The sequence below is a fragment of the Bos grunniens genome, chromosome 11 (assembly GCF_055505025.1).
Source record: "Bos grunniens cultivar Pamir isolate PY7600 chromosome 11, Bosgru_T2T1.0, whole genome shotgun sequence".
NCBI classification, from domain to species: domain Eukaryota; kingdom Metazoa; phylum Chordata; class Mammalia; order Artiodactyla; family Bovidae; genus Bos; species Bos grunniens.
In genome coordinates, this window is record NC_141175.1 from 6,623,377 (window position 1) to 6,910,946 (window position 287,570).

Below are 287,570 nucleotides of genomic sequence, written 5' to 3' on the forward strand. Positions count from 1 at the left end.
AAAGACTTTAGCCCCTTCCTCAGGTCTGGGGGCGGGGAAGGGTCTTCAGGGCCGTCTGTTCCCATATGCGGTGATTCCCACCCGTCCTTAGCACCTCAGTCGCTCAGCGGTAGAGAATCCCCCTGCAATGCAGGAGCCTGAGATTGCAGGTTCGATCCCTGGGTCAGGAAGATTCCCCTGGAGGAGGGCATGGCAATCCACTCCAGTATTCTTGCCTGGAGAATCTCATGGACAGAGGAGCCTGGTGGGTTATCGTCCATGGGGTTGCAAAGAGTCAGACACGACTGAAGCGACTGAACACTCACGCACACCAGCACCTCACAGGCAAAGCCAATACAGGTCAGCAGGGTGAGGGCCCTGGAGCCGGAATCCGCTGGGCTCAGTCCTCAGTCCGGCCTGAACAGCCACCCCTAGACAACTGCCATGCGGCTGAAGCCTCACCAAGCCCCTGCTCACCTCGCTGCCTGGCGCGCTCTGGGAAATCTAGGCTGGGTGAGACACAGAGGCTGGGGCTGTGCTGGGCACCTCCTCCTGGTCTCCCCAGACACTGGTGGTGGACGGGGGAGGGGCGGGGGAGGGAGAGGGACGGGAAGGGATGGGGAGGGATGCTCCTGGGTCTGTGGGCTGCTACGGGCCAGTGGGGGCCCCCAGGAGAGCGATTCCCCATGCTGGGCACCGGCCATACCCCTTTGGCTGGTGCCTTGGGGAACATGCTGCCCAAGGGGCCCCGTGCCCTGGCTTAGCCCGCAGCCCACCCCCTCCCCGCCCCGTACCCAGCAGGCCCCAGGGCCACTCAGCGATCACACACAGGGCAGGCGGAGGGGCGCACCGGACTTTGTGGTGAATAGTCATGGGGTGAGTGCCCTGAGGTGTGAGCAAGATGCCGAGGGACCAGAGTGGATCCCACAGGGACCCGTGCACCCACGGCGCACCCCCTCCAGCCCTGTACCCCGCTGTGGGGAAGTGGTGCAGGTGACCACATGTGCAGGTCCCCACCCGGGCCTCTGAGCTCCCGGGGGAAACTATCAGGGAGTGAGCGGCTGGGGAGGGACGAACGCCGGTGCCCTCCATGACCGTGACCTTCACCCAGGCCTCGACAAGCCCCACACCAGGCTCACAGCCTCGTCTCCATGGCCTGCGGCAGAGAGGCAGACGAGGTTTGAGCACACTCGCGGGTCCGTCCGTCCTTCCCCAAGTGAGGCTGGCTCAGTGGGGCCCACCGAGCCGGGCAGTGGGGCCTGGTGGGACTGAGCCTCCCTGCAAAAAGGCACACTCTCCAGTGTTTTATGGGGTGTGGACTTGAGAGAGGGGCTGGTCTCGCCCCCCTCTACGCTCTCTCCTGCTGCCCAGGTCAGCCTCTTGGCACTGATGCCCCTCGTAAGGCTCCAGAGCAGGTGACCTGTGGCACTGAACACAGCTCCTCACCTCGCCCGTGCAACAGGCCGGGGCGGGCTCCAAGCCGTCTGGCCTCCCGAGTCTCCTCGGGGTGGAGGTGCTGGCCCGGCAAGCAGATCTGACAAAGGCAGGGCCGTTAGGGTTCCTCCGGGCCGGGTGAGACCCCAGGGCCACGCCTGTGACTCACAATGAACGAGGCGCCCTGGCTCCTCCAAGCAAGGCTGCCTTTGCGCAAAAGGCGGCCCTGTCCAGCCTCCTGTCAGACCACATCCTGTTTGTGTTGGGTCTTTTATCAACGTGGTCCGCGCAGTCCCATCCTTCACTACCAGGTCCCCAATGGAATCCCAGGGTCAGGAATGCGCAGCAATCAGGAGTGCCCAGGGCACGGGCCCCCTGGGGGGGTCGCTATATAAAGCAGGGAGCACCCGGGAGCCGCACCTCCTGGACAAGAACCCAGAGCAGCTCTGCCCAGCCTGGCCCAGGTCCAGCCGCCCAGCTGGGAGCAGACCCGCAGCACCGTGAGTATGGCCGCTCCATCCCCGGCAGGAATCGCGCTCAGGCCTCCTGCAGGTTGGGAGCTGGGCACAGGCGGCGGGAATCCTGGGGACCCACAGGGCTGGGAAGGCCCTGAGGGGTGGAGACCCGCACCTCATCTTGCTGCCTAGAGCAGGCAGAGATTGGCCACGGGCGCCCTCCAGGGCTCGGCACTGGGCCTCCTTCTGTCTTCTCCTGCCAAGTCCTGGATGTTGGGGCCTGAACCCCAACTTGTGCTGGGGTCCAGTTTTTGGTGTGGAGTGTTCCAAGCTCCCATTGGATTTCTGAAGGGGTCCACGGGTCCCCCCAAAAGGAAGGAGAGACGGCACCCCACCCCCCCTTTTGAGACCCAGAGGCCATTCCCAGGTAGACTCATCCACCGGCTGGACTCCCACCTGGTCTCAAAGCTGTCTGCCTCGCTTTCTGTGGGGAGGAAAGCCCTTGAGAAAAGCCCCCACCCCACCCAGATGCTGATGGAGAGGCTTCCCTGAGGCAGGTAAGAGGTTGCTCCAGCCTCAGGAGATGAGAGAGGCGTAGGAGGGCTGGATTCAGGAAGAGGAGGGAGGACATGCTCTAAGATTTTTTTTTTTTTTAAGCTTTTTGGGCTGAGTACACTTTGAAATGTCTTCAAGGGAGCCAGTTCTGGAAAGAGCTCTGGGAGGCCTGGGCTGTCTTCTCCAGAACCCGTTCCCTCTATTCCAGCCTCAGCTCTCCTCCTCAGAGGACCAGCCAGCTCCCACCCACCATGGTCGTTACCAAAGAGGCTTCCTTTGCGAGGGAACGAGCAGTTACTGCCAAGGCAGGGGCACTGAGGGGAAGCTCTGTTTCTGTTTCTCATCCCCCACGGACCACCATGCAGGGGGTAGAGGAGCCATTCCCGCGTCCAGCCCAGTTAGACCCGGGCTTGCATCTTAGCTTTGTCACTTACAGAACTGAGATCTTGGGCCCGTCACCCGTTTGCGGATCCTGCCTCCTCTGTAGAAGGGAATAAGGGAGGCCCTCAAGGACAGTATCAGGTGGGGATGGCCCACAGTCCAAGAAGCCCCCTGGCCATTAGAATTGGGAATCCTAGAGCCTCTACTTTCTAGCTGTGGGGCCTGAGCACAGTCTCTTAGCTTTTCTGATGGTTCTCTTGCCTGTAAATAAAAATGTTCGAATAACAGGGCTTCAAGTTAGGTTTACTGTGAAGATAAAGTGCAACCATGCAGGCAAAGGTTTACCTTGCAGCCAGATTACACAGTTGGAGAAGGAAATGGCAACCCACTCCAGTATTCTTGCCTGGAGAAGTCCTCGGACAGAGGAGCCAGGCGGGCTACACAGTCCATGGGGTCACAAAGAGTCGGACACGACTGAGCAACTATCACTGTCACTCAGGTACACAGTTGGTGCTCAGCGGGCACTGGCAAGCGCTCCTCTCTGGGAGGACGTCTGAGTTAGGCCGGGCCGTCAGATCTGGTTCCTGCTTTCGGGAGAGACTGGCTTCCACGTCGCAGAGACATGAGCAGAGCATCCCCGCTAAACAGCTTAACCAGACCCATTTATTATCGAGTTGAAAACGAAGAGGGGTAGCTGCTATTAACTCTACCCTATGGCTCTGAGATGATATGGCCCAGGAGTCAATAATTATAATAAGGGAAGGACGAGCCCAAATTTGCTCAGCTCTCCCGGGGCCGCCTGTAAGCCGTCCCAGTGGCAGTGGTATTAGTGTGCTAAGCTGCCAAAGCCATCAGAAGATTGCAAGAGAGGGAGAATCAGCCTAATTGGTGTGGCTGGCTCCTGAACCTGCTAAGAAAATAAAGGCCTGGTTCCCGCAACGTGGTGACACTTCCTCTCGCTGCTTGCAGGCTGGGCTCAACCGAGCCGCCAGATCACGCCTTTGACGGCGGCCCGGGTTCCCGGGAAGCACGTGCATGGCTGTGCGTGGCCTCAGGGTGCAGCCCGTAACCCCCTCCTCTCTCTCCTCTGGACCAGATGCGGAGCCCTTACTCCCTGCCCTACCTCCTGTTCCTGCCCCTGGGTGCCTGCTTCCCGGTGCTGGACACAGAGGAGCCTGTGGATGCCGTAGGGGGCACCGGACGTGAAATGAGCTGGATGGACCTGGCGGGGGGACGCCCCTTTCCGTGGGGCTCCCCTGGGTGGCCGAGAGCCCCGTACCCACATGCCCTGCTCGTCACGGCCAAGGAGCTGCGGGCGTCAGGCAAGGCGCGTGCTGGCTTCCAGCTGCGTCTCGGGAGGCAGGACGATGGCAGCGAGGCCACTGGCCTCCTGGGGGAGGCCGAGAAGGTGGGGGGCCTGTTGGGAACCCTGGCTGAGGAGCTCAATGGCTACAGCAGGAAGAAAGGGGGCTTCAGCTTCCGTTTTGGCCGGGGGTGAAGGGGCCAGCATCCTGGGAAGGGCCCCTCTCCACCTGACCCCTCTTCTCCTCTGGCCTCAAAAACCAAGATACTGAGAAGGTGTGGGGTGTTCTTATAAAGGACGACAATAGGAATTATAAAAGCAGCAGGATTGGTTAGGTGGGTGCTTACTTTTGATTTCCAACTTTGCTGAAGCAAAAAAACCCTGGATGGTGTCAAAAAGGAGCTCAAAAGACCAGAAAGGCAAGGTAACAAGAGATACCACATCTGGCACAGCCCCCTGGCAGACTGCTGTGTTTCAGCCCCCTCCTCCAGGGCCTGGAGCCAAGGATGCCCTTGGACCACAAATCTGAACAGGCAGAGCTGGTTGTGCTGGCCCTGGCTTAAAGGTAGGTGGCCTGAGTGATTCTGTAGGATAACTGAAGTTTTGACAGTCTCCACCAGGACGTCAGGGGTTGACATCTGAAGTGCAACTGTGAGCGAGCACATTCCACTGGGTACAGACTGTGGTTCTGAAAGTTAACAATGGAAAAAAAAAATCTTGTTCTCCATCCCATTAAGACAACATCCCTCTGGCAAGAAAACCTTGCTGCGGTGTTGCGATGCCACCCGGAACCCACTGCCCAGCCTTTCTGACAACTGTCCTCATCGGTGGTACGTTTGCCAAGCTGAGAAGTCTCATGGGAGGTGAATGAGGAAGGAATACATTTCTTTTTTTGCTGCAGCAAGGTTGAGTGTCCAGTGTTCAGAATGTGAATGTGTTGTTGTCTTTTGAAATAAAAGTTGTAGTGACTGCAAACTGATGGGAAGCCCGCCTAACTCTTGCCTGCAGGTGCTCTGTGCCCTGGGAACTTTGCTTCCTGAATTGTGAGTTGCCTTGACTTTGGGGAGATGGAAATCATGTCTCCTGTACCCCACACCTCTCCCGGCATCCCCTTAATTGGCAGTTGGTGAAATACCTGTGGTCAGAGGTACAGGGAAAGACACACAGGGTGGTGCATTTTTCCTCTTGCGCTAGACAGCTCTTGCCCTGGTTTTCTCCAAGCGAGGAGAATTCTGAAAGCAACTGCTCTGCCCCGAGGGAAGCCCGCGCTGGGCAGCCCTGGGGCGAGGCGGAGCATCTCCTTCAAACGTGGCTTTGGTGGGTCCTGCGTTCCGACCCTAGTCAGCTTCGGCAGTCTGAGGCTCCTCACTCCCCGGCTGGCTTTAACTGCCAGGACCAGAACCTGTATCGATGTTGCCATGGCAACACCTCTCCTCCCTTGGGAGCCACGGCTTGCCCCTGTTCACAATTGAATAATTCTCCATTGAGCTGTCACAATTAATTGGTAGATTCTTATTAGCCTTTTTAGAACCACACTGGGCCTGGGCCCAGCTTGGCACCTCAGAGCATTTCACAGTGTTTTTCCCGTTCTATTAGAGACTTAGGTTCCCCGGTAGCAGTTCTCAATCCTCGACAGCCTGGAAAGTCACTTCATTAAGGGGTGACAGATCTGAGCCATAAAAAGAGGCGGGCTGACTGGGGAGCAGAAATGGGATGGTGGGGTGGGACGGGGATGCAGGAGTCGGAGCTTCGCCTTACGCTGAGGCGAGCTGCTTGGACCATGCGTCCTGGGCTCAGGGCCGCGGTGACGGGGGCCGGCAGTGACGCTGAGTCTGGGAGGCACGGTGTACCCTTTGGCCTCTGCCACTGGCGAGGGAGGGAAGAGCCGGAAGGGCTGCTGCTAATGTGGCAGGCTGATGCGGGGGCGGGGGGGGGGGGCGGTCTTTGTGGGCAAAAGAAGCAAACACTCGGCCCTGAAGCCACAGAGGGAAAGCTCACGAAACCAGTCAAGGACAGCCCCGCTGCGGAGGCCGTACAACACGGGGTGGCCAGAGGAGGCAGGCAGGGTCCTAGCCTGGGCTCTCACCCCGGCACGTGCTCACCTCCATTCTGATACGGGGAGAGGCGAGGCAGCGTCCTGGAGTAAGTACTCCAGCCGTAGCTCACTTACGCACACAGAGAAGCCAGAGAATGTGCTCATGACACATGGGGGAAACAACAGACCAAGGGCAGAGGGACGCCCTGCAGCAAGGTGCCCTGGCCCACACGTGCACGGGCCTTCTACTCTTGGGACTGAAGGACTACCCCTGCAGTCACCAACGGTGAGAACTGAGAGCCTGGAGGTCACCGAGGGGGAAATGCTCCCGCACGTGTTCACGCGCGCTGTGGGTATGCACCGGTGGCTTTTAATTTACTAGGATTAGGTTAACCTCGATGGAGAAATCCGAGATAAAGCGGGGAGGGGGAGAGGGGAGGGCCTTCAAACAGTGGATAACCTGTCATTAGGCTTTCATCATTAAACAGAAATCAACAACAAAGCTGTCCTCTCCAGTTGCTTGTACATTCGAGTTCAATAAACCTGAAAATCAGAACAATCAAACTGCTATGGGCGCTGATCTGTTAAATCCACTCCCACTGCGTTCGGCTAACCTTCCTCTTTAACCTCCCCACACCTCTTGACCCCCCAGCTCTGTAAAGGTTTGGGGGTCTCTCGTGCCATCCCCACACAGCACCCCCCCAATCCTTGATGGAGATTACTCTCCAGATTAGTGAGGATGAGGCTCTTAGGAAAACACCTGCTTTGGAAGCAGGGCGATTGCGCTCCCTGGCGGCCCGGCCGGCTGCACCCGGTGTGGCCATGCTGTGCTCTGGCCCAGGCGCCTGGGAGCTGATGCATTCTCTCATGTTACGCATTCAAGACACACACACAAAACGCTCCATCTTGGTGTGCAGATCTCCAGGTATTTAGCTCTTAAAATGGATGGGGAATATTTGCCGGTATTTTCTTGCATGTTTGAAATATTAATAAAAATGTCCAGGAAAAAAAGAGGTTGGGGGTGGGAGCAATAGCAGACCATCAGGCAGCAGCTGTAGTAAGTGAGGCATCAACTCGTCCAAACAGTGCCCCGGTGCCAAAGATGCTGCAAGACACACGCCAGGGGAGACCCGGACCCAGGCAGGGGGCTTTCACCGTCCAGGCAGGGAGCCGGGGCCCTGGCCCGAGATGGGGGGGCGACCACGGAGGAAGGCTGGCACCAAAGACAGGGGACACCATGGTTGGGCAGTCTTCTCCCACCTAACATCTTCTGTACGAAGACAACACGTCGACATGGGCCCCCCGGAGTGCTCAGCTGAGGAGCGCCGTCTATAAAACACCCCTGATGCCGACAGGGCTGGGCGAGCTGTACCTCTCGCCTCCCCTCTTTCACGATGGAGGAGGGGAGGCGAGCCTGGCCCTGGAGCCCACCTGGAGTGTCGACAGATGAGTCCGGCGCAGTAGGCATTAAGCAGGCATGTGCTGTGTGACCTCGGGATGGCTGCCGCACATGTCGGAACCCGGCTTTCTCACCCATGAAATGAAGATGGTCACAGAACCTCCCTCGTTAATTCTGAAAAAGGTGTGGGGTTTCCCACAGTGGTGCATTCGTAGAGTAGCTAAAAGCAATCCCCTGTGAGCTGTAATTCTAAGATAATCTTCAGTGAAACCTAAAACACATCTGAAATGCGCCCTAATTCCAAGCGTGGTTGGATGAGTTTCCAGCCAGTGACACACCCATTAGCCAGCACCACCCAGGCTACACACCCCACGTTGCCCGCCTTTCTGACCTCTTCCATCAGACCACGTGCCCATTTAAACACCACTGTGCTGGGTCTGGCGGCTACCCGGCACTGTGTACTGTAGAGTGGGGTGAGTCTGTCCCCTCCCACTCCCAGTGCCCCCCAATATTCCATGGCGTGCACACACCACCCCTACCTATTCCGTCCCCCTCTTGATGATTGCTTTCAGTTTGGGAATCTGAAAGGTTTTAAAATTTTTGAGGCTGGAAGCTTATAAATTTTGAGGTAACCATGTCAACAGCAGCTGCCAGCCTTCTGGGGCTTGGCCCTTGGGTGCCCCCTCCTTTGTTCTGGACCTCAAAGGCACGACTCAGACCTTTGGCCACTGTTGTGTGTACACACAGATATGTCTTCCTGGGGCTATATTCGAGTCCTCACTAGGTTCTCAAGGGGTTCTGTGACCAAAGAGGTTCAGGACCACTGACCTAGAACAGTGAGACCCAAGTAAGCTTCTTCAGCTCGCCTGACACTCGTGGAAGACGCTACTTTGGAGAAGAGCCTTCTGAGTCCCCTGCCTCAGGCCGGTATGGCTGCCAGGGTGGCTGGCGCGTACACGAGGCCTCGTCCTGGTCTCACCACGTGGGAGCTGTGACTGGACGAGCTCTCTGCTGGGAGCTGGGAAGACAGGACGGCTCACCCTGTCTGTGAGGCTGAGTTCGGGACCCACGCACGCCTGACCCAGGGGAAGCAGCTGTCAATGGGGACCGTCACTGCAATCCCACATCCTCTTTCAGACTTGAGAGCTGCCACTCAAAGGAAGAGCCTGCTCTCCATGGAAAAGTCCCGACTCAGGAGCTCTGGTGTCCTGTGACAGCTCTGCCACTGACCCACCCTGCGGCCTGGGCCTGTTTCTGCCTCTGTGAGATGGGGAGACCTGTTCCCTGGTGCCGCCTGGGGCCACGCCATTTGAGCACACACCGCGGGTCCTGCCGACCTCTTCCCCGGGCTGGCGTTTCCACTGCCCCTGCTGCGGAGCGGCGCGGCTCGCTGCCCAGGTCTCTGGGAGAGAGGCTCTGCTGGACTGTCTTCACTGGGCTCTGGTGGACAGGATTTGTGTCCTCTGACAGGCCTGCTGGCTTAATAAGTATCATTAGCAAGGGGCAGCTACTCACTTCCCCGACGTCCACTTTCCGAGCCACCAGCTGGCGTCAAATGGAGAACAGATATTGAGGACACGTCAACACCCCTCAGGAGGTCCCCGTGGGAGAAGTCACGCTGTGGCCCTGGCCTGCAGCTCCATCCCCTCGCAGGCCGGCACACCCTGCTCGTCTTCATCCACCGAGAAATAAGACGCCTGGTGTGCTGAACTAAAGTGAGCGGACGGCACTTTGGGGACTGATGACAGTGCCCGAAAGTGAATTCAAATGCAAAGAGGAAAAAAAAAAAAAATCCCGTGGGGAGGGCTGAATGCTGTCAGGCCAGAGAGGCATCCCGGATGTGACCTCCCCCTTCCATTCCAGGGATGGGCGGCACTGCTGACGGTGGTCTTCCTTTTCCATGCCAGATGGCCGTGGCCTGCGTGGGAGCACGGCCCATTCTCAGTGCTGCCGATGAGCCAGGCCGCTGGCGAGCAGGGCTCGAGGCTGCAGAGGGGCCCGACGTGAGGGCTGGCTGGTGACACGGCTGGTGCGGGGTTCTGCCACACTCCTGTTCTCTCCTGTCATTTGAGACCCGACACGGCGTGGCCCCCGGCCACTTCGGGAAAGCCTGGCTCCCTCCCGGCCCACGCGTGCGCCGGGACTCTGAGGATGACAGGGAAGAATTACGGACCACAGCAATTCGCCCAAGGTCTGGTGTTGTAAACATTTATTTAAAAAATACTACGGAGGGGAGACGTGGATTCAAAAAAACACAGAGTCATATACAGAAACAAAATGTACTGGACCAAAAAAAAAAAAAAAAAGACACCATAGGCATTCCAGAAGGGAGGACAGTGGAAAACTATTTACAGGTCATTTATAAAAGGGCGAGTCTATAAAAGAGTGTAATATCAAAGTATAAATGCAAAATATAGTGGCACATCGTGTGAACGGGAAGAGACAAGTACCTCAGAAACGGGCAGTGGAGGGGACCTGGTGGGTTTCGTTCCGCTTCGTCTGCAAGGCCACTGGCGGTGTTGGGGCACCCTCCCCCCTCGGCCTGCACAGCACAGCAGCCCGGGGGGAGCAAAGAGGTGAGGCGCTGTGAAAACAGCATAAAACGACCCAGAGGAAACCATCTCTATCAGAGAAATAAAAGACAAACTCAGGTGATTAGTGTACAAACGGGGCCAGAGTGAGGTCATGGGCACAGGGTGGCCTGGGGAGCGGGTGGGAGGCGGTCTCCTCCTGGTTTCTCCACCGGTTCTCCTGAGCAAGGCCCAGGCAGGTGCCAGCCCACTCTTCAGTAGCTGCTCCAGGTCAAGGGCACACGGGCTCCTACCCCCGAGCCTAGTCCTGGGCAGCCCGAGGAGATGATGCTGAGGACTGCTCTCTCAGACACTTCCTGGGGTTTCCTTTGTCTGATTCTCTTCTTCCCTGATGACTCCCACTGGAACATTAGGTTAAGCGTGCTCATGGTAATTAAATAAGCTATGTGCCCATCGGGGCATGGCCCACGCTGGGCGGGGCTTTGGTGCCCCAGTCCTTTCCCTCCTGCATGCTCGCTGGGCGCCCGATGGCGGGTCCTTCTCTCTGGAGAGGCAGCTGTGCTGAGGGCAGTTTGGAAATGCTTCAAGAACTCTGGAAAGCTGAAGACTGGCTTGTCACCAGGGAAAGAGCTCTGCAAGAATCTACTTTGCCTTAGAGGAGCACAATGGAATGGAAAGAGAGCAAGTGGAAGTAAAGACCAAGCACCTTATCAGGGACCCCGGGAATTCGGAAGGAAGGTAACTGTGCTCACTGCCGACCTGCCAGGCCCTGCTCTGGGCCATCCTGGGCCTGGCTGCGCCCCCAAGCTCACCACCTCCTCCTGCCTCTGGAGCCCCCGTGTGCTCCCCCGTGACCCTGCTACCCTCCAGACTCAAGCTTTCTATCCAGGATTAGCAGTGCACGTCACAGGAGAGCAGGTGACAGGGCCCTGAGGACCTGGAGAGGACGACGAGGAAACTCTCCCCATCGCGGACTCCTTGGCTTCCCCCCCAGACTGGGACCCAGAAGCTGGCTGATGGTGGCGCCCTGGCCTGTCTCAGCCCCTAGTCAAGAGCCGTCCTTCACATGGGGGGATGGTGCAAGGAGGGGGGCGTGGGGTGACCCCCGGGCCCCACTTCCCGGGACGTGGCTCTGGACACAGGTCCTCAGCAGGCGGCCCGAGCGAGGGGAGTGTACACTCGCTGCCTGGGGTGAGTGGAGGTGACAGTCCCCAAGCTCTGCTGACTTTGCTCCCGTTCAGAGTGCTCCTTCCTTGGGACAAAGGGGGCGAAGGCAGAGCCAGTGGAAGTCCTCCAGGGAGGAAGATGGAAAGGAAATGCTCATCGACCTTCCCGCCTGGCCCCGAGGGCTCAGTTTTGAAGCCCCACGTGCACGGAGGAGGCTGGGATGCCCACGGCGGTCCACAGAGCGGGAACTCCACAGACAGAACTTGGATGAGGCTCCGGGGCCAGGCGGAGGGGGGAGGCGAGCGCAGGAGGACGGCGGGTAGGACAAAGTCGTGGTGCTGCATTCCACGGCAGCAGCCGCTCTGCCCGGTGCAGAGCTATAGGCCAAGGTCCCCACGTGCGGGTCCTGCCGGCCGCCTGCCCGCTGCCCCAGGCACACACAGGGAGCCCTCGTGCGCCGCCGGCTCCTGCTACCTCTGCACGATGTCGCTGATCTCCTTCACGGAGCTGAGGAGTTTGCTGAAGTCCTGAGTGGCCGCTGGGCCACCACCTGCTGTTGCTGGGCAGATCTGCAGCTCCCGGAGGTTGTTCTCCAGTTTGTTGATGGCCTCGCGGAAGGCGAATTTGTTCCTCATTTGCTGGATGGAGTCCACGTAGCTCACGCAGAATGTGTAGAGGTTTTTGCCGGCTTCGAGCACGGCGCTGTGGCTGGCCATCTGCTCTGAGTTCTTGGAGATGGCCAGGCACAGGGCCTCCGTGCCATCCAGCACCATGCCCTTGGTGATGGCGCCACTGGCGATCCGTTCAGGAGGCTGCCGGGTTTTCCGAAGAGACACGCGGGTCGATATGAGTGGAATGAAGGCGGTGGAGGACGGCTGGTCCCCTGCCAGGGCAGAGGGTGCTGACGGCAAGGTGGCGGGGGTGGGGGCGGGGCTGGTCGGGGTTCCCGCCGGCTTGGTGGATGCCGGCGGCTTTGGCATGGATGGGAGCACGGGCTTCTTGGCGCCCTCTCCCAGCTGGCCAGACTTGGCGGTGTCGCTGTTTACGGCATCTGCAGCCAGAGCTGCAGGTTTCACCTTTGCCCCGGCGCCTGCCTCCCCGGCCGCTTCCTGGCTCGGGCTCTGCGAGGACTTCCCGGCTTTGCCCGCGGAGGTGGGTGGCGGGGGTGGCGGGGCGGGTTTGAGCTTGGACAGCTTCCCCCTGTCTCTCCCTGGGGACTCAGAGGTGGGCTTGTGCCTCCTCCCCCGGGGCTCCTCTGCAGCAGTGGCGGCAGCCTTGCTGGGCCCTCCAGAGGCTCCTAGCCCGGCCCGGCTGGTGGCGGGTGCCGGCTCAGCGGGCATCCCCGCGGCACTGGGCCTGCCGGCCTCCTCCTTGTGGGGAGGGCTGGAGGGAGGTGCGGCCGCACCCTGCCTCCGAATTGGTTTTGGCGTCAGGCTGGGTGGGCTGGAGCCTGGGCTGGCCTCAGCCGCATCCTTGAAGACCTCGTCGGCGGCCTCCTCGGTTTTCTTCACCAGCCGGGGCGGCGGGGTAACCGTGCCTCTGGTCATCTGGTCAGACCTGTTCTCGCTCGCCCGCTTTCGAGGCAGGGCCGGCTTCTCGCTTTTGTGGCCTCCAAAGGTGGACGAGTCGAACTGCCTGCCGGTGGACTGCAGGTCCCGAGGCAGGGTGACTGACCGCCACTCTGTGTCCTTGGCGCCGTGGGGCACGCAGGAGGCCGAGCAGGACCTCAGGAAGCGCTTGCTGGCGCCGCTGCCGCTCTCCTCTTCATCGGCAGCCAGCCGGCTGCTGGTCAGAGTGCTGGACTTTTTCCACAGGTGGGGCGACCGGAAGCCCGCGCCCCCAGACTCCCGGAAGGCTCCGTTGGGGACCCCAGCCCCGCCGCTGGGCTTTGGGGACTTGGCCGACTCCACTGCATCCGGGGGTGCCGGTGCCAGCGCCCCGTTGCTGATTTCCCGGCCTTCCTCCTCGCTGGCTGCTTTCCGCTCGGGCGGGCCATCCATCTCCCGGAAGGAGCTGCTGCGTTTGGGAGGGGTTGGGGCGGTTTTCTTCTTCTTCTTGATCAAGGCGCTGAACAGGTTGGTCTTCTTGTCTTTGGGAAGCAGGCGCTCATCCTCATTGAGGCTGCCATCCGGAGGACCCCGTTCTTTTCGAGGGAGCAGTGGAGATACAGCGGGTTCGTGGTCCACAGGATCTGAAACACACAGGGAAGAGCTGAACGAGTCCAGGCCAGAAGCAACGAGCCCGGCGTCACCTGGGCCGGCCGGCCTGTGCTCACAGAGCGGCTCTGCATCTGGGCTCTGCCAGGCTTGCGTGTGTGGTTGGGCTGCTCGCCCCTGGCGAGCGACTTCTCTCTGCTCACCCTCAGCTTTCTCATCGATAAAACAGAGCACAACAGAGCTACCCAGAGTGCTGCCGTGAGAATGGAATGGATGTGGGGCATTTATCACAGCTCTTGGCATGAAATCCTCAGTAGCTATTGTCACTGTATGTTGGTGTTGTTATTATTGGGCAGAGCTAAAGTCTCTCTCCTTGAAGACAACAGAAAAGCTGGGGCACCCAAGCCCACCGCCCCACCCCTGTTAAAGCAGCAGAGGCCCCTGCACACCACCATCTGGAGGGTACAAGGCAGACGAGGCCAAGCACAGGGTCAGGAGCTGGGCCTCTCTGACCAGGCGGCTGCTCGCGGCTCCCGCGAGGCCGGGCAGGAGGGAGGGGGGCCGCGTGCCACGGAGTGCAGTGACAACGGGCTATTATGCTCGGGGAACTATAAGGGTGACCTTTTAAAACTTTTAAATGGGCATTCTTTAAATATGAATAACAGTGCCTAAGAAATCTTTCTGGCGTTGCCAAGCTCCCCGCGAGTGAGTGACAGAGCTCTCCCTCCGAGGGCGGCAGCGGCGCGGTGGCTGTCACCACCTGGGACGCTGAGGGACGGGGCATCTGTCAGAACAGCAGGCGGCACACAGGACTCCCGGATCCGGGGAAGTCGAGGCCCTCCACAAACCTCAGCCCCGTCGGACGAAGGTGAAGACAGTGAATTTCTAATGAATTATGCACAGCTCTGTTTCACGGGCTGAACAGCTAATTGACACTCTTGGCGCGCCATGAGATTACATATCAGAATGCCCCTCAGATGAATACTGATGGGGGGTAAATGAACATGATGGCTTATCACTGGCCTTTTAATAAGCCGCAAGTTCTCAGAGTGGCCCCTCTTCCCCACCGCTGTCCCACTTCCTGACGTCGGGACGACTACCAGAAGGATGAGGGGCCAGGTTCTACATAGTCTACATGCTGTCGAAGCAGGGTAAGCACAACGGTCCAGGGAGTGTGCAGAAAGCGCAGCATCATTTATCTCTTACATAAATCTTTTAAGTGTATATTTTTGCTATATTTCATAGTAAATATATTTGTGCAGCAGTACATATACAATACCTATATATAGGAGCTACACATTCAACTTTTAAAATATGGGTACATAATTAAAGAATAGCAAGGACAGATAAGAAATCCGAAAACTTCCAAATGTTCAAGCTGTATTTAGAAAAGGCAGAGGAATCAGAGATCAAATTGCCAACATCTGCTGGATCATAGAAAAAGCAAGAAAATTCCAGAAAAACATCTACTGCTGCTTCATTGACTATGCTAAAGCCTTTGACTGTGTGAATCACAACAAACTGTGGAAAATTCTAAGTGATCAATGTGAAGAAATAGAGGAAAACAATAGAATGGGAAAGACTAGAGATCTCTTCAGGAAAATTAGAGATACCAAGGGAACATTTCATGCAAAGATGGGCTTAATAAAGGACAGAAATAGTATGGACCTAAAAGAAGTAGAAGATATTAAGAAGAGGTGGCAAGAATACACAGAAGAACTGTACAAAAAAGATCTTAACCCAGATGACCATGATGGTGTGATCACTCACCTAGAACCAGACATTCTGGAATGAGAAGTCAAGCCTTAGGAAGCATCTCTACAAACAAAGCTAGTGGAATGATGGAATTTCAGTTGAGCTATTTCAAATCCTGAAAGATGTTGTGTGAAAGTGGTGTACTCAATGTGTCAGCAAATTTGGAAAATTCAGCAGTGGCCACAGGAATGGAAAAGGTCAGTTTTCACTCCAATCCAAAAGAAAGGCAATGTCAAAGAACGTTCAAACTACTGCACAATTGCACTCATCTCACACGCTAGCAAAGTACTGCTCAAAATTCTCCAAGCTAGGCTTCAACAGCACATGAACAGAAAACTTCCAGATGTTCAAGCTGGATTTAGAAAAGGCAGAGGAAACAGAGATCAAATTGCCAACATCTGCTGGATCATAGAAAAAGCAAGAAAATTCCAGAAAAACATCTACTGCTGCTTCATTGACTATGCTAAAGCCTTTGTGTGAATCACAACAAACTATGGAACAGCTGGGATATACCAGACCACCTTACTTGCCTCCTGAGAAACCTGTATGCAGGTCAAGAAGCAACAGTTAGAACCAGACGATGCAACAACAAACTAGGTCCAAATTGGGAAGGGAGTATGTTAAGGCTGTATATTGCCACCCTGCTTATTTAACTTATATGCAGAGTACATCATGCAAAATGCTGGGCTGGATAAAGCACAAGCTGGAATCAAGATTGCCGGGAGAAATATCAGTAACCTCAGATACAGCACCTTTATGGCAGAAAGCGAAGAGGAGCTAAAAAGCCTCTTGATGAAAGTGAAAAAGGAGACTGAAAAAGCTTGCTTAAAACTCAACATCCAAAAAATGAAGATCATGGCATTGGGTCCCATCACTTCATGGCAAATAGATGGGGAAACAATGAGAGACTTTATTTTCTTAGGCTCCAAAATCACTGAAGATGGTGACTGCAGCCATGAAATTAAAAGATGCTTGCTCCTTGGAAGAAAAGCTATGACAAACCTAAACAGTGTATTAAATAGCACAGATATCACTTTGCCAATAAAGGTCCATATAGTCGAAGCTATGGTTTTTCCAGTCATCATATATGGATTTGAGAGTTGGATCATAAAGAAGGCTGAATGTTGAAAAATTGATGCTTCTGAATTGTGGTGTTGGAGAAGACTCTTGAGAGTCCCTTGAATAAGCAAGGAGATCAAACCAGTCCATCCTAAAGGAAATCAAGCCTGAATATTCATTGGAAGGACTGATGCTGAAGCTGAAGCTCCAATACTTTGGCCACCTGATACCAAGAACCGATTCATTAGAAAAGACTCTGATGCTGGGCAAGATTGAAGGCAGGAGGAGAAGGGGACGACAGAGGACGACATGGTTGGATGGCATCACTGATTCAATGGACATGAGTCTGACCAAGTTCTAGGAAATGGTGAAGGACAGGGAAGCCTGGCGTGCTGCAGTCCACAGGGCTGCAAAGAGTCGGACACGACTGAGTCACTGAACAACATGATGAAAAAAATTGGAATCATGGGGTCTTGTAGATTCTGGCTTTGTCCTGTCCCTTCCCATTCACCCAGAGTGTGTGGCCCATCACACCAATCCCCTAGAAGCAGCTAAAAACCCAGACACCTGGCCCACTGCAGACATCTCCACTCAGTTGGTCTGCTCTGGAATCCAGACTTCTGTATTTTTTTTTTTCGGTTGCGGCAACTGCAAAACCAGAGCAGCCTCGCTCAGAGCAGAGCCTGGCACACAGGAAGCATTGGATCCATGTTTGCTCCTGTTAACCCCTCCTGCAGTGCTCCCACCGCCCTCACTCATCAAGGGGACAGCACCAGAGTCTCTTCTCAGGGACCACGAGAGGACCCCAGCTCTGCCACGGGGGTCTCATGGCTCCGTCAGCACCAGTGAGCTTTTCGTATCAGTGCTTTCACAACGAGCTGCTCTTTGTTTGGTTCAGTGTTTATTATTGCTTTATCTGTCCACAATGCAGAACGACCACAAACTGTGAATGATACATGAAATGGTGGGTTTGTTCCTGGTAGGTTTTATGAATGTCTCTGCCTATCTGACTAGACTGACTGCCAAAGCAATGGCTCCTACCTGATGGGGGCAGGGGTGTGGTGGGTAGAGAGTGCAGAGAAAAGGAGAACTTTCCTCTCTTTGCAGCTGGCCCACTCATGAGGGAAGTGCCTGCCTTTCAGTTTAGAGTCGACTCCCTGGAGCCCCCAAGGCGGGTGGGGGGTGGGCACATACCAGTCTCTCCTGGGCCCTTGGAGTGGGGTGTCTCGGGCATGTCGGGGCTGTCTTTGTGCTCAGCAGCTCTCCTGGAGGTTCTCGTCTTGGTGGGCAGTTCTGGGGCCTGCAGCAGGGTACCTGCAACCCCTCGCATGCCTTTCTTCCCCAACTCCTTTTCCACTTCTAAGAAACACCAAAAAAATTAAGAACAAAAGCAGCAGTCATCAGCAGCGGTGTCACTGTGGTATGTTGGCTTTTTCTTTTTAAGGCAACAGTGGAAAACTATATACGGTTACAGAAAAGGGACACACACTCTGAAGAAACACTACTTGAGCGATTTTCAGAACCCTGGCTTCAAGAGACGGAAAGCTACCCTCAGCACCCCTGCTCCGCTTTCTGGTCTCTGGCGAGATGCTGGTCTACGTGCTCTAGCAGGAAGCGGACTGAAGGCCTGGGCTGGGCCCCACACGGCTGTCCCTCCCAGGTCGACCTCGCTCCCCACCACGGGCACCCCAGGACGGGCACTTTACCGTCTGATATGCTGGATTCCTGGAACATCGTTTCAAAGGCTTGGTGGATCTCAGCGAAGGAGGGCCGGTCGGAGGGATTCCACTGCCAACCTGCAGATGAGACCCAAGTCAGACGGCCCACGAGGCCTCGCTAACATGGGGGGATGAGACATTCTCAGTGGAAAGTCTGGAAATTAACATTCCAATCCTGCTTAAGCATCTTTTGCTATGACAAGTTAAAGTGACGAATGTCACTGTGTCCTATTACAGACATTGAGAATTTGAGAAAATTTTACATACTGGCAGGAATATGGAGTCTAAAATCCCAGAGACAGGCTGACAGCAACAACTACATTTACAAATAGGATTTTACCAGCCTGCCTCCAGCAAACGTAGAAAGTTACTAAACCCAGTAGCTCACTTCCTACCTTACCCTTACTTCATGGTTATCAAAGCCCAAATTCCTCATCAGAAAAGACGTACTAATTAAAACAAGGTTAAAATGGGGATTAAGGGATGACTAAATCCTGTTAGTGAAGACACAGAGTCCCTCTCGGAAACTTCTGTTGAGAGTATCAATTCATATAGCCTTTTTGAGAAAAAGATGATAAAACCTATCAAAATTTAAAATGCACTTAGCTCCCTGAACCAACAGTTCAACTTCTAGAAGTACTAGAGTACTTATACATATACATATATATGTACATATACATATATGTATATGTATGAGGGTGCTGGTTCTGCCTTGTTTAAAATGACAAAAAAACCCAAAAAACCAACAACAAATGTGTAAAACAACCAAATGCTCATCAAAAGAGGACTGGATGAATGAATAAATCATGCGATAGATGCCAGAGAGCTACATAAAGATATGAGACAGGAAAGTGGGGGAAAGAGAGTGCACCTGCTCTGAATCACAGACATGGAAAGACAGGCCTGTTCCACTGCTAAGTACAAAAAAAAGGTGAGGTGATAAATTTTTATACATTTTATATATGCACACGTTACATACTTATACACACACAACCTGTAACACACACATAACATACATATACACACGCCTATAACATACATACACCGCACGTATAACACACACACACACATACACACGTGTGTATGTATATGTATGTGTGTACGTAAATTGCTGAATAATATATATGGGCTTCCCTGGTGGCTTAGCAGTAGAGAATCCTCCTGCCCATGTAGGAGATGCAAACTGGATCCCTAGGTTGGAAAGATCCTGGAGAAGGAAGTGGCAACCCACTCCGGTATTCTTTCCCGGGCAATCCCATGGGCAGAGGAGCCTGGCGGACTACAGTTCACAGGGTTGTAAAACTTGGGGTTCTTATTAATAAATGCAAACTTCTTGTATAGTAGGCAAATATTCTGAGTGACTTTTATCCACACAGGTTTGGTAGCCATCAGTCTCATTTTGCATGAAAAACAAACAAAAAACCCTCACATGTAAAATACTATGCATGAATAAAGGCACAGAGAAACATGCGAAAAGTTAAGCAAAAAAAAAAAGCACCAAACTGTACAGTAGTTGCTTCTGAAGAATGGGAAGGAAGAGAGGAAATGGAGCACTTTTAAGCCCTGACTTGACACACACGCCCCGCACCGGGTTGCCTACAGAGCCCATATCGGAACCGGCGGGGAAGGCTCACATGCTCGCATGAGTTCGTAGACCTTCTCTGGGCAGCCTTCCGGGCGCTCCATGCGGTAGTCTTTCTCCAACAGCTCATACACCTGGGACAGGTCAATTCCTGGGTAAGGTGACATGCCATAGGTAGCAATTTCCCAAAGCAACACTCCAAATGCTAAAAGAAAGAAGAAAGATCAAGACTGTTCAAGGTGCGTTTAAGATTTGACTGCACCACATTCAAAACTGGCTAACTGTGCAGCAGACTTCAGAAGTTACGCCCTCAGAAGCAGCCCAGACACTCTGACATTTTATAAGGCTCTTAATTACCAACAACCCTGGACAGAACAGGACAGAATGAGGCTTTCTGGTCACTCAAGCCCACGGACTAGCACATGCTGTAGGAGAGGAGGGGCCTGGGGTGACCAACCCCTCCAGGGTCTTTAAGGGAGCATGGCCATCTTGTTGGGAGATGTGGTGGAAGGTGCCTAGGACTGGAATTGAAGAGGCCATTTTTAGTCGTGGCTCTGTGACCAACTAGCCACGTGCCTCCAACAGGCACCTCTCTCTTCTGGGTACATGAAGTGATCTCTAAGATCCCTTCCAACTCCAAAAATTCCATTAAAATCTAACGAAATCACTGAAATTCCAGGTCCCACTAAGGAACCTAATTCCTTGGAGAAGTGAGTGCTACAAGTCAGGGGCAGAGAATGAACCTGGAGTATTTCACCCATTTTAGATAGCACAGATGCTATAGAAGACTATAGGGTTTTGTCAGAAAGAACCAGGAATAATTTGAAGTCCCCACAGGCCAAAGTTGAGACGATCTGAATATCAATTTTAAAAAACTCCTGCAGTGGATTAATCTATAATATACTCAAATATAATTAAATCCAAGAGCTTGTAATAATACTACAAAAGAAAAACAAAACCTAATTGGTCACCACTGGAGGGTATTAAGAACTCAATCTGTTATCATGGCAACTGGTAAATAATGGCAAGGAAGTTTATATTTATCTTGTCTTTCCTGTATGAACTGTTTACCCTACTGTAATCAGACGATAGGAGAGAGGAAGTTTCTTCTTAGAAGTATGGAGCTCATAAATGAGTAAGGAATAAGAGAACCTGGGAACTGTCACTTGGCAAGCCCCTCATCAATCAGTGGCTCTAGACAGAGAGGGAAAATCAAGAATTACGGGGCTACTGATCAAAGGTACCTTCCTTCCTATGAAGTACTCTTACAAAAACAAAACAAGTCAAACCTGAATGTGATCAAGGTGCCTAGGTCCAACTACCCATTTTCTGGGAATAGTGAAGACTGAGGAACATGAGAAACAGTGAGCAGAATCCAGAATGTGGGAGACTTTAAAGGACAAATGGCAGGATCTCTTCCACAAATAACCAGCGAGACACACAGAGAGATGAGAAAGGAGTTTACAGATGAGAGGAGACCTAAAGGATGTCATCAACTAATTGCACTGGGAAATTTGTATTTTCACCCCAATTCAAACAGATAAAAAAAAAAGGGGGTGACTTTTATGATTAACTGGAAATTTGAACATTGATATTTGCTAATATTTAGAAACCGGTTCTTTGATGGCTCAGCAGGTGAAGAATCTGTAATACAGGAGGCACGGGAGACACGGGTTCGATCCTTGGGTCAGGAAGATCCCCTGGAGAAGGAAATGGCAACCCACTCCAGCATTCTGGCCTGAAACATCCCATGCACAGAGGAACCTGGTGGGCTATAGTCCAAGGGGTCGCAAAGAGTCGGACACAACTGAGCGACTAAGCACGCAAAATCCAGAAACTAAACTCAACTTGCGGTTCTACAAATACAAAAGCCGTCTTTTAAGAGACATATGAAATATTCATGGACAAAACATTATGCTGTCTGGAATCTGCTTTGAAATAACAAGGGTTGGGGCTGGGCGGGGGTATAGGGTGAGAGGGTACCACAAGGTGAAGACAGCAAAGCTGGGGGTGGCAAGTGCCTGGAGTCATCAGGCAACTCTGCCTCCTTGACTGCCTGCTGACAATCTGCATAACAAAAAGTAAAAATAAAATACTGTCACACAAGGCTTCGGAGAGGAACATTCTACTTGAATCTCAAACCAGACTCTGCAGCATTCTCTCCGCAGAGGCAGACCCTGGGTGCCTGCAGGGTGGGCTGGCTGCCCTGCACATCCAGGCAATCTAAGAGTGAAGAAGACATAAAGTTGTTAAGTGGGGGAAAGAGTTCATCTGAATTATTTTTGAAGAGGAAAAAAAACCTCATTTTTACCTTATTTAGGAGAGAAAACAGGGGAGAAGAGATTTTTGAAATTGAAAAAGAAGTAAAAGAAACAAAAAGAGAAGGAAGCAATGAGAAAGAAATGAAAGAGCAAGGGAAAAGGAACTCAAAAGGCAAGGAGAGAAAGCAAAATGGGGACACAGCCCCTCCCCAAGACGAGGGCGAGGACAAAACCAGAGCGGTGGCCCTTACCCCAGATGTCCGACTTGATGGAGAACTTGTTGTAGGCCAGGCTCTCGGGCGCCGTCCACTTGATGGGGAACTTGGCCCCGGCGTGGGCTGTGTAGGTGTCCCCTGTCATCAGCCTGCTCAGGCCAAAATCAGCCACCTTCACCAAGTGGTTTTCCCCTACCAGGCAGTTTCGGGCAGCAAGATCTCTGGGAAAGGAAACAGTTTATCTGTGAGTTCCTGGCTGACTGCCAGCTTTACAAATCTTCCACCACTGCTTACCAAGGGGCAACACCCACAATGGGAAAATGGAGATCCTAAATAAATACATCTGCTTGTAAATAGTAACGACCAAGCTCTACCTGCAGCGGGTGGCGGGGGAACAGGCTCCCTGGCCCCACGACCTGGAGTGAGTGAATCACCCCAGGACTCGGTTCTCTCACCCATAAGATGATGATAACGGTGCTTGCTTCTTAGGGTGGTTGTGAGTGGTAGTGAACTCACAGTAAAGCACCGATGATGCCTGGGGACAGTGTCCTTAAGAGTCTGTTCAGCTACTCCTGCCCTGTGCCAGGCACCGGGAGCGGATATCCAGGCCAGGCCTTGATCTCGAGAAACGTACATCAGCGTGAGTCTCTGCTTGTCCTATTTAGACTCAACAGGATAAAATAGAGCCCATGACATTCTTTATCCAAATTGTATTTCCCACTTTCCTATTTCTTCCTGATGTGTATCCAAATGTATCCTATGGATTCTCTCCTGTATAATCAGCTTCCTTTAGCCTCCTGATTCTCCCACGGATGCAGGAGCCTAATCTCTGGTTCACGGACATTAAGCATGAAATCGCAAGGTAACCTGGAAAGCGGGATGAAGAGAGGCCCCCGCTGAAGGCGATGGCTGGGAGAGATAGCCTGATCACCAGCAATGAGAGGGAAAGGAAATTCAGGAGGGTGGTGCCTAATAGGATTTCGGTAAAGCATTTTAAGTTTGCGTGAATGAAGAGAGAATGAACCGAGCCGTGCAAGGCAAACCAGAAGTCAAGAAATTTCAATTTGCAGCCTCAGAGGGTTCACTTTCCTGAGTGACAGGAGCCTCTGAAGCAGACTCTCATGGACCAGAGAAAAATCTGTTGTACAAGGCACCGCCAGCAGTTCACACACGCTCCTCTTACTTCTCACTATGAAGTTCCGTGTACAGGTTTCATACTTGACTTAATTGGGAAGGAAAGGTCACCACGGTGGCTGGAGAACATCTTGTATAGAAGACTCTGGCAAAGCCCATCAGGCCCTGTCCTGCACAGGCCGTCACTCTGCTAGGAAGCCATTTCCACCAGCAAAGAATGTGGAGACCAAGATAATTGTGGCATGTTTGAAGGTCAGAACACTCCAGGCTTTGAAGCAGCCAAGATGCTTAATTTAGAACTACGCATACACAATCCTGACAATGGTGGAAACATCCCTGAACCAGATGACAGCAAGTTAAGTGGAGAATGAAATGATAATTACCAGAAGGGAGGGGAAAACACATACACACACAACACGGGAACAAAAGCCATGTAGGGCCGTTTCTGAGAGCTTGTGGGGGAGAAACGCCCCAGCGGCTGCTGGCAAGAGGTCACGACACTACTGATGAACCCCAGCCCTGGAGGAGCAACAGGTGCCCTATGTCACAAGGAGCCCTGCCAACGAAAAGAGGTGCCTTCTGACAAACTTCACCCAGTATTCCTCTTAGTCCAAAATGATTCTGCAGTGACATACTTCTCAGCCTGGGGATAACTACTCTGTGGGTCCAAGGGCCAGGCCGGGCTGAGTGCAGTCCTGGACGCACACCCGAAGCTGGCAACGTCAGGAACATGGTGTTCGCCTTTGCTCCAAGGTCCAAGGAGCTGCCGACGCTAAAAAATTCAGAGGCCGAGCCACAAGACCTTGTAGGTTGGGATTTTTTTTTGTAAAAGTATGCCCGGTCCCGTGGTTGCCCCGCGACTCCGCTGGTGCGGGGAGGGCAGCCTCGCGCGGCTCCTACCTGTGGATGAAGTTTTTCTTCTCCAGGTACTCCATGGCGGACGAGATCTGCGTGGCCATGTACAGCAGCACCACGGCGTTCACCTCCTGCCGGTTACAGTCCCTCAGGTAGTCCAGCAGGTTCCCATAGGTCATGAACTCAGTGATTATGTAGAATGGGGGCTCCCGGGTGCAGACCCCTGCCAACGAGACAAGGCTTCAGCGTGCCGCTCCGCTCCCAACGGAGTACACACCAGAAAAGATGAGCCCTGAAGAACGAGGCTTCTGAGACGGATTCTCTCTCTGCCCCTACATCCCGGGCCCACGTCCTGCGATGACTCCATGCACTCGTGGGTTCAGATTATGTTCCCTCGGGAGGGACGTGCCCCACCCCCTCCCTTTTTTCTTCCTCTCAAGCCCATGGGCTTCAAGGAAACAAGCTGCCACTGAGTTCAAGAGCAGAGGCTGAGCCACATCAAACACACTAAGTCATCACCCCAATGGATACATGGATATTTCTATGTACAGAATCGCTTCAGGAAGGAACTTCTGAAATTCTTAGGTTTCAAGATATTGATTTGAGACTTGTGCTTGACCACTTTTGAGTATCAGCTTAAAAGTTGTAACATTCTCTCTCACGCGTGTGGGCACATGGACACACACACACACACACACACACCCCCATTCCACACAGGTCTCTTTGCACCAAGGGCTGATACAGGTGGGGAACAGATGTACAGACCAGAAACCTTAAGGCAGTGAGCCATTCACCTCTGCTTCAACAGCGCCTGTATCGCTCGGAGAGTTTAATTCAGAGCTCAGCGCTCCTCACACTCACCGAGTAACTGTACTAAGTTGGGGTGCTTGATCTCTTTCATTACTGCAGCCTCTTTCAAGAACTCCTCCACCTCCATGGTATCCTCCTGCAGGAAAGAAGGAAGTGATGAAATTATCTCAGCAAGGAAAGTGTTCAAGTGGGGAAGTACGACTTGAACGGTTAACACAAGCTGGAGCTTCGACAGGTAATCATCCTGGTCCACCGGTTTCAACCACGACATCCTTCTTGACAGGTTCCAAGGCACAAAGTTCCAAGGTTCCAAGGCATCAGCCCGATGGCACAAAGAATTTTCTACTATGGCGCAGAGCTTTTGAATTCTCACCCTGAGCACAACAGCGAAGCTGGCTGGGTATGCTGGTGACTTGCTCTGGTGGCTCCATGCACACTACTTGTTTCCATCACCTAGTGAAGTTTACGGGGAGGGAGGGAGATGTGTGAAGGCAACCACCACAATCATGGTACCACTCCCCTAAGGAACGGCTGGTTTCCAAGGACTCCCAAAACGTTTAACATTAAAAAAAAAAAAAAATCACTTGAAGAATCCAAAAGGTACTTGATTCAAGAGAAGAGACCTTGATGACACAAAAAGATGTATAGCACTACCAAAGAACAGGGCCTCAAGATGTGGCAGCAAGAGAGGACGCTGAGTTTCTTAAGAACGTGGTCTTGTGCGGCCCTTAATGAAGCAATCGCCACTACCTGTCAGGTCAATTTACTCAGACCCTAAAACAAGCCTCACTGGCAGCTCCCCTAGCAATGGGTTCATAAATGTGATCACCAGCCCACACCATGTTTCAGCGAGCTCACAGCATTTAAATGCCAAGGGGAGACAAAGATATTAGCACACGCCCAGAGCAAATGTGACAATATTGCTACATTTCCTCACCTATCAGGGCGGAGTGCTGTGGTGCTGGGTCCTGGGGTTGGCCCTGTTATCAAGATCGTGGGGGTGGGCTTATGTCGGGGAGACTTCTTTTCTGACCACCGAAGGAAGAAGCCAGTGGATGAGATGTGACGTAGTCTGTTGCTATAAAGGCCAATGAGGGAAGTGAGACCGTCCCCTCCCAGGTTTCAACATGGAGTCTGAGTCTGTCTGAAGAGCAAGACTGCAGGGGAGACGGGGAGAGCACGTCTTGAAAACTAGATTCCCCAAGAAGAAAGCTTTATCAACTACTGTAAAAGTGGAGCTTTCTTTACACTGTACCTGCGGCCCCTCTGGGAAACAAAGAGCTAAAGTGTCCTCCTCACCGTAGCTGCCGGTTCCCACCCTGGCACCTGGGGATGACCTCCCGAGGACAGGTCACCCTCTACTGGGCGCTGTCCTGCTCTGCTCAACATGTTTACCAGTGAAGCAGGACCAGTGAGGATGTGCGTCAGCCCCTGAATCACTCAGCTCAGGGCCTGGTGGGGCTGAAACGTAGACGCAGTTTACTGCCCTATCGAAATGGTGAGGGCTTCCCTGGTAGCTCAGGGGTAAAGAATCCACCTAGCAGCAGCTCAGCATCAGAAAAACAAACAACCCAATCAAAAAACCGGCAGAAGACCTAAACAAACATTTCTCTAAAGAAGACATACAGATGATTAATAAAACGAAAAGATGCTCAACATCGCTTATTACTGGAGAAATGCAAATCAAAATACAATGTATGAGGTGATGGCCATCATCAAGAAATCTACAGACAAATGCTGGGGAGGGTCTGGGGAAAAGGGAACCTCCTTGCACTGCTGGTGGGAATGTAAATTAATAACAGCCACAATGGAGAACGGTATGGAGATTCCTTAAAAAACTAGCAGCAAAACTACCGTATGACCCAGCAATCCCACTACTGGGCACATACCCTGCGAAAACTATTTTAAAAGACACATGTGCCCCAACGTTCACTGCAGCACTATTTACAACAGCCAGGACCTGGAAGCAACCTAGATGTCCATGACAGATGAACGGACAAAGAAGTTGTGGCGCATACATACAAGGGAGTAATACACACCCATAAAAAGGAACAAATTTGAGTCAGTTCTAGTGAGGTGGATGAAACTAGAGCCTGTTACATAGAGTGAAGTAAATCAGAAATAGAAAAACTAATATCATATATTAAGTCTTACATATGGAATCCAGAAAAATGGTACTGAGGCACCTATTTGTAGGGCAGTGTTAGAGACACGCAGACAACAGACTTGTGGACACAGTGGGCAAGGAGAGGATGGGACAAACCGAGATAGAAGCACACACAGCACCATATGTAAAACGGTCGGTGGGAATTTGCTGTATGAAGCAGGGAGCTCAACTGGTGCTCTGTGATAACCGAGGGGTGGCATGCGGTGGGAGGTGGGAGGCAGGTTCAAAAGCGAGGAAACACATGTATGCTTATGGCAGATTCACGTCGCTGTATGGCAGAAACCAATACAACATTGTAAAGCAATTATCCTCCAATTAAAATTAGATAAATTAAAAAAAAGAAAAGAATCTACCAAACAATGCGAGAGGCCAGAGTTCCGTCCCTGATCTGGGAAGATTCCACATGCCCTGCAGAGCAACTAAGCCCATGAGCCACAACTAATTCCTAGTTTTTAAAGAAATCTCCATACCGTTCTCCATAGTGGCTGTATCAATTTACATTCCTACCAACAGAGCAGGAAGGTTCTCTTTGCTCCACACTCTCTCCAGTGTTTACTGTTTGCAGATTTTTTTAAGCATCTACTGAGCCCACGAGCTGCGACTAATGAATCCTGCGTGCTCTAGAGTCTGTCCTCTGCAAAAAGAGGAGCCACTGCAATGAGAAGCCCATGGACCGAAATTCTAGAGTGGCGGCCCCACTCATCGCAGCTAAGGAAAAGCCATGCAGCAACAAAGACCCAGCGAAGCCAAAAATAAAGAAAGAAAATTGCTTAAAAAAAAAGGTGAGCCATTCTAAGGTCAGTTAAACATCCTGGGTGGACTCTGTGTCAAGCTGCATGGGTGGGAAAAGAATACACCCCTGCTGCCACCTTCCTGGCTGTTTAATTCTTCAAGTCCTCTATGTTCCTGAGCATGCTGAACAGACCACGCTGTCTCTGGTGTGGTGGGTTCTGATCTACCAGGGTGAAAATGAAAGTGGCTCAGTCACATCCCACTCTTTGAGATCCCATGGACTACATGGTCCATGGAATTCTGCAGGTCAGGATACTGGAGTGGGTAGCCTATCCCTTCTCTAGGGGATCTTCCCAACCCAGGGATCAAACCCAGGTCTCCCACACTGCAGGACCACGCTGTCTCTGGGGCGGTGGGCTCTGATCTACCAGGGTGACACACTACTATGGATGGCTGGAGGGCAAGTGCCTGCCGGAACCACAGGTTCAACGCCACTCAAAGGAAGGACCCGGGCCTGTAAGACTCTTGCTCAGCCAACAGTATGTTCAATAAGCAGCCCTCGAATGAAGGCTCATGGGCGTAAAGGCCCCCATAACGAACCACGCAGAGTGAGATCATTTCCGAAGTAACACTGCTCTTGTAGTACTGACTCTTCTACAAGAACCACGTTCCAGGTCTTGAGGGGTGTGGACGTGCAAAGGAACACTGCGGCTTTCAAAGGCATCCTTCTCCTCTCTCTCCGTTCATTCACTCACTCACTCATACACACGCACACACGGCATGTGGACAGTATAAATAACTCCTTGTTTTTTGTCTTTCAGGACAATCTTGTGTGAACTTGTCTCCCCCTGCTGGAAGCAGGCCTGGTTCAATAGCATCCTACACTGGTAGCTGTGTTCAACTGGAAATAGCCCTGATGCTATCCTGCTATAGTCCTTTCATTTTAAAAATCTCCATCACCTTTTTGAAGAGGATTCTTCCATTTACATAGTAAAATAAAAGGAATTCTGAATGATTAGGGCGAAGGCCACACTCTGAGTAAAGGCTGTGAATTTCAGTCCTGTCTGTCAAGGAGGGAGATGGGTCCCCTGGCCTCTCTTCACGAGGCCTGACTGGATGCGGATGAAAGCTGTGGCTGGCCCAGTGGTTAAGAGGATGCTCGTGAGTTATCCCTACCGAGCTCTGCTGCTGCGTCACCACGGTCAGTCACCTACATGACAGGAAACAGTATCGCTGGACTTGCTCTCTCGCCTACCGCATGGAAAGAAGAGCATTACCTGGCTCGTACACAGAGAGCGCCGAGGGCAGCACTCGGAACACGGTCATCACCACTCCGGGGGATTCACTGTCACTATTATTAAGACAGCTGATCTCTATTCCTGAGAAGCAGGCTAAACATATTGCTGTATGGAAGACTTTACTTAACACTGGTTTTGGGGTCTTTTTCACATTCTCTCAGACTCAACATGTCACAGGTAGCTTCATCCTTTTTGCTCACTGGCCTCATCCCCAAGAGCAGGAATTCTATGGCACAGGAGAGTACACCATTTTTAAGTCCAGCCCAGCTCTCAGTCCTCTCCAGACCTCCCTCTTGGCTGAGCTGGGCTCGTGTCTAAGGTAGATCAGCTTCCACATTTCGTGTTTACCCAACGTCAGAGAAGGGCAGTTACAAGCACACTGAAGTGCCATCCCGCACCACTGGCTCAACCAGGATCAACACACGGGAGAGACAGGGGAGGTTCTGAGCTAGAGTGAGGAAGGCAGCTGGTTCACAAATCAGGTGGGGAGCTTAAAGCTCAAGTGAAAAGTCCATAACAGACGATCTCGGAGAGGAACCCCAGACTCTGGTCCCCAGTAGGGTAGCCGTGTTGAGCTCCATGGCCAGAGGGAACCCATGCGACAGGGCAGCAGCCCCTCTCCCCAGCACATGGCTCCTCACGAAGCCAGAGCGACCGTGGAGACTGGACGGGGTTCCTGGTGTCCTGGGGCCTTCCCTTCTCTGCTCGTGATTGGAGCTCTCCAGTAAGACCAGCTTCCTGGGGGTGGGCGGGGCAGTAATGAATGTAAAACCCAAACCGAACACATACTGTGTTGGTGCAGGTGGGGAAAACGGGCACTTCCTCCACACGGGTGCTGGAGTGCACACTGGTACGAGCACTTGGATCCAGCAGTTTCTGCTCTGAGGAACTGACCTACCAGCTCAGTCTCCCACATGTGCAAACACGGAGAGTCCCTGTACTGCGTGTAACAGCAAAGTAGTGGAGAGGAGACACACATCTACGGAAGGCTGGTAAGATACTAAAATACCAACCAAAAACAAGGCCACCTTCCAAGTACTGTCAAGGAGGAACTTCCAAGATACAGTAACAGAAGGTTCAGAGCAGTGTCTATAGCAGGCTACCACGTGGTTAAGAAAGGTAACACAGGTGTGGACTATTTCCGGAAGGACGTTAAACTCAAGGGTGGAGGAAACTATGTATATATATCACCTACTGGAAAAACAGGTCAACAAATGAGTACAGGCTAAGCTTCAACTTTTTTCAACAGTGCGATTTTCTGCTATTTTAACAGTAAATTTGTCAGCTAGCTTATGAGTCAATATTAACACAATTAGATCAATGGCAGACTTTTCCAAATTATATTACTTACACAGCTGTTTTATACAAAGATGACTGATGTACAAACTTTTACTAGACAGCTCAAGACTGAAGACTGTCAAAATTCAAACTAAACGTTCCCCATCAGGAGGCCTTTGCTGTAGTTCCAGTTTCCCACCACAGGGGTCAACCTGCTGCTACTGCTGCTGCTGCCAAGTCAATTCGGTCATGTCCGACTCTGTGTGATCCCATAGACGGCAGCCCATCAGGCCCCACCGTCCCTGGGATTCTCCAGGCAAGAACACTGGAGTGGGTTGCCATTTCCTCCTCCAATGCATGATAGTGAAAGTGAAAGTGAAAGTGAAGTCGCTCAGTCGTGTCTGACTCTTAGCGACCCCATGGACTGCAGCCACCAGGCTCCTCTGTCCATGGGATTTTTCAGGCAAGAGGGGTCAACCTAGGGTCCCCTTTTTCTCTCTTCTGGTCTTCCTTTTGCCCTGAAGCAAAGAGACCAGTGTTGCCTGGAGGAGCAGTACAGAGTGGTGGTTAAGAGCAGGGCCTTGCTCCCCCCGCTGGTTAAGGAGGGTCTGGTTCTGTCTGCAGAGGGCCCCGCGATACCAAACAGGAAGGACAAAGAGGGCCTCAGTGAGAACTGGCTAAATGGACAAAAGCTTGGGCTAGAACATGAGGACTTCCCAAGGCGTCTTCAAGAGAAAGGCAGATCACAGCCTGTGGGGGAAGGGAACGGGGCGGGGGGGACTGGGAAAAGGTGACTTTCAAGGTGCGCAACTGTAGTTTGTGTGTATTCTTCATGGTATACGAGGAATCGGATGCTGTGTAACAATTTTTAGAAAGACTTGGGCTTTGCAGCAGGATGTCTGGGTTCACGCCCTGCCTCCGTCACTGCCAGCCATGCAACTGACGCCAGGCCAGTTAGTGAACCTCCCCCTGCTTCAGGTCTCTCAACTCTGAAACGGAAGGGGTAATCAGCAGCCTTCTCTTCAGGTTGGAAGGATTAAATGAGATGCTCAATGCAGAGCATGAAGCACTCAGACTCTGCCAGGCACGTTGGGAGCATCAGTAAACGACAGCTACCACTGCCACTTAGAGCCCACACAAACTCTCCACGTCTGTAGTGGGGATGAACGCCCCAAATGCTGACAGCAGGCTGATCTGAGAAGCGGGAAACATACTGCGCACACGCTTTCTGAGCAGGGTGTGCTGGAAGGAGGGATCGTTTATTTAGCCATTGCTCAGTACCTTATTACTGGGTTAATCCACCTCTAGAAAATGACACACTCCCCCTTCCCTAATTAGCTGCCACTGGGAATGACTGACTAGTCACAGAAATCTATGCAACTATATTCTGTAATTTCTTTTTCATGAACTATGGGATCATAAGTTAATAAGGCTCTTAGGGAAAATCATTAAAAGTATAAAAAGCTTAATAACACATCATTAGAGAAGTACGTTCTGGAAGGCACCCACTTCCAGTTAATTGTGATATACGGGTAGAATAAAAAACCCCCCGAGCTCCAGGGAGCCTCTCCTCTAGAAGCATCTTCTTCAGTCACTCAGAAAACAACGGCTCGGCACAGCTAGTGGGCTACGGTTTTCCCAAGTGCAACTGCTACCTCCTCAAGTTTTCAAACAGGCCTCTCCCAGACTGCCGTCTATTTGTGCTTTTCCTCTTGTTTGGCTTTGGCAAATCCTGGCAAGCGTGTGGGTAGCGCCTGGGCCTTGACCAGTTCTGCAAGCCAGCCGAGGCCTTGTCTCCCGGGGCCTGGTCTGCAGCTATGGTCACATGGGGACGTGGGAGCACGCGTCTCCCTGCCGTCGCCAGGCCTCCATTGAGCTCATTCGAAGCCTGCTGACAGGGCTGCCCCAGGAGCGGTGAATCCAGTCACCTTCTTCCTGTGCATCAAAACCTTCAGGGTGCCCCACTGCCTCCGGGACAGCACCCCAGCTCCTCAGGCGGGCTTGAGGGCTCTGAGACGTGCTGAGTCTGCTCTGCCCCCTACCTCCCTCTCCCAGCTCCGTCCCTTCGCTCACCCTGTTCCTCCTCTGTGGCTGGCTCGGGGCCCGTCCTGCCCTCTCCCTGGCCAGCAGCGCTCACCCGTCCCTCCTCTTGTCCCCACGTGGCACTACAGCTCTGAGCTCCTGTCGCGATCACAGCCTCCGTCACACGTGGTGCAGTGAGTGGCACACCGACCCATCTCTCCTACTAACTAGACTACCTAAGTAGGGCTTCCCTGGTGGCTCAACAGTAAAGAGTCTGCCTGCAGTGCAGGAGACCCAGGTTCGAGCCCTAGGTCAAGAAGATCCCCTGGAGATGGGAATGGCTGCCCACTCAAGTATTCCTGCCTGGAGAACTCCATGGACAGAGGAGCCTGCTGGGCTACGGTCCATGGGGTCGCAAAGAGTGGACACAACTGAGAGACTGACACCTGCACTTTTCAGACTACCTACTTTCAGCTAGACAGCTCTAACTACCTAGACTTAGCCCAAGGCCAAGGACTCTGTCCGATTCCTTTGTCACAGTCCCAGTGTTAAGCTCAGGGTCTGGCAAATAAGAGGATTTTTAAAATCTGATAGGCATTTACCAAATTCTTCACTATCTGGAAAACATACAGGAGTCCTCAAAACACCCATGCCACCCCCTCACCAAGTGTATCAATCCTGCATCCAAGGACCAAGCTAAGGGGACGCAGTCAGTACGAAGGCCAGGAAGCCACCTTTGGTATCTGGGACTAAAGAATGGGATCTTTTCTCTAAAGTGTCACTTCGTATCAACCAGAAACCACAACTTCTATTTTGTCATGCCTTTGAATGAGGGCATCAGGGAATTAACTGGGTCCCGAAAGGGCAGGCGTTCTGGCCACGTGCACCCGAACGACCTTCGAGAAGAAGCGCATACACACTCGGGTTCGTTTCCCCAGGGGTGGGTGTTTCAGTTCTGCTTCTTTGCCAATAGCTGCAAAACGGGGCTCCCCTCTCTCCCATTCCTGGGCACAGCTCAATGGAATTGGGAGTTTATTTAAAACAAGTGAAAACCACGCAGGTCAACACTAGGGGACACTCTCGCCACAGCTAAAACTGTGGGTCACACTTTTAAGGAGGTGGAGGCCTGGAAATGAAAACTTCTCCCTGGGCGTCCTAAGAGCTGCCTGGACACGAAAAACACTAGGCATCAGCTGAGAGGGAAAGCCACAGTAAGGGCACAGAACAGACGGTATCTGAGTTAGCAAGAAGCCCTCATGTTTTCATAACGCCTCCTGGTGGGGCAGCCCCACACTCGTCTTTTCAGGAGTCTGGACACATAATACAGAGAACTGGAACCTACTAGAAACACCTGGTGCATCTGCTCTCACATCTAAAAAAAAAAATTCACAGATTTGGTTTTGTCTCCTACAAAACTCAAGAGATTCCCTGCCCACCCGCCCCCGCCCTCTTAACTCAATAGGAAGTGATTCAAATGCCACACAAACTGAACGGAAACCCACAGCTTTCAAACACCCTTGCCATAGAATGAAAAAACTCCTTCAAATGACTAATCGTTTTACACCAAAAAAAAAAAACCCACAGCACTTCTCAGCTCTCAGCATATGTGGAAACACGTGGAGAATAGGCGAATGAGTCAACCCGCTCACAGAAACCCAGACGGCGTGTGCCGAGGAGTCGGGCCCGGGGCTGGGCGTGCAGGCAGGCGATGGAGGGCGCGCGGCGGGGCCCCAGGGGATAACAGGCCCCCCGGAACTGAGGCTCCGCGAGCGCCTGGTCTCGCTGGACAGCCCGCCGGGCAGGTCCCGGGCTTACCTTCAGGGTCTTCACGGCCACCGTCAGGCTGTATTTCTTCCACACGCCTTCGTACACCTCCCCGTACTGGCCGCCCCCCAGCTTGTGCTTCATGGTGATGTCCGTGCGCTCCATCTCCCACTTGTCGTAGTTGGGGGACACGCCGTAGACGGTGGGCTTGTTGCGCTTGGGGGCCGGGTAGTGGAGAGTGGTGATGAGCCCGTCGGCCACAGTGGAGTGGTGATGGACCAGCTCGGCCAACGTGTTGAAGCGGCTCTCGGAGGAGACGTAGAGCTGAGGAGACAGGGACAGCCTTCAGCCAGCGAGCAGACAGAGCCCAACGACTCAGGAGGCCGGCTCTGTGTGCTGGGCCTTAACACACAGCAGCCCCTCAGAGCAACCACCCTCCACACAGGACCCCGGGTGGAGAAAATCACTCACGCTGTGTTTCTCTGTGAAATCCTCCACCTGCCTGACTGCCACACGTCTGGTTCTCTGTGACCAGCCTGAGTACACTGGCAGCGTCCGTGAAGTATTCCCTGACTGGCCAACGCAAAGTCACGGCTCAGCATCAGTCTTCTCATCACCTGTCTTACTTCTCTGCACTGTACTCACCTCAGGCTGATGATTCCTGGTCTACCTGCTTGGTTACTGTCTGTCTCCATCTACCAGAATGCCAGTTTCATAAGAATAGAGCCCTTCGGCTATCCGCTTTTATCCTGTGTCCCCAGTGTCCAGAAAAAGATACAAGCACATAACTGATACTCAACAAATGTTGTTGGTTAAATTAGTAAAGATGAGAACTTAGTATTTGCTGATTAGAAAAGAAAATGAATTATAATAATTATGTTTATTACCCTAAACTTATAATGATATAATTGTCTAGAACTAAACTAAACTAATCACTGAACTAAACAGTGATCAGGCTTCCCTGGTGGCTCAGTGGTAAAGAATCCGCCTGCCAATGCAAGAGATGTGGGTTTGACCCCTGGGTTGGGAAGATCCCCTGGAGGAGGAAATGGCAATCCACTCCAGTATTTCTTGCCTGGAGAATCCCATGGACAGAGGAGTCCGGCGGGCTACAGTCCATGGGGCTGCAAAAGAGTTGGACAGGACTTAACAACTGAACAGCAACAACAGTGATTAGAGGTGAAAATCACTAAATAAAACGTAAATCTCCTTCTCATTCCTACTCCCTCGATTTGGGCTGAGCAGGAAGCATCAGAGGCCAAGACTTGCAAATGCCCGTGGCGTGCCCATGTGGGATGTCCTGCCAGCTCTCTCTCAGGACAGATTGGGGGTGTGGAGGGCTACACAGAGTCCACACGGCCCCCTCCAGCACAGGGAAGTAGGAGAAGGGATAGAGACACAAATACACGTCAGTCTGGAATTGAGACTGACGGCCGGTGAGCACCCCCACAGCAAACCCCTCCGTGTGGCGTCCTGGTCTGAACGTGCAGAGGGGAGGAAGGCAGAGGCTGGCAGAGAGCAGCATGAGGACAGGACAGCTCTCTTTCTTCCTTCTTTTTGGTTCAGTGAGGCAGTGAAGGGGTATTTCCTTACCAAAACCAATTCACATTAAAATTCACAGAGAACACTCGGGATCCAGGCATGTAAGTGACTCTGCTGGCTCACTAAGGGCAGCTGACAATCGCTCAAGGTGGAACGGATCTTTAAAATCACAACTAGGTGTTTGTAAGCCTTGGTCAAACTGCAAAGATGTGGGAAGGAGGAATACAGATTTGGGACAGTGGTGATGCCTGAGGCAAGAGGGACAGAAGGAACAGGATCAGTCAGCTACAGCTGTATTAACTCCCTACTTAAGAAAAAAAAAAAAAAAAAAAACAGGAAGAGAAAGCCCAGAACACCTATGACCGGGCCACGGCCTCGGCTGTTGGCAACAGAAGGCTCCGTTACTCTCTGCATGTCTGCAATTGTAGGCAGTAAAAACAGTTTAAAGGAAGGAAATAACAACAAATATAACAAGCTGACCCCAGCTATAGCTCTCAAGAGGTAAACTGGAGTCCTTAATAAGAGATCTTTCTTTGCTTGGGAAGATGACAAATTTTTAAAAATCAGGCAAGCCAGTGGCAAACTGTGGCTTCAGTTCAGTCGCTCAGTCATGTCCGACTCTTTGCAACTCCATGGACTGCAGCATGCCAGGCGTCCCTGTCCATCACCAACTCCTGGAGTTTACTCAAACTCATGTCCATGGAATCAGTGATGCACCCAACCATCTCATCCTCTGTCGTCCCCTTCTCCTCTTGCCCTCAAGCTTTCCCAGCATCAGGGTCTTTTCAAATGAGTCAGTTCTTTGCATCAGGTGGCCAAAGTATTGGAGTTTCAGCTTTAGCATAAGTCCTTCCAATGAATATTCAGGAATGATTCTGGCTTAGAGGTTTATAATCTGTAATCTTTTTGTAGCAATTCTACTAAAATAAAATTCTAACCCCAATAACTGTGCAGAACGATCCTGCAGCCCTGGGGAGCTTGTCCCCCAGGAAGAGGGCGCCTCTGGGTGGGAGGATCAGTCAGGGTGAGGAGGCCCCACCTTCACACCTCAGAGTGCCGAGGACCAAGCCATGAGTGAACCGCTCTCGGGAGAGGCCATGGGCCACCCGCAGGTCCCCTGAACGAGGTGGGGTCGGGGCGGGCAGAGGAGGGCACTGCTGAGCCTGCCCTCAGCTTAATGTCTGCACACTGACGACACGGCACCCCAGTCAGTGTTAAGTCACCAGTGCACCTGCCATTCAAGAAGATGATGGAGTGGGGGATGCGGGGAGAGCTCCTAATCCCTGTCCTTCTCTGGAAAAGTCTGACTGCACTACTACAGGCTGCAGACCACCCCCAGCTCCCCAAGTCCTTTCTCTCCGGCTGCTCAGCTGGTGGGCACTTTTCCTACCAAGGAGTGACGACAGGAGGGAAAAGCCATTCCAAGGAGGCACCCCCCTGGGACCAGAGTGACCCTCCCAGCCTGGAAATCTGTGCATAGCACAGGCAGAAGGAAAGCCTGTTCTGCCTGCTGGGCTCCCAGGGCAGGTCGCCTGGGAGCGAGGCTCATTACCCATTTCTCCCTGTCAGCTTGAAAGCGGTGCTCCCCAACCCGAGGATCAAGTTCACTCAGTTGCACAGAATGCTAATGGCTCCCCTAAGCCCTAGTTTATGCAGAATTTGTTCTTGGTCTCAGCTGATTCCCTCTCAGGCTCCTTTGTTAAAAGATTTCAGAATGATGGGAGGTTTCACTGACTGGGCAAACTTTATCCTTCTCAATAATTAAATTTACAGACCCTGAGACTCAGTTCATCTTTCAACATAAAATTTACATCCTGACATTTATTAAATATTGACACTGCTCTCCCTTCAACGTACGGCACAGCCATCTTCTAAGAGTCAAGTCTGGGGGCCTCCTTCTGATTAGGGCTGGTCTGTGAGCGGCATGTTGCTTAGTGAACTGGGGGAATCTTCATCAGGAATTCATGGCATGTGCACAGGAGAAAGTGAAATGAGCATTATGAATGGCATGTCACCATGCTATGCGCCCAGTTACGTAAACACTCTGGGTGCTCAGCCAGGGCTGCACGTCTTCCTAATCACACGGGGACCCGAGAGATGGGGCCTGTCAGAGACACTCACCAGGAACAGCTCTCCTCCTGACAGCCAGGCTCACGGGCTCATCGGGCTTGAGCAACCTATGGCTGCCTTAGACCTTGGCGTCCCACCTCGGACGTGTTATTTACAGGCTGTGAGGCTAGGAAGTGACACCTGCCCAGCAACTCCCAAGCGCCTCAAACAGCAACAGGAAGGCAGTCCTTACTAATAATTCCCCCTGGTCTCCTGGACTAGGGAAGGTCAGCTTGGTTCAGCAGGCTTCTCACCAGGTGCCTGCACCTGCTGAGCCAGTGTCAGGGCGGGCAGGTCTTAAAGACACAAGAGGGGATACAGCTGGTGCCCCATCATGCCACCTCTGCTAAAGCCCAGATTCTGCTCCTGCCAACTCCGAATCTGTGACTTCAGCAGCCCACAAAAATAAACGCCAACTGGGCGGCTCGTTGAAGAAAAGAAGGAAAGACTCTTACCGAGGGCTGTGAGGAACTGTGGGGCTTGGCAGTGGCGTCCCCCCAAGTAAGAAAGATAGAGACACAAATAACCAAACAACGGGAGAATGACGGAGGTGGGTGGTGGAGGAGGAACAGCGGCCTTTAATTCCGCTTTAATTCTGTTGGCAAAGGGTTCCAGACTTTAAGAAAGCATCAAGAACAAAAACCAAATTCCAGGGTATCTGGAGATTGTTAAGCCTCACAGGACACCCAGGAAATAGCAATGGCTGTTTGGTATGGCCCTTCCAAGAGGCTAGCCTGAAACTCCTGGAGTCCTGGGCTCTGGGCCCCCAGGCTGACTGACCAGCCACAAGGGCTGCTGAAACCAGAGCCAAGAGGGTGGAGGCAGAAAGAAATCCTTTGGGGCCTGAGAGAAGAATCTTCTAAAAATTCAGTTGTTTTCTAAAGATTAGCTAATTTGAAAATAAGAATTAAACTTATTCAACCCTGGCCTATTCTCCCACCAAACTTTAAATTTTCCCCTTCAAAATCCAAAAAGGATTGCATCAAAGCTCTGCTATGCGAGCAGCGTTTTTCAGTGCCGAGCCACGTTGTCCCACGCGCCGCTGTAATACCTCCCCCTCCCTCTGACTCTGAGGCTGTTCCACTCATTCCAGGAATACGACCCCACCCAACGGAGTCCCCTTGAGTGTGACCTGATGACCCCATGGGCTGAGAAGTCTCCAGGTGCTGGGACAGCTGAACGGAGAGTCTTTGCAGAGGAGGGGAGGGGAGTCAAGAAACCTAGGACACGCTCATGAGCTGCCCAGCAGTGGACACTGCCTGGTCAGCTCCCCATGGACTACCTGGAAAAAGGAACCCACCTGGCACACATCAGCTTCCAGACAGGGAGCCGGGCTTCCTCGTTAGATGACTCTCAAATGCTGCAGATTATGTATCCACGCAGGCCTTGCTCTCTCTCCCGCTTTAACAATATTTCAGACCAACCCCCAGCTAATGAGTTGTCAAACTAGATCATGCCTGCCCTGCATCTGTTCCAAGGATGCTGATTAAACAACTCCAGGGAAAAGAAACCATTATCCTGTTCAGTACAGACCTCGCCTGATTACTGCGGTGCAGCATGGCTCGCCCTCGGTAAACAGCACAGATGGGAAGCAAGCTGTCAGCTCCAGGAAATCACCTCCCCGCCATGGGTGGTGCACTCTGTTCTAATTCACTGAAAAGGCTCCCCTGCGGCCTGAAGGCACGGTTGCAAAGGGTCCAGCACCCTGGAATGTACCCGCGGAGTGGAAGGACCTGGCTCCACAGCTGGGCTGAGAACAATGGCCGGCAAAGCATGCTGATGAGGCTGCACCCTGGTCGCCCGCCAACAGCAGACTATGCTGTTTGTCGTACAGACTCCGGTGCTGGTGTAAAGACATGGGCAGTGACGGAAAGGATCAGAAAAACATCAGATGAGAACACTGAAAAAAGACACGTACTGTGCGTCTATACGGTACAAATGAATGTGTGAGAATAGCCGTGAAGATGCTAGCAAGATTAAGAAAAGGGGACTAGGAACTTCCCTGGTTGGTCCAATGGTTAAGACTCTGCCTTCCAATGCAGGGGGCATGGGTTTGATCCCTGGTCAGGGAACTAAGATCCCTGCTTGCTGCCGAGGTTTGGCCAAAAAAAAAAAAGGACTAGCCCCACCAGATATTAAAATATAAAGTCGTACAATTAAAAAGTCTGGTATTGGTATATGTACAGACAGACCAATGAAAGAGAATATACCTAAATACAAATGTAAATTTGGTATACTTCAAATCTATAAGAAAAGATGAATTTAGGAAGCACAGGTATAGTAAATATAATGAGGTATCATCTTTACCAGTCAGTGATAGAGAGGTTTTTGCAAGTCTGAGAACATACTGCTGAGGAGGGGAAAGGGAACACGCTCTCACAACACTGCTGGTGAGAAAATGCATCTGCACAATTCCTAAAGAAAGTAATCTGGCACCATCTATACAAGTTTTAGATACGAATAACCTTCAATCAGTTCTAGTAACTTATCTTGCATAACTTGGACCGTACACAAAGAAGTATGTGCAGTGTAATTTCAAAATGCTGGTCATGACCCACCAGTGGGGTCTACGGAATAAATTTAGTGGATTATGTCCAGAATGTTTTAAAATGGAACAGAACAGAATGGTATACAAAATATCAGAGTGCATTACATACAGTAAGACTAATGAGTAGGGTTTCCTGAACCTTCTGTTACTAGTGTGTATATGGGATGGTGGTGTAAAGCTTTTTTTTTTTTTACAGGGAGCTGAGATTTTTTTTTTTAAAGGCTTGAAATCCACCTCATAACGGCATTATAATAGCAGAAGACTGGAAACGGCCTAAAAATTGGCCAACAGGGAACTGCTTAAAAAAATGACGGTTCGTCCATACTATGTAGTCATTAAGAAGAATGAGGCAGCTCTGAATGTGCTGCTATAAAACAATCTCCAAAATATATTATTAGATTGAGAAAGCAAGATGCGGAACAGTGTATATTATGGATCACTTGTGTTTCTTAAAAAGTATAAACAAGTATACGCATGGGAACTATGGGAGAAACTGGTCACAGTGGTTGCCTCTGGGCAGGGGAACTGAATTAGGGGACAGAATTATGTTTCACGGCAATTGATTTTCTTTTTTTTTTTGTTTTTAAACCATATGCATGCATTACACGTTATTAAAAAATACATACACCATCTGGACCCATGCCAACAATCCACCTATCTACACCCTCAACGACAGCGTGAAGCAGACAGTGGAATCTGAGCCTGGTTTCATCGATGACTCACTATGTGATCTTCAACAAAGAAATTTTATCCCTCTAAACCTTCACTGGGGGTTTCCCTGATAGCTCAGCTGGTAAAGAATCTGCCTGTAATACAGGAGACCCCAGTTCGATTCCTGGGTCAGGAAGATCAGCTAGAGAAGGGATAGGTTACCCACTCCAGTATTCTTGGGCTTCCCTTGTGGCTCAGCTGATAAAGAATCTGCCTGCAATGCGGAAGACCTGCGTTCAATCCCTGGATTGGGAAGCTCCCCTGGAGAAGGGAAAGGCTACCCATGCCAGTATTCTGGCCTGGAGAATTCCAAGGACTGTCTAGTCCCTGGGGTCGCAAAGAGTCAGACACAACTAAGTGACTTTCACTTTCAAACCTTCATTTCCTTAATGCAAAAATGCAGATAAAAGCACTATCTGTCCTGAGGACTAAAGTGAGGTTTAAAAGAATAGTAGGAACTCAGTAAACGTTAATTTCTCCTTTCCCTTCATGGACTCTTAATGACTGTTTATAGGAAGATCAAGAAACCATATATATCAACTCCTTTACAAAACTATAGCTCAGGTTTGGAAATATATAGGTATAATGTGATCCCATGTTTATTTTAAAAGATCTTTTATTTTGTTTATTTTTTGGTACCTAGACAGGGACTTGAACCCTCCCGTGTTTATTTTAAAATATTACACATACATGTGATTTTATCGACAGGAAGAAGGTCACGTACCACACTTGTTTTGGAGAGGTACTATTAAGGTGATCTTTCACTTTAAAAATAATCATCTATTGTGTGAATTCTCACTAAGGATAAATTACTATAACAAGAGATTTTCTAAAAAGGGAGAGTCTTAATGTAAGAAGTATGCCCACAACCCAACAGACAGTCCACCTGTCTTATGAAACTGCTGACCACACCACTCCAGGAGGACAATGAAAGAACATCACGCTGCAGACCTCTAACTGCATACGACTGCTCCTCCACAGAGGGTCTTTGACCAGGTTAGTGGGATGATACCTGCTGTTTCAAACATCTGCTTGCTTTGCTGCAAGAACTTAGCAGCCCAGCGGCAGGTTCTCTGGTCCCCGCCCCGGCCCACTGCTATCCCTGCCTAGGGCCACCTACCTTGCCATCAGAAGCAGTGTTGATGCGGTAGTGGTACACCCTTCCTTCGTATCTCAGTGAGATGGACCTCTGCCCAGGACTACTCTCGCTCTCCCGAACCAAGAAGCTGCCGTTGATCCCGCTGCTCAGAAGGTACTCGGCGGCGTTGCGGGACACAGGCCCGTGGTACCAGGAGTGCTTCTCCAGGCTGTTGACTGGTGTGATGTAGTTGCTTGGGACCCAGCCTTGGCCATTTTTGGTTTGGGCTTCACACCACTCCCCATTGTGATTGTAGCCTAAGACCCGGAGCTTTTCACCTTAGAAGAAAAACACCCGAACTGGACACGTCAGTTTTAAAAGCTAACACGTTCGTTTTCATTCACTCTTCTGTGATTACTAAAAAAAAAAAAATCTCCAAATTCCTAAATATCTACTTCATTTTAACAGGTCCATATAAATATATGCATTTAGAACTGTATGAGTATACAGTTTCCTGTTTACAGTGAATATGTAGATAAATACATAGCTACAGTTTTTATAAATCTATTATTCAAGTGACCTAGTTTCTAACATAAGCAAGCTTTTTGTAGAAAAATACTTTTTCTTTAAAAAAAAAAAAAAAGGGTTTTCAGTGTTTGGTCCAAATGTTTTTTTCAATACAAAATAGAGAAAGCTCTATTTTGCTAAGAACTATACAAGAACTTTTCTCCTGAAGGAAAAGTGACTCTCATAAAGATGCTCTTAGTTTTTCTGGCTCTCTTTGCACTTCAAACAGCTCTTTCAGCAAGCAAAGGTGTGGCCAGTCAAACCACATTTCCCCTGATCTCTGTCTCCTGCAACCACCAGCAGCTGCCCACAGCTCCTTTACCTTTAGTTATGCTTAAAGTGTTATCCCCACTGGCCACAAAGTCATACAGTGCAACAAAAAGGTTGGGGTCATTTTCACTGGGACCAGCAAGAAGGTTTTCCTTAGAGTTCCAACGAGCTGCTTCGCTCAGACCTTGGGGCTCGAAGTCAGATGCTACTGGCCTCTGAAGGGCTTCTGGAAGAGAAAGAGAAGAAACAGGGAAAAAAGTTTCATTATCAGGAGCAAAGTCTGTGTTTCCAACGTAATACATTCCTGGTTTACTTTTACTTCTTAACATCCGTACATACTACTTACTAATAAAAAGGGGGGTTAAAAAATGGGACTCTTCCATTCCCAAATCTTGTGAAAAATCCTAAGCATTTACATTCCTGAGAGGTAACTACTTACTGCTGCCAAACGGTTTAAACGTTAAGTTCTTTAACTCAAAATGAATTATATGAGAAAGAGACGGTCCATCCTCACACCTCTTTGCCATTGCTAATTTATGTTATAATACGGAGCAAAAGCCTCCTGCTTTAAAACGTTTTCAAATGTACGAATGTTAACATACATACATAATTTAAAAATCAAATAGCGTGGAAGGGCTTATAATGAAGGACAAACATTTTCCATCCCACTCTTCCGTTACCCAGAGGTAACAGCTGCCTTATTTTGGTGATCCCCTCCATCTCTCTAAACACAAGCTGTCCTGTCATTACAACTGCCCCTCCCTCTCCCACACCAGGCTCTACTACTTACCTTTCTACTTTCAGTAACAGACTTCCACTTTAATTTCCTGTTCTCCCTGCTAGAGTCGGTCTCTCTCAGTGATTTACCTCACAAGATAAGGATGTTAACACCCTACCCTTCCTTCCACCTACCCCCACTTCCCCACATACACACTCCAGGTAGGCCTTCTTTTCATTTTCTTTTACTTTGTGTAAAAGTTCTGTTCTTCTATTTTGTCAACAGTCTTCCATTTTTCTCTATGCTGCTGCTGAGTCACTTCAGTCGTGACCGACTCTGTGTGACCCCAGAGACGGCAGCCCACCAGGGGTTCTCCAGGCAAGAACACTGGAGTGGGTTGCCATTTCCTTCTCCAATGCATGAAAGTGAACAGTGAAAGGGAAGTCGCTCAGTCGTGTCCAACTCTTAGAGACCCCATGGACTGCAGCCCACCAGGCTCCTCCGTCCATGGGATTTTCCAGGCAAGAGGACTGGAGTGGGGTGCCATCGCCTAGGTATATTCTAAAAGTTGAAAACCAATCAACATCTTTTATGTTAGGAAAGTGTGATTATTACCCAGTAAGGGGTTAAACACAGTATTTTTTCCTGAAGTTTCTTCTATTTTTTTTTTTTTCTCGAACTACATTCAAACTCTCCACAGGTTATTTCAAGGCAGCAAATCTACTCCAAGTAGATCTTTACAGTTGTAGAATATTATGGGGTGAAATCTGATACTCATTTAAGGACACTACAGTAAGAAATCAAACTTTTAAAAAGCAGGAAAGTGGGAAATTCTAACTTTATGCCAAAAGCAAGAAAACAAAATTGTTTCAGTTTTTCCTTTTTATGGATTTGGAGGACCCAAACATGTCTTCTTGGGGAATGACACCCATCTCCAGGGTGGGCATGATTTTCCAGTAGTCACTTCAAAGGACACACTAGAGGCACCTACAGTATCTGAGAAACTAGGCTAACCTTCCACAAACATGACTGGAGAACTTTCAGAAACAAACACTCTTTAAACAATCTCTTTGAAATAAACCAACAGAACATAAATAAGAAGCCCTTTCTATCCTAGTTTTTGTACTACTGACCACAGTGAGTCTTCAGGAATTGTTTTTCTAAAGAGTAAGTCCCAAATTACATCACCACCGCGCTTGGTATTTCATCCTGTGAATCATGAGGGCAAAGAGAATTTCAAGGAAGAGGGTCTTGTGACACTACCATTTCCTAGAATGTGCAAAAGGCTTAGTGAGATGTGTTAGGCTCTGTTCTCTGAGTACTTACAATATAGACAGCTCTAAAAGCATATCTAGTGCCATTGTGATCAGAGGCTGACCAATCAACCAAAAAAGCTGGTTAAAGCAGGGCATTCTTGAAAATTAAAACATGAGATCCCCTAGCCCTGCCTGAATGTACACTGATTTGCTAGTCTTGACAATAGGGCTGAGGACTGTCCTGAGGGTGGGTGTGTGATTAGAGCTGGATGCTGTCTTACCATCCTACCCACGATGCCTCATCTCAGTTCCAGCTCTACATTCCTGCAGGTGGAGGAAGAGGGTGGGCTACTCGCTATAAAATCCCAGTACAATCCCTTCCAACTGTTCACAGTTGTGTCACTCACACCTAGTCCTGAAACAATTTTTTTAAAAGACACCTGCATTTATAGTCTCTCTAAAACACTGACCTAAATTTTCATAGACAAATCTCTTCACATTTGGATTTCACTGGTTTCATATGAACCGAGTAATAAAACAAGTATATCTGAAAAAAAGGGACGTGGGAAGAAATACAAGTGGCTCTGGGTGTGCTTGTGACTCAGGGGGTGGGAGCAGAATGTGACACAGGAGTGGCTGCTTGACTCTGTGGGCACCAGAGAGGCGTGTGTTATGAAGGGAGCCAGGCTGCTCCACGCTGCAGTGAGTCAGTTAAGTGAAAGTAAGTCAAAAGAGCGTCTATGGTCGTTATATTAAGCAGACTTATTAGGCAAAGGATCCTTAACATAAAAGAACTCTTGCAAATCAAAAGGGAAAAGATAAACCCTCCTCCATGGAAAAATGGAGAAGGAAAACGGCAACCCATTCCAGTATTCTTGCCTGGAGAATTCCATGGACAGAGGAGCCTGGTGAGCCGCAGTCCATGGGGTTACAAAGAGTTGGAAATGACTGAGCGACTAACATACACACTCCCACTATGGAAAAACAGACCAAAACTATGAATAAGCAATGCACAGAAAATTTAAATTACTACTAAACAAGAAAAGCATGTTAACCTTTCTTGTAACCAAAGAAAGGCCAATTCTCTGTCATGTTGGGCAGGGACATTTTCTGGATGAAATGGGCCTTCTCATACAATGCTAGTAGGTGATGTAGACACTGCTGGAACATTTTAGGAGAAAAACTGGAAACATGAACTGAACTGAGTCTTTGAAGAATTCCATCACCTTAGATATACCTCGAGGAATTTGTCCCAGGAGACCCAAACAATGATATGGATATGCTCAGTCACTCAGCTGTGTTGACTCTTTGAGACCCCACTGACTGTAGCCCGTAAGGCACCTCTGTCCATGGAATTTTCCAGGCAAAAATACTGGACTGGGTTGCCATTTCCTTCTCCAATGATTTGTATGCACTGATTTTTAAAATAACAGCACCAAAAAGGAAAAGCACAAAATATTTATCCATTCAAGATAGGTTAGTTTGTGGTCCATCCATAAAATAGAATATAGTCATAATGTCATTCAAAATATTTTTGGAAAAACATATCTAATAACTTGGAAACATACTATAACAATCATAATTTTATAAAAATTGAAAAAAGTCCAGAAGGAACTACACCAAAATGTGAACAGTAGTTAATGCATGGTAGTTGTCAACAGTACCATTAACAGTAGTTTAACACAGGGTGGTGGGATTACAAACATTTTAAATTTTCTTTTTTCTTTTCTATATCCTGGCATACTTCTCATCATGAATGCGAATTGTTTCCATAACCAGAGAACAATTACAAGAATAGAAAAATGGTCATAAAGAAGCCCGCTGACGCTTATATAATTGATCATCTAACATGAAACATCTATATATAATCTTATATATATATATAACATCTTATATAATTGATCATCTAACATGAAAAAGTACACAGGAAGAGGATGGACTCTTCTCTCTCTGTCCTGAAAAAGTCCATGTGCGTTTCCCTGCAGGATCCCAACCTCGTGGGCGTGAGCACACGACTCTGGCAGACCAGGGCTACACAGGAAATTAAACCAGAGTCATGAATACAGAAATGCTTTTCTTCTCAAAGACCATCTGACCTCTTCTATCAAACATTCTGCAGCATCTGGATTTGATCAAAGTTACATAATCGGGGGAAGTGGCCTGGAAAACACCTGGAATGGGCAGAACACAGACACCGGCCCGGGGGTGACTATCGATTTAAAGTGTGGATTATTAAAGGGGGACTGTCCCTCACATGGAGACAGATGCTGAGAACTTCATGTGAGGGGATGAGGCCTGTCAGGAAGGAAAGGGCCTCCCACTGCTTTTTGATTCAACAGGACGTCAGGAAATCCAAGGCAGCCTCGCGATTTTCCTCTCCAGTTCTTGCTCCATTCCACAAATTAATGGCCAAAGCCCAAAGGGAAGTATTGCTCATGCATGCCTCTGGATAGAGACGCTGAAGTGCAGCCACAGTCCAACACCAAAACCTTCCAGTCAATTCCCAATCCAGGCTGATGTCAAAATTGACTCACGATGTATAAATGCCAAGTTCCTTGCTTCATTTCATAGTGAACGATGCTCGTCAACCTTAAAAATGATCACAGCTTACAAGGCCCAAGTTGCAGAATGTACTTAAATCTTTCTTGCCTAATACATGAACTTCCTGCCAGTCCCCGGATGGACCCTCAAAGGAGCTCAAAGGACTCATTAAAAAAACGATGACCAAAATAGCTCCTGTCTTCTGTTCTGCCAATGGATAAAGAAATCCTTGCATCTATTCTTCTTAAAAATGTTAGTTTAACATTTTTTGCGGCATTCTGAGTCATAGCTTTAAAATATTTAAGATTTTTATCTTCAAGAACGCCTCTTACCTCATTGGAAATCCTTTTGTTATTACCATATCCTTCATGAAAAGGTTTCCACTCACCCACAAAACTCAGGAAAAGTCATTAATTAGCCAGCTGAATACCAAGAATGGTGCTATCTAAATGTGCTCCAAAGTTACGGCTCCAACTGTGACAACAAACTGAAAAGTCTGTAAGAACGATGCCACAGAGTTCACTGGATCTGTGAGTGATTAACTTATTTGGATGGCGTTCGAAGAAAAGAGCTTGGGTCTTTAAAGTATAATTTAAAGATCATTTTATACAAAAATAATCCTTTCTTAAAAGTTGTGAGTCACTGATCAAAAATGTTTACAAAAGATTCTCCCATATGGCATGTCTGGTCTAGACTCTCAGGGGCTGCTGCTAAAGCTGCCACTGCCAAGGAGGAGGGGAACAGGCTACTTTAGTCCCAAAGCGGGAGGGGATAGGAGCTGGGGGGGGGGGGGAGGGGCAGAGGGGAGGGGATACGAGTGAGGAGGGGGTGAAGGGGAGGGAAAGGGAGGCTTCACCTCCAGGAAAAACATCCCAGGGAAGCTTCCCACCTTCTTCTTGGTGATCGTGCAAGCTCACGGTTCCTGCTAGAGTCAGATAGCCGGGCTATGTGGCAGTCATTTCTGTTCACCTCATGGATGGGGGGGGGGGGCCGGGGGGGACGGGGGAGGGAGGAGGACGGGGCATGTCGCACGTGATAAACACCCCCTTTACTTTTGCTCACATTCCATTATTTAAACCCTGGTCGCTTTAGTCTTATTTCCTTTGTGGGCCCTTCATTATGATCCTCCAGTTCAAGGAATCTCTGTAATTTAAAAATCTATAAAACAGATCCTTCAAAAAAGAGGGACGGCTTCGTGTTTTATTTCACATTCAGTTCCAACCGATGAGATCATGCTCAGACTATTCTCAAGTCAGTTTATAACAGTCTGATACAACTTTTTATAATATGAGCTTAGAGGAAAAGGATGATTTCCCACAATCTGAACTCGATGAAAGTCATTTTATCTACATTCTACATGGTCCTTTATTTTGTAATTTACACCCTCACCCAGAGCAGTTAAACCTAAAAAAACAAGTTAGGCTGAATACAGCCTTGGCATTAACTTCACGCTCTGAACACAATGTTCCCAGCGCCCCCAAAACACTGTGTCAGCTGCTGGGGAGCAAGGGTAGGGCAACGAGGTGAGGATGCAAGGAACACAGCCTCTACTTCTTGAAGGAGAAACACCCATTCAGAAAATGTACACACCCTCAAAGCAAAAAGTCTAACAGAAGACAAGCGCTGTCCTGTGCATTAATTTTTAAGGACACAGACATGGACTCCCAGGAGTTGTGAAGGGGGGAGACAGGGTTAGGAAGAAGTAGACTCTGAACGAGACCGTGCCCAGCAAGAGAAGCCTGATTAACACAGGGACCCAAGGGCAGCCTGACACATCAAGCCTACTCAGGGAGGGGGCTTCATCTCTGCTGTGCTGTGGGCCCTGTGGTGATGCAGACTATTCTGACTTTACTCCTCAGAACAAAGTCTGCAAACACATCAAATACATATGGAGCACCGCAGAGAACAACTGTACTGAAACAGTCCTCAAAGTATCTTTTGAAAGAAATCTGTAATACGGTGTTTCTCTACTATGCATTAAATATACGCTCCTTTATTAACACATTAAATTGCAAGCTCAAGTAGTAGCTGTCATTTCAAAGTAGTGATGAGTTTAGGTAATAATCACAATTGTTATGTAATATGAAAGTATCTGAGTTCTACTGCTGGCAAAGTCACAAGCACTGCTAATATTACTGTGGTTATATACATTTATAAAAAAAAGATAAAATACTAATTTTCAGTTAGCACTTAGTGAAATAAAGTCTTAAATATTTTTCCATCCAAGGACATGGAGCCTCTGAATGTCACCCCAGACCCCAAGGGCCTTGCAGGTCCACGTCTACACCACCGACGTAGCTCAGCAGAACCCCAGCAACCCGACAGACACAGGCCTAGAAAGGGGGCCGCTGTGAGTTCGTGTGAAGTCCAGATTATGCAAGTTTCTTTTGTCTTAAGTAAAAAGAACTAATAATTTTCTTTCCATTACTTCCCATCTAGGGGTGTTATAGGCAATAAATTGGATGGGCTTCCAGAGAAATCCCCTTTAAAAATTAAAAAAAGTTTTTTAACAAGTTATTTAAATTGGCCCAAGGTGTAACTATTGCTGAGAACCTTTTTATATTGTGATACTCCTAGGCAGTCAATTTTAGAAAACAGAATTCTCCATCCTAACCTCTGTCCCGATAGGCAGTTCAGATACTAACTCTTCTGAAGATACAGTCCCCTGTCCCCCTTCGCTCAACCAGAAAGCAAAACCAAAGGAATTTCGTGTCACTTTTTAAGACTCTACTGTCAATGAAGTCTACGACGACTAAAAACGGAGTACAAGGACCGACAAAAGAAGACTACTACCTTCACACCATTCTGAGCCCAACATTCACACCCCTCTCCCTCTCAACCCGGTAAGCGCAAACCCACAGCCTGGCCACTTTTCCTCCCAAATCTCTCAGCAAACCTGTATTTTCCACACCCTAGACTGGTTCCCAACTTTGATCTGACCCCTCGTTCCACCTCCGCACTGCCACCAGAGCGGTCTTCCTGAAAAAATGCAGATCTGACCCAAGTCGCTCTTCTGTTAAAATCCACCAAGATGGCTGCCGGCCGAGAAGCCGAAGAGAAAGCTTGGGAGGCGGCTCTCCCTGTGGGCCTCGGTCACGTTTACTGGCGCGGTCAGCTGAGGCGATGTGAGGAACAGGGCTATCCTGTGCCTCACGGGGAAGCTGGCAGTTGGCTGACAATGTAGGAGACACTGTTCCCCCAGACACCGGCGGGGGCTGTTGCTGCTGCCACTCTGAGGGAGAAGTCTGAGCTCCAGAAGGACCATCTTCCCCCAGGACGCTTGCTCTTTATTCAGCCTCCTCCCATATGCCCCCGTCGGTTCCCCCTTGCTGTCTCAGCGGTGAGCACCTTGGCCAGGGCCAGTCATGCCCCCTGGAATGCCTAGTCCCTTCTCATCCTCCCGGCGGCACCATCTCCAGCAAACCTATGACTGGTCCTTCTGCCTCCCCACCCACCTCTGGTTGATTACTTCCGGTTCGCCTCACACTCGGGAAGGACCTGATGTCCGTTAAGAGCGCCGTGAGGAATCTGCCCCCATGTCCCTCGTGGGACACTAAGCCTGGGCTCCAGGGTGCACACGGCTTGTTCAAATCTCAGCCCACCATGTCTTTAAGATACTAATTTCTGAGCCTCAGTTTCTCAACTGCAATGGCTTCAAAACCGAGTCGGGCCGTCAGGCGGGGTCAACGCATACTTGCGGGTGGAGATGTTCTCCGCACGGATGCGGGCATGGAGCCTGGCACCAGGGCACCGCAACAAAGGGTAATCATCCCTTCTCTTATTATTGTTACCACAATAATGTAAATTCCTCTGGGGCAGAGATGGAGCGTTCTTCTCACAGAGTCTTCAGTCTCACCTGCCTAATATGACTCAGCCCTGCTCAGGGTTTCTTAGAAGGAACTCAGTTGTAAGAACATCCTGCATTTGTTTGTCTTTGGCAGCAAGGTAAAAAAATTAGGTCATGACTGAAGAGTGCACCTTAATGACCTGTCAACCTTAAGTAAGAACAGCAGAAGTGACAGACGGGAAAGATGAGAAGCAAATGCAACCCAACCAGGAAACCTTAGCAAGATTTAGGAAATACAGTAACTTTTTAAATGGAATCTACACCACAGCCAAGAACCTAAAACAAGGTGTAGCATGAAAGTACCTTTCTCTGTGCTTTCAAAAGAAACAGGATTCATTACTGTCTCATAACAGGCCGAGATGCCTCCACAGACTTCTTGTTTGAGAGGGAAGAAAGGTTCCCCGAGTCCCCAGACTGGCCCAGAGTCAAAGTGGCCACAGTGAGCCAACTAACCTTAAAAGCCTTTTTATTCTGTCACAGGCCATTTGCAACAGACTGAAAGCCTCCCCCTCTGCCTGCCAGGCTTGGGAGGGTATGTAAACCCTCATTTCGCATTTCCTGTTTTCTGTTATAGCATCATCAAGGCTCCTGGGTCACTTAGACCCCAGTGACTGAAGTGAAGAGGCTGCCCAATGGAAGGCAATTTCCCTAGAACGTCTCATCGGCCATTACTATTGGAATAACTTTAATTGGAGTCAATCCTAAAGGAAATCAACCGTGAATATTCACTGGAAGGACTGATACTGAAGCTCCAATAGTTTGGCCACCTGATGCAAAGAGCTGACTCAATGGAAAAGACCTGATGCTCAGAAAGATTGAAGGCAAAAGGAGAAGAAGGTGACAGAGGATGAAGTGGCTGGATGGCATCACTGACTCAATGGACAGGAATCTGAGCTAACTCCGGTGAAGTGAAGAACAGGGAAGCCTGGCGTGCTGCAGTCCATGGGGTTGCAGAGTGGGACTCAACTTAGGGATTGAACAGCAAACAACAAAAATTGGAGTAACTGAATGTAACCCCAATAAAGGTATTTTGTCTCCAAAACACAATGGTCAACTCTATTTATTCATGGCCCATCTTTAAGTTAAATTAAGGTATTCAATGTATAGCACTGTTGGCTAAATTTGAGGACTGATAAGACTGATAGGGATTAGGTAGAATTTAAGAGTAATAAGGCTGAAATTTATGCAGCTGAATGTAAGGGAACAACAGCTAGCACTTATTGATCCCTGCTGACTGCCAGCACTGTGTCAAGCACTTTATCTGCATGAAATCCCCACAACCCATTAAGTAGCCTCTATTATGAGGGTACTTGAGAGGGCAGGAAATGGAAGCAGATGTGAAGCGTCTCACATGCTCTCTCTCCAGGAACCCCTCCGTCAGCTCCCTGTCTGACAGTCTCACTCAGTCTCAGCATTGCTCTCTCAAGGTCTGGCTTTCTTTTCCTTCTCCACTCCGGTATCTCTTGTCCCCCTCCCCCCACCCTCCCTCTGCCCGTCCTAGCCCCTAACCCCCTCCTCTCTCATCTTTCTCTACACCTCTCCTGTCTCAACTTGTCTTGTCTTTGTCTCCCAGTCTGTACCTCCTCCTCCTTCTGTCTGTCTGCTCTATCTCCACCACCTAACACCGACAGTATAACAAAGCATCGAAGGTGTGGATTAAGACAGAAGCATTCGAAAGCCAATTTCAGAGAATAACAACTGTCAGTATCTGAGGACAAAGTTAAGTCTCTCAAAAGTCAGCAACTAGCAAGCTATTTTTCCGAACGGCTTTGGAACTTCACTAGGCAAGAAACAAGACTCACCATAGTGCTAACTATTAAAGATGGACAAGGAGTACAAGGGGCTTCACTATGCTGTCTGCTTTTGTTACAGGTTTAAAATTTTTCCACTAAAAAAAAAGTAAAAAACACGAAAATCCCCTGGTGGTCCAGTGGTTAGGATTCTGCACTCTCAATGCCAGATCACCATTACAGAGGAAAAGTTAAATTCTTTCAATGTCTCATCTGATCTTTGGTTCTTGGTTACATATACTTCTGGTTTTATTTTTTCCAGTTTTATTGAGATGGAATTGACATACCTCATTGTCTAAATTTAAGGTGTACAACATACTGAGATGATATATGCACATTTTATGAAACGATTACCACAGGGAGTCTAGTTAACATCCATCACTATACACAGTTACAGATGACTTTGCTTGTGAGGAGAACGTAGATCTACTCTCTAAGTCATTTTCAAATATACAATATAGCATTATTAACTATAGTCACCATGCTGTACAATGTTATGCATTTTTAAAACCTATCCATCAATAATTTTTCATGTTTCTATTTCAGATCAGTGATTACTCTGATAAAATTGCAGCCTGATTTTACAATAAGGTAATAAGTAGTACGAAATTTTAAGTTTTCACATGTTTGGAGCTGTGGAAATGCATCTCTAGAGATGAGAAATAAGATGCCAACTATGGCATCTATTCCTGCCAACAGGATTTTTCTTTCACAATTAAAACATTCACCATGGGAATAAGAAAGGGTCAGAGGAAGAGAAGATACTCTTCCTTAGAACCAAGGACAGGAAGCATTAATTATAGGCATCAAAGCAAACTTGGAAACAAATTGTTTTCTTAACAAGAAAAACTATGAGTGGGTTTAGTTCAAATTCTATCATCACACTTCAGCCATTACAGCAATTGGCAATGCCAACATTTTAGACCGTGAAATATTTAAATTAACAACAGCTAACATTTGCTAACATCTTGCTCCGTGCTAAACAGTTTAAATGAAATGTCTGATGTGAATCTCCCAACTCAAGAAGGCAGGGACTACGATGAGCCTTATTAGAAATGAGAACACCGAGGCTCAGGGAGCAACATGCCAGTCACTTCACTGGCAGGATGGCTGACATCCGGGCCAGGTGGCTGGCTTGGGAGTTGTGTGCTTCCCAGGAGAACAGGACCTCGGCAACATTCTAGCCGTAATACTGCCAGAATTTAAGGACATCCCAAAGGAGCCTCACATCAGTTTAAATACATACACTTAGCACTTCATTGGTCTCGAAGCTTTCCTGTGACTCATCTCCTGGATCCTCAGAAACAATCCTCGAAGGTGGGCTGGCCAGAGAATGTTTGTTCTCTTGGTCTTAAGAGGTAAGAAGGCAGAAAAGTTGAGACATGAAGAAAACTGGGTTCACCTGACTCCAAATTCAAATATTTTTCCTACCCAACTGAACTGGGGCCCTTCTTCTTCCTCCTCTCTAGAAACCTCATAGCATCAGTATGAGAATGAAGTGAGGATGTCTATGAAGTGCTTGGTGCCAAAGAACTGTCACCTCATTGATGCTCGACAATTTCAATGTAACCCTCAAATGAAAAGGACTGGCTTTCTATTTGGTTACAGAAAGAGCTTCAGATTTTTCTTTGTTACTAAACAAGGGAAGTATTTGATGACCTCAGAAGAGAGTATTTAGAAAGAGAGCATGAGCTTCTGTGAGGCAGAAGTTCTAAAAGTGTATCTGTGTGGCTGGCACCACACAAAGCCTCCACCAGAAAGTTAACTGCTGAATAGAAGCGTTTCAAAGTGGGCCCTTAAAATAAATGCGGACAGTTCACAAAGAGTTCACTTCACAGAACTCACGCGTCCGCATGTAAGATTCATGCACAGTGTACGCAAACACAAACACACGAACAAATCAAAGTAAACTGTGGGGGGAAAAAAAAGAATTCAATTGGCGAATGTTCATGTTTTCTTTCACACCTCTAGGAGAGAGAAGAAATTAATCAGAAAATTCAGTGCTTGAAGTAGACCTAAGATCGTAAAGTTCAGTGTGGCCATAAAGGACAGATACACCTATAAACATACATTTTTGCAAAGCTGGAACATGGAAGTTAAATGCTATAAATGCCTATGTGTGCATAAAATGTTTCTAAAAGGATACACAAGAAACTCAAGTGAGGTTTCTGGATGAAGAACAGAATTTCTTCTCACTAACCTTTAAGAATTTTTTAATGATGTACAGCTATTCTAATAAACATTTAAACATTTAAAATTTCACTGCTAAAAGTAGTCATTTTTAATCAGTATTAGAAAGAAAAAAAATCCCTGTTTCAGGCTTTAGAGTGTTTCTGAAGATACTATTTTAATATCCACAGAGAGTTCCAAAGGAGATGAACAGTCATAGCTGGTAAAGCATATAGTGGCTAAAACTGGGCTTTTTGAGGCCAGACAGCAAGGGTTCAAGTCCTAGCACCACCGCTTGCAGGCTCTGTGACCTTGGACGAGTTTTCTAACTTTCAGATGCGTCAAGTTTTCTTCATCTATAAAATGGAAGCAACCAAAGGGCTATCAAGAGAAATAAGCAAATAAAATCATATAGTATGCTCAAACAGTGCTTGGAATACAGTAAACATTTAATAATTGTTGCTTTGGCAGCTAGGCCTAAATAGCAATAGATGCACGATCAAGTTGCATATATGGCTGAACTTACTCTCAATGGAAAACTTGATCATACTCGATTTTCTAGGGCACTTGGGACACCTGGGCCCCCAGTTTGTGTCAATAAACACTGACTGACTGATTTAGGATGTCGGTTAAAAACAAAAAGGCTGGACTACTTATCCAGATGTTAGAAATATTTCTCCCAAGCAGCTAATAGCACATCCAGTCTTTAAGAAACGATCACTTAGGTCTGTTAAATTCCCTCAACTACACAACAATGATTTCATTTACTTTCTCCAATTAAACGTAACAATGAAAGAAGGAAAACTCAGTAACAGAAAAGAATTCCTAGAGTGATACCTTCCTAGATGGAGACTTAATGCCAGGTGGTCTGCTGTAATCAGAATTTTTTTTTTAAACTTGAGAGTCAACATCATTTCAAGACACATTAGATTTTGTAAAACCTCACCTCCAAAAAAAACAAAACCATAATTAAGCCATCCAGGTAAGAACTAAATCTACTGTTTACCCTCAGGGAATACAAAACAATGTCACAACAGTGCTGTGACCTAAACCTTCCTCCATCTCTGCAGCTACAAAAGTCCATTCATCTACCCTGCCTGAAGCATCATCTGCAAAATGGATGGTGATGCCTAACACTAACTCGTTACAGATGTAAATGAGCATGTGCTCAGAACTCTGAGCAACTTGGAAAATAAGCAGCATATTAACTGAAGATGATTTTGGCGGCTCACATGCCAACTTCTAGGGACAAATAAACCATCTTCTCCCTCTAAACGCTAGATCTTGTGAGCCCACTCCATCTGGATGAGCCTTCTCCCAGGCGGCCAATATACACGTCTCATGGCAAGAAGGGCCAGCTGATTTCATCTGTACCACTGGTGTTTATGGTTTGAGCTGCGCACGTGACTTCATGCAGACCCTCAGGTCAAAAAGTTGGAGAGAAAAGAAGAATAGGTGAGACAATGAACAAGGCCTCGTGTTCATTTCTCCTTCATTTTAAAGAGAAAAACGTTACAACTCTGATGGCACTTGTTCTAAAAACAGCTTTACATTTCTACTCCTGTTTTAAGTCCTAAATAAAAAGGACAGACAAATGTAAGCAGATTTACATCCCTAAAGTACAATTAACTTTTCTGCTGAAAGGCAATAGTCTGGGGCCACGAGTCCCCAAGTCAGATAAATTTCCGCTTCATCCTGAAGCTACAAAATGAAGGCCACTCATCATAGTCAATTGGTTTCTTGGGTTTTTTTTTTTTTTTTTCCCAGTTGTCACCTTACTAGGACAGAAAACAAAGACACACAGGAAAGGGGAAAAAAGGGGTGGGGGGCGGATTAGAGAAGAAAAGGGGAGTAGAATGGGAAGAGGGCAAATGTGAACCGCCCGGGCTCTGGGGCTCTGAGGCTTTACGGAAGGAACTTAACACGAGCTGACCCTCCTCCAAGTGCCCTGGACTCATTCAAAATCTTCCTAAAATGCGGTGGAACTTCTCTTTTCTCCCCGCAGAAGTCTTAAGAATTCTTACGACCTCTACGTGGTCCGTAGATAAGATGGAGAGTGTGTGTGTGTGTGTTGGGGGGTGGGGGGGGAATGGTGTAGAAAGATCACTTCAAATTCTGTATCCATAAATGGTAGAGCCGTGCTCCCTTTTGTCCACGAGACTTTAATGAAAATCGTCTGTTTCGCAAACACGCGTCGACCTTTTGGACGCGTAATTCCCAATTAGCGGTGGAAATTCCACGACGTGGGCTCACGAGGCCCTTCGGGCCTGTACGCTTCGCTTTCTCAAACTTTCTCGGGGAGACCCTGGAGGCCTGGGGGCCCCGTGACTTGGCCCTCCCGGTGTGGGCTCCCCCCACACCCCTGGGGTTAGTGCGCGCGGGGGTGGGGTGGGCTGGGGGGGGCCCGACGCCCCGCACCCTCCGGGCTGGCGGCGGCGCCCAGGGGCGGGCGAAGGAAGCGGAGAGCGGGAGAGGGCGAGGGAGGAAGGCAGAGGGGAGAGGGGGAGAGGGCGGGCGCGGAGGGAGCGCGCGCGCGCGGCCGGGCGAGGCCTAGGAAAGCAGGCAGGCCGGCCGGCCAGCCGGGCGGCGGACACGCGGCCGCCCTCGGCCCGCTCCCCCGAGCTCACCTTCTAGGTAGCAGCTGGAGGAGGACGAGAGCCCCTTCTTGGATTTGCAGCCCACCAACTTCAGGCAGATCTCCAACATCTTGGCGCGCCGGAGGCGTCGGGGAGCCCGCGCCCCGGGCTGCCCTCCGCGGCGGGCTCAGGCCCGGCTCGCCCCGCGCGCCGCCCCGGGACCCCGCGGCCCCACCATGCCGCCTGCCCCGCCGCCTGCCCCGCCGTCCCACGCCCGCGGCCTCTCCCGGTCTCGGCTCCGGACGCGCTTGTTAACAAAGGGCCCCCGAGCCCGGCCCCGCGAGGCCCGCCCCCGCCGCCTTAACCCTCTGCGCGCCGCGCCCGCACCCAAGGGCTGCCCCGTGTTCCGACCGGCCCGGGCCGCCGTCCAAAACCGACGCCTCGCGGGTTTCGACGTTAAGCAAAGCGGGGGGATGGAGATTTTAAGCGCGGCATGTCTTGGTTCTCAGAGTTGCGAAGTACTGTCCTGACGCCCCAAGGAAAGACAGCAGCAATTATGGCAGGCAAGTCGGGGGAGGGCGGGCCTGCTCAGCATCACTTTGAGGAACCTCCTGCATCTCTGGGAGGAGATCCCCCCCCACCAACCCCACCCCACCCCCAACTGCACCGCTGCAGGCCAAGCGAGTTGCACCGGGCGCGGTGCCCTGGCCAACCCCGTGTCCCCTGACTGTTGGTGAATAAGGCAGATTCCTCTGCAGTTATCAATACTGGTCTCATTTCTATTCGGTGAGCTTACTGTGATTAAGGCCAACTCAGTGGGTGTCTGAGGAGTGAATAATCAGAGAGCTGCAACCCACAGTACAACTACACAAGTTTGCAACACATTTGTCAAGTCATACATCCAGACTAGGAGACAAAGGAGACGTGTGAGGTCAAACACAATGTCTGATTATTAACAAAGGAGTTTAGTCTCCTCCATGAGAACTCATCAGGGGCATGGCCTACGCCCTTTCTTTAAGAAGCCTCATTTTTCTTTGAGAGAAAACCCTTCTCTTGTTTGGTGTGTGCCACGGGGGGAAGGGGAAACACATTACTTAAAACCCATTTCACCCCTGGAGAAGGGATAAGGCTACCTACTCCAGTATTCTGTCCTGGAGAATCCATGTACAGTCCATGGGTCGCAAAGAGTCAGACATGACTGAGCAACTTTCACTCACTGCTGTGCTTGGCTCCAATAGACAATATCATCACATATAACAACATAAAAAATAACAATAATGTGTGACTTGGCACCAAACTGGAAATCTACATCAGTGGAATACGAATCCAGACATACCAAATAATTTAACAAAATCAGAAACGTTTTAGCAAGTATAGGAAGGAGAAGTTGTTTAAACAGTGTTAGATAACTAAATTGCAATAGGGAGAAAAATCAAGATAGCGTCCAGGAATACTAAGAGCTGAGGGGTACTGAGATTCTACTACGAATCAGACTCCTGTGAGAAACACCCTCCAATCGTTACCTGTGCACAACTATTCTGTACGGAAAACAGAATTATCATCCTGATTCTTCAGGTGAAAATCTGAAATTCAAGAGGAGTCAAGCACCTTGCCCAAAGTCTGAGCTGGACTACCCCGGGGTCTGCCTGGCTCCAAGGATCAGGCTCCTAACCAGTGGATTATGCAGTCCCTTCTCACCAAAAATAAATCCCAAGTAAATTAAAGCTACATATATCTTTATCTTTGGCTAATAACTAAGGTTACCATATGTTTCAGAAGAAACCTTCCGAAACAAGAGACCCTGGCTACAGTCATCAGTTCCACAGGCAAAGCTGGACTCATCTGTGGTCCAGCCTATCCTGTAATGACGAAGCCTCGGTATCTTCACTATACTAGGAGTGGCAAAGTAACAAGACCTTCACTCACACTGCCAAAACCTGACCATTCAAGGCTGGACTAGATACGACTAGTGTGTATCAGTGTTTCTCAGCCTCGGTATCATTCATTTTTCAGAGATGTCCTGTCAAATTCTGATTCACATACAAAATGTGTTTTTACTGCAACCAAGTGACCTGTGGTTTGTGTTGTGGTACCAGGTCAGACCTCATGAGCAGCTAAGAAGACACAGCACTTCCCACTGCCTGGAGACAGGGCTACAGGGCTACGAGGTGACACGTGACTGTGGATGCCATCTATTGATGGATGCTGGGAGACACTATCATTCTGTCAAACAGCCCATGTGTAATGACGGCCAACTGTTCCTTGAACCTTTCAACCTCCAAGTATAATGCCAAAAATAAAATCCCAAAGGGTGCCACCAATACAAATAAGCTGAAAACTACTGTGTTGGTACCTTTTAGAAAGTTCAAGGACTTTGGATCAGACTATAATAAAGTCTGTCATATAGCATTTCAGATGTAATGTGATGGCTATATTCAAATAGGCACCTTAATGACAAGAACAGTGGGCATTTTTGCAATTTTAACCATATCCTTGAATTCTATCAATTAATACAGGCCCAGATATTTGCCTGCATGTGTTAAACTTTATATTAAGACGTAAGTTGATTTTTAAAAGTTAATGACTATTACTAATATTCTGCTCTTGAGTCTAAAATGATCTTATCCCTTTAAAACATCTTAAAATGAGTAATGCTTATAAACTGTGTCCAGATCTTTTAAAATAGTTACAAAACCATACATCATCAGGTCTGGGAAAACACTCTGAATTAGCAGCAATGAACACTGAAAATATCGCAGAGCTCCCCACTACCAAATTAAACTAGGACTATTCTTTCCAGATCTAGCTTTTGATGCCTTTGAAACTCACTCACAAGTACAAAAAACATTCTGCTACAAGCAGATAGGAGAGCTCCAGTCTTCTTACTAGAACAAACAGAAGCCTGAGAAGGATTCCTTCCAAGTAATCTTAAACCTAAAGGCCATTAACTTTTTTTTTTTTTTAAGGAAAACAAATCTAAAAGGTTGTGAAGTAACTTGTTTGCTATGTTGTACTCAGTTTGGGAAAGGAATAACCTTTTAATATGTGCCAGGCGCAAACCTTCCAACAATCCTATGGATTTCCTGTAGTTTAACTCCATTTCACAGGTAAGGAAACTGAGGGGTAAGCAGGTACAGGGATGGGTTAACAGTCTGTCTAGGTTCACATAGCTAGGAAGTAGTAAGGTCTAAAGCCCTTGAACTTTCCAAAATGGACATAATTTGTAATTTAAGTAAAAGGTGGATAATTGTAGCAAAGCCAGAGGATGAAATAAAAATCAGTAACTATTGAAAAATGTCTTGAAACAGCTGATGGAATTAGAACTATTTAAGAATATTTTAAAATATATCAGAATAGTGAGAAAGAATAAAAGTCCTTACTTACATTAAAATATGTTATCTGTGCTGTGTTTCTAAAAGCACGGTCCATGGACAACCTATTTTTAATTGCCTGGGGTGCTTGTTTAAAATGCAGACTCTCTGGAGAAGGAAATGGCAACCCACTCCAGTATTCTTGCCTGGAAAAGTCCATGGACAGAGGAGCCTGGCAGGCTGCAGTCCATGGGGTTACATGACTGAGCATGTGTGCATGAGGGTGGAGGGTCACGGGTTGGTAGCAATAAACTGGTAGAACTAAAAAAATAAAAAATAAAAAAATAAAATGCAGACTCTTGCTCCAGTCTAGACCTACACAATCAGAATATATGGATGGTGGTATCTTAACATGATCTGAAGATGATCTGCATGCATACGTAAGTCTGACAACCATTGTTTTGGAAGAAGAAAGAGTTCCCCCTTGTTTTCCTTGGAAATAGGACAAATAAGGATGGATATTTCTAAAATTTATTCATCTGAAAGCAATTTCTGCATTTAAGAAATTGTATAACTCTAAAACAAGTTACTTTGTCAACAAAGGTCCCTCTAGTCAAGGCTATGGTTTTTCCAGTGGTCATGTATGGATGTGAGAGTTGAACTGTGAAGAAAGCTGAGCGCTGAAGAATTGATGCTTTTGAACTGTGGTGTTGGAGAAGACTCTTGAGAGTCCCTTGGACTGCAAGGAGATCCAACCAGTCCATTCTAAAGGAGATCAGTCCTAGGTGTTCATTGGAAGGACTGACGCTGAAGCTGAAACTCCAATACTTTGGCCACTTCATGCGAAGAGTTGACTCATTGGAAAAGACTCTGATGCTGGGAGGGATTGGGGGCAGGAGGAGAAGGGGACGACAGAGGATGAGATGGCTGGATGGCATCATCGACTCGATGGACATGAGTCTGAGTGAACTCCAGGACTTGGTGATGGACAGGGAAGCCTGGTGTGTTGCAATTCATGGGGTCGAAAAGAGTCGGACACGACTGAGCGACTGAACTGAACTGAAAACAAGTTACCAAAAGAGGACTTTTCTCTGAAAATTTTGGATAAAGAATGAACTTTTTTAAAGTCTGGAGTTCAGTCCTTTTTTTTTTTTTTAAATAGAGTTGCAGGGGGTGGGGCGTGGATAGGCAAGGGCCCACCACAGAAGTTGCTCGAGGGAAGAAAGCAGGATATGGATGCAGGAGGCAGGATGTGGAAGCTCTACCTGGGAGCAGCAGGATGGGGGTGGGGGTTTAAGGGAGACAGATGAAATCTGATATGGTGCCTGGTTTGGGACCCCCAGGACCAAATGATCCCAGATCTGACTGACCCCTTCCCTGTTTCCAGCCCAGTTAATAACTTTAGGAGGAAAGAGCAAAGATCTTGAGGTATGTACGTGCTTACTATTCCACTATTTCACGTGCCAACAGAGACTACATCCTCTGATTTGCAGACACTGTCCAGTGAGAGCCTGCCAGGTTCCCAAGTGATGGGTCCAATCCACAGGAAAATGTGGCTTAGAAGAACATATCAACCATACCTGCTTTTGCCCCGGTAAAGGGCATGCATGCATCTCTTTAAGTATCATAGATTTTCAGTGAGATAACACTGTTTATTGGTCAAGTGTCACAAAGGTCCAGGTACTCTGGTGTGAGACGGGAGGCCGTGCAGTGAGGCTGAAAGAGTTATGACATCACGATCTTATTCTCAGATTTTCCATTCACCGTGGTGGCATAGCCAAGTGACTCAATTTTCTAGTCTGTAAAACTGTGGGGTGGTCTTAAGAGTAGCCATCTCCCTGGGTGATGAAAATTAGAAATAGTGTATGAAAAGTGCCCCACGCAGAGAAGGTGCTCAGTGAACAGTATTTTTATTTCCAAAAGAGGACTCTTACTGTATCAGGTGATGCTCTGTGTTCCTGTCTAAGTCTTACTAGGACCAAGTCAAGAGCTAAAATTAACAAATGTGATCTGTGAAAATGATTCCAGAAAACACAGTCTGAGGGAGTGAAAGCAATCTGGAGGTTTTCCAAGGGACAAGGAAATCAACTTATTTTATTAAGGGAAAGAAACACTAGTTATGGGGTAAGAGGAGCAACCAAGGTTCAAATGTCACAGGGAGTCCTATCTTTAACTTCTAAAGACTAAGTTTTACAACCACAGCTCGGTGGCAAAACACAAACTCCACGCCGCACATCTTTAGTGAAAGCCTATTTCAGGCCCAGAACTCGAGAACTTGATGTGCGGTCTACACATGGGACTGTCTTTCGCAAAACACTGATTGTTTTGTTACTCCCTTTGGTAGTTCCAGACCTGCAATTCTCAACGGGGGTGGGGTGGAGAGGCACATCTGAACTGCTTTAGGGTAATTACATCCACTTTCTAGAAAACCTCATTCGAGAAAGATTTTACTATATTTTTATAATTGACAAGTCAAACATTACTATTAAGTGCTTTTTCTCCCAGAGGAAACTAGTATTACTGTTGGTATGCCCTAAATAGTCTTATTTTTATTTTTAATCAAAGTAATAAAAGTACATGGTTAAAAACAAATAGTACTAAAAGTCATATAATAAAATCAGAAGTCCCCTGACTCCATCCCCTTGTCTGTTTCTCCAAAGGCAGCCTTCTTCAGATTCTGAATATCCTCATATTGTTGTTTCTGGATTCATCAACTTTCCACATGCTATATTAACTGGTTATAGTAGTATCATGCTATCACCATCTCCAATCTCCCATAACAATACAATCACAATTTTTGGTTAAATCAACAACGGTCAGTGTTGATCATTATTACAATGACATAAATATTGTTCATTGCTCCACCAATAATATACTGTGAATGTTTCCTTTATTATATAACTTTGTTTATCCTGGAAATATTATTAGGTTGCAAAACTAATTGCAGTTTTGCACTGTTAACTTTGCCATTTGATATTGGAATACATTCTTAAATGTGGTTATTTTATACATCATTTTAATGTGCACTTCTCACTTTTTTTTTTGCTAATGATTTATTACTTGCTGGGAATTTTATCTTAGACTATGGAAATGATTTAGACAAAAAGCAAATTCGGGTGATTTTTCTTATTTGAGCTCAAAATGGGTCATAAAGCGGGCAGAGACAATTCGCAACATCAACAATGCATTTGGTCCAGGAACTGCTAAAGAACGGATAGGATAGTGCAGTGGTGGTTCAAGAAGTTTTGCAAAAGAGATGAGAGCCTTGAAGATGAAGAGCGTACTGGCCAGCCATCGGAAGTTGAGAACAACCAATTGAGAGCCATCATTAAAGCTGCTCCTCTTACAACTACATGAGAAATTGCTGAAGAACTCAACATTGACCATTCTACCTAAGGTTATTTGGCATTTGAAATAAACTAGAAAGGTGAAAAAGCTTGGTAAGTGGGTATCTCATGAGCTGACTGCAGATCAAAAAAAATCATCGTTTTGAAGTGTTGTCTTCTCTTATTCCACACAACAATGGTGAACCATTTCTTAAACGGATTGTGACGTGCGATGAAAAGTGGATTTTATACGACAACCAGCAATGGCCAGCTCAGTGGCTGGACTGAGAAGCACCAAAGCACTTCCAGAAGCAAACTCACACCTGAAAAAAGGTCATGGTCAGTTTGATGGTCTGCTGCCCGTCTGATCCACTACAGCTTTCTGAATCCCAGCGAAACTATTACATCCTTACATCCAAGAAGCATGCTCAGCAAATCGATGAGATGCACCAAAAACTGCATTGCCTGCAGCTGGCATTGGTCAACGGAGAGAACCCATTTTTTCTCCATGACAATGTCCAACCACACGTGGCACAACCAATGCTTCAAAATTTGAAAGAGTTGGGCTGTGAAGCTTTGCCACGTTCATCTGACCTCTTGCCAATGGATTACCACTTCTTCAAGCATCTTGACAGCTTTTTGCAGGGAAAATGCGGCCACAACCAGCAGGAGGCGGAAAATGCTTTCCAATAGCTCATCAAATGCCGAAGCACAGATTTTTATGCTAAAAGAATAAACAAATTTATTTCCCGTTGGAAAAAATGTGTTGATTGCTACAGTTCCTCCTTTGATTAATAAAGATGTAAATATATAATGATTTAAAATTCACGGTCCAAAACCACAGTTACGTTTGCACCAACCTAATAATGGCCTTGTTTTTTTTTTCATTTGATTAGTCTTCTGTATACCTATTACTGTTTTTTCCCCAAACATTTCAAATATCTGTTAAACAACTAGTAGTATTTTTTCCAAATATTAAAAAACATTTAAAATATCCTCAGTTCTATTTATTGACTCACATCCTCAGGTGGCTGGAATTCACCATCCAGTAGCTTCCTGGGGGTGGGGAGAGGTGCATGTTTGAAAAAAATGCCTTTCCATTCCAGTAAGTTTGGCTGGGTATAGAACTGTAGGTTGAAAATCATTTTCCCTGCTTAATTTTGAAGGTATCTCTCTGCTATCGTCTAGTTCTCAGTTCTGTTGTTTAGAAATATAAATCCACTGTGACTCCTGATCTTTTATATATCACCTGCATTTGTCTTTGGAAGCTTTTAAGATCTTCTAATATTCTCAGTGTCTTGAGATTTTACAATGAGATGGCTTGGAGTGAGTCTTTTTTCATATATTATGCTGTGCACTCAGGGAGCCAATCCAATTCAAAGATTTCAGTCATTGAACTCCAGAAAATACTCACTTCATTAAGTTCTGAAATTTTTCTGATATTTACTGTTTCCTAAATTCTCCTCCACTTGCTCTCAGTTCTCTCTTTCTGGAAGTCCTGCCAGATGGCTACTAAAGCCCTGGGACTGAGCTTCTAACCTTCTTACCTGTCCTGTTTTGTTGTCTGAGTCTTTGCCTTATGTTTTGCTTTCCGAGAGGGACTATTTCCAAGTCTCCTGTACAGTTCTTCTGAACTCTTCCTCTGTTTCCTACATTGTCTTTATTTCCACCACGTTCCCTTTCTCTGTGAATTTCTTTTACCCTTTATCTATCATGCAGAGACTTTTAATTTGGCTGTCCATTCATTATCCATGGGAGAGGAACTAAAAAGTATGCACAGAAAGGGTACAACACGTGGACTTAGATGAAGGGAGGTGGTGAGCTTACTTTTCCATCAAGAGAATGCCCAAGTCAGCTTTTCTCTGAGACCATTCAGTTTTTTGTTGTTTTTTTCTAGAAAAGATTCTTTCCATCTCTTCTCTGTTAGGAAGAGGGCTGGAGAATCTCATTATTCAGTATGCAGGCTCAAAAAAGAATCTGCTCTTGCCCACCCCACTGGTTTCAGCCCAATGGTGTACCCACACCTCTGCTGGGATAATACCCCAGAGTCTGGAGCCTTTATAGGGCAATTTCTCAGTAATACTTCTAGTCTCATGAAAGTGGGAAGGAGAAGTGGTGATCTGGCTGTACAGGGAGGGGGAGGGGGATGAAGAATCTAAAAACTCCTTTACAAGCTTTCAACTGATCCGCTTGATTTCAGTTAAGAGCCTCACCACCCCCTGCTTTTTGTAGTACTAAAGACTCCAATTTCTTATTTTTTTCTTCTCAGATTCTTATAACTGGCTTACTTCTAATCAGTGTCTCTCTCAGAAGAGGTTAGGCTTTAGTTTCTTTGATTCTGCTAGGTCTATTACACATTTAAAAAAATATATATATATGAATTTCTTTAATTGTTTTTTATTAATGAGTTTATTCATTTATTTTTGGCTGTGCCAGGTCTCCATTGTGGTACTTCTCATTGTGGTGACTTCTCTTGTTGTGGAACACGGGCCGTAGGCACGAAAGCTTCAATAGTTGGAGCACGCGGGCTCAGCAGTTGTGGCTTCTGGGCTTAGCTGCTTTGTGGCATGTGGAATCTTCCCCATCCAGGGATTGAACCTGTGTCCCCGGCATTGGCAGGTGACTCTTATCCATCGTACCACCTGCTGCTGCTGCTAAGTCACTTCAGTCATGTCCGACTCTGTGCGACGCCATAGACGGCAGCCCACCAGGCTCCCCTGTCCCTGGTATTCTCCAGGCAAGAACACTGGAGTGGGGTGCCATTGCCTTCTCCGATCGTACCACCAGGGAAGTCCTATTACCATGCTCTTGACTGCCTTCCATTTTCAAAAAACATTTTTGTCTTTCTTATCTGCTTTTCTTATTGGGTTCTTTTTGTCCTTATACATTTTCACTTTAAAAAAAAAAAAAAAAGAATCATCTTACTGCTGTTCCAGTAGGCCTTGGAGGAGGTAGTAGAAATGAAAACAGGTCTGCAAACTTTAATCATTTTAAATCAGAGTCTCATTTGACCATTTTATAGATGAGACTACTGAGGCAGGTTAAGTAACTTGACAAGGTCTCATAGCCAGTTAGTGGCAGAGCCAGGGAAAGAGCCCGGATCTCTGAATTACCTTGCTAGAGTTTTTCCATTATATGACACCCACGAGGCACCCATAATCAAGAGCTGGCAGACTAATTTTAGGATATGAAGCTAAAAAAGTATTTAAAATTTGTTGCGAGCTACAGGTCTCAAATCTTAATATTGCTGGTAGTGAAGAAACAACCAAACCCTGAATTCTTAAATCCAGTCACATAACTTTAAATTATAAACAGATATGTTATTAAACAGAAATAGTTTGGGATATTCTTATTAAACTCTTAAGTGCTTGAATTCAATTTAAAGAGGTTTCGCATGATTTCATAAATTGTCTTTGTCCCTTTCACTTTGGTTAACTTTTAAAATAAATGCCACGGAATTTTATTTTAAATCGTGGAAAGTCTTGTTTGTTTTTAATCAGAATATTGAATAAAAATTGAGAAATCTACAAGACAAATAAAAAAGAGCAATGTTGCCGAAATCTAAAGGATTCAAACTATTTTCTTTATAATAAAGTAAATTTAAGCCCACTTAAGTAGAACTGGTTGAAAAAAGAAAAGCCCAAGCGCCGGTTATTTATAAACAGTACTCCTTTTATTTTCAAACACTAGCACTGCTTTTGGCTTTTATAGTTTTGTTCCGTCTGAACTGGAAAATCAATGGTTAATCTTTTTTCCTCTCTTTCTGTAAGACTAAAAGAATCTGCGAAAGCAGCAGACCAGGCCTGGGGATCACGTTACTTTGGGGGTGGGGGGAAGGAGGCAGCTGGAGGGGAGTGTAGAGAGAAGGGCCAGAAGGGAAAGAAAACAAGTTGTCTGAACCTCCCCACAGTGTAAGACCCAGCAGGGATTAGGAGGTACGTGGAGGAGCCCGTGTTTATCCAAGTTATCTCTGGGGCAGCTGAAACGGGCTGTGAACGTATGGGCTCCCTCGATATTAAAACCTTCTCAGCAGCAGAGCTGCACCCGGGAAAGCGGATTTCTTGGTAATTGTTACCAAGGCCTGAAAACCTAGAAATGAAACGCTCAGGGGGCGTTAATGTTTGTTTCTTCCAACATTCAGTACCAATTTGTTTTGTTGTCAAGGTTTTAAACACACAAAGGACAAACGGATTCAGAAGATTTCTTCCCTACACTTGTTAGAAATTACCGCTGTCCTTAGAGAAGCAATGACATCTCTAAATGAAACACTGCTGCTCTTTTTCCTCCTAAAGAGACAGATCTGGCATATTAATACAGAACTACAGACTCACCAGAGAAGAACAGCCACAGTTAACATTGGAGAAACTGCTCATTAAACGGCACTTCTGGGGGAAAGAGCCACTTGAAAAGCTACAAAACGAAGCTGACCTGGCAGAGGCTGTCCTCTTGTCTGCCACCTCCCTACCACTGGTATATAAAATCTATATTCAGTACAGCAGCTCCAGAACTGTATTTGATCACTAGGGTATTTTCACATTCCCTAAGTAATAATTATTCATATTTAGTATTTATGGCTACTTCACCATTAAGAACAATTCTAAAACAATAGTAAAATGAACTCCTCCAAAAGGTTTAGGCCAATAACAGCATATCAACTAGACTTTCTTTGATGAAAAAGTCATGGGAATCCCACACAGACTAGTTATAGGAACCGCCAAGCCCAACAATGGCCCCTAACATCTGTTCTCCTCTCTCACCCTCAACCTCTTAAGTTTTAGATGGACATATGGCCCCTAGTCCCTCTTGTACCTAGTCATTACCATGTAACTAAGTTTTAGCCGGAATCAAGGTTGCCGGGAGAAACATCAATGACCTCAGATACGCAGATCTGATACGCAGACATCACCCTTATGGCAGAAAGTGAAGAAGAACTAAAGAGCCTCTTGATGAAAGTGAAAGAGGAGAGTGGAAGTTGGCTTAAAACTCAACATTCAGAAAACTAAGATCGTGGCATCCGGTCCCATCACTTTATGGCAAATAGATGGGAAAACCATGGAAACAGTGTCAGACTTTATTTTTTTGGGCTCCAAAATCACTGCAGATGGTGACTGCAGCCATGTAATTAAAAGACACTTGCTCCTTGGAAGAAAAGCTATGACCAACTTAGACAGCATATTAAAAAGCAGAGATATTACTTTGTCAACAAAGGTCCATCTAGTCAAAGCTATGGTTTTTCAAGCAGTCATGTATGGATGTGAGAGCTGGACTTTAAAGAAAGCTGAGTGCCGAAGAATTGATGCTTTTGAACTGTGGTGTTGGAGAAGACTCTTGAGAGTCCTTTGGAATGCAAGGAGATCCAACCAGTCGATTCTAAAGGAAATCAACCCTGAATATTCATTGGAAGGACTGATGCTGAAGCTGAAGCTCCAATATGATGGCCACCTGATGTGAAGAACTGACTCAATGGAAAAGACCCTGATGCTGGGAAAGACTGAAGCCGGGAGAAAGGGATGACAGAGGATGAGATGGTTGGATGGCATCAACGACTCGATGGAGATGAGTTTGAGCAAGCTCTGGGAGTTGGTGATGGACAGGGAGGCCTGGCGTGCTGCAGTCCATGGGGTCGCAAAGAGTCGGACACATGACTGAGAGACAACTGAAGTTTTAACCAATGATAATGGGGAGCAGAGGTGGCGCTCTGCTAGAGCCAGATGGCGCCAGTGGCAAAGAGCCCACCTACCAGTGCAGGAGATGCAAGAGACTGTAGGTTCGAAGATTTCCTGGAGGAGGAAATGGCACTCCACTCTAGTATTCTTGCGAGGAGAATCCCACAGACAGAGGAGCCTGGCAGGCTACAGTTCATGGGGTCACAAAGAGTCGGACACGAATGAGCCTCTGAGCAACATGGCGAGCAGAAATGATGCATGTAACTTCTGGGCCAGGTTCTTAAAAGGAATGAGGACAGCTTCCCTCCCATTTTCTACTTCCCACTGCCTGCAAGGAGACAGGCTAACTGGAGTGGCTGTTTGGATCATGAAGTAACAAGAGAGAAGGTGTCTGAGTCTGTGGAGTCCTCATACACATGCAGGACTGCTAATGCCAGGCTGTTACAGAAGCCAGAAATAAACATGCAGTTGTTTAAACCACAGATATTCTGTGTCTGTACGACAGCCATTTATTCTTTACCATAATACTAAAAGACCAGTTCTAACTCCTATAAATCGAAGAATTTCCCAAATCAACTGTTTCTTTTCTTTATCTAGTAAAAACTGTTAATCAGAGAGCAAGCATTTGAAATTGCCCTATAACCTTTAGAAAATGAGAAAGTGTTTTAAATAATCGCTGTGAAAAACACAGTCCAGTATCCAGCTCATAGCAAAGACTCAAATATTACACATTAACTGTTATTACTAGTATTTAACTGTCCCTTTTACCTTTCCACAGTCTCTGGTACTGGTGTGAGAAAGATTAAAAGATTCTGTGTTCTATGACATATCTGAGAAAGAATTTGTATCCAGAATACAGAGAACTCAACACTCAATAAGACAGTAAGCAAACCAAATAAAAAATGGATATAAGAGTTAAACTGGAGTGTCACCAAAAAGGAAATATGAATGGCTAATAAGCATGTGAAAAGAGGCTCAGCATCATTGGTTGTTCTAGAAAGGGAAACTAAAAACACAATGAGGTACTTCTTCACAGCCACTCAAATAACTGATCAAAAAGACAGACAAAACCAAGTGCTGGTGAGAATGTGGAGAAACTAGGAGCCTGGTGTGCTATAGTCCATGGGGTCGCAAAGAGTCAGACACGACTGAGCGACTGAACAGCTGTTACAACGCTGCTGGTGGGAACATAAAATGGTACGGCCCTACTATAGAAAATACTTCGGCAGTTTCTTAAAAAGTTAAACATAAATTTACTATAAGACCCCAAAATCTCTACTATTAGGAATCTACCCTAGAGGAATGAAACCGTATCCACACATGAATGTCCACAGTAGCATTGTTTGTAATGGTCAAAAACTGGAAACAATCCAAATACCCATCGATGATTGATGAATTAAACAACATGTATATCCAAAGAATGGAGTAATATTCAGTAACAAAAGGGAATGAAGTGCTACAATAGAAATGGCAACCCATTCCAGTATTTTTGCCTGGGAAGTCCCATGGACAGAGGAGCCTGGCAGGCTACAGTCCATGAGGTCACAAAAGAGTCGGACGCTGTGGAGCCACTCAACAACAGCGACAAAGAATAGATGAACCTCAGAAACACACTGTGATGCGAAAGAAGCCAGTCACAAAGGCCGCATAGTGTATGATTCCATGTATATGAATGTGCTGCTGCTGCTGAGTCGCTTCAGTCGTGTCCGACTCCATGCGACCCCATAGACGGCAGCCCACCAGGCTCCCCCATCCCTGGGATTCTCCAGGCAAGAACACTGGAGTGGGTTGCCATTTCCTTCTCCAATGTGTGAAAGTAGAATAAGAGTCAGTTCCTGCTTTAAAGAGATCTGGGTATTTATCTTCACTTCTTGATCCTTGTCTGACTCTTGACTTAGCTCTCATAAAACTCTTATTACTTGTCAATCAAAGATTAGACTTGTCATCAGAGATTTGAGAATGGGCTGCTCATGCAACAAACATTATAGAGCCAGTGGTGATGAAGACGATAAAAAGGAAGAAGACACACTTCCAGCCTTCTCAAGATGCTGGTCTTGAGAGAGACATGGGAAAGAGAGGAGCAGACACTGAAACAAGGAATTAAAAGGTTGTGGTTGGTTTAGTCACCAAGTCGTGTCCAACTCTTGTGACGCCATGAACTGTAGCCCCCCAGGCTCCTCTGTCTGTGGGATTGTCCAGGCAAGAATACAGGAGTGGGTAGGCATTTCCTTCTCCAGGGGCTTTTCCTGACCCAGAGATTGAATGTGGATCTCCTGCATTGCAGGCGGTCTCCTGCACTGCATGTGGATTCTTTACCAACTGAGCTATCTTTCAGTTTAGAAAACTGCAATAATAAGTATTTGCATAATAGCTACAGGAGCCCAGAAGAAGTGGCTAATTCTGTCTAGAAGTGAAGTGAAAGTCGCTTAGTCGTGTCTGACTCTTTGCGATCCCAGGGACTATACAGTCCACAGAATTCTCTAGACCAGAATACTGGAGTGGGAAGCTTTTCCCTTTCCAGGGGGGCTTCCCAATCCAGGGATTGAACCCAGCTTTCCTGCATTGCAGGCAGATTCTTTACCAGCTGAGCCACCAGGGAAGTCCAAGAATACTAGAGTGGGTAGCCTATCCCTTCTCCAGCAGATCTTCCCGACCCAGGAAGATCCTAGACATTCTGCCTAGAGATGTCAGGAAAGGTTTTCCAGTGGAGAAACCAGTAGTACAGTACTATCTCCTTTTAGAATATAGAAATCAACTAAAAGCATACAAGTGGCCCACACATACGTGTTGAGTTGCTTCTCCACAGAGGCAGTACAAAGGCAGTTGAGTGGGGATCAGTTCAGTTCAGTCGCTCAGTCGTGTCCGACTCTTTGCGACCCCATGAATCGCAGCACACCAGGCCTCCCTGTCCATCACCAACTCCCGGAGTTCACCCAGACTCACGTCCATCGAGTCAGTGATGCCATCCAGCCACCTCATCCTCTGTCGTCCCCTTCTCCTCTTGCCCCCAATCCCTCCCAGCATCAGAGTCTTTTCCAATGAGTCAACTCTTCGTATGAGGTGGCCAAAGTACTGGAGTTTCAGCTTTAGCATCATTCCTTCCAAAGAAATCCCAGGGCTGATCTCCTTCAGAATGGACTGGTTGGATCTCCTTGCAGTCCAAGGGACTCTCAAGAGTCTTCTCCAACACCACAGTTCAAAAGCATCAATTCTTCAGCGCTCCGCCTTCTTCACAGTCCAACTCTCACATCCATACATGACCACAGGAAAAACCATAGCCTTGACTAGACGGACCTTTGTTGGCAAAGTAATGTCTCTGCTTTTGAATATGCTATCTAGGTTGGTCATAACTTTCCTTCCAAGGAGTAAGCGTCTTTTGAATAAATGGAGCTGGAACACTGTGCCATCCATACGCAAAATAATGACACTTGGTCAATAAGCACCATATATGCTAAATGAAAACTTACAAAACTTCTAGAAGAGTATCTTTGTGACCTTGGTGTCAGCAAAAAATTTTTAGCTACAATACCAAAAGTATAAACCTTAAGAGAAATAACTGATAAACTGGACTCTATCAAAATTAAAAATTTCTGCTCTTCTAAAGACACTCTAGAGAGAATGAAAAGGACAAGACTGGGAGAAAATGCCAAGCGCTGGTGAAAATGTGGAGCAACTGGTGTGAACTGCTGATGGGGAATGCAAAGTAACACATTCACATCGTAAAACAGTTTGGCAGTTTCTCAAAAGCTAAGCATACCCTTAACATATGGCCTACTGATTCCATTCCTATTTAATCAAGAAAAATGAAAACTAATGTTCACACAAAAACCGGTATGTGAATTTACATGCAGTATAGTGGCTTTATTCATAACCATGAAAAACTGGAAACTCAAATGTCCTTCAACAGCTGAATGGATAAACGCACTGCCACACCATCACACAACAGGACGCTGCTCAGCAATAAAAAGGAATGAACCATATTGACTACATGCAACAGCACAGATGAATCTTAAATGCATTCTGACTCATAATTCTGTTTATGATATCCTATAACAGACAGAATCTTCAGGAAAGAAAACCGAAAAGTACTTGCTGGGGCTGGGAGGATATGTTGACAACCAAAGGAATCAGGGCTGGAGGCATGGGTGATGGGACAGTTCTCGATCTCAAGGGTGGTGGTAGTTTTATGACTGTGTGTGCTGGGCTTAGTCACTTCGGTTGTGTTTGACTCTGTGCAACCCCATGGACTGTAGCCCACCAGGCTCCTCTGTCCATGGGATTCTCCAGGCAAGAATACTGGAGTGGGTTAACATGCCCACTCCAGGGGATCTTCCCAGGGGATCTTCCTGACCTGGGGATCGAACCAGGAACCAGCGTCTTCTGCATCTCCTGCATTGCAGGCGGATTCTTTACTGCTGAGCCACCAGGGAAGCCCCACATGACTATAAGCACTGTCAAAACTCAAAACTCTAAAAGGGGCAAATTTTACTGTAGGTAAATTATGCCTCAATAAAAACATTTCCTTCTTCCTTCAGGGAATCCACTCACTGCCGGAGCCCCAGCTTGGTGCTTGCCTGTGAATAACACCCCTCAGGGGCTGTGAGAGGGCACTGCATTACTGGACTTGATTTGGCTGGTGAGAATTACATTAACGGAACTAAACGAGTGGTCCTAGAGGGGGGAGAACAGTCTATACCATTTGGTTTCTTTGCCTTTGTTCCTTCTACCTACAAGACTCAAAGATGAATATATATCAGAAGTACACACAGCACTGATAAGCAGCTTTATCCACTGTCATTCCAGGCGGCAGAAATCCATGCTAAAGGGTTGTCTTTCTCTAACGCAAACCGCCCTGCACCTGGATGGGAAGGCACTGGTGACCACAGAGGAGAGGTAGCTGTGGCGGATGGAGAGAAGCCCTGCAGGACAGTGGAACCCTGGGTTCCAGAGGCTTCTATAAGGCTCGGGAAGGCACTTCACCAGCTCTGAGCCTCATTCACCTGCAAAATGAAGGCTGTACCATGGCTGTTGTGATACGTCCAGGCTCTCGGTCGATAAGCTGGTTCAAGGTCTAAGGTAAATCTTTCTGCTTCTCCTTGTCAAGGGCTTTTTAAAAATGACCACAGGCATTTTCCTGACCAGGATAAGTTAGGTTTGCTAACTTACAAATGCCAGCACCATACCGAAAGACTGGCTTCCCTTGTCTAGACCATGTCCACAGCCAGTCAATCTTCACAGATGGACTTAAGAGCACTGGGGCCACAGGACAATGAAGGGCAGGTCTCCAGCAAATCACATCAGAAGTGTGGACGGTCAGCCCTGGCTGGCTGCAACTGATTGCTCTCAACATTTCCAGAGCAAGTGAGCCAGAAAGCTTTATGAAAAACAATGTCCAGAGCCCTGGGCACTCAACTTCCTGCTGGTAAGCTGTACAAAGACGAGGATGGGGTGGGGCTGAGCAGGTTTACAATCTCCTAAGGATTGAAAGCACTGTTTAATTAATTCTGCAGCTTTCCACTCTTTAAGGCCATAGAATTGCCTTTAACTTTGTCCCATAGTTGTGGGCTCTTGACTCTGCCTAGGGTTTGCATATCTGATTCCCGAGTCTCAAAAAGCCCCATAAGGGAAATTTGACAATATTCAATATCTATCAAAACTATAAATTTATTTACCCTTTGACCCAGCGATTATATTTTGGGGGGTTTACTCTATATAGCCATCCATACACACACAAGTGGATGCGAATATACACATATTCATTCAAATATACATACATTCATTGTAGATTGTTTAAACAGCAAGTATCCATCTTTAAGTTAAAGAAACTTTGGTCTTAGCCTTCAAAATGGGGTACATTTATGCCTGGATGGGGGTACACATTAGCTTTCCAAGAAATATGCAAGTATTTACTTAAAAAGGAATAAAAAATAAATAAATAAAAGGAATCAACTTTCAGAGCTTCAATTTCACACGTTATCCTTTTTACAACTGATCTGCCTAAGAACGCCTCTGTCAGTTCTCCTTGACTAATGTTGCTCTCATAATGACCCCTCACTTTCGCCACGAAGGAGAGGAATACCCCTCGTAAGTCCATGGGTTTAAAAATTCCTGGTTATAAACCATGGGACAATATGAGAATATATATCTTTAGACAGGAAGTTGGTTTTCTTTAAAAAAAATTTTTTTTTTATTTTGTATTTGAGTATAGTGGATTACAATAAACTGTGGAAAATTCTGAAAGAGATGGGAATACTAGACCACCTGATCTGCCTCTTGAGAAATTTGTATGCAGGTCAGGAAGCAACAGTTAGAACTGGACATGGAACAACAGACTGGTTCCAAATAGGAAAAGGAGTTCGTCAAGGCTGTATATTGTCACCCTGTTTATTTAACTTATATGCAGAGTACATCATGAGAAACGCTGGACTGGAAGAAACACAAGCTGGAATCAAGATTGCCAGGAGAAATATCAATAACCTAAAATATGCAGATGACACCACCCTTATGGCAGAAAGTGAAGAGGAACTAAAAAGCCTCTTGATGAAAGTGAAAGTGGAGAGTGAAAAAGTTGGCTTAAAGCTCAACATTCAGAAAACGAAGATCATGGCATCCGGTCCCATCACTTCATGGGAAATAGATGGGGAAACAGTGGAAACAGTGTCAGACTTTATTTTTCTGGGCTCCAAAATCACTACACATGGTGACTGCAGCCATGAAATTAAAAGACGCTTACTCCTTGGAAGGAAAGTTATGACCAACCTAGATAGCATATTCAACCTAGATAGCATATTCAAAAGCAGAGACATTACTTTGCCAACAAAGGTCCGTCTAGTCAAGGCTATGGTTTTTCCTGTGGTCATGTATGGATGTGAGAGTTGGACTGTGAAGAAGGCGGAGCACTGAAGAATTGATGCTTTTGAACTGTGGTGTTGGAGAAGACTCTTGAGAGTCCCTTGGACTGCAAGGAGATCCAACCAGTCCATTCTGAAGGAGATCAGCCCTGGGATTTCTTTGGAAGGAATGATGCTGAAGCTGAAACTCCAGTACTTTGGCCACCTCATGTGAAGAGTTGACTCATTGGAAAAGACTCTGATGCTGGGAGGGATTGGGGGCAGGAGGAGAAGGGGACGACAGAGGATGAGATGGCTGGATGGCATCACTGACTCGATGGACGTGAGTCTCAGTGAACTCGGGAGTTGGTGATGACAGGGAGGCCTGGCGTGCTGCGATTCATGGGGTCGCAAAGAGTCGGACACGACTAAGTGACTGATCTGATCTGATCTGATAGTGGATTAACAATTCTTTTCTTTCTTTTTTTTTTGTGAGAACAAAACAAAGAGATGCCCATTAAGAGATAAATATTAAATATTCTGCAAATGTTTATGGAGTACCTACTAAGAGCTAGGTACTGTCCTACATGGCAGGGTTACGACAGCTAGAATAGAGGGGGAAAAAAATCCCTGTCCCTTGACAGTTCACACGCCCGGGGTAGGGGTGGGGGTGGGGTGGCGGCAGACAACAAAATAAACTAGTAAATTACAGACTCCATAGAGGGTAGGGACCACTAGAGAGGGCTTCCCCGGTGGTTCAGTGGTGAAGAATCCGCCCGCCAATGCAGAAGACACGGGTTGGATCCCTGGTAAGGGAAGATCCCACCTGCCATGGAGCAACAGAACACAGCTAACTACTGAGCCGGGGCTCTGGAGCCAGGGAGCCGCTGCTCCTGGGCCCACACGCCGCAGCCACTGCAGCCTGCGTGCCCTGGAGCCTGCGCTCTGAAACGAGAAGCCACCGCAACGAGAAGCCCATGCACCTCCGCTGGAGAGTGGTCCTCGAGCCCCACAACTAGAGAAAAAGCCCATGCGGCAACGAAGACCCACACAGCCAAAAAATAAATTAAAAACAAACAAAACAAAACACTAGGGAAATAAAGCACATAATAGGGGTGGGGATGCTGAGGTTGAAGAGTAGGGACTGAGAGCAAAATTTTAAATAAAGTGATTAGGAAAACCATCACTGAAGATGACAACTGAGCAAAGACCCAAAGGAGGCAGCGTCAACTATGGGGAAGCACTTTCCTAGCCCAGGGAACAGAAAGTACAGTTAGTGGGGCAGGGAGGATGACTGCGGAAGGTTCAAGGAAGAGCAAAGATCCCACGAATTTTTCACTGCATTTTCACTTTCATTCAGTTCCAAATACGTAAGAATTTCACTTTTGATTTTTTTTTTCTTTGACTCACGGTTTTACTTAAAATTGTGTTATTTCATTTGCCAACAGGTGAAAGCTCTTCCAGATATCTTCCTGTTATTGATTCCTCATTTAACTCCACTGTGGTCAGAGATCATACTTTCTATGAATCGAATCAACTTACATGTATTGAGACCCTTTAAATGGCCCAGAAAACGACTTGTCTTGGTAACAGTTCCATGTGCACTTGAAAAGAATGTGTATTCTCCTATTTGGAGGCGGGGCCAGAGTGTTCTATAAGCATAAATTAAACCAAGATAGTTGTTTTTATTGTTCAAACCTCCCATATCTTTATTGATTTTCTGTCTATGTGTTCCATCAACTGAGTGGGAAGTATTAAAATCTCCAGATATAATTGTGGATTTCTCCTTGAAGTTCTATCAGTTTTTGAGTCATGTATTTCAAATCTCTAATACATATATGAACACTTAGGATTATAGATTCTTATTAGACTGACCTCTTTATCATTGTGAAATGACTCTCTTTACCCTTGGTAATATGTTTTGCTTTGAAATCTACTTTGTCTGATAGAGCCATTCAAGTTATCTTTGAATTGGTGTTGATATGGTACATTATTCCCTACCCTTTTGATTTTAGTCTATCTGTATCAAAAGAGTTGCACATAACTTTGCGATAAACAACAACACATCTTTATACTAAAAGTAGGTTCACTGTAGGCAGCATATAACTGGGTCTTACTTTTTTACCAAATCTGACAATCTCTGTTTTTTATTGGGACATTTACAACTTTTCTATTTAACATAATATCAATGATAGAGTTTAATCTATCATCTTGCTATTTTATATTTATCCAATCTATTCTTTTTCAAATAGTAAGCTTCAGATGTACTGCTATGGTTAGACAGCATCAACGACTTAATGGACATGAATGTGAGCAAACTCCAGAAGATAGCGGAGGACAGAGGAGCCTGGTGTGCCTCAGTCCATGGGGTTGCGAAGAGTTGGACACGACTTAACAACTGAACAAGACAAGTACTGATGTGTAATTGGCTCTGTGTTCATTTTTCCAAGTTTTTCTGCCTGTCCTTTTTTTGTGGTAAGTAACTTCATGATTACAATTTATCTCTGTTGGCTTATTAGCTGTAACTCTGCTGCTTTAGAGTTTATCATATACATCTTTAACTTATTACAATCTATCTGCAAATGATATATTAACTTCACATATGGTATAAGAATCTTGAGGCTTCCTGGGTGGTCCAGTGGTTAAGAATCTGTCTTGCAGTGCAGGGGACATGGTTTTGATCGCTGGTGGGGGAACTAAGGTCCCACATGCTGCAGAGCAGCTAAGCCCGCGTGCCATCACGGGAGAGTCTGTGCACCAAAATGAAAGGTCCCACATGCCACAATTCAAACCCCACACAGCCAAATAAATAAATAAATATTAGAAAAAGAATCTTACAATACTATGCTTCCATTTCCCCACTCCCATTTGTGCTTTGCTTCTACGTGAGGTATAAATGCCACAGTGTGTTATTTCTGCTTTTGTTTAAAAGACATATCTTTTAAAGAGAGATTTAAATAAAGAGAAGAAATATTACATATTTGTAATAATAGTTGTCCTTTTTCCAGTGTATTACTTTCTTTCTGTTGCTCTGGTTTCCACCAGGTATCAATTTTCTTCTGCTTCAAGAACATTCTTTTAAACATATTTTTAGTGGTAGCCCACCAATAATGAATTCTTTTAGCTTTTAATATGTCTGAAAAAGATTTTATATTGCCTTTGTTTTTGAAAGATATTTTTACCAAGAAAAGAATTCTAGGTTGACAATTTTCTTTTTCTTTCATTACTTTGAAGACGTTCCTCCACGGCTGCCTGGCTTATACTGTTTTCCAAGAGGAATCTGCTGTCATCCTGAGCTTCATTCTCATATACGCAATGTGTCTGTTTCTATGGCTGCTTTTCACATTTTTCTCTATCACTAGTTTTAAATAATTTGAGTATGATGTGCCTTGAAACCATTTTTCTTCATGTTTTTTAATGCTTGGAGTTTCTTGAGATTTTTCAATCTGTGGGTTTATTACCTTCATTACATTTGGAGATTTTTTTTTCCAGTTATTCTTCTCTTGTGTTATTTCTTGTGTCCCTCACACTCCCTTCTTTGTCAGGCATCCCAATTACATACATACTTGGCACAACACTTCAGTGATGCCCTGTTCATTAATTTTTTTCAGATTCTTTGCTTTCTGTGTTTCATTTTGGACAACTTACATTGTCTTCGACTCCCCCAGTGGCTCAGACGGTAAAGTGTCTGCCTACAATGTGTGAGACCTGGGTTTGATCCCTGGGTTGGGAAGATCTCCTGGAGAAGGAAATGGTAACCCACTCCAGTATTCTGGCCTGGGAAATCCCATGGACGGAGGAACCTGGTGGGCTACAGTCCATGGGGTCGCAAAGAGTCCTGCCTTCAAAACCACTAATCTTTACTTCCATGCTGTTTATTCTGACATTAATTTCATTCAGTATATTTTCATCTAGAATCTCTAGAAGTTTATCTTCCATGTCTCTAACACAATCTTTCCTCTAGCTTCTTAAACATATGGAATACAATTATAATACTTATTTTAATGTCCATATTTACTATCTGTACCATCTGTGTCATTTCTGGTCAGTCACTGGTTGTCTTTCTTACTTCCTTACATACCTAGTAACTTTTGATTGGATGCAGACATTGTGAATTTTACCATATTAGGTACTAGGTATTTTTCCATTGCTAAAAGTATTCTTTAGCTCTGTTCTGAGATACAGTTTGGAAACAGTTTGACCCTTTGGGGTTTTGCTCTTAAATGTTGTTAGGCAAGACCAGGGTAGCATTTATTGTACCGTTAACTGGGGCAAGACCCTTGTGATGGTTAATTTTATGTGTCAGCTTAACTGGGTCACAAAGCACCCAGATATTTGGTCAAAATGTTATTCAGGTTCTTTCCATGTGGGTGTTTTTGGATGAGATTGCCCTCCTTAATGTGGGTGGATTTCATCCAATCAGCTGAAGACCTGACTAGAAAAAAAGGGCTGATCCTCTCCCAAGTAAGACAGAATTCCTACTGCCTGACCACCTTTGAACTGGTATTCTAACTTTGTGTAAGAATGGGATTTAAAAGTATATGAATTCATTTTTGCTTATGTTTACACAAAGAAGTGATGGGAAGACATCTAACAAAACTGACTATCGTGTTTATTCACGCAAGAAATGAGAATGGAATAACCAAGCAGTTCCGCACAAGGGTCAGAGGAAGACTTCTCAATCTACTTTTTTTACACATTAATTTTTAAACTAGCAAATTCATTATTTTACTTTTAAAAAGTCATCACAGGAAATAGGGCTGGCCTGGCTTACTAACATATGAACAGGGATCTTAATATTCTGCAGCATGCTGGAGTCCAGTAGGGCGTTCTCTGGAATTTAAGTCTTACTGGAGCAACTATTTCATAGTAATTAAATCACCTTGGATTAATTCCAAGGCAGATTTAGCCTACCATTAAGGCAACAACTTAAGTAATATTTTGCTCAAAAGAAGAGCTATACTGTGAATTCCCCAGGCAGCTAAAACCAAGTCTTATGTCCAATTCACCTTTGTACATACTTAGAGCCAAGTCCTATAGTTATTCATTATTGATTGCTTGGGTTGGTTGAATTAAGAACCTAATTCCACTGTTAAGCAAACAGTGTTAAGGTGAATTTCCATAAGCCCTGTTTTCTAAGGATAGTGATAGATATCTATTGTTGAAGGAAGGGTTCACTGGAATTCCACTTGTTGGTTTCCTGGCTTTTGACCAGATTCTAGAGTTATGAAGTTTACATAAGCACCATTTCTTTTTTTTTTTTTAATTGAGGTATACACCAATAAACTTAAATTCCAAAGAACCCCCTACTGGATTCCAGCATCCTGCAGAATATTAGGATTTCTGTTCTTATGTTAGTAAACCAAGCCAGCCCTATTTTCTGTGATAATGTTTTTGATAAAATAATACATTCACTAGTTTAAAAATTAATATATAAAAAAGATTCTTTCACTAAAATTTTTTTGAAGTAATACAAAGTTATTTTAGAAAAGTCAGAGTAGAGAATACTAGTATCTTATTTTTTATTTCTATTTAGTCTTTTTAAAAATTTATTTTTGGTATTATAGTATCATACCTAAAATAGAAATTTAAACCAACACTTTATTGAAAAGCAATTATCCTCTAATTAAAAATAAATAAATAAAATTTCAAATAATTAGAAATTTACATCCCACTTGAAAATATACTGATTGCTTAATCAGCCCAGCCATGGGTTTTTATTAAGAATTTTTCATATTTATAAAGTGAAAAATACCTATTTTGTAATTTATCTCTTCAGCCAGCTGCAATTTTTAGACATCAGAGTCCCTTACAGAGAAATGTAGCTAAACAAAAAATATCTGGCCAGTTATGCAAAAGTAAGATACCAAATTAAATCTTTAAGCTATGAAGTCAATAATCAACATATCATATGTGGACACAACTGTATTCATAAGTGCAGTAAGTTTAAGCACAATTTTTGAATCTGTCATGCTCATGTACTTATGATATTATTGGGAAAACAATTTTAAAAATAAGAGCAAAGAAACAGCTACAAGGAACAGACTATTCTGAAACCATTTCCAGGAATAGGGTTTGTTTAAACAAAATGTATTAAGTGAAACCAGCTGCATTAAGGGTCAATGCCATCTGAAGTGGAATTCTAAAACCACCCACTTCATAATATCTGGGTAATTATTCCTTCCTGTTGCTATAAAGGAAACACTCAATGGCCAACTTGGTATAAGAAAGCATGGCAAGGAGCAGTGTACCAGTGAACAAAAGGCCCAACTGTAGCACAAGTTGGATGCCCTCAAAAACCTTGCGTCTCACTAGCTAGTTCAAATAGTTTTATGCCTCCATATCACGCATCAACGTGCTGAAGAAATGTGAAGGGAGCCGCTCTTTTGAGGGTACCAGGAGAGAGAGGCCTATAGTCAGGAATAACAACATTCTGCCAGTGGGTCAACTAATGATGCTTTCACACAAACTGGTTAAAAAAAAAAAAACACTCCTTGAATTAAAATATGCTCTAGGGAATTCTAAAAAATGCATACTTATTTTCCAATCTGAAAACTAAAGCAGATCTCAAGAAAAAGGGGAGTCTGAATCATAAACAAGGTTTCATTATTTAAAATCATTTTCCTTAACTTATAACAAAAGCACAAAAAAGAGCTTGCTTCTTTGAAGACTTCCTAGTGGCAGTATATCAGGGGAACCCTTTGTGAAGTCATGTGACCCAGTCAGGACTATCACCCGTTATGAAAGTGTTTCCCAATGTGTCATCAGCAGTGGTGGCAGGACTGTAATCAAAACAACGCAGTTGAGAAATGCAGCCATTAATCATTTTATTTTGGAAACCAATTAGGATGAAGGAAGAAAAAACAGTGATTCATTTGTTTTGATGAAATCTGGCCTTCAAAAGACAGAACAGGCCAGGAGACACACACATTTTTATGGTCTAAGGTATCTTAAACTAGACCTTTAAAAAAGATTCTTCCCAAGCTCACTAAATGAACAAAATAAATCAGTTAGTTTATGAACCTGACTGTGATGTATTCTGCTAAATTTACGGATGTAAGCTTACAGGTAAAAAATAATACATATGACCTAAAGGCAGTCACAAACTTAAACTCAACAAGATAGAGAGGTACCACCATCCAATGTCACCCGCAAGGTAATGGTGGCCCAGGTTTGAAACTGCACTCATTAGCTGGGTTTACCTCACTCTTTAAAAAGCAGGAAAAGCTCAGTATTAAAATCCAAATCAAAATGTACAGTTCGCAACGCAGCTTATATGGACCAGAGCTGTTTATCAGAGGGAATAGTCTGAACTTCTAAACTCCACCCAGAGGATAATATCAACAATGTCCTGAAAGGTTTTAAGAACATTCCAATTACAGGGATTCCTGATTAGTATGGCTGCTGCTGCTGCTGCTGGTGCTGCTAAGTCACTTCAGTCGTGTTCGACTCTGAGGGACCCCATAGACGGCAGCCCACCAGGCTCCCCCGTCCCTGGGATTCTCCAGGCAAGAACACTGGAATGGGTTGCCATTTCCTTCTCTAATGCATGCAAGTGAAAAGAGAAAGCAAAGCCACTCAGTCGTGTCTGACCTGCAGCGACCCCATGGACTTCAGTCTACCAGGCTCCTCTGTCCATGGGATTTTCCAGGCAAGAGTACTAGAGTGGGTTGCCATTGCCTTCTCCGGATTAGTGTGATTACCACCCATTAAAAATTCATGATAACTTGGGCCCAGGTTAGACTTCACAATACTTATTGAGAACAAAGCGGGTAGAGGCTGAGTACTTGGAGGAACTGGGGGAATGCGGAGCAAAGTAAATCTATGGAAGAAACTTTTGAAGAAATTCATCAATAGTGATAGGAATACTAAAAATAAGCAAATTGCATATGGTTCTTGGTGGCTGATTAAAAAGTGGTGTTCCTTAGCAACATCTATGAGCCATTACTATACAGAAGCAAGATGGTATTGGTGGAGAGTATCTGATTAGAAACCAAGAAGACATGAGCTTGAGTCCTGGGACTCTGTCCCTTCATGAACACAGGCAAGTCAATTAACCTCTCTAAGCCCAGCAGCCTTTACCCATACAGCTGAGATAATATCGGCCATCTCATATGACACCAAATGAGATGATGTCACATGACCAGTGTTGCCAGCACAACCATGTAAACAGAAGGTACAGTATTATTTGAAATAGCTCTTAAAAATCTATTTTTCCTAATTTGATTCTAGTTGCTAATTGCTAAGTCGATTCAGTCGTGTCCGACTCTGTATGACCCCATAGACGGCAGCCCACCAGGCTCCCCCATTCCTGGGATTCTCCAGGCAAGAACACTGGAGTGGGTTGCCATTTCCCTCTCCAATGCATGAAAGTGAAAAGTGAAAGGGAAGTCGCTCAGTCGTGTCCGACTCTTAGCGACCCCATGGACTGCAGCCTACCAGGCTCCTCCGTCCATGGGATTTTCCAGGCAAGAGTACTGGAGTGGGGTGCCATTGCCTTCTCCATGATTCTAGTTGATTTTCTCTTAAAATATCCTATTCAACATGTTTCACACATCTTAACCCATCTCATACTCTCCCTATTCGCTATTTCCACTCTTTGTGCTGCCCAGGACCCTACGTCAGAAATCTTACTTGATGCAGCTACTGGTCTATGGAAGGCTGGGAAAAGGATGAAACACTTGAAGGGTGGTCAGTGCAAGAAGAAGCTGATGGAAACTGGAAAGGAAAAAGAAGAAAATCAAGAGCCCAGGAGTGAAATGAAAGTGGTCACGTCCCTGGCAAAACAGAAGAGGCTTTCGGTTACTTGTGGCCTTAGGCTACCATGTGGCCTCTTAAGGGCAGAAAATAAAGATAAGAAAGTTCTGTTTGAGCAACCAGTGTCCAGAGAAAGGGAAAATAACACATGAGCAATGAGAAGTTCAGAGCAAATTCCCAGAGACTGTCTCAACCTAAGTGATGGTGGGTCCTGGCAAACATGCAGGCTTTACTCACAAGTGAACCCCAAGGCGCCCGAGGTCTACTTCCTAGACAGAAATGGTATTCTGTTTTCAACTTCCTTAACTCTCATTCTGTCTGGATGGAAGAAAGATGATTTGGAGGTTTAAGTCCTGGCTAGGCTCTAAACCCGGAGAAGGCAATGGCACCCCATTCCAGTACTCTTGCCTGGAAAATCCCATGGATGGAGGAGTCTGGTGGGCCGCAGTCCATGGGGTCACTAAGAGTCGGACAAGACTCAGCGACTTCGATTTCACTTTTCACTTTCCTGCATTGGAGAAGGCAATGGCAACCCACTAGAGTGTTCTTGCCTGGAGAATCTCAGGGACGGGGGAGCCTCGTGGGCTGCTGTCTATGGGGTCGCACAAAGTCGGACACGACTGAAGCGACTTAGCAGCAGTAGCAGCAGCAGGCTCTAAACCACCTGGGATCTTCAGGCAAGTTAATCCACCTTTCTGGGTCTATTCAGCTTCTTAAATTTTATCTTTTTTTCTTAGAGTCATTTCCCTTTTGAAATATATCCTTGGGGATGTCTTTTAGTGCCGAGTTCTCAGTGGTAAATTCTTTTTATTTACCTGAAAATGTCTTTATTTCATTCTCATTCTTGAAAGACAGTTTCATGGCTATGTAATTCTAGGTTAACAGTTATTTTCTTTGCCTACATTGAAAATACCACTCTACCATTTCAGGGCTTCTCTAGAAAAGCCAGCCATCACTCTAATCTTTTGTAGGTAATCTGTCTTTTCTCTATAGCTATTTTAAGAGTCTTTTCTGTTTTTGATGTTCTGTAGGTTCACTATATATTTAGACATGTGTTTCTTTCCTTCTTTCCCTTTTCTCTTTGACTGCTTTGGACTTTAATAGGCTTCCTGAACCTGAGAATTTTTATCTCTCTACCACCCTTACTTAGAACTTAGGACAAGAGAGGCTCGTCCTCAATTCCACGATTTAAGACTCCAGCTCTCTCCGTAAGGCAAGGGGTCTGAAGGTTCAGGGGATATGTCCACCCAGAGCCTGAGTAGCATATTTCAGGTACCCAGGACCCCGGAATCCCCTGCCTAAACAGCTCCAAGCCCACAGTCAGGCTTTACCTGGATCTCTTCCCCACGTCTACTCTAAAAGTGGAAGGCACCAGCGGTGTGGAAACATGCCAGAGGTGTCCTCAGGTGGCATGTCTGTGAGAAGTGTGACCTGAGATCATACACGTAGGGTGAAACATCCATGCATGTGTGCTCAAGGCCCCTCGGCAGCGCAGAAAGCAGCCAGGGGAAGAAAGAGAAGGGGGTCAGGCCACAGGCCAGGCTTTGGCTCAGTGTGTGCTGCTCCACGCCAGTGCAAAACTCTGTGACGTCTGGACACTCTAAATTCCTAGGGTACTGTGGCATGTATATCCACCGAGAAAGGAATACAGAACATATTTTATTTAATAGTTTGTTACATTTGTAACTTCTAAATATTTAGACATATGGTGTGTATGTTTCCATTTATACTGATGCACTAGCTCTCACAAATGTTAAGGGATGGCCTGATTTCATCAATTATAAAAGTTCTCACCCATTGTCGCTTTCAGTATTTCCTCTAGGCCATTGCCCACAGCATGTTTTTCTTAGAACTCCAATTAAACATAAGCTGGATGCTCTCGCTATGTACTCTCTCTCAACCAATCGCATTGTCTGCCTCTTCATCTCTCCAAACTGCACCCTCTGTTCCGCCTTCAAATTTATCTTCCAGTTCACTAATTCTCTCTTCAGCTAGGTCTGTTTCCATATTCAATCCCTTCTTGAAATTTTTATTTCAAAGATTACACTTTTCACTTCCTGACATTATATTTGGTTTTTAAAATAAATTTGCCTGGTTCTGCTTGATGAGATCTTTTTATTTACTCATACTTTCAACTCCTCCTTTTTGTTTCCAAAAATTACTAAGTGATTTTTTTTTTATTTTCAATATCCGATATTTCAAATATCTGAAATCATTAGATGTCAGAGTTGACTACGATTTCTAGTGACGCTTGCTCATATCTTGTTTCTGTGTGTCTGCCTGTCGGCTTTTTGGTGTGTTCACATTGGCTGGAATGACCCAAAGGAACTCTTTTGAGTCCAGAGAAGACTTCGATTTGCTTCTGTCAAGTGCCCAAGGCCACTGAAAACCTAGGTCCACTTTAAGTCAAGATTTCCAACTTGTAGTTATTGGAGGGGGGTGGGGATCACAGAAATAGTATAAAATCAGTTTCCAAATCCATGTGACAGCAGGTCAGTAGCCACAGTTCTTATGTTACTTTTTTTTTCAACTTTGTCCTCCACCCGAAGCCAAAAGTGAAACAGAAACTTTTCTTGCTGCTTGATATTACATAAAGTCCTTCTCTCCTAGTCCACCTTTCCTCTGCAAGTGTAACCTCTCTCAAGTCTTGGCTTCACAAGAAATGGTCCTGGATCACCAGTGAACTCACTTCTCTATCCTCAGAGAGCCCAAGGCTTGTCACAGGCACACTACCCCCCTACCTCCCCCCACCACAGTTCCAGGTCATCTGAATCTATGTACCAGGGTATCATCGATGGATGCTTATTCTGGGGGTGAAGTTTTGTAATAGCAGATTATTTACATTGTCACAGAAGGTCTTCCCCAGATTGCTTTTTAGTTGCAGGAGCAAAGCCAGCAACTAATTATCCAAACCACGCACTTCACTAGGTAATCAAAATCAATGTCACGAATGACAGGCAGAAGGACACGGTGGGTACCTGGAAGTCACACCATGAGAAAGACATGACTTTACTTTTGTAGTATTCTAACCAGGGGTGCGTAACCAGAATCTAACAGGAAGGAAACAGGCCAGAACTGAAAAACATTCTATAAAATAACTGGCCTATATTCATTAAGAAATATCAGTGCTGTGCAAGATAGAAATACTAAGGAACTGTTTGAGATTACAGGAGATTAAAGAATATGACTGCTTAATGCAATCCATGATCCTGGGCTGGATCCTACACTTGGGGGTGGGGATGGAGAGATGCTCTAAAGGACATTACTGGGACAGCTGAGAAAACTGGAAACACGGATTATAGATTAAACAAAAATAGTTATCAGAGTTAAAAATTTCCTAAAATTGGTAATCAAACTGTAGTTAAATAAGAGAATATCCTTGTTGTAAGGAAATATATTTGAAACATTAAGGGACAAATGTTACAACCTCAACTGACTCAGAAAAATGAATTTTATATCCACATACACATATGGGGGGCGCGAGAAAGAAGGATAAAGAAAATATAAACTGATAAAAATCCTAAAAATCGATGAATCTAAGTAAAGAGCATGTGGGAATCTCTATATACTATCCTAGTAAATATCTTGTAAATTTTGAAATAATTTCAAAATACAAAGTAAAAAAAGTGGGTGATCCAACTCGAGCCAATGGCAGCCGTGGAAAACAGAATAAACAGACATACAGTGCTTGCATTAGCAAACTATACTGATCTGTGAGGAACCTAAAACTCCATTTTACCAAGTATTCCTGCTGAGGAGCAGGTGAAGAAATAATATAGAGCTCTGCTCCTGTTTAAGATACAGAAAGTTGTAAGAGAACATCTCTCTCAACCTAACAAGAAAAAGTTAAGAGTATCTATAAAATCATAACATTTCTTGAGCTAATCAAAGAGAGCTGAGGTCACAAGGTAACCAAGTTAACTGAATTCTAAAGAGTGACAAGTCCCTCCAAGGAGAGACAAGACACACAAACTCTGCGACCTTTCACAGAGCACGAGAGAAAAGGCTGGATGCCATAAAATCAGGTAAAAGGGAAACAGCTTAAATTTTAATAAATTTTTATAAAGCCAGTTGTGGCTTCATATAACAGATCTCTGGGGGTCCAAACATCACTGCTGTCTGAACTGACTTGCGAGCTCCTTCCCATGAGGATTCTACCAGATGCTCATGAGAAAGACTGGGAGCAGAGAGGAAGACTGGAGAGCCCTTCACTCCCCCAGTACTGACTTGGGATAAAGTCGTGCCCACTTCCTGGACCATTCTCTCAAATAGTGCGTTTTAATCCACCAGGGGGAAGGGCAAGAAACCTTCCCTGCACTCCAGGATCCAAGCAAAGATCTACCATTTCTGGGGGTGGAGGAGAAGCAAAGACATTGTTGGCTGACTTGGGCATTGATACAATGTAGAGGTCTGCTATTGCTGGGGAGCAATTATATTCCACTCCTGCCACAGAAGGTAGAATTTGTGTGCCACAGAGGGTGGAAGTGCTGGAATGCTAAGAAAGCCCCACCACAGGACTAAGGGGACCAAGAAATTCCCTGTCCCAAGCAACCACGCGCCTGTCTCCAATTAGAAAATTACAGCAATTTACCACTTGGGTAATAATAAAGGTAGGTTAAAAGTAAAAGAATAGGGGAAAAACTACACAAGCATTATCAAAAGGAAGCTGAAGTGGCTATCAGAACAAAAAGTATTACCAGGGATTAGGAGGGATGATACATAATGATAAAGAGGCCCATTCAAGTCTAAACAGTCCTAACTGTGTCTATACCTAATAACATAGCTTTAAAATATAAAAAGAAATAATCTAAATAAAAATAATTTAGTCTTTCCTTTCATTCCAACTAGTCATTTCTTTGTCCTTCCTCCATCCTTACTAGTCCAACTTTTATCACTCGTTACTATATGGTAGGTAACCAGCTTTGAAAGCTAATGACTAATTTCAACATATGCCCTATTTTCATTGCAGCACTGTTTGTGTTAGCAAAACAACTTAAATGTCCTATGACAAGTTGGCAGAGATGTTTACTGCATTAGGGAAGAGGGAGGAGACGATATCAGAGGAGTTAAGTCCCACCAGAAACAAGTAGAAGGTCTAAACCTCCCATTGTATCGAAGTGTGAAGAGAATAAGAGAGAAAGAAGCAAATAGACAGACGTGTCACCACCTCCCCTTCCTGCAACATTCTGAGGGCAGGGATGACCTATCAGTCAGGGACAGACATATCGGTCGAGACAGAAACCACAACAGTAATTTGTACAGGGCAACTTTAATATAAAGAATTAACTAACAAAAAGTTGTTAACTAGTAAGAGGGCTTTCTAGCTGTGTGTTCTTAGGAGTCTCTACGTGTCTATTTGGCATCCATTAACTACAGGGCCAAAGTACCCAGCCAAGCTGCTTACATCTGCCCCGTGATCCAGAGCCTTCACTCCAAACCACATCCTTATCCAGCTCTCACACACCCAGCTGGTACTTCCCCTGCCCTAAGTCATCCAGGGCCAAGGGAAAGCACACGAGGAAGGAACTGACAGCTCAGAAGAGCCTCCCCGCCACTCCAAAGATGAGGCTCAGACCCTGCACAGACAGGTCCTGCTGCACTGCAGGAACACACAGCCAGCTGTGTGTCCCACACAGGACACCTGCCAGGGGGAGCAAAGCACAGAGGAAGTGGGCCTCCGCGCGGTGGGGAAACCTGTTGGGAGAGTGTGTGAATGGGTTGGAGCCAGTCCACAGTATGGCCTCTTGGGTGGTCTGGGAGGATGCTGAGTGTGTCACTGGGTGTAGTCCACGAAAAGCCACGCCCCACTGAAAATCAGCACACCGGAAATAGGGAAGGAAACCCCTTCTCCCTCCATGGCCTTGCAGGGTCCCTTCAACTCTGTCCCTCTACTGACAAAGCCTAACATGAAGCCAGCTGGCAAAGGAGAAATGCTTACAGAGTCCAGATCCCATCCAGATCCCATGTCACAAAGCAGGGCAAAGAAAAACAGATTTGGAGATGAAAGGCAATAAATGGGGATCTGGCACAGAGAGGGGAGGGGAGGGCAGGCTAGTAGGTGGAGGGGAAATAACATGCTTGTGCCCCACTTGAAACTCGAGAGGGGACCACCTTGCAGGAGGCAACCTCCCATCATACACAGGGATGGCCACAGAATACAAGTGGGGAGTAGCGTGGCAGGATGAGACACAGGGAAAGTCTGAACGAAGCACTCTGAGCCTCCCTTAGTTTCTGTGTGGGAAGAAAGGGACTCGGAAGTTCTTTTCTGCTTCACGGAAAAAAAAAACCAAGTCAAGGGCCATGTCATCTGCCACAGGGTGAATGCACTGAAAAGGCAGAAAAGGCTAGTCAGCCGGACCTGATGGAAACAAAAGCATAAAACAAAAACACAAGGTTACCAAACACACCTCTGGGGACGTCTGCACAAAGGGCCCAGGGACCAGACAGGGCTGGATCAGCGAAGGCGGCGAACAGGGAGCCCGCCCTCATCATAAGACCTTATTATCCTCAAGCCGCTCAGATGTCATTCTCTCCTGGGGAAGGGTGGGGGAGGGGGAGGAGGGAAATGTGGACGCCTCAGAGCTTACCCAGAAGGTAATTTTTAAACTGAAAGGAAATCAGACCTTGTTAACTGGCTAATTAAAACGCTTCTCCCCACTACAAGATGGCAATTTATGAGGAAGACAGATTGGTGATTTAAAGGAAAAAAAGATTCTCATATCTCTGCACAGTAGGTGGTAGTATATAAATCTATGACTCGTCTACATTACTCTATGTCTTTAAAAGAGACGGAGAAACCAAAAGGAACACACTAACTCCTATATGCATACAATATTAAACTTCATCAAGCCTAAGACGCCACTGTGAGATACAGTTTTACTTTCTGTATCATTAAACCATGGCATTCTAATAGAATTCTTATAAGATCCATCCTGATATTAGAGTTTTTCTTCTCAATTTTTAATTTTTTAACCATTTTTTAAAACTGGCATACAGTTGATATATATGTTATAGGTGCACAATATTCACAATATCTAAAGGCTATATTCCATTTATAGTTATTATAAAATATCTGTTATAGAGCTTTTTAAGTGTGAAATAATGGACATTTTCACAAAGTAGCTCTGAAAAAACACAGGAGAAACTAGCAAGGTAGACCTTGCTGCTACTGCTGCTAAGTCGCTTCAGTCGTGTCCGACTCTGTGCGACCCCATAGACTGCAGCCCACCAGGCTCCTCCGTCCATGGGATCTTCCAGGTAAGAGTACTGGAGTGGGTTGCCATTTCCTTCTCCAATGCATGAGTGTGAAAAGTGAAAGTGAAGTTGCTCAGTCGTGTCCGACTCCTAGCGACCCCATGGACTGCAGCCCACCAGGCTCCTCCGTCCGTGGGATCTTCCAGGCAAGAGTACTGGAGTGGGGTGCCACTGCCTTCTCCATGCCTTCCTTTGTTGCTTTCATTTTCTCACTGTATTTAAAAAAACACACATGCACAAACTTCCCTACTATTCATCTTAAATTCTCTCCTTAAAAGACATCCTGGTCACTCTCAATTTGAGGGAAGAACTTAAATTTCTACCCAGACACATTCTAATTCCAACAAAATATGTGCTCCCAATTCACAGCTGTCTAAATTCACATGTAACCTGCTGCTCCACCTCTCTGCATTTTGGCGGGTACCTTTCTGGTGCTTCACTTTATTACCAGAGCACATCTCTGTGAACTGGCTGAGTAAAGGATGCTCTCTATACTGCAGGTGTGATGGCTGTCCCCACACAGAGGAGACAACCCCCAGCTCCATCTCATCTCAGCAGCTCTCTGTGGTTCATATAAAAGGAGGCCAGCAGCTGATTTAACATTCCACATGAGAGTTACACTTTGGGTGTTTATTTTCATCTTCACAGGAGTGAGGACCTTCCTAGGCCATCTGGTTCATCCTTAACTCTTTTGAATGGTTCATCTTTAAAACCTTCCTTTGTCAAAGACAAGGTGTCCATAGGTGCGTGGATTTATCTCTGGGCTTTCTATTTTGTTCCATTGATCAATATTTCTGTCTTTGTGCCAGTACCATCCTGTCTTGATAACTGTGGCTTTGTAATAGAGCCTGAGGTCAGGTAGGTTGATTCCTCCAGTTCCATTCTTCTTTCTCAAGATAGCTTTGGCTATTCGAGGTTTTTTGTATTTCCATACAAATTGTGAAATTATTTGTTCTAGCTCTGTGAAGAATACCGTTGGTAGGGACCTAATTAAACTTAAAAGCTTCTGCACAACAAAGGAAACTATTAGCAAGGTGAAAAGGCAGCCTTCAGAATGGGAGAAAATAATAGCAAATGAAGCAACGGACAAACAACTAATCTCAAAAATATACAAGCAACTCCTACAGCTCAACTCCAGAAAAATAAATGACCCAATCAAAAAATGGGCCAAAGAACTAAATAGACATTTCTCCAAAGAAGACATACAGATGGCTAACAAACACATGAAAAGATGCTCAACATCACTCATTATCAGAGAAATGCAAATCAAAACCACTATGAGGTACCATTTCACGCCAGTCAGAATGGCTGCGATCCAAAAGTCTATAAGCAATAAATGCTGGAGAGGGTGTGGAGAAAAGGGAACTCTCTTACACTTGGTGGGAATGCAAACTAGTACAGCCACTATGGAGAACAATGTGGAGATTCCTTAAAAAACTGGAAATAGAACTGCCTTATGATCCAGCAATCCCACTGCTGGGCTTACACACTGAGGAAACCAGAAGGGAAAGAGACACGTGTACCCCAATGTTCATTGCAGCACTGTTTATAATAGCCAGGACATGGAAACAACCTAGATGCCCATCAGCAGATGAATGGATAAGAAAGCTGTGGTACATATACACAATGGAGTATTACTCAGCCATTAAAAAGAATACATTTGAGTCAGTTCTAATGAGATGGATGAAACTGGAACCTATTACACAGAGTGAAGTAAGCCAGAAAGAAAAACACCAATACAGTATACTAACGCATATATATGGAATTTAGAAAGATGGTAACAATAACCCTGTGTACGAGACTGCAAAAGAGACACCGATGTATAGATCAGTCTTATGGACTCTGTGGGAGAGGGAGAGGGTGGGGAGATTTGGGAGAATAGCATTGAAACATGTATAATATCATGTATGAAACGAGTCGCCAGTCCAGGTTCGATAGACGGTACTGGATGCTTGGGGCTGGTGCACTGGGACGACCCAGAGGGAGGGTGGGGGAGGGAGGGGGGAGGAGGGTTCAGGATGGGGAACGCGGGTATACCTGTGGTGGATTCATTTCGATATTTGGCAAAACTAATACAATATTGTAAAGTTTAAAAATAAAATAAAATTAAAAAAAAAAAAACAACCTTCCTGTGAGTTGGGCAATTTTGCAAATGGACCGCACATTGAACAATGCCACTGGATCCATGCTGATTTTCTTATGCGCGACATTGGTACTGTGTTGGTAGAAGAGAGAGGGTCCTTATTCTTGGCTATCAGGCGTTTACAGCCAATTTCCAGGTGGCTGGGTAAAAAGGAAGTTTTGTATGTAAAGAGAGACAGAGAGGGTGTGGCAGTTGTTAACAGCTGATGAATCAAGGGGAGGGATAGACTGGTTGTTCTCTGCACTTATTATTTCAAGTTTTTACTGGTTTGAAAATTTTCATAATAAAAAATTAAGAAAAGAAAATAAATGTTCTTGATAAGTACAATCTATCCTTAACATCTTCAGGAAAGGAAATTTCCTGACTTCCCTTGTAGCCAATACAGCTGCAGCATCTTAATAAGGGGAATCCTGACCACCACTGAAGCAGCCATTAATACAATTACCGGGGAGGTCTCTGCAGGCACCGTGTTAAGAGGTTTAGCCGTGGCCTCTCCTCATCCTCTCAATAATCCTTTGAGGTGGGAGTGTGTTATCACCATTCCTATCTCAGGGGAGTCAGAGCCAAAGCTTTCAAGGGGTAACGCAGTGACTATGAGATCCCACTCCAGTTACGGTAGAGTCAGGATTTCTGGGCAGAGAAACTCTGGGGCCCCTACTCTTTATACCGTCTCTTCAAACTTGGATCAGGACTCATTCCTGGTCATGAAATCCACTATTAAGTAAGTCATAGCCCAGCATTTTTCAACTATGAAATAAAATAGAGAAATCACTGTGCAGGATAAAGAGTGTGCGTATTAATTCACAGATTTTCTTCATACACACAGAGCGAATCGTACTAGAGTATATGTTCCCCACACAGGTTACAATGTTTGAAAGCCACTGCGTTATTCTATATTGCTGCTGCTTCTTTCATTTCCTGCCCAGAAGCCTGTTTAGGAGACTAGAGAAAAAAAAAGCAATGCAGATTCAGAGAGTTAAGAGGGAAAAGTCCATTGGGAATTCTCTAATCTCAATATAAGCCAAAATAATATACTTGTAGTACACACTAATAGATAACAATGCAGCTGGCAAATTTGCTAATATAAAAGACATTTTCAAGTAGGAATCTGGATAATCCCCTTGATGTTTGTTACAGTAAGATGTTATCTGCCATTCTATTAAAAGATACCAATTTAAAGTTCCGGCTGAAATAGTACATATAAATACAGTCAGTTTTTAAATGAAAATTCTTCTCTGGTGATTCTTCTCCACTGAAAATCCCATTGCATGTCAACAAGACTGAGGTCAAGAATGAAGAGTGAAAACTACACTGAGAAGTCCAAGGTGAGGCGTGTATGGCTATGTGTCTGTGCTGCTGGCAGCGTGGGACTGTGCAAATGAGTGGTAGAGAATTATATCAGTAGCATCTCCCCAAACCAAGTACCCAACCTTTTTTAAAAGGTTAAATGAGAAAAGTGAAGGGGAAAAAAAAAAAATTCCAAATGTGTTGAAGGACTACCATTTAAAGAGGGTTATCTGTGAATTAGTCTTACCAGCACCAAATGAAGTCATAGGAAGAAAGTACTATGTCTTTAAATCCACAGCTATTTTTCATTCCAAGTTTCTGTTTAAGGCCATTACTGCTCCCTTGGGACTGTACTGACTCACTGCATCTTCAGAATGACGCAAGTGAGCTTCTCTGTACAACTTCAAAACAGACTGTGAACATATCCAGGCAAAGGCTGTCTGGGGAGCCAACAGGTCCATCAGGCACCCATTCGCACAACCACTGCTAGGACCGGGCCGGTGACGAGAATGCTCTGCCTCTCATCTTCAATTTAGTCACGGTCTGAAAACTTTCTTCAACTGGTAGAAGACCCTGACCACTTTTTCCACATCTTTTCTTAACTTGCCTATCCTCTTCAGGACCTCAGAGCCACCTTCTCTGCCCATGTGGGGTCCAGTCTACTTTCTTGGACTTACTTGGGTATACAGTAAGAGAAGAATGAAAACAAGAAATCCAGTTCAAATTTCTCCAGTGCTGGGTCTCTTACACATCTCCAGTTCCCTCCTCTAATCTTTTTTTTTGTGTGTGTGGGGGGGAGTGGGAGAGCAACTTCAATTATCCATGCTCTCCTGCCCCATTATTAGAAAAAACTGAGAGCTGGCTATAACTCAATATTTCTTCCAGTGCTAACAGAGACAACACCGAATGGTTCCCCTCAACTCCTGCATCAGTCCCCGTCTGCATCCACCAACCATGGGCAGAGTGGGGAACGGGAAGGACTGGCCGTGGCGGACCTCCATGCAGCCATTCAAAATCCAAGAGCAGCAGCCCATGGCACGCGCCGGGCGCTGTGCAGGCACCAGAGATGGAGCAGGCAGGCCCAGACAGCCATGGGCCTTCCCTGCACAGAGCTGACATTCTAGTGAAGGATGGAGGCTTTAAATGACTGTCACACTAATAGGGTTCATTGTAAGCACGGAGAAGTGCTGACAAGGGCTAACACAGGCGCTAGACAATCTGGCTGAGAGTGCAAAGGCCTCGTTGAAAGCGACAGGTAAGATGAGACCTGGAGGAAGAGGTGATGTTTGCCAAGGAGAGGAGAGGGTGGGATATGAGAAATGCAGGGAACAGATCACCTAGCAATAGCAGGGACAAAGGCCCGAGGCAAGGAAGGACTCGCTACAAGAATCAATATGAGGTGAACAGAATGCAAACCTGAAGCTTCAAGGGGTTTCACCCGGAGTCACATAGACAGTCCCAATCACAGCCAACGTGACAAAGGCAAATAAGGCTACAGCTGCCTGGCCTGAAAACCAGGTAACTTCAGGGTTACCTGGTTCAGCACATTTCCTAAAAGCCCTACTGCTTCCTTCCCAAAACACATGACCAAAAGGCAGAGAGACTGAACCAACATAAAATGTGCGTGCTTTTTAAAAAAAAAAATAGTTTACATTTGGGGCTGATCATTTTCACACAGTGTTCTTTCTGAGAACATTCAAATTATAAAAGGTATCCGTGGTGCCAGAAAGCAGAGTGGGGTCTATTAATACAACAGCTGAGCAGCTGTAAATAATAAAACCTCAAGTAATCAAGCTAAATGTCAGGCTTTGCCTGTAGTATCTCTCAAAATCAAACACAACTTCATCATACTTCTATTTTATCCTTACAACATGGGCGGCGATAGTGGTAAAGAATCCACCTGCCAATGCAGGACACAGAAGAGACAAGGGTTCGATCCCTGGGTCAGGAAGATCCCCTGGAGTAGGAAGTGGCAAGCACGCCAGTATTCTTGCCTGGAAAATTCCATGGACAGAGGAGCCTTGCAGGCACGTTAGCCACCTAAAGTATCAGAAGTATGACAGTGTTTTAAGCCCAGAGAAGCTCCTCACATAACAGATTACTCACATGCTCTATATTGTTGGGAGCTTAGTTGAGGCACCCAACTAAGATAGTTCACTATCAAATGCACCACTTTGAACTCATTTCTCTATATAAATGTTTATGCTCTCCCTCCCCAAGCATAAAGGGATAAACAGTACAAGGCCCTTTCGGGATTTACTGTTGGGGACTAAAGTCTTTAACACATCTCAAGACTTTACAGGACTTTGTATCAGAGGTGAAATTGTACCCCATTAGGCCGTAAGTCAGCAAGCTCTAACATAAAGTAAAAAATGGCGGAGGGCAGCAAAGAGGCAACGGAGGATGGAATGTCTATAGTAAACAGCTTTGCCATTGTGAATAATGACTGTTACTAAAATGTGCGGCTGCTTTTCCAGTATCTCCCTCTTTCTCCCTCTGTTGATCTCCGTTGCCATAACTACCATTTGAATCATCTTAACAACTGCATACACATCTCCAGTGCTGTTACTGCCGCTCTGTCACTCCAGCTCGGCGTTTGTTCACCTGGCAGCTGCTTAGACCAGAGGCTGCTTAGCACATCGCACGAGGGCCCGTTTTGTGGACTAGTAGTTAGGAAAATTCCTAAGTCCTAGTTCTCAATATACGGTAATATTTAAATCTCAATCATAATTTTCAATCAACTAGAAAGTTTTTTCTTCCCTAATGGCCACAACTTTTTAATTTTCAAGGAGAAAATGACAAATTTTCAAAATATAAGAAACTTCTAAAAAATTCTAAGCTCTATATTTGGCTTCACGGCCTATGCTTTCCTCTATCTGCAGTCATCCATCATCATCATAAGGTAAAATAACGACTGGGTTTCTGGGGAAAGATGATGGACTGAGCACACGTGCTCAGCTCCTCTCCTGACGGCAGCCCCTTTAAATTGCAATAAAGGAATTTTAAAGGAAGTCTAAACCCACGGCACGGAGAAGGCAATGGCACCCCACTCCAGTACTCTTGCCTGGAAAATCCCATGGACAGAGGAGCCTGGTAGGCTGCAGTCCACAGGATCGCTAAGAGTCAGACACGACTGAGCGACTTCACTTTCACTTTTCACTTTCACGCAATGGAGAAGGAAATGGCAACCCACTCCAGTGTTCTTGCCTAGAGAATCCCAGGGACAGGGGAGCCTGGTGGGCTGCCGTCTATGGGGTCGCACAGAGTCGGACATGACTGAAGCAACTTAGCAGCAGCAGCAGCAAACCCACAACAAGGAAGAGAAAAGATAGGGGGGTTGTCATCAGACTAGAAGTTCTAACTAAATTTTTTTAGAATCTGAAAGTGGATGGGTACATGTTGCCTGGTGAAGCAGAGCAGAAGAAATCACCGCTGCGCAGAGTCTTGAAAGAGGAGAGTGGTTAAGAGGGAGCCCGTGTGCCGGGAGAACTCTGAGCACCAAGATGGCAAGCAGAACGTAGGGTGGAAGTGAGACAGGGGAGTGAAAACTGAGGGATGCAAGCCTGAGCACAAAACGATCCGCAGCCAAAACCCACACCTGACCCACCTCTGTACCCCCGGACATTCACCCCACCAGCAAGGAGGAGTCTGCTCCAAAGGAGTTAAAGGCAAGTCTGCAGAGCACAGATGCAGCCCACTGATGCCCCGATGTCACATAAGCCACCGGAGAAGGTTTCTTCACTCCCCTACTCACCCACATACACAGAACACACTCAACCTCCCAATTCCCACTTTTCTATGGACAACAAGGATCACCAGACTCTTGAGGAAAGCCTAGAGCATCACAGAAAGAGATCAAGACAAACTGATTAACCCTGAAGGGAACAGATAATTTAGGGGGAAAAAAAAAATTTAAAGCACCAAAACACAAGACCCTCCAACTCCTCTAATTCATACCTTCAGAGTCTCCTAAGGATTACATGTTGAGAAATCAAGAATGTCATGCTAGGGAAAAGATTTAAAAAATTAAAGAAACCCTCTGGTAGTTAAAAACATGACTGCCAATATTAAAAAAAAAAAAATTTAGTTAAAAAAATAAATGAGGCCTTCCCTGGTAGCTTGGTGGTAAAGAAGCTGCCTGCAAAGTGCAGGAGACACATGTTCAATTCCTGATCCGGGAAGACCCCACATGCCGAGGAGGAGAGGTGAAGCCCGTGCTCTGGAGTCTGGGAGCTGCAACCACTGAGCCCTCGAGAAGAGAGCTGCCTGCCCTCGCTCACTACAACTAGAGAAAGCCGGTGCACCAGTGAAGACTCAGCACAGTCAAAAAATAACCAACTACATAAATAAAAATTCTTAAAAAAAAAAAAAGAATGAAAAGTAGGGACTTCCCTGGGGGTCCAGTGGCCACACTCCCAGTGGAGGTCTGATCCCTGGCGGCAGAGCCAGATCCCACATGCCACAACTAAGAGCTGGGGCAGCCTAATTATTATTATTATTATTTTTTTAAAGAGTGAGAGGTAGTCAAGGAAATTTCCCAAAACCCTAGAAAAAAGGCAAAGTCCAGGAGGGCAAATATGAAATTAATACAAAGAGCCCTCGTAGTAAACACAACCCAGATTCACGGCTTCCGTGGTGGTCCGCACTCTCCCTACTCTGCCCAGCCCCTCCGGGGCTTTCTCCTGTGTGACACCATCCTGGCCACCAGGGTGCCTGGAAATGAGCTACCACAACTTGTCACCTGAGGTTCACTTGGAGCTCACCTGATGCAAATTTCACAGAGACCACCTAGAGCAGACTGGCCCTCAGGTTTAACTCCTGTATCTCACGGTGGCTATACCACTCAGGCGCACACAGTCTCTCTTGCATCGCAGACATCTGTTCTACCTTTTGGGGTCCTTTTCCCTTTTTCCTTAAAGTATAAAAGTTTCTTTGCGAGAGTCTGCTGCAGGTCAAAGCTCAGTTTTCATTTATCTGAAAACGTTATTCCCTGATTATTAAAAAATTACATTTTAGCTGAGTTTAAGAGCCTAGGTTTGGCAATCATGTTCTCTCAGCCCTTTTAAAACACTATTCCACTGCCTTCTGGTTTCCATTGCTGCTGCAGAGAAGTCTCCCTGGGAGGCAATCAGTTTTCTTTTTGACTGCTTTAAGATCATCTTTATGCCTTTGGTGGTCTATTACACTAATTTGTCTGGATAATGCTTTTTCTAATTTTAATTCTACTTGGGATTTACTCTGATTCTTAAATCTAAATATTTCTGGGTTTCAGTATTTTTGGAAATTTTTAGCATCATTTTCTCAAATACTGCCTTTTCCTCACTATCTCTTTTATCTTTTTCTGCCTCGCTATTTAAATTATCTCATTCTGTTTCTTTAGATTTAATTTTCACAGTTTTCATCTTTGTCTTTCTATACTGTATTCTATGGAGTTTCTTCAGCTTTATTCCCAGTTTACAAAAACTCTCTTTAGCTCCGTCTAACACATCGTTCGGAGAAGGCAATGGCACCCCACTCCAGTACTCTTGCCTGGAAAATCCCATGGACGGAGGAGCCTGGTAGGCTGCAGTCCATGGGGTCACTGAGGGTCAGACACGACTGAGCGACTTCACTTTCACTTTTCACTTTCATGCATTGGAGAAGGAAATGGCAACCCACTCCAGTGTTCTTGCCTGGAGAATACCAGGGACAGGGGAGCCTGGTGAGCTGCCGTCTATGGGGTCGCAGAGTCAGACATGACTGAATCGACTCAGCAGCAGCAGCAGCAGCAACACATTGTTTGACTCATCCACTAAGGTTTAATTTCACTGATTACATATCTCTGCTTTCAATTCTTCCAGATCTTTCTTCATAGGATTTTAGCTCTTATTTTCTATTTCACGTTACTCATCTAAATGTTTTTAAGCTATAATTTTATATTATAATTCTAATATCTAAAGCTCCACACCAGTTCTGCTTTTTTTCTCTCTCTTGCACTCATAGTTGCTCATTTCCTCATGTTTTTAAATTGAGGATTATGAGCTAATGTTTGGAGAGGCTTTATCTGTGGGAATCCTGGGCTAAGGCTAGAATAAAGGCAGCTATATCCAAACAGGATATATATTGACTACTGCCAGTATCCGGGAACTCTATCAACCCAGGATCTCTTTAAGATAATTTCTCTTTTTGGAATTCTCCAGACTACATAGGTCAGGTAAATTCAAACAAAGTTCATGAGAAAGCAGGCCTAGGGTAAAAACTATCCAAGGAGAATCCCATCACCACCACAAACCTCTGCCCCAGCAATTCAAAGTACAGGCCAAATCAGACAAGTTTAAAAAAAAAAAAAAAAATCTGCCAATGGGCTTACTTTTTCATTCTACCATTTTGCTAGAGATATAGGTAGCACTTCAATAATCCTAACTTTATACAGTAGTCTCAGTTCCACCTGCCTGTTTAACACACGCTCCAGACTTTGTCTCCTATTCCAAAAAGCCTTTAAAACCCAGGTCTCACAGACGCTCACCATATGAGGGAACCACTCCACTTGTAGCTATATACCAAAGGGAAATAAAGCATATGTCCACACAGACTTGTTCACAAATGTTCTGGCAGCTTTATTTGTAACAGCCCCAAAAGGGAGACAGCCTGGACGTCCAATAACAGGTGAGCAGATAAACACAGTACGGCATGTCCAGACAATGAATCGCGTTTAGCAATCGAAAGGGACAGACTTCTGATACACACAACAATACAGGTGAATCTCAAAACAGGTAACAGTATTCAGGATATGACTGCATTGTCTAGAATTTTATACAGATGAAAACTAACACATGGGAATAGAAAACAGGTAAGTGGCCGACAGGGGACAGGGCAGTGTAGACGGGGAAAGGCTGCAGGAGGTCATAAGAAAACCTAATGATTGATATTTTCATTATTTTAATTATGGTGATGATTTCATGGGTGTATACGTATGTCATAATTTATTAGATTGTACACTTTAAATATTTGTAGTTGCAAAGAAATAGAGGAAAACAACAGAATGCGAAAGACTAGAGCTCTCTTCAAGAAAATTAGAGATACCAAGGGAACATTTCATGCAAAGATGGGCTCGAAAAAGGACACAAATGGTATGGACCTAACAGAGCTGAAGATATTAAGAAGAGGTGGCAAGAATACACAGAAGAACTGTACAAAACAGATCTTCACGACCAAGATAATCATGATGGTGTGATCACCTAGAACCAGACATGCTGGAATGTGAAGTCAAGTGGGACTTAGGAAGCATCACTACGAACAAAGCTAGTGGAGGTGATGGAATTCCAGTTGAGCTATTTCAAATCCTGGAAGATGATGCTGTGAAAGTGCTGCACTCAACATGCCAGCAAATTCGTAAAACTCAGCAGTGGCCACAGGACTGGAAAAGGTCAGTTTTCATTCCAATCCCAAAGACAGGCAATGCCAAAGAATGCTCAGACTACCGCACAACTGCACTCATCTCACACGCTAGTAAAGTAATGCTCAAAATTCTCCAAGCCAGGCTTCAGCAATACGTGAACTGTGAACTTCCAGATGTTCAGGCTGGTTTTAGAAAAGGCAGAGGAACAAGAGATCAAATTGCCAACATCCTCTGGATCATCAAAAAAAGCAAGAGAGTTCCAGAAAAACATCTATTTCTGCTTTATTGACTATGCCAAAGCCTTTGACTGTGTGGATCACAATAAACTGTGGAAAATTCTGAAAGAGATGGGAATACCAGACTACCTGATCTGCCTCTTGAGAAATTTGTATGCAGGTCAGGAAGCAACAGTTAGAACTGGACATGGAACTACAGACTGGTTCCAAATAGGAAAAGAAGTACATCAAGGCTGTACATTGTCACCCTGCTTATTTAACTTATATGCAGGGCACATCATGAGAAACGCTGGGCTGGAAGAAGCACAAGCTGGAATCAAGATTGCCGGGAGAAATATTAGTCACCTCAGATACGCAGATGACACCACCCTTATGGCAGAAAGTGAAGAGGAACTCAAAAGCCTCTTGATGAAAGTGAAAGTGGAGAGTGAAAAAATTGGCTTAAAGCTCAACATTCAGAAAACGAAGATCATGGCATCTGGTCCCATCACTTCATGGGAAATAGATGGGGAAACAGTGGAAACAGTGTCAGACTTTATTTTTGGGGGCTCCAAAATCACTGCAGATGGTGACTGCAGCCATGAAATTAAAAGACACTTACTCCTTGGAAGGAAAGTCATGACCAACCTAGATAGCATATTCAAAAGCAGAGACATTACTTTGCCAACAAATGTCCGTCTAGTCAAGGCTATGGTTTTCCAGTGGTCATGTATGGATGTGAAAGTTGGACTGTGAAGAAAGCTGAGTGCCAAAGAATTGATGTTTTTGAACTGTGGTGTTGGAGAAGACTCTTGAGAGTCCCTTGGACTGCCAGGAGATCCAACCAGTCCATTCTAAAGGAGATTAGTCCTGGGTGAACTTTGGAAGGACTGATGCTAAAGCTGAAACTCCAATACTTTGGCCACCTCATGTGAAGAGTTGACTCATTTGGAAAAGACTCTGATGCTGGGAGGGATTGGGGGCAGGAGGAGAAGGGGACGGACGACAGAGGATGAGATGGCTGGATGGCATCACCGACTCGATGGACGTGAGTTTGGGTGAACTCCGGGAGTTGCTGATGGACAGGGAGGCCTGGCGTGCTGCGATTCATGGGGTTGCAGAGAGTCAGACACGGCTGAGCGACTGAACTGAACTGATAGGTCAATTATACCTCAATAAAACTATCTGGGGGGGTGTGAAAAGGCCTCTTGGTTACTGAAAACAGCAAATGACGCCAAGACAGCTGTGGTTTCAGCTTGCGCCTCTAATTTTCAGGTTGTCCATTATTTTTTAGGCCTTGAGGAGTTCCCCCTTTTCTTGCCAGTTACTAAAAGATGTCATCTATTTAAGCATTGTGTCTAAGCATTTTTATCAGGTGGATTTTCAGAACAGTTAACCTGTCACGTCACCAGTGAAAGTCTCCCTTGTATCTGTGCTTGCAGGCGATGCTAAATTTCCCTCCAGTCCTATGACATTATGCCATCCCATCCCAGATCCTTCAACAATAAAACCCGGAGGGCGAGCAGAGTTGGATCACAACCTAATCCTTACGGGCCTTGTATTGTCCTTTCCTCAGGCTCTTGACATGCACTCTGCCCAGAAGCTGTGTCTTCGTCCTGTACCCTTAACTCCTTTCAACAGTCCTACTTGGGCTGTAGTGAAATCCCATCCCTTTACTCCCGGCCTTCGCACATGCCCCAAAGCTCTCTCTCACCTCCCCCCACCAAACAGTACCACTCCCAAATCTCTCCCTGACCTATCACCCTAGTGAGTGGCAGGCTCTCCTTCCTCTCGATCTCTGTAATTCTTCTCACCAACTCTCTTAATGGGAACTAAATCATGCCTAGCATTTGAATTAAATGCTTGGGTGTTTCATCTTCTCAACTTGGTTCCTGAAAATCAGGACCATCTTTGAATCTCCCACAGCTCTAGCACAATGCCTTGTGGTCCTGTAAACAAACAATAAACACCTGGCAAATGAATCACTGAATGTACTCGGGAATGAAAATCCTTAAGGGCAAATTATTAGAATGGGAGAGATCTCCCAAAGGTGCACAAGGGCCAACCGTGGGCCTGTGTCCGACTCTTTGCGACCCCATGGACTATAGCCCGCCAGGCTCCTCTGTCTATGGAATTCTCCAGGCAAGAAATACTGGAGTGGGTTGCCATTTCCTCCTCCAGGAGATCCCCCTGACCCAGGGGTCGAACCTGAGTCTCCTGCATCTTCTGCATTGGCAGGAGGATTCTTTATCACTGTGCCGCCTGGGAAGCCCAACCAGCCTGACATTCTGATACAAATCACTTAAATCCAGACAGTCAGAGCAAGAACTGTTTGGAAGTATCCATTTCAAATCTACAGGGCATGTACAGTTTGCTTCAAGAGAATCACAACTAAAATGTTAAAACTGCCCTCCCTAGAGTAACTATCAGGTAGCATTTTTAATACCAATTTTTGAAGGAGAAATATCGATGATACTTTCTTTACAGATGTATTTTTCCCTCATAAGCACACACGCTTCTGAATGAAGGTATCTGCAGCATTTCAAAAGTCTAGCACCGGTTAATGTACCATGAATATGTCACAGTGCTTAAGAAAGAACAAATGTTCCTATATTCTGACATCTGCATAATTTGTTGAGCCAACAGAATGAAAGGGCTCTAGGCCCCGATTTGTCCCCCCAAGCTCAAAGCACAAATGTATAGAACATAAACTGGCATTCCAGCTGCCCGTACTCATCCACGCCCAAACCTCGAGCTTTTCCTGGTCTCACTTTCTCAGGGAGTGCCACCATGCGGTGACCGACTTTAGCACACTTCTAACAGATGCCACTAAGGTGCGCTGTGTGCTCGAGAACAGGAGGGGAAGGAATAAATTATCCAGGCCGCATTTTATAACAGATCACTTTCACAAATGATCAGACTTTTAAGTCTAATACGATATTCTCTGTTCTTTTCAGGAGGGTTCAGGTTGGGACCCTGATTTCATGTTAGTGAGACCCAGAGTCAATAATCCCCACAGCAACTGGGGCAGGGCTGAGAGGTGGGGCAGGAACGTTGCTAGGCCCTGCAATCCCGGTCTCCTGCCTGGCTGTCCCAACCCCACAGCTCCTCTGTATAAGACGCAGGTTATCTGGCAACTTTCAATTTTATTTATTTAACAAATACGTACATGGCACTTACTATGTGCCTGCGACTGTTGTCAGCACTTTATAAATATTTGTAAAGCAATATTTAGAGCAGTGCCTGGCACACAGTAAACACTACACGTGTCAAATAAACGAAAAATGAACATCTCCAAATAATTTGTATTTAATGCAGCTCTTCTCATCTGAGGAGTCTGAAGCAACAGCCTATATTATAGAATCTCAGCAATCTTCTAGGGTTTTGTTTTTTTTTTAAAGGATGCAAAATTCATAGAAATTAAGCTAAGAGCAAAGGAGAAGGCAATGGCACCCCACTCCAGTACTCTTGCCTGGAGGGTCCCATGGACAGAGGAGCCTGGTGGGCTGCAGTCCATGGGGTCTCTTTTCACTTTCATGCACTGGAGAAGGCAATGGCAACCCACTCCAGTGTTCTTGCCTGGAGAATCCCAGGGACAGGGGAGCCTGGTGGGCTGCAGCCCTTGGGGTCACACAGAGTCGGACACGACTGAAGTGACTTAGCAGTAGCAGCAAGCTAAAAGCAAACGCCAGAAGTCTGTGCTCTAAAAGGCTGGAGCACTGTCCTTCAACTGGTGACTGGAAACACGAGCAGCAACACACCCACACAGAGGGACAGCACTCAGACATAAAGGGAGGGACTCGCATGACACGCAGCACCATGAATGACTCACGATGCTGACGCTAAGGGAAAGAAGCCAGACTCCAAAGGCCATAGGCTATATGCCTCTGCTATAGGATGTCCTGTACATATAAGGACAGAAAACTCGCTGCGGTTGCCAGAGGCTGAGGAGGAAGCGGGGCGGGGATGACTCCAAAGGAGCAGCGCTTGGGGATGTGGGGGATGAGGGCAGGGCTCCGTGTCTTGAATGAGGTGGTAATTTCACAACTGCACGCATGCGTCACAGTCCACAGAACTGTACCCTAATGAGTAAGTTTTATACTATATGGAAATTATACCTCAATAAACCTGACTAGGTCCATAGTTTAGCTTTTCAAATTAAAGACTGGTTATATTTTAAGAAGCTAAAGAAGTTGCGTTTTAGAAAAATGAAACAAAAACTGGCCAGATTGTTTTCTCTGTCACGGACCTCTGTCTTTTATTAACTTTATAACTACCCTTCACGATAGTTATGGTTTGCGGAGCTAACTATGTAACAAGCACTATTCTGTTTCTTCCCCTTTACTGCTTCTTCTTCTATGTCAACTTCAGATACATATGAGATAAGGAGGGGAAAATGCCCCTTCACTTCTCCATAGCATGCTCCCGCACCCATTCCACTCCCAGGACATAACCACCATCAACAGACTTTTTTCTACACATGTTCAGACCCACACTTTTCCCTGTGGTATGAGTGGGATTGTATTCCATCTTACACTTGCTTTTCTACTGAACGCTTTAAACGTCGCTCCGTGTCTGTGTAAAGCTGCCTCAATCTCTTTAACAGCTGCAGGATGTTACACAGAACCATACCATAATTTATTTAGCCATTCCCTAATAACGTGTACCTAACTCCTTCCAAATGCTCTAAGGTAGGTTCCTCGTAGAGAGTTTAATTTTCCCAATGACCCCACAACGAGAGGGCGTATTAAAGATAAGTACCCCAGGGCTTTAGAAAGACGCACTAAGTCCTTCCTTCCACAAATCCTGCTCTGTGCCAGGAACACAGCAGTGCACAGGTCAGACACTCCTGGCCACCACCTAAGTCACTACCTTTCTTCTTCACTGGCTGTAACCAGTAAAAACCCCCTCAGTCCCCCAACTAGTACAAGTCAGGGCTGATGGGAGAGGGGCTCTGGGGGCATGCAGAGGGACTCTCGGCCTGGACTGGGTGCAGAGTGACCGCCGGGGGAGGCCTTCCCGTTCCTGATACTTGTTGCGGCCTTTCCTCCATCCCCATCAGATGGAGGACACACAGGGAGAATCGTCTCGGACTCTATCCCAGAGCGGCTCTGCTCCCAAAATGGAAGTCGTCCACCTGCTGCTGCTACATGCTGGCTCACACCAAGCCTCCCAGGAAGTGGTACATTCGGCAAATCATAAAGTAGCTCACAGGTTCACCAATGAAGCCACCGAGTAAATCTTTCTCTCAACGAGGAAACAGAAAAAGAGGAGGCTGTGGGCTCTGACATGAAGGAAGACATGAACGAAGGGCACAGGGAAAGATCCCCATTTTAAGAGATGCAACTGAAAGAAGCAGTGATTCAGAGCCAGCAGACAACTACAAGTAGAAATGTAGGGTCTGGGGGTAAAATCTCACAGTTTTTTTTTTTTTTAAAGGTACTATGGGAGTTAAAAAAATGTATCTCAAAACAGAAGAGCACTGGAACCTCCAGGCAATCCACATACTCCATGTCCCCACATGCGACTCTTCCTGGCTCCAGCAAGTATTGACGCACAGCTGATCATCTTTCACTTAGACCCTGGCCCACTCCTTTGGCCCAAATAATTTTGAAGCATATATCTGATACTATATAATTTCATTCATTCATAAATATTTTAATACACACTTCTAGAAGATAAAATCTAATTTATAAACATAATGATCCTTTTGGTTATAAGATCTAAAAATTAACAGTAAATCTTAAATATCATGCAATATTCAGTTAAACTTCAAATTTCCCCAATCAGCTCATAAATGCATTTCCACCACTCCAATTTTTATAGTTTGCTTGAGTTCAGATCTTAATAAGCTCCATGTACTGTGGTTACTTCTCCTTTAATCTACAGGTTCCACTTAATCTTTTTCTTCTAATTCACTTTCTAAATAAATCAAGACCTTTGCTCCAGTATTGCCCTCTGTCTTAATTTTGATGACTAAGTTTAACATGTTAGGGGGCTGAATTTTAATTGTTTCTTTTCCTGTGAAAACTTCCTTTGCTCATTTGCGGGTGACGACTCCTGTTTAAAAGAGGTGCTTTTTTCTGCGTATAGAGGGCGGGCGGGGATGGATAAATGTGCACACTTTATTTTGGAGGGCTGTTCTGTGGCTGGTTGGAAGAATCAAATGAGTTTCTCAGACAAACTGCAACTCTTTCACAACTAAAACTTGGTATTCCCTCATGAGGTCAGACTCTCCAGGGCATTCTGAGGCCAAGCAAGCCTCTAGAAGAACAGGACTATGGAGGACTTCCCTGGTTAACACGATGTGCTCCCACTGCAGGGTGCCTGGGTTCAATCCCTGGTTGGGGAACTAAGATCTCACATGCAGTGCAGTGTGGCCAAATACAAACGGTAGGGTTATGAAGGGGTCCTCTGCATTATACGAGTATAGACAGAGGGGAGACCCAGGTGGCGCCAGTGGTAAAGAAGCCGCCTGCCAGTGCAGGAGAAGTAAGAGGCACGGGTTCGATCGCTGGGTCAGGAAGATCCTCTGGCGAAGGCAATGGCACCCCACTCCAGTACTCTTGCCTGGAAGATCCCATGGACAGAGGAGCCTGGTAGGCTGCAGTCCATGGGGTGGCTAAGTGTCGGACACGACTGAGCGACTTCACTTTCACTTTTCACTTTCATGCATGGGAGAAGGAAATGGCAACCCACTCCAGTGTTCTTGCCTGGAGAATCCCAGGGACAGGGGAGCCTGGTGGGCTGCAGCCCTTGGGGTCACACAGAGTCGGACACGACTGAAGTGACTTAGCAGCAGCAGCAGCAGCCAGTGCAGGAGAAGTAAGAGGCATGGGTTCGATCCCTGGGTTGGGAAGATCCTCTGGAGTGGGCATGGAAGATCCACTCCAGTATTCTTGGCTGGAGAATCCCATGGACAGAGGAGCCTGGTGGGTTACAGTCCATGGGGTCTCAAAGAGTCTGACACGACTGAAGCAACTTAGCACACACAACCATTTTCATAAATAAACAAGGTTGAGTTTGGATGGCATGAGTTGGGAAGAAATTAAAGGGGGAGAAAGCGCTGGTGCTAGCATGGGCACTCTGCTGGGATGGGTACTCTGGCTAGGTCGCCGGGGAAGGTCTTTCCTAAAGGTGCCATGTGAGCTGGGCCTGCATGATCTGAAAGGCCAGTAACCAGAGCCAGTGTACTAGTACCCAGCAGAGGGCAGAGCAGGGCTGGGGGGCAGGTACTGACAAGGCAGAGCACCCGAGTGGGCAGAGGGAGGGAAGGGAGCGGGGGTCTGAGCAGGAGACCAGGCCCAGACCACACAGGGCCCACAGGCCGTGGAGGGAGACTGGGGACTCCCTTCTGAGGTGGGCACCCAGCAGAGGACGAAGACTGGGAAGTGAAAAGGTCTGACACGGATGTCTGCAGAAGGGTCTTTCTGACAGCAGGCGAGCAGACACCAAGGGGAAAAAGACCGGGCCGGAAGGCGGAGAGCTTTTCCAAACAGAGGTGGGGGTGAGGGGCCAGGGTGGTGCGTACTTGCTGTTAGCCTTCATTCTAGGATGCTAGGATTCTTCTAAGATTTATTCTGGGAGTTCTTCTTCTTGGAGCTTTTGCTGCCACCTCAGATGCGGGAGTGGGGATGAAGGAGAGGTCCAGGTCGACACCTAAGGGAGAGTGGGCTGGAGACCTGGGGAGACGATGCCATGGTCACAGGCTGTCACCTCTTCCCCAGGCCCGAAGCCATGGAAAAAAAAAAAAAAAGGGACAGGACCACAGTGCGAAGACCAGGTTTGGGAAGAACGGATTAACGCAAAAAAAAAAACACCCAACAACCCTGAAAGCGCCTGCGCGTCTGCCTCTTCACAGTCACAAGGTTCCACTCTCATCCGCGCCCTAACGAGCTGCGTCCGACACAGCCGCCCGGGGGAGCCCACCTATGCGGCCCTCCGGCGTCCCACCAGAAGCCCCCACGGGCTGGGCGGCCGTTCACCACAGGTTTCTCCTTCTTTACTCCAGATCCTTCTCAAGATTCTGTCTGGGGATCACCTTCTCTCCCTGAGCCAATGGTTCCGCCTGGCCAGACCCACCTTCCGCGCTGGCGGTCACGCAGCTTGCGCTGGCTGTTCGGCCTGATGGGGAGCGGGCGGTGGGGGGCGCCGGGGGGAGGACAAGTGTGCTGGGCATGCGTGTGTGCAATACCGCGGCCACGGCCGCATTCCTCGGCGGCGTGCACCAACGCACCGGAAGCCCCTGCTGGGCAGCCGTTTCTTGGCAATCCCGGGAAACTTGTCGTGGGCGATGACCCGCACCCACTTGGTCTCCGTGCTGCCAGATGCGCTCTGATGAATTCGCCCAGTTCTCTGCTTTGGCTTTGCTCTCCTCGGGGAAGCGCTCATCAGGCAACCAGCACCCGGTCCCTGTGACGTCTCCGTCTCCGTACCTAACTCTGCTGATAAGGGTTGTTGTTAGGTTTTTTTTTTTCCACCAAGCGAATGCATACGACTGATTTTTTTGGCCCATGCCAGGATTTGGAAAATGTGCCAAACTATGATGCCCTGCTAGATTTATAACGCTTTCAAAAACCTCAACATTTGTTAAAGCATTAAGCTATGGTATAAAAAAGAAGGAAAAAAAATGCAAAAGGGGCTCTTGGGGGCCTAAGAGGCAGATCAGAAACACAGGGGCCGTCGGGTGGAATTATGGCTCCACACCACAAAGTGATGTGAATTTCCTCCTTCATAAAGAGAAATAAACACTGCTCTGTTATTGTCAGTGCACAGGTAACTGTTGTACTGGACACACCTTCCAGGCGGCACTCCCAAGGACATCTCCAAAGCCTTTAAAAGTACCTATTCTTTTGATGCAGAAATCCCACTTCTAAAAAACTTATCCTGAGGAAATAACAACATACAAAAATGGATTATGAAGACAATCTTGGGGAGAAAAACTGCAAACAGCATTCAGTGCTCGTAAATGGCAATTAGAATAGGCCATGGCGTGGCCACATCTACCAGGCAGATGAGATTTCCATCCTGCCACACGTGCGTGCAGTGCTCCCTCCTCCCCTGAGAGCACTCGGCAGAGAAGCAGGTGAGCAGAACCCAGGTGGCCCGGGCTGCCGGCTGCAGCGCTGTCATGACTGCAGCAAAGCCTCTCCATGCGTCTCTAACAACCGCCCTGAGAAACCAATAAAGGCCTTCTCACACACACACACGCAAAAGCCACGTGAATATACAAATGTCTGCATATAATTTCAAAAAGGCCTACAAAATCCAAAGAGAAGCATATCGTTTATATTTAAGAATAAACAAAGAAAGCATAAACAATCATCTTGGCAAGGTAACAAATTCTGAATATGGGCAACTCTGACCACAAAGAACAGGGGTAGGGGAAATTGAGTCTTTGGAGGCAGGCCCCAAGCACACCAGGAACTCTACCTGGATCTTCTTTTTCAATTATTTATTTTAATTGAAGGCTAATTACTTTACAATATTGTGGTGGTTTTTGCCATACTACCTGTTATCTCCTGAAATGATTAAACCAATCCACACAAGGTGTCGGGAACACAAAACACAAAACACAAAATGCCTGGCCCTACAACACACAAGCACAAGGAATGAGAAATCTGTAGCGATTTCCAAGATTTTTGCATACATTCACTAGAACAGGAGTCTGATCCTGCTAAGTAAACCCAATACATCGTTGAGACAAAAAGCCCAGACCCTCTAATGAGAGAAGGAACCTCTGACACGTAGAAAGGTCAGCGACAGAGTTTAGTCCAAACCAGAATACCCGGACATACATTCCTCCAAGGTTAACGAAAGAAAACAAAGAGCTCTCGGGAGATGCATGGTACACAAATACCTCCATTTGCAGGATAAACACAATCCAGAAAGTTCAGCTCTTACTTTCTCTGCTATCTTCTGGATAAACGCAGCTGTTCTTCTAGAGAAGAAACTCTCCCTAAAGAGCACGGTGATGGCACATCCTGGCCTCTGTAGCTGGGTGTGACCTGCTCTCTGCCCCTTCATGGCCACTCTCCCTTCCCCATTCAGCAGCCTGCCCACTCAGGACCTTCGCATGTGCTGCCCCTTGGCCTGGAAAGTTCTTACTGCTCCGAAGCCTGCCCCTTGGTCCAGTCTCGGCTTAAAGGTCTCCTCTTCCTGCCCTCCCCCCAAACCCATTATGTTAGGATGGTATCTCATGTGGGAGGGCAGAGGAGGTAGTGGTGGTGGTTAATGACAAGACACAGTCACAACTGAGATGCCTGCAGTGCCTGCTGTGTCCTGGGGAGTTTTCCTCATTCACTTTACCCGTATAATCTCGTTTAATCCTCACTATAACCCAAGGATGCGAGTACCATTAGGATGGTCACTGCAGGGCCGGTATAGCAGTCAGCATCCAACATGGTCCCCAGTGATTCCCACTGCACCTTCAGTTCAGTTCAGTCGCTGAGTCATGTCCGACTCTTTGCAACCCCAAGGACTATAGCATGCCAGGCCTCCCTGTCCATCGCTAACTTTCGGAGTTTACTCAAACTCATGTCCATCGAGTCGGTGATGCCATCCAACCATCTCATCCTCTGTCGTCCCCTTCTCCTCCTGCTCTCAATCTTTCCCAGCATCAGGGTCTTTTCAAATGAGTCAGGTCTTCGCGTCAGGTGGCCAGAGTATTGGAGTTTCAGCTTCAGCACCAGTCCTTCCAATGAATATTCAGGACTGATTTCCTTTAGGATGGACTGGTTGGATCTCCTTGCAGTCCAAGGGACTCTCAAGAGTCTTCTCCAACACAGTTCAAAAACATCAATTCTTCGGCCTCAGCTTTCTTTATAGTCCAACTCTCACATCCATACATGACTACTGGAAAAGCCATAGCTTTGACTAGATGGACCTTTGTTGGCAAACTTTAGTCCCCTCTCTTACTGAATAATGCTGGCCAGTATAACCGACAGCATACGGCAGAAACAACAGTGTGACTTCTGCGGCCAGGTCGTAAAAGACACAGTGGTTTTGGCCTTGTGGTCTCTTGGACTGCCTGCTCTGCAGCCACTCAGGTAGCCTGTGGAGAGGGCCATGTGGCGAAAAGCTGAAGCCTCACGCTAACATTCAGCATCACCCTGCCAGCCCTATGAGGGAGCCTCCTTGAAAACGACCCCCCTTTCCCCACCAGCCCCAGTCAAACTGTCAGATGGCTGTAGCCCCAATTGATGTCCAGACTGCAGTCTCACTGAAGATCACAAGCCAGACTCAGCCAGCAAACCCACTTCTAAATTCCTGGCCCACAGACACTGTGACGTGATGCTTGTTGTTTTAAGCCTCTACACTGTGAGGAGATTTGTCATGCAGAAATAGATAATACTGATGGGAAAACTGGGATGCAGAATGAAACACGGTTATACAACTTACAAGTGGTGCGACCAACATTTTTGAATCCCACTAGTCTTCCCTGAAAGATTCAGTTGGTAAAGAAACTGCCTGCAATTCAGGAGACCCCAGTTTGATTCCTGGGTTGGGAAGATCTGCTGGAGAAGGGGTAGACTGCTCACTCCAGCATTCTTGGGCTTCCCTTGTGGCACAGCTGGTAAAGAATCCGCCTGCAATGTGGGAGACCTGAGTTTGATTACTGGGCTGGGAAGATCCCCTGGAGAAGGGAAAGGTTACCCACTCCAGTATTCTGGCCTGGAGAATTCCATGGACTGTATAGTCCCTGGGGTTGCAAAGAGTCAGACATGATTGAACCACTTTCACTTTCAGTCTGACTCCAGAACTTGAGTTCTGAATCATTCCACCTGGCAGCCTTCTCCACAGCAGGATTAATGACCCCAACTGCTAAGTCACTTTAGTCGTGTCCAACTCTGTGTGACCCCATGGACTGCAGCCTACCAGGCTCCACCGTCCCTGGGATTCTCCAGGCAAGAACACTGGAGTGGGTTGCCATTTCCTTCTCCAGTGCATGAAAGTGAAAAGTGAAAGTGAAGTCGCTCAGTCGTGTCCGACTCTTCGCAACCCCATGGACTGCAGCCTACCAGGCTCCTCTGCCCATGGGATTTTCCAGGCAAGAGCACTGGAGTGGGGTGCCACTGCCTTCTCCGTAATGACCCCAAAGGACCCCATAAAAGCAAGAATCATGACTGTCTTTTTTCTTTTTAATGCTATAACCCCACCAAACACCAGTACAACAGAGCTGGCATATAGCAGATATTTTGTCAAAAGAAAAATAAATGAAAAGAATCACCAAAATGTGGAGTCAGTAGTGGAATTTATAAGGTGGCATGCTCTAGCCTACATTTTGCTAGGTTTTTAATTGTATTTATTTGTTGTGTTTATTTCTGGCTGTACTGGCTCTCTGCTGCTGCGCAGGCATCTCACTGTCGTGGCCTCCCTTGCTGGGGAGCGTAAGCTCTAGGGGCAAGGGCTTTAGTCGTTGCAGCTCCCGGGCTCCAGAGCACAGGCTCGACAGTTGTGGCACGCGTGCTCAGGCGCTCTGAGGCATGTGGGATCTTCCCGGATCAGGCATTGAACCTGTGTCTCCTGCACTGGCAGGCGAATTCTTTACCATTGAGTCAGCAGGGAAGCCCCTTGGCTAGGTTTTTTGAAGTGTTCCTACCAAGTACATGTATTCTGGGGTTCACTTCACTTGAATTCAATTTGCACTGGGATCTGAAAGGAAGGAAAGCCCATCACCCAGTGTCCCAGGGCAGAGGAACTAGAAAGCAGGGCAAAGACCCTCTGGTTGAAACAGATCTGTCCTGTTTAATGAATAGCAAGATGGGGCCAACGTGGCTGTGGGGGGAGGCTGGGGACATGGATGGGGCAGATCTTGGTTAGGCGTTTGGCTTTTAGCTGAAGTGAAATGAGAAGCTACTGGAGGGTTTTTAGCAGAGGAGCAATATGATCTCATTTGCATTCCTGAAAGATTATTCAGGCTTCTGTATGAAAAATAAGTTGTATAGCATAAAGTCCAAAAGCAAGAAGAGGCCAGTGCGCATGGCCGGATGAAATGAGGATCTGATGCGGTGATTCCTGTATGAATACGGGGCACACCGCCTGGCAGACTTTATGCACCCAACTGTTCTTTTTTCCTTTGGGAAGGCTCAATTTGAAAATCAGTATAAACATAGGCAATCACTAAAAAGTACACACCCGTGCACCCAACACAAAATAAAAGTTACCATATTCTACATTCAGTGGCATGGAAAAATATTTACAATATATTGTGAAAGGTTTTTTTAAAAGTAAATGAACAGTTTCTATATGTGAGTGGTATGGCTCTGAGCAGAGAAATAAATCTGAAAGGTTTCCACAGAACAAAGACTGGGTTATCTCTAAACAGGATCGGAGAGCTCAGTGAAATTGTGGACGGCTTTTACTTTCTTTGTGATCCCTTTCTATACTTCTGAATTCTCTTTAACAGTATTTATTAAAAATTCGTATATGCACACCCTATGGCTAGCAGTTCAAGAATTCTTACCTGTATTTACCAAAAGACACGTATAAATACACACTATTCATCATAGCCCACAGGGTCGCAAAGAGTCAGACACAACTGAAGTGACTTAACTAACACACACGATAGACCTGATGGAAAAACATGCATTCTCTTTTTTAGTAATGAGCACTCATTTAACGGAGAGAAACAGAAAATTGTTTTCATTGGTAAGGAAATACTTAACTTTTCAAATATTTTTTTTAAACATTTGAAGAAATGGCTGGATAGCCCACTAAATGAAGATTTATATTATTTCAAAGCAGAATAATTGAACTGGGAGAATCTTCTGGCCACATGGTAGCTGCGAGATGCGATGTTCGTGACAGAGCATGGAAGAAATCTGTTAATGTCTAACAATGATTTTTCAAAAAATTAAAGGGGGAGTTGGTTAAAACAGGATATTTCAGCATTTCTTGATTTTTGTCCTCCTGGTCTGAAAATGCTTCCCAAAAAAGACCTTTCCTTCACAGAGGAAAGAGAAAAGGCTGGGAGAAGCTTCAGGGTGGGGAAGGACTGACAGGTTAGAGGTGTGATTTGCTACTCCAAAGTCAATGATCAGATTTCAATGATATGCCAAAGCCCATGAATAGTCATAAAAACGGGGGTGGGGGTGGGGGTGGGGGGCGGGGCAGATACATTTAGCCACCGAGAAAATTTCTTCCTTAAAAAGTAGAGAAGCAGTATGTTAAGGATGTGTTATCCCAATATTTTAGCAGAAAAGCTGTCACCTAATATTTTTGGGTCTTCTTACAAGGATCAATTATGCAGCCACTTGGAAAAGAATGGAGTATTTCCTGCTTTCAAGAACCCCTGACATTTGTAAGAGTGAATGTTAAGAGAACGGAAAGAAATTCAGGAACAACAGGTCTCCTGTTATAGGACAGTGCTGTCTAATACAAACCCAAGAATAACAGGAATCCACTCGATAGCAGCCACTTGGAAGTCGCCACACCAAAGGACTGCCTTTAAGGAGGGGGTAAGAGACCAAACACAGCCACTGCTTCTCCTTGGCACAGCAAAATGACGTCCTGACAGCCCCAGGATCTGCAGGCAAGGCAGTGACAATCCTAAGGAGACCACATTTTAACAAGGCTAAAGTGGGGAAACTAAAGAGCCGCAAGGTGGCCAAGGGTGAGCCTTCCAAGTCTGTGACAGGAGCCTGGGCTCTCGTCCAGGCCCACCACTGAGAAGATGGGAAGCGTGGCTACTTAGTGACACTAGCCCTGCAGTGTGATTGGGAGGATTAAGCCAGAGACTAGGAGAATTCCAGACACGATATGCTCAATAGTTATTATAATAAATGGCAGACATCCTGGGAAACGCTCACCCCTTGCTCTACGTGAGACAGCAAGCTCTGCGGGTGCCCCCAGGCCTCCCCAGCCCTGGAGAACTGCTGTTAGGCACTTACCAGGCCTCCCTCTGCTCTAATGAGTGAGAGAATGCCCTCCCAAACCCAAGGAAACAGGTATGATTTTAGCTGAAACCACCAGCCAGATCTGAAGCTGGTAAAGACAGGGTCAGAACTCCATCCCACGTCTGACTCACTCCTGGGCCCAAACTCTTAGCCACTCTGCAAAGCAAAATGGGCGTGAGACGTTGAGCACCCAGCAGCAGGTCGCCCACTCAGAGTAAGCCCTCAATCTAAGTCAGGGAACCACCGAGGTAATGTCAACAATATCCCTTCAAGGAAGGGAACTGGGGTAATGCTCCTGGGGGAGAAAAGACAGTGCATGGGGGCGTCCTGGAGAGACCATGGCTTCTCAGCTTTCTCAGAATCTTGCCCAAACTCTCCAGTTTCTTGTACGACATTAGATTCTCAACAGGATCTGGCGTTCTCCTCCATGAGGCGAGCAGACTTCCCCAGTGGGCTGAACTCAGAGCCTGTCATAAGCCTGTCATAAGAAAGAATGCTTGAGCCAATCTCAGTTTCTTCCCTTACACGGCAAGTTTTGAGGGCCCCAGACTGCCTTCCCACAAGGTCAGAAGGAAATTCTGAAGAATAAAACGGCCTGAGACCCCCCTTTCCACCCAGCATTCAGGATTCTCCCCCTTTTCCTGAGGTCAACTGTGTAGCGAATCCAGCAGGTAACACCAAGAGAAGCCCTGCTCTGCCCAGGCTGAGGTTCTAGAGGATTCCAAATGCCCTGATCCCACAGCCATGAGCATGGGGCAAGAAAGAGCTTGGTTCCAAATGCCCACATCCCACAGCCATGAGGACGGGGCAAGAAAGAGTTTGGTTTTCATTTCCTTTTAAAATGCCCCAGGCACACACACCTCAAAACCTCCTTATAGTCAAGGTAAAGTGGACACAGATCAGTTATCACATAATAGAATGTAGCCAGCCAACGCTATTCTGCAGAGGCCAGCGGCAAGCTGGCACCATGGGCACAAAAGTTCCCTTAGACATCTGAAGATAAGTTGGCAAACAGCAGCAATAAAACATCTTCCCCTCAACTCCCACAGCCCTAACTATTTCTCTTTTTCGGTGAAACACTATCGGGCGGCCTTAGACACTGCCAAGGTAAGTCTAAAGGTGAAGAGGAAATGTTAAGAGTGAAATGGACTTCAATGGTTTAGAAGAGAAAACGGCCATTTATAGCAGTGCTGAAAAATTGCTGAAAAAGGCACCAATTTTGTTGTGCCTGCATTCGTCAAAATGTTTTAAAAGTCGTAAAGAATTAAGTGACCCACTGAATAAGCTAGCTGGAAATCTAAAGTCTGTTGCAATTTCATACGGAATATCTGAAGTAAACGCCTTTCATTTGACCACATAATTAATTAAACTCCCCACCCAGATGCAGAAAGCCGGAGAAGCAGCTCTCTGCAGGAGGAAACCTGGGGCAGGGGGGCAGGGAGAGGGGGCTCTGTGTGAGCCCGGTGTGACCAAAGTCAAGGAGAAAAGGAAGTGAGAAAACACAAAGCCTCCCAGACTCAGCTGCTTTCCTAAAGCGGTATAAACTTGGAAGCAGGCTACGACAGCAGGGAATCAGCTTCTATTTGTTGATCTTTGCATTTCGAAACCCATTCATCTTCATAAGAAAAGTGGTTGCCTCTTCTCTCACAGAGAAATACTAAATGGCCTACACAGTGAAACAACCACAGTCTGCAGATCACTTTTTAATAAAGGAGAAGTGTGGTCGACACTTGGGTATCCTGACAGAAACTTATCCTGACGCTAAAGGGTGTTCTTCCTGCACAATTAAAGGCGTGAAAGGCACAGGTCCTGGAACGAGGCCCGGCCTCCTTGGTCAGCCGGGGCAGACCTCCGCAGATGGCAGGTCACAGACCCCATCTCTGGAGACCAGGCAGAGCAGCAGCTACGCAGAGGCCCCTGGAGCTGGGTTTGCAGAGACAGCCTTCATTCCACAGCGCCGCATGCCCAGGGAGAGGAGCTCCAGGGTGCCCAAAACACAAGAAAATACAGTTTTGCTTAGCTTTTCCAAAGTAGAAAAAAGGAGAGAATTGCTCAAAACGGTCTCCTAACTTACACACTATTATAGCTAACACATCAAATACACCTTACGAGTGAAGAGGAAAACCACGTGAAGGGGTGTGTCTTACTGAATCTTCAGGAAGTAATCCTACCAGGCACTTATTCTCATCATTACAGTTGATTCTCTCCAGAGACCTAGACTTCCCAAGTCAAGTGAGAACCATGAACACCATGGAAATAAGTGGTGAGCGAGTGAAGCTGTGTACAAAACAGTGAGAAGAGTGGATGCAGACTGTCAACCAACAGCATTACTAAAGCATGCCCAGAACAAGGCTCACCTTCTGCTTACGTGAGAAGTGCAAGGAACTGCCCTATGTCTGTGATTTCACTGCTGTTTCTGGTTACCAGACTGAAGTTCAAGAGAGTCACTTTTCCCTCTTGCCCATCTCTGCCCACTTGACCAACCCAGTCGAGCCCATACCCAAGATGGCTCTTGGCATCACTGCTGTTCATCAGGCCCTCCTTACCTCCTTCTCAAACTACAGACTGATTATGCTAAATCATGGCTCTGATCTTTTGACAAACTCCTTCAACAAACATTTATTAAACATGTACTCTACTGTTCTAAGTACTGGGGATACTCTCATGACGCTAACAGATTAATGGGAATCCTCTGTAACTTTCATTGGCTGCCAAATATCCCCAGAATCTTTGGCTTGGCATTTGAGGTCATCACTGAAGCAAGCCCAACGTGCCTTTCTGCCTTAATCCATGTACCACCCTAAATACTGCAGCCAAGCCATTCCTAACGAATTTTTTCCTTTGCCACCTGAAGACATCTCCTCTCCCTTATTAAAGAATAATCTCCCTGAGACTGTTCCCTAGGGCACTCAATGAAGATACTCAGAGAAGGAAGAGTCCTGAGAGGCCCCACTGAATTCGAATCCCTCTTTATCGTCACATCTTGCCTCCTTCTGAATAACCCCAGTGATAAAATGATCCTGGTTTTCCAAGGCACTCATGCTATTGCTCAACTGCTCTCCTGTCTGAAAACTCTTTCCACACTGAGCCCAAACACATTTTACTTTGTGACTGCCATCAACTTCTCCTAATTCTGCTTTCCAAAGCAGTGTAGGGTGAGACCAGCTTCCTCTCAATAACCATCCTTTAAATATCTTCAGACAGCTAACACACCTTCCCTTGGTCTCTTCTCCAAGCTCAAAACATCACCCAGGTTCAACTATTCCTTACACACTCAGTCACTGAATACTTACTGAATATCCTATGTGACAGGCACTAAACACAATCTCTGCTCTAAAGACATGTAAGAGGAAATGACAGAGAGGCAATTATAAAACAGAGTGATAAATGCCACAGTGATAAGCAAAGAATGCAGCTGGAGCAGGGGAAGTGATACCTCTCTGGAGGGGGTGGATTCTGGCAGGTAGCAAGGAAATGACATGGAATCCCATTTTCTGAGCCATGACCATTTTTAGGTTAAATAATGGGCTCTTCAGTTTTCAGAGATTGAAACTTGCTGCTATTTATTTATATTAAACCCCAAATGTCATATTAAAAGGAACACAATTAGACTAACATAATAATATAAAGATATGTCATTTATTTCGTATCAGTTCATTTATTCTACTCTGCCATGCCTTTCTGAACTGAGGTTTTTTTATTCTCAGATAATGGTTACCAGCATTCATTTAATTGCCCCTCATAATTCAATAAGAACTCGCACATCAGAAGCTCGTGTGTTGGACTTAATCAAGGACCAAAACACAACTTAGCACAATTTATTACGATAAATTACCACTGCTTCAGGAGGAGATAAATGGTTGTACTTCAAATCTAGTCTAAATGATGATTAAATGTCCCTAAAAGTGATCTATAGCAACATTAAACCAGTGTGAACTGCAGCCTGACAGCAGGAAAAAGATACACTCATCATGCTTGGGGTCATGGTGGAGACAGGGTTTGGTAGAGATTCTTCATTTAAAAAGATAATTAGGTAAAGAATCAACATGTTTTAGATTTTTAAAATTATTCATTAGAAAGCTACATAACATTCACCTCTTATAACACAATCAAGAATATCATCGACTCAGATAACATCTTATAAAGAAATCTGAGAGAAGACGCACTAAATGGAATAACAGAGATTCGCAATGTGGTATTGCACTGTTGTTGTTGTTGTTCAGGCACCAAGTCATGTCTGACTCTCTGCGACCCCATGGACTGCAGCACACCAGGCTTCCCTGTCCTTCACAATCCCCGGAGTTTTTTCAAACTCATGTCCATTGAGTAGGTGATGCTATTTAACCATCACGTCCTCTGCCACTCCCTTCTCCTTTTGCCTTCAATCCTTCCCAGCATCAGGGTCTTTTCCAATGAGTTGCCTCCTCCTTGCCATCAGGTGGCCAAAGTATTGGAGCTTCAGCATCAGTCCTTCCAATGAATATTCAGGGTTGAGTTCCTTTAAGATTGACTGGTTTGATCTCCCTGCAGCTCAAGGGACTCCCATTCTCCAGCACAATTCAAAAGCATCAATTCTTTGGTGCTCAGCTTTCTTTATGGTCCAACTCTCACATCAGTACATGAGTACTAGATAAACCATAGCTTTGACTATACAAACCTTTGTCAGCAAAGTGATGTCTCTGCTTTTTAATACACTATCTAGCTTTTATTCCAAGGAGCAAGCATCTTTTAATTTCATGGCTGCAGTCACCATCTTCAGTGATTTTGGAGCTCAAAAAAATAAAGTCTGTCACTGCTTCCACTTTCTCCCTTTCTATTTGCCATGAAATAATGGGAATGGATGTCATGATCTTAGTTTGTTGAATGCTGAGTTTGGAGTCAGCTTTTTCACTCTCCTCTTTCACCTTCATTAAGAGACTCTTTAGTTCCTCTTCGCTTCTGCCATTAGAGGGTATCATCTGTGTATCTGAGGTTGCTGATATTTTTCCCAGCAATCTTGATTCCAGCCTGTGATTCATCCAGCCTGGCATTCTGCATCATATGTTCTGCATATAAGTTAAATAAGCAGGGTGACAATATACAACCTTATCATATTCCTTTCTCAAGTTTGAACCAGTCTGTTGTTCCATGTCTGGTTCTAACTGTTGCTTCTTGACCTGCATACAGGTTTCTTAGGAGACAGGTAAGGTGGTCTGGCATTCCTACCTCTTAAAGAATTTTCCACAGTTTGTTGTGATCCACACAGTGAAAGGCTTTAGTGTAGTTAATGAAGCAGTAGTAGATGTTTTTCTGGAATTCTCTTGCTTTCTCTATGATCCAACAAATGCTGGCTATTTAATCTCTGGTTCCTCTGCCTTTTCTAAATCCAGCTTGTACATCTGGAAGTTCTTGGTTCACGTACTGCTGAAGCCTGGCTTGAAGGACTTTGAGCTTAAACTTCCTAGCATGTGAAACTGTACTGTATGACAATGCTGTTAGGCCAGATTCTGCTCCAAGACGATCATGTTCTTTCTTTAGCTATGATTCAGTTCACCCTTTTCTTCCTCATATTTATAAAGGCAATAAAAAGAGCATAATTAAAATGTATAAAGTTTTCACATGAAAAGATTCTCAACATCATTAGCCAGCAGGGAAATGCAAATTAAAACCAGAAAGAAATATCCAACAAGAATAGCAAAAAAAAAAGATAGTACCAAGTGTTGATAAGGAAGCCAGGAATTTTGGCACGGCAAGGTACTGGTAGGGATGTCAAATGATAGCTCCTCTGCAAAAGAGTTTGGAGGTTTCCTATAAAACTAAATAAACTTATCAGGTGACCTAGTAATACCCACACTGAGAAATAAACCCACACACTTATGGTTAACCCACAACAAAGGTGGCAAGAATATATAATAGAAAAAGACAGTCTTTTCAATAACTGGTATACTCAGTCCAGTTCAGTTCAGTCGCTCAGTCATGTCCGACTCCTTGCGACCCCATGAACCGCAACAGGTAGAAGAATATAATTAGAACATTTTTTACATAATATACAAAAATAAACTCAAAATGGATTAAAGACCTAAATGTAAGATCAGAAACTATAAAACTCCTTGAAAACATAGGTACAACATCCTTTAACATAAATTGAAGGTAGTTTTTTGGATCTGTTTCCTAAGGCAAACGAAACAAAAGCAGACATAAACAAGTGGGACCTAATTAAACTTAAAAGCTCTCGCACAACAAAAGAAACCAGTGACAACGTGAGAGGGCGCCCTGCAGAACCACAGAAAATACTTGCAAATGACATGACTGATAAGGGTTAGTATCCAAAATATACAAACAGCTAATAAAACGCATTATCAAAAAGGAAAACATTAAAAAAATGGGAGGAGAGAGTGAATAGACATTTTTTTCTAAAGAAAACATATGGACACATGAAAAGATGTTCAACATCACTAATCAACAGGGAAATGCAAATCAAAACCACAGTGAGGTACCACCTCACACCTGTTGGAATGACTATCACCAAAAAGATCACAAGTAACAGATGCTGGCAAGGATGTGGAGAAAAGGGACCCCTGGACACTGTCAACGGGAATGTAACTGGCCACTACAGAAAACAACGTCCAGGTTCCTCAAAAACTGAAAACAGAATCAGCGCAGGATCTACTGATTCCACTCTTGCGCATATATCCAGAGAAAACAAAAAAGCTAATTCAAATAGCTACACGCACCCCAGTGTTCACAGCAGCAGCATTTGCAACAGCCAAGATATGAAAGCAACCCAAGTGTCCACCAACAGAAGAGTGGATAAAGAAGGTGTGAGATATATATACACACACACACAGACACACACACATATGTGTGCATACACATACATACATACGGTGGAACACTACTAAGCCATAAAGAAGAACGAAATTTTGCCATTTTCAAGGAGATGGATGGACCTGGAGGGTATCACGCTTAGTGAAATGCCAGACAAAGACGACTGCTATATGTTATCACTTATACGTGGAATCCAAACAATGAAACAAGCAAACGGATATAACAGAAAAAGAAGGGGGAGGCTGACGGAAACATGACTACAAAACAGGAGGAGAAGATGGAAGTGAGAGGTTGGAGGGATTTGGGGAAGGACTTACTTCCACGGAAGCCACTCCATGGCTTGCCAAGGAGTGCTGGTGGCCTCTAAAAGCTGGAAGAGGCAAGGAAGAGGTTCTTCCCTAGAACCTTGGAAGGGGCAAGGCCCTGCCGACACAATGACTTCAGCCCAGCGGTACTAGTCTCAGACTTCTAATTTCTAAAACAGTGGGGAAAGAAATTTCTCTTGCTTGTGGTAATTTGTTATAGCATTCATAGGAAACTAACATGCTATGTGAATTGAAAGCTTATATTCCCATTAAAAACTGTACCCAGAGGTTTATAACAACTCTATTCATACGCATCAGTAGCTGGCAATGACCCAAATGGCCTTCAACTGATGAACGAATAAACCACTGCGGTACGTCGGCACAAACAGACTACTACTCAGTAACGAAAAGGAGCAAACTAGTGCTATTTGCAACACGTGGATGTATCTCAAAGGTGTTATGCTCAGTGAAAGAAGTCAGCCTTCAAAGGTCATACACTGCATGGTTCCAACAACGTGGCATTCTCAGAAAGACAAAATACGGAGACGACAACAGACCAGCGGTTGCCAGCGGCCAAGGATGAAGGGAGGGAGTGACTGCAAAGGAATCGAAAGGGGAAGGTTACTGGGGCACTGAAAGTATTTTGTGTCCTGTTGTCATGGGTGGTAGTTATTTATAGTTTATTCCATATCTTCCCTCTTATCTTCTCTAATTAAATCAGCACTAACACAGTAATAAAGAAGAATGAAATAACTTTTGAGCCCAAAGCATGCTCCAAAGACATTTGGGTCAGCCCACATTCACTATGTAACTAAACAAGCCTAAGGACCATAAGGTCAAAAAATGATTCTGTATTGGAAGAGCCTCAAAGAAATTCACCCGTTCCCTTCATCCTTCACCAGCAGGTGAAGATGCTGGTGAAAAATAACATGGCTACATAGTATAAGAATGGAGGAAGCTGAAAGCAAGGGCCTGGAAAACCAGTTGTCAAATAACCAGCAGAGTGTAAGCTTTACTTCAAATCCCTACAGACTTCTTTAAATTGACAAATGCCCAGAAAGTCATGAGGAGAACCAGCCATCACAACACAGAGAAAACATGCAAATACTCTGGTGTGTGCGTGCTAAGTTGCTTCACTCATGTCGAACTCTTTGCGATCCTACGGACTGCGGCCCACCGGGCTCTGGTAGACCACTAAATTCCTTAGGCTTTTACCCATGCAAGAAATCTTTCTGACCTAGGAGAATTGAAGGCTTGCAGGGTTGCTTATAAACCTCAGAACTTAATCTCTAGCAAACTAACCACAATATATAAATTTAAATATTTTATAAATTGTTTTATTATTCTCATTTTTCTTTATTTATTTTGGCCGTGCTGTGTGGCTTGCAGGATCTCAGTTCCCCGAACAGGGATCGAACTCATGCCCCCCTACACTGGAAGCGCAGTCTCAGCCACTGGACCGCCAGGGAAGTCCCTATCCACAACACGTTACACCAAACCGTGCCTCACGAACTAGCAAAGGTTCACAAATAAAACCTATGCAGACTCTGACAAAAGGGCTGAAAAAAAAAATGTGTGCGAAATGACAAGCAGTAGATTTAAGGATTAGAAAACTGTCCTGAAGAAATATGAAACTACAGGAGGGAAAGAAAAGGAGGCGTCAGGTCAGAGGACGCTGCCACTACAGCAGGAATGGCCCGAAGGCCCGAATGACAAGGAAATCCTCAGGGCAGGTGATTAGAGGCACACAAATCAAGTAGCAGGAATGGAAAGATCTCTACAGCTCACATCCTCCAACCACCCTGAAGGAAGTACTTTTTTTTAAAAAAAGTATTTACAGTTTAAGAAGGGTTTTCTTGAGAATTTTCTTGAGGCATTGCATTCCAGTGTCATCATGTGTTCAGATACAACCCATGGATTTTACAGATAAGCCATAATTACCAACACTGTGCAACCTTGTCTCTGGCAAACTGCTCATCACAACATTATCACTACTAGAGTTTATCTCTTAATTTTCCTCTAGTTTAGTCCTTTTTGGCCTGCTCCTTATGACTGACAGGTATATTATTCTAGAATTATAAATAATAAGAGCAGCAATAATTAACATTTGTTAGAGGCTAAGTAGTTGTGTTTTTCCAGTAGTCATGTATGGATGTGAGAGTTGGACTTTAAAGAAAGTTGAGCGCCAAAGAATTGATGCTTTTGAACTGTGGTGTTGGAGAAGACTCTTGAGAGTTCCTTGGACTGCAAGGAGATCCAACCAGTCCATCCTAAATGAAATCAGTCCTGAATGTTGAATGGAAGGACTGATGCTGAAGCTGAAACTCCAATACTTTGGCCATCTGATGCGAAGAAGTGAGTCATTTGAAAAGACCCTGATGCTGGGAAAGATTGAAGGTGAGAGGAGAATGGGATGACAGAGGATGAGATGGTTGGATGGCATCACTGACTCAATGGACAGGAGTTTGAGTAAACTCCGGGAGCTGGTGATGGATACGGAGGCCTGGCATGCTGCAGTCCATAGGATCAAAGAGTCAGACACGACCGAGTGACTGAACTGAGAGGCTAAGTGCCAGGCTTTGTTAGACTTTTTATTATCTCATTTAATTCTCCCATCAACAGTACAATCAAGGTGAGTACTATGATTCCTATTTTGCAAATCAGGAACCAGAGACTCTGAGAAGTTAAAAAGACTTGCTGGGTCTCCTTGGTGGCTCAGTGGTAAAGAATCCACTGCCAATGCAGGAGACATGGGTTCAATCCCTGGTCCAGGAAGATCCCACATGCCTCGGCACAACAAAGCCTGTGCGCCACAACTATTGAGCCTGTGCTCTAGAGCCCGGGAGCCACAGTCACTGAAGCCCTCGCACCCTAGAACTTGTGCTCCGCAACAAGAGAGGCTACCATGATTAGAAGCCCATGAACCACAACTAAAGTAGCTTCCGATCTCCACAACTAAAGAAAAGCCCAAGCAGCAGTGAAGGCCCAGCACAGCCAAAAATAAATAAATAAAATTGTAAATATATATATTAAAAAAAAAAACACTTGCTGTATTGCTCAGTATAGTTCAGTCACTCGGTCATGTCTGACTCTTTGCAACCCCATGGACTGCAGCACGCCAGGCTTCCCTGTCCATCACCAACTCCCAGAGCCTACTAAAAAACTCCACTAAGTTTTCATTGTCCATTGAGTCAGTGATGCCATCCAACCATCTCATGCTCTGTTGTCCCCTTCTCCTCCTGCCTTCAATCTTCCCCAGCATCAGGGTCTTTTCTCATGAGTCGGTTCTTTGCATCAGGTTGCCAAAGTATTGGAGTTTCAGCTTCAGCACTGCAATGAATATGCAAGCTTAAGTCCTTGCAATGAATATGCAGGATTGATTTCCTATAGGATGGACTGGTTGGATCTCCTTGCAGTCCAAGGGACTCTCAAGAGCCTTCTCCAACACCACAGTTCAAAAGCATCAATTCTTCGGTGCTCAGCTTTCTTTAGAGTCCAACTCTCACATCCATACATGACTGCTGGAAAAACCATAGCTTTGACTAGAGAGACCTTTGTTAGTCAAGTAACATCTCTGCTTTTTAATATGCTGTCTAGGTTGTTCAGGAGAAGGCGATGGCACCCCACTCCAGTACTCCTGCCTGGAAAATCCCATGGATAGAAGGCTGCAGTCGATGGGGTCACTGAGGGTCGGACACAACTGAGCGACTTCACTTTCATGCATTGGAGAAGGAAATGGCAACCCACTCCAGTGTTCTTGCCTGGAGAATCCCAGGGACAGGGGAGCCTGGTGGGCTGCCGTCTATGGGGTCGCACAGAGTCGGACACAACTGAAGTGACTTAGCAGTAGCAGCAGCAGGTTGGTCATAGCTTTTCTTCCAAGGAGCAAGCGTCTTTTAATTTCACGGCTGCAGTCACCATCTGCAGTGACTTTGGAGCCCCAAAACATAAAGTCTCTCACTGTTTCCATTGTTTCCCTGTCTATTTGCCATGAAGTGATGGGACCGGATGCCGTGATCTTAGTTTTCTGAACGCTGAGTTTTAAGCCAACTTTTCCACTCTCCTCTTTCACTTTCATCAAAAGGCTCTGTAGTGTTTTGCTGCTGCTGCTGCTGCTGCTGCTGCTGCTGCTGCTGCTAAGTCACTTCAGTCGTGTCCGACTCTGTGCGACCCCATAGACAGCAGCCCACCAGGCTCCCCAGTCCCTGGGATTCTCCAGGCAAGAACACTGGAGTGGGTTGCCATTTCCTTCTCCGATGCATGAAAGTGGAAAGGGAAAGTGAAGTCGCTCAGTCGTGTCCGACCCTCAGCGACCCCATGGACTGCAGCCTTCCAGGCCCCTCTGTCCATGGGATTTTCCAGGCAAGGGTACTGGAGTGGGGTGCCAGTGCTTTGCTAGTACCCAGCAAAACGTGTAGCACAGAGGATGTCCTAAGCTAGTACCAACTACACCAACGCTGGTGTCGGCAGTCACACTGCTCAGAAGTGGTAAACAGGGATCTGCATTCAGAAAAAGTCATGATTTCAGTATCACCCTTATCTCCCTGTTGGGACAAGGAGGTAGACACAGAAGCAGGAAACTGTCAAGGAACAAAAGAAGCCCTGTATATTCCATAGTCTGTACTTTGATTTCTGGGAAGGCTTGGTTTAACATATACTCTTCATTCACTGAAGCCTTACTTTTCCAGGTTCACTTTAAGTTATTAACTTAATCTTCAATTTCTCTTTCAAAAACAGAACCAGCCACAATCAAACAAGAAGGAGTTCAATAATTAGACAATTTGGGGAGTTTTATGAGATCAAAAATGCCACAAATTTCAGGATTCCCCTGGTGGTCTAGTGGTTAAGACTCCATACTTCCAATGCATGGGGTATAGGTTCGATCCCTGGCAGGGGGAACTAAGATCCCCATGTGGCAGACTGTGGCCAAAACAAAAGGAATGGAAAAACGGGCCAATTTCCACGCTGATAAACATTTTCCACATGCATTTCAAAGAACAAGAGCTAAAGTCTGTTATCAAAAGAGTTCAGGCTGAAATCTGAGGGAAAGAACTTCAGAATGATCAACACAAATGTGAAAGTCATTTCCCCCTCACTCCGGGAGTTTCCATTTCCTATCGTGAGCCAGAATTCACAGGCAGAAGGGAGGAAGGGAGAAACGAGGAGGTATCAAGAGTTACGCTGTTGTTTATTTTTTTCTTTCTACAGAAAAATACAAATCAAAACTGCAGGGTGGTCTATTAGGCAGGCCAGTCTAAGCCACCTACACAGCAGACAGTTAAAAGGTCCAAAGCAACAGTTAGAACTGGACATGGAACAACAGACTGGTTCCAAATAGGAAAAGGAGTACGTCAAGGCTGTATATTGTCACCCTGATTATTTAACTTATATGCAGAGTACATCATGAGAAATGCTGGGCTGGAAGAAGCACAAGCTGGAATCAAGACTGCCGGGAGATATATCAATAACCTCAGATATGCAGATGACACCACCCTTATGGCAGAAAGTGAAGAGGAACTAAAAAGCCTCTTGATGAAAGTGAAAGAGGAGAGTGAAAAAGTTGGCTTAAAGCTCAATATTCAGAAAACGAAGATCATGGCATCTGGTCCCATGACTTCATGAGAAATAGATGGAGAAACAGTGTCAGACTTTATTTTTGGGGGCTCCAAAATCACCGCAGATGGTGACTGCAGCCATGAAATTAAAAGACGCTTACTCCTTGGAAAAAAAGTTATGACCAATCTAGATAGCATATTCAAAAGCAGAGACATTACTTTGCCAACAAAGGTCCGTCTAGTCAAGGCTATGGTTTTTCCAGTGGTCATGTATGGATGTGAGAGTTGGACTGTGAAGAAAGCTGAGTGCCAAAGAATTGATGCTTTTGAACTGTAGTGTTGGAGAAGACTCTTGAGAGTCCCCTGGACTGCAAGGAGATCCAACCAGTCCATCCTAAAGGAGATCAGTCCTGGGTGTTCATTGGAAGGACTGATGCTGAAGCTGAAACTCCAATACTCTGGCCACCTCATGAGAAGAACTGACTCACTGGAAAAGACCCTGATGCTGGGAGGGATTGGGGGCAGAAGGAGAAGGGGACGACAGAGGATGAGATGGCTGGATGGCATCACTGACTCGGTGGACATGAGTTTGAGTGAACTCCGGGAGTTGGTGATGGACACGGAGGCCTGGCGTGCTGTGATTCATGGGGTCGCAAAGAGTCGGACACGACTGAGCGACTGAACCGACAGAACGAAGGGAGAGGACCTTCTCAGCTCCCTACCTCTATTCTTGCCCACTTTTGTCTCTGTAAAAGCAAAGAAGTGAAAACAATTCTACTCTAACACAACTTCAGCAAAAGGAAAAAAAATGAATATATATATATGTATAATATGTATGTACATATATATGGTTTACCTGCTCAATTTTTAGATAAGACTATGTAATTTTTCACAAAAATAGAGACTGTTTCACTATATAATGGGAACCACCAGAAGTTTCTGAGCTACACAACGGCAGATTGCACCTTAGCACAAGGGCTCTGGTGTTATTTGGGAACTATAGTTTGCTTGCTCAAAAATTTTTGAGAGATAAAGGTACGTGATATTTTACAAAAATAGAGACTGCTGCTCTACATAATGGGAACCACCAGAAGGTTTTAAGCTACAATGCCCCACACTTAGATTGTTCTTTAGCATAAGGGCTCTGGCTTAATTTGGTAAGTTTTAAAAATAATATGCCAGGTGGGAGGGGGGGGTTCAGGCTGTGTGTGGGGGGACACATGTATACCTGTGGCTGACTGACGTTGATATACGGCAAAAGCCATCATAATATTGTAATTATTCTCCAATTAAAATAAATTAATTGAGAAAAAGAATACACTTTGACATAAATCGTAAAAAATAATAATAATAATTTTAAAAAGTAATACACCAAGGGTTCTGCACAGTGCTTTGCACAGAGAAAGCACTCCAGGGGCAGGTACAACAGGTGAGGGGTATATGACGACGCCTAGTGTCCAAGCCTCCACTTCACCCAACGCCCTTCAGAGATGGACGTGCTTTGCTGAAATAGGGCTCAGCCTCCAGCCAGGGGAGAAAAGGTTTTGCATGTAGTCATCAGGCCTTCTCAGAAGTCTGTCCAAGTGCACGGCATTGGTTAATGACTGAAAAGCCCCGGTGTGCGTCCTGTCTGACTCACTGCTGAGCACACAGCCTCAAAATGACTGACATCCACACAGCTGGAGACGTCCCACATATGTGGGAAAGAGAACTGCTATTCCTCACAGATGGCCCTCCTTTGAGCTCAGCCAAAGCCAAAGACAACCAGAGAGTACACGTGACCCTGTAACCTTTGTGGGCCTAGGAGTGAGCATCGCACCACAGCAAAGGACCCAGGCGATGGGGCTGGCGACTGCTCTGTTAACGGCACGGAAGGTCTGGGTCCAATTTATCGCAGCCCTCAGAGCCCCGGTGCTGTGCAGTGGCCAAGCAGCTGGGCGTCGCCAATCCCAACAAACCTGCCTTATCCCTTTTCTTAGGCTCTCATCCAATTCCCTTTTTGCTGCATTTTCCTTACCCTGTTCTTGTTTTCCTCTGTGCTGGATTGTAAATGGCTGAGGACACGTGTGGTCTTGCCCTCTTCTGTGTAACCCACAGTTCTTGGCCAACATAGGCACTCTGGTGGGCTCACTGGTATCCCTGCTCACAGGTCTCCGGTGGCGTCTGTGAGAGCAGCCAGCCCCATGACTAGCAACCACACAGAGCAGCTGCCCACTTAGCTTAGGAACTTTGTACCTATGCACAGAAAAGGAGCCAATTTCCAGTTCTTTCCAGCCCTGCAATTCGAGGACATCCCAGGTGCAAGGACATGGTTCTTTGGGTTGTGTTATCTGTGGCCATTCATTATGGGATTCATTATTAATTTACTGGTAAGTCCTCCCACAAGTCAATTTAAACAAAACCTTCATTTCAATTAAAGAATCATACGTTACTGACTCCACTGACTCACTATCTACATCATGATTACACATTCTTACAAAACAATGATGTGAACTTAGAAAGTCATACCAGAGTTTGATCAACTTACAGAATCCATCCCATAACCATGACTTCATAATTTGGAAACACTAACCCAAATGCACCCTGAAAACTGTCGCAGGACACCTCCATTTTTCTTACTTGGATCATGTATTGCTTGTCCCAGGAGAGTATTAATTTTTCATTTGAACAATGCTGACTGAACTTTAAATTACTTTCTGAATCAACTCTTCTTTGAATAATTTACAGAAATACATGTTGTTTTTGTAAAAAAAAAAAAAAAAGCTATTTTTAAAGTAACACCTCTTACATTTCCTGAAGGTGTCTCTCTGTCATGTCCTTGTTGATGTTGTTCAGTTGCTAGGTTGTGTCCAACTCTTTGCAATCCTATGAACTGCAGCATGCCAGGCTTCCCTGTCCTTCGCTGTCTCCTGGAGTTTGCTCAAACTCATGTCCATTGAGCTGGTGACGACACCCAGCCGTCTCATCCTCTGTCACCCCCTTCTTCTTCTGCCCTCAATCTTTCCCAGCATCAGGGTCATTTCCAGTGACTCGGCTCCTCTTTGTTATCAGGTGGCCAAAGTATTGGAGCTTCAGCATCATTCCTTCCAATGAATATTCAGGGTTGATTTCTTTTTAGATTTACTGATGTGATCTCCCTGCAGTCCAAGGGACTCTTAAGAGTCTTCTACAGCAATACAACCTCAGCTCTTTCTCTGTTATGCCCACATCTTAATTAAACTTTTTTAAAAAATAAGAGCCCTAAAAAAGAAATTCAGGAAACGCTATGCATTTAACTTAACTGACAATGACATGATGGCATGATTGTGAATTAGACAACGCCAAGGCAGGTGCTACTAATTAAACATCACATGTCATGGCTCAGCCAAAGTAAGACAAGGCTATACAGGCAGCTTCCTGCTAACACATAACAGAAGCAGTGCTCTTTTCTGTATTTCAATAGCTCCATTTTCCCTGCTAGGCTGAAAAGGCTTACATATCACCAATGAAACACATATTTTTCTAAGGATAAAAACTTTTACTTACCTTGTAGCCACTGAACAATATATTTTGTTTTGAATAATGGGGGGGGGGGGTGGAGAGTAATAACTGTCACTATTACTTTTAACAACATGATTTAACATTTTTATGTTATCATTCACCCACGCAGACCACCTGATCCCAGCAACTACGTCAAATGTGCTTCTCAAACAAAACAAACCTTCCAAATGTGCTAATAATGATCACTTCTTAGTTTCCATTTTTTCCTTGCTGTTAAAAGTATCTGAAACTGTAGTTGTATTAAATAACTTAATGTATCACAAGTGACTGGACTCGTACCTGAATGTCCTCATCAAATGTCGCCAGTTCCTACTGTGGAAGGAAGGGCAATTGAAAGATAAACACTACTGTGACATTTCTTTCCCCTTCGGCAATGTTCTGACTGTATCTTACACTTTGAGGTTCTTTGCATTATGACTGTATCTGGTTTTCCAACTGTCATCGCTCAAGAACAGATAGTGTTGTGAGGCAGAGGCAGTTTTAATACTTAGACAAGAGTGGCCACCAGCAAGCCTCAAAGAAGGCACTGAAAATGAGCTGAGTCTTTGACCAGTCTTTACCCTGGGCACTCAGCACACTCTACCACGTGGCTTCCATGTAAAACGGTCCGAAACAAACACAGTAGCTCCTTAAGCCAGAGGTCCTGGGTTCTTTAAACTGACCTGGAGCTCAGCACGTTAGCTGGGGTGCTGACCACAGGAAGAGCCAAGCACAGGAGGGCCAGGCACTGTGCCAGGGCTGGCACTGGCTGGCCCAGTCAGTCTCCAAGAAGTGGCAGTAGCCAGGCTGCACTACCAACCCAGGACTGGGTTTAAAGGCAATAAAAATAACCTATTATCTTTAACAAAGTGCTGCTGTAACAAGGCAGTCCAGCAATATACTTCAGGGATATAATTAGTATAGTGCGGTAGGGAGAGTGAAAGTTGCTCAATCGCATCCAGTTCTTTGTGACCCCATGGACTATACATATACAGTCCATGGAATTCTCCAGGCCAGAATACTGATATGGGTAGCCTTTCCTTCTCCAGGGGATCTTCCCAACTCAGGGATCAAACCCAGGTCTCCTGCATTGCAGGCAAATTCTTTACCAGCTGAGCCACAAAGAAAGCCCAAGAATACTGGAGTGGGTAGCCTATCCCTTCTCCAGCAGATCTTCCCGACCTGGGAATTGAACCAGGGTCTCCTGCATTGCAGGTGGATTCTTTACCAACTGCGCTATCAGGGAAGCCCAAATATGTGAAAGTCTCTCAGTCGTGTCTGACTCTTTGCAACCACATGGACTATACAGTTCATGGACTTCTCTAGGCCAGAATAATGGAGTGGGTAGCTTTTCCCTTCTCCAGGGCATCTTCCCAACCTAGGGATTGAACCCGGGTTTCCTGCATTGCTTCTGAATTCTTTTTTTAAACTTATTTTTGCAGGTGGATTCTTTACCAGCTGAGTCACAAGGGAAGTCCGTGGTAGGGAGAAGCATCCTTATAAGACAGAATTTTGCCAGTTTCACAAAACATAAAAACGAGTGTGAAAGTAGAATACAAACACAGAAGTGAAGCCACTCAGTCGAGTCCGACTCTTTGTGACCCCATGGACTGTAGCCTGCAAAGCTCCTCCATCCATGGGATTTTCCAGGCAAGAGTACTGGGATGCGTTGCCATTTCCTTCTCTAGGGAATCTTCCTGATGCAGGGATCAAACCCAGGTCTCCCGAATTGCAGGCAGACTCTTTACTGTCTGAGCCACCAGGGAATCCCTTAGACTAAGGCAGAACCTAACAAATATAATTATGATTTGTCAATGGAATCTGTCATTTTTCTTTCAAAAAATGGAAAGGTGAAATAACTGATCACCTTAAAATGTATCGCCTTTTCAGCAAGAACACCGGTGGTATAAGTTACAGGAAAGTGCAGGCGTGCTCAGCTGTGTCCGACTCTTTTCAACCCCATGGACTGCAGCCCACCAGGCTCCTCTGATCGGGGGACTTCCCAGACAAGAGTACTGGAGTGGGCTGCCATTTCTTTCTCCAGGGGCTCTTCCCAACCCAGGGATCCAACCCTCCTATCTCCTGTGTCTCCTGCACTTCAGGTGAATTCTTCACCACTGCGCCACTGGGAAGCCCAAAAGTAACAGTAAATCCAACACAAAACTGGTTTAAACAATCAGGAAACAGTATGATGTCACAGAATTCAAAGTCCAAAGGTCAGCTGGCAGTAGCAGCCCTACACTGTCCCCCTCACGCCCCAGCTCCACCACAATGCCAACCCTCCCAAGGCTTCCGGGCTCCCGCCTGAAGGTGGCTGCCTCATGGTTTACACTGACTGCCAGAAGCAAAGACTGTCCTCCCACAACTTCAGGGAAGAAAAGGCCTTGCTTTCCATCAGAGGGCCAATTCAGAATGCTATGAGGGTCTGAGGGCAGGGGTGCTCATCCTGGCTGCTTGTTAGAATCACCTGGAGAGTTAAAAACAGAAACGAGGAGACACTTTGCAGACCTTATGGTCACGGTGTTCTCTCTAGCACAACAGCCCCTTTCCCTCCCCCGCAGTAATCCTTTTGTATAAAATATTTCTCTGCTAAAAAACAAATTTAAAAAACTGATGCTCCCCAGGGTATCTCCCCAGGCCAATTAAATCCTCCCGAGTGGTGGAACCTAGATGGAAGTCTTCTCAAGCCCCTAAGGAGAAGGAAATGGCAACCCACTCCAGTATTCTTGCCTGGAGAATTCCACGGACAGAGGAGCCTGGTGGGCTACAGTCCATGGGGTCACAAAGAATAGGATGCGACTGAGTGACTAACACACAGGAGATTCTAATGCAGAGTGGGGGCTAAAAACCGCCTGGTGAGAACCCCTCTGGAGGCTGGGATGGGGCTGTTCCTTGAGAGGTGCAGGGCAGTGAAGGAGCCGAGGGCAGTGGGGGCTGGCCAGGCAAGCAACCCGGCCCTGCAGTTACCTATTCAGGATCTGCCACACAGTGAGCCTGCTGAGATGGTTCGCAGCAACATAAATACATATATCCCTTAAGCATGTTAAAAATGCTCAACCTCACTCAGAGGAGAGCTACTAATTAAATTAAACCCATAGTAAATCCAAGAGACTATTTCCTACTGAAAAGTCCCCAAATTTGATAACACAGGCTCTCAGCTAGGCTCTAGGGATACAATTACCCTTGTGCATTACTAGTGAAGAGAGTGTAGTATCAACATAGTATCCACCTTAATATCTACTACCTACCACTATCTATTGATACTAAGTAATACCTTGGTATAGAGATTAATTAAACTGATTCTAAAATGTATCTAGAAATGTATCTAAAAGGTACTTGGAACAAGAATAGCCAAGCCAATCCTGAAGAACAAGTCTTGCTCTGTGCTAAATTGCTTTAGTCCTGTGCTACTCTGCGACCCCATGGACTGTAGTCCCCCAGGTTCCTCTGTCCACGGGACTCTCCAGGCAAGAAGACTGGAGTGGGTTGCCATTTCCTTCTCCATCCTCTACTGGCTAGTAAGACTTACTTTAAAGCTACAGTGTTTAAGACTACAAGACACTGGTGCAAGGACAGACAAATCGCACAAATAAGTAAGCAATTCCCACACAGACCTCAACACACGTGGACAACTGATTTATGCAGCAGCAGATGTTCTTCTCAACTAAAGAACTAGTTAAATATGGGGGGAAAACAAACAACCATCGTCTCTACATAGAAAAAAATCAATTCCAAGTGAACTATAGGTCTAAATACGAAAGGTAATAGAATAAAACTTCTCCATGACCTCGCGGTAGACAAATATTTCTTGTATAGGACCAAAAAAAGCACTAATCATGAAGACTGTTAAATTGAACATTAAAATTAAGAACTTTGGTTCATTAAAGATACCATTAAGAGAATAAGAGAAAAAAAAAAAAAGACAAGCCACAAAGTATAAGAAGATACTTGCAATAAATGCATTCAAAAAGAGATTGAGAATATATAAACAACTCCTATAAATCAATAAGAAACACATATATGTATGTGTATATATGCATGATATCCAAATAGCCAATAAACATATGAAAAGGTACTTAATATCATGAGTTACAAAAAAGTTCAAATGAAACCCAGAATGAGACACTACTGCAGAGTCCCACAAAAAGTGGACATTTAAAACACTGACAGCATCAAGATTTGAGAAGAATGTAAAGAAACTTAGTCTCCTCTACTGCTGATGGGAACTTCGCTGATGCAATGACTGGAAAGTTCTTTGACGGGGAACATGCCTATACCATGTAAATGAGCGATTCCACTTCTAGGTTTATAATAAGAACATTCATAGAAGCATTATTTGTAAGTAGCTAAAACTGAAAGTAATCTGCACGGCCATCAGTAATAGCATGTGTAAATAAATTCTTGAACGTTTATAGACCAGACTACTAATTAACAATGAAAATGAACAAACTACCAATACCTGCAACCACATGGGTGAATCTTACAAAAACAATGTGGAATGAAAGAAGCTCTCACAGCACAGAAATCTACACAGATATATCCTGCTCGGGTTGAACACATGCAGACCTGAGCCTCTGCTTCTGGCCATAGTGCAGTTTCAGATATCCTTTCGCCCTAAGCAAATGCAAAACTGAACAAAATAAATGAGACAACTGTTTTCAGGCATAAGACAGCAGGCAAGGCAGGGCTGTGACCCTTAGAGAAGAGGAAAACAGCAGGGAAGCTCCAACTTCCTGCACAGGGCACTTTCCCAACCATGGTGCAGGGAGACGATGGTAGCCAAGCTGACAGCAGCAGTCCCTGTGAACTGTGGAAGACAAGACTGGAGCTCCAGACTGCTGAGGTAACTAGAACTGCAGGGCAGGACATGAGGGGGGAGGCTTTGGGAAGTGGAAAGCATCAGACAACAGCAGGTGGCTGACACACACGCAAGGTGAGATGCCGTAAGGCTCAATAGGCAGCATCAGCTGCGAGGTGAGAAGTGAACAGGGGTACCAAGACTTCACGGCGCCTGGAACATGCACGTGCAGCCGGTCCAGAGTGGAGAGGCCTTGCTAAACACCTCTTTCATTTAGCTGAGATTCCAGAAAAGTCAAGCATTAGTATCAAGAATGTCCTCTACAGTAAGGGCCATGCCTCTGGACTAAGGATAAATCCCAAAACAGACTCACTCTAACAAAATACAAACAACCTACGGGGTCAAAAGAGCATGTCAGTAACTTAACCGCCTGTCAGAGCAAAATGAAAACCTCTCTAAAGTAAGACAAGACTGAAAATCCCTACAGTGTAACATCCACATGTCTGACATATAATCAAAAATAATTAAACATGCAAAGAAGCAGGAAAAGGTGACTCCTAAGGCAGGGAAAAAGCAATCAATCAAAACAGACCCCAAGATGACCCAGATTGGGATTCCCCAGTGGCTCAGCTGGTAAAGAATCGGCCTGCAGTGCAGGAAACCTGGGTTCGATCCCTGGGTGGGGAAGATCCCCTGGAGAAGGGAAAGGCTACCCCATTCCAGTATTCTGGCCTGAAGAGTTCCATGGATTGTATAGTCCCTGGGGTTGCAAAGAGTTGAACATGACTGAGTGACTTTCACCTCTTTCACTTTCACTTGACTCAGATATTTGAATTAACAGACAGGTCTCTACCTTCAAGGATTTGGAGGAAAAGACGGACTTAATGAGTGAAAAGATGGTGAATCTCAATAGAAAAATGTAAACTATAAAAAAGAACCAAATGGAAATTTCAGAATTTAAACTGATCATATCTGACATGAAAATTTTAAAGAAACTGAAGATTAGAAACTGCAGTTAGTGAACTTGTAGATCAACAGAAAGTATCTCAACTGAAAAATAGGAGAAAAAAAAAAAGTCTGGTGACTTAATAGAGTTTCAAACTATATGACATGAAAACACAATATCTATAGTTATATTTTCATTCTAAATATTGCTCTTGTATGCCTTTTCTTTTTCTTCATCAATCTCACTAGATGTTTGCCTATTTGACAAATTTCTTTCAAAGTCAGCTTTTGGTATATTTTAAAATTTTTTATCTATTTATTTACTTATTTGGCTGTGCTGGGTCCTTGCTGTTGCACGTGGGCTTGCACTAGTTGTGGTGAGCAGGGACTACTCTTCATTGGGGTGCACGGACCCTAGGCGAGGTGGCTCAGGAGTTGCGATGCACGGGCTTAGTTGCTCCATGGCGTCTTCCAGGACCAGGGATCAAACCTGAGTCCCCTACGTTGGCAGGAAGATGCTCAACCACTGGACCACCAGGGGAGCCCCAGCTTGTGGTATTTTTGATCATTTCCATCTCTCAGCTTGTGTTTTTATTTTTGCCACTCTTCTTCTTCTGTGTACTGTGGGATTACTCTGCTTTCCTAACTTCTTTAATTAAAAGCTTAGTTACCTACCATCTTTGTTTTCTAATAAAAACTTTTAAAGCTAAAAAATAAAAAAATTTAAGATAGAATTAAAAGCAAAAAACCCCCCAAACCTATCATCATAGCTGTGCTTTTTAACATCTGAGGCTCGGCAACAAAACACACCAAAAAAGAAGCTGAGCAAAAGTACAGATAAAATAAGTATCAAAAAATAAGTAAGGCCATAGAAGATTTTAGACAACACTGTCAACCAACTTGATCTAATTCACATTTACAGAAAATTACAACCAATGACTGCAGAACACATATTGTTTTCAAGTACAAATGGAACATTCAGTAAGACAGGTCAAAGGCTGGGCCATAAAATTAATCTCAGTAAATGTCAAAAGACTGAAATTTTACAGAGGATGTTCTCTGACGACACGGAATTAAGTTTGAAATCAGTAAGATATCTAGACTCTCCCAAATATCTGGGAAATAAACCCTTTAAAAACAACACATCAAAGTCTGCCTTTAAGAAGGAGGGGGGAGTCAAGCAGAGTTCTGAAGGGCAGATGGGTTTTGAACACACAGAACAGTGACGTCCGGGGCACAACCACCACGCAGAAGATGTACGCAGAAGGCCCTAAGGGAGTGCTTCCCCTTACTGCAGCTCATCTTCTGAGTAGCAGTCTTCATCTTTTTAGCCCACAGACTCAGATAATATGCCTGACATACTCCTATGGGTGTAATTCCCAACTCAATCATGTTAACTCATCCTTCTCCCTCCCACTCATTAAATGCATCTCTTTGCAACACACTTCACAACACACCAGTGGTTATCACATGGAGATCTGTGGCACCGGCAAAGTCCCTAACCAATACAAAGTGATTTCTTCTTTCCTCCAATTTCTATTATTTTCTTCGCTAGGTTGCTTCATTTAAATAAGGTAAAAACTCTTTCAGTTAAATCATCTTTGATTATCCTCCGTTACTAATCCCATTTTTCTGTTTTCTGAATTTTCTGTTTTCTTCTACATTATTAGCATATTTCTTAAACAGGGGAACAAGGGACTTCCCTGGTGGCTCAGTGGTAAAGAATCCACCTGCCAGTGCAGGGCACATGGGTTTGACCCCTGTTCCGGGAAGATCCCACACGCCGCAGAGCAACTAAACCCATGTGCCACAACTACTGAGCCTGTGCTCTGGAGCCCTGGAGCCGCAGCTGCTCAAACCCAAGTGTCTAGAGCTGCACAAACCACCGCAATGGAAGTCCGTGGGCTGCAACTAGAGAGCAGCCCTCACCTGCTGCAATTAAAGCCAGGTGAGGCTTTAATGAGAAAGCCAGCATGCAGCAACGAAGACCCAGTGCAGCCAAAAATAATTCGGCCAAAATAAATAATAGGTCAATAAAATTTTTAAAAAACTTACTTGTAATGCCAAAAATAAGTTTTTTTTTAAAAAAATGGGGAATAAGATTTGATGAAAAACAAGAAAGCCATACAAAATGTATTAGACTATGAAAAATAACAGGATGCCTTGAAAAATCTACAAACATACAATTTTGCATTTTCTTAGTTCATGTACCACAACCCCAATCACTAACATAAAGTACATGATATAATCTTTCCAAACAACCTCTTTATTTAAAGACCTAATTGAACTTCAATACCTATAAGACTCAACAGCTGTACTTCTTCCCACCTTCTAATCTATATGGTTGCATAATATAATTTAACAACAGTAAGAACTATATTGTTGCTCTATGAAGTTCCTATTTGGTTACTTCGAATAAAGTTTTATTTGAAAACAGTGAAATAGTTTTAAACTGAGAGTAAATAATTTCTTACAATCATTTTTCAGTTAAGCTCATAGTAAAACATCTGATATGTACAAATTAAATAAGTAATACCCTGAAAGACACAGAATGTAATAACTTAAAATTAGAAAATCTAGAAATAATTTAGAGGGGAAAAAACCTTCCATTTTTAAAAGTACTAACTAGAAAAGCATTACAAAGCTTTACAAATTGAAATGATTTTATATTAAAAACATTCACTACCAAGAAAAACAGGAAAACTCGTGTGCAAATTTTTTTTTAACTCCGCAACTTTCTGATTTAGGGTGGAAAAACCTAGAGAAATGGGATTTAAAACTTAAACATGAGTTATAATCATTCTCTTGTAAAATTTTGAATATCACCACCCTGACCTCCGCAAAAGAAAAAAAAAAAAATTCAAACTAATCCTACAAAAAGGTGTCAAGTCTTAACTTCATAAACCACCGAACGGCAACTTGCTTATGTGAAACACACACGGAGGTCCTCCCTTGGGGATGTCATCCACTCTCGTAGCTTTAAATGCCAGCGAGAACCTGGTGACCCTCGGGTTCCCTCTCCAGCCTGGACTGCCTCCCTGAAGTCAAGCTTGGGTGTGCATGTACGCATATCTGACAGAGCCACGCACAGGCGCCTCACACACAGCCAGTGCAAGCAGCAGCTCCAGGTCCCTGCCACTTCCTCACACTCCCACCCTCTGGTTCACATTTCAGGAACAGGCAGCTCCATGTTTCCAGTCACTCAGTCCCCGGACCCTTGACTTCTCTCACATCCCACATCTAAGAACAAATCTAGTCAGGAGTGCCTTCAGATATTCACAGAATCTGACCCCTTCACCGCAGCCACCACCCTGGACCAAGCCAGCGCCATTCTCACCCAGACTAGTGCCATCAATGGCCAGTGGACTCCCTCCTGCCTCCTCGGCTCCCCTTCAGGACGAAGCAGCCAGAGAGATTTCATTACAGCACGAAGCAGGTTGTGGTCCTCCTCCCTCGAAATTCTCCCAAGACCACATGAGGAAAAGCCAAGATCCTTGAAGTGGACAACAAGGCCACTTTCTTCTCCAGCCAACCTCCCGGCTCCCTCACTTCATCTCCTGCAACCCTCCTTCACTCTCTCTGCTCCAGGTACTCTGGGCTTCTCGAACCTGCTAAGCAAGCTCTACCTAGGGCCCCCATACGCCTCGATTCCCCTCCTGCCTGAAAGCCATTACTTCCATGGCTTGCTCCCTCACCTTCCTCCTCGGGTCTTTATTCAAACCCCACCTTCTCAAAGAGCCTCTCTGGCCACCCTAACTAAAGTCACCCCCTAACAGTCCCTGTCCCTTTCGGTGTTATTCAGCTCCTCAGCAACTCTATGTTTTACTTGTTGCTGGTGTTGAGCTCCTTATTGCAAACTTCAGGCTTAAATTGAAGAAAGTAGGGAAAACCACTAGACCATTCAGGTATGACCTATGTCAAATCCTACTTATGAGTATACAGTGGAGATGACGAATAGATTCAAGGGATTAGATGTGGTAGACAGAGTGTCTGAAGAAATACAGACAGAAGTTCATAACATCATACAAGAGGCGGTGACCAAAACCATCCCAAAGAAAAAGAAATGCAAGAAGGCAAAATGGCTTTCTGAGGAGACCTTACAAATAGCTGAGAAAAGAAGAAAAGAGAAAGGGAAAGATACACTCAACAGAGATAGCAAGGAGAGACAAGAAAGCCTTCTTAAGTGAGCAATGCAAAGAAATAGAGGAAAACAACAGAATGGGAAAGACTGGAGATCTCTTCACAGAGGAGGCAATGACAACCCACTGCAGTACTCTTGCCTGGAAAATCCCATGAATGGGGGAGCCGGGTGGGCTGCCATCTATGGGGTAGCACAGAGTCGGACACGACTGAAGCAACTTAGCAGCAGCAGAGATCTCTTCAAGAAAACTAAAGATACAAGGGAACTTTTCACACAAAGATGGGCACAATAAAGGACAGAAATGGCAAGGAACTAACAGAAGCAGAAGAGATTAAGAGGTGGCATTAATACACAGAACTATACAAAAAAGGTCTTAATGATCCTTTTAACCAGATCTAGATAACCACAATGGTATGATCACTCACCTAGAGCCAGTGTGAATTTAAGTGGACCTTAGGAAGCATTACTGCAAACAAAGCTAGTGGAGGTGATGGAATTCCAGCTGAGCTATTTCAGATCCTAAAAGAAGATGCTGTTAAAGTGCTGCACTCAATATGCCAACAAATTTGGAAAACTCAGCAATGGCCATAGAACTGGGAAAAGATCAGTTTTCATTCCAATCCCAAAGAAAGGCAATGCCAAAGAATGTTCCAACTATCATACAATTGTGCTCATCTCACATGCTAGCAAGGTAATGCTCAAAATCCTTCAAGCTAGGCTCCAGCAGTATGTGAACCAAGAACTTACAGATGTACAAGCTGAATTTAGAAAAGGCAGAGGAACCAGAGATCAAATTGCCAACATCCACGGGATCATAGAGAAAGTAAGGGAATTCCAGAAAAACATCTACTTCTACTTCATTGACTATGCTAAAGCCTTTGATTGTATGGATCACAACAAACTATGAAAAGTTCTTAGAGATGAAAACAACAACAACAAAAAAATTCTTAGAGATGGGAACACCAGACCACGTGAGCTGCTGTCTGAGAAACCTGTATGCAGGTCAATAAGCAACAGTTAGAACCGGACATGGAACAAAGGACTGGTTCAAAATTGGGAAAGGATTTTGCTGTATATTGTCACCCTGCTTATTTAAGTTATATGCAGAGTACATCATGTGAAATGCTGGGCTAGATGAATCACAAGCTGGAATCAAGATTGCCAAGAGAAGTATCAACAACCTCAGATATGCAAATGAAACCACTCTAATAATAGAAAGTGATGAGGAACTAAAGAGCCTCTTGATGAAGGTGAAAAAGGACAGTGAAAAAGCTGGCTTCAAACTCAACGTTAAAAAATCAAAGATCATGGCATCTGGTCCCATTACTTCATGAAAAATATATGGGGAAAAAGTGGAAACAGTGGTAGGTTTTATTTTCTTGGGCTCCAAAATCACTGCAGACAGTGATTGCAGCCATGAAATGAAAAGATGCTTGCTCCTTGGAAGAAAAGCTATGACAGACCTAGACAGCATATTAAAAAGCAGAGACATCAGTTGGTTGACAAGGGTCCGTATAGTCAAAACTATGGTTTTTCCAGTAGAAAAAGAAAGAAGGCTGAATGCCAAAGAATTGAAGTTTTTGAATTGTGGTGCTAGAGAAGACTCTTGAGAGTCCCTTGGACAGCAAGGAGATCAAACTAGTCAATCCTAAAGGTAATCAACCCTAAATATTCATTGGAAGGACTGATGCTAAAGCTGAAGCTCCAATTTGGCCACCTGATGCGATAAACTGACACACTGGAAAAGACCCTGATGCTGGGAAAGATTGAAGGCAGGAGGAGAAGGGGTGACAGAGGATGAGATGGCTGGATGGCATCACTGACTCAACGGACATGAGTTTGGGCAAGCTCTGGGAGATGGTAAAAAGCAAGGAAGCCTGCTATGCTATAGTCCATGGGGTCACAAAGAATCAAACACCATTTAGTGACTGAACAATGAACAATAACTCCACCAACTAGAACGTAAGTTTGAGGAGGGCAGGGAGGTGCTTTTACCCACTAATGTATCACCAACGACTAAAACACTTCCTGGAACGTAGTGTGAGCTCAATAGATATTTGCTGAGAAAAGGACACATTAAGGTAAACAAGTTTACTAGGGAGTGCTTTCAATCCTGTTTTACCAACTTTCACAAAAGTGAATTTTCTTAGTCAAGACACTGAAATTTGGAAGGAACAGAAGGTCCATAAAACAATACGATGGTTTCCTTCCCCCGTTGCCTGTACATATGACTAGCCCTTTGACCCTGAATAATCCTAGCAAAAAGCTGCCATCTGCCCATTCCATTCAGGTTCATCACCACCACCGTACCACACACTATTCTTGGCTTCCAGATTCACGTCTGGTCCAACACTGTATGTTACGGCTGCGAGTTTTTCAATCCAAACTATATGGATATTAACCAACTCTAGAAAGATCAGCCTGTGAGAGATCAAGAACCATTTGCTCCCCTAGGAAAAGTATACCCAAAGTCCAAAGAAATTTACTTGTCTTCAGTTAAAACATGATCTAGGCAATTTCTTTCATTAAACAATATGTATTACAAAGAATTGACTATTTGGTTGAGATGCCATCAATTTGTTTTTTAAACCCTAATTTGGGTATTACAAAATAGAACAAATTTTTTGTAAAAAGTCTGAAACATCACAAATGCAAAGTAAAAAGTGTAAGTTTTCTGCTATTTCACCTAAATCCCAAATTCCCTAGAGATTAACAATTATGTCAGTCTAAATGCTTCTATCTTTTTTCCATACATGTACAAATAAATAGTTAATTTTTGTTTTACAAGAATGGGGCCACACCACGTAGACTGATCCCCAAACTGCTTTTTTCCACTTACCAGTACATGGACAGCTTTCCGTGTTGGCACTTACAGTATGTGGGCAATAAACATCCTAATATGATTTCCTATTTCGGTTTGTTTGCTCACTCCCTTATATGACTTCTTGATAGACTTTCTATAACAACAGTTTAAAAACTTTTATCTCACCTCTTTACACTCTTGAAAACTATATAGAACCCCAAAGTGCTTTTATATAGATTACCTCATCAATATTTACTGTAATATAATTTAAACTGAAAATTTTAAATAATTCATTTGTTCACCTAAAAATAAACATGTCTGTTTTCACTGGGAAATGGCTTGTTTCCCCCCATTTGTAGATAACTATAGATACTGTTCTTTGAAGCTACACCAAACTCGGTAAGTGGTAGTTTCCTAAAGGCTAGTTTTGATATAGAATCTAAAACTCGTATCAATTAATATTTGTATTCTGTTACATGAAAATTCAATGGTCCTTCTTGCCCCTTGAATGAATCTTTTTTACCTGTGCTTGACTTTATAACATCATGTATTGTCATTTACAAAATATCAGTTCACTGGATCATGCAGGTCTTCCAAATAATGTAGTCCATTATAAGACATCAAAATAGTGTGTTTATAAATATTACCACCAATCTCTACTTCACAGGAGCAGATACAAGTTTTCCAAAACCCTAATTTTTGCTGGAAAGCAAAGATGTTTTCATTGACAACAGACACTACCAGCTGTTTTCCTTGAAACACTTTTTAAAACATTTTTTTAATCTGAATAACCAGTTTGTCAGTAAAAATGGTAGTCTATGAAAAAAGCAGCAAGTTCAGCTCGAACTAACCACTGCCCAAAGCTCTTCCTAGAGACAAACAGCACACAGAAGTACTTTCCAGTTCCTTCACTGAAGATTACAAAGATATTAACAGTTGAGAATTGACAAAATTAATAATTTTTGCTGTTTCATCAGGAACATCCTTAAGTGAAAACCAAAAAATATATGTATTTATTATTTTTACTAGTCTAGTCAAGGCTATGGTTTTTCCTTGGTCATGTATGGATGTGAGAGTTGGACTGTGAAGAAAGCTGAGCGCCAAAGAATTGATGCTATTGAACTGTGGTGTTGGAGAAGACTCTTGAGAGTCCCTTGGACTGCAAGGAGATCCAACCAGTCCATTCTAAAGGAGATCAGCCCCGGGTGTTCTTTGGAAGGAATGATGCTAAAGCTGACACTCCAGTACTTTGGCCACCTCATGTGAAGAATTGACTCACTGGAAAAGACTCTGATGCTGGGAGGGATTGGGGGCAGGAGGAGAAGGGGACGACAGAGGATGAGATGGCTGGATGGCAACACTGACTTGATGGACGTGAGTCTGAATGAACTCCAGGAGCTGGTGATGGACAGGGAGGCCTGGCGTGCTGCGATTGATGGGGTCGCAAAGAGTCGGACACGACTGAGCGACTGAACTGAACTGAACTAGTTTACTATGAGTGCATGGCATGAAGAACACAATGGCTACTATGGTTAGTTGCCACAACCTTGATTCATGCCTAGAAGCCTACATTACTTTTGCACCATTACTGCAAAGATTGCAAATAACGTCTTGTGTGAGTGCATGCTAAGGTCAGCTCAGTCGTATCCAACTCTCTGTGACCCCATGGACTGTAGCCTGCCAGGCTCCTCTGTCCATGGGATTCTCCAGGCAAGAATACTTGAACGGGTTGCCATTTCCCTCTCCAGGGGAACTTTCTGACCCAGGGATGGAAACCTCGACTCCTGCACTGCAGGTGGACTCTTTATTGCTGAGCCACTGGGGAAGCCCAACATCTTAGTATTGTGTTAATATGAAAAGTTTTCACCTCTGGACCCCCTGAAGGGGTGAAAGGCACACCAAGGGCACTACACTGTTCCATGCTAGGACCGCTTCCTAGAAGTGAGATTACTGGGTCGATGCTATGTACATTTTAAATTCAGATATGTTTGGCCAAAGCTCTCCAAAAAGTCTGTACCAATTTTCACTGGGGGTGGCAGAGGAGGAGATGGGTGGATGGCATTACTGGCTCAATGGACATGAATATGAACAAACTCCGGGAGGCAGTGAAGCACAGGGAAGGCTTGCAAGCTGCAGTCTATGGAGTTGCAGAAAGTTGGACGTGACTCAGAGACTGAACAATTCTCACTACCTAAGGTTGCATGATCATCACTAGTTGAAATGCAAATAATTCACTTATAAATCTTGATCGTGGGAAGTGCCATAATACATTACTTTATTTACCTGTCTAAAACCAATGCTAAAATACAACTCGTGTTTCAAGGCAAAAGTAAAATCCAACATGTTTCAAGGCAAAAATAAAATCCAAGTACCCAGATTACTCAGAAAAATCAAACCTCAATTGTCAAATACAAGTTCACTGAATAGAGAACTTTGTTTATTGTAGTCACAGATTGTTAAGGGTATTTGTGACTGAATTTCAAAGTATATGCTACTTGCACACGTCGTCCATTTGCTTACAGAGGGTGGGTGGGCTCGACTGATATTTTAATAAGTACTAGGTCTGAAAAATGTCAGGCTGTGACAGTACAAACAGGATGCTAATTAATTGGTGCGTGGCTGGCCCCTGGCACAGACATCAGTCTAAGCTGATCCTTAGCGTTAAAACTTCACGCAGAATTACTGGACGTGACCAGTATAATATGTACTGTCAGCACTCAAATGCCAGTGGTGTTCATAAAAATGTCAAAGACAACCTTTCTTGCCCCAGGTGTCATGTGAAACAAAGAGAGAAGGAATAAAAAGCTCCATTCTGAGGAAAGGACTACTCCCTGTCTCAGGTGGAACCACTGAAAGTTGGGGCTCCTCAGTTCACAAGGAATGTGGCCTCCCCCAACTGTTTCCACGTAGCTCCAAAGTGAGGATTTTCAAGTTCTACTTATGACTGAAAAGATCAAGGTTATTAGTGTCAACTAGGGCCTGTGGTTTTCAGCTCTGGGGGGTGCACAAACCCCTTTGAGGATAAGATTGAAATCTTCCCACAGATAAAGCAGTGAAGGATCCATGTACCTCAGAGGAAGGAAGAGCCCAGGCCATAGGTCAGAGCAGAATCATGGACTATGGATCCTGAGAAATAGCTTATGTCCAACCTCCTCAGGAAACTGGAATAGTAAAATGGCTTGTCCAAGGTCAACGGTGAGTTAGAAAGGCAATCAGGCAAGAAATAATCAGTAAGACTTTGAATAAAGCCATCCAGTGTCACCAAGTAACTTTTTCTTATACAAAGAAAGTTCCACGTGAGACTAAAAGATAACTACAGGAACTGAAGTTTTAAATACAGCTGGAAGGAACCAACACAAGCCCTGTGGTTCGAAAGTTCCTTACGCATGGCAAAGCAGAAAATAGGACCAGAAATCTGGAAGAGCACTCACCGTGTTCCACAAAAACATTGCAGTGTGGACCCCCGTGCCTTGATGGCTCCTTCTTGCCTGCTCCTTTGATAAAGTGCAGGGCAGGCAGACTTGGCCTCCTTTGGTCCCCAAGAACTTTTCCAGGCTGCTGCCCCATAAAGCAAGGATAGGCACCCCTTTCCAGAAGAGGGTTCAAGATCTTTCAGAATGATCAGTGAGCTGAGAAGGAAACGGTCTTTACGTGGGATTTCACATTCCCCGCATCTCCACCAGTCAGTAACTGAGGTCAATCACAAGACATCTTCCACAATAAAAGGAAGCGAAGATTTTAGGATTTTAGGTTGACGTGTGCAAACAGGAGTTCCGATTATATTCGCAGTTTATCAATTCGAAGTAATGTAACTGCAGTGCGACCTCAAAGTTCCTGGATTTCACGTGTCTTTTACTGGCTACGTTTCCTCCCTTTCAAGGAGAAAAACCTAAAGAGAAATATTCACAGGGGATGCTGTACAACGGTCAGTGAGGCTAAAGTCGTGTCGATTTCCACACATCGAGGAAACGTGGATCGGTCTTTGAATGCTCCTCCAGAACTTTTCCTGGGGAAGTCAGCCACCCCCTATCTTGGTGTCTCCATCTTCCAACAAATTTCCTGCCACACTAGCTGCCGCTCCTGCTTTTTCTCTACCCTGCTCTCCGGAAAAGGACACGGGTCACCCCGACTTCAGCGAGAGCTGGCCCTCTGACGAGAAGGAATGCATGGCCAGCAACTTTTTAAGTCCGCTTTTTAAAAGGCCTGTGAAACCAGTCCAGGCTTTTCCTCTGCATTAAAGTTTCTGGCTGGGCTGAGGCTGAGGGGGCCGTAGGTGACATTGGAAGAAGTCAGGGCATTACAGGCTCACGGGAGCAACGTGGGGGGGCGGGGGGGGAGGCTGGGAGCGGGGGGAAGGGGAGGCTACTTGACAGCAGGGAGGGGATTTGAATGAGGGGGGCCTCCGAGGCCAAACTTGAGGCCGGGATTCGGAGTTAAGGGGCGGCTCGGGGGTAAAGAGGGAGGCTGCCGGGGCGGGGGGGCATGGGCGGCTTACTCCGGGGGGCGACGCTCCTCCAAGCCTCAGGAAACGGGGTGTCCCCAGGTCTGGGGAAAGAGACCACAACCCCAGGGTCCCAGAGCCAGGATGGAGCTGATAAGGGACGACGGGCTCTCGCGGCCCCGAAGGCAGGTAGAGGACAGAACGGGGAGGAGGCCCGGCCGCCTCAGCTGCCCCGAGCCTGGGGGGGGGTCTCTGTCCGAGACACCCGCCTCCCCCGGGCCCGAACGTGGCTACGGCCGCCGCTGCCAGGCAGTCACATCCCCCGGGCTCCGTCGCAAGACCCGGCCTCCCCGCCCAAGTAGGGGCCGTGGACAACGCAAGGCGGGCTCCTCAGCTGCAGGACCCAGGAACCGGTTCCGGCTCCGGCGCTGCTCAGGGACGGTCACCGACCCTCGCGGCCGCCATGATGGATTACTAGCCGCTCCACAACGAGGCCAGGCCCCGCCCCGGCCCCGCCCCCCGATGACGTCCGGTGCGCGCCTCGCGTGGGGACCGGGACCCTCCAGACACCGCTTTCGGAGACACTGCGGCGTCTTTCGGCCCTGGTCCCCCTGCCCTCCAAGGTCCGGCCCCGTACGACCTGTTAAATGTGGTTCTCCAGAGGGGCAAGGTGAATGGTAAGGAAGCTCCCACCTCCCCTGCACTGCCATTGGCCCCCGAGAATCCGTGTCAGCTCCCTCTCCTGCACCCCATTGGCCGACGGAGCTAGAGCTCCCAACCAACCACTTTCGGCGTAGCCCGCGGGGCAGGCCGGAATTTGTGGTCCTGCTGCGCCCCCGCCCCTGTCCGCAATCGCCCGAGACTTGCCCTCTGCTCCAGGCTCCTGAGCGTCGGTCCCGCCCTCCTGGGAGCCAGAGGACTCTAGCCGGCCTCGCGCAGGGCTGGCCAATGTCTCCCCTGAGCGGGTTGGTAAGGCCGGCGAGGAACCAAAGCAAGGGGAAAACTGCGGATTGGATTTCCCCAGAACCGGAGTTGGATCGCTTCCTTGAGCTTCTTTAGAATTTAGCTCGCTCCTCGAAACCTACGTTATTTGGTGCCTCCACTGCCGCCCCTCACCAACTTCCACCTTGACTCCAAGAAGCATAAATATTAGAACGAGCGAAAAATAAAGAACTGGAGAGCGTCGACATATTGCTAACGAATTGTTTCTTTGGAGTATCGGGGAGCCCACTCATTAACAGTATTTTAAGAACTTTTCGGAGGCGAAGCATGATCATAGGTGTTTGAGAGAGAAGGAATCTTTAAACTTGTCCAGTGATGTCTGTCAACTTTTTCTCAATAAAACTGGGGGGGGGGGGGGGGGCGGGGTAAACAGTAGAAAAAGATTACACGATCTAATTTCAGGGGTGTACGCATAGTCACATAAAAACATGTTAGCCGAAACTGTTGAGTTTACAGAACTAGCTAATGACCCATGCAACCAGATCCACACATGCCATAACCCATTTTTATGCAACTAAAATGTACCCTCCTGGTCCCCTTCTTCACTCTCCACGTCTCCCCAGAGCAATGCACCTGCCAGGATATACCCATCTCTAAGGGAATATACTCATCACAGCTAATCTACACTGTGGTCTTCTGCTCTTCATAAACCATATTCTCATTTAGTCCTTACTGTATTGTAGCCCAGTAACACAAGTAATGTTATCCCCTGTATACAGATGAGAAAACCAAGTAAGATGTGTTACTGAAGGTCACTGGCCTAGTCATGTGACAATTTGAGCCCAGACTGATACTACTCCAAAGCCTTGAATTTTCTGTTGTATCATTCAATATCAAGTAACTGTTGATCTAAAGTTAGTTGATATTTTAGAAGTTGCTACTGATAGTAGGGGAAAACCAGTTGCATTATAGGTGTTCTATGTTCAGTTGTGTATTTTAGAAATATTTCTGCTGGATTGGGAAATGGTGATTTTATAGATACTGGCTTGTAAAAATAGAGTTCCTTGGAGGTACTGAATGTGAAGCAAATTCAGAAGCAGAATTTATATTTAGATGTTAACTAGGTTAGCTTTGCTCTATCACTGAATAGTCTGGCTGATGAACATCATCCTGGCTTATAGATCAGTCTTCAAGTGTCAACACCCTGTTCCCTTAATTTACCCATCACCTTATCCTTACCATCATCCTTTCTCTTTGAAGATTTCACTTTTTATTCCTCTTCACCCTTTCATCATTTCCTACGCATCTTCATTCTTCACTCTCTAGCTTAAAATTGACCAATCAAATCAGAACTCTAACCCACACTTCTTGAACTAATAAATCATTCACAAGCATTCAGCCCGTGTGCCAAGCATTGTCCTAGGTGCTGGGGTACAAATGAGGCGTGGGGGTGGAGGGACTCATCCGTCTCCCACAGCAGACACGGGAGGGACAGGCAGTGTACAAAATGAGTAACAATCCAAAGTGTAGTCTCCATGCTGGACCCCATATCCTTTCAGTGTCAGTCCAACCCCTTCTCTCGAGGGTTGCTTCATGATCCATCCCGAGAGCTTAAGCCTACCGATCCATAGTTGCTAATGAGCTTTAATGAAGTCACTTTAATTATCTGAATGGCTTTCATTTATAAACGAGGGTCATATCAAACTTTACAGGTTACCATGAGAATCAAATGGGATTTTATTTCCCATAAATACTGAGACTAACTGTGCTTTAGAGGCCAGCAGCACTTGATTTAAAGGTTTATCCTACTTGCCATTTACTAACTGCCATTTTCTAGTTTTAGGTGAACCCCCAAGCTAGACTATATTTTTTTCCAGAGATGCACTGTGTAACACTATAGAATGATACTCTTAAGGACTTAAAACTAGAATCCAGAGCCCAGAAAATGCCTGACAGTCAGAAGTAAATAAGTGTTGCCAAATTTGAATAAATCCCTTTAAGCTCATCATTAAGAGTGATGCAGTTCAGCCTAATTTTGTGCTCACGCTTATAAAGCAAAGCAACCTACACATTGCTAGAGGAATTCAGAACCAGTGTAAAAACTTCAGCTTTATTTTTTTTTAAAATACCTACTGAAATTACGCTTAACAAGGGCACCCTCTAGTGGGCCACAAAAAAAAGTAGATACTCACCAAAAAGGTGTTTTGAGACTTAGGTAATCACTATTCAGGAAATACTGAGTGAACAGTATGGGCTGTCAGCTTGGGAGACCAAGTGAGAAGGGCAAACATTCAACGAACCCACTTATGGCTCTGATCAAAACCAACCCAAAGCAGGCATGCAGGCTCCCATCCTTCCCCATTCCCTTCTCCACAGGGACATACAACCTAGAACATGATCTCAAAAACAGGGAGCAAACCTACAGCTGCAACGTCCCCTGTCCAACTCAGCTGATTGCACTCTTCAAAACAGGTGACAGACTGAATAATATTATGAAGACGTACAATTTAACAAAAAAGAGCTGAGTTATGTTTCAAAACCGCCATATGCTCCACATTACTACTGAAACTGTCCTAGGTTTAAATTTTATTAGGTATTCTAGGTTTAAATTTAAGGTCCTCTGTCAGAAGAATTTCAATCTCCTAAGTCATCCTTCACCTGTACTTAACTCCCAAGTATTACACAGAATACAAGAACAGAAACAGTGATACCACATATATAAATTTAAAAAAAAAAACAAAAAAAACAGCTCACCAAATAGCACTCTCATATACTGACTTTAAAAGAACTGTTTACCCCAAACCCAAATCAGGGCACCATGTTTAGAAAGTCATTTGAAAAAGAATGCATAGGAATTCTAGCCATTCTCAGTGAGACAGAACTTCAATATCTTGTTTTCATCTTTCAACCCTGAATTATTCAAAAGTAAATGCATTGCTGCTTCAGTTATAGGATTATTTTTTTTTTCCATCTTTTTTTCTTTTTCCATCTCCACCTTTTTACTTTGTTTTCATGTTCATCAGAGCACCCAAAACATTCATTCTCTCTCTCCTCAATTATTCAGCTTCTTATAGATCATCCTCAAAGGCAGAACAGATTAAGGCAGCCTGGCGGGGATGTACTTACATCTGTCACTAGGAGGAACATGTAACAGGAAATGAGATTCCAACCAAGCAAAAGGCTGCTTGGTCGCTGTGTTCTTCCACTGACTCTTGGGTTCATTTTACCAAGCTACACTCTTCAGTGTCATTCTCGCACTGCAGAGGAGGTGGGAATGGAGGCCAAGACAGACAACTGGGGAGATCAAACTGGGGGGATCAGGGAGGCTATGTTTTACATAGGGGCAGTTTCATGGGGCACTGTGCCTGGTGAGTTGTCGGTGACTACAAGACGAAAGATTCCCCGTATGATTCCAGGATAGGAGTGTATTCGGCTGGAACTCGGAATGCTTTTAAGGGCCTGAAACTACCTGTAGCACCCGAAGTCTGTGGGCAACTCAAGAGGTGGCAGCAGTAATCACCTGCCCCCTCGCTTTCCATTAAAACAGGAGAAAGCAGGTCTTCAAGGCAGAGGCAGCCCGATGTAGGTCCAGTGATGAATTTCCCGGTTCTTCACTGAGCTGCACGCAGGGACTGCCAGTCAGATTCTCCACCTCCAAGGACTGCTCTGCTCGGGTCCACACAGTCCTGGCCTTCAGGTGCTTCTTCTTACCCCTCCTGTTCCAAAAGCCTCTGGCGTGTTTCCATCACAATTTCCTCCATTATTTCTGGCTTTAAGATGTCTTTGATCTGAAAAAGAAAGGACAAAAGGTAATTTGTTCAACCAGTAAGCACACCATCAAGCCAACCCAAATGTAGAAACCAAGCCTGGCTAACACGAGCCTTCTGTTCTTCTTTCGTTTATCAGAGGCTACCTATTGCAAGAAAGGATCTGCTAGAACTAGCTTAATAAATCAGCAAAGTTCTCTGGGATATAGCTAACAAGAACAACAAAGCTATTACTCCAGCATTCACGAGAAAGGGAGCTAAAACTGGGATGGCCAAGATGAAGTCCAGGGGGTCGCTGTCATAAACCAGCCCCACCTGGCACCGCCAACTGCCCGCAAACCCTCACATGGACATCAGACAATGAGAATATTATTAGCATCTCGGGTAAAGCTCTACCAGTCAACAAGGGTGTCCACCAGGTGAGTTCACATTGATGGGCATGGTGAAGGTACGTGGCGGGGACATGGAGCGGATGACACGCCACGCCTGCTCACAGATCAGCAAGAAGGGGAGCCCTGGGTGGCATACCTGATGTGGAAGGGATGCTTCATAGCAGTACAGGATGCTGGTGTCATAGAGCATCATCCTCTGAGTTGCCAGTGAGACGATGCAGTTCCGGAGCCGGGAGATCACCTCTCGATCAGCAAGGGAGACCGGCTACCAGGGGAGGCAAACAGAATCAAGACCAGAACGAGTGAACGGTTACAGCAGATCACAGGACCCACTTACAGCTGAGGCGGGATCACGCTGGGACTCCAAACCAAGCAAACTGCTGACTCCAAGGAAGATGAAAAAGGATGGCACCTCCAGTGGCTTTTTGGCTGTTACCCTGCAACTGCCATCTGGGCCAACAGAGATCAAAGTCGCTGATTTCATCTCTCCAGAACAAGAGAGGGCAGCACGATGTTTTGAGCAGACTTCAGTGGAAATGCAAACCAGCTCTAACTACTGCCACACAGCAGGGAGAAACAGAGAGTGCCCGCCCCTGCCGCTGAAGCACAGTACCCATTCAGTGCCTCTCCATCCCAAAAGGGCAACGGCGGGCGGAGTGTGCTCACCTCCAGGTTTGCGATGAAGCCCCCTGCATCGTCTTCTTTGTGCTCAGGGGTTGGGTAGACCCAGATGAAGCCGTTGTTGCCCAGGATCACTGAGGCGCCGCAAGGCAGGTCATGGAAGTGGGTCTTCTGCCGTTTCACCAGGGAGGGGGAGACCTGAACCAAAACGCCCTGACCTAGCTAAAAAAATATATATATCGTACATTAAGTCACTGTAGGATCCCCAATGAGGCGACTATAAAGCAGAGTATAGACTGTGTCCTAGGGAGGCTGGAATCGGGCTCCTTGCTGGTGACAACTGCCATGACACGCACATGCAAAATAAAGACACTTTCCAGAGACATGTGTCATTTACACATCCCAACAGAAGGTGACTTTCACTCTCTTCTCCACCATTTATTCTCCTTTGCGAGCGTCATCATGTTCTGATCCAGGGCTGGTGTGACGGCTGAGAGAGGGTGGAGCCAATGAGGATGTGGGCTTGAGCCTCTTGAGGGCCAAGGAGCACTGCTCTGTTCCACCTTGACCCCAACCGCCTGTCCTGCCCACGAGATATGCCACTGGAGAAGGGGACTGGCTGAGGGCTGGGCACAAATACATCCCCGGTCCTGGCAGGTGAGCTCAAGGCCCACATCCTGCAGAAGGCGCGTCTGCTACAGGCCCCAGGCCCACAAAGATCAGCACAGGCAGTGCGCCTGTCTCCCCTCCTGATTCAAGGGTTCGAGTGTGGCGGCTGCAGCCACTCCACTGACAGGGAGGTTTCTTTTCCACTCAGGAATGAGAAAGTTCACCCAGACAAAGCCAAGACTAATGAGTCATCATTTGTTTGGGAAAACATGCTGTCATTAAAAAAATAAATAGCCTCAATAATGTCTGTCACCTTATAGCAAGAAAAGCAACAAAATTTCCTTTAGAGGCTCAAGTGACAAACCCATCTTTCCTAACAATAATATCCATTTTCTTGACCGGACGTTTGTCCAAGGGCCGGGGGCCATCGTGTTTCATCAGTCCATGAGCTCCCTTGGCTGCAACTCAGCGCTGAGGCCATGCAAAGCCACCGCACCCCTTGGGAGAGAGCAGAGACAGCCGCGGGGCCAGGGCCCAGGATCATAGGGGCTCTTTTGCCAGAACAATCTCCTCCGCAAAAAAAGGGTGAGTGTCGTCATGCTTTACTATGCTACCAGCCCACAACCGTGTGAGTCAGCACGCGCAATGCCAGCCTGTCAGCGCTTAACTTCCAGGTGCTTTAGGCCAGAATGCCAGAGACAGCTGGAGACCGGGAAATGGATTTGAAGTCTCACTCATCCAGAGAGAACACCCAAAGACCAACTTACTTTTCCGTATTTGAGACTCCTCGTGTGCAGAGAGACGGCTCCATCAGAGAACACTGCCTGGACCTCAGCCTGGTCGATGATGAAGGAACAAACACTTTCTTATCACCTGTGTCCCTGGTTCTCCCTCCACCCTCGCATCTGTGTCCACCAGTCCCGCCTACAGCTGTAGGTGGACTCGGAGGTCACACTGCTGTGACCTAATCTCTCCCCCTTGGCTGTCGTGAATATCCTGACATGAACGCCACCTTTTCTCCTTCCTGGGATGAAAGTTAACATCACCAGGAAACTTGGAGCTGGCTTCAAGCATGAGCCACCGTAAGTTACAAGACCCAAAAACCCGACTGAGCAGCAGCAGGTCTGAAGAAGAGCTGGAGCGTAGCCTGGGCTGAGGAGATGGGGTGGGGAGGGATAAATGAGGAATCTCGGAATAACATATACACACTGCTATGCATAAACAGAGAAACAAGAACCTACTGTCTAGCACAGTAACTCTACTCAATATTTTATAATAATATATATAGGAAAACAATGTGAAAAAGAATATACATATACTCATACATGTGTGTATATAACTGATTCACTCTGCTATACACATAAAGCTAATTGTGAGCATGCATGCTCAGTCGCTTCAGTTATGTCTGACTCTTCGCAACCCCCTGGACTGTAGCCTGTCAGGCTCTTCTGTCCATAAGATTCTCCAGGCAAGAATACTGGAGTGGATATTCATTGCCTTCTCCAGGGGACCTTCCCAACCCAAGGACTGAATTGAATCCTCGTCTCTTATGTCTCCTACATTAGCAGGTAAGTTCTTTACCACTAGCACCATATGGGAAGCCCCCAAAACTAACTATACTTCAATTTTTTTTTAATGTATATTTTTTAATGTAAAAAGAAAAGAAAGAGACAGGCTGCAGCAGAAGCCTTGGCTCTTGGTCGAGGCCAAGATGACAAGTTTCTCCTGTGAGAGACCGACAATCCAAGCCCCATTCCCCAGCTCCACAGCAAACATAAATATGCTGGAATGCAAGGTGAAGGATACACTGATAAGGTCCCCTTCCTGTAAGAAACCTCTCATGGCCAACTCATCTTCTGCAGATCTTCGCCTCTGAAACACACAAGGAGAAGGCCACGTTAGGGAGTCCGACCCTAAACCAAAATCTTGCTCCATCTCTACTTTTTCTTTCACTTTCTCCCAAGACCTCCGAAGGCAGCCACAGTGTACACACACCAGGGTAGGTAACCCGTGCCACTCAAAGAAGACAAAGCCATGACCACTACTTTCTGTCTTACAGACTTTCCCGTGGCTCCTCTTCTTTGAATAATATTCAGACTCCTTACGTGATTTGCCAAACCCCAATCGAGCCTACCTACTTGCCGTGGTGGCCCACCACGCTCCAGTATGACCGGCTACCTCCAGCTTAACTATATCTTTGCTCACACATTTCCGTTTATCTCAGATTCCTGAATTCATTGTTAAAATTCTAGCCATCCTTCAAGGATAGAATCAACTTCAACATTCATTTTTCCTATAAGCTTCTCGCGGGGAATTTAATCACGCCTTTTGTACAATCACACACTTGTTTACTCTTGGACTGCTGGGTATTTAGACCAGTTATCTCATAGTCCCTGCTCGTCTAAGCTCTTTCAGGAACTGAATCACGCCTCCTGGATCTTGGCATTCTCCAGACAGCTAAGCACCATGAGCCTCTCAGTAAATAGATGCTGGCCTGAAGATAAGGCTGAATCACAACATTTTACAAAAGCAAGCAGCTTAGGTACTATGGTTGTCTGGAATAACCCAATGTCATTCGATTCACGTAAAGCTGATTTGTAAACACAGTTTTTCAAGCAAGACCTTCACTGAGCAAAACTGACACACCCAGAAAAGGAAAATTATTAGCACCAAGCATCTGAGAGAGCTTCTCTCGACTCTCCTTTGGGATCTCCCCACAGACATCCCAGATTCTACCACACACCAACTGCTGCCTGAGTTGGGAGGCCTGGGCCAAGTGAAAAGCCTACGTGTACACCCAGACAGCAAAATTCACAGCAGACGAACAGGAGTACAAGTGACAGCCTCAGTATAAAGCAAAGTCCTCTGGTGGCGCAAGGGACCCAGCACTCTCACCAGCAAGCTATACACAGTCCTAGCTGGAGATCCTTACCAGCTCTCCTCCGGGAAGGTTCATGGATGAGAGAAGCAAGACTGAATCCAGCCTGGAGTTGGTCTCCACCTTCCACCTCTTCTGTTGAACCTACAAAACAAAGGAACCCCACACCTGGACACATACTCCAAGGCCAGAGCTCACACTGTAAATGAACAATAACCCCCGATGGGACAAACCACTTACATCCAACTGTTTACAAACAAACCATTTACATCAAACTGTTTACAAACAAACTGTTTTCATCAAAGGTCACGTAAGAGCCAAACACAATGAATCCTTCTTTCGTGTAATTGCGTGTAATAGGATGACTATCTCATTCATTAGATCACCAGCTCACTTTTACTTTGTGAAAACCAATCTGCTAAGACTTTACCTCTGTGATTCTCCCCACTACAATGTCTCCCACTTCACCATTATATCTGAAAGAAAAAGCAGAAGGTCCTCCATCAGTGAAAAGACTCCATGACAAGACCAAGCATCACTTGAGATTTCAGTTAAAGAGCACGCAGGCCTGGATCAGGCACCACATTTGGTAAATTCACATGCTGTTAGAACTTAGTTTCAGGAACTGACAACTTCCAACGTTCCTATGCATATAAAGTCTCCATCAACTATTCTCACACCATTTATTGCAAGGAGTGCATTAAATCTGAAACCCCTTATTTTGTTAATTGCATGAAAAATGGATACGCGTGGGATATTTTCTGGTGGGCTCTGGAACACAGACAAATTCCGCATCAGCCAGAAGAGGAGAAAGGAAAGTGAGACAGGCACCACCCAAACCGGTCTACTCATGTCTCCCCCACCCACTGGCTGCATGTCTCGACCCCTTTCCTAATTCCTCCTCCCAACTCTAATGATGAATTAGAGCCTCCACACTGAAGACTAAGTCCTTGGGCCTCTTCTCTTTCCAGCCCACACTCACTCACTTAGTGAGCTTACCCAGCTCGATGGCTTCAAATACCAAGGATGAGTCCACCACTCCCCTGAATTCAGGCTCTAGCTTTAGTCAACCACTGGCTACCCAGCACCTTCACTTACGTGACTAAGAGGAATCTGCATAAGTTACAAACCTCAAACAAAGCTTTCTAGCAGCCCCTTCAATTCCACTATAGCAAATGGATCCTCTCCCAATTGTCACCAGCCCAGGAAATAGCAATTCCACCCCTCTAGTTGCTCAAGCCACAGTCCTTGGAGTCTCTGGAGGAACCCTGTGTATTTCCCGCCTCCCCTCCCTCTCCTGCTCCAGGACAAGTCCAGCAGCAGATTCTAGAACCTCTATCTTACCAATGTAGGCAGAAAATAAAAAGCATCCCAAAGGAAGAAGTAAAACTATCTCTTCTCACAGACACAGTCCTACATGTAGAAAAGCCCACATACAAAATCCTACAGCTTTTCACGATACATACACTCAGAACACAAAATACACGCAGAATTAATCACTATTCCCCACTTCTATGGCTATCACCTTAGTCCAAGCCACCATCAACTGAGATGATGAAAACAGAACAGGAATCTGTCCCCACCCCCCAACAGCAGCCAGAGTGATTTCATTAAAACAGAAATCAGATCATGTTCTTCTTCTGCTCCACCTGCTCCAGGGCCTTCCTAGACTGCACAAAGTGGAAGTCAGAAACATTCATCGTGGCTTCAAGGCATGCAGACTGCCTACCTCACCTCTCTGCATCTGCTCCTACTACTCGCCTGCTCACTCTGTTCCAACCCCACTGGCTTATGTTCTGGGGCTAACCTTTATTGAGCCCTCAAGGCAGGCGGCTCTCTGTGTACTTTATACACACTATTTCAGTGAATTCCAAGGAAGATCCTACCCAGGAGGTCAGGCAAGATCTCATTTTGCAGAAGAGGGAACCCAAGTTTGAAGAGGTCAGATATCGAAGGGAAACCTTTGAAGCCTGCCCTTACCTAGTCATCTCTACCCTTCCTCCAGTCATGTTCCCGAAATCCCAGACCTACAGCACGACAGGGCAGGGAGGGCTGTGGGTAGGGGGTGTGTCATGGCTGAAAAGACCTGGCTGTGCAACTCAGATGCCACAAAATACACACCTTTTGCTCTCACCTGGTTTTCAAAGCTTTTACACAGATCAACTTGTTTACTCTCTCCACGGAGCCAGCCACAGATGCAATGAGCTTCTCTTCCCCCATATAGGTTCCATGGCCCCTGTTGCAACAGGAAGATACAAAGGATACCAGGGTAATGCTTGAGGTGACCTCTCGCAGCCAGAACAATGTGTTCCTCAAACCTGATTCCTCCTGCCTCAAAGACAGGCTTTTGTGCTGGCTGCCACCTCTGCCTAAACACTCCTTCTTTAGAGTCCTATGTGGCCATCTCCTTCACTGTACTCAAGTCGACTCAAATGGCACTTTTTCCACCAGGCTTTCCTCGACTTTCCCATTTGTAATAGTCACCCGCCCTGTGGCTGCCACCCCCACCATATTTCCAACTTATGCTCCACTTACCCTGCTTGACTTCTTAATTTTTTTCTACTGAATTTACCAGCAAATATTCTGAATAACTTGTTTGTTGTGCTTATTTCTCTTCTGTCTCTCTCAGAACATAAAGTCCACCAGGACAGAGATTTCCTCTTTGTTCAGTTTATACCCCAACCACAAATAATATTTATTGACTGCATGAATAAAGGACTGAATCTTAAGATTTCCTGGGAACCAATAATGCCAAACTAAGAGGTTAAAGGGCAATGGAATAAATGCTGTACCTCTCTCATATGCACATGGGGGGAGGGCGGAGGCTGGCTTATCAGCAGTGCTGACCCCTGTGATGGTGATAGAACGGTGAGTCTTTACTTTTTTCCATAATCATTATCCCTCATGTAATCCTTCCCTGGTGGCTCAGACAGTAAAGAACCTGCCTGCAATGCAAGAGACCTGGGTTGGATCCCTGGGTGGTGAAGATCCCCTGGAGAAGGGAATGCAACCCACTGCAGTATTCTTGCCTGGAGAATTCTATGGACAGAGGAACCTAGCGGGCTACAGTCCACCGAGTGGCAAAGCGTCGGACATGACTGAGGGACTAACTCTTCCACACTTTCACTTTCATGGAATCCTCACCACTCTCTGGAATAGTTATTATCATTATTTTACAGACGAGGAAAGTGACCTCGGAGAGGTGATACAGCTAATATTGTGATGGCAGCAGGGCTGGAACCCCAGCTGCCCTTAAGTTGGAGCCTGCCCTCAGACTCAAAGTTATCTATTCTGGTGCATGTAACGTAATATATTTGCATGCCCCCTAAGCCCAAAATGGCAACCCACTCCAGTATTCTTGCCTGGAAAATCCCATCGACGGAGAAGCCTGGTAGGCTACAGTCCAAGGGGTCGCAAAGAGTCGAACACGACTGAGCGACTTCACTTTCTTTGTTTAAGCCCAAAGACTCGTTCCAAAACCGTGCCCCTGACTAGGAGATGGAATGCTGAGGGCTAAGTGGACGAAGTCAAAAACGCCCACTGTCCCTTACGCCGAAACCTGTGAAGAGGCCCCAGCTCCAGGTTCAACGAGGAAGGCTCAGAATCGGGGCCTGGGACACAGGAAGGTTTCGGGGCCGCTGAGGCAGCTGCAGACGGGGACATACAAGATGCAGGGAGTAGGAAGTCCGAAGTCTCGAAAACAAGGCAACTGAGATGCTCCGCAGATGCGCGGCGGGTACCGCGGGCACTTAGATGCAGAACACAGGCCCAGGTTTCACGTGGAGAGAGAGCAATGCAGCTGCCCCTTGCTGCCCAGAGTCCCCCACAACCCCACGTACCGCATGAAGCCTGTGTCCGTGGTGATCGTGTCCCCTGGCACCACTAGGTGCTTTTTACTCTCGCGGCCCAGGCTCTCGCTAAGGGGCTTCCGAGCGACGGGAAGCCTCATCTCCAACGCCATCTTGGCGCCAATAACTCGCGCAGGCGCAGCCCCACTCGGAGTCACGCTTTCCGTCTCCGCAATTCCCAGCCGTCGCTCGTAGGGGCGGGGCCTCAGAACAGCCGCCAATGGGAACTCACAGCCTGGCCTCCATGTTGGCTATTGGCAACCATTAGGTTAACACGAAGGGAAGGAAGGAGTCAAGTTGCCATTTTTACTATTGGCAAGGCTGCTCTTGTCAAATAATAAAATCTCAGGTTGCATAGCATTTGACTTTTCAGCAAAACTCTTGTGCTCATCCCACTTACTGTTTTCCAGGTTAGAAATAATTGTGAAATGGGCCTCTGAGTTTCCTTCCAATTCAAAGCTGCTGAAATCTCTCTCTCTTTTTTTTTGGTATGCGATTGACCAGGAGGATCAAGAGAAAAAAACACTATTTGGACAGAGGAAAGAGCCTCTTTTCGTACTGTTACTAGTAGCCCTTGAGTGCTGGTTCAGCACCAACCATCACCTACACCCCCAAACAGTGCTGCAGGTGCTGCTTCCATTCTTTTTTTTTTTTTTTTCCATTCTTTCTTAAGTGAGCTGATTTCCCTGGTATTTCTTTTGGAAAAAGCAGGAAACCGTCTAAGAACACATTTGAATCCTGCCAAGCGGGTGTATTTTGACAGGGAGGACAAATGGACACAATACAAAGATTTTCGCCTATATTTACTCACACAGAGAAATGAGCCAGGAGCTGTCCTAAGGGTTTAGTGATGAACAGATGGAAGGATATGTGGTTTTATCTAGGCGTCAGGAGTATTTCGCTTGTCCCTCTCTCCAGGTCCTACCCTCTCCCTCACCCTTGCCCTGCATGCTTTATAGCATTCACAACAGACTTAGTTTTAACCTCAGGGAATTGGAGGTGATAATTCTTCATGCAGGCGTCCCAGGTAGCTCTAGTGGTAAAGAACCCGCCTGCCAATGCAGGAGACATAAGAGACACGAGTTCAATCCCTGGGTCGGAAAGATGCCCTGGAGGAGGGCATGGCAACCCACTTCAGTATTCTTGCCTGGAGAATCCCATGGACAGAGGAGTCTGGTGGGCTGCAGTCTGTGGAGTCGCAAAGAGCTGGGCAAGACTAAAGTGACTTAGCACAGCACAGCCCAGCACAGGGATTCTAAACAGGATGAAATGAAATAACTTGCATCAGCACCACTCACTGAGACCAGTAAATTAAGTCTGTTTTCTCCTGAAGATCCATCAGACCAATAGCCTGGTAAATCTTCAAAAGGATAGCATTTCTTTCACCTAAGCGTGGCTACATTTGTCTAGAAAGCCAACCCTATAAGGTAGTCAGTGATATAGATTCTAATTGCTCACAGGTAATCGGTAAGCAGACAGCCAGACACTTGCCCTCCTCCTTGCCTGGAGAAGGGGCTCACTTCAGTTCAGTCACTCAGTCATGTCCGACTCTTTGCGACCCCATGGACTTCAGCACGCCAAGCCTCCCTGTCCATCACTAACTCCTGGAGTTTACTCAACCTCATGTCCACTGAGTCGGTGATGCCATCCAACCATCTCATAAGACAGCGGACAGAGGAGAAGGGGCTAGAGTCAAGAAAAGTATGAGAAAGGGTGCGTCTGTTGAGTCTGCTCTCGACCAGAAGAGGGCGGTGGTGTCCTTTGAAGCAGTATAGCTCAGTCAGGCTGCCAGGCCTGGGAACGCTCCTAGACCAAGTTCTAGTCTTAGGTTATAGATGTATGCTGGATTATAGTCTTGACACTATCCAGTTTCAAGGAAGGATGGACATAACCATAACCCCTCCCGTTCTCACGGCACTATGCTTATGGAGCCTTTCACAATATTGGGATTGTGGATTGTCTTAGTATAGTGGCAGATTCAGTGTCTGGTTCAGATAGGGGGTACCTGTGACCCCTGCATGGTGGAAGGGGCCAGGGAGCTCTCTGGGGTCTCTTTTATAAGGCACACAATCCCATTCAGGAAGGCTCCACCTTCATGACCTAATCACTTCCCAAAGGCCCCCACCTCCTACTACCATCACCTTGGGGTTAAGATTTCATTTAGTCCACTGCAGGTCCCTTTTTAAAGAGGAGGAAACTGAGGCCCCGAAAAGGACTGGAATTCACACAGCAGTTGGTGGCAGGACCATGTTCCTCCTGACTGCACCTGCTTCACCCTAGAGCTTGCACATCCTGAGCGTCTGGTGCTTTGCATTGAGCAAACGTTATGTTATGGGAATTCCCTGGCGGTCAAGTAGTTAGGACCCTGTGCTTCCACTGCCAGGGTCCCAGGTTTGATCCCTCGTTGGGGACCTAAGAGTCCATAAGCTGGTTGGCGCAGCCAAAACAAAAACAATAAAATATTGTGTTTTACATTCCTCCAAGTCAGCTCATCTTGGAGGTAGGCATTATGATCCTTGGTGGACGACTTTGCATCACATCCCCAAGAGGCTTGTTAGAAATACTGATTCTTGAGCCCAGATTTAAGCACTGGGTTTTGTAAGAGGGGTCCAGAAGTCTGTGAGTAGGTGTCTGAACTTCCAAAGTGATATTAATTGCTGAACAGGTCTAACATTCACCATTTCCTCCCATATCCATCTACCGCCCCATCTGTGCAGCACCAGGGCCATCACCCCAAGCCAATGGCATCACCACCTCACTCAGTTCCCTAATTCTACCTTTACCATGCCTACACCCAATTTCTGTACAGCAGCCAGAGGTAGCTGGACTTATCCACAAAGCAGAAACAGACCCGCAGACCGGGAGAGCAGACTTGTGGTTGCCAGGCGAGCAGGGGAGGGATGGATTGAGAGTTGGGGATTAACAGACGCAAACTATTATATATGGATAAACGACAAGGTCCTACTATATAGCACAGGGAGCTATATTCAGTATCCTGTGATAAACCATAAAGTGAAAGTAACCCAGTCGTGTCCGACTCTTTGCGAGCCCATGGACTATACAGTCCATGGAATTCTCCAGGCCAGAATACTGGAGTGGGTAGCCATTCCCTTCTTCAGGGAATATTCCCAACCCAGGGATTGAACCCAGGTCTCCCACATTGAAGGCACATTCTTTACCAGCTGAGCCACCAGGAAAGCCCGATGAACCATAATGGAAAAGAATATTTTTTAAAAAGAATGTATACAAAAGTAAAGAAAAGAAGAAAGAGAAAATTATTTTATGGCAATGTGACTAAATAATTAGTTAATTAAATTTTAAAAGAATGCATACATATACATATATGTATAAAATGGTATATGTTCATATATATATGAACTGAATGGGGCTTACCAGGTGGCACAGTGGTAAACAACCTGCCTGCCAATTCAGGAGACACAGGAGACACAGTTTCAATCCATGGGTCAGGAAGATCCCCTGGAATAGGAAATGATAATCCACTCCAATTTTTCTTGCCTGAAAAATTCCACAGACAGAGGAGCCTGGTGGGCTACAGTCCATGGGGTTGCAAAGAGTTGGACACGACTCTGCAACTGAGCACATAAAACTGAATCACTTTGCTGTACAGCAGAAATTAACACAACATAATAAACCAACTATACTTCAATAAAACATGTAACTAAAAATGAAACAAACAAAATGAGCAAGACACATGAAGCCAAAAAAAAAAAAAAAAAAAACCAGTTCTCCTGTATAGCACAGGGAACTATATGTAATATCATGTAATAAACCTTACCAGGGCCTCACTGGTAGCTCAAATGGTAAAAGAATCTTCCCACAATGCAGGAGACCTGGTTTCAATCCCTGGGTTGGGAAGATCCCCTCGAGAAGGAAATGGCAACCCACTCCAGTATTCTTGCCTGGAGAATCCCATGGACAGAGGAGCCTGGTAGGCTACAGTCCATGGGGTCACAAAGAGTCTGACACAACTGAGCGACTAACCTTCACTTTTTTGAATAAACCATAATGGAAAAGGGTAAAAATAAATAATTAAGTCTTTTAGGATATTCAAAAATAAAATAAGAAATAAAAACAGGTCAGACTAAATCACTTCCTTGCTTAGAACACTTCTGGCAGCTTCCCTTTCCCGAGAATAAAATGCAGATTCATCTTTGCCTGACTCTGCCCATCTGTGACTGAACCTGCTCCCTCTCCCAGTACATACGCGGCAGCCAGAGGTGTTGACACCAAGGACATGTGTGTTTTGGCGCTGTCTGCGTGAAATGCTCTTCCTCCCAGGTCTTCGTGTATCTCCTCCTCACTTAGATTCCAGCTCATATATCACCTCCTCAGAGAAGCCTTCCTGACCACCTTATCTAGACTAATCCTGTTTCTATCACTGGGTCCTGTTTTATTTCTTGGCACTGAATTTTCCCCTGGTTAGGGAACTAGATCCCACATGCCATGCAGAGCAGTCACAAGATGAAAAAATAGAAAAACAAACCCAGGTACTCTCAGAACAGCACTCAGCAAATATCTGTGGAATGAATGAATTTATTCCGCAAGCATTTCTGGAGCCTTTCTACCCCAGGCATCAGGGTGTTTGGTCAGGAGCTCAGGGATCAGAGGGTCGAGAGGAGGACAGAAAAGACCTCCTGACAGCAATGGTGTTCGAATGAGCCTTGAAGGCAAGGAACTGTTGACACTCGGGAGTTGGGTTGAGGGCCACAGAGAACTCTGAGTGAAAGTAACCAAAAAGGAAATTAGGAAAAGTGTGAAAACAGAGGCAGCAGGAACCCTCTAGCCCTGAGCTCTTTGGAAGCATGGAGTCCTAACCACTGGACCACCAGGGAATTCCTCCCCCCACCCCCCGATCCCCAGAAGTTTTGCAATCAGAGATGTGCACAAAGATTTCCACCCAAGGACCTCATGTTTTGAGGACTGCCTCTCCCAAAATATTAGAAACAGTTTTGATGCCTATGGCAGCTCTTAAGCATGTCCACGAATTTTAAGAATGGCAGTCTGTGCCTCCTTGTCTTACATCTGGCAGACTTGTGACTAAGGCAGCTGTCCATCACCTTGATAGCACATGTCAGAAGTGCCTCTACAGGACTCCAAAGACCAATCAGAACAGACCAGGTAGCCTGGTTCTTCCACAACACCCACCCTTGAAGCCCTGAGCCAACACACACGAAGTTTGACTTCCCCAAGGCAGCCATGCCATGGGAAGCAGTCAGGATGGGTGCTAACAAGCCATTGTCCTTAATCTGTCCCACCCCGTCATGGCCATGCAGCCTAGCAGACCAGCCCCAAAGTGGGAAGGAAGCTGAGAGCTTAGAATATCTGTTCCTCCATTGCAAGAGTTCCAAGGATAATGGCTAATGGAAAGGGCAGAAGATGGGGTGATGGACAGCTTCCTTAGATGCCCCTGGGGGATGCCCAGAGAGGTGGGTGGTAGAAGAAGCCACAACCCTTTACTCCACCAAAGGCATCCTTGTGTTAACAATGGCTTCCATTTACTGAGCACTTACCACGTGCCAGATCCCGAGTCATGTATTTCACTTACATCCATTGTCCCACTTAGTCCTCGCAATCTCCTTAGGAGCGAAGTATCACCACATTTTTCATTTGAGGAAGTTGAGACACACAGACATTAATTCACTTGTCCAAGGTCACCCAGCTAGTGAATGGCCAAGTAGAGTTTCAAACACAGAGCAGTGACCTCTATCTAGAACTCTCTATACACAAAGGTCCTGAACCATGCAATAAAAAAAGACATGAAAGTCATATTGATTGGAAAAGAAATAAAACTGCCTTATTCACACACAACATAATCATGTACATAGAGGTCCTAAGGAATCTAACCTCCCAAAGCTACAAGAATGAATAAGTGAGTTTTCCAAGATTAAGGCTACAAGGTCAAGACAGCGCCAAAAGCACATACATCCGTGGTGCCAGCACCTCTGGCCGCAGCGTGTGTACTGGGAGAGGGAGCAGGTTTGGTCGCAGATGGGCACAGTCAGGCAAAGATGCATCTGGATTTTATTCTTGGGAACAGGGAAGCTGCCAGAAGTGTTCTAAGCAAGGAAGTAATTTAATCTGACCTGTTTTTATTTTTTATTTTATTTTTGAATATCCTAAAAGACTTAATTATTTATTTTTACCTTTTGACCAGCTGGTCTATACCGCATGCCTACAGGATACGCAGCAAGCCCTTCAGATTGAATCTGCAGACTGACTGGGAGGTGGTGTATTTGCGTGCCTTTGTTGGGAGGAGGGGGACGTGCACTCTTGGGAAAGGAGCCCGAGGCCCCTGTTGGAAAAGTGAACAAAGTAAGAGATTAAGCTTTGAGTATCAAGCCTCCCAGCGAGGAGTGAAAGTCACTCAGTCGTGTCCAACTCTTTGGGTTGGGACATGACCCTTTGGGACACGACTCTTTGGGTTGGGACATGACTCTTTGGGTTGGGACATGACTCTTTGGGACTGTATAGCCCATGGAATTCTCCAGGCCAGAATATTGGAGTGGGTAGCCTTTCCCTTCTCCAAGGGATCTTCCCAACACAGGGATGGAACCCAAGTTTCCCACATTGCAGGCGGATTCTTTACCAGCTGAGCCACCAGAGAAGCCCCCACCTGTGTGCAGTCCTTCCGGCAGCCAATGCCTCCCTGCTCATCCTGTTATCTCCAGTATTATCTCCAGCAACACTAGCGAACACAAGCACTTTAGTCTGCAATTACAGCCTGCTGCCACCAGGTGGGTTCTGGAGCAGGAGCTCTCGTTGCCCTTCAGATCTGCCGGTTGGAATTTCGTAAAATTACCTACAGAAAGCAATTTAGATTTTTGATCAAGGGCCGGCGCACTGACTTTTATGAAGTCTGACACTGCCATTGCAGTGAGAGGAGGGGAAGGCCAGGGGCCACCAGAGGCATCGGAAAACGTCTCGCGAGGAATCAAAGGCGAAGCAAAATTTGTAACGGGATGAAGAGGAGGAGTACGAAGAGTCATGTCCCCGACTGGCCCCAAAGACCTGCAAGCGAACAACTTGCAGGACCTTCAAGCAAGATCAGCCCCCCGAAGTACTGGGTCTTTGGGAATACCTGAAGCTCCAAATGGGAATGGCCTGTACGTACAAGTGTGAATTCCAGCATCTTCAGGGGTGTGTGTGTGTGTGTACACAGCTAGAATGCACAGAGAGGCGGGCCTGATGGGTGCCAGCAGGTTGGAAGGGTGATAGCCTCACGGCTGTTACATGCCGGAGCACAGGCGTGAACTCACACTTCCCAGTTTGTGCACCTCCTCCTGGCCAGGAGGTCCTGGAGAGGAGAGCCAGGGCCTGGCTCTACACTGATGGCCTCCCTGCTCTTTGTTCTTCCTGAAGGAGGATCTGGAAATGGGCACCAGAGCATTTTGAAATTCTAGGCGTTGGGAGGGCACTTGAGGTCCATCTTGGTCCACCTGCACAGGCTGCATGGATTCCTTCAAGCTGTCCATGAAAATTAATTTTAAAAAGCAGCAAAGATTCAGGGGCAGTAACAAAGCAAGACACTGATATTTGAGAGTCATCTGGAAACCAGGAGGAATCTGCCCAGCGCCTTGTGAGCTTTGACTGGTTTATACTGTGGCCTTCTCTTCCGGGAGCTGATGCCCCAGCTGCGACAAGGATGGTTATTTTAAAAACCAGTAGGTGAAACAACTCTTCCTGCCCGCTCTCCAACTCCTAGGTATTTTCCACATTTCCCTTTCATGCAGACAAAAGCGTCGACCCATTCAGATGCTAAGTGGTAAATGTCCCAAGTAATTTTTATTTTAGAATACAAGAGAGGTACAAATGTATTTACAGTTGTACATGTACAATCAAATAATATATATCACAGGTTCGTAAATATCATTTAAGATAAATATTTACAAAGTTAAAGTGACCATTTTCTGGAAGTAGAGCACAGGTTCTTGAAAACTCTATACATTTTATACTTTTCATCAATATTATAATTAATTTTACAAAACGCCCTAGGCGGGATTCTAGTAAATGACTGCAAGGTGGGGAAAGGCGACACTAGAGGGCGCCCACGGCCCGGAGCGTGGGGAAACCGGACAGAGCCCGGGGCGGAACCTCCTGGCATCCCGCACAGCTCGGAGATGCTTTCCGGGCAGAAAACCCAGTCTTGGCCTCCTGGTACCGAAGGGTGGCGAGGAGGCCCGGCATCCCCTTTCCAAGCTTGACGTTAGAGCTGAAAGCGAGGCGGCGTTGGTCCAATTCTCTCATTTTACAGATGGGGATAGGGGAAGCGTAGGCCCAAAGAGAGGCAGGCCTCATCCCAAGGAGTGGATTTCTATTTTGCCTTGGTGCGTGCTTAAGTCGCTTCAGTCCTGTCCGACTCTTTGCAACCCTGTGGGCTGTAGCCCGCCAGGCTCCTCTGTCCATGGGATTCACCAGGCAAGAATACTGGAGCGGGTTGCCATGCCCTCCTCCAGGGGATCTTCCCCACCCAGGGATCGAACCTGGTCTCCTGCATGGCAGGCAGATTCTTTACCGCTGAGCCACCGCGGTTTCGCCTTCCTTCTCAGCCTGTTTGGCACATTTGTGCCTTGTGTGTCCCCAGGGAGCCCATGGCGGGGGGCGGGGGGGGGGGCAGGTGGCCCGAAGGAGAGAAGCCCCCCAACCCCGTCCTGGCAGGGAAGGGCAGGTCTCTCCGGCCTCCTCTAGCTGCCCCGGAGCCCGCCAGCCCCCAGCTCTCAAGGAGGGGGCGACACTGCAGGATAGCAGTCCCTGAGGAGGGAGGAGGAGAGAGATGGCGCGTGCCAGCCCCGCTATGCCCACCCTGGGACCGGGAGTTCACTCTCCATTCCCAACACGCGGCTCTCTGTGAGGATGGTGGGGGTCTCCCTTTCCCCTCCCCCTCGCTGAGGACCCTCGGAGGCTTTCAGTCCCCTCTCCGGCCACTCACAAGGGGGCTATATCATCCCGATCAGCCGACTCAAGAGGCGTGCGACTCGGGGACCGTCTGAAGAAGAGGTGGCCGAGGTCGGGGAGGGGGTAGGGAAGGCCCGGGAGAGGAACTTCGCCCCTCAGGGTCCTCGTGTGCGAAACTGGAGCGAAGAGGGTAAGCCTCGGCGTCATTTCTGGGGCGCGCCTACTGAGCCGGGTCCGGCAGCCGCGTGCGGCCGAGAGGTCGCGTCGGGAGAGATGACAGCCGCGTGTTGCGCGGCGGCCTGGGGTATGGGGGCGCGGGCGCGGGGAGCGGGGGCGCGCACGCAGGCGCAGGCGCTCTCAGCACCAAGGCCGGCAGGTGTCTTGCGGCGACCTGGGGTCTGGGCGGCGGGGGCGCTCGGGGGTGAGCGGGGGCGCGCGCGGGGAGCGGGGCCGCGCACGCAGGCGCAGGTGCTCACAGCACCATGGCCGGCAGATGGTGCGCGGCGGCGGCAGCGGCGAGCGCGGGCGCGTGCGCGTGCGGCGCTGGCAGCGCGGGCGAGTGGGCCTGCAGCGCGGCGCTGGGCGGCCGGTGGCGCGCGCTCTTCTGGTGGGCGCGCAGGCCCGCCAGCTGGGAGTAGGCGCTCTGGCACACCTGGCACTTGTAAGGGCGCTCGCCCGTGTGCAGGCGCACGTGGTTGCGCAGCGTTGACGACTGGCTGAAGCGGCGGTTGCAGAAGCGGCAAACGAAGGGCTTGTCCAGCGTATGGATGCGCATGTGCGAGCGCAGGTTGCTGCGCGAGTTGAATCCGCGGTGGCAGATGACGCAGCGCATGCGGCCCGCCGTGCCCGTCGCCGAGTCCGCGGGGTGGAAGTCCTCTGGCCGCGCGGGCGGGGTCCGGGTGGGGGACGGGGAGGCGGGAAGGAGGAGAGAGAGAGAGCAGCCTCGTTGGCATCCCCGAGGCCGGCGGCTCGACACCACGCCCTCCCCCCGCCCTCGTACGCCTCCCCGAGGGTCCCCCTCCCGGGGCTCAGCCGCCTCGGATCATCGATCCGTCGGGGTGACCGCTCCGCAGACTGATTGGGGCCACCGCACAGGGGTTGGAAGGGGCAGCGAGCGCCCTGACCTGGCATCCGTTAGGAGTCGGACTCCAGACCCATGCTTCGAGATCTCGGGGACTTAGTGACTTAGCCTCTCGGGGAAGCCTCAAGTTTCTCATCCAGTACAATGAGAACCTACGTGAAGGCAGGGCACCCAAAGCCAGGTGCTTTGTGACAAGCTGGAGGGATGAGGTGGGGAGGGAGGTGGGTTCGGGACACATGGATGCCCCGTGGCCCATTCATGTTGATGTAAGGCAAAAACCATCACAGTATTAAGTAATTATCCTCCGATTAAAATAAATAAGTACATTTTGAAAAATAATTTTTTAAAATGGGAACCTACTACGACCTCACGGGGATTACGCACAGCTACACCTGAGTGCATGTATTCAGTTCTCAGTCGTGTCAGATTCTTTGTGACCCCATGGACTGTAACCCACCAGGCTCCTCTGTCTACGGTGTTTTCCAGGCAAGAATACTAGAGTGAGTTGTCATTTCCTCCTCCAGGGGATCTTCCTGAGATGATCACAAAAAAAGCTGACATCTTCAAAGGCTACTCTGTATAGAGCACTTTACCTGCCTAAGCCTGGACTTAGGAAGTACCAGGCTTACAGCAGCCGTCCATAAATGGTAGTAACTGTTATAACTACTCCTCTTCCCCCAAAGCCTCTCATTTATTTATCCCACATTTATTTACTGAGTGCCATCTATGTACCTGGTGGCCTTGATGGTAAAGAATCTGCCTGCAATGCAGAAGACCTGGGTTTGATCCCTGGGTTGGGAAGATCCCTTGGAGAAGGGAATGGCAACCCACTCCAGTATTCTTGCCTGGAAAATTCCATGGACAAAGGAGCCTGGTGGGCCACAGTCCATGGGGTTGCAAAGAGTTGGGTTTGACTGAGAAACTTGCACTTTTTCAACTATGTACCAGTGAACTGTACCTCACTTTTCTCATCCCCAAAACGAAAGCAATGATGACATTGTTATCATTGCTTATCATAGCAAAAAGTTGCTATGAGGATCAGAAAAAATGGTTTGTGAAACATTAGAGCAAGGGCTGGATAGACAGTAGTTCCTGAGCCTCAGATTCATCCTTTAAAAATAAAAATGACCAAATATCACAAAGGTTTTATGAGGACCCGAGTGGGATGATACCTATAAAAGGTTTAGCCCAATACTTGGCAGGAAATAGGTTTTGAGCAAATGGTCTCTACCATGGTGATCAGTGCTGTGCCCCCCCGCCCCCAGCCCCCACCGCCCAACAAACACACACGCGCACACACTCTGCTCAGACTTCATTCAACAGAGGCACACTGAGCACCTACTCTGTGCCAGGTCCAGCACCATGGACAGAGCGGGGAGGGCACTTAGACATCATCTTGCCCAACAAGCATCCTTCTTTTAGAGGTAGGGAAACCGAGCACAGAGCCATTTCCCAAGATTGCACAGCAGAACTGGAATTCAATCCAGTGTCCTTACTGCCTGGCCCCTTGCTTCTCTGCCACACCCTGCTTCTCCCTCCACCCAATCTGCCCCCAGACAGTCTATTTTGTCCAGAATAAGAACTGTCTTCCATCCATGCCTGGACCATGGCAGCGGCTCCAGGGGCATCAGCCTCCTTAAACCAGGAAGTGTCATGTGCTTGACGCTGCTGAAGATGGAACCAAGGTCCCCAGAGGCCAGGAGTTTCCCTGCCAAATACACACACACACACACCCTTACTTTCTCACTCTCTGAGTTCTGTGGGTCCGTTGTCTTTGTGGACTCATGGGACTACCTACCATGCTTGTTCTTTTTCTGCTCCTCCTCCAGTCCGGGCACACCAGGGATCCCCAGGAAGGTGTTGTGTGAATTTCCATACCACACCAGCAGCTCCTGGTCTGGAGGGATCATCTATAGGGAAGGAGGCAAGAGGAAGTCAGGGAGGCAGCAGTCCCCTGTCCCCCCACCAGGGGAGAATGTCCCCTCACAGCCAGGAGGAGCTGTCCTAGCTCCCACCATGGACATGTGGATACAGTTGCAGCCCCAAGAGAGCCACACTGGGGTCCCTTTCTACCAGGCTATCTCCAACAAGCTTCACAGACACGGGAGGCCCTGGGATGCTCCGCCCCTCTGCTTCACTCTGCCCAGGTTTCTCACCATCTCATCCTGGCTCTGCTGCTGGGACCAGAGCTGTCTCCTGGCCGCTCTCCCATACTGACAACAATGGGATGGAAACCATGCTTCAAGCAGAAATAACTGAAGAAGGAAAGCTAGAAAACTTGTCATTTCTCTCCAAGGGGAACCAGAGCCAACCAGCCCTCAGGTCTGCAGGGCTAAGCCAGACATCCCCAAGGAGCATGGGCTGTGGGGCGCCCTGTGGTTCTCAGTTATACCCTGCCTGACGGTGTTCTGGAAACATCTCTCAACCAGCGCACCCAGGAGGCAGCACCACGTCACATATACTTCTCTCCCCGTCACAGGCCTCTGTATGACTCCCTGCAAATGGCTAAAAGAGAAGCATTCAGATCAATGAATGCTTCCGCCTCCAGACATACCGGGGCACCCAGCCTTAAATGGGATCTGTCTCGCCATGTCATAGGCCTGTGGCACAGCTCCCCAGGTGGCTCAGAGGTAAAGAATCTGCCTGCAGTGCAGGAGACGAGGGTTCCATCCCTGGGTCGGGAAGATCCCCTGAAGAAGGAAATGGCAACCCACTCCAGTATTCTTGCCTGGAGAATTCCATGGACAGAGGGGCCTAGTGGTCTATAGCCTATGGTTTGCAGAAGTGTCAGATATGACTTGGGAACTAAGCAACGATAGGTCTATGGCAGAGAACTCCACAGTGACGGGGCTCTGCTGCTGCCAGGGGAGGACCTGCTACAGGGGCCTGCCGTCGGGAGAGCTCTGCAGTGACAATCCAGGGAGGCTGCGGAAGGCTCTTGCCTGAGGTGGCGCTGACCCCTTCCTCTGGGACATCCCAGGGGCCCCCACCCCTCTGGTGGCAGCCAGTTACTCAAGGTGAAGAACCCTCTGGTCCTAGCCAGCTAGAGCAAAGGCGAGAGGGCAAGGCCCATCACCTCCTGAGGCCTGGACCCCAGAGGAGTGACTTTGGCACCCACTGGGTGGATCCCACTGGGGGTCACTCTCTGATCGGCCCAGAGCAAGGTAGACACCTCCAGGCAACAGCTGGTTGTTTTCCTAGTGGGCCCTTTTTGGTTTTTTGGCTGTATCACGTGGCATGTGGGATCTTGGTTCCTGGATCAGGAATTGAACCCGTGCCCCCTGCAGTGCGAGCTCAAAGTCTTAACCACTGGGCCGCCAGGGAAGTCCCCAGGTGAGTCCTCTTTTAGTTGAAGTGAATACAAAAAAATCACACAAGACTCCATGTAGGCTGTCTGAAATCACCCTAGAATGGACCCTTCTCCTTGGCTTCCAGGGTCACAGAGAAAGCCCCCACCCCTTCCCTTTGGTTCTGGCCTGCAGACCCCTGCCAATCACAGAACCGTTCTGCTTGCCACACCTGCGTTCCTCTGGTCTGAGCCAGGAAGAACCTCCGACCATCAGAGCCAGCTCTGCCCTACCCTGCAGGGGAGGGAAGCAGGGAGAGGAGAGAGTGGAAGAAGCAAAGTTCCAGGGGGCCTAGGCGATGTCCATCCTCCAATGACTTGGCCTGAAGTCCCCATGCCCCTTTCTAACAGACCCCACAGCCCTTGGGGTGTCATGGCAAGCCACATGGTCACTGAGTGACAAGGAGCCTGGCAGAGGGTACCATGCCTGCTCAGATTGATGGGGTTTAAATATGGAAAGATCAAAGGCAGTCTCAGAAGCCAAGGGAAATTAGGCCATGCCTAAAAGCAGATAGATGAGAATCTGGCACTGCAGCAAGAGTCCTCCTGGCCTCTGATCATTCACAGGCACGGCCACTGTCAAGGAGGCCAGCAGGTCAGAGCTGGAGGCCCTGCTGGAAAAGCTGAGAGAGGTTCAGTGAACCCCTTAGAAAAGAGGGTGATGGAGCTAAAGTATTCAGGATAAATTCACTGTGAAGGAAGCTGCTGAGAGATGGTGCCGGTGGGCCTTCAGTCCCTGGGTCCCTGGGTGACCTTAGGCGAGCATTCGGCCTTCCTAAGCTGGTCTCCTCAAATGAGGGTGGTGGGGAGCATGATCTCTGAGGTCCCCCCAATTCTAAGACTCTGTCAGTCACCTCTGACACTGTCCCAGCCACTGGCTTCAATATTCACACGACACCAGATCTTTGTACATCATGGTTCTTCTAAAGTGACCAGCTGTCTGGTCCAGCTGTCCAGCTGTCTGTACATGCCCCTTCTTTCAGGAGGTGGTATTGCCAAGGGTTCCGGCTCAGGTGCTGGGACCACAGAGGTCAGGGTCCACTTGGGCTCCCCGCCTGCTGAGCGTGCCCCCTTGGGCAAGTGGCCTTTTATACCCAGTCCTCACTTTCCTCAACTGTAAAACAGTGACCACACCTCTGCTGGACATCCACCTCTGGGGTATTGGGTCCCCCGGTTGTCCCCATGGAGCCTGCAGTGTGGCGAGGGGGGGCCCAGGATGCCCGTGGCTCTGCCTTCAGTGACCATCAGAAGCACAGGCTGGGGAATTCCTCAGCGGTCCAGTGGTTAGGACTTGGTGCTTTCACTGCCGAGGGCCAGGTTCAATCTTTGGCTGGAGAATTGAGATCCCGCATGCCACGAGGCAGAACAACAAAAAAAGCACAGGCTGGCCTGCGTGCCCCCAGGACACCAATACCACGCTGGTGCCACCGTGTCCTGGCCCCATCTGCCCTGAGCGGGAGGGGAAAGCCCAGAGGTGGGGTGAGAGGGGTCAGCAAGCCCCCACGATGTCTCTGAAAACTGCATCGCCATCTCCAGACTTGCAGTCCGGGAGTCAAATACCTAAGTCAACACCAGCCTTTTCATTTGAATTGACAGTGACAACCATTATGAAACATAAAACAAATATAACAGTGATAGCAATCATGGTGATGAATGAAGAGCCAAGAGCATCTGGAAATGCATGAATTCTGAAGATTATTATTCAAAATGGTGGTTGGGGACAATATTGTTAAAATAAGAGCTTTAATATTGACTGTTTTGAGTCATTTATTTATGGACGCGTTTTTCAAATGGACTAAAATTAATTTTACTCCTGGATTTTAAAAATTAGAACAGTGACACAGACACAAAGGAGGATAATGGGAAAAGTAATTCTCCCAACCAAGGTGCCCAGCCACGTTTTCTGGTTTTCTGCGAATCTTTCCTCAGATGGGTTTGTCATTTTGAGACTTTTTTTTTTTAATGTTGATAAAAATTGACTTACATCTTCTACATGCTGCATCTGATGTTTTAAGAATTAATGAGCACATATTACTTTTATACAAAAATAATATATATTTTTTAATTAATTAATTTGGCTGTGCCAGGTCTTAGTTGCAACAAGAGGGACTTTTTTATTTTTATTTTTTTCAGTTGCAGCATGGGGGATCTAGTTCCCTAACCAGGGATCGAACCTGGGCACCCTGCGTTGGGAGCGTGGAGTCTTAGCCATTGGACCACCAGGGAAGTCCCAAAAAAGAACAGTTTTTAAAGAAAATCTATTAAAAAGAACCTGCTAGAATTGACAATGACACACATCCCCAGACAGCAAGAAGTTTCCAGTGTGGGGGAGAATGGATACATGTGTATGTATGGCTGAGTCCATTTGCTGTTCGCCTGAAACTATCACAACACTGTTAATTGGCTGTACCCCGGTACAAAATTAAACATGTTTAAAAAATAAACTAATCGGAACTGATGACATGAGCGTATTTGAGGTTATCCCGGTCAAGACAAAAAAAAAAAAACAACAAGCATCCAGTTCTCAAAGCAGCGCTGGGGAAGGCAGCCTCACCTCTTGGAGGCACTGAAGGTTCTCTCTACCCATCAGAGCTCCGGGAAACTAGCAGCAGCTCCTGGCCTGGACCTCTGGCCTCTGCCTGCTCCCAATGGCCCCAGGGATGGAGACCAGGAGAGCCCAAGAACCGGCAGCCTGTTCCCTGAAAGCCTAGTACCACTGGCCGGAGGCTCCTGGATGCTGATCGCCTGAGAGCAAAGAATAGCCACGGTCCTCTGCAGGGCCCCCCAGTGCCCTCAGAAGCCCTATTTCTCCTTTTTTTGAAGAGATGCCCACTGCACAGCATGTAGGATCTTAGTCTCCCAACCAGGAATCGAACCCACACCCCGCCCCCCACAGTGGAAGTGTGATGTCTTAACCCTTGGACAGCCTGGGAAGACCCTAGCCCCATTTCTTTCCAGTCAACACTCTGGCCTGGCCCAGCCGGGGCTCTCCACTAGGGCTCAGAGAATGAGAATCAACTGCTTGTTCACTTTTCTGGAGAGCAGAGACTAACTCGGGACACACAATAAACAAAGCAATTCCCAAAGAGACGAATGCCGCATCATAAAGTTCGCATCATCAAGACTCTGGGTGAATTTCAGAGCCTGACTCTTTAATTGACAAATTACATGATCTCCCAACGCATGCTTCTTCACCTTCCCTATCAACCCAGAAGTTTTGTCCTGACCCATTTCTGAATTTTTATTATCAGTTGAAAATGTGTGGGGGTTTGGGTTTGTTTTCCTAATATAAATTCATGTCACAACATGGAACATGCTCCCAGGAGGCTCTAATGCCCCCTGTCCCCGCCCCCGGCAGTACAGAAACCCTAGTCCAGAAGGACCTCGGTGTCATCTGGACGAATATCAATTTCCATTGTATCACAGATGTCCTGACATAGCAATTAATAGAGTTCCAGCAAGTAGATATTGGCCAGGGAGGTCCCATGGCGCAGTGACCAAGGGCTCTGCTCGGGGATCAGACAAATTCAAACCACAGCTCAACAGTCTCCCAAGATCCCCCTGAACCTCAGTTTCATCGTCATTAAAATGGGGATAAGGAAAGCCCCAGGCTGAGGGGATGAAAGTTGCGAAAATCCTTAGCGTGGTGTTGGCACATGGTAACTGCTCCATGGATGGTAGCATCATTAATGATGCTTAATATTAATAATCAAAGTCCCTTAACTGCACCCACCAGTGAGCAAGGTTGAAAGGAAAGTAGAGCCTGTCCTCACAGAAAAAGAAGGATGGAGAGACGGAGCTGTTGGGCTCCAGGGGGAGAAGAAGTTCAATAGCTTGGAAAGAGAATAAAAGTCGCAAACAAGCAAAGAGCCCACATTTCAGGGCTATTTGGCATTTGTCCTATGCCAAAACATAGGGCGAGAAAAGCCTGAGAAGTTTCTTCCCAGTTCCCAAATCCAAAATTTGCATAAATTATTCCTAAATACTTTATTTGTATTGAATTTGGGGGTCAAATTTCTTGCTTCGCAGGGCAGCCAGTTTTATTTACCGGTTTTGTTTTCCTGGGAGAAACAGGTCTGTGTGTCCACTTTCAAGCCAGCTCCCATCACCCAGAGAAAGACTTATGCATTAACATGTAGTGCCCATGTGCCATGTGCTGGGCAATTTCTAGAAATGTCATTTTAGGCACCTGAGGTTACAGTAAATTCTTCCGTGGTAGAGGACAGCAAAGGGAGGAGGGTCCTAGCATAACATGCCGGCAAATCCAGCCAGATACCAAATCCACCTGGACCGGCTGGCCCCAGAAACCCATCACCCTCGTCTCCATTTGGACAGCCTTCCTTTTGAATTTATAGAAAATTTTAGAGCCACATTAGTATATTCTGTTATTTTCTGAAGATGCTTCTTTCCATTGTTTCTCTTTTATTCGCAAGAAACGGGTTACTGTTATGAAATAAACATAGCAGTTCTGGGTGACAGGAAGATTAAGAAAACAGGTCATGGCACAGAGTCTTCTTGGCCCCCTCACACAAACACAGGACAGACAGCCCCCACACTGCAGAGGCGTCGGGGGGAGTGGCCTGGGGCAGCAGGAATTTCTTCCAGCCGAGCCCTGCTGCATGGCAGTCAGTCACACACACCCAGACGCACAGCTGGTCCGGTAAGTGGCATCTGACATTTTGGCGTATCACTTTAAGAAAACTGCCACCACCAAAAAAAAAAAAATATGTGTCCAACATCACTTGTTTAAAGTAAAATGGGTGATATTTTGTGTTTTCTTATCCCTCACTCCAGCACTCGGCTTGCTAATTCTGTAGAAGCATGGATAGCCAAATTGCTGATATCCACTAATCTAGATCATATCCAGGAGGATATATTTGCCTAATCTTCTTTCTTCAATGTTTAAAATGTATTTTATTCTGTTTTGTCTTTTGGTCGCTCCAAGTGGTGGCTTTTGGGATCTTAGTTCCCCGACCAGGGACTGAACCCAGGCCCTCGGCAGTGACAGGGCTGAGGCCTAAGTACTGGACCACTAAGAAATTCCCCTCTTTTCTTCAATTTTAATTCCCCGTCAAATGTAGATGACTTTTAAAAATCTGATAATCTTAGATTCCTCTGTGGAGACACATCTTAGCCACGTTGTCCTCTGACTCTGAATTTCCGTACAAATGTCTGTTAATATTTCCTGACTCTGCTCAGCGCTCAGCCAGTGACCTGAACAGTGAGAGGAGACGCCTGTCTCCATAACTGATGCTGTCGGGAGTCCTTTGCTAAAATCACGTTGGCATCCTTACCCTGTTTCCCGTGGGTGTGAGTGTGTGTGTATATGAGTGTGCGCGTCTCTCCGTGGGAGGGATGGAATGAATGTGTGTCCCCCACCTCATCTGTTTCAGTGTAGCCAAGAAGCAGTGCACAAATGTTAAGGATGCATGTGAGGTCGAGCAGGTGAAAGGGGGTGCTCTGTGCCAGAAGTGGGGTTCAGCCACACATGAGACCAATCCTAGGGTTGGCCTTTCTCCTGTAAGAAGCACCTCCACCCTCAGCCTGGGTTCGGATCAGTCCTGTCTTCACTCTACCCCGTCTCATGCAAACTTCAGTCTAAGAACTGCTTACCTTCCTTTTTTTTGCACAGCAGGGCGTGTAGGATCTCAGTACTGAGACAGGGATCAAACCTGGGCCTGGCTTTGAAAGCACCGAGCCCGAACCCCTGGACCTCCAGGGCATTCCCAACCTCTCTTTACCCTTCCTGGTCCTCCTCAGGTCCAGCCCTCGGAACACACTTCCTGGCCACACCAGGGCCCAAGCAAAGGCCCTTCTGTTGCCACCCCTGGGAAATTCCCTGGGGTTTGGTTATTAAGCGACAATTATCCAGTGCCCGCTCAGAGCCTTAGAAAGACGTGAGGCTCTGAGTTGCAGGAAGAAAATGGACTAAAGGAAGGGCGAGTCATTCAGAACACCCCCAAACTCAGCCAAGCCCAGCCCCACCCCAAGAGGCACAGTGCCTTTTTCCACAAGCATGGGATCCAGAGGATTGTGGGGGCACAATCCCCGCCCCGACCCCCCACCCCCCCCACACACCACTTGCTGCCAACCTGCCATGGGGAGGCGAGGCTGCTAGCCCCTGTCCTGGGCCAGACACTGAGCAAATTTCCTGCCAAGGGACAAGGTCTTAAGGGTCCCAACAGCCAGGCTGCCTCAGCTACCACCACTCGTGCCATTATCCTCTCCCCAAATAGCATGAGCCTGTCTGCCTCTGCCTCTGCCCAAGCATTTCACACCTCCTTTCCATCCCCCTTGAACCTCCTGCCCTGGGCCTGGCCAGCTCCTCACCCCACCCCCACCCCCATCATGGGAAGCAATATATATCTGCCTTCTATCTCTCACTTTCCGTCTTGTCTGAGAAGCTTCACTCGCTCAGATATCAATGCTAACATCCCCGTACCCCCACCCCACTCCAATGCCTGTAAAAGCTCCCGAGTCTGCCAGTCTTATCAAGTGAGACCCAGTAAACTGTAGATGATCACAGAAGCCTTCCTCGCAGATTAAATGCATGAGGATTAAATGCGATCACGCTCGTACCACATCTAGGAAAAGCCTGACGCCTCAAGTGATGAGGATGTGATAGCTGAGGCTAGAGTCGCTATCCACACCATCCACACGTCACTGGTGGCCCATGCATGTGGGACTATGGGCAATGCACAGCCGAAACACTGCTGACGCGGTACCCTCTCTCCCCACCAGATGCTTTCCCTGGACTGCTTTCTGATGACTCTGCATCTCTGTGGCTTCTCAATCCCGGGACGCCCTCAGCAGGTATCCCGGGACCTCGCTGTTGAGGCACCCATGACGTTCACAATGGCATACAGTCAAAGGTTCTGTTCTTTCTGATCTGCAGCAGGAAGCTTGCCCTGGAGGTCATGCTCCCAGAGACCATGATGCTCGGGCTTCAGTCCTCCAGCCTGGGCAGGGCCAGCTAGGCCAGCGTTTTCCCCAACACTCCCCTCTTGCTTCCACCTCAGTCCCTGGACACAACTGCCCTGCACCCCAGCCTGGCTGCTCCCCGACTGCCCCCTACACAATGATACACACACTCACCTCAATGGCTTTGTAGAAGATGCTGGTGCCGATCTGGACCACCTCCAGGTTCTGCTCCTGCTCGTTACGCGCGCATTTGATGTAGGTCATCCAGCTTCGGTGGTCCTCCTGGCTGGCATCGATGAAGTAGCGCACCGTGCCGTCCTCATTGAACACCTGGGCGCAGGTAAATCGGGGCCCGAGTGAGGCAGGGCTATGTGGTGTGTGCTGCCTGGGGCCAGGGCTAGGCCCCACACCAGGCCCATCCACACATTGTCTCTTTCCAGCCTCCCAACACTCCCAGGAAGTGGACACAGCTATTATAATCCCGGTTTTCCAGCGGAGGAAAGGAGGGCTCAGAGCAGTGTGGCGACTTGCCTGAAGCCAGCTGGCTAGAAGTGGCCAACAGGGAGTCAGTCTCCAGGACTCCACAGGCTCCTGCTGCCACGGCCTCCCCATCCCTGGACGAAAAGGGATCTCCAGGAGATCACTGACCAAAACGGCATCCCCTCTAGCCAGCTCTCTGGGGAAGTAGTGGGGAGCGCTGGCCAGGACCTCAGAGGGGGACACAGAGGAGCCTATAAAGGGAAGCCTGGCCCACTTGGGGACCTTGGCCTGGCCTCTCTATGTGGGAGTCACCAAAAGTACTTCTAGATCTACTGGAGCCCAACTTACTAACCCAGCAACCAGTGGAGAAAGGAACTGCTGGCTCAGGCCTCCAGAGGTGTGGGAGGAGGTGAGGTTAGGAGAGGCCGCGGGGCATCCCGTGGCCTCTTTCCCCCACTCCTGTGACCATGTGTAACATTTGTCCCACTCGGCTCCTTGAGCATCTGCTAGGAGGGGGTTATGGTGGAGCCTTGGGGAAGGGAGGGGAAATGACACTAGGGAGTGGGTGCATCAGCTGACCTCCTCCAAGTGAGAGCCCCAGGAGGCGGAAGTGCTCTCGGAGTGGCTTTATCCTGAGGCGGGGTGGGCGGGGGGAGCGCTTTGCTGGCATCTGGCACTGTTGTAGGGAGGAGAGACAGAAGACCTTGGATGGAAGGTCACTTTCCTTCTCTAAAATGGGAATAATAATCCATTGGGCTGCTGAGACAATCTGGTGGAATGCAGGCCCGGCACTCAGAAAGCTGACTCCATGCTCAGAAAGCGGACTCTGTGCCAGTTCAATAGCATTCATGTTCACTGTCATTGTTCCACCTGGTTTGAGAAGCTGACTCCCAGGGAGCACCCTCTCCCTTCATCCTTCCTTCCAGCCATGATCACCCCAAGGCCAAGGCTGGCTCTGAGGGGCTCTCTTTTGCTGCTGCTGGAGTGAGGGGAAAAATGCAGGTGGCCGGGAGATGGCTCCCAGGAATGGAGGTGGCTCCCAGGAATGGCTTCCCAGGTCTCCAGTGGGACTCTAGGCAAAGCACATGACTTCTCTGGGTCCTGGCGCCGCCCCACCCCACCCCTGGAAGTGCTCCCCAAGGCTCGCAGGAGGAGAGAGGCTTCGCCTTGTGATTTGGGGAGGAACCTCCAGACATCGGGCAGGTGTAGAAATCGACCTCAGGGACCAGTCATGGCCCAGCCCAAAGCGCCTACAGCTCCCAGCAAGGGAAGAACCAGCGGAGGGTCAGGCAGGCCGCCAGGGCCCCACCCACACCCCACACTCCGCAGTCCACGCTGCTCTTCCCCCCCCCCACGACCCGGAGACCCTGCCTACCTCCCACATGAGGTTGTTGTTCTTGCAGATGTCCACGTGCTCCGGAGCGATGACACGGCCAGTGAAGGGGCCCATCTCGGTGCCGGCCTTGATCCACGTCTTGGAGAAAATGCCAAGGCCCTCGCCGGGGATGGAGCTCTGCGCGATGATCACCTCGGCCGGCAGCACCAGGCTGGACAGCTTCTGAACCTCTGTGGCCGCCAGGCAGGGGGACTGAGTCAGAGTGGGAGGCAGGGAGGCCCGGCTCTTCCCCCCCTCCCCCCCCCCCCCCCCGGGGGTGGAGGCTCAGCAACCCGTGGAGCCTCCGAAAGCAAGAGGTGCCTTTGGGATTCATTTCTAGGAGGGTTTTCTTGTGTTTGTTTTCGTTTTGGGTCTCTCCACGAATTCTCAGAACATCCACAACCGCTCTTTCCCTCCACTTCGGCCAAGTTTAAGAACTGCTGGGCCGATGGCAGTTTAGGTCTTAACCAATGAGTAAACTGAGGCCCTCTCCCACGAGGAGGTGACGGTCCAGCCAAGATTCTTTCGCCGGGCTCGGATTCTGGGCGGTTCTCCCATGGCTCCGCGCGCGCTGCGCTTTCCCGCACCGAGCGCAGGGCACTGTCGGAGGACCCGGAGCTCGGCCAGGTGCTCTGACTCCGCTCGGGGTGCGGGGAACCTCGCGGCCGCGGCGCGCCGACCGCGCTGGGAAAGCAAGTCGGGCTCTGAGGCGGAGGCGGCTCAAAAGAAAGGCGGACGACTGCCGCGGGCCGTGTTTCACGCTTTCTGGGTGACCCTGGGTGCGCCCGGGTTCCTCGCTGCCCGGCGAGATCCGGGGGTGCCAGGAAGGGCAGTGCCCGGACCTAGGCCAGCCGCGAAGTCGCTTCTCAGGGTGGATAAGAGCCGGGGCGGCCCGCAACCCCCCGGGGGGGTCCTCCTGCCTTGGCCGGGCAGCCGGGGTGGGAGCGGCGAGGCGCACAGGGGCGGCCTTCATGTCTTACAAGGTTCCCCTCTAAGCTACCTGGGAAAATACCCGGCGAGCGGGCCGGCTGAAAGAGGGGGTTAAACGGTGTCCATTGCGGCGCGGCCGGCAATTTGTCACGCTGTTAAAGTGATCGCATTCATTCGGCTCCATTCGAAAGAAATTGCTAATTCTAAATTCATTAGCCCTGGAAGAATGCTGTAGCAGTAAATTGTAGCTCAATGCGGAGGGGACTTGTTTAAAAGGGGCCGAGGAATTCCCCTTACAAAAAGGGGGGATTAGACGGTTGACATAGCGTGAATGGAAGTGGAATTAGTCTGCACGGTAAATTAAGAGAGGAACAGAAATCGTAAAGGGGGAAAAGGGGGCGACGCGCAGAGATGCCAGCGCCGGGGGAAGATATTGTTTGCGGGTTGATGAATGAGGAGTAAGAACTTGAGACATCTTAAAGAAAAGAAACTTTTCTCCCTCTCTCATTCTCTCCCTCGCTCTCTCTCCGCCGCTTTCTCTCCTGTCCGCCCTCCTTCGCCCCCTCCCCAGCCCCCGCTGCCTTTTAAAGTTCTTGGTTTAAGTGGGAACTCTCGCGGGTCAAGCCCAAGTTAACTAAATGAATTTAAAACCCCTTCTTTTTGAGTCAACTGCTATTACACGCCTAGTAAGGCTTTAAATGCCGGGAACCCGCCGGCTCAAAGAGGATGAGGGGCGGCTGGGGAAGCGCGGGGGCGGCGGGCCCGACAGCCGGAGCGCCCAAATCTCGGACTTCGAGCCGAGCGCGGTGGAGGCGTCCCCCCGCCCGGGCTTGGCTGCTTGCGCCCCGGCTCGGCTTACGGGAAACTGAGTCACGGGCCGCGTGTGGAACGCCCGGATGGGCGCGAATGGCTGCCACCGTCCTCTGGTCCCCGCCGTGGCCCGCGCGTGTGGGCCCGGGAACCAGAGGGCTGCGGGGAGGGAGGGATGCGATCGGCCCCGACGGCGCGACTCACCGCCCGAGAAGGACTGCGCCAGGACCTCGGCGGTGAAGGCGGTCTTGGGGCTGGCGTGGTGGCTCTTGTCTTCGAAGAGCTGTTCGCCCAGAACGTTGCGCCAGCGGCCGTACAGGAAGCTGTGCAGGATGTCGGAGGTGATGACCTCGGCCAGCGCCAGCCCCGGAGCCTTCAGCCCGGTCTTGAGCACCAGGGCCTCCGCCGGGAGCACGGAGCCCATCATGGGCGGCCCGGGGCTCGCCGGCGCCGAGGACGGAGGGACGGACGGACGGACGGACGGCCCGGCCGAGGCGGGGGATGTGTTGGATGAGCCGGGGGGCGGGGTGGAGGGGAGCCCAGGAGCGGGAGAAGAGGGTTGCGATGGGGAAGGAAGAGGGGCAGGAGGGAGCGGGAGGCGAGGGGGTGGTTGGGAGGGAAGTGAACGAGGGAGAGCGAGGCAGAAGGCAGAGGGAGACGAGAAATGTGCAGCGATGGCAGAGGCGGCGCGAAGGGCTGGAGAGCCAGGGGTGGAGGCGGAGGCGGGTGCGGGAAGGCGGGGGCGGGCGGTGCGGGGTGGGTAGAAGGCGGGTGGCTGCAGAGAAACGGGCGGCGAGGGGCTCTCCGCCGCGCGCTCGCCTCTCACACACCCGGCCCGGACGGTCTTCCCCTTGGCAAAAAAATCTCAGCGCCTTTATAGGAGCCGCAGTGACCCTCCTAATTGGTTATTAATGACCCCCTGACGTCGGAGGACAGACTTGTTGTACCCGGCCCAGGCGCGAGGAGCTTTTGCCGCCAGAGCTCAAGGGGCGGGGGCGCTCGGCCGCTCGGATCCGTACCCCCCCCCGCCTCGCGTTCCTCCCGGCCCTCCCTGGCCCTTCCACCCCACCCCCCATCCCCCCCGCTTCTTTCTCCTCCTCTCCCCGTGGGAAGCGCCGGGCCAAGCAGGAGGCTCGGCCTGCGGCGAAGAGAGGAGGTGAACGGAGCAGGGCAGGGGGCGCAGCGAGGCTCGCTCGGACTCCAGGGACCAAGACTAGGCAAGAGGAGACGCCTGCCCTCGGGCCCCGCGCTCACCCACGATCCCAGGCCGGATCTGCGCTCGGCATCCCGGCCGGGCCAGGCCGCCACTCACCTCCCCTGCGCTCCCTGGCCCCGCCTGGCCCGCCGGGTGCCGCGCTCTCCACGCCCCAGACTGCAGTAGTTGCCCCGGAGCCAGCCGGCCCGGCGCAGGCCGGTGCTGAACTCCTGCGCAGACGGCGCTGCGGAGACCGGCGCTTCGCTTCAAACGGGCCTCTGCAACCGCCCGGCTGGCTGCCGGTAGCCGGTGGCGAAACTCCTCTCTGGGCGGAGAGGGCTGCGGGGCGGAGCTGCGGCCGCCGTCGGGGCTGGGGCTGTCCCGAGACGGCTTCGCGGGAGACATCTCCCGGTCCTAGGGGGGCTAGATTAGGGTTGGGAAGGGCACACCAACAGACCGAAATTCGCGGGTCGCGTGGCAAAGGCTTTTTCCTGACGGATGTAGAGAGATCAAAAGAGGTCCCTGGAGCATCGCCAATGGGAACGGCGGTGCCCTGGAGCGAACGCCCTCCGCATACCTGCCGGGAGCTCCCCGGGGCCGGGCCGCGCTGCGCCCTTGGCTTGAGGCTCGAGCCCCTTGATTCCTTCAGTTCAGCTGCGACCTAGGGAAGCCCGCCAGTGTCCTGCACCCCTTCCTGCCTCCTACCTCTTTCTCTTCTGGCCTCCCACTTCACTCCCTCCCTCCCTACTTGCTTCCCCACCCCACCTCAACCTGACCCGGCCAGCAGACTTTCTTCACGAAGATTCCAAGGCTTCCCGGAGGGCCAGCGCAGTCTCTCTCGGGAAACCGGGAGCCGGGAACCAAAGCGGGAAGGCCACCGCTAACCTGCGGGCTTTGCTACCGCCCAGGGTTAGTCTCAAGTCCCACCCCGCCCCCCAACCCCTACCAGCCACAGACGAGGAATGGGGAGCACCGAGGGCACCCCAATCTGCTGAACTCCGCACCCTCCCCACCAATGTCAGATTCCAATAACCAGTTTTCTGGACCTTCAGGCCAGTGCCTTGGGCTCACTGGTGAGCTGGAGGAATGGGACCCACCCCCCCTACAGGCCTTGTCCTCAGAGAGGGGACTTGGGCAGAGGGTCAAGGGGGCCTGGTTTCCTACAAGGAGTACTGTCTTTGTGCCCCTTGGCAAAGAGCTCCCTTCACAGCCAAGTCCTGTCTTTGCTAAGCCAGCCCCGCACCTGGCCACCACTGACACACTAAGACACACCCTGTTTGGCCCAGTGGTCTCCTGTCATCCCAGGGTGCACATCGGGGCATAGAGTCAGGAAGGCGGGAACCCCTATTCTTCAGACCCAAGGCCTGAGGTCACCTCGAGTCTGATGCCTCAGGGGAAGCCGCAACGGGCAGCAGGGGCGACCGTCGGGCGTGGCGCCAGCAGAGGGCAGCGCGGCGGAGGAGCGAGCTGCAGCCCGCGCGCGGGTCAGGGTCCCGGGAACCTCGACTTTCTTCCAGACGTCGCCAGAGAGCCACACTGGCTCTGGCTTGAGCCGAGAGTTCGACTCCGAGGGGAGCGGAGGGACTCAGGGCGTGGGAGCCTCCCCCGCTCCTGGGCCTCTGTTTCTAGGAAGACTCGGTGGAGAGCAAGATGCGCCCAGGATGGAGGCGACTACGCCGTCGGGGAGAGCCCCCAGGAGCCGCAGCCAAGCTCAGCGAGCGCCTCCGGGAGACAGCGGCGGATCGACGCCTGCCGTGCGTCCTTGGGAAGGCCCTTCTCCTCTCTGAGCCTCGATGTCCCTGTGTGTGCAATGGTTTGCGTTGGACTTTGTGAACTGAGGCTTCTTCGCGCCTTGTGTCTCTCTGGGTCAGGTCACTTTCCAATGAATACCCTGCGAATTTTGCCGATTCCAGGGGCCACACCCCACCGAGACAATTCTGTGCGGTCCCTCTGTCCTGGGGTGCAGCATTTAGGTCCTGGACCTTCTTGGCTCGGGGTCAGAAGATGAAGTGATGGAGGGTTCGGACTGCAGCTAGAGAGCCCTATTCCCTTCGTCTGCACCCAAGAACGCAGAAATTGGTGCTGTGGGCGGGGCGGAGGCGGAGCGGCCTGGGAGCATCTCCACCGCGCGCTCACATTTTGTGCCTCGTGTCTAGGCGCCGACCCATTCAACCGCGCCCCAGTATTAGGGCCCCTTGGAATTGGGGAGCAAGGCCCCCGCGCTTGCATCTACCCTCGCTGAGATTGAGAGGGAAAGCCCTGCATTTCCTGAGGTTTCTCCGCGGATGAACCGAGTCCTTTTTCGGGGGTCCCGGGCGCGGAGTGTGTCCGCTCCAAGCCCCCTCCCCTAGCTCGGGCCTGGCCTGAACTCGCAGGCGCGCCCCGCCTCCCCCCGCCACCTCCGCCCTCGCGCCCGCGGGCCGCCGCTCCGAGATCTCTTTAATATTCATGGGCGTTAATAGAGAGGCCCCCAGTATATCGGTCCATTGTGGGAGGCTCGTAGGGCTTGAATAGGCCCCGGCCCCCTTTCTTCAGCGCGGCTTCCCCAGGGGCCGGGCCAGGAGTGAATGGCCCCGCTTCCCGCCCCGCGCCCCCTCCCCTTGGCGGGGACAACATCTTTATCCCCGTCGTCGCCACCGCCGCCGCCGCTGCAGCCCGGGCCCCTATTCACGCGGCCCGGGCTCCGGGCGGAACGAATCAATCGGCCGCGGCTCTTCGGAGGTCATCCTCATAGCCCGGGGTCCCCCCTTCTCCGCGCGCCCACGGGAGTGAAGAGAGGGAGGCGGCGGCGAGCAGGCCGACCCCACGGACTGAGGGGCACTGGGCGGGCGGGCGGGGCAGATGGACATCCGGGCAGGTGAAGCGGAACTTGGCGCACTGCGGCCGCTGGAGGCTGGCTGGTGATTTCTACTTGTTGACCCGCGCTGGGCGGATCGCGGAGAGAACCCGGGCCACAGCCCGACCCCAGAGACCTGTCCTACCTCCCCTCGAGGCACCCGCAGGAGCCCCTTCGGGTGCGGTGGCCGCATCTGCGAGGCCCAGGGCACAGGGTTGGAGGGGGGCCGCCTAGGGCTCCCCAGGCCCCGTTCCTCCGCCCGCAAGGCACTTTCGTTCTCGCCGGTGCGCTCAGGTCTGGTCTGTTCTCTTCCCGGGGTGACCGGGGGGGAAGCCTGTCTCCCGGCTTCCGCGGCCTCACTCGGCGGCCCCGGTCCGGGCTGGAGGGGGCGCTCGTCTGTCAGGCGGGGCCGCGGCGCACGGGTTCCCGCCCCTCCCGCCCCGCCGGCCCTAGGAGGCGCAGAAAGGAGCCCATTGTCCCCCGGGAAATACATTTTTGGGGGCCGAGTGAAAGCCCGTCTTTCTTTTGAACTTTAGAAGAGAGTCTTCTGCCTCGCCCCTCGGAGGGAGAGATTTGTCCCCACCTCCCAGGGGCCCCGCGCGCCTCCTCCTCCCGAAACATCTGCCAGGGGAAAATCCACCCTGGAGGGCAGCTCGCACTCGCTCTAAGCCCCGCGAACTCATTAAAAAGATATTAGCGGCGGGGGCAGGGCCCGCGCAGGTATCGATCGGCCGGAATGAGCCGGAGGAAGAAAAGACGAAGAATGCGGACCCGCGGCGCCCCGGCCGCTTACCCCGGTCCCCTGGCCCCCTGAGCTGCAGCCCCGAGGCGGGAGTGGGGCCCCTGCGCGGTCCGCGCGTCCGGCGGTCGGCGGGTCCGGCTGCCTCTGGCTGCTCCTCGCCCCCTCCCCTGCCCCGCGCTCCCGCCCCTGCCCCCGCCCCTCCTAGTCCGCACGCCGGTTCCCGTCTCCTCCTGCCACGTCCCTGCTCCGCCAGCTCTCCGCAGCCGTCGCGCGCCCCCATCCACGTCTCGCCTTCTCTCCCGCTCCGTCCCTGGCGCTCTCTCCTTTTTCTCCTGCGCTCCGGCCACCCCTCCAGCTTCCTCACACCCTTTGGGCTTCCTCCCCAAATTTCTCTCTCCTGCTAAATCTCAGTCTCTCTGGTCCCCAAGCCCGCGGGGCCTAAGGAAATTCCTTCCTCGCCTGGGGCCCGTGTCTCCTCGGTTCCCGCAGGCCGATTTGGGGGGCCGGGGTGCGTCCCCGCTCGCGCGCGCAAACAAGCTACCACTGCGGAGATGGGGTGGGGGGCGCGGTCCGCCGAAACGGTTTCAATAGACGTGACTCAGGCTGGCTAGCGCGGGGCTGTCGGGCGGAGTGGCGGCCTCAGCACCGCCGTGAAAAAGGACCGCTCCCCCCATCTCCAATCTAATTAGCCTCCGTGGCCGCGGGGAGACAAAGGCGCGCCCCGGGGGTTCCCAGGTCGACCGCCGTCATCTGCGCCCAGGCCGGCAGGCAGGTGACTGGCACGCGAGTCTCTCTGGGCGTGGAGGCCCGAGTGCCCCCTCCTCTGCGCCTCCTGGAACTTTCCCCCCCGCATCGCCCACGCCCGGGGCCTCCAGGCCCGCCGGTTGGAAGCGGGGAAGTCCTGGCAGATCGATGCGGCGGGGCTGAGGGGTGAGGCACGTGGGCAAGCTGGAACTCCAGGAGGGGCGCGGCAAGGCACAGGCTTTGGGAGATAGAGTCCGGTCGAGATGGAGGGAGACGGAGGCAAAGAGAGGCCGAGAAGGATCCAGATAAAATTTAGTCTGAGACTTTGGAGATCCAAGGATGCAGAGAAATGAAGGAAGTGGAGGCAGGGATTCCAAAAGAGCCTGGGGCTTGGGGAGACTTCTGAGAGTCAGAGAAACGGTGGAGAGGCAGGAATGGGGGTGCCTGGGACACAGAGACTGGGGTACAGGGAGAGGGTCTGGAGAAAGCAGGCAGGAAGGATGAAGAGAGGAGGCTGGGGCAGGGGTAGGTGGGAGATGGGTGGTACCCTTCTTTGCCTGTCTTTCTCCAGGCCCTCTGGCCTGGCCCCTCACCAGTTTTCAGCCCCTCCTGTGTGCCTAGAACCAGCCCCAAGGAAGGGTCCCTGACTCACTCATACCCCCTTCTTTCTCCAGAGGCCCTTCCTCCACCATCTCTGGGCCCCTGCACCTGCTCACCTTCCCTCCTGCCAGATTCACAGCCTGGTGATCAGACTGGGAGCTCCTGGAAGGCAGAGACCTTGTCTGGATCTTCCTTGGTCTCTGGGGCCAGCTCTGGGGCTTAACACACAGTGGATGCTCAGCCAGGGAAAGAATGAAGGGGGTGGATGGAGGCAAGATGGTGTTCGGTTCAGTTCAGTCGCTCAGTCATGTCTGACTTTTTGCGACCTCCATGGCTGCAGCATGCCAGGCCTCCCTGTCCATCACCAACTCCCGGAGTTTACTCAAACTCATGTCCATTGAGTCGGTGATGCCATCCAACCATCTCAGCCTCTGTTGTCCCCTTCTCCTCCCGCCTTCAATCTTTCCCAGCATCAGGGTCTTTTCCAATGAGTCAGTTCTTCACATCAGGTGGCCAAAGTATTGGAGTTTCAGCTTCAGCATCAGTCCTTCCAATGAATATTCAGGACTGATTTCCTTTAGGATAGACTGGTTGGATCTCCTTGCAGTCCAAGGGACTCTCAAGAGTCTTCTCCAACACCACAGTTCAAAAGCATCAGTTCTTCAGTGCTCAGCTTTCTTGGTGTGGACTAATTCAAAGGACCACGAGGCCTCTGAACTCTCTCACCTTCTCTGGGCGGCATGAGGAAGCCTCTTTGTCCCAGCGAAGTGACATCTAGGGATCTCCAGGTGCTATCGAGCCAGCATAGCCAACAGGCTAGGGCAGCCCAGATCCTCAGAACCCTGGGCCCCAGTTAGGATGTTAGGGAGGAGATGCCAAGGCTCAGCCTCGGATGCTCCCATCTGGGTAGACACGAGGCTGTGGGATGTATGTCACCAGACCTGAGAGGCTGAGCCAGAGGGACCCACGACTGCAAGCCAGGCCCACTCCTACTCATCCTAGCTGGGGCCTCAGACTCCCTGGACCTTCCTGCCTCCAGTCCTATATCTCATCCACGGAGAGATGCTGCTCCCGTAGCATTTGATCATCATCGTTGCTGTCCTAGCTCCAAAACCGTCCACAGCATGGAGTATAAAGTGCTGAGGGCTGCTGCTCTCTGAGAGCTTCTTTTGCACCTCTGCGGCCTTGGGTCAGGCAGTGCAGAGGAGACTGTGAAGAGCTTATGTAGCAACTCTGCAAGATAGGTTTCCACAGTCACCCCATCCTACAGCAGAGGAAATGGAGGCTGTGCAAGAGTAATGGATGCTCTCCAAGCCTGGACCCTTCCCTTCTATGCCTTCCTTGCTCTCTGCAGCCAGCGAAGAAAGCCCTCAGGGTGGTGTCTTCATATCTGTGTATAAGCCCGAGTATAAGCCAGAGAAGAAAGCCCTCCATGTGCCCCCATGCTCAGGCCTCTAGATGTATCAGAAAATGGGTGTTCAACTGGACTGAATGGAGATTTTTTTTAAGTCTTTTTATTTTGTATGGGGTATAGCCAGTTGACAATGTTGTGATAAAAAAAAATTAAAAAAGAGAAAACAAAAAAATCCCATAAAATAAAAGAATAAAGAAAAAAAGAAAACAAACACCCACCCCCCCCCCCACACACACAAAACAATGCTGTGATAGTTTCAGGTGAACAGCGAATGGAATCACCCATACATGTGCACGTGTCCATTCCTCCTAAACTCCCCTCCTGTCCAGGCTGCCATATAATATGGAGCAGAGTTCCCTGTGCTATACAGTAGGTCCTTGTTGGTTATCCATTTCAAATTGGGATGGAGATTTTTCTTAACGTTAGACTCATGTCTCTCCTCCCACCGCTCCTCCTCTTTGTCTTATGGCAGACTTTGGCAATCAGGAAAAACAAACTCACTTGCAGACCAGTTAAATAAGGTGTGTGCTGTGCACTCAGTCGTGTGCGACTCTTTGCGATCCCATGGACCATAGTCCACCAGGCTCCCCTGTCCATGGAATTCTGTAGGCAAGAATACTGGAGTGGGGTGCCATTTCCTTTTCCAAATAAGGTACAGTTATAATGAAAGGAAATGTGCCACTCCAAGTATCCAGGGCTTCCCTGCTGGCTCTGCTGGTAAAGAATCTGCCCAAAATGTAGGTGACCTGGGTTCAATCCCTGGGTTAGGAAGATCCCCTGGAAGAGGGCATAGCAACTCACTCTAGTATTCTGGCTTGGAGAATTCTGGGGACTGTATAGTCCATGGGGTTTCAAAGAGTTGGACATGACTGAGTGACTTTCACTTTCAGATATCCAGTAAGTCACAAATTGGATTTTTTTTCTGGAGGTTTCTGGACACCCCAGTCTCTCAGATCATCATGTATTTATTTTATTTATTTATTTTTAAGATATTTTTTTTGGTTGTGGACCATTTTTAAAGTCTTCATTGAATTTGTTACAGTATTGCTTCTGTTTTCTGTTTTGGTTTTTTGGCCCAGAGGCATGTGGGATTTTAGTTCCCCGACCAGGGATTGAACCCCTGCCCCCTGCACTGGAAAGCAGAGTCTTAACCACTGGACAGCCAGGACAGTCCCTCATGTACTTATTTTAATTATGCAAATGTTTAATGCATGCCCGCTGGGTGCCAGGCTGGACCTGAAGATCGAGTGAGGGTTGTCCCGTCCTGCAGGGTCAGCCTGGCCCTGGTGGCTTCTGGTTCCAGAGACTTTGGTTCAAGGTCATTTAGTTCAGCCAGCATCTAAGGAGCACTTGCACACACCAGCCCTGTCCAGGCACTGAGAGGCTAAAGAGGACCCAGCTGGTTTCCACCCTCAGCATGTTGATGCTTCTGGAGCAAGCCAGGCATATCCACGTGCCCACACCAAGCATGAGATGTTAGCCAGAGATGGAGACTCCTTCTCCATGCAGGTTCAAGAAGAAAAGCTTCGTCTCCTTGTTCTCCCGCTGGTCGAAATGTCCTGTTCCTCCCTACAGCTCCCGTGAAGGGAGTGCTTGGAGCCACCAGCCCACCGTGCCCATTTCTTCTCACCATGAAGTGCGAAGCTGTACTTTCTCTTCTTTTTTTAATATTTATGTATGTGTGTATTTGGCTGTGCCTGGTCTTACTTGAGGCACATGGGATATTCAGTCTTCATTGGGGCATGAGGGATCTTTAGTTGCAGCACGTGGACTCTTAGTTCTGGCATGTGGGATCTAGTTCTCCCATCAGGGATCGAACCCGGGCCCCCTGCATTGGGAACATGGAATCTTAGCCACTGGACCCCCAGGGAAGTCCCAGAAGCTACACACTCACACCCCCAGATGGGGGGCTTTGAATGCTGGGTGAGCAGTGAAATACTTTCTTTGGGTGAGATCTTGGGAAGGAATCTGATTAGAACACAGTTACAGGGCTTTCAGTTGCAGCTCTGCCATGTGGAAAACCTGGAAATCATCACCTTCACCATTTTTTTGTTCTTCATTCGCCAAGTCGTGTCCAGCTCCCTGTGATCCCATGAACTGCAACACACCCGGCCTCCCTGTCCTTCACTATCTCCCTGAGTTTGCATCACCTTCCCAAATGGAAAATCAGCAGTTTTTCTTGGGCCCATCAGAGAACTGAGGTTGCAAGGTGAGCTGTCACCCTGCCATCTGGAGAGACGGAACTCTGGAGGATCACAGCTGAGGTCTGTTCAGTTGAAATAATCCCTGGGGCCACAGGCTGGTAGGAACACTGAGTGGTAATTTTGATGAATTGCTGGAAGGCTGCGTATGGACCAGCTGAGAAACTCCCAGGGTTTCCTGTCTTGGCAGGGGGGGGAGGGGTGGGGAAGGCTCATACTTTCATGGGTTTTATCTCCAGGAATCCCACCAGGTTCTCCAGGAGAAGATCTGTAAAGACCCTCTAGAGTCCTTGGTGGGAGGACAGCAGAAAAATCCTGGTGAAGAGGCTTATCCCATGTGTGTGCATGTGTGTGTGTTAGTTACTCAGTCGTGTCTGACTCTTTGTGACTCCATGGACTGTAGCCTACCAGGCTCCTCTGTCCATGGGATTTTCCAGGCAAGAATACTGGAGTGGGTTGCCATTTCTTTCTCTCGGGGATCTTCCAGACCCAGAGATCAAACCCAGGTCTTCTGCATTGCAGGCAGATTCTTTACCATCCGAACCACAGGGAAGCCCAATCCCATGTGGAGAATGGGAATTCTCCCTGCAGCCACCTCCAGACTTCCCAAATCACCTCAGGGAGAAACAAACAGGATAGGAACTTGCTTGGAATTGCTGCAGCCAGAGAAGTTGGGGAGGCAGAAGGTACAGCTCTACCACTGGAAGAAATAACCCTGAGACACAGGTGCACTAAAAGACTGACATTTAGGGGACTTCCCTGGTGGTCCAGGGGTTCAGAGTCTGTCTTCCAATGCCAGGGTTAGTAGCAACTGCTGAGCCCGTGTGCTCTAGATCCCAGGCACCACAAGAAAAGCTCGAGCTGCAACTTGAGAAGCCTGTGTACTTCAGTGAAGAGCTTGCAGGCCACAATGAAGACCCAGTGCAACCAAAGTATAACAATAAAGAAAAGTCTGATATTTAATTGGGAGATGCTAGGGTACTCCCCATCCCCCACCCCTCTCTAGGGCCCCAGCAGGGCCCTAGTATGCTAATTGCAGATGGTGACTGCAGCCATGAAATTAAAAGGCACTTGCTCCTTGGAAGGAAAGTTATGACCAACCTAGACAGCATATTCAAAAGCAGAGACATTACTTTGCCAACAAAGGTTCATTTAGTCAAAGCTATGGTTTTTCCAGTAGGCATGTATGGATGTGAGAGTTGGACTATAAAGAAAGCTGAGTGCCAAAGAATTGATGCTTTTGAACTGTGGTGTTGGAGAAGACTCTTGAGAGTCCCTTGGACTGCAAGGAGATCCAACCAGTCCATCCTAAAGGAAATCAGTCCTGAATATTCATTGGAAGGACTGATGCTGAAGCTGAAACTCCAATACTTTGGCCACCTGATGTGAAGAACTGACTCATTGGAAGAGACCATGATGCTGGGAAAGATTGAAGGCAGGAGGAGAAGGGGACAACAGAGGATGAGACGGTTGGATGGCATCACCAACTCAATGGACATGAGTTTGAGTAAACTCCGGGAGTTGGTGATGGACAGGGAGGCCTGGCGTGCTGCAGTCCATGGGGTTACAAAGAGTCGGCCACAACTGAGTGACTGAACTGAATTGAACTGATGCTAACTGGTGCATTGCCACTGAAAGAGCTGCAGGTCTCAGATTCTATCTGAGGAGGAGCGTGTAGGGAACCCTGAGGTCAGGGGAGGAATCTGACACTCAAGAATTTGAAGCTTCTGGCACGTACGTCTATGGAGAGCTTTACATATAGCCTTACTCCTAGGCAGATTAACGTGTACCCTCATTCTAAAAACCCATCAATTCCTATCATTTCATACAACCTGTGCAGCTTTCAGCAAAATATTGCAAAGCATGCCAAAAGGTAAGGGAAAAAAAATCACAATTTGAAGAGACAGAGCAATGATCAGCACGAGACTCAGATAGGATACCAGCCTGAAACTATCAAACAGGAAATTTATTGATTGATTGATAGACTTTTGGATGCACTAGCTCTTCATTTTGTCTGGGTCTTGGCTGTGTCCTGTGGGCTCTTCGCTGTAGCATGTGAGCTTTCCTGCCCCGTGGCATGTGAGATCTTAGCTCCTCGACCAGGGATTGAACCCACGTCCCCTGCATTGGAAGGTGAATTCTTAACCACTGAACCACCAGGGAAGTCCCTCTAACAAGGAATTTAAAATAACTGATTAATACATAAAGGGTTCTAATAGAAAAAGTGGGCACCATGCAGGAACAGATGGGTAATTTAGGCAGAGAGATGGAACCTCTAAGGAAGAATCAAAAGGAAATACCAGAGATGGAAAACAATGGCAGAAATAAAGGATGCCTCTGGTGGGTTCATCTGTGGACTGGACACGGCTGAGGAAAGACTCAGTGAATCTGAATAGATGTCAAGAGAAACTTTCCGAAGTGAAGTGCAAAGAGAAAAAAACAGGAAAGGCAGCCAAGAACTGTGAGGCTGTCTCCAAAGCTGTAACATCTGTGAAGCTGGGATCCCATGAGGAGCAGAAAGAGCGAGAGAGCAGAATATCTGAAATAATGATGGCTGAGAATTTTCAAAAGTTAATGACAGGCACCTAGCTTATCCCTCCTAACTCAGGAACTTGGGATCGATATCTACACACTACTCTGTATAAATTAGATAAATAACAAGGTCGTATCATATAGCACAGGGAACTATGCTTAATACATCTTATAATAACCTATAGGGCTTCCCAAGTGGTGCAGTGATAGAGAATCCACCTGCCAATGAAGGAGAAGCAGGAGACCCAGGTTCGATCCCTGAATCAGAAAGATCATCTGGAGGAGGAAATGGCAACCCACTCCAGGATTCTTGCCTGGAGAATCCCATGGACAGAGGAGCCTGGCGGGCTACAGTCCGTGGGGTCGCAAAGAGTGGAACACAACTGATCACACACAAACAGCACAGCAGCTTGTAAGGAAAAGAATCTGAAAAAGAACATATATACATACGTGTGTGTGTGAATCACTTTGCTATATACCTGAAACTATCACAACAATGTAAATCAACTCTACTTTAATTTAAAAAAATTGACAGGCAGTCAACCATAGATCTAGGAAGCTCAGAGAACATAAAAAAAAAAAAAAAAACCACGCAAACAAAAAGAAACAAAACAACAGAAACAAATGCACAAAAACACCACATCTCGGCACGACACAGTCACACTGCAGAAAACCAAAGAAAAGACACTCAGTGGCATTTAATAGTAAGAGCTAAATTCATATTTACATATTTACTCGCCAGACGTGACACAAAGGCCGACCTACTGGAAAAGACCCTGAAGCTGGGAAAGACTGAGGGCAGGAGATGAAGGGGACGGCAGAGGATGAGGTGGCTGGATGGCATCACTGACTCAACGGACATGAGTTATGAGCAAACTTTGGGAGATAGTGAAGGACAGGGAAGCCTGGCGTGCTGCAGTCCACGGGGTTGCAAAGAGTCAGAGATGGCTGAGTGATTAAACAGCAAAAACAACAGTCCGTGGCTAGTGATAGAATCTAAACTAGGAGTTTGGGGATGAGTTTCACGGAAGCCACAGCATCCACGTTATTTCTGCCTCAGTTGCACAGTATGGGCGTGACCTTGACTCAGACAAATATGCAGTTGTTAATGACAATGGTATTTGAACTGCTTACCTTGTTATCTTAGATAACTCTTTAATAAAACCGATGAAGAAGATTCAAAAAGAACGTGTGGGAAGAACTTTTTGTTTCAAAGTTGAGTTGCTAAGTAACCACGGCCAGTGGTAAAGGAGCCCCTCTCCAGCAGGGCAAGCTCTATAGGGCGAGGAGCTCTGTAGGGCGAGAAGGTCTGTAGGGGGAGAAACAGGAGAACTTGACCACCAGGGTCAAGGTCAGTGCCTTGAGTATATAGGTGGTGCTCCAGTGCTATTAGTTGTGAATATTAACTGCCCAATGACTACTGGCCATGCTGAGATGATCTGCTTGCTAGAGTCTCGTGTGTTTGGTCGCTCAGTCATGTCCAACTCCTTTGTGACCCCATGGACTGTAGCCTGCCAGGCTTCTCTGTCCATGGGATTTTGAGTGGATTGTCATTTCCCTCTTGCCTGGCTTCTAACCGAGCATGGAACTCAGTAATAAACTGAGTGATAAACTTTTGGGTACGATTTTGCTAGAGTAGATAGTGGCAGTCTGAATTCCAAGACCAAGTCCGGAGTGAGAACTTTCCTCATCAGGAATGTGAACAGTGGGCGTATAACCCAAATGGGAATGAGTTAAGCTAGGAGCATGGGTGGGCACGTTTCTGGTCTTCAATGGGTTAAGTTATGGTATAGATTATAGATTGTTCTCATGAATATGCACACAATAATCCTAAACAAAAATATTAGCAAATCGATCCAATGATATGCAAGGATAGGTAATACATTACCACCAAGTGAAGTTTATTCTAGAAATGCAAGGCTAGTTTAACATTTGAAAATCCGGGCTCGCTTAGGCAGCACATACACTACAATTGAAATGATATAGAGAAGATTAGCAGTCCTTGCACAAGGATGACAAAGTCATGAAACATTCTATATATTTATAGACTTCCCCAGTGGTAAAGAATCTGCCTGCAATGCAGGAGACCCAGGTTCCATCCCTGGGTTGGGAAGATCCTCTGGAGTAAGAAATGCAACCCACTCCAGTACTCTTGCCTGGGAAATCCCATGGACAGAGGAGCCTGGCGGGCTACAGTCTATGAGTCGCAATAAGTCGGACATGACTAAGCAACTAACACTTTCGCATTTCTTTCAACTGACTCATTCGAAGAGACCCTGATGCTGGGAAAGGTTGAAGGCAGGAGGTGAAGGGGATGACACAGGATGAGATGGTCGGCATCACCGACTTGATGGACATGAATTTGAGCAAGCTCCAGGAGTTGGTGATGGATGGGGAAGCCTGGCGTGCTATAGTCCACGGGGTCAGGAAGAGTGGGACACAACTGAGTGACTGAACCGAACTGATAGCTGATTCACTTTGCTGTACAGCAAAAACTAACACAACATTGCAAAACAGCAAACAATTAATTAAAAAATTGAATACTCATCAATGTGATTCATTTCATTAAAATTAAAAAGGAGATAATTCATGTGATGATGTCTATGAAAAAGTGTGAAAAAAATGCAGGAAAAGCATGTGAAAAATTCCACACTCATTCATGATAAAACTTCTGGCAACACAGAATCAGAAGGGAACTTCTTTACCTGATAAAATGTATCTATGACAATTGTCCAACACACATAATTAATGGCGAGTTATTGAAAGTGTGCCCTAAGACTGCAAACAAGACCACTCTCCCTCCTTTTGGCTGACAGTGTACTGGCAGTCTTGGCCAGTAATAGGAAGAAATAAAAAGAAACAAATGGCATAAAGATTGGAATGCAAAAAAAGACACCATCATTATTTATAAATGACATGATTCTGTACATAGAAATGCTACATAAACCTACAAGTTACTAGAATTAATAAAGAATTCAAGTAAAGTCACTGGAATCAAAGTCAATGTGTAAGCATAAATTATATTTCTATCACCAGCCAAAAAACTGAAATGGAAAATACATCATTTTGGATAACAGCTAGATATCAAAAACCCAGGAATCAATGTAAAGATGTGCAAGACTTTTATACTGAGAACCATGAAAATTATAGAGCAAAATCAAAGAACTAAACAAGAGACAGGGCTATACCACGTTCATAGACTGGAAGACAATGGTGTTAGGTTGCCGATTCTTCCTATAGATTCATTGCAATCCCAATCAAAATCCTAGCAGCTTTAAAGTCATTTTTGTGATCTGCCTGCAATGCAGGAGACACAGGAGTCCTGGATTCCATCTTTGGGTCAGGAAGATCCCCTGAAGGAGGGCATGGCAACCCACTCCAATAATTTTGCTTGGAGAATCCCATGGACAGAGGAGCCTGGCAGCCTACAGTCCGTGGGGTTGCAAAATGTGAGACATGACTGAGCGTGCATGCATCTCCTATAGCTGCCCAGACTCCGGGGAACCAATGAGCTGGGCCTCAGATCATGTGTCTTGGGGAGACCCAGAGACCCCAGGGGAAGCTTAGAGGGTCCGTGGTGAGGCTGAATTTGTTTCAGATCTCAGCCTGTCCTGGCCCTCAGAGAGGAGCAGAAAATACCATCAAAGCAGTCAAAAGCTGTGGACTCAGTTTCCACAGTTTCCACAATTTCCCAGTGACTCAGTGACTCCTCTAAGCTGCTACTTTCTGAGAGCTCAGGATAAGCCAGGGCTTTACATACAGTCATGGATCCCCCCACTCAGCCCCAAGATCTGGGAGGTAGCTGTTATCCCCACTCTGTGGATGACTGTTGAGCATTGGAGATGGAAGCTTGAGTCTGTATCTTTAAACCTTCCACTCTGCTCCCCATGTGGGCTGAACCTGTTAGATCTCTCTAGAACGAACTTAGGGGGCCCTCGAACATGTCTGTTTCTGTCCTTGGCGGGGCACAATGGACAGGTTTTACAGTCGGACTGAGGTCTGAGCCCTGCTCTGCTGTCTCCATATCTGGGGTGTGACTTTGGCAAGAACCTACTCAAACCTGTTCTTCATCTCCCATGTGGGTACCCAGAGCCATGGGGCTCTCGCAGGAAAGTGAGATACAGTCTGTTCTTGTTATTTGCAATGTGATGTTCTATAAAGTTGCAGAGACACTGAACTTGTGAATACTGAACCCTTGCTTCTTGGGGAAATATAGGCCCACTGCATTTTTTCATCAACTGACCAGCATATAACTTTGCTTCATATACAGTTGATGTTCAATCACTAAGTTGTATCCACCTCTTTGCAGCGACCCCATGGGCTGCAGCACACCAAGGTCCTCTGTCCTCCACAGTTTCCCAGAGCTTGCTCAGACCCATGTCCACTGAGTGGGTGATGCCATCTAACCATCTCACCCTCTGCTGCCCTCTCTCTTTTTGCCCTCAATCTTTCCCAGCATCAGGGTCTTTTCCAATGAGGTGGCTCTTTAAATCAGGTGGCCAAAGTATTATTGTTGATTCATTAATATTGAACTCACAGCCAACAGCACCTCATGCTTGAGCAAAGCTTACCTCACACCTGTATTTCCTCTGTAAAGCACATCATTAGACAGCGCTACCTCAGGGGTCGTTGTAAATGCAAAATCACCCAGAGAAAGCGCAAAAATGCAAAATACACGGCACTAAAGAGAGTGCTGGGAGGAAGGAGCCTTGCTATGGGATGAGCTGGAACTGGAAGACAGACTGTTTGCCTGGTTCATCTCAGCTGGGAACATGGGAACTAAGCAACTCAAATTTTTTTTTTTTGTTAGGAATAACCACAAAAGTATGGTGAGTGTTGATCTTAAGGTTATAAACACATTTTAGTGAGTAGGTGGATTTGCAAATACAGAATCAGTGAAGATGGTTGACTGCAGTGCACCGGCAGGGCCTCGCCCGTGGCTGTCACGTGGCACCGACTTTCACGACCGTTCCTTCCTTCCAAGCATCTCACTTGGTGGCGATGGCAGGGTCCCCGTTCCTTGACCATGAGCTCCTGGTGGGCAATTGTGTTTCTCTCGATTGAAGTCTTAGGGGAAGCAGAGCAGAGAACCCGGCATGGAAGGCCCATGATTTTGGGTGGATAAAGGCAGTTGATTCGCTTCTGACTCTGAGCCCTCATCTGGGAAAGGGGAAGCCCGGACCTGCCTGACTCCCCAGGTGTGGAGACCCCCAGCAGAGGAAATGCCTGGAAAAGGGCCAGAACCTTCTCGGGAGATGCTACTCACAGGCCCTCAAGACAAAGGCCAGCAAAGATTCCCATTGTTTCAGGGCTGTCTTCACTTGCCCTTCCACCCAAGATGTGGACCCGGACCAGCACCCCCTGCGGAATTGAGTGTCAGTCCACTTTCTGGCCATTAATCTCGAAGAGTCTATCAGGAGCATTTGCATTAGCCCATCTTAAAAAACCCCAGCTGGGTCCCAGCGGGCCAGACATGGGCTCAGGAAACAGTACTGCTGTAGCCAGCCAGAAGCAGAGGCTCCATGGTGTCCAGACTCCATCTTGGACCAAGCCCTGCACCACGCTGTCTGTACCCCAGCCAACCTGAATGCGTGAGGATGTCATAGATGATCACCCCTGGAGAAGGACGCCTCCTACCTGAGACCAGGGGTATGATGGAGGCACCCTGGCTGGAGGACTCGCCACCCCGAGCCCAAACTCTTGGATGGATGGGGAACAGCCTGGCTGGGTCCTTGGAACCTGAGCTTAGGTGGCTGGCAGAAACTAGGCATACTCGTGTGATGGAGAACAGAGGCAAGGCGAGAGTTCTGCAGACAGCCTGGGCCCCCGCCCCGCCTCCGCCGCCTCCCCCAACACACAGACTGTCCTTCCCGTGATGACCATGCAGCTTTCTTAATGGAACACAATCGCTGAACTTGGTACATTTCAAGCACTTTAGCCTTCCAGGACACCAGACTGCTGATGAAAACCATCTTCCGTGGGCGCCATGTTAATGAGAGGCCAAATTTCATATGCTTGCAAACTTTCCCCCCTCCTCCTGCTATACTGCACCCCACCCCCTCTCAATAAAAGGTTGCATCAGAGAGAGAGAGAGAGAGATTTCCATAATTTATAGTATGGGCATTTCACTGGGGACAAGCGCTAATCTGTACTTACCGATACATTTAAGAAAATGCATCCTCCCGCAAGCCTGCGCCATTTATGACTCTTGGCACAAACCGCAATGCTCAGTCTTCAATTAAGGGACACCTTAGGGTTCATTATCACACAATCGCTCCCTGTGAACCATGCCAAATGCTGTTTTGGCACGGAGCTTGGAAGATGAATTAGAAGGAAGTCTTCTCTGTAATGCCGTCTCCCTAAATCCCATTCCCACCATCAGCGTTTATGCCCTTCTCTGGCGCGACCCCCTCCTTCTTTCCAAGTGGCTTTTACTATTCAATTTCTCAACGTCAAAGTCGATTCTCTAGAGGTGTAGTCAGAGATGCCACGTCTCCTTTTTGTCTTCCGGCTCTCAACAGGCCTCAGAATGGCTACAGATGGGCGGCTCTCCACACTCCTTGTTGGCCTAAACGAGCCACAGATGCTTTTTTTCCCCCTCCTCTTAAGCGCCTGGGGTAGAGAGAAGAAAAGGGACCAGAACGGGAGTCACATGCCATGAGAATGAGCCATAAGGAGGTTCTAAACAGGGTCCTCCTCGCAGCCCTGTGTCTAAACCAAGAGGTGCCTCACGCGCACGGCTCACAGCAGAGGGAGGAGAGTTCAGAGTCAAGGGGAGAGCTCTGTTCAAAGCTGGTCACTTCCACCAATGGGAAAGGAGGCAGGAAAAGGAGAGTTCAAAGGCCCATCTCCTTACCCCCTCAAAAACTCTCCAGTCCAGGGCCCACACTGTGCCCATGTGTCCTGAATCCACAGGACCCTCCCTGGCTTCAACCCGGGGGTAGGGGCACCCTTTTTTGTCTCCTTCATAAAAACACTGAAACAGAACGAGCATGTTTCCTGGCACTTTCCAGCTCTCCCAGCTGCCCAGGTCCCACCACTGATGTGGGCTGAGAGAAAACGGCACCCATCCAGGGAAGGGGCAGGCCCCGGGCCGTGGAAGGAACTGGCGGGCGGCCGATGCACCGGGCCACATCCAGGCTGCCCGTTTAGGTTCTGATTTCCCAGGGGTGTGTGGGGAGGTAGGTGGGCGGGAGAGAGCTGACTCAGGTGCGGGGATGTGCCTGGACCCCCGCCCCCGGCCACCCCCCCACCCCCATCTTGACTGCCCTCGATGAATCTTCCGGCTCCACTTACGATGACAGCACCCCCGCAAGGAGACCCGTTATTGACTTCTTGGTGTCACACCCACATTGAGAGATGTGTAGATGTGACAGGTAAGGGGGCTGATGGTAACCCAGGCTCTAAAGTCAAAACTGTCAGATGATGCGTAGCCATTAAGGTAAAGTTAGCTTAACGAAGGAGTTGCAAACGCAGGCTGTGCTCGGATCAGCTTGGGCCAGGCAGCACAGGTGATGGGACCGAGAAGCCTTTCTTTGGAAGGGTGGGCGGGGGCGGGCAGCAGGCAGGGGCCGTGGGAGGAACAAGACCGGAAGCAAACAGACTGAAAAATACTTTGCCCACAAGATGTCTTGTGGAAATTTTATTATGTAGAGTGTAAAATGAATTGTCAGTCAAATAAAAAGAACACGTCTTTTTTTTTTTAAAAAAAACAACATGCATAACATTTTCCAATTGCCTTTTTTAATAGTTAGACATTTCAAGCATTATAAGGAAAAAAAGGAGAATACCTCCCAGACACTGTAACTTCAGTACATCTCAAACGGAATGTCCCCCAGGTCAATTGAAAAATGCAAGAAAAAAAAAATAGCTTCAATTCCGTTTTTCTTTCCTTTAAAAATACATGTTACCTGTACAAGATACACTACAGTAAACATTGGAAACCATATTATCCCTTTTATTAAATCAAAATTATTTAATTCATATTGCGGTTAATGCTAGATTTATTTATTCATCTAGTTAATTTGACAAATATTAAGAAAATATTTAAAAGAAAAAAGCAAAAAACACCTTGGAATTAAAAAATAGTTACTACATTTTTATGCGGTTTAATGTTCCACAGTGTTTGTTAAAAGTTATATTGAATTTATTTTTAATATTAAAAATAACAGTATTTATATTTCTGAGAGAATAGAGAAAGGTTTTTTTGTTTTGTTTTTAAAACAAGCTTGGAGGTCTTAGATACACAATTGCAACCGGTAGATAATGGAGACATGAAAAAACATCTGCTAAACACACAAAAACATTTTTATATTATTAACCCCCTTAGAACTCTAGAAATTATACAAACCCTAAAAAATGCCCCCTCCCGATCCCTGTTGGACAGCAATACAATTATCTGTCTCAATTCAGAATTCACATAATTAATTACAATACATAATAGTTCAGTTTTTTAAAAAATGCAATAAAACCAGACAGCCAAGATACAAGAAATTAGAAGTAAAACATTTAATGAATTTACACATTTAAGAATATTTAAATACTGTTTAAAAATTTTTTTAAAGAATTTGTTACAAACCACCTAAGACTTCCAAGCCACTTTTTTCTGTTGCAACAGAAAAAACTGTAAATAAAGAGACACACGAACAAAACAAAACAAAACCAGAACACACCACGTTGAAATGTCACCGCTCTGAGGCACATTCTGGTACCAGAATCTGCAGGTATTGCTCCAAAAAGATTCCCAGAGCTTACGCATTTGAAGTAACGAACAACGATAATGAAACAAAAATTGTCAGCAATTTTTAGTAACTAATTCTCCTGATTTTTAGAAAAATTCTGTTAATCTAAATATAGTGTTTCACAGAACAAAACAAAGGTTCTTCATCAAAGGGTTTGCAAATCCAAAAACCTCTGTTACAAACAGGTCTTTGCTCACAATGCTTTTGAGGGAGGGGAGCCGCGGGTCCTACTGCTCCTGTGGAAGGAAGGGGGACAGGTTAGTCTGAGGGCACAGTCTCAGGTGCTGATGTGCCGTCTGGGGCTCTGTCTGCAGAGAGGTAATGGGCACTGGCACACGCGTGCTTGGGCGTACACACACACACACGTGTGTGAGCGCCAATGTCTCAGCGCCTTCTTGCCCTCGCACCCGGGATCTGGCCCAGACAAGCTCTCACACATGAGGCCTTGGGCGCCTCCTTCCACAGGGATCCTGGGCGGGGAGAGGGGAGTGAGTGACACTTCTCCTTGGTCACCTACCGCCTCCCCCCCTCAACTCCTGTCCCCACAGGGCCCAGTTTCCCAGTGAGATGACAGACTGGTCTGGGGGTTCAGGGCCTGTGGTCACCAAGGGACTGTGCACAGGGACCTGACCGGCATCAGGTCACCTGGAATGCGGCTTGCAGGAGTGCTTGGTCCCCCGTCTTCCCCACATTTGGAAGAAAACTTTCTGGACAGAGCCCTCTGGTTTCCAGCCTTGGAAGGGGGGGACTTGCTCTCCGCCTGCTGCCCCTCACTGCTGACTGGGGACAAAAGTGACAGCCTGGCCACCCCACCCTCTTCAAGAACAGCACTGGGCAGTGGCCACCAGTCCCCAGGGGCAGTGCCATGCCTGCCCAGGGCCGGCTCAGCCTGGCAGGCTCACTTACAACTGGGAGCCTGGGTCCAGAGGAAGACACCGAGGCCGCTCAGCCCGGCAGTCTGCCTAACCTATTCTTTCCCTAAGAGGCTCCAATTTGTTCCAGCAGGGGCGAGGAGGGGGCCAGGGTGGTGGCTCTGTACCACTGGGGCCCGAGGTCAGGCACACACAGAAGGCTTGGGGTGGGGGAGTGGAGGCCTGGGTGGTCCCGGCGTCGCGGGCGATTGGCTACAGACCTGGCTAGGGGCCTGCGCCTGCCCTAACGTCTGCCCGTAGAAGGCGACCTGCTGCCGGTAGTACTCCGCCCAGGCCATGGTGTAGTCCGGTGGGGTGCTGGCCTGGGGCGCGGCGCTGGCGGCGTGACCTGACAGGCAAAGCAGAGCGCCGGTTACTGGGAGGCAAAGGGCACAGCCTGCAGGAACCCCTTCCCAGAGCCTCTTGGGAGGCTTCCCAGGGGGCGCCTGGACGAAGTGCCTGATGCCCACGCTGTCTGGCCAGACGTGGTCTGCCCAAGCATGGCTGCAGACAGCATGGTTATCAGAGCTTTCTCGCCTGGGCCCCGCTCCACACCTACAGTCTGCTTCTCTCATCAGCCATGTTCTCGGCGTCCGTCTGTCTGTCCAGCCAGCTCCCTGCCAGTGCCCGGGGCCAGGGTGGGAGGAGGGAGGGCGAGGAAGCAGGCGCCCCGGCAGGGGTGTATGTGCGCGCGCCTGCACGGGGCATCGCAGCCCATGGGGGTCCAGGATCTGGACCGTGGGGGTTGGGGGGGTCTGGGAAGACTGGGCACAGGCGCTTTCACCAGCTGCTCCAGGGGACGGTGACCCCTCTGACCCCTGCCCCGGCCCCTAGAAGGGCTATGGGCCTGGTAACGATCGCAAACACAGGATGACTGCTTCTCTGACAGTGTCTGAGCCGCGCTCTTCCAAGCAGCAAGTGAGATCCTTCAGACTCAAGACACGAGACACCTCTTCTGACCACACCTGAATGCGCTGGTTCAGCAGTTGTGGGATGCACACAGAGGGCTCAGGACTCATTTTCAGTGATTCACCTGAGGTAGTTTTTATTGGGGGGAGGGTTGCCGTTATGAAGTTTTCTCCTCTTTTTAAAAAAACTGGGTTAGTGGAGAAAACTGGCACAGCGAGGAGCTTACTTTGGAAGAAAACATCTCAGTCCCTACTGCAGCCTCAGAGGCCCCGCTCAGTTTCACCTCCTCCCTGCCTCACCTGCCCCGTGATGGCCAGGGAGAGCCGGGCAGTGGCTGGGTGGTGAGATGGCTGACGGCCCCTGGCCGGCCTGGGCCTAACCAAGGGTCCTCACGTGGACAGCCCAGGCTGAGGCTCGCCCCGTGTGGAGCCCAGAAGGGAAGATCGAGCAGGGGAGGAAGACAAAGACGCCTGCGCAACTCGCTGACAGGGTTGGGGCAGATGGAGCAGATACAGGCAGACGCCCAGATGGACGCACACAGGGCACGCGGCGAGGTGACGGGAGCCACGGCTCTGGAGCCCGCAGGCGTGGGCCCCGGCGCCGGGGCCTCCCTGTGGAGAGGCTGAAGCACTCACTCTGTTTTTTGTAGTAGTCCTCCCAGGCCTTGCTGTAGTCGGGCTGGCTGCTCTGCGGCTGGCTCTGCTGGCCTGTGCAGAGAACACAAAGGCAGTCAGGCCTTCGGGCTCCCCGGCCTACAGGCTCCGGGCCCTGCTCTCCACTCTTGCTCACTGGCCCGGGAGGAAGGAGGCAGGCCACCTGAGGGAGGATGCCACTGAGCCCCGCGAGGCTAGGGCAAGCAGCAGGAGCGGCCTCGACTCCCATGGGTCAGAGACCTGGGCTTCCGGGGCCAGAACCTGAGGCCCCGAGCGCTGTCTGCGGCTCCCTGGATTGGCCCTCAGATGGACAGAGAGTCCAAATGGCACTGACCACTCCCTTCCCCTGCCCTTACTGTTCAAAGACTGATGGCTGCCTCTGGACAAGGAGAAAATTACAGGAAACACATAGGGAAAGTTCCAGAAACTGTTCAAGATGACAAGATGGAGTACACGCAGCGAGGGGCTGACGCCAAAATGCACACCTGACCCCCACCCAGCCTCGCGCTGTCCAGGGTGGGCTGGGGGGCAGAGGACGTGTGTAGGGGGGGCCCCCGCCCTCCTCTCTGAATTACTGGGTGTGGAAAGGCTGGGGGGGGAGGCGCAGAGCAGCAGCAGTCTGTCTGGGGCATGGGGTGGGGGGTGGTTACTAGACTTGACCACAGACAAGGCGGGACCTTTCTTCTGCTGAGGGCTGGCCTGTGTGTCCCCCTGTGAAGGCCCCACCAATGTCCTTCTTTCGGTTAGAATCACCGCCTGCAGCAGGCGGGAAGCTCAGTTCAGTCGCTCAGGTGTGTCTGACTCTTTGCGACCCCATGGACTGCAGCACGCCAGGCTTCCCTGTTCATCACCAACTCCCAGAGCTTGCTCCAACTCATGTCCACTGAGTCGGTGATGCCACCCAACCATCTCATTCTCAGGCAGGAAGGACATTCTCAGGTAGGAAGAATGTACTCAAAATCAGGTTTCATGGTCAAATGCTTTCCCCAAGAGTTAATTTACTGAGGACTGAGAGGGGCATGGGTTTGGGGAAAGAGCCCCCTCCCTACTGGGGCAGGACCAGACTCGGACTTGGATGCTGATGACAGGAGGCCGTAGATCGGAGAAGGCCAGGCATGAGGAACGGGTCAGTGGGAGCGCCCCGCTCAGATGTGGAGGGCGTGGGCAACAGGATTTTTCTTCTCAACAAGATGGACCAAAATCAATTCTCAATTCCTGAGTAAACAAGCAACAGCACAGATGGAGCCGGCGAAACACCAGGACGAGCTGTGCTCTGCTTACTCGGCCCGAGTGCCTCTGCTGACTCCTTACCCACCTGGGCCTGGGGCAGCAGTGGGGTGGGCTCTGCAGGAACCCCCACCCCCTCGGAGACGCACGTGAACCCTGCAGCTTTACGGGACAGTCTCCCCACAGTCGGGGGCTCCTCCCGGGTTCTCTGTCCTGGGTGATGGGCACGGGAGAGCCCTGACCCAGGCCGCTTCCCATGCTGGGGGTGCCTTCTGATGGAACAGGAGGAAAGGAAATGTGCCGGGCTGTGGGGTGAGCGAGCACTGTGCAATGGGGAGGGGAGAACCTGGGTGGTGGGAAGGTGTTCGTGGTGGAGTTCTTAAGGATATTCTGCACGTTTAAAACGTTTTGTTAAGAAAATGCCAGGGAAGAGAAGGTAAAGAACACTGCTATGCAGTGTCAGAGCTCACGTGTGCTTTAGAAATCAAATCCAAATCTTTCAATTCACTGACAAAAGAAATGGAGCCCCAGAGAAAGGGGGACACGCCTAAGGCCATCCAGCCAGGCTCCGGACTCCTGGGTGCTTCTCTAGCTATGGATCTGACAGGTGCCTGGGGCAGGGTTCACAGCCAGTGCTCTGCTGGGGGGCAGGGGGGAAGGGGTGGAACCCCGGGGCCAGCTCCTGAGAGCAGCGTGTCCAGTGGCCTGGCGCCGAGGGAAGCCTGCCGATGCGCCGAAGAGCGCTTTCCAAATACCGCCAGGCTGGCCCTTCAGATGTCCCCATACAAAAAGAACCTAAGGTAAGCAATTTCGTGCGGCTTTTGGTTTTTTTGGGCGGGGGGAAGCCTATGAAAAATAAGCTCTCCCGGCAACTGAACTCAAGAACGAGTTCCTGAAGCTGATGTGGGCTAGAGAAAGGGCATGGGTATGATTCCAACAACCTTTCTCTTTTACAATCAGTTTTCTTAAGACAGCAAATTCTCTTTGTGTTTTCTGAAAGTTCAGGAGATAGAAAGAGTCCCTTCCTAAGATGGTGCCAGAAAAGAAGACAGGGAGGAGGCCGCCTAGAGACCAGAGCGCGGGAGCGGGTGGGCACCCAGTGCGGGGGAGGTGGGGTGCGGGGCGGGGGCACTCAGGCCAAGCCGCCTGGAGACCAGAGGGGACAGCGGGTGGGCACCCAGTGCGGGGGAGGCGGGGTGCGGGGCGGGGGCACTCAGGCCAAGCCACAGGCCTCTTGGACCCTTGGCAGGGAATAGGGGTGAAGACTGGAGCCCGGAGGAGGACGGGGTTGGTGGGACAGAAAGGTTTGAGGAGTCGTCAGGCCCTGTGTCCCCGCCCAGCTGGAGATGTGCCCGAGGCCCCAGGAGGCCTGTCTGGGAGCGGGGGTCCTGCCTCCTCCTGAATCACTTACTTGGAACCTGCTGTGTGGGCTGCTGCCACGCCTGGTAGGTGCTGCCCCAGCCCTGGGTCAGAAAGGCGGGAGGACCACTGCGGAGGACAAGGGCCATTCATTCCAGGGCAGACCACACCCCCTCCCCACCAGCATCCCCACCCCGTCTCCCACCCCCAGGCAAGCACCAAGGTCTCCGGAGAAGCCAGTGAGCAGAGTAAAGGCGGCCACCCACCTCACAGGGGCGCTATGGGGGTTTCCGTTCACTTTAGCAGCAATGTTTGGGAAGCACCCTGAGCTCCTTGGAGGAAAGGTGCTGAAAGAAAGTGGGAAACAGATAAAGACAAGAGCTGAGGACCCAACACAGGAAGGGCTTTCACAAAAGACACCCTTCCCTGACCCAGCTCAGGGCGGGAAGCCCTCCCTGGGGATGCTGGTGGGCCAGGGGACCCTCTGCCCTCTGGGCAGGCTCTCAGCCCAGTGCTGGTCAGTGAGCCATGGACAGGCCAGAGGGATGACAGGGATGCGTCTTGCCCACACCCTGGGCTTCCGGCTGGCATCCCCAGAAGCAGCGGCAAAGGAGGGCCTCCTGGGTGGGCAGGAAATTCTCGCAGTCCAGATGGGTGCGGAAGACTCACTTTTGATGAGGTGCGGCAGGCGGCTGGCTGAAGGGGCTCTGTCCAAAGGGTCCAGGAGCTCCAATACTGGTCCCCTGTCAGGGCACAGAGGGGACTCTCACTGCCCGCCGGCCGCACCAGTGCCCTCTGCCCAGGCCCGCCCCGGGACGAGCCACAGTCTCCGGGAAGACAGAGACTCGTGGGGTAAAGGCACCCTGCGGCACTCACTAGCCTTCCTTCCCCGCGGAAGGGCCTGACTGCAGGGGTGGCTGCTGCCCCTCCGGTGGCCGATGCGCCACGCCGCCAGTCTTGCACCACCGCGCCTGCCCTGGCGTGCCGCCCTGGGGGAGGGACCAACCTGCTGGACTCTCCCGTCAACTTAGGCCGGCCCACGGCTCTCTCTGCCACTCTACGGCCCCTCTGAGGTGAGCAGTGGCCCATCTGTCCTCCATCAACACTCCCTTTCTTTATCTGCTTTGAGGCGCCTGAAACTAAAGCCAGAGTCAATGAACGCTGCCTGAGGGGCTGGCCTGAGGGGCTGGCCGCCAGGGCGAGGCCGTGGGGGTCCGGGGACAGAGCTGGGGGAGGCTGCCGCCCGGCTGCTCCTCTAGCCTGCGGGGCCGCGGCTCGGGCCTGAGCAGCGGTGGCCAGGGGAGCCCTGCGCGTCTGGGCCTGGCCCGTGTCCCTGCACCATGACCTTGCCCCTCGGCACCGGGGGAGGGGGCCGCGGCCCTTGCATCACCAGAGGACCCAGAGGCCCGGGAAGTGTGAGGTTCTGGGGGGAAGCAGGTACCTCGGACAGACAAAAGAAACCCCCGCGACTCCCGAGCCGGGCGGCAGGGCCCACGTACGTACGCCGACTTTCTCATCTATGAGGTGTCTGGCCACCTCGATCTGCGGAGGGAGCCCCCGGATGGTGAATATCCGTAGGTTGGGGTCAGTGCTGGGAGGGGGGTTCCGCTGAAGCTCCACGTGTGCTCCCGACTGCTGGTTTATGCTCTTGATGTTCTCGCCCCCTGTGGGCGGCAGGACAGACACAAGGGTAAGTGGGCAACTGTGTGGCAAACCCCAAGCTTGGAGCTCACAGAGGAGCAGGGGGAGCTTTCCACCCACCAGCGCTCGTCCTAAGAGTTGACAAGTCCTGTCCACTTATGCTTGAGAACGGTTCTAGTCAAAACTAGGGCTGTCTCACGCGTGAAACCAGGCTTCTGCCCTGAAGCTGGTCTTGCCCTCTGAGCCAGGCTGAGGCAAGGACCCCAACAGAGCAGCCACTGGTCCCCGTCCGTGTCCTGGGCTGAGGCGCCCGACCGCAGATTTACACACAATGAGCTCAGCTGGGGAAGGCGCTCCCTCCCGCTCGGCCCTTCCCTGGCACAATGGGGGCCTTCGGCCCGGCGGGGGGTGGGGGCGGTGTCACCGCAGGGCTGGTCCCCTCCCTCCACAGGTCAAACTGACAGCCACAGGCCCAGCGACACCCAGAGCCCATCCGGCCTTTAATACCCCCATCCTGTCGCTCCTCAAGTCTCTGTCTTCACCGTGGGTGGGGGCGGGTCTAGACAGAGAGGCAGGCTGAGGATGGGGGTCACAGAGGCCTGGGTGGAGCAGGGCTAATGAAAATGTAGTTGGACTCTTTGAAAACCTGGGAGAGTCCCAGTCTCTTAATGAAATTTGCGTAACAAAAGCTCCACCGGCATTAACAATGGTTTGATTCTTCCTTCCAGATTTCACAGAACTTACAGATCCGCTCTGCTGTTTGGGGTAGGGTAAAGCCAGAATACAAGGAGAATTTGGAGCATAGGATTTTATAAAACCGGAGGAGGACAGTCTGTATAAAATCTGGAGTAGGGTACCAGGGAGCCCCAAAGGATCAAAGCGAAGACTAGAGGCCAGTCTCTGTGTCACCCCTGCCCACCCAGAGTCAAAACTAACCTCCAACTGTCATTTCATTGTAACGTGTCCACAACCCTTCCCTCCCCAGCCTGCCCCTCACCCGCACGGCTGGAAAGCCACGTGTACACAAAGCATCAAGGCGAAGGTGAGCAGGGGCCTGGCCAACAGGCTCGGCCTGCACCGGCTCATCTCACCCTGAAAGCACAAGGGGAGTCTACGAGGGCCCAGGAGTAAAGACGGGGCCTGGGTCTGGCCGTTCTCCCTGAAGGCAGCGTGAGCGGCCCTTGGCATCACAGGAAGGAAACCAGGCGGCTGTGGGCATTCAGGAAAGCCTGGCTCAGCATCAGTTTGGGCAGGATGCTAGTTGGGTTTAGGGTGGTGCTCAATTTAAAAGGAAATTCATAAAAAGAGAAGTCCAGCTGACCCAAAGGCTGAATGGATGATTTTCTTGAAGATCGGCGACAGTGTAAGGACAGCGTCCCTGCATTTTCTGCCTTGAGCAAACACGTGCTCCTGGGGGCAGCGCTAGCCAAGGGTTAGGTTAGCTGTAGTCTTCAGCAGCTTCGCTCTACTTCCGGGTCTGTACAAGCCCCTCCCGGCCCCCGAACTACTGACCTTTACCCACAGGTTGTGAATTTTATCTTCTCTGCATCGTGAAAGGTAAGCAGCTTCGCTCCTAGGCAAGAGTGTTTGGGGGAGTGATGAAGAGCTAAGAATAGGTGGGAGACCCTTCTACTGCACACCCCACTTCTGCCCAGACCACTTGGTCCCGGAGGCAAGAGCACGAAAGGGCGTGCATGCCTGGGACTGAGAACCTGCAGGCCCTGCCAGGCCCTCCTTCAGGTCGGGGACTCGGGCCTGCAGCCCTAGACTTTTCCTCGAGGCGCCGGGCGCATGCTAATACAGTGAGGAGGCACCGAAAAACTGCGAGGGGCCGGAAGGAGTTAATTTAAGTTCATCTTCCTGCAAAATGAGGTCACCAGCTTGGCACATGGTGGCTGTCTCCAGGCACATTCAGCAGCCTGCTCCATTCTTCCACCTGATGGGGGGCAGAAGCGACCCACCAGTGGCCCCCCGGCCGGACGTGAAATCGTAAAGCAATTAATCAAACCTGCTAAAAGGCCTGGCTGACAAGAGCAGGGCTGGCCACACTATCTGTCACCATTGCTCTATTTATCATGGAAATCCAGCAGGGGCCCAGGGAGGCGCAGCGTCTGTCCAAGGGCTGTCGTGGGGGGTGGGGGGTGGGGGGTGGGAGCAGGCCTGCCTGCGTGTGGCGCCCCTCACCCTGGCGCCTTTCCCAAGAAAACAGGAAGACCTCAGACTCAGCCCTTGCAGGGAGGGAGTTACAGAAAGACCCCAGCTCCTGCCCCAGTGAAATACATCCTGGCTTCCTGAGGCTGCTCCTGGAGCGGTAGGGCACAGCGTCTGTGACTGCTGCATTCTGCTGCCTCCTTCCTCTGGGGATCGCTCAGGAGGACCTTATAGAGGACAGAGGACAGAGAGGCCGTCCTGTGAGCGCCGAGGCGTCAGTGACTACAAGCAACTGTCACAGCACCGGCAGCAAGGCTCCGCCAGCTTTGGAAAAGACACTTTCCGTGAAACCTTCATTGACATGACGGTTCTCGAAAAGCACAGAAAAACCTAGATCTGACTCTCGAACTCCAAGGCGTCAGCTGGACTTAACGTCATGGCAGAAGGCCAGCTGACAGTCTGGGTCACATGTCTGAATGATCGCAGCATTTGGGCAGCTAACAATGTCCACTGAACACCTCCCAGCATGAATACGCCCTGCCAGAAAATCAGAACAAACTCACGTCACTCCTCCCACCTCTGAGAGGCTAATAACCAAGTGACAGCACAGATACAGGAGATAAAACGTTTTAAAAGAGCATAAAACACACAGCGTCCGAGAGCGGGGCCCAGAACAGACTCTGGGAGATGACCGAAGGCCGGCTCGGGGGCACTGGCCACAGCAGCCTCGGCTTTCTGGGGGTGAAGATGTCCCCGGGCCGTGTTCCGTGGGATGCCAGCACCCCTCCAACAGCTACAAGATGCCTGGTGATCACAGAAATTGGGGAAACTCTGGGAGAAAATGGTATTTTTATCTTCCATATGTTGTCAAATACATACAAAAGGAATGAACTGAGAAGCAAACAGAAAGCCCGACGCTGAACAAGTCTCCTGCCAGCTCAGGGCTCTGCTTAGAGGGTGGAGAAGCCGGGCCTACTGCTTCAGGCCCCAGACCTGCTCTCAGCAGCCTTTCTTGCCAGCTCAGATGGCCCAGAAACCGGTCTGCCCTCTCCCTTGCTTTTCACTGAAGGAAGGAGCCACATTTAGCCAGTAACAAGGGCTTCTGACCCAATGTTCTCTAAAACACCTAGAAACAACTGACAAATCAAGGTGTGTCTCCCTCCACAGGGTGTCTGTCACTTGCGGTGAACGCGCTGAAAAGATAAAGCCTTTCCCACGCGTCGTGTCAGTGCAGACCAAACACCCACATCCAGTGAGGCAAAAAGGAACGCACTCTTCGCTTGCGGAAATGATCTGAATGCTTCCTCCAAGCTCCCTGGAAGTGAGTTAATCCCCAATCAGTCCACTGACAAAACACTCAGGGGCCCCTCACCTGTGCATTTCCAGCAACCCAGGCTGCTTCAACAGGCAGCCGGTCTCCCTTGTATAACATCTGTTTCCACACAGGGATGAAGTACTCGCTGTGCCCTGGCTCATGAGAAGGCCCAGGCAAGGGGGGTGCCTTGGAAGGCCGCGGCAGCCTTGCGCCTGGCCCCTTTGGTCAAGTGTAGAAAACGGTGTGAACCTCGTGCTTCGGAGGTACTGGACGTGTGGCCTGTCTGCCTTCAGGCCAAGCTGCCAGAGGGGGAGCGCCAACCCCTCACAGCACGGCTTACCTTTGCCGATGACGAGGCCGCACTTGTCGGCCGGCACAGTGTAGGTCACCTCCTGGATGCCGCCGGGGGTCCCCACGCTCCAGTCGCCACGGCCGCGGCCTCTCCCCCTGGCCACCGCCAGGCCTCCGAAGCCGTCTCTTTCCTGGGAAGGAAGCGGAGCTCAAGTGACGTTTCTGCCGCTGCCTCCAGGATTAGTTTTCCTCTCTGGGGAGGAGGCTAAGTGACAGGATGCAATCAAAGCCACACATCAGGACCTGAGCACCTCTCCCACATTTCAGATTCTGAAGTGCTCTTTTAAAACCAGAATTAACACAAATCACAGGAACATTCACGGAGATGTGTGCAGACAAATCACGTGGTTACATAAACAGCACAAACACACCCAACTAAAACAGGCAGTCAGGTATAAATTCTGAAGTCTGAAACCCAGTGCCCTGATCCCGGGAGTTTTAATCACTGGGCCCCAGTCTACAGGCATCAGGAGCTGGTTTTCTCAGTGCTGAGCCTACCAGAAGCCTGATATTAGACGCTGAAGAGCTACGTGTGGGCTTTTGAAAGTGACACGTGAGTGGCAAGCGTGACTTCGGGCCCTCCCCCGACAAGGTTGCTATAAAGAACAATTCAGACACTGCTCTGAGAATCAGAATACCTTGCAATTCCAGGTGGCGCGAGTGGTAAAGAACCTGCCTGCCAATGCAGGAGAACCAAGAGATGCTGGTTCAGTCCCTGGGGTGGGAAGGTCCCCTGGAGGAGGAAATGGCAACCCACTCCAGTATTCTTGCCTGGAAAGCCCCATGGACAGAGAAGCCTGGCGGGCTACAGCCCATGGAGGTCACAAAGAGTCGGCTAAAGCTCGGCACCTTGCAATCCAACCAGCAAAAGGAATAAAAGGATTAAAAACAAGAGCAAACCAACCAAAACTGGTTATCTCACTCCTCAAAAGACGGAGGGGAAGCCAGGCATACCCGCCCGTGTCTGGGGCTGCAGGGGCTCTCACCGTTCACCCAGCAGATAGAAGGCCCACATCCGGCGGCCAAGAGAGGAAGACCCCCTTCTCTCCAGGGCGAAGCAGCCCTTCTGGCCTCTATCCTGTGAGGCACTCAGGAGCGGCAGCCCTGAAAACCTTTTCAATGTTGATGGCAAACCCGGTGGAGCTGAGAGCTCCTTCAGGGAAGGGGCAGCTCGACAGACCCGTGACACAGTGCAGAGTAAGGGAACCGGATGCCGTCGGCCAAGAGTGAACTGAATGTCTACCTGGAATCTAGACCAGCAGGAAGCCGAACTGACGAATGCCTCCTGCGGCACTCTGCTTTTATGAGCGACAGACGACCAGCAAACAAGGTGATTTAGGGATCTACGTGAGAACACACACACACAGCCGACTTGCTAAAAGGGGTACGCCTCGGGCTCTGGGAGACAAGGCTGTCTCCTCCTCATCTCACAGTTTCGCAGTTCCAGGATCATCAGTTCTTACCACAAAGAAGGATGTCAGAAAGGAATCCGTGACTGTTCTCTGAACCTGCCTCATCCTAAGAACTGCCTGGGGACTATGGGTGAAGCCCAAGCCACTCCTGGATATTCTGATTCAGGAATCTGGGGCGGGGCGGGTGTGGGGGGTGGTCCATAAATCTGTAACCTCAGCAGGTATACCCCCAGATGACTCGGGACCATGTGGGGTGTACCACCAGGTACAAACAACCTCCCTGGCTTGCTGCTGAGAAAACTATACCCAGAGGGGCTCAATGGCTAGGCTGCCAAAGGCCACATGAAAGACGGTAGAGCTGGGATGATGGCTTCTAACCTCTTGCTTCTTTCTTCAGCTCCTACTGCTCTGACTTTTCCTACAAACCTGGGGGACATGACATGACAGCCGACCACCAGCTATAGTAGCTCCCCAGAGCAGTGTGTAACACAGGGGGGAAGGTGTCACACGAGCCCGCTCTCATTCCAGAGAAATGTGAATATGAGCATGGACTCTGGTGCCTGAAGACAGCTTTAAAATCCTGGCAGATCACGAAGTGCCTTCTAAAGCTAAGAGTAGATTTGACTTGTCTTATAATAGGTGTGCCCAACTGTTCGAAACCTGGCCAGCTACACTGTGAATCCTCCAAGTAGCTTAAACAGTCAGGAACTTACTTTTGTGAAGACAATCTAGATTCTGCAATAATAAACAGGTAGAAGAATAATAAACTGGCAGGGAAAAAATAAAATGAAGGCAGTTAAAAGACAGACGGAGAGAAGCCACTGGCCATAATCCTGGAGGGAGGTAACTGACGAGAGTACTGGTTTTTAGAAATGGGACTTCAGAGGGGGGCGACTGCTCCAGGCTGCTTCTCCAGGGTGAGACAGGAGAACTCTGGAGAGCCAGACCCACCTGTGCTGTAAGAATAAGCTCGCTGATGACATGTGCTGCATGCTGGCATCGATCCGGGGGTCCCATCACCTGTGCAGCTCTCTCCGGACTAATACCGTCATCTGTGGAACAAGATGGGAGAGATGGGATTAGGAAAAGCCCTGCTTCAGAAGGAAACAAACATCAATCTGATTTGCAGTCAGTGTTCCTACCACCACTGAAGGGATGATAAGAACACACCTCTACATTCAGGACACATTTTAGGCAGGGAAACATGTACGGCTACGTCTTTCTGCATGGTTTCTGTCAAACCTCATTACGCAATTACAGCCATTTAAAAGGGGCATCATAGAAGTTCCCTGGTGGTCCAGTGGTTAGGGCTCCATGCTCCCAGTGCGGAGGGCCCAGGCTGGATCCCCGGTCAGGGAAATGGATCTCATATGCCGCAACTAAGACACAGCACAGCCAGATGAATAAATGTTAAAACAAAAAAGTTACAGAAACTAAACTTGAAAATAGACTTGAGATATGGCAATATTTTCCAAAGATTTTCCTCATGCGATGAGGAAAATAAAGACACTGTAGATAATTTTGCTCATAAAAGTAAATTTGTAACACTTAAAGAACTGTCCTTAAGATTTTTTTTTTTGGCCATGCCACAGGGCTTTGTGTGATCTTAGTTCCCTGACCAGGGATAGAACCTGGGACCCCCTGCACAGAGCCTTAACCACTAGACCACCAGGGAAGGCCAAGATTTTTTTTAAATGGTTTTATCTTTAATGTTATGAAATAAAAAATAAGGTGTTTGCTTTTAAATCTTTAATTGGCAAATTAAAAGCTGGAAATGCTAATGTTGAACCCCACTCCCTTAAAGAAAAAAAGAAAAAGGCCTGGACACTCCTGGGCTAGCGTGTTCTGGTACATGAAGGGTGACCCTGCCAGCAAATCCACAGAAAGAAATGAGGGCCGGAGGAGAAACTGGATTGGAAATCTGGTAACAGAACGTTGCTAACGAGAGAAAAGGTGAGAGAGAGAGCAAAGAACACACAGCGGGCTAACAAAACAAAGTCCTTGTTCTGTGAGGTGTTCTCTACTTCTTCATAATGCTGAAGATTTCGAGAATCATCAAAACCAACCTGGTTTGAACTGAATTCTCACACCGGCATCGTTCTGGATCTTTTTGATCATTTCCCCGTTTCTTCCTATTACAATCCCGACAGCAAACCTAGGCACAGACACCTGAGCACAGAGAAACAAAACCTCATCAGCATTTCCCTGCAAACCTGTCTTTTCTGCAAGTCTGGTGTAAGTGTGTATGCATACCATTTTTATTACAACATATTCCTGGAAATGATACATAAAGCATATTTTTTTTCCTCTTAGGAAAAATGTTGTGGTTGATGACTGTATTCCTGTCCATTAAATGCATCTAGCAGGTATGAGACTTGATCAAAAATAGTTACAAAAATGAAGTAAAGCAAGAATAAACCTGATAAAGAGTTTAAAAAATATTTAAGATTAAAACTTTATCTTCCAAATTCTATGAAATAAGCATAAATGCACCACACACATTGGTACATGGTCCTTCACTCTTTTGTGGTAACACACGTAACACAGTGCTTATCACCTTAACCGATGTAAACGCGGCGTTTCAATGGCACTAAACCCCATCACAGTGTCCGACGCCTATGCCCCAAGCCTTTTCATCACCCCAATAAGCAGTCAGTATCTGTGAAACCACACTGCCCTGGTAACCTCTATTCTATTTTCTGTCTCTCTGCCTAGTCTAACGCTTCATGTAGGTGGAACCATATGATATCTGACCTTCTGCATTTGGGCTGAGTTTATCAAGCATCATGTTTGCAAGATCCACTCATGCTGTAGCAACATCAAGGATATATTACAATCCCATTCCACCTCATCAGCAAAATAGGTTTAGCGGTTAGATACCATCACAACACAGGTCACCGCGAAAACCTGGACTTTGGTCTTTATCTGGGCAGTGGGGTAAGCTTTGAAGCACAACCCCAAGCCAGGGGGAAAGACCCCAGTCCCTGAAATGCACGCAGCTGGCATCCCTCACTACACCTGACACTCGTTCCATACACCCCCAGGGAAGCAAGCATACTTGTCGGGTTTTGCAGATGAGATAGGCGTTAAATAACTTGCTCAAGGTTGAATGCTAATAGAACATGACCTTCAACCTTAAGCTTGCCTACTAACCTGTAACTCAAGCATACCTCTATACTGCCTCCTCCCATTCGAGAGCTGAAATCACCGCGCACACCTCGAAAGTCAGCTTGGTCTTTCTCTCGGATGATTTCTAAGACCATTTCTCTCGCTTGCTGCATAAACACAGATAAAAGGCATTAAGGAAAACAATCCTGAAAAAAACACATGACCCCAGATGAAAGATTAAACCCTCTTACGCTAGGCTCAAAGCCTCAGAAGGTGCTCAGCTGTGGGAAAACTCACTGTGTTGTATGATTATTACTGTTACCTGGGACAGGGGCAGGCTGCTGCCGAGCAGCATGGCGTGCATATAAAATCTCAAGTGTCCACACAGACAAGGGTTCACTGTCTGCTACAGCCGCAAGTGGGTCAGCACACTTGGGCTGGGTCAGAACTCGATTACGGTCGTCCCACTATGTTCCAGTATGCCATCTCTTTCTTGTGGGGAGAGGGTGTATCTGAGAGCTCTGACTGTGGGGTAGCTTTCTCAGCAGAGAAGTTCTGGGGAGGTCAAGGGAAGAGGTCAGCCTGGGAGCCTGCAAATACCTGCCGGCTCGCAGAGCTCGAGTGTCTCCTCCCAACTGGCAAGCCCACGCCCCACACCTGACCATCTCTAAGGCACATCCAGGGTCCTCTCCCCGCGGAGGTCCCTAAGTCAGTCCATCCCACCCGGGCCAGCACCAGTCCCAGAGGAGCTGGGGCGAAGGAGCAACCACATGTAACAAGTCAAGGTCTTGTGGGAACCCAGAAAGGGTCAGAGTTCTGAAAAAATCAAATCAAACAACAAGAAAAACCAAAACAGCAATGTCCAAGGACATTTGGAGAAATCGAAATACGGACTGACTGTAAGATGATGTCATGGTACTACTATTATTTTCCTAGGCCGCTTTATAATAAAAAAGGACGCTTTATTCTTAGGAGATACATACTGCAGGATTTAGAGGTAAAATGTCATATGCGTGTGCTCAGTTGCGTCTGACTCTTGGCAACCCCATGGACTTGTAGCCTGCCAGGCTCCTCTCTCCATGGAATTTTTTAGGCAAGAATATTGGAACTGGGATGCCATCTTTCGTCTCTAGAGGATCTTCCCAACCCAGGGGTTGAACCCTCATCTCGTGCGTTGGTGGGGGGGTTCTTTACCACTGAGCCACCTGGGAAGCCCAGAAAAGTTACATGGTACCTGCCATTTACTCACAAATGGTAAAGCAAAAAAATAAAAAATACACACACACACACATAAATGGTATAAGCAGGTTGAGGGTATTCAGATGTTGATTACACCATCTTTTCAACTTTTATATTTGCAGTTTTTCATAATAAAAAATTTGGAAAATTAAAAAAAAAAACCAAACCCAAAGAACAGTTTACCCTAAATACAGCAGACAGCTTCTCCCAAATAAAAAAATAAAGTTTTAAAATTAAAAAATAAATACTAAAAACTTTCCATTATAATAATTTTCCTGCAAATTCATCAATGAAATAAGCTCTCTGCCCAGGTATCTTTTCTACAAAAGACAAAAGCCAAATGTTCCACTAGCGAAGGAAAGAGTGGAGGTTTTCTGGGAGGTGGCTTTTCTCCTGTCCAGCCAGTTCTTCCCTCCATCCAAAGAGCTCTACGACGCACAGCAGTGGAGGCCACAGGCTGGACTGGATGAGCCAAGTGCAGAAGGGTTAGATACAGTCCTTCTACATTTAAAGAGGCTGGAAACTCTGGGGGACCTGACGGGGCTGAGTGAAGGGAGGGCGTGAAGGGCCGTGTTGCTGACCGGAACCTAAGCAGAGCAGCCACCATAATCACCTCAATCCTGTTTTCAAATCATTGTTTTATATGAAGACCTTGACCAGAAAAAAGTATTATCAGATGATATCTACCAGGGACTATCATCTGAGCTCAGCTGAATGACCATGTTAAGAACTAGGGGAAACCTTTTGTCAGAGACTGGTAGCCTTGGCCAGCTCGAAGCCCCAGAGCCCCTACAGAGGAGAGCTGTTGCTGCCAGGCTGGCTCTCCAAGATGTATTGCTCTGGAGAGATTCAAAGTGCAGCAAAGGCTGGCAGAAAAATGAGCGTTCATGTCTCTCGGGGACAGACGCGCGCCCATGCCCACTCCTGCCAACAGTCACAGAGCTGGAGGGCAGAGCCCCTGGGTGACTGAGACCTGAGCCCCTGCCCGCTTTCAGCACTGGGGGCGATCCTCGGAGGCACATGGGGCGCCTGCGATGATGGCATGCACGTGCCTTCCGTGGTCCAGGCATCTTTTTAGTCACCTCCCACCTCAGCCAGCTGTCTTGTTGAAATGGGTTGAGGGAACAAATAAAAGCCACAGGGAGCCTGCACCTGAGCTGACTACAGGTCAGCACCAGAAACTGCATCGGATCAGAGTTGCCTCAGCCAACAAAACTGTCTGTGCTGTGGACAAGCTCTGTGCATGCGTTGCCCCTGCCACAGCCTCCATGGACGGGCTGGCTCTGAGCACTTGAAACACGGCCTGTGTAAATAAAGGACTCATTTTTTATTTAATATGAACGATTCCAACAGCCACATGTGTCCAGCAGCCCTGGTACAGGGCAGAATGACCCAGTTCTCTTCACCCTCAAACTTGGAGTGAGAACATAGCTTACCTTAAATCAAGGACCACCCCCCTTATGATTTCCCAAATGACAAAAACACAACAAGCATACCACCAAGTGATGCCACCACACCTGGGACCTGCCTGACCCACGGTTTCTCTCCTACCTGAACTTTAAACGGGTCTCCGGTGATGCGAAGGGGCTTGTCTGCTCCTGTGGGCAATGGGCCGTCCTGAATCATGACCATCTTCACACCGGTCCGCTCCTGTGGGGGCACATGGGTCCTCAGCAGAAAGCCTTCTGCCTCCGAGAACTGGGCTCTGAGACAGCACATAAGCCACAACTCCAACCTGCAACTTCAAAGGCCCTGAGCCCTGAAATAAGAGCTTGTTCCTAACGAAATCTGGCAGCAAAACGAACTCAAACTCACGGAAGCATCCTTCTAGTCCTCCTCTCAGTGACTGTGACTATGCTCAGCCGTGGAAATCTCTATCTGATTACGCGGTGCAGCCCTGGAACTTGCTGGGGGTGTTAAATCCTAAAGCACGCCTGGCCCCACATGTCTCAGATGAGGGAATCTGGAGCTCAGAGCAGTTCATGAAGCATTTACGCAGTAGTGGGCACCTCGCTCAGGGTCCCACATAAATAAAGATAACGGGTACTACTTCAGTTCACGACAACAGTGAGGGCAGCGCCTCCCTGCTCTTACAGACGAGGACCCTGAGCCTTAGCAAAGTACACGGCTGCATCTATGGCCTGACAGCTGATGAGCAGGAGTGCTGCCAGCTCTGGACACAGGGTCTTCATCTGAGTCTCTACAGGGCTTCACTGCCACAGTGGGTGCTGCCTGTTCAGGGGGACCCCAGGCCTTGGTGTCACAGCTGGCATCAAGCCTGGCCACAGTAAATGTTCAGAAGTGTGGAAGCCCCTGGGCAGAGGTTCGGGGGGAGCCCTGCGCCGTGATGCACAGCCAGCCCAGCTCGGGCAAGCCAGAGCCATGACCAAACCTCCCGAGCTGGGAAGACGAAGGAAGTGGAGGCCTGCTGAAGTGCTGCTTGGCCGGGGGTCACGCACCTGCAACTGCTTTATCGTCTCCCCTCCTTTGCCGATGACCAGACCCACTTTCGACGCTGGGATGGGAATCTCCTGGACCGTGCTGTTGCCGTCAACATCATTGTGAAAGCCGGGTCCGTTCCGACAGCGGTCCACGATCTGCCCCAGGAGCCGTTTGGCTTGTCTTTGGGAGGGAGAAGAACCACAAGAGAACCAGTGGTTAAGTGAACGCTCCGGGCGCCCAGGAAGGGACAAACAGCACCCGGGAAACACAAGAAGGGGTCAAGGCTGCCCTCCAGCCAACTCCAGCTGTTGCCCCCACTACCCGGGAGGGCTCTGCCATCCGCCAGGCTACTGGGCTGAAGTTGAAAGCAACACGCACCACAAGAGCAACGTCCCGCCACAGCCCCTCCACGTCTGCCCTCCGCTTGCCCTCGTGTCTCGTGTGCATGCCACACACACGCCTGTCTCCTATTCGAATGTCAGCGGCCTTGGTGGCAGAGCCTACCTTTGATCCCCCTGCGTCTCTCTGCGCCCCAGTCCAGCACAACCCTCCTCACAGAGCACACGCTCAACGGACGGTGGTTAAATAAGGGCAGAGGAGAAAGCAAGGAGAAAGACAGGATGAAAGAAAGAAAGCAAGGGTTAGTAGTCGTCATCTGAATCCTCAAACTCGGAATTTCTTCTCCATAACCAACCAGACTGCTTGGGTGACTTTTCAGCTAGGGCTAGGAGTCACTAGCTCAGTTTCAAGGGTGGGGAAGAAAAGGAGGCAGGGCCTTGGTGCAACTGCATGGCCATGTACACCTTCTTGGGGCTTTTTCGATGGTCAAAAGCCTGCATTCCCCTGGAATTTTATGCTGATGTACCTGGAGACGGGGAGAGGAAAATTGTACTGGTGAAGTAGTACAACCCAGCCTACTGAGGTCCTCTGTCGGGCCAACCTCCTTTTCTGCACCAGAATCTCCCCTGGCTGTTATTTGCAGTGTTTGTTCTTTGAATCACCACGTATGATCTATTTTGTGGTTCCTTTAATAGCTACTGAACAGGCTGGCTGGACTGTGCACTGAAGCAAAAAAAAAAAGGTTTTCTACTCAAGTTATAACCCTGCTGCCTTGACGGCTTGGGCAGAACAGGAAGCAGGAATGTTTAGAAGAGGAGGAAGAAGGCGAACAGCAGGAAATGGATGCTGCCCGCTGCAGTCCTGAGCCTCTGTGTAGAGCCAGCCGTGGGCATCTTCTCAGTTACAGCAGCCTTTTAGTATTTTGCCTGTGCACTAGATTGACCTGCGTTGGAAGAAAAACGCCTGGACTCCAGCAAAAGCGTCCTGCCTGCCCTCTAATGCACACCTGCCAGTGGTGTTTATTCTGGTTCACTGCTTGCGATGTTACAGCAGAACAAGAGAATTTAAACTCATCTAGACTCCCTGAGAAAGGGAAACAATAAAACAGCCCTACCTACTGAGCCAGACATAATCTCGGCACCCCTGTCCCCCGACGTGACGCTGCTTGGTAGATGGAAAGAGGAGACGGAGCAGACTTGGGGTGAGCACCTCCCCCTTCCCAGGAGGTTCTGGGACTTAGGAGGCTCGCATGTGGTACAGGCCTCTGGGCATGCATGTACGAGAGTGAGGCTTGTCCCAAGGCTGCTCTAAGGGTCCCAAGAGGCAAAACACCCTCTGGTTGGTCCACAGGGCCCTCTGAGTGGGGCAATGGCCAGCAACAGAGTAGACTCATTGGGTTCACAGATATCAGAAGGGCGATGGGACCAGCCCCAGGCAAGAGACGTGATGCCAGGATTCTCAACGCTTCCCAAAGTGAGAGAGGCTTAACTGATCCAAACCTGCTCAGGTAAAGGAGGTTATTAACAAGGAAGAAGTGAGTTAATGAGAGCATTCAGGCAGGGTGAACGGACACTCTGGAGGACCTGCTTTAGGAAGTAGGTGTTATGACAGATGTGAGAAATTCTGTAGGGTTTGAAAAAAAATCGGTGATACCTTATGTGTTTAAAATAACAGAACAACTCCCCTGGCGTGGCAGCCTCCCAGATCCTTCTCTGAGGAAGCATCTGTGTTTCGCAGCCAGACTGCAGTACAGATCGACAGTATTCAGTAACAATTCTGCCCTTCCATTTCTCCCCGGCTGGGGACGGAGGAAGAAGAGTGAAAAGGAGAAAGTAAATAAAATAAACTTACTCAATACTTTCTGGGGTTCCGGTAAGTACACAGGGCCTCTCTGGAATCCCAGAACTCTCTACAAGAAGAATCAAGAAGACGAGGTGTGTTGGTGGGCATCAGGCAACCGTGCGCCTTTGCCTCTGTGCAGAGACTGTCTCTCGGGCTGGTTCCTACACCAGCCCCACAGAAGCCCCGGCTCCCAGAAAAACAGTCTGCTCCCGCTTGCGGAGAGAATATGAAGCTAGGAGCTCCAGCCTGGATTCTCCAAATAAAAACAAGTCCTGCAGGGGGCAGTGGGAAGGACACAGCCGTGGGCTCTGCGTTGGTCCTAATTACCAGCCTCAGCTTCGTACCTGCCCCATGAGTGTGCTAGTAAGTGCCAGAGTCACTGAACCCACTGCTCCTCAGTTTGTCCACCTGCAGGGAAGTTTAAAGGGTACCTGCCGGCAGCTCTGAGGCACACTCGTGTGGGGTTTAATGGTATGCATATCAGAGTTATTACCAGTAATCGTACAAATATTGCAAGGGAACAGTGACATCCAAGCGGAATTGGTGCTGGGCCATTTGATGAGGGGGAAAAAAACCTTACTTTGCAACACCACACAGGACCCTTATTCTGTTCCTAAAATAAAAACTGCCTCAGGAGAGGGGTTCGAGGGGGAGGGGACATGTGTACATCTATGGCTGATTCATGGTGATGGATGGCAGAAACCAACACAACATTGTAAAGCAGTTATCCTCCAATTAAAAATAAACAGACAACAACAACAAAAACTTGCCTCTGAAAATTCATATTCAAAAAACGAAAGACAAATGGTTAACAGCAGCAACTGCCTTCGAGACACGGTAGAAGTATCTTTTAAAATAACAAACATGTCTGTCGTCAAATGTCCTCTAAATCCTGTCCTCTGCTGTGGAAAGTGGTCGAACTCAGATGATGAAATTATAAATCAAAGTAACAACTCTTCTTCCTGTTTGTGTCTCTCCATCTCACGTGGGGAAGGTCCTGAGCTGAGCTTCACACGTGCTCACAGAGCCAGAGCCTCTGGCCGGCCCCTTTCCAAGAAGGGCAGGGACCATCGACTCCAGGGCAGTGGTGAGCAGACCCCCGCAGTGAGCCCAGAGCCACAGCAGCACTCCCCCAGGCCCCACTCTGCCTGGCATCACATTCTGGTGCAGAAAACAGAGGTCCGGGACCAGCAGGTGCTCGGGAGGGACCACACTGGGCCCAGAGCCGCAGAGGGTCTGTCTCCCCAGACGCCAGATGGGCGGCTTTGCCGGGACCTGCTTCTGCTCTGGTTTTTCTGGTTCTCACCTGGGAGGCCAGCTCCACTGCAGGGAAAACAGCCATCGCGTATACTTACCAAGCCCCTATAGACTCCTAAGCAACAGGCAGAGTACTACATCTGACTTTATAATGAAGTCTGGTTTTTACCACACTGAGATCTATGAAAAAAGCAGCCCTTACCTGACGCAATCTGAATTTTGCAACCAGATTCTGCTTGAATCCGCGAGATCTGCTCACCTCCCCGGCCGATAACTGAAACAAATGAAACCGGGTGAGGATGCGCCCCTTACTCCACAGTTAACCCTGCACGGATGACTTCATTAACTCAACAAACATTTATACTCGGCTCGCGGCACAGCAAACCAGCGAGCCACAGGACTTGTGCGTGAAACACAGCAGACAAGACAGGTACCCCAGCTGACGTCAGCGGGGAGCCCACGGCCCAGCACCCCGCGTGGAGCCCGCTTCGGGGCTCCGGAGAACGCAGTGTGCAAAGCACTGTACTACACGTGACAGACACGCGAAGGGGATTACAGGGAACACGAGGGACAGGAATCAGGGAAAGAGGAAATGACGTGGGTACTTACTAAATCCAACCATTTTATCAGGCACTTTGAATTCTTCTGTTATTACTGCCCTAAAAACAACAGAGAACATTTTGGAAAAATACATAGAATAAAGAATTCTGCAATCATTTTCGGCTCCCCAAACTTCCCATATTGGCAATCTTAAGAGGATAGAGGCGTCAAATAAATCATGCCAACATGGCCAACAAGTCTACAACCATCTGCAAAGGCGGTCCCCCTAAAGACCCTTTTGATCAATCACTTCTTGCAAAGACCCAAGCCTCCCCTTTCCCTATGTCAGAGCAAAAAACCTCTTTCATGAAACCATCAGCTCCACTAACAACTGACTTTTCTTTCTACAGTTACCCTCAGCAATGCTGAACACCTGAAGGTCCTCTGAGGCGTGGGGTGTGCTTAGCCTTCGATTCTGGTCTCCCAGATGAAGAGAGACAGCTACTTGTCAACAGTCCTTGTTTCCCCATCTTTTTACTGCTTTCTGGCCACCCTCTAATTTATCTGCCTCTTGGGATGAGACGTCCCAAATGGAACCAGTGTCCTGCTGAGGCCTAACTGGTGCTGACCAGTACAGAATGATTACCTTGCTTATTTCGCAAGGGACTTCTGTTAAATGCTACCCCATCCATTATGTGCCTTTAAAAAAAAAAAACAACAACCGCCGCACTGGTTCTTTCAAACAACTCTTCGAATTTTGCCATATAGTGTGTTGTGGACAATATCCAATTTGCCCAACACCCCAGAAAGCAATTAAATCTAAACATTTACCTTAGGAGGAAAACTAAATGCAAGTAGTTTAAAAGAAAAAAAAAAAGCCAGCACTTTCAAACCTCCCTCACACAGCTGGATCTTTACCCATCACGTAAAGCACGGGATCCAGCGCGTGTGCTCAGGGAAAGCGCAGCACTTAGAGACGCAGCGGCATGAACAGCGCCGCCGCTGCAGCCCACCGGCTTCTCGTGCCTTCATCCTCATGCTACACATGCACGAGGGTTCTCTACATCTCTGGGGACACGTGAATCCTGGCTTCCTCAGCAGTAAGACTGTAAATGCCAATGCCAGGCCTCAGCTGGCCTGAAGGGTCTACTGGACGAGAGACCCAGGGCCCTGCTGGGACGTCCCCTGGTGGTGGTGAAGGGTAACCATGCTCCCGGACGCGAAGCCACCAGGCCGCTGCCTGCGCATGCAGCACAGAGCTGTCTACTCTTGGGAGACAGTCCTGGGGAACGTCCTAGAAGGTGTTCAGCACCAGCCCCACTCAAAAACTCAGGCAGCTCCTCGGCTCGCAGAACAATTTTAGCAGACTCTCTCTGAGGGAAAAATGTAGTTAAGATGAGCTGCCCTGGGCTTTCGGGAAGACAAGGCCTTATTACAAACCCAACGCTGAAACTGCTCTAAGGTACAAAGTAAAGTAAAGCTTTGCAAAGTAAAATCCTGACGAACTATGGCTTTATAGGAAAGTTGTGATCCTAACACAACCTCAGTTACATGACTGTATTTCAATTCATTAAAAAAAAAACAAACAAACAAGCAAACGAAGCAAATAAACAACAAAAAAGTCACTGGGATATGCCTGGTGATGTCTAGAAACTCCCAAACATGCAGAGAATAAAGAGGCTCTTAACTGTATCACTAGGGCTGAAGGTTAAGGATAATATGCTACAGTAACAACATGCAGCATACAATTTCACCCCTTAGGGAAGGGAAGCCCTCCCCTGTGGTTTTCCTGTATATTTTGTTCTTTTAGAAGGGTAACATTGTGACCACAAATATCCTGTCTTACAGATTGGCCTTTTTAAAGCCCAGAGGTCTCTGTATCTCTCTAAATCCTCAACGTTGATGGGAAAGTGGTGGGGGGAAACTGAGGAAGGGAAATCAACGGGGCACCCATCCAAGGTTCTGGGGTGAGGCTTCTGACTAGTGCGGGGGTGGGGGGGCACCCAGGCTCCCACATCCTGGGCCCTGACTCCCGGAGCAACATGAGCTTCATCTTGGGAAAGCCTAGTCAAGTCACACTTCTTTAGCATGGCTTTTTTCAAGCAAAGAGGTGAATGATTCACAGAACACGGGGAAAACCATCAAATCAGGAGGACAATTTTCACATTCTCTACTTTTAAATTCAACATATGTGGGCAGAAAGAACAGCTCCAACATCCCAGAAGTCTTTTAAGTTCAGTTTTACAATAATGGTTGATTTTTAATACCAAGTATCAGTTTATCCCTTCAGCTTACACTGTCTTGGAAAGGGCTACAAAAAAAGTTGAGTCTTAAAAAGAAATCTAGCCCATGGTTTTTCACACTCTCAACCTCTGACTTTCTAACACTCTAGTACAGATGGTGGATCAATAAACAATTAGAAATGATCAATAAATAATAAAACATAACCCACTGCTTACCTTTGATGTACCAAGGCCCCTAACTGGTTACCTACTGTGGCAAAGAGAAAGAGAAAAGAAAAATCAAAGCATTAGCACGGATAAACTAACTTCATCCTTACACGACTTCTTACCATTTCAGAGGGGGAAAAAAAAGAACGGCAGAAAGAAAGCAAACAGTAATTTAGGCTCAGTGGCTGAAATGAATGCATTACATGATATGAAACAGGAGGGGATGTCGTGATCAACAGTCTCTAACCCAGTGTCCAGCTGAACGCAGGATAAGAAATTGATCTGTGTGTCCACATGCTGAGCAGCCTGGGAGAAAATCCTGCTTGCTAAATCCCTCTCACCTCCTACCTCCCTCCCGCTTGGGATCCAAACTCAATGTAAAGATGGCCAGGTCCCTTCCTTCCCTTTTTAAAACAAATGAGAAGATTTAACCTCCTAGTTCAGAAGCATTGTTAAGGACTGCTCCGTGGCAGCTGCAGTCGCTAAGAACGTGCACATACGTTCCTGCTGGCCACGCCATGGGGCATCACCCCCGACGCTGCCTACCCTCCCAAGAGCATAAGCATCTCAAGGAGAGGAATGAGGAGCTGGCCTCCTCCCTTCTCGGGCCTCTTCGGTGAGCCACCCTCGCAGTCTGGACGCCACGGACGCTAGGAGTCAGCAACTGTCTTTCAAGCCCATTTCACAGAGACGACAATGCCCAACAGGCTCTAATTATGAAAACCAAGTCTGCAGTTACACTCCTGCAACGCCACTTCAGCTATGCTTTTTGTTCATTTCTCCTCTTTCAGCTACTGATGAGTGTCTCCACCAGCCATCAGCAAAAAATGAATCTGCGGTATTTCTCTTTGGAAAATGCAGCCCAGGAAACACAGTCAACAGACAATGAAAAAGTATAAATCCCAAGTGCATCACAAGGAACTGAATGAATCTTACAAAATGCTAACAAGAGCATTCAAAATTATGTCTCCCGGCAAAGTTTTAAGAAGGACAGATACACGCTAAGTGGGGAAGAATCAATCACATCAGCCTCAGAACAAAGAGGGACACGTCTGACATCTGAAATCTAGGGCTCCAACAGCTCTTCTTTCTGCTTGAACTTAACTCTGTCATTCTCGGACCGCAGAGGAGCTGGTCATAAAACAATCAAGGAAAAGAAACCAGATCATGATGTTTTAAAAGGAGAGGAGAAAGCCTGGAGAAACACACAGCAAAAAAGTACACAAAGCTACTGAGTCAATACCATATTTCTCCTTGATCAATGGCACAATAATGGTCTACAGCCAAAACACTGACCTTATATACTATTACCCTCCTTATCTCAGAGATAACAGCATTGTTTTTTATCGACTCTTAAACATTTTCTTTTTGTGCTTCCAGTCTGAATATGACAAATGCCCTCACTCCGCACAGGCCGCGTCCACGAGTCCCATTCCGTGTGAAAAGCGGACAAGCACCAGCTCGAGAGGAGTCCTCGTCACCCACTCAGGCCCTGGACGCTGTGAGAGAGGATCACCCACAGCAAAGGCAGCAGGCGGGAAGACAACACACAGGAGGAGAAGGTCCAAGACACAGTGCCGCTGAGTCTGGTCACCTGTTCCTATTTAAGGGTCATGCTCAGCATCCCTGCTCACGGTCGGAACTCCTTCTCTTAGGGGTAAAGTAACCAGTGAGGACAAAGAAACTGAAATGTCTTGAAATGATGCAAACACTGAAGAATGGGGACTAGTCCCTGCTTGGGGGCACGTGGCCGGACCTTGGCTCAGGGTCTGCCGCGCTATCTGGTGAGAGATGTCACAAGGCTGATGGTCTCCCGACACTTCAGCTAGAAAAGCGGCAGCACAGTGAGGGTGACACTGCCACAGAGGACTTCATGAGATTCACGAGGACGTTCGGAGGGCTCCTGGTCAAAAGCTATTTGAAATTTTGTTCTCATCAAAAAAAGGAAATTCCTTTTTGTTGGCAAAGTATGTGTCACGGATGTCACGCACACCGTATCATTTCTGACAGCAAACTGCTCTGGCGACAAGTGGAGGTGCTTAGAGAGATGGAAAATACGAGGGCACACACTGTCATCCCACCAACAGACGGGCTGCTGGGAGCCCCCCACTGAAGAGTGAAATCAAATTCACATCCACACCCAACCCTTTAAGTTGCTGAATTCTTATTTAACAGCATGGATCATCTCTCTCCTCCACGCAAATGCCAGAGCTCAAGGAGGAAAAAGTGTGATTTAAAGTTTCACTCCCTTCTGAAACATTCCCATTTGGTGCCTAAAAATAAAAGCCAGCAGTTAGATAAGGGACACTGGCCACACTCATATGGCAAACAAACGGGGGGGCTTTTCTTCATCTTCAGGATGAACAGGGTCAGACGAGGGAGGCATATGGGGACGTCGAACAAGCTCGATTTAACAATTATAGTCATTTTACTGTAAAAAAAGGAAAAATGCTGAATAAAATCAGTCCTACTTCCTCTTAATGGCACATGCTGGTCAACCACGGTTCACCTGGCCTCCAGACTTCCTGGCACATGTGTGCAGGCACACACACAGGTGCGGCTCTCACTTATCCTGCATGCTGTACAGTGGGAGGCCATCTGGGCAATGCAAAGATAAGCTTCCCAGAGAAGCATCCATGAGAAAAAACAATACGAGAACTCCTTTCTGGAGAGTCGTCCGCCGCCAATTTCAGTCATGATCTTTGAAAAAAATAAGGCACTGGACACATTTTTTTCACCTTAGAGAGGAGGAAAAAGTCTCCATTCACCCCCCACCCCCGACCCGCTCCATAAAAATGCTAACAAAATACCACTGGGGAATGCACCCGGCTTTATAGTACACACAATCTTAATGGTTAGATCCCCAAGCCCCACCTCAAAATAGCCCTAGGGGCCCAGTGCCCGGCATCGCTTGTAACACCGAAAACACGCACGCAGAGCAGCGGACCCGGGGCAGGTGAGAGGGCAGGTCAGGGAGGACATGCCCACAGTGCTGCAGTGACTGGCAAGATAAATCAACCAAACCTTCCTCTTCAGCCTCAGAATGCAATCCTGCGCCCGGGCTTGGATTCCCGACTCCGCGACTCTGACCAGTGTCAGCCACACCAGCAGTTAGCTGCGGCCACTTCTGCAGTTTTCAAAGCAGCTTTAAAAAGCTCTTCTCCCAAGGACAACACAAAGGCTTCCTGTGTTCTAATGCAGCAGCTCATGCCCCAGGGCCCACAACACACTGACAGGCTAAATTCAGCTGAGAGTCCCTAGGCAAGTAACCTGCTACTAATTTGGCAAATTATTATTTTTTTTAAAAGTGAGTGTAAATCCAGTTTATCTCAATAATATCACTCTCAGCTGCAGCTGAATATGCCCCGTGATGGGAAAGGCCCAGCACTAGTCTCCGAGGGTGCTTCTCTAGGTGCCTCACGGATACAAGCCCATTCAGTCCTACAAGTGCCCTGGGAGGCAGAGGCTGTTACCACCAGTTTCATCTGACTGATGGAGGTGCCTCAGCAAAGGGCACAGGTGAGTGAATGCCTATGCCCAGGTGACCCCTGTACCACCTTTCGGGTATTGGGTGCCACACTGGGTCCTGGGCACAAAATGGTGAGCAAGGTCATATTTGCCTTCAAGAAGTTTAGAGTTCCACCTTCCCTGGTGGTTCAGCAGTTAAGAATCTGCCTGCTAATGCGGCTGACATAGGTTTGATCCCTGATCCAGGAAGATTTCATGTGCCTTGGGGCAACTAAGCCTGTGTGCCAGGACTACTGAGCCCAAGCTCTAGAGCCCGCGAGCCACAAGAAACGCCACCACAACGGGACGCGCGGGCACGGCCACTGGAGACGAGCCCCTGCTCTCTGCAGCCAGACAGCCCGAGCACAACAACGAAGGCCCACACAGCCACAAACACACCAGCTGAGAGTCTGGTGAGGACAGCAGACGGCGCACGACGAGCGGCCGCTACCCTCGTCTCCAGGGCACAGAGGTGTGAGGCGTGCGCCTGCGCCCCTCCCCAGAGCCAGTGCCCCGCCAGGGCTCTCTGGAGAAAAATTAAGAGGAAAAATAAGTGTGCGATGCTTATTTACAGCACTATGGCTTATTTCCATTTCATCCAGTAGTAATGAAACCAGTTTAGGGGGGCACAACCAACTTTATTAAAAAATGAAATAGAAAACAGAAGGGACCATATATGTATACATATTTGGGATATGTATTTAATAAACTTTTTTATTAACACAGTTACACACATGTTTTAGTAAGTGTGCAATGACTAGTTCTGATGGAAACATGGAATCCACGTCCCTTGCACTGGCAGGTGGATTCTTAAACACTGGACCGCCAGGGAAGGCCCACAGACTCACCCCTTTTGAGGTGTTTGAGGACTTTGCCTCTCCTGGTGATGAGCCACCACAAAGTAAAGAAGGGTGCTGTTAGAAAGGGTGTGGAAAGGGGAAGGTCCCACGTGGAGTCCCCAGCAGACACGATTCTCAGAGACCCATCCGTTTAAGGGCAGAGGGTGCACAGAGGTGCAAGAGCTGGAGGAGGATCCGTGAGCCTGTCCACCCCGGGCAGACGTCACACACCTCGGCCTGAAGACTACTACTTAACACCCGATTTCTTCCCCTGCGACTCTTAGGAACCAAGTTTTAGTCTCCGCTCTTCACACCTGCAGCATCCACTATGACCCCCCTGACGTGGGGAAAATAGCAGCAGCTCCGAGGTACATGTTCCTGTCTGTGCAAAGTAGACGGCTCCACCCTGAGGAGCAGGGGCAGGGGTCTACACACACCAGCCAGGCGGCTGCAAGAACCAGCCCTCACCACTCCCAAGCACAGGCACCTCTCAGCCCTCTTCTCTCTCTGAAAAGCCTGGGACCTCAAACAATCTTTCCTCCTCACTGTTTTTTCCTCCTTCTCCTTGCCTTATGCCACCAGTGCTGAAATGAAACTTGGAAAGGACCACACACACACGCCCCCCTTCCAATCTTCCTGTAAATGATTCATTTGGCAGCGCACCTAAAAACTCTCCTTCCTTCATACCACACGAGGAACAGAAATGGTGGTGAATCTAAAATGGTCTTACAAAAGTACCAGAGGTTTACCTACCAAAGGCATATTTTCAAAATCTCTAGTGTGACACCCCCCCAGCCCCGCCCCTTGCAATGGCGGGAACAGCTCTTTACTTACCCCAGGTTCTAATTCTGGTGCCACTCTTCACAGAAGAGACAGGGACAGTGTGGTCTTTTTGATTCAACTAAAAAGCTCACAGGGACGTGAGGACCTAAATCTCTCCCAGGGTAAAAACCTGGGTAAGATGCTCTCGTTGCCCCTGGAAACACGGAGGAGACAGTGGGAGGGGTGTCTCGTCCATCTGTCAACAGCTCCACAGAAATGCCAGCAATCACCTGCTTTCTCTGGCAGTCAGGAGTCGGATAGGGGAATCTGAGACAGGGAGGTTTAAGGAAACTAGGGAGGGGGATCCCCCGCACCCCTTCCTAACTGAGGATTAAGCAAGTGTTGGAGTTAATTATTCGACAAGGCTGGCCGGAGGAGGGCCGGCTTCCCGTTCTTGTAAACAACCAGTTAGGGGACACGGTCCCGCTCACTTGTTTAGGAGCGGTCCAAGTGCTTCCGAGTGCCAGTGGCAGAGCTCAGTGAGTGGGGCAGAGACCCTATGGCCTACAAACCTGAGAAAAAGTTTGCCAACTTCTGATGTAGATTAAACTGAAATCTGCACTTCTAAATCACTTACCTAGTTCTCTTCTCTTAAATTTGGAGCTTACTCTTCACAAAATTTCCTACATGCTCATCACAGGATGCGCAGAGGGAGAACTTGGACATGGAGCGTTTACTCACTGCAGGAGCGAGCCAGGGAAATCAAGAAACCATCTCTCTGACCATGGCAAGCGGAATCTGGAAGGAGCAGGAGGCGACAGTCTCTGCCTCCTAAAGAATGCATACAGGACGAGCCCCAGGAAGAGGCCAGGCGACCTGCTGTCAAAGTTGAGGGCAAAGGTGAGGGCGGAGCGCTGTCTCTGACCCCCTCCCGAGGCAGGCGTGTGAGAATGGGGCGGGGTGACCAGGAGGGCTGGGGGAACCAAAGAGGTGAGGCGGCGCCGGAGTGGGACACTGGACAGAATCATAGAAGAGGAGGAAGACAGGACTCTAGGAGGAAGCCACGGCTGCTCCAAGACTGAGGAGTCAGCTAGGCAAAGAGAAGACCTGTGAGGAGGCGGCCAGAGCACAGAACGGGGGAGCCAGCCTAGAGGGCAGGAGGTGGTGGTCACGTTTGGGAGGGCTGGGCCCCCAGTTACCAGAAGCGGCCACGACTCTTAGACCAGAGATGGAACTGGTTGTGTGAGTCCAATGGAAGCCTGAAGAAGGTACTAGATGGGAACGCTGTCACATGGAGACCTGCGGGGCCCTTCCCGAATCGGTAGGCACACCTCAAAGACCGTGAGAAAGCGTGGGTGCCACGACAGAAGATGTTCAGAGTTTAAAGGACCTGACCTGAAGCTGGAGGACAGCAGAGTGCTGCGCTTCCCAGGCCACGGACCGAGGCCAGCCCTGGAAGCTGGGCATGAAGCTCTTGGGTTCCAAGTGGCTCCTAAACCGGCAGTCTGACGGACACCTCCAAACTGCCTTGGAACACAAGGACTCCAGATTGCTTTCCGCATCAGGAACAAATCTTTCTTTCTGTTTCACTGCCTAGCACTGTTGAAAATCTTCCCGTTCATACATGAGCTTGCATATCCCAGAGTCCCGAATTAGCCCTAAGCTAAAGTTCTTTCTGGTTGACTTATCAGTTGCAGTACTTTTAAACAGACCCAAGTAACACCTCCAAAAAACCTCTAGGGGACTGCACTTTAACCTCCTAAAGGTCAAAGAACCCGGCTCCACAGGAAAGTTAGCAAGTTCACACTGCTGAAGCGATCTGCTGAACTTCTGTCAAAAAATTTCCGAGCCAAACCAAACAAACAAAAAAACTGCAAAGTCCCGGGAAATCTTTATGGCTAAGAAAAAAGTGCCAGGATTCCTGCCTGTTGGTCGTCTCTGCTTTTCTAAGCTTTTACCTCACAAATAGTGAGACTGTGATCCTTAGAACGCTGTCTGATAAACATGAGCATCTCTTTCCATGATGGGCTCTATTTATCCACATATTTATTCACGAGGACAGAACTGGCCCAGTGACCTCAGCCCTGTCAGGGGAGAACTGACAACAGCCTGGGGCAGGACCCAGATGCAAGCTCTCCCTCAGCGCCTCAGAGCAGAGCAGATCAGTCGCCCAGTCGTGCCCGACTCTTTGCGACCCCATCAATCGCAGCACGCCAGGCCTCCCTGTCCATCACCAACTCCCGGAGTTCACCCAGACTCACGTCCATCGAGTCAGTGATGCCATCCAGCCATCTCATCCTCTGTCGTCCCCTTCGCCTCCTGCCCCCAATCCCTCCCAGCATCAGAGTCTTTTCCAATGCGTCAGCTCTTCGCATGAGGCGTGAGGAGTTTCAGCCTCAGCATCATTCCTTCCAAAGAAATCCCAGGGCTGATCTCCTTCAGAATGGACTGCTTGGATCTCCTTGCAGTCCAAGAGACTCTCAAGAGTCTTCTCCAACACCCCAGTTCAGAAGCATCAATTCTTCGGCGCTCAGCCTTCTTCACAGTCCAACTTTCACATCCATGCATGACCACAGGAAAAACCATAGCCTTGACTAGACGAACCTTTGTTGGCAAAGGAATGTCTCTGCTTTTGAATATGCTATCTAGGTTGGTCATAACTTTCATTCCAAGGAGTAAGCATCTTTTAATTTCATGGCTGCGGTCACCATCTGCAGTGATTTTGGAACCCAGAAAAATAAAGTCTGACACTGTTTCCACTGTTTCCCCATCTATTTCCCATGAAGTGATGGGACCGGATGCCATGATCTTCGTTTTCTGAATGTTGAGCTTTAAGCCAACTTTTTCACTCTTCGCTTTCACTTTCATCAAGAGGCTTTTGAGTTCCTCTTCACTTTCTGCCATAAGGGTGGTGTCATCTGCATATCTGAGGTGATTGATATTTCTCCTGGCAATCTTGATTCTGGCTTGTGTTTCTTCCAGTCCAGCGTTTCTCATGATGTACTCCGCATATAAGTTAAATAAACAGGGTGACAATATACAGCCTTGACGTACCTTTTTCCTATTTGGAACCAGTCTGTTGTTCCATGTCCAGTTCTAACTGTTGCTTCCTGACCTGCATACAAATTTCTCAAGAGGTAGATCAGGTGGTCTGGTATTTCCATCTCTTGCAGAATTTTCCACAGTTTATTGTAATCCACACAGTCAAAGGCTTTGGCATAGTCAATAAAGCAGAAATAGATGTTTTTCTGGAACTCTCTTGCTTTTTCCATGATCCAACAGATGTTGGCAATTTGATCTCTGGTTCCTCTGCCTTTTCTAAAACCAGCTTGAACATCAGGAAGTTCACGGTTCACATATTGCTGAAGCCTGGCTTGGAGAATTTTGAGCATTACTTTACTAGCGTGTGAGATGAGTCCAATTGTGTGGTAGTTTGAGCATTCTTTGGTATTGCTTTTCTTTGGGACTGGAATGAAAACTGACCTTTTCCAGTCCTGTGGCCACTGCTGAGTTTTCCATATTTGCTGGCATATTGAGTGCAGTACTTTCACAGAATCATCTTTCAGGATTTGGAATACCTCAACTGGAATTCTATCACCTCCACTAGCTTTGTTTGTAGTGATGCTTTCTAAGGCCCACTTGACTTCACATTCCAGGATGTCTGGCTCTAGGTCAGTGATCACACCATCGTGATTATCTGGGTCGTGAAGATCTTTTTTGTACAGTTCTTCTGTGTATTCTTGCCATCTCTTCTTAATATCTTCTGCTTCTGTTAGGTCCATACCATTTCTGTCCTCAGCACATCTCAAATTCTACACAGAGACCAACTTGGGGAAAAAAAAAAATTCTGCTATCTAAACAGAAGAGAGGATTAATTTTATCAAATTGCAGTGCTGAGGGAAATCTCTTGTAGTTCAAAATACAGTGCGTTGTTGTGGTAAGAGACACAGGCCTGTGGATGAGGGAGGACCCAGGCCCAGGTGAAAAGGTACTGTCTCAGTTCTTTCCTACTAAAAGTAGACTTAACATTTTGGAGGAGGAGAGAAACTGCATTCATTCTCTGATCATAAGAACTGAGTCCCCCAAAGGCAGACATGCAAAAAATTATGGTTCTCAAAAAAGAGGTGACGATATACATATAATAATGGACTGGAGTTTCAAATGAGAGTCTGGACTTGCTGGTGACTTACTAGCTACATTCTTCCAAAAGGGTGTGCAAAGGATTGCATGCATGCATGCTCAGTTGCTCAATCGTGTCCGACTTTGCAACCCTATGGACTGTAGCCTGCCAGGCTCCTGTCCATGGGATTCTCCAGTGAAGAATACTGGAGAATACTGGCAATACTGGGTTGCCATTTCCTACTCCAGGGGATCTTCCTAATCCAAGGACTGAACCTTTATCTCTTACTGGGAGAAAAAAAGTCTGCAAGATGCTAAAGGTTCCATTTGCAAATTTTTAGGCCCTCATCAGGCAAAGGACATAGCCATACTATTCTCTGTAAGCACAAGTTCTACACTTGAACACCATGCAGTAGGTGAAAACAAGGCTGAGAGTTGTGGAATGCACTGATCTCCATTTCTGGAAACGGTGGCCTGAGAGACACTGTCCATTAACGATACATATGTTCAGAGTTGTATACTTCGTGTTATTTTTACACTGATGTCCTGTAAGGGAAACTGAAACATGATTGCCCCGAAAAGGTAGAAAAGGTTACTTTGCATGACAGCTTTCTGCTAAGGCAAAAATGCAGACAATGAAGTCACTCATATTTAGCCTAAGATATCACTGATACCAATCAAACGTAAGACGACCACAGTGTACTGTTTCAGAGGAGCAGTGTAAATGGTCACCTTAGTTCCAGTGGCCTTGGGGAAGAGTTTGTGTGTGTGATCATAAATACTGATAATTTTCTTAAATAGACAAGAATTTCGATACCCAAATTGAGTGTTGTGCCCTTAAAATCTGCACTGTGAGAGTCTATACAATTACTCTGCTTATAAAACCCATGGCCGAGCTCTTTTAGAATCCTCAGAGACCAGAGCAATCAGTCATGCCACATTACATTTTTTTTCCGAGAACATAAAACATGCACTTTTTTAAGAAAAGAAGATTACACAATATATACTGCTGGCACCCCACTCCAGTACTCTTGCCTGGAGAATCCCACGGACTGAGGAGCCCGGTGGGAGCCAGGGGTCGCGAAGAGTCGGACACGACTGAGCGACTTCACTTTCACTTTCATGCATTGGAGAAGGAAATGGCAACCCACTCCAGTGTTCTTGCCTAGAGAATCCCAGGGATGGGGAAGCCTGGTGGGCTGCCGTCTGTGGGGTCGCACAGAGTCGGACACAACTGAAGTGACTTAGCAGCAGCAGCAGCAGCATACCTTGATTTTTTTCATTTAATGCTGTATCACAGAAATATGAACATCCCGACACAGTTGGCACACGTGCAGACTGAGGACAGGGAGAGCAGAACTGGCCCAGCCACTGCGTGCACATTCACACGTAAACTGGCATATTACAGGGTCCCTTCAAGTCCTACTTTGTGGGAGATGAAACATGATAAAGGAAGTCCATGTTTTCTGCAGAAACCCATCTGAGTCTCTTAGCCAAAGTGCTGGTAATACGCACTTCTGAGTGGTCTCATATCCTTCTGGGGATGAGTAGGGTATATAAACAAACCAGTGAAATAAACAAAGGAATGAATGAAAGGGAAATGGATGCTGCTAGCAAGAGCCTGTTATAAAGGGGAGTGCTGAAGAAGAAGAAAAACAAACAAACCCAGCAGAGAGACTGAAGGAAGGTCATGACTCCTCTTTCCTTTCTTTAAGGTCAGTATGTAGTCATAGCTTCCTCAGAGCCATGCCCCAATCTCAGTTTTTCTTTGGAGAAAAGTGGGAACTTCAATTCCTACATATGCACTAGAATAACAGAGGCTAAATCAAGCAAAACTCCAAGCAGTCAAATTACTTCCAAGCTGATGCTTTAAGACTGTCTTTTACCCTCTCGCCCAGCTGAAAAGATTTCCTGTATTATCAAGGCAAATAAGAACTCAAACGCTGCAGAATTGCTGAGAAAATCATCTTAAATATTTCCCCTCAACCACTCTACTTTAGAGTGACGCTGGAGAAAGCTGTTAAGGAAATGGCTGACACAGCTTTCAACTGAACCGGCAGGCTCACCACCACCTGAAAGGCCAAGGCGTTTACGGCAACTTACCTCCATCATCCAAGGGCCGCTTCTGCACTCCATAGCCGTACACTGAGGGGTCCACCAGAGGTGTGGAATTATTCAAGTGAGGAATTGAGTCAATTTTAGCAGCAATCTACAGAGAGAACCAGATTTAAATACTCAGTAACAAATCATGGCTCCATCAAGGGAGGAAGACAGTCTTCTTTAAAGGGCTGTTACCCCATTTCTCCACCCGAAGGAGATTAATTAAAACAACATTACAGGACAAGGACTTTGCACTCCTGAATTTTCTTTTAGTCTTAGTAATAAGGTGTCTTTTGAAATGATACTTCCAAAAACGTGTCTTCCACAAGCAAATTTTTAAGTCATCACTTAAAAAAATACAGCTATACCACATTTTAAGGAAAAAAGCAGGCCAACAATATGAAGAACTTTGTTCAAAATATTTTAACACAGGGTTTCCTTAAGGAGCAAATTTCCAAGCAATATTTAAAAGGCCATGAATTTGGTCAAATCTGACAGCTCTTTAGAAATGTTTGTCATCTTAAAACTTCAACCCCTATAAACTGATGATGGAATACATGGAAACATAAAACAAGCTGCTCTTCACTGGAAGTCCAAACAGCAAGGGGGTGACCATCTGTCCAGACTAGTTTGGAAGGATTCCTGCACTGGAGAAATCAAGATAACCTGTGAGTGCTACTTAACTTTTAATATTTACCTGTCAGTTAAAGAACAGAACACAGCTATTAAACTTCCACCAGAAACAGATGCTGTGGAGAGCTTCCTACATGTATCTACTAGGAATTAGGGAATAAATGTGATGGTCACATAAATTAACTCTGATTCAATCAATGGAATGTTTGCAACTGCTCTTGATGTTAGTCCCTCAGTTAAGCCTAACAAGCCAGGGTGGATTAAGGGACAGCCAGCACAGATGTCCCAGAGCAGAGCCTTTCAGAGGTAGTTTTCCTGAGGTTGTCCAAATGTGCCCAGAAGTCTGAGAGCTTCCGGAACCAACATAAAGTACTTTAGACAAATAAACAACCAAAGACAGTCACGATACTGCAAACCTAAGGCAGAATTTAATGTTAGGTACCCTGGATCAGGTCTCATCCTTTCATTTACTAGTTCTGTGATGTCGGGCAAGTACTTTTCCTCTCTGCCTAAGATCTTCCAGGTATAACACCATCTGCTTTGTAGTTTCTGGAAAGATAACATCATACTCTGAACACAAATGAGCTTTGCACATGAGAAAGCACTTCGCAAATATCAGAGCTGTAAGACAAGGCAGCTCACCCAACAAAGAGCTGAGGGCCTACTATGTCCCAGGCTCAGTGGTGAAGAGTCAGGGGGGAGTCACAGGTACACAAGCTAATCAATAAGCTGATCGTTCCAGCTGCTGATACACAATACTAACTGAAAGGCAAGGACACACAGAGCCTTCAGGAGGTGCTGCTTTAAATGGGGTGACCAGGGAAGGCAGCTGGCATCTGAGACCTGCATGATGAGGAAGAGCATTACAGGCAGAGGAAATAGCTTGTTCCAAGACCCTGAGGCTAGAGCAAGCTTGGCAGGTGTGTGCCTGAAAGAGAGATTGATGTCACTAGAATAGAAGGAACCAGATGTATTCCAAGAGGTGGGCAATGGCCAGTTCATGTAGGGCTTTAGAGGTCATTGGAAGGGGCTTGAATTATATGTATATAGAGAGAATTAATTTATTAATTAATGCTGCACCCCCTTGGGTTCCAAGATCTTAGTTCCCTGACCAGCGATTGAACCTGTGCCCCAAGGAGTGGAAGCGTGGAGTCCTAACCAATGGACTGTCAGAGAAATCCGGGGCTTGGGTTTTATATGAAGGGTGATGGGAGGCAACTACAAGACTTAGTAAAAGAAGTAACTTGCTGGTTTATGATTTTAAAAGATTCCCTTGGACAAAGAAAATAGATTCAAAGGGGACAAAAGTAGCAAGGCCATTTAGGAATTATTCTAGGCCAGAAGTCAGCAAGCCATAGCTGATGAACCACCTATCTTGGTAAATAAAGATTCATTAGAACACAGCCACACCCATTTCACAGAGATCATATGCTGTGCAGAGCATATACATGTATATAATTTAATATCTGGACTTAAAAAACAAAAAAGAGTTTGCCCTGTCGAGGCTACAGATGATGGTAGCCTGGATAGGTGCTTGTTTTAAAGTATTATTTTAAGTTAAACACTCAAAGTTAAGAGAGACTGCTGATAGAAACCTCATCTCCTATATTCAAACTTCAAGGCAAGTGGCCATTTGCTCTAAAACAAAATACTGTATAAATCTTGCCTAACAGCATTTTACCACCAACTCACAATCTTGCTCTCCATATTTGTTTTGGATAAGCTAGTGGAAAGTTGGCTACTTAAGATGCAAAAATTATCTTTAAGGACTCAGCTGGGAAAGCAAGTGATTAAAAGGCGAGAATACTGCAGCAGTTTATGCCCCCATGGAGACCCTTTCATTTGCCACAATGGACTGAGCAGGTACATGGCCGATGCGGGGCTTTCCAAGATTATTGGTTTAAAGACAGACCAAAATATTGGCAAGAGACAGTGAGGAGGACCCCGAAACACAGGGGAAAAGGGTGTGATTATCAGTGGAGTCCCTCAACAGCATGCATGCCGAATCACTCTCAAAGAGAGGATAAGCTCTACATATTTGGCACACTCTATCCATTTTTTTTTTTTTAATGTGGACCATTTTTCAAGTCTTTTCTGAATTTCTTTCAATATTGCTTCTGTTTCATGTTTTGGTTTTTTGGCCACGAGGCAAGTGGGATCTTAGTTCCCCAGCCAGGGATCGAACTGGTAACCCTGGCACTGGAAGGCAAAATCTAAACCACTCCAGCACCAGGAAGTCCCTTTCTACCCTCTTCTGCTGATGCCTCTTGGCTCCCAGAGCTTCTTCCTTCCTTCCAAAGTAGCCAAGATGTTATTCCTGAGTCCTTGGCCTTCCTTATAATTTATATACTATGTTTCACATATTGCCAGAATGTCACTTTCTGCCAAAGCTGAGATATTAAATCATTACGTTACAGTAGCTTTTCTGCTCCTACCTTTGATTAAGTCAACAAGCCTCCTAAAACATGACTGAGGATTTCAGATTTGTTTTTAAATCATGTTTGCTTCGGGCAGCTATAAATTTGGGAAATTTTCACTAAGAGAAAAGTAGTACAGGATAATGGTTAAGAGTTGTAGCCCTGAAGTCAATAACTGCACTTGAACCCTGGCTAAACAAACGTTAGAAGTATTTGAACATTATAATACACAATTATTTCATAGTTTACATTGATATTACATTGTATATTACAATATACTTTGTAATTTTTATATTTATAATGTAATATTTTGCAATAATCTGTAATATTTCTTTATAGCAATAAAGAAACAATGTATTCCTTTATTCAAACAAATGCAACCTTGTTCTAAGAAGTGATTTTAAATGCCTTCTAAAATAGTAAGAGTTTAAGTGTTATGAGTGCTTACTATGTCCAGGCACTCCAAGAGCAGTTTAAAGATGCCATCTCATTTTCTCTCACGATGATTCTTTAGGAGGTTAGCAGTATTATTTCCATTTCAAGACAAGGAAAAGCGAAGCTCAAAAGAAGCTGAGTGACCTGCCCAGAGTCACACATCTTCTAAGTGGCAGAAACATTGCTGAAGCACAGGCTGCCTGACTCGAGTCCATGCTACTAATCACAGCACTAGGCTAACTATCCCTCTTACTTCCACCTAATGCTTTCTTAACCAGAGTCACTCCCCGAGGACTTAAAGCCTAATGGGCTCCAGTACACAGAACTCCAGCAATTCGTCATGCTTGTAACTGACCATCCTGAACAGCAGCTGCTTAAGGGAAGCAAGGTACATCTTCAGTTAATAATGGTGTAGGTCAGAAAAGAGCCACAGAAGCCAGGATATTCCAAGAACAAGGCCATGCCAACGCTTATCTGAAAGCACGACCTTGAGGGAACGCTGGTACTGATTTTCTGCTACTTGATTCACTTTCCTCCCTTCTGGAGGGAAGGCGGCAAGAGTGCGTTACCTCACTACCTGTGCTATTTTAAGCACCATAATAGATGAAATATTTATAAATCAATGCCATGACACTTAACCTCCACTGCCAGCCGCTAGTGGAAATGTGGAGACGCGAAGGGGAGCACTGGACCGGCGGTCAGTCATGATCCGGCCTTTCCAGCTGGCCTTCCAGTGTACGACCTTGGGCAAGACCTTCAGTGGTCCACCTTCAGTGGGCTTGCTCCCTGAAAAATGCAGGGGCGAACTAAACCACTGTTTTCTAAGGAGCACAAGGCAATTTGGGGAGGTGCATGGATGAATGTTCAAAACATTTTAAGCAAATCTAAATTTTACAATGATTTTAAAATATGAAGTAAAAAGAATATTGAAGGTTCACTTAGAACCAGGGCAATTAGTTAACCCCAGTGCACATCTTTAAGTTCTGTCATCAGAGTAGCTCACCCTATAAATCCAAACAGAAAGCTGTGTCTCTTTTCACAACTTCACATTCAGTAAAACTTCACACTAAATGGAAACAGGCAAGGCCATCTGAGCCGCAGCAAGTCATCCACACGCTGTGTCCGTGCTACTCAAGAGTCACTGTTGATTCTCATGGGGCCAGCAAGCAGAGGTGACAGCTCACACCACCACTTGCAGAGAAGGAACCCAACTTGAGTCCTCTGCTCTAAAGTTGCCCCGAGTGGCCCTGCCCTGGAGAATTCACCCCTGGTGAATTCACAGGCTGGATGGAAAGTCTCTACTCCCCACAGCTGGAAGAAAACAGTATGTGGCCAGAGCAGTGGAACCCAGTGGCCAAGAGTGAGCAAGTCCCAGAGAGCAGGGTCTAGAGCCATGGATAGAGTCAAGCCCACTATCTAGGTTACTAAGAAGACAGATTGTATATTAAGCTTGCTGTGTACTAAGTGTCTGATGCTGCCCTCATTTAATCCTCACAGTGACCTCAGAAAGTAGCTACTAGTCTCAATTCTATGGGGTTTGGAGCCAATCTGCTGGAACTGTATCCAAGGGGATACCAAGATAACAATGTAAGGCACCCGGAACAATGCTGGGCACACCGTAAGGAAAGAGAAGTGCTTGCTATTTTAATCCTTTATTGAATTAATAATAACACGGAAAAGTACATAGGCAAGTTGTTAACCTGAATTTTCATATACAAAAATGCCTGTGCAACTAGCATCCTGATCAGGAAACAGTACATGACTGGTACCCTCGAAGCTGGTCTCAAACTCCTTTCAGTCACTACCCACCTCTACCTCCCAAGCTATTCCATAAATATATACATATATCTATATGGTGGTTTTATATGTATGTGTGTATACATATAAACCACCACCCACGACCTCCATTTTACAGATGAGAAAAATTGAGGCTTAGATGTTAGATAACTTGTCCAAAGTCATTAACCGAGTAATTTTCAGAACCAGAATTGGAACTCATATAGAATGAATCCAGTCATCTTAATAATCACTTCACTACCTCCTGTGTATTCCGCAACTATCAAATGGGAGAATCTGTATCAAAGTCCTTGCCTGGCACACACCACAACAAGCTCACTGAATGGGAGCTACTGCTGTTGTCATTAGAGGTGGGGCCCTGTCTGATCCTGCCCTATTAACTGGCATTAACCAAAACAATCGAATACGATATCAGCTCTTCTTGGTAGCTTTTCCTGACAATACAGGCCACCCACATTTGGTGAGAATTAAACACTCTATTATCTGTTTGCAAAGCACTGTGTAAACTACCTTTAAGTGGTTCGATCTCATGGAGGAAGTTATTGATTATACTCTCCTCACTGTAGGGAGCTCTTTGAGGCATGGACCTCTCAATCATCCTGGTACTCCAAGGACAAAGGTCCCTTGACTGGGAGCTCCAGGGGTTAGCTTTAGAGAATTCATAAACCTCCTGAAATAACAGACAGAACTATTTAAATATTTCTGAGACATAGTTCAAAGTTTTCAGGAGTCTTGTAAAGTTCCACGCTCCAAAAAAAGTTAAAGAACCTCCCTAACACACAGCAAAATGTTTGGCACATAGAAAGTACTCAGTAAATGTTTGCTAAATTTAATATAGAGAAGCCTCCTGTAGGCAAAATGCTACGATGACCAGCTGAGGCTCTAGGCCAAAATACTTTTCCAGCTAGGAGCCCCCCTCAAAGGCCCTAAAGATGACATGACCATTACTTTTCTCCTGTAGTGTTAGTTGTTCCATCATGTCTGACTCTTTGGGACCCTATGGACTGTAGCCCACCAGGCTTCTCTGTCCAAGGAATTCTCCAGGGAAGAATACTGGAGTGGGTAGCCATTCCTTTCTCCAGGGGATCTTCCTGACCCAGAGATCAAACTCGGGTATCCTGCTTTGCAGATGGATTCTTTACCTTCTGAGCCACCAGGGAAGCCCTCTTCCTTATTTTCCATCTAATTGCACCAGCATCCTTTCAATGCTTTAAGACCCTGCTGCAGAATTCTCATTGAAATTGAAAACTACCAAACTACCACTACAAAGGAACCAAGTCGCTCTTAGAACGCAGAAGACAGGGTCCAAGGACTATTGCATATGTTAATTATTTGCGTGCTTCTGAGAAAACTGCTTTATCTACCTTTGGCTTATTATTTTCAAATATAAAATGGGAATTATAACCCTTATCTTGACTATTTCACTTGGTTGTCGTGAGGAGCTGATACTGGTATGATAAAACCAGTGGTAAACTTGTCTTATTAATCATTACAATGGCCCAGCACCCAGCAAGGGGCCCTGGACTCAGCAGATCCTCAAATAATGGCAGGCAATCTGAATTACATCACAATTTCCATGAACGCTACTCAGTCTTGCAAGTGATTTGCTATCATCTGACATTAGGATAAAAATGCAGTTCATGCTTCCAAAAGTATTGGCTATTCTTTCCCAAGTATCCTTGTAACTGAACTCTAAACGCAAAACATTTTCAAGAGGGATGATTCTTAACAGAGTGAAAGAATTGCACAGAAAAGCTAGGGAGAGGGGAACCTTGAATAGACACCCAACACAACACATTAGAAAGGAAAAGAATCAAAATAATACCATCAAAATTTTTTTCAGATCTAGCTAGACAGAAGCTCTGAATGTTTGTGAGCTTGAAGGGGCCATTGAGATGATCTAGCTTAATGTTTCCTAAAGTCTGATCCACAGGAGGTGATCTGGTTTCATGAAAAGAGGGTAAGAAGTGACAGATCTTCTTAGGCATATTTACAATGCATATCCCAAACCCTAGTATGACCTTATGAATAGAAGCAAACTTAGGGTTCCAAGAAATGGCAACCCACTCCAGTATTCGAGTCTGGAAAACTCCATGGACAGAGGAACTTGGCAGGCCAGAGGGCTGCAAAGAGTTAGTCAAGACTGAGCGTAACAACAAGGGCTCCGACAAGTCCTGAAGTGAAGAAGCCAATTCACCTTTATTTAACCCTGTATCCCCCAGACCTCTCTGGCCATGAGCCCTTTCCATGGAAGACCTATGAACAGCTTGTAGATCAAACGCTGGGAAAGGCCAAGCTGGCCCCAGGTCATGTAGCTATTTGCAAAAGACTCAGATGTCCTAACTCTCCACCCAGAGTTCTCGCCATTAGAAATTTCAAGTAACAGTATGGACTTACAATTTGGACAAAGATGAGGGGACAAAGCTGCTGATCAGGCAATCCAATGGGCAGCATAAAGCAAGGTGGTGGGAACCCAGGCAAACCAGAGAGTCAATATCACGTCCAAAGGGGCAGCTGCTACTGAGCTCCTGCTACTCAGCTCCAGCTCACTGCAGAACATGGGAGCAGTGTGGCCAAGGCTGAGCTGGAAATTTCCATTTTCGCATGGAATTGTTCTGGTTATCAAGTGGTGGACCCCTGTGGTCAAACAGTACAGGCCTGCAGGACCACTCTGAGCCTTCTCCAGTCCACAGGCCACCAGTTTGAAAACTCTGGTCTAGGCAAATTTGAATTTGGGACATGTAACAGAAACATTAATTTGATGATACACATGGGCTGACAGATTTTACAAGAAAGATAAAGAAGCCTCAGGTGAAAATGAGAACAGTGTTAAGAGGCATCCAGTATAATGCATTCTTTATCTACCCTTTTTCAACACCAAAGATGAAGTCTGGTGACCCAAAGGGGCTCAGTCGCATCATGAAAACCCTTACCCAGGAACTTGCTCCCTGTAGGGTCCTCTATATACCTCTAAATACCGAGCAGCCCACAGATGTCCTGCAGATGCTGCTTTTCTTCAAGTGTCTGAGAAAGTTCAAAAGAATGCACACATAGGAGTTAGTCCCTTGTGAAACAATGACTTGAGCTCCTCAACCAGCGGGCATTCCTGAGATGGTCTCAGTGGAGTAAACTCACAGCAACTGAGCATTGAGTACCCATGACTCTGTTGTGAGGTGCATACATCACACATGAGGTGAGCAAAGGTGTCCCTTCTCAAGGGGTGTGCAGCGGGAAATGAACACAGGCCTTTTCTTTAAATGATGGACACACAGTCTGTTAAAGGACACGCAGTGTATCTCCACAGCACAGGGGCCGAACCATCAACTGCTCAGGCTCCAAGTGTGAACTGGTGGCACTGGAAAGCATGTCCAGGCGGACTGTGGAACTTCTGAGGCCCCGTGCCGCCCACCAGCTCCCAGAAAAAGTGCTGGTAAGGAATGGGTCCTAGGTCTTAAAACCGGTCAAAATGTTACTTTCCACAGACTCTCCACTGGTTTGGTCACAATCATTTGGAAGGAGAAGCACCCAGATGCCCAATGCCATCAGCCACCATACATATGCTGTATGTATGGGAACAGAACCCTTTCGAGTTATGCAGTGCAGAGGTGCTGATTGGGTTGAGGGCAAAATAGGACCTTAAAGCCTTAAAAAGCCCTGGCAGTCTGGCAAAAGAATGTCTATTTGGGTGACGACTGGCAGGCGGTTGGCCCAGCTCATAGAAGGCTGCTGGGGACCTCTAAGACACAGTGGTGTGACACTGTCCTGGTAACATGCAGATGGATGAACCTGGACATGGATGCTACTGAATCATCACAGTGGGCTTTCCAGGAACGCTTTTATATTTTTAGGAAAATGAAATAAGACAAAACAGGTTTGCATCTAATTTGTCCATCATTTCCACGAAGTTCCCTTGAAAGCCTGAGAGACAGCAGTCAGGGTAGAGGTGCAGTGGGGCCACAGTACAGGATAACCTGGCTTTGAGTCCACATCCCATTCTTATCTGGACCCTGTGCTCTCTAAACAATGAGCGGAAGACACACTTTCATTTTGCTAACCAGTCAATGACTTCTGAGAACTGGACATGATTTTTTTTTAATACCCAGCAGTTTTAGATCTTCACCAGTGGGATCGAATTGCAACACTTTTCTACATGTGTGTGTACTTTCCTACAAAATGGCTATGTGAGCCCTTTGGCCAAACACTATTAACTCACTGGACTTCATGCTGCTGCAGAGATTTTAAATTTTATATGACATCTTCAGAGATTCCCTTCAGATCTAGGAATGCCAGGCTCAGGGCAAACTAACAGCAACAACTGGCTCCCTTTGTTGGAAAGCGTCCAAAGGATATGAAAAGAGGCTTCAAGAGGCTAGGAGGGAAGCTTAGTGGATTAGGTGCTGGACTCCACATACCAGACTGAAGAGAAACCACAGGTTCAAATCCAAGCAGGGTCAACTCAGACTCTACTGTGATATTCTGGATAAACTGAGCATCAGACAGCTCAGTGCTCCCTAACTTAGGAGGGCTTTACCAACAGACCCTGGTGTTTACAAGGGTACCTGAGAGAAGGGAAAGCTTTGCAATCATTTAAAGAAATTCACTGTCTTTTATCTCCAATTACTGGGGGGGTGGGGAGGTGGGGGTGGCGGGGCAGAGATCACACCTCTGTAACATGCTGTGTATACAATGGCAAAGTAGAAACACCACCATCAGATACCCAAATAGTATGAGGCCCTTTGAGGTAAGCTTTACTGTAAGCACACAATATTTTAGATTTCTAACATCCCATTCGTGCCCAATGCAAATCTATAAATAAACCTAAAATTAGCCACAAACCTGTGTTTTCTTTAGTTTTTAAGGCCATCAGTCCTTGGAGATAGTATCGACCTCCAGCTGTTAACATTCAGAAGTGATACACTTACAGCACTGTCTCCATTGGGCTTACAACTGCTCCAGTCAATGGTGCATTTCAGAGCTGGGAACAGTTCCAGTGAAGTTTCCTCTGCTAGTAGTAAACACCACTGCTTCAACAATCCACATTAGGTCAGCATATAAACAGAGGGTCTCTCTCCCTCTTGAGCAGGTTGTCCAAGAATACGAGTTCAACCACTGGCTCAAGAGAAGCAGAAAGTCTTCTCAAAGGTTCAAAATTCATTTTATGTTCAACTATAGGCCTTCTGCAAACTGAGGATCTGAGCTCTTTAGGGTAGTGACTATACTTCTTCTTGGATACAGAGGCCGACAAGGTGATTGTCACACATCAGCACAGAGTGAAAAGCCATTACATATTAGTAGCCAGTGAGAAACAAGGTTCAGGACCCTGTACTGTAGAGAGCAGTGTAACACGCCGGCAAGCAGAGTGGTGGAAGGGGAGCTGGATGGCACTGTTCATCCATTACAGCCACTGGCTGGCTCTGAAGTCTAAGTAAGATGGATACTCACTAGCATATTGCTTGGTGCCTAGGCAGTAAGTAACAAGTCATCGGATAAAATTTTAGGCTGAACCACAGGTTTGGAAACTTCTGGGATCCAATGTAATGTCTACAGGAGCATCAGTATTAAAATGAAAAGTCAGTATCTGGGAAACAGGTAGGGTTCCCTCCCCTGGAATACTGGAAAGAGGTGTAAAGACCATATCTTCAAGCGACCAAGTTGAGACTTTCTTCTAATACAATGGGTCCTGTAGCTTTCTGTTAGGAATCAAGCAGTAATTAGTTATAGCCCAACTTTTAAAGAATTCGTTAGTATGCCTACAATTAAATAGGAAGAGATGATGAGTATGAGACACTCAGCAAAGAAGTTTAAGTGTTAGAGCTAACTTATCACTAAGTTTCACACACAATACAGGTTCTGTTCTAAGCATCATACCAGAAACCAAAGAGTATTTCTGGCAGGTCCCATATTCATTCTCCAGGGAAGCTTGCAAACCTCTTAAAAACCAGTTTATTTAACTCTGACAAAATGCACAACATTGTCAGATGGTCAAATTTCACTGCTGGAATGACTCCATTATCACATGCTCCCTGAAAGAGGAAAAACTATTGCCCATAAGGAATGTCTATGTCTTATGGACCATCCACATCTACTTAATAACTTCCCTCTCCCAGAGCGCCCTCAAAAGTAAACTACCCTCTAATTCCTAGTCTAAACAGGCTGTTTCCCCACTTTTAAGAAGCTACTGGGCCTGAGACAGGCCCCTTCTGCCCAGACCCGGGTTCACTCCGTGAGCCCCCCAGTTCCCTACCCCTGTAAACCTCAGAACCCCAGGCTGGCTGCCCTGCGGGTCCAGCCCCCACCCCGGCGCGAGGGCGCGACAGGGCCCAGGCGTCCTGGGTCAACCCTTTCCCAGCAGCTGCAGGAACCTAGGAGACCCGCCCGACAGTCTGGGCCTTGGTCCTCCCACTGGTGCCTCATCCCATGGCTCCTCCCGGCTGCAGGCGTCCCAAGAAACTGCCGAAGCGCCCAGCTGGGGCGTCAGCCCAGGTTTACGTCCCGCCCCCAGGACAGACCCCCCTCCTCCTCCCCATCAGGCCCGACCGGCCCCGCCTCGGGCTCCCGTGCTCCCGCCGGCCGGCCGCGCGCGTACCTGCCGGACCCGGTGCAGAGCGTCCACGAAGCCCTCAGCCTTCATCCCCACCGGAGCGCTCTGCCCCTGCACCAGCTCCGCCATTACCGCCCCCGCCGCCGCCCGCCGCCGCCGCCGCCGCCGCCACCGCCGCTCGGCTCCCCTGTCCGGCCTCCCGCTCCACTTGGGGACCCGTAGCCGGAAAGGGAAAGTCGCCCCACTTCCGGCGGAAGGGAAGCCGGGACGCTCGCCGACGCGAGAGGAGCCGCGTCTGCGGGGCTGGGTCGGGGCACGTGACCGCGGTCCGGCCGGAAGTGGAGGGGCGGGTCCTGTCGTCTGGTCTTGAGGGGACTGGTCGCTCCCTGGCCATTTCCAGACGCGACTTCATCTAGGGCCTTCGAGGATGTCGTGACAGACTTTTTGAGGCGTGTGTCTGTGGTCCGAGATGCCCGGCTGTCGGCTGTTTGGAAACCCAGAGGGGAGTGACGTGGCTTTCCCTAGACGGCACCCTGGCTGTCCCTCTCAGAAAGTGACCATCGATTAGGAATATTGAGACTAAGCGGTTTGAAATGGCACCGTGAGGACACAGAGGGTGGCTGGAGGGCAAGCAACAGCACCACAAAAATGTCAGTGCCCCACGTTTGCAGAATCCTGGGCCCGAGTTCTTGCAGCGTCATCAGTTTGCAGTAGGATGAGCTAATGCCACACCTGGCATTGCTTAGCGACACGGCTCTGAAAGGACGCTTCTGTGGAAGCCAGCGGTTGTGTCTTCTGACACATTCTTTCACGAACTCGGGCTCAGGGGAAACAGGAAATACCACCGGACCATCGTTGCTTCACTGCTTGCTGAGTCAAAACAGTATTGCTAGAGGGCTTCTTGGAACGCTTAAGTAACTAGATAACGGATATTTCAAAGCGAGGGACGGAATCTTAATACTGGGACACCTTGAGCTTTTGAGGTGGATTTTTACAAATGAGCAAACGTCCTCCCCCTGCAAAGAAACAAGATTTAGGGGCTTGACACGCATCTTGTCGGTGATGGTGGTGGTGGTTTAGTCACTAAGTCGTGTCCGAGTCTTGAGACTCCATGAACTGTACAGCCTGCCAGGCTCCTCTGTCCATTGGATTCTCCAGGCAAGAAACTGGAGTGGATAACCTTTTCCTTTCTCCAGCAGATCTTCCCAACCCAGGAATCCAACCGGGGTCTCTTGCATTGGAAGCGGATTCTTTACCAACTGAGCTATCAGGGAAGCCCCAAGAATACTGCACTGGGTAGTTAGTCCCTTCTGCAGGGGCTCTTCCTGACCCAAGAATCGAACCTGGGTCTCCCACATTGCAGGCAGATTCTTTACCATCTGAGCCACCAGGGAAGTCCCATCTTGTCAGTGGCAGGTCCAAACTGGGGTGCCCCTCTTTGGCCTAACAAGATGACCCTCGTGATTAATATTTCCAAGCCCTATAGTGCTAAGGAATTGAATTTTAATGGAGAGTCATGTTGTCAACCATTGTGTGCACTATCTGAAGTTATGAAGGAAGATGAGCGCTAAAAAAGGGAAAATAAAGATAAAAAATCAAGTGTGACTTCTCTTGAGCCTTTTTGTTAAACTAATAGGAGACTGTAGGTTTTGCAAAGTAGTAAGAGACATAATTGGCCAATAATCCAAGAGCAATTCTTCCTTTATTAGTGACTTCACTATTCTACTATGAGTCCCTTTAGAGCAGAGACTGAGTCTTATCTCTCCCTGTATCCCTAGGTACTTAGAAACTTATTTTGAATTGAATAAAACCAAGTTGGATTAATTGCTAGGTTATGGTGTGTAGTGTTAGTTGTTCAGTTACATCCAACCCTTTGTGACCCCATGAAATGGAGGCAGGCAGGCTCCTCTGTCCATGGGCTTCTCCAGGCAAGAATACTGGAGTGGGTGGCCATTTCCTTCTCCACAGGTTATGGTAAAATAAAAGAATTTGGCAAGATTGCAATATTGGAGATGATCACTTTTGGCCAAAATGTTGGAAATCACATAGCTGGCTGTGTCACTGCTGTTTAAGTGCTGTTATGAGGCAGGCCAACACATCTATTTGTGGTCCAGCCTGGGTTTGCTAGTGTTTTAACTTTCTTATTCTTACAAAAATTAAGGATATGGCATCAACCTTCCCAAATGTGAATGGCTCTACTGACCCAGTATCAGTGATACTTGTGTTTTGAATATTTTTAAAAATTCTGAGCTGAGTACGTTGATTTATGGGCTTCTCCCATGGTTCCTTTCCTGATGGCTCAGATGGTAAAACATCTGCTTGCAATGCGGGAGACCAGAGTTTGATCCGTGGGTTGGGAAGATCCCCTGGAGAAGGAAATGGCAACCCACTCCAGTACTCTTGCCTGGAAAATCCCATGGATAGAGGAGCCTGGTAGACTACATTCCGTGGGGTCGCAAAGAGTCGGACACGACTGAGTGACTTCACTTTCACTTTTCTTTCCCGTGGTTCAGTGGTAAAGAATCCATCTGCCAGTGCAGGAGATGCAGGAGACCCAGATTCAATCCCTGGGTCTGGAATCTCCTGAAGGAGGAAATGGCAACCCATCCCAGTATTATTACTTGGAGAATTCCATGGACAGAGGAGCCTGGTGGGGTACAGTCCATGGCATCGCAGAGTCAGACACGACTGAGTACCGTGTTGATTCATCCAAATTCCAGCTGGCTTGCCCTTTGAATGAAAACAGGATGATTGGTCCAAATATAAGACACAGTTCAAGGTTTATTCCAAAGACCACAGAATGCCTAAATAAGATAGTGAGGTTCCCATTCTTCCCGTTTAGTGATTGAGTAGCTTTGGACAACTCTCAATATTTCTGGGGGCACCAAAAAAGAGAATGACCCAGACCTAGTCAGGTCAGTGTTCTATGTTCTACTAACTCCCTAGACTTCATCATCCTAGCTTGTATTGCAGTTGCTTTTAAATCACTGTGTAGTTACTATCTGTTTTTTTTTTTTTTTTTACTAGAATAAAACACTTCTGCTGAGACCAGGACTGTATCGTCTTGTTCATCGTTCTCCCTAATACCTAACACAATGCCTGGAATTTGGTCGGCTCTCAATATTTCTGAAATTAATGAATGGGAATGATTTTGCTTATATTGGGTAGGAAGAAGATTCTCGGAGGTTAAAAAAAAATCACATATTCTGTGGTTACTCATTGCATATGAGACTGTCATGTAAATAGGCCATTCCCACTCTGTCTTTTCTGTTTCCCTGCTCTTTGTCTTTTGCTCTTCTGTATGGAGATCTCCTCTCAACGTGATCTTCCTGTCTTTCTGTAGGGTTTTTCATCAATGCTTTCACGTTTTTAATTCCTAAGAGCTCTTCCGTGCTTTCCCAACATTCCTTTCTTTAAAAAGTAGCATTTTGTTCTTGTTTCCTGGATAGGATATCTTTCCTGTCTCCCTGAGGATGATAAAGATAGTCTTTAAATAAAAGTTTACTCTCATTGCACATTTCATGTGGCTTACAGGTCACTGTTTTCATATTGTATGTATGTATGTGATTATCTATCAATCAAGTAGGTAGGCGTTATGGTCCCTATCTTTCATGGTGCAGACTTTCCTCAAATGTTTGGGAATACATGGTGGCCTGTTCATGCTTCTGAGTGGGTGATTAAGTGAGCATAGGTGAGGATTGTTGACTGTGGACTTCAATGTAGAATGGTCCAACTGGGCATCTCCCAGTGTCAGCATCTTTAAGCCATTCCTCTTGGGCCAGTTAGACTCCCCATAGAAAATGCTCAATCTGCTTTCTGGAAATCCAAGCACCTATTTTAAATCATACATTCATTCACCTGATGATCTGACTAATGCTTCCACGTGACCATCACTGCAGAGAGAGCAGCGCTATGTCCACGTTTGCCCCTGTGTCTCCAGTATTGAGCCCAAGTACACGTTCAAAGAGCGACGATTTCTGTAAATTAATGAGTAGACCCTTTTGGCAATGTCCCATTGTATTATCTTAATCTCTGATCTATTATTTTTATTACAAAATGTTTCAGAGAGAGATCAGTCGCTCAGTCGTGTCCGACTCTTTGAGACCCCATGAATTGCAGCACCCCAGGCCTCCCTGTCCATCACCAACTCCCGGAGTTCACTCAGACTCATGTCCATTGAGTCAGTGATGCCATCCAGCCATCTCAACCTCTGTCGTCCCCTTCTCCTCCTGCCCCCAATCCCTCCCAGCATCAGAGTCTTTTCCAATGAGTCAACTCTTCCCATCAGGTGGCCAAAGTACTGGAGTTTCGCTTTAGCATCAGTCCTTCCAAAGAACACCCAGGACCGATCTCCTTTAGGATGGACTGGTTGGATCTCCTTGCAGTCCAAGGGACTCTCAAGAGTCTTCTCCAACACCACAGTTCAAAAGCATCAATTCTTCGGCACTCAGCTTTCTTCACAGTTCAACTCTCACATCCATACATGACCACAGGAAAAACCATAGCCTTGACTAGACGAACCTTTGTTGGCAAAGGAATGTCTCTGCTTTTGAATATGCTATCTAGGTTGGTCATAACTTTCCTTCCAAGGAGTAAGCATCTTTTAATTTCATGGCTGCAGTCACCATCTGCAGTGATTTTGGAGCCCAGAAAAATGAAGTCTGACACTGTTTCCACTGTTTTCCCATCTATTTCCCATGAAGTGATGGGACCGGATGCCATGATCTTCGTTTTCTGAATGTTGAGCTTTAAGCCAACTTTTTCACTCTCCACTTTCACTTTCATCAAGAGGCTTTTGAGTTCCTCTTCACTTTCTGCCATAAGGGTGGTGTCATCTGCATATCTGAGGTGATTGATATTTCTCCCGGCAATCTTGATTCTGGCTTGTGTTTCTTCCAGTCCAGCGTTTCTCATGATGTACTCCGCATATAAGTTAAATAAACAGGGTGACAATATACAGCCTTGACGTACTCTTTTTCCTACTTGGAACCAGTCTGTTGTTCCATGTCCAGTTCTAACTGTTGCTTCCTGATCTGCATACAGATTTCTCAAGAGGCAGATCAGGTGGTCTGGTATTTCCATCTCTTTCAGACTTTTCCACAGTTTATTGTAATCCACACAGTCAAAGGCTTCGGCATAGTCAATAAAGCAGAAATAGATGTTTTTCTGGAACTCTCTTGCTTTTTCCATGATCCAGCAGATGTTGGCAATTTGATCTCTGGTTCCTCTGCCTTTTCTAAAACCAGCTTGAACATCAGGAAGTTCATGGTTCACATATTGCTGAAGCCTGGCTTGGAGAATTTTGAGCATTATTTTACTAGCATGTGAGATGAGTGCAATTGTGCGGTAGTTTGAGCATTCTTTGGCATTGCCTTTCTTTGGGATTGGAATGAAGACTGACCTTTTCCAGTCCTGTGGCCACTGCTGAGTTTTCCAAATGTGCTGGCATATTGAGTGCAGCACTTTCACAGAATCATCTTTCAGGATTTGGAATACCTCAACTGGAATTCTATCACCTCCACTAGCTTTGTTTGTAGTGATGCTTTCTAAGGCCCACTTGACTTCACATTCCAGGATGTCTGGCTCTAGGTCAGTGATCACACCATCGTGATTATCTGGGTCGTACAAAAATTATATAGAATAACGTAATGAATATCCATGTCCCTAATGTCAACATAAGAAATCAGCACTGCAGTTACTAGTGAAGAGCCCTGTGTAAGCCCCCATGATCCTTGCCTGTTCCTTCCCTCTCCAGTAGTAACTGCCTTCCTGAACTTGGTGATATGCATTCTAATGGTCTCTGTATTCATGTGTGTGTGTGTAATGCCTTTAAACATTATACAAATCCATTCTAATGGTCACTGTGTTCGTGTGTGTGTGTAATGCTTTTAAACACTGTATAAATAGTATCACGCTCTATATATCCTTCTGTCATTTGTGTCTTTTTTTTTTTTTGGCCCCACATGTATTTTTGAGGTGTATGCAAGTTCAAATATGCAGCCATATTTTAGATACTTCCACTCTGTGATTCCCTTATATGAATAAACCAGAAATTATATATTCTTTCTCCTATGGATCACCATTTAAATTGTTTCCATGTTTCTTTTCTCTGTGACAAAATGACGTGGCAATGAGCTTTCTTGAACTTGTCTGCTTATGTAGTGTTTGGCAGATTCCCTAGGATGTACGCCCAGGGCTGAAATTCCTGGGAGTTGGGGGAAGTGATAGGGAATACACCTCGTCAGCTTTGGTAGGTGAAGCCCAACTGCTCTCCAACGTGGACAATATTTCCAAAGGAGGACGCACATCCTACCAGCCGCAGATGAGTTCTTGTTACTCTTCCTCCTGGCTGACACTTGTTTATATCACTATTTTTAGTTTTGGAAATCTGATTAATTTTAAAATAAATATTTAATTTTTATATTGTGATTACATATATTACCATTTAAACTATTTTAAAAAGATTTTTTAAAGTCTTTTTTTAAATTTGTTATAATATTGCTTCTGTTTTCTGTTTTGCTTTTTTTGGCTCCCCAAACAGGGATCCAACCTGCACCCCCTGCATCAGAAGGCAAAGTCTTAACCACTAGACTACCAGGGAAGTCCCCATTTAAACTATTTTTAAGTGTATGGTTCAGTGATATTAAGTACATTCACATTGCTGTGCAACCACCACCTCCATCCACCTCCAGAACATCTCAGTTCAGTTCAGTTCAGTTGCTCAGTCATGACCCCAGCTGCCAACCCATGGACTGCAGCACGCCAGGCCTCCCTGTCCATTACCAACTCCCAGAGCTTGCTCAAACTCATGTCCATCAAGTCAGTGATGCCATCCAACCATCTCATCCTCTGTCATTCCCTTCTCCTCCTGCCTTCAATCTTTCTCAGCATCAAGGTCTTTTCCAATGAGTCAGTTCTTCATATCAGGTGGCTAAACTTTTGGAGCTTCAGCTTCAGCATCAACCCTTCCAATGAATAATCAGGACTGATTTCTCTTAGGATGGACTGGTTTGATCTCCCCTCTGTCTAAGGGACTCTCAAGAGTCTTCTCCTACATGAAAGTTCAAAGCATCAATTCTTCGGTGCTCAGCTTTCTTTATGGTCCAACTCTCACATCCATACATGACTACTGGAAAAACCATAGCTTTGACTATACAGACCTTTGTCATCAAAGTTATGTCTCTGCTTTTTAATATGCTGTCTAGGTTGGTCATAGCTTTACTTCCAAGGAGTAAGCATCTTTTAATTTCATGGCCGAAGAGACCATCTGCAGTGATTTTGCAGTCCAAGAAAATAAAGCCACTGTTTCCCCATCTATTTGCCGTGAATTGATGGAACCAGATGCCATGATCTTAGTTTTCTGAATGTTGAGTTTTAAGCAAGCTTTTTCACTCTCCTCTTTCACCTTCATCAAAAAGCTCTTTAGTTCCAGAAATTCTCTCATTTTTCAAATGAATAGTCTGTACCCATTAAACACAAATCCCCTGTTTCCCCCTCTCCCAGGCTCTGGAAACCTCCACTTTATTTTCTGTCTCTATGAATTTAACTATTTTAGGTGAAATCATACAATATTTGTTCTTTTGTCACTGGCTTATTTCACTTAGTTTAATGTCTTAGAGGCTACTTCATGCTGTAGCATGTGTCAGAATTTCCTTCCTTTAAAAATTTTTTTTTATTGAAGCATAGCTGATTTATAATGTTGTGTTCGTTTCAGATGTACAGCAAAATGATTCAGTTATATATACATATGTATCTACTTTTTTCAAATTATTTTTCCTTATGGGTTATTACAAAATATTGAGTATAGTTTTCCTGGGCTGTACAGTAGATCCTTGTTCGATCAGTTCAGTTCAGTCACTCAGTTGGGTCTGACTCTTTGCCACCCCATGGACTGCAGCACACCAGGCCTCCTTGTCCATCACCAACTCCCAGAGTTTACTCAAACTCATATCCGTGGAGTCAGTTATGTCATCCAACCATCTCATCCTCTGTCATCCTCTTCTCCTCCTGCGTTCAATTTTTCTCAGCATCAGGGTCTTTTTCAATGAGTCAGTTCTTTGCATCAGATGGCCAACGTACTGGAGTTTCAGCTTCAGGATCAGTCCTTCCAGCAGGGTTTGATGTCCCTGCTGTCCAAGGGACTCTCAAGAGTCTTCTCCAACATCATAGTTCAAAAGCATCAATTCTTCAGCGCTCAGCTTTCTTTATAGTCCAACTCTCACATCCATACATGACTACTGGAAAAGCCATAGCTTTGACTAGATGGACCTTTGTTGGCAAAGTAATGTCTCTGCTTTTTAATATACTGTCTAGGTTGGTCATAACTTTTCTTCCAAGTAGCAAGTGTCTTTTAATTTCATGGCTGCAGTCATCATCTGCAGTGATTTTGAAGCCCTCCAAAATAAAGTCTGTCACTGTTTCCACTGCTTCCCCATCTATTTGTCCTGAAGTGATGGGACTAGGTGCCATGATCTTAGTTTTCTGAATGTTGAGTTTAGGCCAACTTTTTCACTCTCCTCTTTCACTTTCATCGAGATCCTTGTTAGTTATCTATTTTATATAGCAGTGTGTATATGTTCATTCCAAACTCCTAATTTAGCCCCCCTCTTCCCTCTTTGGTAAGCATAAGTTTGTTTTCTATGTCTATGAGTCTATTTCTGTTTTGTATATAAATTCATTTGAATAATTTTTTTAGATTCCACATGTAAGTGATATCATATGATAGTTGTCTTGTTTTCTGACTTACTTCACTTAGTATGATAATCTCTAGGTCCAACCATGTTGTTGCAAATGGCATTATTTCATTCTTTTTATGGCTGAATAATATTCCTTTGTATAAATATACCACATCTTCTTTATCCATTTATCTGTCAGTGGACACTTAGGCTGCTTCTATGTCTTGGCTGTTGTAAATAGTGCTGCGGTGAACATTGGAGTGAATGTATCTTTTTGAGGGGGTAAAAAGAAAATTAGACAAACCACAAAGGAAGATGAATAAATGATCAATACCCCCCAGAAAATGTGCTCAACATTATTAGTCATTAAACAAACACAAACTAAAACCATTACACACCCAGAATGGCTGGGTGGCTAGAATGGCTAAAACTGTAACTGAAAAGATATCAAATATTGACAAGGTATGGAGCAACTGGAATGCTCACACATGGTTTTGGGAACTGTAAAATGGTACAACCAAAGAAAAAGAGTGGAAGTTTCTTAATAAATTAAAAATATGCCCACTCTTTTGCCCAGCAATTCCAGTCCTACATATTTACCTAAGAGAAATGAAAACATGTGTCCATTAAAAAAAGTTATACAGTAACTATCACAATAACTTCATCATAGCCTAAAACTGGAAACAGCCCAAGTGGAAAAATCAGGATGGTAGTTGCCTCTGAAATTGGATGGATGGTTGACTGGAAAGGAGGATGGAGGTTGACTGGAGGTTGACTGGAAAGGAGAATGAGGGAACTTTCTGGGGTAATGCTAATGTTCGTATATTCATAGGAATTGGGGCTGCACAATATGTACAGAATTTAGCATGTGTCAATATTGGTGTATTTTATTGTATGTAAATTTTATAATGAAAGAAAAAGCATGCAGACAAATATTGTGCTCTAATCAATGATACACATTTAGGAAGAAATGTATTGAATGATACAGGTTTATGAGGAAATGTATTGATGTCTTCAATTTACATTGGGAGGCAACAAAAATAAGATGGACTAATTGCTTAATGGAGGGGCAGGTAAGTGAATAGACAGGAGATAAAGCAAATGTAGTGAAATGTTCATAGGAGAAACTGAGGTGGGATTAATAGTTGTTCACTATTAAATTCTTTCAATTTTGGTCTATTTGAAACTTTTGTTATAATACGCTGGGACAAAAAGATTACATCAGCCATCTTGGAGGAAGAAAGTTGAGCCATAGATCTCAGCCATAGTGTTTTAAGATCTCAGAGATCTCAGAGCCGTAGACCTGAGAAGGGAATGAAGGGCTTGAAGAAAATATAGCTGATACCAGAAGAAAAGTGGTTACAATGGAAAAAAAACAACTCTTGTCCACTAAAAATAGTGACCCCAAAACAGTTTGAGTGTGTGAGAGAAGAAACAGATTTGATTGAAAGAAGATGAATTTAAATGGGTCATGCTCAGACAGCATTCAAAAATATACATGCCCTCAGGGACTATATTTAACATTCTGTGATAAACCATCATGAAAAAGAAGATGAAAGAGAATATATATGTGTGTGTATGTATGTATATGTATAGATACATAAAACAGTCACTTTGTTGTACAGCAGAAATTAACACAGCATTGTAAATCAACTATACGTCAATAAAATACATGTACCCCACTAGACACATTCAGCCCTCCTCATCCTTAACTATGCATTGAACAGACAGCTTCTTTCCTGGCTAGACTTTCTCAAAATCATTTGATTGCCTGTGAAACTTTTTCTTCCTGCACAGAGAGTAATTAATGACTATTAGGGTGGCACCCCACTCCAGTACTCTTGCCTGGAAAATCCCATGGATGGAGGAGCCTGGTAGGCTGCAGTCCATGGGGTCGCTAAGAGTCGGACACGACTGAGCAACTTCCCTTTCACTTTTCACTTTCATGCATTGGAGAAGGAAATGGCAACCCTCTCCAGTGTTCTTGCCTGGAGAATCCCAGGGACGGGGGAGCCTGGTGGGCTGCTGTCTATGGGGTCGCACAGAGTCGGACACAACTGAAGTGACTTAGCAGCAGCAGCAGCAGGGTTTGTTACATTAAACCTCCTTCCTTCCATCTGTTCATCCACCCAACAAAGGCTCTTCCTGTGTATAGATTATTGAGGTATGGCCTCTGAAAGGCCCTTCCTGCAATAATCCATCCTCACCAAGACAGCATGGTGTCAGGAACAAGATAGTTAGGACAGGGCCTGGAAACGAAATCCAGGAAGGAGTCACAAAGGACAGAAGATAATCACCAAACCATAAAGAAAGCCTATAGTTGATATCTGTGATGGGAAAGAGACATGAGTCAGCTGACAGAAATGGGCTGGAGTGCCGGTGGTAGCAGTGATGAACACTGCAAAGGATAAAGTAGGCATCTGGTGTGGGGGTGGGAGGGGGCCACTTGCTGGTTATAAAGGAAAAGAGCAGTTACTGTCAGAGCATATGCTCTATTTGTTACCTGGAGATTTCTAGAGATTCTCAAGTCTTTAGGTCCTACAGATTAGGGATAGAGTTAAATGTGTGTGTGTGTGTGCTGAACCTAGTGAAGCCTGGAAATATCTGTCAGGCTTCTCTCCCAGTCACATGGCAAGCAGGCAGGTTTCTCTCTCCCAGTCACATGGGTGTCCTGCTCCTATGTTACCTCCATCTTAGAAATACCGGTTTTCTGCTCTTCAGCTTGGTATTGTACTTGGCTCAGCTCTGGATTTGGAGGCCAGGGGGAAAAACAATGACCACTTCTCTAGAACCAGGCTGCCATGAAGCAGGAAAAATGTGATGCTTCCAAAGAAAATTCTACCCCATGTGGCAGCAGGAAGTAACCTGGCTGCATTTTCACCAAAATGTCAGTCCTGGTTAAGGGCGCTTCATCTTGGAAACAAAATCAGTGGCTGGGATTGCCTTAAAGGTCAAAAAGTCCTAAAAGCCAGGTGGTGGGTTATCTTTCTCACCACAATCCGCAGGACAGGGTCTGACTCCAGGGTCAAAGCACAGGCTGCTTTTTAACCCTTGGGTGAGTATTCCATGCTTCCCAGTGACACTTGTCTTTCTGGTTTTTCCTGTTGATCATCACAGCTTCCGAAGACTTGGGGCTCAAGAAAAGAGGCTTTGACAACAGGCCTGGGCCGCGTACCCACAGCCCCTGAGCTGTCTTTTCATAATCTTGTAAAGAAGAAATAAATGCTGCTCATAGAAAGCTTTCCTCCCACTGGCAAGGTCTAATGGATAGTCTGGCCTGACAGAGTGGAGAGACAGATGTTTTCATGTTTCAGAACCTGAGGCTTGCAGGTGATTCAGACACAGAACAATTGTGGTTTGTTTGTAAAGATAAAATAGATAAGCCATGGGGAGAGCAAAGGCGAGCCCAGCAAATTCAAGTGCCCCAGTGAAATGACTAGTCCGAGTTGCAGGCTTTGGTCTTGAAATTTCCAGACCTGGGAACCCTCTCCTCTCCTCCTTCCTTTCTCACTGATATCAGTGAATCAAGAGGTGTTACTGAGAAAAAAAAAAAAAAAGCAAATAGTAGAAGAATATGATCTGTACGATCCCTTTATGTAAAAATAAATCAGATGTACTGCATACACAAACCACCCAGTTTATTTCAAAGGATAAGTATACGTGCTTGCAAATGCAAGGAAAAAAATCACCCAAGGGAGAGTCAGCAAAATGATAATAGAGATTACCTTTGGAGAATGGTGGGTGTCCCTGTTGGCTCAGATGGTAAAGGATTTGCCTGCACTGTGGGAGATCTGGGTTCGATCCTGGGGTTGGGAAGATCCCCTAGAGAAGGAAATGGCAACCTACTCCAGTATTCTTGCCTGGAGAATTCCATGGACAGAGGAGCCTGGTGGGCTACAATCTATGGGGTCGCACACTTTAGAGAAGGATGGGGAAGGGAGGGAAGGTGTGAGGAGATGGGAGAACCTACAGGACAGTCAGTAAAATCGGCTTCCCTGGTGGCTCAGCTGGTAAAGAATTCGCCTGCAATGTGGGAGACCTGGGTCCGATCCCTGGGTTGGGAAGAACCCTTGGAGAAGGGAAAGGCTACCCACTCCAATATTCTGGCCTGGAGAATTCCATGGACTATATAGTCCAAGGGGTCACAAAGAGTTGGACACGACTGGGAGACTTTCACTTTCACCTATTTTTTTTTTCAGTCTTACCGATAACGCCATCTTTTGAATTTTCTTTCTTTTTGTCTCTCCCGGGTCTTCATTGCCGCCTGCAGGCTTTCTCTAGCTGTGGAGGGTGGGGGTCGCTCTTTAGTTGTGGTGTGTGAGCTGTAGGTGCGACAGCTCCAGTAGTTGCATCGTATGGGCTTAGAAGTTGGGAAGCCTGGCCTTAGTTGCTCTGCAGTATGTGGGATCTTCCTGGACCAGGGGTCGAACCTGCGTCCTCTGCACTTGCAGGTAGAGTCTTAACTCCTGGACCACCAGGGAAGTCCTAATGGTAGCTTTTGAAAAACAAGCAGTGTGTATTTGTGAATTGCTCATATAATAAAAAAATTTCTTTTTCTTTGTTAATCGAAGTATAGTTGATCTATAAGATTGTCTTAGTTTCAGATGTACAGTGAAGTGATTCAGTTAACACACATGCATATAGAAATCTATTCTTTTTCAGATTGTTTTCCATTATAGGTTATTACAAGACATTGAAAACAGTTCCCAATTAGAAATCAATTTTGAGAAAAGATGTTATTCTTTAAGGCATAGTGAGAATATCTAAGTGGGTGAAAAATGTATATTGGAGGTCAGATAACAAAAGGATGGAAATGAACACTTACCTGTCATTTTCCCCTCATCGTAAGAAGTGATAATGATGGTGAGGGTGTTGTCAAGTTTACTGAACTAGGAGCAGCCTTGTGTTAAATCGTTTACTTACATTATCTACGTTTTATGACCTTATGAGTCGGGTGCTATTAATTATTCCCATGTTACAGATGAGGAACCTGAGACTCGGGGAGCTAAAGGGATCTGCCCAAGGTCAGTGCAAGTTGAGCACATTGCAGCTGCACTGGACCTCCAGGGAAGTCCCCCTCGGGATTCTTGTGGCTTCACCCCATAGGATTCCCAGCACCTCTTTTCTCTGATGTATCTTTCTCCTTCTTTTCCTTCCTCCTTTCCCCATACCCACCACTCTCCTAACATTCTTAGGAGATACGGTAGTCTGAGTAGCAGATGGCGTAATTCCTGGTGGCCCAGTGGTTAAGAATCCACCTGCCAATGCAGGGGACTGGGGTTCAATCCCTGGTCTGGGAAGATCCCACATGCCTTGGAGCAACTAAGCCCGTGTGCCACAAATACTGAGCCCTCGCACTCTAGAGCCTGAGCTCCGAAACAAGAGAAGCCACTGCAGTGAGAAGCCTGGACAATGCACTAGAGAGTGAAAAGAAAAGAAAAGTGAATCCCAAAGGCCCTGAACTGGTTGGAAACCTTCAACAGATGCCCTACCTGGACTGAGGCAGTCCGGGTTACCCAGTGGTTAGGAGCACAGTTTCTGGAGTCAGACCTGGCCCAGTCCCAGCTCTGCCCCCTTAGTAACTGACTCACCTTGGACAAGTCCCCTAAGTCTCTGATGAAGCCACATGTCCCTCCTGGAAAATGGCCATGTCCCAGAGACTCTATGGAGCACACGTGGGATGCACACAGAGCACTTGGGCAAACCATGGCCAGAGGATGCTCGGAAGTGCCCATTACTAGGATTGGCATCACTGAGGGGGCTGTGGGCTGTGTCCTAAGGACTGAGCCCCCAATCTGTGAGCACTTGCACTCTGTAGCAGAGACCGAGGAGGGTGGAGCGTGGAGCACGGCAGCAGGAAGTTGCTCCCAATCCAGCCAGGCCTGCCTCTGTTGCTGGAGGGTTCTGAGAGTGGGAGCTTGAGGGCAGGGGCTTGTTTACACTGTAGCCTGTGCCTGGAACAGTGTGCGGCACAGAGTAAGTGCTCAGGAATTATTTTTACAGAAGGAAGAAGAGTGGATGCTCAATTAGGTTTCCCATGGGAATAAATAAACACATGAGGAAATAAAGCAAGGCTTCTCGGCAACAGCCCAGTCCTCATAGCCTTCTACTTCTCCCAGGAGGTTTTAGCATCTATGAAAAGGCACAGCTCTACATCCTTCTGGTTTATCCCTGCAGCCTTGGTTTTATCTCTAAATAGTAAGAAGCTTCCTCCACAGCAGCGCCTGTGTCTACATGAGATGAGCTATCACACAAATTTTGTTTTTCTTTCTTTCTTTTTATTTTGGCTATTCTGAGTCTTGGCTGTGGGGTGCGTGGGCTTCTCTAGTTGGGACGTGTGGCCTTCCCTTGCTTCAGAGCACAGGCTCAGTAGTCACAGCCTCTCTAATTGCTGTGCATCAAGTGGGATCTTAGTTTCCCAAACAGGGATCGAACCCATGTTCCCCGCATTGGAAGGCAGATTCTTAACCACTGGACCACCAGGGAAGTCCCCACACCAACTTTATAGTTCACATTTTTATATCCCTTTCATGCTATTTTCAATATAGACATGCTTTTAAGCATTTTAAGCATAAAAGCACTGAACATTTTTTTTAATTTGTACGAATGAACCTATTCACAAAACAGAAATAGAGTCACAGATATAGAAAACAAATTTATCATTGCCAAAGGAGAAAGGTGGGGTAGGGGAGGGATGAACTGGGAGATTGGGATTGACATGTACACACTGCTGTGTATAAAATAGATAACTGATAAGAACTTACTGCATAGCATGGGAACTCAATACTCTGTAATGAACTGTACGGGAATAGAGACTAAAAAAGAGTGGACATATGTATATGTATAACCTATTGACTTTGCTGCACAGCAGAAACTTATACGACATTGTAAATCAGCTATACTCCAATAAAAATTTATTAAGAAATTTTTGAAGATGAATTCCTGATTTGCACAGGTAGCAAGTTATTAAAGGAAAAGTAGCAATGATTGTTGCCAAATCCTGATTTTATGACCATAATATATATGGATTGTCAGAATTTATTTCATGACTTTTGCATATATATTCATAAGAGACATAGTCTCTGGTTTTCTTTTTTCAGTGCTGTGTTATCACCACTTGGTAATGAGGTTATACAAATTTCATGAGATAAATTGGGAGGCTTCTTTCATTCTTCTCTCTGCTATGGAAGAATCTGAATCTTGAAATTACCTGTTCCATGGATGTCTGAAGTAATCCAAACTTAAAACTCTCAGGGCCTGGAGACTTTTCCCAGGGAGAGAATTTTTTGAGAAAATTATCTATCTCTTCCTTAGTTAATATGTTATTTGATTTTTCACTTCTTTAAAAGTCAACTTTGGTAATTTTATAATGCCTTGGAAGTCATAAATCATTCATTCCATCCAGATTTTCAGTTTTACCAGCCAGATCTGTACATGCAGCTCTCTTCAATTTTTTAAAAAATTTTGGCTGTACTGGGTCTTCACTGTGGTGGGTGGGGTCTTTGCTGTGGCTCTCAGGTCTTCTTTAGCTATGGCTTGTGGGGTTAGTTGCCCAGAGGCATGGGGCATCTTGGTGGCATTCCCTGACTGGGCATTCCCTGGTGGCTTTGCTGGTAAAGAATCCGCCTGCAATGCAGGAGACCCAGTTTCGATCCCTGGGTTGGGAAGATCCCCTGGAGAAGGAAATGGCTACCCACTCCAGTATTCTTGCCTGGAGAATTCCATGGACAGAAGAGCCTCGTGAGCTTACAGTCCATGGGGTCACAAAGAGTTAGACAGAACTGGGCAACTAACACTTTCAGTTTTCACTTCATGGGAGACCTTAGTTGCCTAACCAGGCATCAAACCCAGGTTCCCTGCATTGGAAGGTGTATTCTTAACCACCGGACCACCAGGGAAGTCCCCTCTATTCATTTTTGAAATCTCCTCCATCATTGTATTCCCTTTCCCATTCCTAATGTTTATATTTACATTTATAAATGTAATATATAATTTATATAAATATATTCTATATTTAGACTTCCCTGGTGGCTCAGATAGTAAAGCGTTTGCCTACAATGCGAGATTAAAAGACGCTTGCACCTGGGAAGGAAAGCTATGACCAACCTAGATAGCATATTAAAAAGCAGAGACATTACTTTGCCAACAAAGGTCCATTTAGTTAAGGCTATGGTTTCTCCAGTAGTCATGTATGGATGTGAGAGTTGGACTATAAAGAAAGCTGAGCGCAGAAGAATTGATGCTTTTGAACTGTGGTGTTGGAGAAGACTCTTGAGAGTCCCCTGGACTGCAAGGAGATCCAACCAGTCCATCCTAAAGGAGATCAGTCCTGGGTGTTCATTGGAAGGACTGATGTCGAAGCTGAAACTCCAATACTTTGGCCACCTGATGCGAAGAGCTGACTCATTTGAAAAGACCCTGATGCTGGAAAAGATTGAGAGCAGGAGGAGAAGGGGATGACAGAAGATGAGATGGTTGGATGGCATCACTGACTTGATGGACATGAGTTTAAGCAAGCTCCGGGAGTTGGTGATGGACAGGGAGGCCTGGCATGCTGCAGTCCATGGGGTCTCAGAGTCAGACACGACTGAGTGACTGAACTGAACTGAACATTCCACTGTGTGCTTACCACATTTTGTTTACCCATTCATCTGTCACTGGGCACTTGTATCTACCTTTTGGCTGCTGTGAAAAACGCTGCTATGAACATGGGTGTGCAAATATGGAAGCTGACTTTTGCATCCTTTGTTATGGCATGTGCTAAGTTGCTTCAACCGTGCAACCGTATGTACCATAGCCCACCAGGCTCCTCTGACAATGGGATTTCCCAGGCAAGAATACTGGAGTGGGTTGCCATGGCCTCCTCCAGGGAATCTGCTGGACCTAGGGATCAAACCAGTGTCTCTTATGTCTCCTGCATTGGCAGGTGGGTTCTTTACCACTAGCACCACCAGAGAAGCCCTGTCATGGCGGGTGGTAAGGAATAAACCAAGAACTCCCCCTACTGGTTCTTTCCTGGGGAAATCAGAGTTAAAGGAACCATGGGTCGGCAAAGACCTCATCCTCTCTTCCATGGACGAGGAACTGAGGTTCAGAGAGGACAAGCAACCTGCTTGAAGTCACACAGCTGGGAAGTGGAGGACTCAAGGTTTGAACCCAGAAATGCTGTTTCCTAGCCTCCTGCTCTCTCTTGTCCATCCCTCTGGGCCAACTAATGTCTCTTCAGTAATGGGCTTGGCCCAAAGTTATTCTGGGGAGAGCTGCGTCTCAGTGCTGGGCAAGATGGCTGCAGGAGCCTGAAACCTGTTTTGCTTATTATGGATGAAAAGCAGATAAGATTTTTTTAAATTAATTAATTTTTTTATTGAAGGATAATTGCTTTACAGAATTTTGTTGTTCAGATAAGATTTTAAATGTTATGCTTCTGCAGCCAGTGCAGGGTGGAGCAGGGCCCCTGTGAGCAGTCACACCAAATGAAACATATTACTTAGGAGTGATTGGAAGGCAGACAGGCTGAAAACATTGTGCACAGAAGGACTACTGCTGTCCACTCATGAGGATCAAAATCACTTTCCCCAGGCTCGCAGGTGGATTCACATTTAGAGCAATTTCCCTCATGGTAGCGCAACTCCATGACTAGGCTTGGGCTTGTGGACAAGTGATTTCCCAGCTGAATGACTTCCCGCCCCAGCACAGGGAATGGGGCTTGGTTTTCCTGGTTCTGTCCTGACGCTGCCTGCAGAGATGTCCACTCAGCACTCGAGATCCATCCTCGCAGTACCGGTTGGGATGAGAAGGGTGAGCTGAGCCTTGACCCCAGGCACTGGTTGAGCACTTACTTGGTGCGCCATAGCCAGCAGCCTGGCCCTAGTAGCAGCAAAGCAAGAAACTGACTCTCAGAGAGGTTGAGGTGCAGGTCCAAAGTCACACAGCGCTCCCAAGGAGCTCCTAATAGCAGGAAGTCAGGGCTGGCTGGTAGGTACAGTCCTGTGTGGTACTAATGCCCTGCCTGCAGACATTTAGAGGGAGGAGGCAGGGCAGCACTGCCCACCTTATGGCATACGACTCAGGGGGTTCTCAGCTCCTCGAAGCCAAATCCTGGGAAGGCTCTCAAACTCCAGCAGAGGGACCCTGAGCCTGGGTTCTGAGGCACGGCCACAGGCTGGGGGGTCCTGCAGCAAGTGTTAGCACATTTTTCTCACACTGTGAGTGGAGGCAGGGCTGAGTCTGCAGCTATGGGAAGGAGGAAGGCCACAGCAGCCAGGAGCCGCCAGCTCAAGGTATTGACAGAGTGACAGACGGCCCAGCTGTTAGAGACTGGGGGTCTGGGAAGGGAACACTGACCCAAACGCCAGACACAGGCACACCAGCCCTCTGATGTGTATTTCTGAACACCCAGTTAGTGCTGGGCCCCTGGAGCTCCCGCTCCAGCAGGAAGCAGACGTGGAACAAGGATGGCAACGTATTAGCTAGAGGGTCACAGACACCAAGTGCTGTGCTGAGCACTTTGGAGAGATTCACTCTTCAGTCCTCAGGAGAGCTGATGAGGAGGGTGGTCATAAGAGCAGCCTAACATCTTAACAAATAACCCCACCATAAGAGCACATTTCCTATTCATTTCCCATTCCATGAGGTGCAGGGGGGTTGGGTAGGGACTGTTCCCTGTGGTCATTCATGGGCCCAGCATAGAGAGTGGAAAGAATGGCACAGGACGTTTTAGGAGCCAGGCCTAGGAGCTGCAACATCACTTCCTCCTACATTCCATTGTCCAGAACTCTGTCACATGGTACCTGCAGGGGAGCCTGGGAAATGTAGTCTGGCTGGGAGTACCTGGGAGGAAAAGGGAAACAGCTTGGTGGACAGCAGTCAGCTTTTGCCACTGGTAGGAGCCACTAGTGTTCCACTTTTGCACCGAGGAGACCAAAGCTCAGAGTGGGCCAGTGGCTCAGCTGGGCGGGGATGGAGGTGGGATTCAGCTGCAGGCAGCCTGATTCCAGGGAGCATACCCTAACCACCAGGTACACTGCCCTTCTGGAAGTGATGGCATGCTGTGTGTGTTGAGAGTGAGGGCTCTGCCCAAACTTCCTGGGTTCAGTCCCGACTCTGCCTATTATCAGCTGTGTGACCTTAGGTAGGTCATGTAACCTCTCTGCGCCTCAGATCCTCCCACTCCTGGAGGAGGGCCCTGGCCTTTTCTAGCCCCTTCTCTGCTCTTTCCCAGGGGCAGCAGGACAAGAGAGGAAGACGGAACAACACAGGAGAAAACCATGCAGCTCACGCTGGGAGCCTGGGTGGACCAAAGAGGAGGAGAGGGGACTGAGAAGCAGAGGCCTGGCCCTCCACTTTATCCACCACCATCCTCATCTTGGTCCCAAGGTGGCTGCTTCTCTGTCTGTGTTTGCACATCAGGTTCTCCGTGAGGGCTGTTAACCAAGGGGGCGGCAGAGGAAGGGGACCCTGGAGCTGCTAGACTGTGTCTTCCTCCGACAGACTCTGGGTGGGGCCCATGAGGAACAGGCCAATTTGTGAGCCCCAGAACCCACTGGTGAGTAAGGCAGGCCCGGCTCTGGAGCGCTGGTGCTCGGGGAGGAGATTTAAGGGAGTGGGAGAGAAAGACGCCTCACCCGCTCAGTGCTTCCTCTGTAACCAGGGTGCGCATTTAACAAAGCTCAAGCCAAGATGCAAATCCAAACTGCAGTGAGGAATTGCCTCACACACTGATCAGAATGCCCATCATTAAAAAGTCTACGGATAACAGATACTGGAGTGGTTGTGGAGAAAAAGGAATCCTACACCGTGTTGGTGGGAATGTCAACTGGTGCAGTCCTCAAAAAACTAAACATACAGTTGCTGTATGGTCCTGCAATCTCACTCCTCCAAATGAATCGAGACATAACTAGAATCCGAAAAGATCTATGTACCTCAGTGTTCATGGCGGTGTTATTTACAATAGCCAAGACATGGAAACACCCTAAATGTTCATCGACAAAACAATGGATAAAGAATATGTGCTGTACATACATACATATGTAGACACACACACACACGCAGTGGAGTATTAGTCATAAAAAGAATGAAATAATAGCATTTGCAGCAATATGGAAGGACTTAGAGATTATCATACTAAGCGAAGTGGTCAGAAAGAGAAAGCCAAATACCATGTATCACTCGTATGTGGAATCTAACATACGGAACAAATCAACATCTACAAAACAGAAATAGAACCATTGGCATACAGAACAGATGGCTGGTTGCCAAGGGGGAGGGTGTTGGGGAAGAGATGGAGTGGGAGGTTGGGGTTAGCAGATATAGGCTTTTATGTATAGAATGGATAAACAATGTGGTCCTACTGTGTAACACAGGGAACTATACTCAATATCCTATGGTAAACTATAGTCAACAAGAATGCATCTCTACATATAACTGAATCACTTTGCAGTACAACAGAAATTAACACAACAGTGTTAAGTATAGTTAAAAACTGTACTTCAGTTTTTAAAAATTGAGGGCTTCCCTGATGGTTCAGTGGTAAAGAATCATCTGCTAATGCAGGAGAGACATGGGTTTGGTCCTTGATCCAGGAAGATCCCACATGTCATGGAGCAACCAAGCTTGTGCATCCCCACTATGAAGCCTGTGCTCTAGAGCCTGAGAGCTGCAACTCCTGAGCCCACGAGCTGCAATTCCTGAAGCCCTCACACCCTAGAGGCTGTGCTCCGCAACAAGAGAAGCGGCCGCAATGAGAAGCCTTCACGCTGCAATTAGAGAGCAGTCCCCACTCGCCACAACTAGAGAAAAAAGACCCGTGGAGCTCCGAAGGCCCAGCACAGCCAAAACTGATAAACAGATAAATAAATACAATTACTTCGTTGTTCAGTCGCCAAGTCGTGTCAGACTCTTCGTGACCCTGGGGACATAAAGCTCGTCCCATCTCACCCCCCTTGCTGCTTAAAATGCTCTCATGCCCTCTCCCCACCCCCCCACCTCCACTCCCCAGATAGTGTCCAAGATTCTGCAGGATCTGGCCTTGCTGTACCACAACCCCACCCTTACAAACTCCCAGCACACGCCTTGCTGAATCACACGCACATCCCAGAACATGTTGTTTCACGCTCTCCACTCATATTAGTTTGCCGCGGCTGCTGTCATAAAGTACCCCAAGCTGGGTGGCTTCACCAGCAGCAATTTACAGGCTCTCAGATCCCGAGTCTGGAAGTCTGAGATCAAGGTGTCCACAGGGCTGGCTCCTTCCGAGCGCTGTGATGCCGAACCTGTTCTCTGCCTCTCCCAGCTGGTGGTTTGCTGGCAAGCGTGATGTTCTTAGGCTGGTAGGAGCCTCCATCTAATCTCTGCCTTCATATTCACATGGTGTCTTCTCCCTGTGTGTCTGTCTGGATCATATAGGATGAGGGTACCCTCCGATTCCGGGGTAGCCTTACCTTAACTAATCCCACCTGCCAGGAGGTTATTCCTAAATAAGGTCGTATTCTGAAGAACTAGGGGTTAGGACTTTGGCTTATGAATTTGGGGTGGCAACTCAACTCTTAAAAAAAAACTTTTTATTTTGTATTGGAGAAATTCTGAAAGAGATGGGAATACCAGACCACCTGATCTGCCTCTTGAGAAATCTGTATGCAGGTCAGGAAGCAACAGTTAGATCTGGACATGGAACAACAGACTGGTTCCAAATAGGAAAAAGAGTACGTCAAGGCTGTATATTGTCACCCTGCTTATTTAACTTATATGCAGAGTACATCATGAGAAACGCTGGACTGGAAGAAACACAAGCCAGAATCAAGATTGCCGGGAGAAATATCAATCACCTCAGATATGCAGATGACACCACCCTTATGGCAGAAAGTGAAGAGGAACTCAAAAGCTCTTGATGAAAGTGAAAGTGGAGAGTGAAAAAGTTGGCTTAAAGCTCAACATTCAGAAAATGAAGATCATGGCATCTGGTCCCATCACTTCATGGGAAATAGATGGGGAAACAGTGGAAACAGTGTCAGACTTTATTTTTCTGGGCTCCAAAATCACTGCAGATGGTGACTGCAGCCATGAAATTAAAAGATGCTTACTCCTTGGAAGGAAAGTTATGACCAACCTAGATAGCATAATCAAAAGCAGAGACATTCCTTTGCCAACAAAGGTTCGTCTAGTCAAGGCTATGGTTTTTCCTGTGGTCATGTATGGATGTGAAAGTTGGACTGTGAAGAAAGCTGAGCGCCGAAGAATTGATGCTTTTGAACTGTGGTGTTGGAGAAGACTCTTGAGAGTCCCTTGGACTGCAAGGGATCCAACCAGTCCATTCTGAAGGAGATCAGCCCTGGGATTTCTTTGGAAGGAATGATGCTGAGGCTGAAACTCCAGTACTTTGGCCACCTGATGGGAAGAGTTGACTCATTGGAAAAGACTCTGATGCTGGGAGGGATTGGGGGCAGGAGGAGAAGGGGACGACAGAGGATGAGATGGCAGGATGGCATCACCTACTCGATGCACATGAGTTTGGGTGAACTCCGGGAGTTGGTGATGGACAGGGAGGCCTGTCATGCTGCGATTCATGGGGTCACAAAGAGTAGGACACAACTGAGCGACTGAACTGAACTGAACTGAACTGATAGCCGATTAACAATGTTGTGACAATTTCAGGTGAACAATGAGGAGACTCAGCCATACAGATACATGTAGCCATTCTCCCCAAACCCCCCACCCATCCAGGCTGCCGCATAACACTGAGCAGAGCTCCTTGTGCCATACAGTAGGTCCTTGTGGATTATCCATTTTAAGTATAGCAGTGTGACCATCTATTCCCCAAACTCCCTAACTGTACCTTCTCCCTGTCCTGTCCCCCGGCAACCGTAAGTTTGTTTTCTAAGTCTGTGAGTCTGTTTCTGAAGTTCATTTGTGTCACTGCTCACAATTCATCTCTTACCACTAGACTTTGCCCATGCTGTTCCCTCTGTCTGGAATGCCCCTCCCTAGCTCATCTGGCAGGCTGGTTCCATTTGCTTCCAAACATGGCCTCAAGCGTGGCTCCTTGGTGAAGGCTTCACAGTAGCTGAGCTGGAAGCGGTCCGCCCCATGCTGTGCCTCACTGTCCACACGGCCGCCAGCGAGGACATCAGAGGCTCTGTACCATCCTGCTCTTGACCTGACTCCCCCAGACTGTCATTTCCTCCAGGGTAAGGATTGTGCCTGCTGACCTTCAGGTGTCCAGCACCCTGGCAGGATGGGCACAGAGGAGGAGACCCTGGCTCAAAGCCCACTGAATTAATGCACATATCAAGAGGGAAATAAAGACGAGAGAAAAGATGAGAGAGATGGAAAAAAGTGGCTGCTGCTAAGTCGCTTCAGTCGTGTCTGACTCTGTGCGACCCCACAGACGGCAGCCCACCAGGCTCCCCCCGTCCCTGGGATTCTCCAGGCAACAACATTGGAGTGCGTTGCCATTTCCTTCTCCAATGCATGAAAGTGAAAAGTGAAAGTGAAGTCGCTCAGTTGTGTCCGACTCTTTGCGACCCCATGGACTGCAGCCAACCAGGCTCCTCCGTCCATGGGATTTTCCAGGCAAGAGTGGAAGTGGGTCAAATCAGGTCACCTGTCCCCTCGGGCCCCTCTGAGACCCTGAGAGCTTCCCGTGGTTCTGATAGAACCTCAAGAATCAGTGTGGTGTTTGAGGTCTGAATTTTCTCAAGTGGCTGGTTGGGATCAGGGTTGGGGGGTTGCCTAGAAGACAGTGATGGGGGCCTAAGGTGGTAGAGGTGGGGAGGTGCATGGGGGAGGGGTGGGAGGGAGGCTGGAAACCTACCAGGCCAGGCCCCACTTCTGCCAGAAGCAAACCACAATCCTTAAACACTCCTCAAACAAATTTATGATGTCAATCTGGTTTTGAAATAGTAACAATAATGATAAATAAAAAGAGTGAGCGGATGCAAGAAGGAGGGAACGGGGGATTCAGCCAGGCCCCTCCCCCGGGGACACCGAGGGGGGAAGAGCACATGGAAAAAATTGAAATTAGTTGTGACAGCTGAAATTCTCTGCTCTGCAGACGACATTTGACAGGGTACTTAAAAAAAATAATAAGAAAAGGGAAAGTGGATTGGGCTGCTAGGGGAAGGGGGAGGTGGGGGATTTCAAGTGACACAAGACGCATAATTCAAGCTTCTTAGATTGCAAAAGCTCTTCTTACCTAAGGGGCCTGCTGCCTTTATTTTTATCCAAATGGCTCAATTACCGCAAAGCCCCACAGAGAAAATTACGGATGTTTGCCTCTATTTTTCTCCTCTTGTCTCGACAACTGTAGATATTTTGTTTTCCTTCTTTCTCTCGCGCTTTCTCTCTCGCTCTCTTTTTTTTTTCTCCAGTGGTCGGGGTTGAAGAGAGAAGCGGGGGTGTTCAGATGGGCTAAGGGGCTGGAGATTTTTGAAATTGCTCCTCCAAGCCTGCCTCTCTCTCTCTCACACACACACCCCACAGTCTGAGGCCACACCACAGCTGGTCTTTGTGTGTGGCCATTTTGATATACGTCCTTCCCACCTTTGACCGAGTCCTTGCTGCTCCCTGATCCTCCCTGGGCTTCTCTCCCTCCTTGGCCTCCTACCCACCACGGGTACCAGCAGCTTCCTTGGGCCTCTTGGCTGCCCCGTGGGCACCCTGCCTTGCAGGTCCCCTCTTAACTCAGCTATTTCCAGACCCTGCAATAGACACACGGAGGCGCCGAGGTGCCCATTTTCCAACCTTCTTATTGGGTCTCCATTTGTCATTTTTGGAATTGGCGCATCAGGGAGCCAGGCCTGGAGGCTGCAATGCTCCCACCTGTCTGCTCTGAGCCCTAGAACCTGCTGCCAGCTCCAAAAAGCTCTCTCTGGGGCTCTGGGAGGTCCAAAGGCTGATATCCGAGCATATGGCCCAGGATCCTGTGGGGCAGGGGGTGCATATGGGGGATTGTAGCTCTCATTTGACCCGTCACTTGCCTGGGGACCTGTGCCTCCCTCTCCAGCTCACTTCCCCAGCCTTAGTTGCTCCATGGCATGTGGGCCATCCTCATCAAGGACTCAGCTTCCCCTCACTCATATCTCCCTTCCCTGGTCTGGCCCCTGCCACCAAACCAGGACCATCCCTTTCCTTGACCCTCTTCTGGTTCTTTGACCTTGGGATAAGCCCTTCATTGGCCTGGCTTAGGGATAAAAACCTCTCACCCTCCCCTCCCTGCAAAAGCCCTGCTTCCCTCCAGCTTCATCACAGTCTCTCCTTCCCTCCCTGTGCTTTTCTGCCCTGGGCCTTTGCAGCTGTGTCTCCTTCCACCTGGCTTGCTCCCTGCTCATCTCTCTTCACTCATCTAACTCACACTCAGCCTCAAGAACCCCTGAAATGTTACCTCCTCCAGGAGCCTTCCCAGCTTACTCCTGTCTGCCATCAGGGTCAGGATTAGGGTTAGGGTTAGGGGCCCTGCTCAGATCTCTCTGTAACCATGTGGGAGTGACTCAGAAAATCCTGAACAGCAGCATGGACCAATCAGATGGGCCCTGGCCACAGTCCTGTAGCAGGGACATGGAGGCCCCAGGCGGGCAGCCTTTTACCCTTTAGTTGAAGGGCTTGGTGAAGCACGTGGGTTCCAGGGAAGGGAAATGGACACAGAATTGTCCCCATAGGTCAGCCACCATTCCTGCCAGTGGCCGTCAGCTTGTCTGTCCCTGTCCAACATGGCTGTCCACCCACTGGTCATTCTTGGTTTGACATCCACCACCTCCACCTCCACGAGATATAAATCGGGTGAAAACAGCTCATGCTCCCTGTTGCACCTGCAGGTGTTGGATAAATACTGGGTTGGCCAAAAAGTTCATCCAAGTTTTTCCATAAGATGTCATGGAAAACCTGAACAAACTTTTTGGCCATTCCAATAGCTGTTGATGTACGGAAAAGTCATCGGGACCAGTCCCCTTCTGGGGACCCCTGATTTCTGTGCCCATCATTCCCCTCCTACGCTTGCCTGTGGGCGGCCAACACATGAGCCAGTCCAAGCGGAACAGGACATGGTGGGACACGCGACACTGTGGTTGTACTTCAAAGTCAGAGGACCTGGATGCAAATTTCAGCCTCAGAGCTCTCTCTGTTTGGGCGCCCTTGGGCAACTGATTGACCCTCTGTGCCCTCACATGTAAATGGGCAGGGAAATGCTACTGTGTGTAAGTTACTTAACCCTTTGTGCTGGCTTATAACATTTGATGATTGCATGCAGGCTAAATCGTTTCAGTCATGTCTAACTCTTTGCGACCCCAAGGATTGTAGCCCACCAGGCTTCTCTGTCCATGGGATTCTCTAGGCAAGAATACTGGAGTGGGTTGCCATGCCCTTCTCCAGGGGATCCCCCCAATCCAGGGATCAAACCCACGTCTCTTATGTCTTCTGCACTGGCAGGCAGGTTCTTTACCACTGGTGCCACCTGGGAAGCCCATTTTGATAACTGGATTAGCTTATTTCTTATTTTTTAATCCTCTTGTCTTCCATAATCAAGAGGGATTCCTGGCTGATTCTTGCTTCTCTCTCCAGTCCACCATCTGCTTCTCTATTCACTTGGCGCGTATGTACTCTGTGTCTGTTACTTCCTGGGTGTGAAGACACAGCAGTGAGCAAGTAGAGTGAAAAGTCTGCCACTAGCAGTTGTGGTCCACGAGCACGCATCACGTGTGGGATCTGGGCTGTTGGCTTCACGCAATGTTTCATTGACTCCTCTCTGTGTCTCTTGATGGTAGAACCTATGATTGCTCCCATTTTATAGCTGGAGAAACTGAGGCTCAGAGCTTGAGCAATTTACCCAAGATAGATAATCATCTATCAGATGAGACACATCAATGTGTCAGAATTGAGATTTGAACTTAAACCCTTCTGAAGCCAAATCCTGAACTTTCCTCCACTCATCTGATTGGGCCACTCCTGAATGTATAATCCTCTGTGGCCTCCATACTCCTAAACTTGGCCCAAGTGTCCAGCCAGGCCTGACCCCTGCCTTTGTCTTCTCCCTCAAGTCTCTCCTGTCCCCTTTGAACTCCTTCACTCTGGCTGGATACCTCCCTCCAGCCACACTGATCGTTCAGCTCCCCACACAGACCTATGGCTCTCTTACCTCCTAGCCTTTGCACATGCTGTTCCCTACACCCAAGAACACCCTTCCCCTCTGCTTGGCTGGTTAACATTCCTTCTCCTCCACGTCCCAGCCAGACCTAACCTCCTCAGGGATGCTCTCCTCTTTCCCCTGAGGCTTTATTTATTTTTGGCTGTGCTGTGTCTTTGTCGCTGCTCTGACTTCCTCTAAGTTGCAACAAGCAGAGGCTACTCTCAGTTGCGGTGTGGGGGCTGCTCGTTGTGGTGGCTTCTCTCGTTGCAGAACTTGAGCTCCAGGGCGAGAGGGCTTTAGTAGTTGTGGTTCTTGGGCTCTACAGCACAGGCCAGTGGTTGTGGCACACAGGCTTAGTTGCTCCAAGGCATGTGAGTGCTGGAGAAGACTCTCGAGAGTCCCTTGGACAGCAAGGAAATCAAACCAGTCAATCCTAAAGGAAATCAACCCTGACTATTCAGTGGAAGGACTGATGCTGAAGCTGAAGCTCTGATATCCTGGCCACCTGATGCAAAGAGCCAACTCATTGGAAAAGACCATGATGTTGGGAAAGACTGAGGGCAGGAGGAGAAGGGGGTGACAGAGGATGAGATGGTTGAATGGCATCACAGACTCAACAGACGTGAGTTTGAGCAAACTCTGGGAGATAGTGAAGGACAGGGAAGCCTGGTGTGCTGCAGTCCATGGGGGTTGCAGAGTCGGACACGACTGAGTGAGCGCCAACAACAATAACAACGATATGTGATCTTTCCGAATCAGGGATTGAACTCATTATCTCCTGCATTGGCAGGCAGATTCTTTACCACTGAGCCACCAGGGAAGCCCTTCCTGAGACTGTCATACTAACTGGCTAATCCTCTGACTCGCCTGTGTGTTCCCGAGGTCAGGGTCATTTGTTTGCCTTTTTCGAAGTTGTATCCTGAGGTCATAGCACAGGGCCTATCTGGCACACAAGAGGAACTCAACAATATTTGCTGAATCCACAAATCGATGGAAACTTGCAGAAGCCACTCTCCCGGCCTCCTCTTCTCACCCAGATACTGCAAAAGTCAGCTGTAACATAAACACAGGGGATATTTTTCATGAGAGATGAAAACGGCAATTGTTAACAGACTTACTGACCGTATATAAACTTGATGTATCTGGGGAACAGGACTGAACTTGAGCATTCCACTAGAATAAGGGTTGGAATAATTTTTTCCCCCTTAGAAAAGGAGATGTGGGACTTCCTGGTAGGCCAGTGGTTAAGAATCCACGTGCCAATGCAGGGAACACGGGTTCGATCCCTGATATGGGGAGAGCCCACCTGCTGCTGAGAAACAGAGCCTGTGTGCCACAGCTACTGAAGCCTGGATGCTCTAGAGACCGTGATCTGCAACAAGAGAAGCCCCCACAATAGAAGCCTACACACCACAACTAAAG

General features: G+C 47.6%; 6 protein-coding genes and 1 pseudogene across 18 annotated transcripts; 2 read left to right on the forward strand and 5 right to left on the reverse strand.

Moving 5' to 3' along the window:
- The first annotated feature begins 1,730 nt into the window (after positions 1–1,730).
- On the forward strand, positions 1,731–5,086 carry QRFP (pyroglutamylated RFamide peptide). Its single transcript, XM_086323463.1, has 2 exons — positions 1,731–1,913; positions 3,901–5,086. The coding sequence occupies exon 2, from the start codon at positions 3,901–3,903 to the stop codon at positions 4,300–4,302; it is 402 nt and encodes a 133-aa protein (XP_086179589.1). The 5' UTR covers positions 1,731–1,913; the 3' UTR covers positions 4,303–5,086.
- Positions 5,087–9,733: 4,647 nt separating this feature from the next.
- ABL1 (ABL proto-oncogene 1, non-receptor tyrosine kinase) lies at positions 9,734–151,985 on the reverse strand. Of its 2 annotated transcripts, none has more exons than XM_086323453.1 (11): positions 151,136–151,985; positions 42,923–43,096; positions 42,076–42,371; positions 34,097–34,369; positions 24,836–24,920; positions 24,020–24,197; positions 22,022–22,206; positions 19,562–19,714; positions 17,916–18,005; positions 17,404–17,568; positions 9,734–13,430 (listed from the first exon to the last, which is right to left on the reverse strand). In XM_086323453.1, the coding sequence occupies exons 1-11, from the start codon at positions 151,269–151,271 to the stop codon at positions 11,710–11,712; spliced, it is 3,456 nt and encodes a 1,151-aa protein (XP_086179579.1). In that variant the 5' UTR covers positions 151,272–151,985; the 3' UTR covers positions 9,734–11,709. The 2 variants fall into 2 exon arrangements, with proteins under 2 accessions (XP_086179579.1, XP_086179580.1); XM_086323454.1 differs by lacking the exon at positions 151,136–151,985 and adding an exon at positions 57,819–58,037.
- Positions 151,767–151,984, reverse strand: LOC147362399 (uncharacterized). Its single transcript, XM_086323464.1, has one exon. It carries the CDS (start codon positions 151,982–151,984, stop codon positions 151,886–151,888), a length of 99 nt encoding a protein of 32 aa, XP_086179590.1. The 3' UTR covers positions 151,767–151,885.
- Positions 151,986–155,178: 3,193 nt separating the features above from the next.
- EXOSC2 (exosome component 2) lies at positions 155,179–165,332 on the reverse strand. 6 transcript variants are annotated; one of them, XM_086323456.1, is made up of 10 exons: positions 165,194–165,332; positions 164,147–164,203; positions 163,489–163,590; positions 161,785–161,830; positions 161,409–161,498; positions 160,283–160,348; positions 159,244–159,312; positions 157,913–158,089; positions 157,383–157,511; positions 155,179–156,875 (listed from the first exon to the last, which is right to left on the reverse strand). In XM_086323456.1, exons 3-10 carry the CDS (start codon positions 163,572–163,574, stop codon positions 156,795–156,797), a joined length of 744 nt encoding a protein of 247 aa, XP_086179582.1. In that variant the 5' UTR covers positions 163,575–163,590; positions 164,147–164,203; positions 165,194–165,332; the 3' UTR covers positions 155,179–156,794. The 6 variants fall into 6 exon arrangements, with proteins under 6 accessions (XP_086179582.1, XP_086179585.1, XP_086179581.1 ...); XM_086323459.1 differs by having other exon boundaries at positions 163,476–163,590; XM_086323455.1 differs by lacking the exon at positions 164,147–164,203.
- Positions 165,333–172,979: 7,647 nt separating this feature from the next.
- Positions 172,980–189,485, reverse strand: PRDM12 (PR/SET domain 12). The gene is made up of 5 exons (XM_086323465.1): positions 189,263–189,485; positions 187,319–187,509; positions 185,638–185,793; positions 176,995–177,106; positions 172,980–174,991 (listed from the first exon to the last, which is right to left on the reverse strand). Exons 1-5 carry the CDS (start codon positions 189,483–189,485, stop codon positions 174,588–174,590), a joined length of 1,086 nt encoding a protein of 361 aa, XP_086179591.1. The 3' UTR covers positions 172,980–174,587.
- A 13,779-nt stretch (positions 189,486–203,264) lies between these two features.
- On the forward strand, positions 203,265–203,365 carry LOC147362402 (U6 spliceosomal RNA; annotated as a pseudogene).
- Positions 203,366–208,933: 5,568 nt separating this feature from the next.
- Positions 208,934–258,605, reverse strand: FUBP3 (far upstream element binding protein 3). 7 transcript variants are annotated; one of them, XR_015135729.1, is made up of 21 exons: positions 258,405–258,560; positions 256,655–257,508; positions 246,540–246,645; positions 235,219–235,252; positions 232,829–232,878; positions 232,422–232,493; positions 230,972–231,029; positions 228,799–228,961; positions 227,891–227,989; positions 225,163–225,267; positions 224,059–224,161; positions 222,944–223,044; positions 220,570–220,711; positions 216,626–216,786; positions 216,129–216,261; positions 215,792–215,865; positions 215,389–215,469; positions 215,175–215,251; positions 212,519–212,590; positions 211,196–211,323; positions 208,934–210,299 (listed from the first exon to the last, which is right to left on the reverse strand). XR_015135729.1 is itself a non-coding variant. In XM_086323468.1 (20 exons), exons 5-20 carry the CDS (start codon positions 232,839–232,841, stop codon positions 210,291–210,293), a joined length of 1,458 nt encoding a protein of 485 aa, XP_086179594.1. In that variant the 5' UTR covers positions 232,842–232,878; positions 235,219–235,252; positions 246,540–246,645; positions 256,655–257,508; positions 258,405–258,560; the 3' UTR covers positions 208,934–210,290. The 7 variants fall into 7 exon arrangements, 4 of the variants coding, with proteins under 4 accessions (XP_086179594.1, XP_086179593.1, XP_086179592.1 ...); XR_015135727.1 differs by lacking the exon at positions 256,655–257,508 and having other exon boundaries at positions 258,405–258,584; XR_015135728.1 differs by lacking the exon at positions 256,655–257,508 and having other exon boundaries at positions 235,219–235,249; positions 258,405–258,580.
- Positions 258,606–287,570: the final 28,965 nt, after the last annotated feature.

Bases quoted from the DNA above. Each gene is read 5' to 3' on its own strand.
- QRFP (XM_086323463.1), top strand. From the start codon at position 3,901: ATGCGGAGCCCTTACTCCCTGCCCTACCTCCTGTTCCTGCCCCTGGGT.
- ABL1 (XM_086323453.1), bottom strand. From the start codon at position 151,271: ATGGGGCAGCAGCCTGGAAAAGTTCTTGGGGACCAAAGGAGGCCAAGT. The intron at 24,198-24,835 runs GTGAGTGTGAGG...TCTCGTTGGCAG, and splicing joins CAACTTAGTACAGTTACTCG to GGGTCTGCACCCGGGAGCCC. The intron at 18,006-19,561 runs GTGAGCCTTCCC...TCTCATCTGCAG, and splicing joins CTACGAACTCATGCGAGCAT to GTTGGCAGTGGAATCCCTCC.
- LOC147362399 (XM_086323464.1), bottom strand. From the start codon at position 151,984: ATGTCACCTACGGCCCCCTCAGCCTCAGCCCAGCCAGAAACTTTAATG.
- EXOSC2 (XM_086323455.1), bottom strand. From the start codon at position 165,315: ATGGCGTTGGAGATGAGGCTTCCCGTCGCTCGGAAGCCCCTTAGCGAG. The intron at 161,499-161,784 runs GTAAAGTCTTAG...TTTGTTTTGTAG, and splicing joins TAGTGGGGAGAATCACAGAG to GTTCAACAGAAGAGGTGGAA. The intron at 159,313-160,282 runs GTATCCTTCACC...ATCATCGACCAG, and splicing joins AGGAAGGGGACCTTATCAGT to GCTGAGGTCCAGGCAGTGTT.
- PRDM12 (XM_086323465.1), bottom strand. From the start codon at position 189,485: ATGATGGGCTCCGTGCTCCCGGCGGAGGCCCTGGTGCTCAAGACCGGG. The intron at 187,510-189,262 runs GTGAGTCGCGCC...TGGCGGCCACAG, and splicing joins GGCGCAGTCCTTCTCGGGCG to AGGTTCAGAAGCTGTCCAGC. The intron at 177,107-185,637 runs GTGAGTGTGTGT...CCTTCCCTATAG, and splicing joins TCTTCTACAAAGCCATTGAG to ATGATCCCTCCAGACCAGGA.
- FUBP3 (XM_086323466.1), bottom strand. From the start codon at position 258,488: ATGGCGGAGCTGGTGCAGGGGCAGAGCGCTCCGGTGGGGATGAAGGCT. The intron at 216,787-220,569 runs GTAAGCCGTGCT...TGCCGCCCACAG, and splicing joins CGGCCTCGTCATCGGCAAAG to GGGGCGAGAACATCAAGAGC. The intron at 215,470-215,791 runs GTGAGTCTTCCG...ACTTTCTTTCAG, and splicing joins CCTGCCGCACCTCATCAAAA to CACCTTTCCTCCAAGGAGCT.